General features: G+C 42.5%; 4 protein-coding genes, 1 long non-coding RNA gene and 2 pseudogenes across 10 annotated transcripts; 4 read left to right on the forward strand and 3 right to left on the reverse strand.

Moving 5' to 3' along the window:
- Window positions 1-33,364: 33,364 nt before the first annotated feature.
- On the reverse strand, window positions 33,365-42,662 carry LOC105091386 (uncharacterized). 3 transcript variants are annotated; one of them, XR_010377664.1, is made up of 6 exons: window positions 42,586-42,662; window positions 41,235-41,401; window positions 39,882-40,850; window positions 36,744-36,940; window positions 34,412-34,513; window positions 33,365-33,806 (listed from the first exon to the last, which is right to left on the reverse strand). It is a non-coding gene; the product is annotated as an uncharacterized LOC105091386 (long non-coding RNA). The 3 variants fall into 3 exon arrangements; XR_837359.3 differs by lacking the exon at window positions 42,586-42,662 and having other exon boundaries at window positions 33,367-33,806; window positions 41,235-41,742; XR_010377665.1 differs by lacking the exons at window positions 39,882-40,850; window positions 41,235-41,401; window positions 42,586-42,662 and adding an exon at window positions 39,284-39,866 and having other exon boundaries at window positions 33,370-33,806.
- A 5,946-nt stretch (window positions 42,663-48,608) lies between these two features.
- PARN (poly(A)-specific ribonuclease) lies at window positions 48,609-197,080 on the reverse strand. 4 transcript variants are annotated; one of them, XM_010982874.3, is made up of 25 exons: window positions 196,966-197,080; window positions 194,205-194,298; window positions 193,287-193,364; window positions 190,549-190,628; window positions 189,997-190,064; window positions 189,831-189,912; window positions 185,447-185,507; window positions 179,285-179,450; window positions 178,513-178,578; window positions 177,731-177,769; window positions 176,542-176,584; window positions 175,305-175,385; window positions 172,207-172,263; window positions 168,403-168,480; window positions 164,678-164,721; window positions 163,528-163,570; window positions 162,744-162,819; window positions 160,646-160,756; window positions 160,268-160,337; window positions 144,596-144,651; window positions 143,175-143,261; window positions 138,505-138,579; window positions 87,848-88,037; window positions 58,305-58,498; window positions 48,609-49,662 (listed from the first exon to the last, which is right to left on the reverse strand). In XM_010982874.3, exons 5-25 carry the CDS (start codon window positions 190,056-190,058, stop codon window positions 49,610-49,612), a joined length of 1,734 nt encoding a protein of 577 aa, XP_010981176.1. In that variant the 5' UTR covers window positions 190,059-190,064; window positions 190,549-190,628; window positions 193,287-193,364; window positions 194,205-194,298; window positions 196,966-197,080; the 3' UTR covers window positions 48,609-49,609. The 4 variants fall into 4 exon arrangements, with proteins under 4 accessions (XP_010981176.1, XP_010981175.1, XP_064334537.1 ...); XM_010982873.3 differs by lacking the exons at window positions 194,205-194,298; window positions 196,966-197,080 and adding an exon at window positions 193,800-193,923; XM_064478467.1 differs by lacking the exons at window positions 160,646-160,756; window positions 194,205-194,298; window positions 196,966-197,080 and adding an exon at window positions 193,800-193,923.
- On the forward strand, window positions 134,231-134,995 carry LOC105091391 (large ribosomal subunit protein uL11-like; annotated as a pseudogene).
- A 4-nt stretch (window positions 197,081-197,084) lies between the features above and the next one.
- On the forward strand, window positions 197,085-221,330 carry BFAR (bifunctional apoptosis regulator). Its single transcript, XM_010982871.3, is given in 9 exon segments — window positions 197,085-197,270; window positions 206,600-206,786; window positions 206,789-206,933; window positions 208,294-208,498; window positions 209,208-209,377; window positions 211,290-211,434; window positions 217,419-217,592; window positions 218,616-218,818; window positions 220,293-221,330. Coding segments are annotated over 8 exon segments (1,350 nt in total). The 5' UTR covers window positions 197,085-197,270; window positions 206,600-206,671; the 3' UTR covers window positions 220,486-221,330.
- Window positions 221,331-223,134: 1,804 nt separating this feature from the next.
- On the reverse strand, window positions 223,135-236,161 carry LOC105091384 (group 10 secretory phospholipase A2). Its single transcript, XM_010982872.3, has 4 exons — window positions 236,014-236,161; window positions 232,640-232,790; window positions 230,845-230,951; window positions 223,135-223,324 (listed from the first exon to the last, which is right to left on the reverse strand). The coding sequence occupies exons 1-4, from the start codon at window positions 236,090-236,092 to the stop codon at window positions 223,182-223,184; spliced, it is 480 nt and encodes a 159-aa protein (XP_010981174.1). The 5' UTR covers window positions 236,093-236,161; the 3' UTR covers window positions 223,135-223,181.
- A 23,028-nt stretch (window positions 236,162-259,189) lies between these two features.
- LOC105091382 (phosphoglucomutase-1-like) lies at window positions 259,190-260,847 on the forward strand (annotated as a pseudogene).
- A 7,866-nt stretch (window positions 260,848-268,713) lies between these two features.
- On the forward strand, window positions 268,714-275,387 carry LOC105091393 (protein enabled homolog). The gene is made up of 2 exons (XM_010982878.3): window positions 268,714-270,270; window positions 274,778-275,387. The coding sequence occupies exon 1, from the start codon at window positions 268,725-268,727 to the stop codon at window positions 270,246-270,248; it is 1,524 nt and encodes a 507-aa protein (XP_010981180.3). The 5' UTR covers window positions 268,714-268,724; the 3' UTR covers window positions 270,249-270,270; window positions 274,778-275,387.
- The last annotated feature ends 2,902 nt before the right edge of the window (window positions 275,388-278,289 follow it).

The raw sequence follows: 278,289 nt of genomic DNA on the forward strand, positions 1-278,289 counted from the left end.
TGCCCAGAGCCCTGACTCACGCTCGCTCTGAGCCCAGGAATCCTTCCAGACAGCTGTATGTGTATGCATGTGCATTAAAGGAAATAAATAACGCTTAACCACCATTGTGGAATCCAGCCATGCCGGGTCACACGTCTGTCAGGCCATCTGCAGGGTGGGGCCCCAAGGGGTCCAAGGGCTGGTTTGAACTCCCAGAGAGAACTTTCTGGAAGCTGGGTGGTAGGGTGGGTAACTGAGATGGCTTCTAATAGGGGAGGACGTTGGGAGGGGAAAACTCCCAAGAAAGGGTTAGATCCACTGCAGTTTCCCGGGGCGGCCCTGGAGTCTGGGGTTGGGGAGGAGCTGGCTCTTAGGCAAGGGTGGCTTGGGGCAGGGAGGCACGTCCCTGCAGGGGACGGGGATGATCGCTTAGCGTGCCTGGCGGGGCAGCTGCGCCTGTCCACCCTGCCTGATCCTTCAGTGATTATTATTTCAAGAGATTTTTAAATGATGGCTTGACCTTGGGGGAAGTCACTTCTTGCTCTGAACCTCAGCTTCCTCAACTAGAAAGTGGGTCCAAGGACAGCACGAATCTCATAGGGTTGCTGTGGAGGTCAAGCACGGTGAGTGCAGCCGTGCTCAGAGCTGAGTGAGTGCTGGGCCCCGCGCTCAGGGCTCTGTGCATATTAGATCCTTCAGTATATGGCACTGATACCACCCCCATCTGCCAGATAAGAAACCAAAGCACAGAGAGGTTGAGAAACTTGCCCAAGGTCACACAGGTGTTAGGTTGAGGAACTGTGGTTCAAACCTATAGGTCGAGCATGGAGTTCTGGGCCCTTGGTATGTAGATGTTATTTACGGTGATGATTGAAGTTTTAAAGAAGGCCCATAGCTGAAGCACAAGTTGGGAGGGAAACTCAGGGTAGAAAATATCTTTTCGTTCCCACTTGAAGACTTGCCACTGGCTGGGCCGGAAAGATGAGGATGGAGGGCCCAGCTAGCCCAGGCCCCAGGCCCAGGCCAAAGACCAGCACTCCCACTGCAAAGGACTAGTCAGACATGGCCAGGCTGGGGGGTGGGGGGCAGAGAGGGCGCCCCTAAGCAGCCTACCACAGTGCCTGGCCTTGTCAACATCACATGTCACACAGGAGCCAGGGAATGGCGGTGGGGACTTGGAGGCGGAGAGGAAGACTCCTGCCTGCAAGCTCGGAAAGAACGCCAGCTTGTCTATCACTGTGGGACTGAGCCTCAGCTTTCCCCTCCCACAACGGGGCTAGGCAGGCGCACCAGCCAGGGGGCCTGGAGCTGCGATCGGCGCCCAGCACATCCCGCAGCCATCTGGGACTTCCTTTCCTACCTGATGCCCTTGTTCCCCACAAAGAAGGCCACAGCGCGCAAGAACACAAGGGCAGTGTGCAAGGAGAGAGAAACAGCTAGAGGCAACCAGAGGTGACTCTCCAGCCCCAAGGCCCGTGGGGACCCATGCACATTGGTGCCACTCTGCCCCGCCCCCCATGGCCCCTCCACGGTGGTGCTGGGGGAGACCCCAGACTGGAAACGACACCTTGGGCCCTGCAGGCTTTTCCTGCCAAGCTCCGAAGAGCTTTGGTTTCCACAGATGCTACCGGCACGGGGTGCTGAGTCACTGAGAACCCTGGCTAGTGGTTCATGACTAAGGAAGAGCGTGCAAGCAGGCAAGGGGTGAACACAGGGATAGCGACGCTCTGGGGACCGTACAGAGGCCTCAACTACCACCCACACATCCAGGAAGGAGGCTCCTGTGCAGGGGGTGCCCCTGGGTAGGGTGGAAAGCCTTCAATTACCGCTGATGACAACCTTCCTGCCGGCTTTATGGTGCAGTTTATGGAGAGTCTGATCCAGACATGAAGAGGTTTCTTGTGGATGAAAGGTCAGCTGGAGGGGTGTGATGGGGCAGTGGATGGAGATTGCCCGGAACAAGGAGGCAAACCCCCAGAGTGTCATCAGTCTGGGCTGGAGGCTGGCATGCGCCATCCTTCCATCCTGCCTGGGCTCACTGCCTGGGCTCAAGACTTGTCAGCACCGGGTGGTGGGGTGATCACATCGCCCTGGGCTCATGGCACGCTTTGTCCCCTCTAAGCCCCCACTCCAGCCTCAGTGGTTCCTACCCCCAATACGGCTCCCCATTGCCCCCCACCAGAAACCATAAACTTACATGCCCTCGGGGACCAGACTGGGGACCAAGGAGTGAGGGAGGCTGGTGGGAGACAATAGGGAGTGGTGGAGACTGGACAAGGGGCCATCACAGGCCCCTCTGATACGGGGCAGCTGTCACTCAATTCCAACTGGTGCCTGTCACGTGGGAATGTGAGTTCAGGGCTGCCGCAGTTTTCCACTGTTCAAGCAAGTCCAAATTCTGGATTGTTTCAAATCCGGATTTCTAAACACTGCAATTCCAAAAATATAAATAGAAGTGTAGGTGCTGTATAAGCCACACAAAGCCTGTCCATGGCAAGCTCTGCCCTTCAGCCTCAGATAGAGTAGAGCCCAGGTGGCTGGCCTCTGGCCACCTCCCCAGGTCCCTCTCTCATCTTCTGCCCTCAAGGAATCCTGAAGTGGCAGCAGCTCCCCAGACACAGACAATGGTTTCCACCTTCCTCCACCCCTCACCCTGGGAGCCTTGCCTCACAGAATAGCATTCCTGAGCTCCCCAGGGTAGGGGGACTCAGTTCCCTGGGGCCCCCAAGGGCCTCTACTGAAAGCAAGTAGCAGATGGAACTGAATTAACCCCCTTCCTCCATTCTAAGCCACTGCTGATCCAAGAGCAGCATCTAGGGAGACAAAAAGTATATATACTGGTTCAAATTCCAACTTGTCCCCAAGGCCTGCAGGTCCAGTATGATGTGGCCCCTGGCAACCTCTCCAAGTGTTAACCCCTCTCTCATTTCACTCTGTAACAGCCTCAGTGACCTTTCAGCGCCTGAATATGCCAAGCTTACTCCTGCCTCAGGACCTCTGCGTGTGCCACTCCCTCTGCCTTGAATGCAGATCTTACCACGGCTTGAGCTGGGGTTTGTAGGTAGGGAGCACACATCTCCTGGCAGACCCCAACCTTACTTACTCCTTTGTAAAGTGACACCTTCATTGGCTTCAAGCCACCCAATCAGGCCAACATCACAGGCTATTTCATACCTCAGGGCCTTTGCCTCAGCTGCAGATGCCTATCTTTGGACCCTGTGTTTTTCCCCCACTCAGTGCTCAGTTCAGAAGTCACCCTAGAGAAGCCTTCCCTCGAAAACTCTCCAGGGCAGGTCTCCCCAGATCCCCTCCCCCATTACTCTCTCCCCCTTTGCCTTATTTTATTTCCTTCTGGAACGCACGGTTCGCTGACATAACTTTATTAATATATTCCTTTCTCTCCATCTCCCCCTACCATGGAAGTGAGCTCCACAAAGCCAGGGATTTCATGTCTCCTTCTCTGCTGCATCCCCAGGGTCCCAAGGGCGCCTGGGTACCAATAAACGCATGCTCTGCCATTGCTCGATAAACAAATGCCCAATGCGCTATTTGGAAGACACTCGGACTTCAGAGATTACTCACATCTGAGAAAAAACACACAGCAGGTGCAAGGCAGTGCTGTGTCTTAAATATGGGCCTCCACAGCGCCCCTGCACCTTATGGGGATGTGCCTGTGTTGGCCTCCCCTGGGAGCCCAGTGCCCAGCGCCAGGCCTGGCATGGAGGCATCCCAGTAGCTCTGCGCTGTGGCTCCAGTTTCCAGAGTTGCAGAGGCTGAAGCATCTGCCCCACAGCCAGCTGTTTGAGTCCAGCTCAAGTCAAGCTCTGCACACTCCGGGCAAACCTTGCCTTGTTTCACACTTGAAACAGACTCAGGAGGCAGGCAGTGGTGTTCCCATTTTTCAGATGAAGAAACTGAGGCTCCATGAGGGCCAAGGGTCCTATATGAAAATCACACAGCAGAAAAGGCACAAGACCTGGCCCCCATCTGCCTTCCCCCAACCCCTCTCCATAGGCCCCAGGGGAAGGGAAGGAGAGGAGGAAAGAACAAGCTGGAGGGCCCCAGCTGCAGGCCAGGGACAGCTTCCTGCTGCTCCAGAGGTGGCTGTAGGGACGTCTTGATCCACATGCACAGGTCATGGAGCACAGGGCCTGGCGCAGGGGACAGCCTCCAGGGGAGACGACCTTTGCCCCCAGGCCCTTGTGGCTGGTCTGCAAACACAGGAAGCAGTAAGAGGCTCAATCTTCCTTAAACCCCAGATGACAACGTTCCTTAGATAAAGAAAGGCACTGGGACATTTTCTGCAGAAACCAGTGATCTTCCTACCTGAGCTGGGGGCAGGGAGACACACACGGTGCCCAGAAAGGTAGTGCACCCATCTCTCAGTTGACCCCAGCCTTACTCCATCCATAAAGCAACAACATTTGATGGGCTTCAAGCCACCCAACTGCGTGGACATCATGGCTCTTTCATACCCCAGGGCCTTTGCACAAGCTGCCCCTTCCGCCTCACCGGGAGACGTATTAGTCGTCCCCAGACTGATTTCACTGCTTTGTCCCAAGACTAACTCCTCTGCAGATGTCTCCCCCACCGGCTACTATCCCTGCCCCTCTTTTACCCCCTTCTCCCCTGGTCAAATTAGCCCCTGTGTACCCAGTGTCAGTGCTATCATGGCACCTGTAAAAGCAGATCCCATCAGCAGTGCATATGTCTGCACCTTTGGCCATGCTCCTGACCCCTGGAAGGGGTCAAGGGCATGCCTGTTATCAAGACATCTCCACCATGGAAGGACAGCAAACTCTGTAGTGTCCAAGGGATGTCATGCCCAGTCTTATCATGTCCCAGGGAGCCCTCTTTCTTCATTCTGACCTTTATCTGGGGCCTTGTCCCCTAGAAAAAGCACCTCTACCCTCATAGTAAAGAGTGACAAGGGTGACACCTCCCCCCGGCCAGGACTGATCCTCCTTCATGAAGGTGCTTGATTCAAAGGGTCTCTGTCCCATTTCTTGGTCTCTCAGACATCCTATTAACTGCGCCTGGCATTGGCCCGAGCAAGGAAGGAGCAGATGGGTGGAAATGCTATCCTGTTACTGGCCTGCCTCCCCGATGATGGCGGCACCTGGCTCTCTGCCCATCCAAAGCCTACAGCCTGATGTCTTGGGACGCTCTCAAAATGCGTGTGAATGAAGAACGAAGGAAGACCTGTGGGCTGGGAGTCCAGGGTTGAACAACAGCAACACCAAGAATATACACTTATCTGGTGCTTGCTGTATGCAGGCCCTGCTAGACGTGCCCCTCTGTTTCATCTTGTTCAATCTGCATAAGGCCTCAGAGAGACTCAGCAAGGAGGTGTTGGAGCTGGAACCCAGTCCCTGGCAGTCTGAACTTTATACTACTTCAGACGTGCCGGTTGCTCAGGAAACACCTGCAAAGTGAGTGACGGCCCGCACCACTCCACCACCTGGAGTCCTGCCAAAGGACAAGAGACCACATGTGGGCCAGGCTGAGGTCCATGCAAGCAGCGGGGGGACCCAGAGGGGAGCTGATGCAGCCCCAAGGGGTTCCCTCAGATAGCAGCAGTGGGAGTCTGTTCCATGGGGCCCCAGCCCAGGAATGGGAAGCCCCAGGCCCCTGACCCACATGAGGGTCTCGGGGATCAAGCCCCAAGGGACATGGGAGCTGCTGGCCCTGCCAGGTGGGCGTGGCTGTGCGGCAGGCACAGGGCCCCACTCCCGGTCACCCTGCCCTCCAAGGCAGGCCAGCTGGGACTCACTCTTTCCAACCCCATCAGCAGAGCTTGGCTCGGCCACAGGCAGGAAGCCCAGGGTGGAGGCTTTGGCTTCTAACTGCTTCCACCAAGGCCACTTTGCCCAATGTCATCACTGGTTCCCTAGCCTTTAAGGTCTGTTGTAGCCACCCATATCATCTCCATCATCACTTGCCTAATACCCTTTGTAATAGGACCACTTTAAAAAAACATTTATTATTTATTTGAAATGGAAATAGTCTATCACTACCTGGTAAAATCAGTCTGCTTATACTCCTCCCCCACCTACAGCTTTATGGTAAATTAGTAACTATAGACATAAAACATGGCTCCTCCACATACTACCTAAAACCATCACAGATCTCACCAGGAGTACTAGTGGCTCATTCTGCCCAGCTTCCTAGAAGAGGGCCTCGGTCACTTCCTCCTCAAACCCCAGACCCTGGAGGTCCCCTTTCCAGGCTTTCTAAAGGGGGGGGGGGGTTCTGGCACATTCCTTCAGCCCTGAGTGCAGCAGGCAAGAGATGTGGGATTACAATGCTGAGCGTCCCCACATCGTCCTTGGGAAGAAACCTTGAAACCCAAGTCTAGCTGGCAGTGGGTGGCTGAGTAGAAAGAACCCCACTTGGGTGAGAAGCCAGGAGCCCTGGGCTTGAGCCTCAGCCTTGTGGCTAAGTCACCATATGACCATGGGCTGGTCACTTCCCGAGTCTGAGCTTCCATCACAAGCAGAGGGGATTTCACTTCTGGAAAGCTCCCAGGATGGCTGCTGGCCCATCTTGGGCCCCCCGTAAGACATAACAATGACTAGCAATGCCCTCCCCATTTCTGGACAAAAGTAGGGGGCACTCTTATGCTCACGGTTAATGGATGTGAACAACACCAATCCAGCCCCAGAAAAATCCTAGACACTAACAGATGAAAAGATGCTGACAGATGATGCTCAGTACTGAGCAGTTCAACGGCCTCCCACTATCAGAAAAGACGCAGCCGGCTCCCTGCCTCAGTCTCTTCGTCGGTGAAATGGGCAAGACTCCTGTTTAAAGAGGGACAAGGAGGGGCTGAGATTCAAACGTTGCCTGAATTTGTACACTTTTCATTCCATGCAAAGTCTCTCTCTTGGTGGGCAAGGGAAGGACCCACAGTAACCGACACCTTCTCAACAGGGGGGAAGCAGCCCCTTCAGCTGGGTGGTTGGGGGTGATGGACCCTGACTGGCTTAAAGCAATCCCAACCCTGCATATCCTAAATCTGTTAGCCTGAAACCGGCCCCAGCCCCGGGATCGGGGTGGAGGACAATCAGGACCAGACTTAGCAAACAAAAATTCAGAACGCCTAGTTATATTTGAATTTCAGTACAACAACAAAATAATTTTTTTAAGTATTAGTATGTCTCATGTAACACTTGGGATATACTTATACTAAAAATCTACTCATCATGTGTCTGAATAACTGGGTGTCTCGCATTTTACCTGGCAACCCTACTTAGGACTCTCCTTCACCTACTGTGGGAAGAAATGCTTCCTCACCCCAGGACATTAAGCAAGAAGCAGGTGGCCCCTAGCTGCTGGCTGTCACCTCACACCCATGGGGGAGGTCAGCCACAGGGCGGCCAGCACACCCAGGAACCAGAGGAAGGCTCAGGGAGCGAGGGCTTTGCAAGGGCCCCTTCACCTCTGCCCAGCGTGTCCATTCACTGAGCGCGTGTGGACCAGGCTTTATGTATATTATGACTCTGTATCTTCGCAAGAAACCCAGGACAGGCAAGGAACTGAGGCGGCGAGAGTCACTTGGTGACGGTCCAAGGCTGGATTCTAATCCAGGCAATTCAGCTCATGGGGAATAAGCCACTGCATTACCCTTTTAAAGTATTTGTACATCTCTTATCTTGCTATAGGTGGGTACGGGGTGGAGGAGCAGGGGTGTTGACTGCTAGTGATTAATATGCATTTGAGCTCAATTTAAAAGATCAAGAAACCCACAGAGCATGACAGTGGTGTGATATCCACTAAGCTTGACGCAGGAATAAGGAGGCTAGGCCACCCAGTGAGGTTCCAGAGAGGGAGAGTCTGGTCCAGGATGCATGCACCCTGTCCTGGTCCCCTTCCTACCAGATTTCATTCCTTTTAGGAAGGGAAGCATCATGACAGCAAACTCAGACCCCATGGGGTGGTGCAACTCCGCTGGGAATCTCGTCTGGCAAGAAGCCGCAAGCCACCCAGGGCTGGGCTGGGTGAGAAATCCTCGTCAGTGACAAGTCAGGATGGTGAAAGGCCCTAGGCTCTGGAGCATCGACAAGCACGAGCACCCAGCCAGGCTGGCCTTGCTCTCAGAAAATCCCCGCCCACCCACTAGCAGGGACAGCAGAGAAGGAGCCAGCACGGCAGGCTTCCCCCGCTGGTCTTGAGCCCAGACTTGCACGGTCCCCGGCTCCCTAAGACAAGGATGAAACCAGCCATCCTGTGACCCTGCACCCCACCTTCCAAATCGAACCCAGGACCACCACAGGAGGAGGGGTTGTTGGTCCAGCCATTCAGTCCCAGTCACCCGCTCTGGGCCAGGCCAAATGAGGAGCCAGGAACACAGAAGTGAACGCGGCATATGTTCACCTGCCCCCAGGAGCCCAGGACCAGCCAGGGGAAACAGACAGACCAGAGCAGACAGTGTGACCAGTGATGGGACTCGGGCCATACACGAGGCTGCAGAAATCCAGAAGGGAGCTCCTTCTCCCTGCCCAGAGGAGGTGTTGGAGGAGACAGCCAGGTGGGGCTTGAGGACCAGGAGTCATTAGGGGATGAAGGGGGGATGTCCCGGAACCGCCTTCCCAGTTACTCTTAGCCAGTCAGACTCCTAGTTCTTTGGCCACAGCCAGCGCTGTGAGATGGACCATGTCCTGTTTTGCAGGAGAGTAAACTGAAGTACAGGAGTTAATGGTGTCACCCACCGAGGGGCAGGGAGGGGATCTGAATCCAGGGCTTCTGCTCAGGCTGCCTCTTGCTGCTGCTCTCAGCCAACCCACATTAGGTGCCAGGGCCAAAGCCAGGCCTCCTGCCCAGGCCTTGCAAAGCCCCTTTTGCTGCGTGGTTTTCTGCAGCAAAGGGTCACAAGTTCACAGGACCCAGGCCCAAAGTGGTAAGGGTGGACCACAGCTCTCAGGAGACAGAAACACCCCCTTCTCCCCAAAGCTGTGCTTGGTGAACAAAACGAGGTCTGGTCACCACTGAGCTCACACTGGCAGCTTCAAAGCAATAGTTCCCAATGTTTGGGGGGTAGGGTGGGAGGAGGATGGAGGAAAGGATGCCCTAGAGAGCTGATAGCTCCCAGCCTGAGGTTCTATACTTGGGTGTGAACCCCAAAGGACATTTTGATGCCCTCTGGTTAGAGGTGGGGTTGAGGACAGGCTTAGAGGCTTGACCAAGGCCAGGGTTATAGAGACCTCCTCACTGGAAGGGAAAAGGGTGAAGGGTCAGGGGCCAGAGGTGAGAATCTCCCCTTCTCAGGCAAGTGTCAGATGATCAGACCCACTCCCACCCCACCCCCGACACTGACTGTAATCCCAAGTCAGCTGGGACCCAGAGGCCCCCGGAAGCCCTGAGGTTTACTTCGGAGCCCTCCCCCACAGAGCCAGTGTGGAACTCTGGCTCCAGAAGGCCCCAGCCGTCCAGGCAAAAACCCACTCTGGGTTCTCACCACTCCCTCAGGGCCTGCACTGGAAACAGACATTTCATGCCCTCCTGACACTTGTATCCAGAATATATAAAGATCTCTTACAACTCAACAAGAAGAAAATAAGTAACCCAATCAGAAGTGAGGAAAATATTTGAATGGAGAATTCCCTAAAAAAGCTTTACAACAGGCCACCAAGACCACGAAAAGATAGTTAGCATATCAGAGGTGACGTAAATCAATACCAATGATAATCACAATGAGATGCCCCTGCACACCCACTCGGATGGCCACAATAAAAAAGACAGGCAATAAAAGCAATGCAAGAATGTAGAAGGAACTGGAAACTTCATGTAAAATAAGGCAGTCCCTCTGGAAAACAGTTTGACTGTTCTTCCAAAAAGTTAAACAGAGGGTTACCATATGACCCAGCAATTCCATGCCTGGGTATCTATGAAATGAAAGAAAAGATGAAACCATGCATCTATGTAGACTTGTATGAGCATGTTCATAGCAGCATTATTCACAATAGCCCAAAAAGTGGAAACTCAAATGGCCATCAGCTCATAAATGGATAAACAAAATGTGGTCTCCACACAATGGAATAGTATTCAGTCATAAAAAGGAGTGGATTCTGACATCTGCTCCAGTGTGTGTGAACCTCAAAAACACACTAAGTTAAAAAAAAAAAAAAGCCAGTCACAAAAGACCACATATTGTATGATTCCATTTACATAAAGTGTCCAGAAAAGGTAAATTGATAGAGACATAGATTAGTGATGGTCTGGAGCTGGGGTGGGGAGGGGGTAGGCATGAGAATGACTGCAAATGGGCACTTGGTTTCTTTTTGGGGTGATGAAAATGTAAAATTAGATGGTGGTGATGATTGTGTGTAATTCTGAAAGTACTAAAATTTGTAGAATTGTGCACTTTGAACAAGTGAATTAAGAGGAATAAGTAAACCTCCATAAAGTTGTTCAAAAGAAGATCTCCCAGGACCCAGAGGGGTCTCCAAAGACCCCCTGGGCAGACCTAGTAGCCTTCCTGTGTTTCCTCCTCTGTTTGGAAGATGAGGGGACTTCCCTTTGGGGGCGGCCGGGAGTGTGGCTGCATGCAGCTGTCCCTCCCCTCCTTCCAGGCCCTCTGGCTGAGGACAGACCCCAGGGGTAGGCAAGTAAGGGAGCCAAGGGTAGGAAAGGGCACTGCTGTTTGGATAATCAGCTCATTTTGAAGCTCCTAGAAATGCAGCCATAGCTAATCAGCCAGACAGGCTCCAGCAACATTAACTAGCACGGGTCCCAAATGAGAGGAGGGGCCTGGGGCAGGAGGCAGGGGCAGGGACCTCAGCATTGAAACTCCACCCCCAGGTTCTCTGAGAAGAACAGGAACCCTCCACCCATGAGATGCCAGAGGGCAAAGCAGCACCTCAGCTCCCACCAGCTCAGGGACAAGGGGCACTGGCAGTGCAGACTGGCGGTCACGTTCACAGATCCTGAACTCAGAGGGCCTGGGTGGAAATCCCAGCTTGGCCACTATGTAGCTGTTTGGTATCCAGCAAGTTGTATCACTTCTCAGAGACCCAACGTTCTTACTCAAAAAAAAAAAAAAAAAGGCCCTATGTAATGTAATAGGACCTGTGTGATAGATAAGATCTCCTCCCGATGTGAGAGCTGGGGCATGCTTTTTTTCTTTTTTTAATCCCAGAAACTCTAACAGAGAAGTGAGTATGAAAACTTGAACACGACTCTCATGTAAAATGGTGTTGTGGAACACTGCTGGGTGGTTCCTCAAACAGTTAAACACAGAGTTACCCTATGACCTAGCAATTCCCCTCCTAGGTATGTACCCAAGAGAACTGAAAACTTATGTCCACACAAAAACTTATACAGGAATGTTCACTATCACTGTAGCATTATTCATAGAGCCAAAAACCACAAACAAATGCTGGAGAGAGTATGGAGAAAAGGGAACCCTCCTACACTGTTGTTGGAAATATAAGTTGGTGTGGTCACTATGGAAACAGTATGGAGATTCCTTAAAAAACTGAAAATAGACTTACCATATGATCCAGCAATCCCACCCCTGGGCATATATCCAGAGGAAATACTAATTCAAAAAGATACATGCACCCCAATGTTCATAGCAGCACTATTTTCAATAGCCAAGACATGGAAACAACCTAAATGTCCATCCACAGATGACTGGATAAAGTTGTGGTGTATATATTCAATGGAATACTACTCAGCCATAAAAAAGAATAAAATAATGCCATTTGCAGCAACATGGATGGACCTGGAGATTATCACACCAAGTGAAGTAAGTCAGACAAGGACAGAAAAATATTGATATGACATCACTTATATGTGGAACCTCAACAAAAAAAGGACATAAATGAATTTATTTACAAAACAGAGACATACTCACAGATGCAGAAAACAAACTTATGGTTACTGGATGGGAAGGGGATGGGGTGGGACAAATTGGTAGTTTGGGATTTGCAGATACTAACTACTGTATATAAAATAAATAACAAGATCTTACTGTATGGCACAGGGAACTATATTCAAAACCTTGTGATGGCCTATAATAGAAAAGAATATGAAAAGAAATATATGTATAAATGAATCACTATGCTGTACACCAGTAATTAGCACTCTGTAAATCGACTGTACTTCAATTAAAATAAAAACAAATCACACACACAAAGAGCCAAAAAGCAGAAACCACGCAAATGTCCATCAACAGAGGAACAAACAAAATGCATTCTATCCACACAATGGAATATTATTCAGCCTTAAAAAGTGCAAAGGACTGACACGTGCCGGGACAAGTGTGAACCTTGAAAACATGATGCTACATAAAAGCACCTAGACACCAAAGGTCACATATTGCAAGATTCCATTCCTGTGAAAGTCCAAATAGGGAAATCTAGGAGACAGAAAGCAGACGGTGGTGTCTGGAGCTGTGGGGAGGGCGGGGGGGAAGGGCAATAGCTCATAGGGACCAAGTTTCTTTTTGAGATGCTGAAAATGTTCTAAAATTGATAGTGAGGTTATACTAAAAATCACTGAATTGTACTTTACATTGGCTGAAATACATAGTATGTGAATTCTATTTGAATTTACAATTGTTAAAAAAAAAAAGAATACTGGAATTTGGACACTGAAGGATCTTCAAGGCCACTGGGTCCAAGTCTGTTCCCAGAAATGAGCAAAGTGAGGCCGGGAGGGGAAGAGATTTGCCCAGGGTCACCCTGGACTTTGAGTCTCCCCTTGGCTGGCTGGAAGGAGGGTCTGGGTGGGTGTGAGATATGCTTCACCTGGGCAGAGGGGTGCCAGAGGGACAAACATGGTGACTGCCTCTTGGTTGAATATCTGGCGAGCTCTATGCAGACCCCTGGCCCCGATCCCAGTCCTTTAAGTAGCCCAGGGTCCTTCACCTTTGCCAAGACGAGGGAGCAGGAGGAAAACGTGTGGACATCCCTGTGACTGTACATGGAAGGTGGGCTACGTCCCATGCATGTCAGATCATCTCCTTATTTTATGGGGAGACTCAGAGGGGTGAAGGGCTTGCCCGGCAGGACACAGGCCAGAGTGAAGCCGGGTTTGTGTGATCCCAGACCCCACAGACAGAAGGGGAGCCCTGCTCCCAGGCTGGGGGAGGGGAAGCGCTGACTCACCCTTCCCAGGAGAAAAGCCCACTCACCATGGCTGGGGTGGGAGGGGCAGGGGGATTTCTTCACTGAGCTGGCATGTCAAGGAACCAGTGATGGGACAGTGAGTCACAGGAGCCCCTGAGTCCAGGCAGAGCCCTGTGGTCCCCTGTGGTCTGTGTAATAACAGATGGGGTTGGGGCCTGGGGGCCCTCCCCTCCTGTCTGATCCCCTCAGAGGCCCAAGTCAGGCCTCTCTCTGCACTCACTCTCCCCACAGTCCTGGGCCAGTCCCCAGGCTCGGATTCCCTCCTGCCCAGTGAGCCTCTTGGACTTCGGAAGCAGTGCTCTGGGTTTGGACAGCTCCTCTGGGTACTCCCCCAGCCCCCCAAGGGCCCAAAGTTACATGTCCCCCAACTCCCACCCCATTGGGATGATTCCGTGAACCCATCCTAAGATACAGATCAAGGCCACAGCAAAGGGGTGAGAAGGAGGTGTAAATTTGAAGGCCAAGTCCCCACGAGTAGGCACTTCATTTTAATTGGGTTGAGATCTTTCTGGAGGTAGAGAGAGGCCCTGTTGTGGGGGATGGGGAAGGGAGGACCTCAGGCCACAGGGTGGAGACACTGCCTAGCCCATCCCTGGGGCAGGGGGCAGGGAGAGGCCTCAGGATACACCAGAGTTGATGCAACGAAATGTCACCATCATGGGGTATTCTTGCTTAAAAAGTTGCATCAGAATCTAATTAAGCTTCTAGGTCTAACTTACAGGTTACAGGACATACAGGGGACACAGGGAACATAAAACAACCTCAGGAGGAGATAGTTAGATAATATGAACTGAAGATCAGCTATAAAATCAAAGACCTAGAGTATTCTGAAAGCCAATATCATGGGGGAAAAGAAAGATGGCAGAATGAAAACAGACTAAAAGACTGAAAAGACATAACCAAATGCAGGGTGTGAACTGGGTGTGTTAGGACCCTGGTTTTAAGAGGCAGGTAAGAAATATACTTTTGTAGATTGGGAAAATGGGGAATATCTGAATATGGACTGGATTCTGGATGATACTGAAATTTTGTTAGTTTTCTTGGAGATAATAATGTATTTGTCTCCCATGGTATGGAGTACTTTGCATCCACAAAGGCCTGGGTCCAACTTTTGGTCAAAACACACCAGCTATTATTACTACCGCTCCCTGCCAAGCCTTGTGCGAGGGCTGCTGTGTACAGGGGGTCCATTTGCCCAGGTCTGCATCCTTCTTGCTGGCTGTGTGACCTCAGACAATTTACCTAACCTCTGTGCAACTTATCCACAACACGGGGGAAAAATAATACCAAACACACAGGATCACTTGAGGATTTAATGAAATAAAGCCTTTGAATGGCTTAACTCAGATTGGCACAAAGCAAGTTCTCAAAGACATTATAGATTTTTAGCTACAGAAAGAGCGGGTCATCTTTCTATAAGCTGCTTCGGGCCAATGATTGAGCACAGAAGCGTTACTAAAACAGGCTTCTTCCTAAATGGGAGATTTTATATATATGTATATCCCATATTTGTGTACATATATACACAGATATTCCTCGACTTGCCATGGGGCTACATCCTGATAAACCCACTGGAAATTGAAAATATCGTAAATGGAAAATGTACTTAACATACTTAACCAACCAAACATCAGAGCTGAGCCTCACCTACCTTAAGCATGCTCAGAACACTTACATTAGCCTACAGTTGGGCAAAATCATCTAACAGCCTATTTTATAGTAAAGGTGAATATCTCCTGTAATTTACTGAATACTGTACTGAAAGTGAAAAACAGAATGGTTGTCTGGGTGTAGCATGGTTGTAAGGGTTATTTAACCTCGTGATCGAGCGGCTGTCTCAGCCTGGCATCGCAAGACAGGATTATGCCCCATATCCCACGCCCAGGAAAAGATGAAAATTTGAAGTATGGTGTCTACTGAATGCATATTGTTTTCACACCATTTAAAGTAAAAAAAAAACTAAGTTGAACTATCGTCAGTGGAACTGTTGTAAGTTGGGGACTGTCTGTCCACAAAGCCATATATAGACACACAGTTAATAGACACTTCACCTTGAATTTTAGAGGCCAGGCCAACAAGGTGACTCATGTGCCCCTGAGCAGCTCAGGGAGAGGCTTGTCCTTATCCATTTTGCAGATGAGGAAACTGAGGCTCAGGGCTGTGTGCCTACAACACATGGGGCTGGGGTTCCGAGTCAGGGCCCCTCCCCTTAACCCTCATCTCTCTCCTGCTAGATTTGTCCTGTGAACTCGGGGTGTGGCAGAGACACTGGGGCTGCCTGGACCCCCTGGGGGACAGGGAAGACCACCAGAGGGGGGCCTCTTCTGTCACACGCACACACCCCTTTTTGTTTTTTTGTCAGTTTCTAACTAAAGTGAGGAAGACAGACAGGGCTGGGTACCGCCTTGGCAGTGTCTGTTCTGCAAAGGCTTCTCCAGCTCCCTACTATGTCCCAAGAACTAGGCTGGACACAGAGTGTCATGTGGATGCTGGTGCCCCAAGAGGTCACTGTCTAACATGGTCCATAAATCCCTGTATGTAGAGGGCTTTTGAAGCCAAACAAGAACAGTTTTTCATTGAAAGAACATTGTAGCAGTTTTTACCTGTAGAACTAGCAAGCTACCTGGGAGGAGACTGGGTTTCAGGTGGTCATGATGGGGAGGGGGAGTCTATGAGTCACACAGTGGAAGCCAAATAAGGGGAGCCAGGGGGTGGATGAAGATGTCTTAGAGAACAGGGGTCAGCAAACTACAGCCCCCAGGCCAACACTGGCTCACTTCCTGTTTTTATAAATAGTTTTATTGGCACTCAGCCATGCCCATTCACTTACATATTGTCTATGGCTGCTTTTCTGCTAGCCCTTGTCTCCTTCCTTCCCTCCCTTCTTCTCTCTCTCATATTAGACTCCTCATGCCAGGTAGCACCCAGGGCATCCTTCCTCCCTCTGGTCATTACCTCCCAACTCCCCTACCCACTGGATCCTTAGTGACCAGTGCAGAGGGAGACAGAGCTGTTCCTTTCAGTCCTCCCAGCTTTTTGTAGTTATTTATGTAGCAAAATCTCAATAAAACATCTTTCCCCTTAAAAAATAACAGCAGAGAAGAACTGTTGCAATAGAGACCGGATGGCCCACAAAGAAGGTGCAGGAGGTCAGGGCTTTGTCTGTTTTGTTCTCTGCCGTCTCCCCAGCACCAAGCACAGCGCCCAGCCCTGTGTAGGTGGTTATAAAGTGATGTGAAGCTGCCTGTAGTATCATCTTCTAATTCTATCAACAGGAGCTCTTTTCAAGCACTCATTCAAAGTACCCAACCCTTGACAGGACAGTGGATGACAAGGAAGGGCCCCACGGATGTGGCCCTCAGTCCCTTTTTGCCTTCCTGTCCCCTGGTGTGGCTGATCTCCTGCCCTGCCCTTGGCGGCCTGGGGCTGCCCTGCAAGCCCAGCCAGGCCTGTGAATCATCAGGGACTGACTCACTCACTGTCTAAAAATATATATTGTCTCATGTTGGCGTGTGTTGCTTTGATCACTATTTGCACTCAATCTGGTCTTTTTCTGCTCAGCTTAGAGCTCTGTGTGGACAAGGTCTGGGTTTTCACCACTTCTGGGTCCCCAGGGTCCGGTTTGTCTCCGGTCTGGAAAGGTATCTGGGAGGAAGAGCCTGGGTGTTGGGTACAAATTGTGCCCTGCTTCTCAATTGCTGTGTGACACTGAGCAAGTCACCCAACCACGCTGAGTTCTCATCTTCCTCACCTGTTGCCAGCATGAAATGGGAAAAAAGAGACTCTGCCAATACACTAGGCTTCTTCCCTACCTGAGCATGGGGCTGGGGGTGGGGGGAGCGGGGAGGTGATCTGCCCACTGACCCCCCGCTGGGCTTTTCTCTGCCAATGAAATCATCTGACATCATCTCAACATCCAAGAAAATCAGGAACCGGAGCCGAAGCCGAGTCCTGGCCTCTGTGCCAAGTGCTGGGGAAGCTCTGGTTACAGAAAACAAGTGGAAACCACAGGCCTTGGGCTGAACATGGAACTAATTTGGGAGGCAGTGAGGAACAGTGGAACATAACCCGGAGCCTGGAGGCTGATCTCCCCCAGGCCGGCGGCTCTCCAGGTGGGGTGACTGGGGCCCCGTGGAATTCTCTACCTCCTACTTCTTTCTGCAGAGGCTAGGGGAGGGCAGGACAGGAACCCGCCTCAGGATGGCTGGGTGGAAATTCAGAACATGGGCCTTGAGGCTGGAGCAACTTCAATCGGCTTCTGCTTCCTCCCTCCATGCTGTGTGACCTGGGGCCTGGGGCCTCACCTCTCTGAGCCTCAGCTGCCACATTTATGAAGTATGGCAACAAGGGCCACCTCCCTCATAGGGTTGCTCCATCAAAGGTTTAGCGCAATGCCCAGCACAAAAGCAGCCCTCAGTAAGTAAGAAATGGGGAACAGGACACAGTGGGGGATGGGGCATGGGAGCAAAGACTGGTACGGTCCTCCTCATTCCTGTAGTCACTCCACAAATACTTCTTGAGCATCTTTTCTGTGCCAGACAGGGATACAGTAGGGAATGAGATAGACCTAGCCCCGTCTCCAACAGAAAATGAACAAATAATGAATATATAATGTAATAATCCTATGAAGAAAAAAGAACAGGGTGCTTGGATGGAGAGGAACGGCGGGGGTGGGGGTCAGGGGAAGACTCTGACAAGTCAGCATCTGCACAGATGCCTGAAGTCTGAACTGGAGACAGGGAAAGGAAGGATTGGGGGGGGGGGTTCCAGGCAGAGGGAAGAGCACTGCAGAGGCCCTAAGGCAGGAGAGAACCAAGGGGGTAGGGTTGGGGAATCAGAGGTTCTCCAGGATTGGGCCATGGTCAGGATTTTAGATTTTATTCCAACTGTCCTGGGGAGCGGAGCTGGGGCCTAACACCATCGTGAGCTCGTCCTCCCTCTCAGACGAGGCTCTCTCTCTGGGGCATAGGGCTAGTCCAGATCCCCCCATACACAGAGGCAGGACGTCCTCAGACCAAATGTAGGAACTGCCAAGCTTCCCCTAAAGCGCAGGGAGATGGCCACAAACCACTTCAGGGCCTTGGGTGGCCAAGAATCGGCTGGGGTGGGAGGGGTCAGCTCAAGACGGTATACTCGAGGAAACTTAGGGACTCCCTGGTCCCTCCTCCAGAGGACAAAATTGTAGGATAAAGCAAAGAGTAACTACTATTATTAGGAGCCTAGATTTTCAGTGAAAGAGAAAATAAATACAAATACAATATGAAAGTAGTTAAGATGGACAGGTATTTGTACACTCACATTCATAGAAGCATTACTCACAACAGCCAAAAGGTAGAAACGACCCAAATCTCCACAAATGCATCAATGGATAAACAAAATGTGGTATAAATACACAATGGAATATTATTCTGCCTTGAAAAGGAAATTCTGACACCTGCTACAACATGGATGAACCTTGAAAGCCTGATGTTAATTGAGGGGAGAAGAGACCTTTCCAGGGTCGCATGATCAGTTAGTCCCACCCTTACATCCATCTGTCTAAAAATGATTTGCTGAGCACCTATGATGTGCCCCGCCCCAGGATAAGCATGAGGGGTAGGGGGGTAAATAGTTGGACAGGGTCCTTGTCCTAAAGTTGCCCACACTCCCGAGACAGGGACACTTTAACTGACACCTGCAGCCAAGCCCACAGCTGCCTGCTCCCCAAATCCTCCCAGTTCAGTTCCGGTTTCACCACCTGCTCCCCTCTACAGCCCTGCTGATTTTAGGGGTTTGTGTTTGGGAGCAAAGAGTTCACATCTTCCCTCTTCCCAGACGTACAGACACTGCCCAGTCCTCCGGCCTCATCTGCAGGATCCTGTCTCAGAGGGGGTGGTGGAGTCGGGAAACGATGCCTCCTGGACAGAAGGACAGATGGAAAGACAGATGCAAAGAAGCAAGCCTCTCACATTCACCCCACCTCCCTCCACTTCTCTACTGGGGGTGTCACCCAGGAGTCCCCTCCAGCAGGAGCCTGACCCACCCCCTGCTCTCTGGACACAGTGCAGCTCCTGTCTCTCTCTCTCCAACAGCTAAGCAGCTGTTTGCCCACCTGACCCCCCAGGTGAGGTCAACTTTGCTCTTGGAAGGAGGTCCCAGAGGGAGGGGCAGTTAAGGCACAAGTGGAGATGTGGGGGAGGCACCAGAACGCATGCTGCGCAGGTGGCAAGAAGCCAGGCTGCCTGTCTCCCGAAAGCCCCACGAGCCGAGCAGTGACAGGTGGGGGTAGGTGGCTTGGAGCCCCGTTCCCTGACATCTGTCTCAGCTTCCAGGCCCTGACCCGGCAGGTGTGCCCAGGTATGGGGTGAGCTGGCCCTGGGTGTAAAACGTCTCTGCTAGAGGATTCCAGCATGGGCGGCACACACCTGGGCCATCTCCTCCTCCTCCCCATCCCCCAGCAAAGCAGGAGTTCCCTGGCTCCCACTCAATGCCACTGTCTGCCCCTCAGCCCCATGGTCCAAGTTCAGGGGCAACAGGTAGTCACAGGGGTGACCAGTATTTCTGGGACTCAGGGATTTCCTGGGACATAGGAATTTCAGCGCTAAAACCAGGTCCGTCCTGGGTGACTCAGCACCTTTGGTTACCCTAGCACTTGCCCACTCAGTGAGAGTTAGGGTATCCAGAAGTTTCCTGACTCCCAGAGTATCTCACCTCCCTTATTACTCTGCCACAGGCACCTGGAATTCCACTATTATAGAGGAAGTTTTCCTAAAGACACTCAACCGTGTTGGCAATCAGAAACGGCAAATTGAAATAATGAGAAACTATTGTTTTTACTCCTAAGATTGGCTTAAACGAAAATATTCGTAAATAAAAATGTTCATGAATGACAAGTCTGGCCTCAGTGTTGGGACATAACCATTCCAGTGCCAAACAGAGCAGACCTTCAGGAGGGCAGGTGACGTGTGCACCGCTGGGCCCCAGCAACCCTGCCGCTGGGGGTTTCCCTGGAGGAACATTTACACAAGGAGCCATGGGGGAAGGGTGCCTGCTGGGAGGGAGACCCCGACACAGGCTATGACACAGAGGAACCTTGAAAACATGATGCGAAGTAAAAGCAACCCAACACATGGGAAACGCCTCGTGACTCCATTTATATGAAATACAGAATAAGGAAATCCACAGAGACAGAAAGCAGGTTAGTGGCTGCCAGGGGCTGCGGGCAGAGGGGAGTGGGGAGCTTAATAGATACAGGGGGATTTTTTTGTGGGGAAGGTGAATAATACAAATGTTTGGGAACTAGATAGAGGAGGCTGAATCATTTACCTTCAAATAGTTCATTTTGTTCTGTGAATTTCAAAAAAGTGCCTTGTTAATAATCCTGAGACCCAGAAGCCACCTACCTGAATGTCACCTGAGCCTCTGGTACAGCGGCTGAGCTGATGGAGGTGGGGAGGGAAAGCGGGAAGCGATTCAATACTCTGCCTGGAACAGCTTAGTGGATAGATGACCGAGCCAGCACTCAACCAACAACAACAACGGCGCAAATAATAATAGTCATAGCAACTGTAGTGATCTCCTAGCACTGCTGTGACAGTGACCACACACTTGGTGCCTTAAAATAAAACAAATGTGTTCTCTCACAGCTGTGGAGGTCAGAAGCCTAAAATCGAGCTGTCCGCAGAGCTGCACGCCTCTTGGAACCCATTCCCAGGACATAATCAAAGAGGAAATCTCCCTCAAACCTTTGCACGAAAAGTTTACAAGAAGAAGGATATCATGTCTAGCAGTTCCTTAAAATCCTCAAGAAAAGAAATGGCGATAGGGACGAAAGAAGAAACAAAACAGGCCACGTGCCACGAGGCTGCAGCTGGGAGGGTTGGATTCTGCTGTGTCCTTCTTCCTATTTTGTATGTGGTGAAAATTCTCCTAATAAAAAGTAACACAGTGCACCCAGCGTAGGGTGAGCTGATGGACGCAGAGAGGAATGGATAGACACGTGATAAATCAGGTTTAGTAAAACATTAACAGACCAATGTTGTTGCACGTTTGAAAATGTTCATAGTAAAGAGTTACGGGGAATGGGGCAAAACCAAAACCAAAACCAAAAAGAGAGAGAGAAACACAGAGCCTTCAATAGTCCCCATTTCCTACAAAGCCTCCCAGGGCTTAGCCAGCATCCACCCACCACCTGCCTCAGACTCTAACCTCTCTGAGCCTCGGGTCCCCGGCGTGTCAGCCACTGAGAGCCCCCTCACTGGGGAGTGGAGAGCCCAGGATGAGAAGACCAGGGCTCAGCACCCATCAGCACCCCACAGGCACTCAGGAAATGCTGCCTCCTGTCCTCAGAGGTTCCGGGCCACTTCAGTGACTCCCAGATTCTGGTGGGACATCTGGTCAGCAAAGGGTCCACTACGAGCCCTGCCTGCTTGTTTGTGCCTCTCAGCCTCTTTGGTCATTCTTCCCCAGGTCCAGCACATGTTCTCTGTGTGCTGGGCCCTGTGCTGGGTGCCAGGAGCCCACACATTGAATCTAACAGGTCCTTGCTTTTAAGGAACCACCCCCTGAGATGGATAGTTCCAATCCAGTGGAATAAACACTCCAAGGGAAATGAGCCCAGGACCCAGAGCAGCAAAGCCTGAGAAAGCCAGGCTGGTTAAAAAGCTACAGTGCATGGACAGGCCAGGCCCGTGGATGCTGGCTCCCCACTAGGCCCAGAGGAGACAGAGCCTCAGCACTGGGCAGGCCCTGGAGCCCCTTCTGGGCTCAGCAGCCCTTTTCCCTCCTCAGGGAGGAACCAGCGTGACCCCCCACCCCAGGCTTCTTAAGGGCAGAAGCCTGCTGGCCGGTCTGCAGCTGCAACTTCGAAAAGCAAAGAGGTGGAGATATTTTCTCAGAGGAAGAGGAAGGGCAAGAGAGGGAGTACAAATTATCTCCCCCCAGGAGCCGGGCTGGGCCGAGGTCCAGGGCCCGGAATCAGGACACCTTGGAGGGCCCCCCAGTTTAGAGATCCGATTCCACACCCCTCAATTTGGCCACCAACACGCCTGTGTTCTTCTTAGCGCAGCCAGGACCCAGAGTTACACCCGGGGGCTCCATTCAGCATCTCGGGAGGGAGGCGCCACCATGATCCCCACTGGGGAGGTGGGGAAACCTTAAATAACTCGAAGTCACCCAGTCTCTGGCCACCGCCTCTCTACTCAAACAAGGTCACTGATTATGGCCACCCACACTGTGAGCCACCAGCCACATACATTATCTCATCCAAGCCCCGCCATGCCCTGAGGAAGGGAAAACATTCTCTCCATTCTACAGAGCAGGAAACTGGATTCAGAGAGATTCAATACTCTGCCTGGAGCATTTTAGTGGGTGGATGACCACGCCAGCACTCAACCACCACCAACAATGAAGACGGTGCAAATAATAATAGTCATAGCAACTGCAGTGTTCTCCTAGCACTGCTGTAACAGTGACCACACACTTAGCGCCTTAAAATAAAACAAACGAGTTCTCTTACCGTTCTGGAGGTCAGAAGTCTAAAACCGAGGTGTCCGCAGAGCCCCATGCCTCCTGGAGGCTTCCAGGGAGCATCCATTTCCGGGCCTTTTCCAGCTTCCAGCCACAGACTTAGCCCCTTCCTCCCTCTTCAAAGTGCATTAGGTCCGCCGTCCTCGGCTTCCACCATCACATCTTTTTCTTCTCTGATTCCCCTGCCTTCTCTTAGAAGGACCCTTGTGATCACATCATTGGGCCCACCTGGATAACCTCGAGGTCTGTCAAGATGCCTAATCACACCTGCAATGCGCCTTGAACCGTGTAAACCGACATGGTCACAGGTTCTGGGAATTAAGACCGTGAACTTCTTTGGGGGACCATTAGTCAGCCTACCGCAGCAGGTAAGACCTACTGAGGTCTTGCTAAGGGCCAGCCCTGTGCTTGGCATTTTACAGGCATCATTTCAGGGCAGCACGCCTCACACTTTAATGGGCACACAGGTCCCCAAGGGATCTTGTTAAACTGCAGCTTCAGGCTCATGAGATCTGGATTTCTAACAGGCATCCAGGCCGTGCCGATGCCACGGTCCAGAGATCACCTTGTGAACAGTGAGGCCCGAGAAGAAGAAGCAACAAATTTTTTCTGTAAAGGACCTGATAGTAACCATTTTCAGCTCTGCAGACCCTGCGGGCTCTGCTGTGACAGCTAGAGCCCCTAAATAGCCACAGGTAATACAAGAACCAGCAGGCATGGCTACAGGACAATAAAGCTTCTGTTATGGACACCGAAATTTGAGTTCCATATAGTTTTCACATGTCATGAAGTGTGATTCTTCCTTGATTATTTTCAACCATTTAAAAATGCAAAAAATCAGCGGGGTGTAGCTCAGTGGTAGAGCATGTACTTAGCATGCATGAGGTGCTGGGTTCCATCCCCAGTACCTCCATCAATATCTATATATCTACATGCAAAACCCATTCTTAGTCTATGCAAAAACAGACGCCTGACCAGATCTGACCCTTGGGCGGTAGTTTGCAAATCCCTGATCTGGAATCTCAGTTTCAGGAGAGCATGTGTTTCTGCCTTCTTTTGTTCACCATAATGCCTCCTGCCTTTGGAACAGTGTCTAGCACCGAGTAGCTGCTCAAAAAATATCTGTTGAAAAACAGACATGTAGACACAAAGAACAAAATAGTGGCTACCAGAGGAGAAGAGGTGAGGGGTGGGGCACGAAATGGGTAAAGGGAATCAGCTGTACAGTGACCTACAGAAACTGAATTGCTGGTGTCAGCACACCGTAACGTACAGAAAGTAGAAAGATAATGTCATACACGTGAAACATACAATGTTATAAACCAATGTTTTCTCAAAAAATAAATCTACCAATAAATAAGTAAAAGTAGGTCTTCTATAAAAAAAAACTTTTTTAAGGTAAAAATCCGAACTCCGAAAAGTAAAAATAAAATAAAATAATAACAATAAAAAGAATTTGTTGAACGAGAGAGTAAACCATCTCATTCGATTCCCACAGCTACTTTCCCAAGCAGGTACCATTATGAACCCTGTTTACAGAGGTGGAGCAGATGAAAGTCATCTGTCTGAATTTATTGATGGAAAAAAAGGCACAGAGGTGGCAGGTCCCAGGCCATGCAGCTGGCCTCCTGGAGGAGCCAAAACCCCTCTAACCCCACCTGTGTCCTTCCCAGGGACCCGTCCCCCACAGCCAGGGTCACAGAACGCCCACCTCCCCAGCTGCTGCAGGGCAAGTTCTTCTCCCCAAAATAGCAGGTCTGGGGCCCTGCTCACCGCCACCCCTTCAGCCAGTTCTTGCCAAGCTCTCACAGAGCAATGAAGGGCAGTGAAACTCTCCCCCTTGGTGGTTGGGAACAGCAAACACCCGGCGCTTCCGGCCTGGGCAACCAGACTCGAGCTCCACTAGGTCAGAGGATGCTGGCGGAGGCTCCAGGCAGGTCAGTGCCTGGCAAACAGCTTCCCTTCAGGGGCCAGTCTGGTAACACAAACATTTGAAACAGGAACGGGTGGGGTTGAAACCATAGGTGCCGAATTTGCTGCTACTGCCACAAGCAAGGACACCTGTCTGGTTTGGCGGCTTTCTAAAGCCCTCTGTGGCCAAGACAACACATCAGAGACCAGCATGGCCTGAAGCAACTGGAGGGTGTCTCCCTCCAGATTTTACAGAGAGCACTCCCACCCCAGGACCTTTGCCCATGCTGCTCCCTCAGCCTGAAATGCTTTCCTGCCCCATTAATTAACTCCTTCTGGGACTCCGAGTCCCTGACACCGGCACCTCCCTTGTCACACTAGTAATTCCACATTTGCTTGTGCAATGAGTTGATGGATGTCTGTCTGCTCTTGTATTCACTTCCCTCGGGCTGCTGGAACCACTGACCACAGTCTTGGTGACCTAAAACAACAGAAATGTATTCTCTGACATTCTGGAGGCCAGAAGTCCAAGATCAAGGTGTGGGCGGGGCTGCTTCCTCCTGGAGGCCCTAGGGGGCAGTCCACGCCCTGCTGCCCTCCCTGCTCTGCTGGTTGCCGCCCACCCTTGGCTTGTAGACTCATCACGCTGATTTCTGCCTGTCTTCACATGGCTTTTCCCTCTGTTTCTCCTCTGTGTCTGAGTCTTTCAAATCTCCCTTCTCCTTTCTCTTATAAGGACACTAGTCACTGAATTTTGCACCCACTTTAAATCCAGAATGTCCCCAAGATCTTTAACTTCATTACGTCTGCAAAGACCCAATTCCCCCAGAAGGTCACATTCACGGCTGCCTGGGCCCTGAGTGTGTCTTTTTGGGGGGCCACCATTCAACCCACTACAATCCTTCCTAGATTTGTGAACTCTGTGAGGACAGAGACAACGACAACATTTTTCACCAGGATGTCCCTGGTACCTGGCCCACGGCCTCACACATCTCTGATGCTCAGAAAAAGATTTCAAAGGCAGGACTGGCTCCGTCCTTAGTGGAAATCAGTGAGAAATGAAATCGCAGGGTGCCTTGTTCAAAAATTAAGAATCCCGAGATGGTGACAGTAGAGCATTCAACCCAGCACAGGGTCCTTCTGAGCAGGGGGACCCTGACCACACAGGTTGTCCATCATGAAGCCGGCCCTGGTCGATGGAGTGATGAATGTTGAAAACTGCCTACCCTGCCAGTCACCCTCAGGAGTGACTGATGAAACTGTCTCCAGCACAAGCCCCAGGCACCAAACCCGAAGTTCTTTCCATTTTGCAGACGGGAAATCTAGGCCTGAGAAATCAAGGATTTGTGAAGTCAGATGAAGCCTGGACCCAGGTCTCCTGACCCCCTGGCTGTTCCCTCCCACCAGGCCTTCCCGCTAACTCTTTGGCGGGAGTGCCCCACGCTCAACCCTCTCAACGCCACCCAGAGCTGGTCCCCTCGCCAGCTTGGGGACACTTCAAAACATGTGCAGTGGGGACATTGAAGGAGCAAAGGAAAAAAGATTGTAAGAACTTGGCTTACAATTTTAATGAATCACAAGTTTGGCCTGAGCATCTATGTCAATCAGAGCAACATCTGAGGGACGCTTACCCTGGAGCTGGCTGGGATCACTTGCAACAGCCTATCCATCTTTCATCTTCACGTCATCCTATGAGGAAAGAGCTGCCTGAGCCCCATTTTACAGGTGGGTGGCTCAAGTTCAGGGTAAAGTGCCGCCTGAGGTCACTGCTGATTGCACCCAGCAACCTCTGACTCTGGGACCCAAGGTCTGCACCTCTCTGCTCATAACCTCTCGACAAGAATGCCGACACCTGCGCCACAGCCCCACACAGCTCTGCGAGGAGGGTGCTATGATTACCCCCATCTTTTAGACAAGGAAACCGAGGCACAGAGCAGTGACTTGCCCAAGGCCACGCAGATAGCAACAACCCATTTGAATTAAAACTCAAGCAATGAGTTTCCCAAGTCCTTGCTGCTAACTTCTCAGTGATGCCACTCGGGAGTCTCGGGGGGGACCCTGAGCAGGAACTGGGCACAGGAGATGTTAAAGGGAGATGCTGCTCCTGTAGGCAGGAGACTCCGATCTGGAAGGTCCAGGGGTCAGCTTTTCCCACCAGTGCCCCCAGCAAAGCAAGTCCAGTGCAGTGGAGAGACCACAGCATGGGAAGCAGCAGAACCTGCCGTCTCCACGCCTGGGGCTCCCCTCTCCCCGAGCCCCCGCTTGTAAAGTGGGGACAGCTGTAGCACCTGCCCCCCACAGGGCTCTTAGGAAGGCTGAAGAGTTCATAAAGCACCAGGCACAAATCGGCACATGACAATGACTTAAAAACATGCCTACGGGTGAACAGGGCACACAAAGTGTCTGAGCCTGTCCCTCAGTTCCCAAGGAGCTAAAACCAACCCTAGTCCTAGCAAGGGGGTCCAGCCTTCCTGGATTGCCCAGAACCAAGGGGTTCCCCGGATGCGGGACTTTCAGTGTTAAAACCAGACAGTCCTGGGCACTCGGGGATGAACTGGTCACCCTAGCCCTAGCTGCCCAAGGCCACTGGCTCAGCAGAGCCTGCTCTGGGCTTGTGATCTGGAGAGAAGAGGAGTGAGGATGAGGCTGGCCACTGCTGTTCCAGGGGAGACGGGAGGCTGGACTTCGGGGCTGGGGAGGGGCCTTTCCTTTGAAACGTGCCAAGCTACAGACATAATGTGGACTTTTCTGCTAAAATCTTTCATCAGCCAAGAATTTCTTGTCCTCCTGGAAGGGAGCCAACTTCCCATTCGAAGTCCCTGGGGAAGGACAAGAACCGTATAGGCCCGGGGTTAGATGCCCACTGCTGTAACAGAGTATCACAAACTGGGCGGCTTCTAACAACAGAAGTGTCTTCTATCACAACCCTGGAGGCTAGACATCCAAAATCAAGGTGTCGGCAGGGCCATGCTCCCTGAGGCTCCAGGAGAGAAGCCTTTCTGGCCTCTTCCCAGCTTCTGGTGCTCCTGGCCTCCCTTGGCATTCCTTGGCTTGTGCCAACATCACTCCAGTCTCCGCCTCCTTCATCACACCACCTTCCCCCAACCCCCACCAGATGTATCTGTGTCCAAATTTCCCTTTTCATATAAAGACACCAGTCATTGGATTTCGAGCCCACACTAACCCTGTATGATCTCGCTTTAACATCTTTTATACTTTTACATCTGCAAAGACCCTATTTCCAAATAAGGTCATCTTTATAGGTTCTGAGTGGACATGAGTTTGGGGGGCACACTATTCAACCCAGTATAGGAGACCTACCTGCACCATGCCTGGAAGCTGGGGCAGGGGCTGGGCCCCAAGTGCTGAAACACCCACACCCACTCCCCACCAGTCTACTGCCTCGGCCTATGCTCAGGTGAAGGGGGGAGGGGGAGGAGGACCAATTGGTTAAGGACACCAGTGGCCAGGCCAAGCTGATGGTGAAGGAGGCTACAATGGCACTTGATGTTGTGGTCTGCCTAGCCTCCCTTCCTCCTCTTCCTGGCAACAGAGCCTGGATTTTCCTTTGATTTGCCATCACGCATCTCAGCTCACAAGATTTGGGTAGAGATGAAGATATTCCTAGCTCAGGGGATGGCCATGGGTCCCAGGCCTGGCCAATAAGTGCAGCGCATCCCACTAGACACCGCAACTGGCTCAGGACAGGACAGGCAACCCAACAGGCCTCACCAACGAGACTCAACCTGGACTTCTCACTCTTGGGAAGCTGAGAACTTGGGCAGCCATTTGCCACTAAAAGGAGAGGACATTCGCTTGAAGGAAACCACTACAGAGAAAACTAGATTCAAGAGACACTGAAGGGGATTCCTGGTACCACGTTTGCATACCTAGATCCAGCCATTCCTGAAGTCATGCCTCTGCCTGCACTTTTCAATAACATAGGCCAATCAGTACCCTTTTACTGAAGCCAGTTTGAATTGGTTTTCCATCAGGGACAAGGGAAAGAGAACTGACACGTGGTATGGAAGCACATTGGACCTCGGTACCAAAATGGAAACTGAGGTCCAGCACGGCTGGGCAACTTTCCCAAGGTCATGACTTTGTAACAGGCACTGTCCTAGGCAAAACTTGGTTCCTGCTTCATGGGACAGAAGGAACAATTACAGGGGCAAGGAGCAAGGCCAGTTTCAGTATTTCAGTCCCAAGCACACCCAGGAAGTTGAGCCCCAAGACAGGAAACTCAAGGATGCAGGAGGCAAGGGTTTGGGGTGAGGGGACATAGAAGTGGATCTGCTGAAGGGAAGTTTGGGCAAGGGACCCCTGAGAAGAGATGGGGGTGAGGACTCTCAATACTAGAAACACAGCTCTTTCTGGAGACTGGGAGAAGCCCTGGCCCCCAAACTTGGCTCACGAGCATTGGTCCTGCCAACTTAGGGCTCCCGACACTTGGAGTCAGAGCACAGAGCAGTCCCAGTGTGGACTCAGGACCAGAGGGCCTTTCCCACATGTTCTGACCCCACATCCCTCTAAGACTTTCTCCCAGATCTGAGGAGTGAGGGCGGGAAGCCCCAGGATTGAATAGCTGGTAGCTTACAACATGTTCCATATGATTTAGAGGAATAAAGAATTGTGACATTTTGTCTACACTACCCAAAGTCATCTCCAGAGTCATTGCAATCTCTATGACAATTCCAGTGGCATTTTTCACAGAAAAAGAAAAAAAAAATACTAAAATGTGTATGGCACAAAAGACCCCAAAACAGCCAAAGCAGTTCTGAGAAAGAAGAACAAAGCTGGAAGCATAATACTTCCTGATTTCAAACTATACTACAAAGCTAGGGTATCAAAACAATATGGTGCTGCCAAGAAACCCCAGAAATCAAGAGCCCAGAAATAAACCCTCCCACATATTTGATGAGCATACTCAATGGGGAAAGGACAATCTCTTCAACAAATGGGGTTGGGAAAACTGGTTAACAACATGACCACATGCAAGAGAATGAAATTGGATCCCTATGTTACTCACAAAACTTAACCCCAAATGGATTCAAGACAAACGTAAGCACTAAAACCATAAAACTCCTAGAGGAAAAAACAGGGAAAAACTTCTTGATGTTTTTGGCAATGGCTTTTGGAAATGATATCAAATGTACAAGCAAGAAAAGCAAAAATTAATAAGTGGGATGACATCAAACTAAAAAGCTTCTGCACAGCAAAAGAGAGAAACAGAATGAAAAGACAATCTATGAAATCAGAAAAAATATTTGCAAATGATAGGTCTGATAGGGAGGTTAACATCTGAAATATCTAAAAACTCTTATAACTCATTTATACTATGGAATACTACTCAGCCATAAAGAAGACTAAAATAATGCCATCTGCAGCAACATACATGGACCTGAAGATTGTCATTCCAAGTGAAGTAAGCCAGAAAGAGACAGAAAAATATCATATGATATCATATGATATCATATGTGGAATCTTAAAAAAGAAGAAAAAAAGGACACTATGAACTCATCTACACTATGAACTCATCTACAAAACAGACTCATAGACACAGTAAACAATCTTATGGTTACTGGGGAAAGGGGGTGGGAAGGGATAAATTTGAGAGTCTGAGATTTACAAATGTTAGCCACTTTATATAAAAACAGATTTTAAAAAATAATAAAATGGCATTGTATCCTTACGGGGGGAAAAAAACTCATACAACTCAATAGTTAAAAACAAAACAAAACAACCAACAACGGCAAAAAACAGTTTGATTTAAAAATGGGTGGAAGAACTGAATGGATATTTTTCCAAAGAAGATATACAGATGGCACAGGGACATGAAAAGGTGCTCAACATCACTAATCCTCAGGGAAATGCAAATCAAAATCACAGTGAGCTATCACCTCACACCTGTTAGAATAGCTGTCATCAAAAAGACAAGAGATAACAAGTGTTGTTGAGGATGTGAAGAAAAGAGAATCTTCGTGTACTGTTGGTGGGAATGTACAGCCAAATGGCAAACCATATGGAGGTTCCTCAAAAAATTAAAAATAGGACTACCATACGATCCAGCAATCTCACTTCCAGGTATATATTCAGAAGATGTGAAAATAGTATCTGCTTTGCCATGTTCACTGCAGCATTAGTCGTAATTGCCAACGTAATGGGAACAGCCAAAGCATCCATCAACAGTGACTGGATGAAGAAGACTCGGTGTACATATACACTATGGAATATTATTCTGCCAGGAGAAAGAAGGAAATCCTGCCATCTGCAACAACACAGATGAAACCTGAGGGTATTAAGCTACGTGAAATAAGTCAGACAGAGAAAGACAAATGCTTCTTGATCTCACTTATATGTGGATTCTAAAAAAAGCCAGACTCGTTGAAACAGAGAGCAGAATGGTGGTGACCAGTGGCTGGGAGGTGGGGAAAATGAGATGTTGGTCAAAGGTTATGCTTCCAGTTATAAGATGAACAGTTCTAGGGATCTGACGTACAGCCTGGTGATTATACTTCATAATACTATATATATACTTGAAAGTTGCTAAGAGAGGAAATCTTACACGTTCTCATGGCAAAAAAGAAATCGGTAATTATGTAATGAGATGCAGGTGTTAGCTAACAGGATGGTGGTAATCATTTTGCAATATGTGTGTCAAATCAACACATTGTACACTATGTGTGTCAAATCAACACGTACACTTACACAATGTTATATGTCAATGTATAAATATGAATCAAACTTACACAATGTTATATGTCAATTATAACTCAATAAAACGAAGATTTTTTAAATAAAAACACGTTTAAGGATTGTGACATTTTCAAAAATCAGGTTTGTGAAGTAAAAGTCATTTGTCTAACTAATACTAGGGGAGCCTCCTAGAAAGGCCGGCTGGCTCCTCCCCGCCCAGCCTCTGGCCCCTCCCGGCTGCCTGTTCTCAGCCAGGAGTCAGCTCTTAAACACACGCTAAGCACTTAGAACAATCTCAGCTCACAGCACGGCTGCCTGAGTGCCCACCCTTATTATCGTTGTTATGATTCCGTCTAGCGCTATACAAGCATCAGGTGAGAAGTCCTTGTTTGCTAAAACACCAGCATGTCCTGCTGGAACCAAAAATCTCACAGAGTGCTGAGCATATGACAAAAAAAAAAAAAAAAGAAAATTCAACAAGTTTTCCTCTACATGTGTAAGGAGGAAAACGTAAAGATGTATTGGTGAGTCCTCAGGTATGGCACTAAACTCTCTCCTTGGGCCACTGACTTAGTGACCAAGCAGCCTGCTCTTGTAATTACTCCTTTCCTGAGTGTCATTGCTTTTAGTAACCATGTGCAGTGGCCACCCACTTCCTCCTGCAGTCCGCAAGCTGTGCCTTCCCTTAGAAAGCTCTTCAGGGTCCAGGTTTTCCCTCCAGCTTCATGGGGCGAATCCTGTGACCCACCCCATGAGCCAGGGTGAGCCTACCATGTTCTCCTCAATCTGGATTGCCCTGTCCAGCCCAAGGTAGCCATCCATCCAGGCGCCAGCTACCCTGCAGTTGAGGCTGACTCGTATTCTGAAGACATAAGAAAGGACAATATTCATGGTTGCCTGCAAACATAGGATCGCCAGTGGGACTGAGAGACAGGAAAACACAGAGCGATGTGCCGAGAGTATATCCCCTCCCATGAATCCTGGCATGAGCTGGCTCTCCACAGTGACACGCTTTGACCAGTGACCTCTGTGCATGCAGTTTTAGCTCGGGGGTTCCAAGGCCACCCACTAAGGTCTGAAGAGGTGAGTGCCAGGGAGTTGCCACCAGCTAAATACTGATGCCAGGGGTCACAAAAACCCAAATGGTAACGTTTCCTGTGGGTGACACTAACTGACAGAGGCCCATTGTGAGCAAACAGCCAACTCACTTATCTTTCAAGCATATCAGATTCCTAATAGAGAGTATAATGGGGGCAGGCTTAAAGAAAAACAATCACGCATATACCAGTCCAAACTCTGTTGCTCAGCTAAAGGGCTATTAATTACCCATCGCAATATCTTGAGCCGGACACAAACCCTGCTCCCGACTGCTTAATAAATGCTCCTCCTCCTTGTCAGAATAAAAGTATTAATTTCCTCCTAATTCTTCTCCCACCCAAAGCCCCCCTATGTGGACGCATGTGCACACACACACACACACAGCTCCGTCTACTCTCCCTCCCAACAAGAGAGGGCGTTCAGACTCTTCTGTGCATCATTTTGTTGCATCCACTTTCTAAATGCAGAGTGCTGGGCCTCTCCATGCTGTCTCGGTCTGGGTCACTTTTCAAATTTGGCACGCACAGGGACCTTAGTGACCAGTCTCTGCTCACACAGATTTGACACTGGTTGGGTTCCCCAAGCAGGACCCTGCTAAGCATCTGCAACTTCACGCTGGAAACTTATCAGAGTCCATTTTTCAAACTTACAGAAGCACGTTAACCCGGCATTAAAGAATAATAATAGCCCACGTATACACCCATCTCCCCTCACACTCACTGATTTTAAAGAAATTGTTGCTTTTACAAAATTCAAAGCACCAGCACCAGGGCGCAGGCAACTCAGACCCACGATGACAACAGGTCCAAACGCTGCCTTTCTCTGATAGGATGTGAGCAGAGAGCAAGGCTAGGTGAGGCTTTAAATAGCAGTGAAGTGGGGATGGGGCTGTGGGCGGGGATTGAGAGACAAAGGGGCAGGGCTTCAACTCTCCTCACCACCCACCCCGCCCCATTCCAAGGCTGTGAACCTCACTCTGCCTAAGAGAAAAGGGACTGGTAAAGAAGGTTTTTAATAATGTAGTTAAGCCTTTTGTGAATATTTTATTAAGTTCTTGTATATCCTAGTTCACTAATAAAAAATCAGGGTCAAGAATACTGGTACATTTTATCTTCCATCATGATGGACGGAGATCAAGGGAAAAAAAGTCTTGGGACTTAGTGTCAATTTTTCCCCCCCAGGACAGTTTCACTGAAAACCTTGGTCTCAACCCATTCTGAAAAATTGGGATTTCATGATACATGAAATGACTCAGGAGTACACATTGTTCCAGGCTGACAAAATCCCTCTGTTCTGGGAGAAGGGTGATCACATGAAGGGGAAGATAATTCTTGCCTCAGTTAGATGCACACATTACCGTGGGACCCAGGGGAACACTCTCTAGGTTTTTCTCCCGGTAACATCCATGAGGGACAGGCTCTTGGGGGCACTGCATGGACTTCAGGTCTCTCTAGACAGACAAGAGGAATCATCTTCAATTGCCTAAAGGAAAACCAGATAGAAACATGACACTCATTCACTCAAAACCATTTCCTGTCCCACCCACCTAACCTCATCTCCTCTTGGGAAGAGAAAATTCAGTTGAACTAGTGCTATCATTTTACAGGAAAACTCTCTAAATGCTTCAGACCCGAGGTTCTGCTTCAGCCCATATCAGTGTAGAAAGAAGGTGGAGCAGAGACTTCAGGCATCTTTCTAGGGGGGTGTCCAGCTCTCACCTCTACCTTGAGGCTGGGTGATCTTGAGCAAGTGTCTGGTTCACAATATAACTGGGGGGACTGGATTCAAGGGGCTCTCAGCCCCTTTTCCTCTAACATCTTACTGTTCTGTGAGCCTACTAGCTGGCTTGGGGATCTTCTGTTTTGCAGGAGTAATCATTCTACTGGTTGGATTTGGGGAGGGGGTCTGAACCATAAGAGAGGGAGGCAAGGGCAAGCACATATTAGACACAGCACAGCTGCGTCTTCTGGAAGAGTTTGGTGAGAAGCCTTGGAAGCAGACTCTGGATAGTGGCCCTTCACTACTTGCCTCTCCTCAGGCACTTCCTGGGTGCTGGCAGATTGGAGGTGGACACTTTGTACACTTACCTCAGTTCATCCTCACAAGAATCCTGTGAGGTAGGTACACATGACAGGGACTGTTGGTTGCCTCCCAATTCCATCTTTCTTTTCCTTCTTACTCACAGAAACCTGGAAAACTGTATTAGTTAGTTACTGCTGGGTAACAAATAACCCCAACGCTTAGCTGAAAATAACAAACTATTATCTTGCAGTTTCTGTGGGTCAATTTTGTGGGTCTTCTGGATCATGTCTCTCAAGAGATAAAGTCAAGATGTCCACTGGGGATGTAGTCATCTGAAGGCTCAACTAGAGGAGGATGGTCTTCCAAGCTCACCCATGAGGCTGTAGGACTGAGGGCCTCCAGTCCTCACTAGCTTTTGGCCAGAGACATCAGTTCCTTGCTACATGGGTCTCTCTACATGACAGCTCACAACATGGTGGCTGGCTTTCCTCAGAGCAAGAGAGCAAGAGACGGCACCCAAGATCAAAGTCACCATCTCTTTGTGACCTAATCCAATCACTTTTCCCATATTCTATTGGTTAAAAAAAAGTTACCAAGATGGGGCCACACTCAAGGGGAGGGAATTACACAAGAGTGTGAATACCAGGAGGCAAGGATTCCAGGCTTCCTACCACAACCACCTTTCCTAGACTCCCTTGAAGCCAGAAATGGCCATGTGACTAAATTCTAGCCAATGAAATATAAGCAGAAGTTCCATGATAGACTTCTGGGAAGGTTCCTAAAAAGGGAGTCAGAATGTAGTTCTTCTTTCTCATAGTGTGGAACATAATGGCTGGCGCTCTAGCAGCTATTTTGGACTATGAGGTGACCTTTGGAATGGAAGCTAGAGCGGAAAAACTGAAGAAGCCTGGGTCTGTGATGATTTCATGGACTGAATCAACCAGCCCTAACTACCTGCCTTGAGAGTCTTGTATTTTAGGGGGGTGGGGGAGGGGTGGTTAATACATCTCAAAAATTTTTTTTAATAATTTTATTTTCTGAGTTAAAATAACATAACATAAAATTTACCATCTTAGCCAATTTAAGGGTACAGCTCAGCAGTAATAAGTACAATTCACATTGTTGTGCAGCCATCACCACCATCCATCCCCATAACTCATTTTATCTTATAAATCTGAAACCATACCTATTAAAACATAACTCCCCATTCTCCCCCTCCCTCAGCCCTTGGCAACCACCATCCACAGGTGTCTTTTACATGAGTGTTTTGAGCCACCAAATTCAGAGCTCTGTCACTCACAGCTCAACCCAGTCTTAAACACTGCAGTATTATTATCCCCATAGTACAGAGCAGAAAGCTGAGGTTCAGCAGTACATAGAACTCATCCAAAGTCAAAAGCAAGTAAGTGCTTAAGTCTGGGCTTGACTTCCAATTTGTTTCATTACAAAACATCCTTCTTCCAATGCTTCTAGAAAGAGATCATCTAGAGTTCCTGCCCATCTTCTAGACAATTTACATCATGTGAAATCAAACAGAAGACAGGAATGGAATGTAATAGCAGCCTGGCAAAACAGTCCTGGTACTAGGGCAGGGAGCAAAGATTGCTGTTTTTATTCACCGTGTTCCCGTCTCTCCTGTGGGGACACTCAGCAAAGAACACTGTGGACTGGGCAATTGTTGGTTTGGGAAACGGTCCCAATTTCAGAATAAGTGATAGGGAAGGTTGGACTGAAAGAGCGAAAAGGCTGGGTAACAGACGGTCTGTGTGTGAAGGCAGACTGCCCCAGGCTCCGGGGCACACAGACTGAAACGACCACAGGCACAAGGCCACCTCCTTCTGGAGGAGATCCTAATCAGACCCCCAGTAGAGTAGGAGGGAAGGTTCTGGCAGAGATGGGTCATTCCCTAGCCAGGGAACACCATTTCAAACCCCAGGACCTGCCAGAGAAACCGGCTCTGCTGGTGGTGAAGTGATGCTCGTCAACTCAACATCTGGGTGGCCTTTTCACGGGTAAGGAAATTTCTTTTCCTTTCATTCACTCTCCCTGATCTACCTGCAAACCAATACTAACCCCCGTGAATGAACCTCCCTGGATGAATGGAGAGGAAGGATTCCTTATTAGCCTATCAATTAGTCCTAGGTCAATGAGTGCTTCTCAAGGGGCTGGAAAGACTTGACTTTCTCAAGTTAACCTAAACATTTCTGTTTTACTCTTCATGTAAGTCTGCAATTATTACATACTAGCACACTCTTTTCAGAGACTGCAGGGCCCTTCTTGTACCCAAACATTCCCTGTAATAGAAAGTGCACCAGGGCTTTGATGGTGGCAAGTGACAGAAATGCTACTCAGCCCAAGATAAGCAACAGATGGGTGATAATTTACTGATTTTCTTACCTGGAAACGATGGGGTAGATCTAGCAACCGGGTACAAACGGATCCAGGATCCCAGTGCTGCCGTCCAGGTGCTCTCTCAAACTGGGTCGTCCTTCTCTAATATTGCAAGTGGGTTCTCAACGTGGATTGGAGAGTGGCAACGGGCAACCAGCAACCAGCAACCAGCAACCCCAGATCACTTGCTTCTAGCACAGTGTCTGGAACAGGCATGAGACTTCCCTGAGACTCCATCTGCCCAGGAAGTGATTGGGCCAGCCCAGGACAATGAGGCACTCTCATTGGCTGGGCCTGGGTTGCATGCCAACATCCTGCAGAGGACGGAGGGCTGTGTGTATGGTGGCCCCTACTAGAATGACATGACTGGAGAAGTTCAGCTCAAAGAAATGGGATGCTTCCAGAAAAAAGCAACCCATTTTGACTCAGCCCAGCATTCGAAATACGTGGATAATGGTTTTTCTGCTCATACTTGCAAAACCAAATGCCTTCCTGAATCCAGCTCATGGATGGTCTTTCAATGCACTGGGCCCCCAGGGCCTGGCGTGGGGCTTCCTCCCCCTCACCACACTCTGCCCTGCTTTCTATCTTCCTGACAACCTTCCTCACTCTCCTACCTGCTTTATTTGCATGGGGAGCTTAACCACCAGCTATAAAGTTCCTGGGGGCAGATCTCGCCATTTTCCCTCCAGGATGGGTGCACTTTCCTCCACTGGCAGAGAGGGAATTCCCTCTCTAGTCCCTGCCTAAGCCCTCTGACAGCTGCCCTCGTGTTCTGTGAAGACAGAAGAGCTGCTGGTAAGCCAGGCTGCTAATTCCAGATGACATTTGACCTTTCAACTCCAACAGGCTGAGTGGCAGCCGAGTGCAAAGCCACAGCTGGATGTTGACAGTTCTTGGCTGAAAAGAGGGAAAGGGAGGGAGGTGCCCTATCCATCTTCTGCGAGAGGAGGGGTGAGCCGATTTGATTGATGTACCCCAGTCCTATCCAAGGAGATACAGGGTATAAGCTCCTTTGCTTGGGCCATAAAATAAAGCACCCTTTTCCAAGGAGTGCAAATCTATTGGTGACCCTACATATTTGTGTCTGTTCTTAGCAGCGTTAACGTGGCCAGCAGTCCAGGAAAATGCGATGGAGTTACTCACGACCACCCAGAGAGCCTTCAGGCTTGGTTCCACCGTGATGTCAGGATGCTGATAGACATCTACGGCTAGTATGTGCTGTTCTGTCACTGCCGCGGACAGGCAAGGGCAGCCCTCCTATGAACGTGGAAGCTTGTGCCCAAGAGAGGAGCCCCATGAGCCCCCAAATGGACAGATGGCAGTGGTGGACCTCCAGAGTCAGGAGGGACCTCGGGAGTCTGTCCTATCTCATTTGCTTCTTTCACGGTGGCATTTTAACCCCACATTAGGCTGTCAGCCCGGTGTAAAGAAGAGCCTCCAGGCTGACCTTTCTTAGGGTCCTGTCTTGGATCCCTTCAAGGTCTACACTTTCTGTCTAGCCACGCTCCCTCCTGCTGCTACACGTTGTGCCCTTTGCTCAGCCATCTCACCCATTTGGAGGCAAAGGACAGAAAGAACATAGTGATGGGGAGTCGGTCCTGGCCAACACGAGGATGGACTGTGGCCCCATTTGGTTGCCAGGCGTTTGTATGAAATCTTCTTGTCGCTCTATGTTTCCAGGGGCCATATTTATGACAGGAATGGCACAGTGATACGCAACAGTTCATTTCAAAGTGTTTAGCTTTTCTCTCTCTCTCTTTCTGGTGCTGGGGTCCAGAGGGAAGCAGCAGAGAGGGGCAGGGCACCCCCAACTCTGGCGCAAGTGCTCTTCCTCTGCAGAGGGACACTTGCCTCCAGAATGGAGCCGTTTCTCGGCACCCCGGTCTATTTTTGCCATGGAGCCGGCTGCCCCATGCCAAGGTTTCTTGCCACAAATAGAACTTCTGGAAAGGCCTCCTGGTTTCCTCTGGGCTTTCAGACACCTCTTCGCATTTCGTTTGGCTTCCCTTTCCGCAGCCCCAAAAGGGAATATTTGGAGGCTCTCCTGTTCCGCTGCAAGCCTCTGCAGGGGATTCCTTCGGCGAGTGAGGAGCCTGGCCCGCCTGGTCTGCTCTAGCCGCTGGCACACCCGCCTCCTCAGCCCAGAAGCTGAGCCAAGAAGCCTCAGGGGAGCCAGCCAGAGTGCCAGTGTGAACCCCGAAGTGTAGGCTCACCCCTGAGTGAGGTGGTGGAGCAGAGGAACCCCACAGGGCCACCCTCAGTGTCCATGTCCCCTCAGATCCCGGCCCTTCCAAGTCCTTCTGGCCACCACCTGTCCTTTGAGACAGGATTTGAATTTTATTTTTAATAAAATAAATTTATTTAAAATATTATTATAAATAAATTTTAAAATTAAAAAAAATTTTAACGGAGGTACTGGGGATTGAGCCCAGGACCTCGTGCATGTGCTCTACCACTGAGCTGTACCCACCCATCTGAGACAGGGTTTGAGAACTCATTACAGTAAGTGTCATGGACAAGTGACACGCAACGGAGACACTTACCTTGCAGGGGATGCCTGGAGTCTGAACACTCCAGAAGCAATTCCTATGGGTCAAGTTAAAGCAAGTCAAGGGAGAGGAAGAGTTCACCACACTTGTGTGCTAGGAAATGGCAACCAGGGAAGGGCTACGCACGCCCAAGACCCGCTTTGGTTGGTCGGGGGCAGAGGTGAGAAGTTGCAGGGGAAAGCCACTTTCCAATCCACTCGAGATCCAGCTTCGGAAGCTTCCAGAACAACAGCTACAAACTCCATCGTTTGAAAACCTCCCACATTATGTAAGCATCCCCACTCCTTCCCTCAGAGTGTGGCCGCTCAGAGCCCAGCCTTTGGCAGACAGAGTAGGTTCCAATTTCAGTGCTGCCACTTACTAGCTGTGTGACCTTAGGATGTTTCTAAACTGCTCTAAGCTTTCCTTTCCCCTCCCAAGGGAACAAAGGGGATAATAATAACGTGCCTGGCACATAATAAACCTCTGAGTCTGAAATAACAAGTGTCTCCGAGACCCAGACCCTTCACATGAAAGCAAGAGTGACATTTTCCACATGGTCCCAATTATCCAGAGTAAAGATATGAATGACCTATGAGGTGCCAACACTTACCATGAACTAGAGATGGAAGTGACCTTGCACTGGGATCTGCCCTGAGCAGGCACAGGTTTATTAGCAAGTGTGTGCATTTCCCTTGCAGCCAAGGCAGCTTCCTCAGGCCCCGTGGTTCCCAGACCTGGGCCAGCACCAGAAACACCTGGAGGGCTCCTTTCCAGACTGCTGGGCCCCACCCCCGGAGTTTCTGACTCAGTACCACTGGGGCGAGGCCCGGGCGTTTGCATTTCTAGCAAGTTCTCAGGTGATGCTGATGGGAACATTCCCTGCTAGGAACGAGGAGCTTCAAAGAGCTGGGCGTGTCTCTCTCATCCTGGCTCTGGGCCTCGGCATGGCCTCCTCTGGGGAGGACATGATTAGCTGGCTCACGGGTAGGGCGTTCTGGACGCCGCGCCTACTCAGGATTGGTAGTCCTTTGGCAGGAAGGTAAACTGGAAAGCAATTTGGCCATACAGAGCGAGAGCCTTAAGAGGTTTCTGCTCCCTGATGTTGTCATCCCCTTTCTGGGAAGCTGTCGCTTAAGAAACAGTTTGCGACGTGGACAAACCTTTATGATTGCCATGGCCTTGAGAAAGAGGAGGGTGCAGGTGTGTGCAGAACTCCGCTCCTGGCACCCCGGATGGACGTCCGGAGAGTGCAGAGAGAAAGTCCGGCCCCGACCCAGGGCACCGACCCCCAGATGCATACAGGACGGGAGATGAGACTCGCGGATGCGGAGGGATTCCGGCCACCTGACTCCCTTGGCGCTTCAGCTGTCGTCTCCTCGTCTTCTCTCCAGGCCACGTGCTTCCTGCGGACGTGCGGCGGCATCGGGTGGTGGTGAGGCACGTGGGTGTCACAGTCAGACTTCCTGGGGTTTGAATTCCAGCTTCGCCACTGACCTCATCTCTAGGTCACCTGAGCCTCAGTTTTATCTTCAGGTAGGGGTCAGAGTACCTACGCTTCGCAGAGTCGTGAAGTCCACTCCTGTTATCAATTACAGAAAAAACACACAGTGCCCTAGAGAAGAAACTACTCTCGAAGAGCAAGGGTGGAATACTGGAGGGGGAGTTTAAAGTGGGAAGTTCTAGAGAGCAGGGGTATATGTCTTCAAGAGGAGACTCCTGAGGGTGGAGGGTAGAGCTCAGTGGTAGAGCACGGGAGGAAAAGAATTATTTAAAAAAAAAAGAAAAAGAAAAAGAAAACAAGATAAAAGCAAGGGGAGGCGGGGAAGAGGCTTGTTTTTCCCTAGTGAAAGCGAACAGTGGTAGGGAGCGGGGAGGGCCTTGGTGAGCGCTCACTCCCTGTCTTCGCTCCCAGGGACCCGGGCGCTGGCGGCGAGGGGCGGGGTAGGGGTCCTTCCTGACTCACCGGGAACTCAGCCAGCGTCCTCGGGCTCGGGCTCGCACAGCTGGCGAGCGGCAGCCAGCGTGATCCCGGATCCCGGATCCGGGAGAGCAGCCGCTGTGCACCGGAGCACGCTGCCTCTAATGTGTGGTTTCCTCAACGCCTGTTATTAATGGAAACTCTTCAGGAGCCTGCGTGGGGATGAGAGGATGGAAAAGGGAGACAATGAGGGCTCTGAGGCTCCGTAAGGTGGGGTGCTCCTATCAGCCCATCCATCGGGACGCCAAGTGCCTGGTGATTCACGCACAGCCGGCGGAAGATGAAGTCACCTGGACAATGGAGAATTCCGGGGCTTTGTAAAAACAACCCAGACACCCAGAGGACACTCCATTTTTTCCCCGACTTAGACCTAGCCTCCAAATGTGGGCAGAAGCCAAAGCTTCTGAGTCATGATCATTTGTAAAGGTAACTTGAAGGCACGGCGTTCCGAGATGCTATTTAAGTTTTACTCCATTCAACAAAGGGAGGACAAACTGTCAGGTAAGCATAGTCCTTCCGGACTAAAATGAACAACTCTGAATTCCCAGATTCTGGGTATTGGTTATAAGAGACCCGCTAACCAGACGGCAGTGCACAGAGGGGAGATACGCAAAGAGGTTTTACCCTCATCACCAGCTAGAACGTGGTAGAGGACCACTGTCAGCCAAGTGTTTCTGGTGGTCTGGCCGCTGCCAGTAACGGAGATTCCACCCTCTGGGCTTGGAGCACCTGCCACGGTGACCAAGTGAGGGTGCTGGCCCCTCCCATCCTAGAGCTGGAGGAGGCAAGCGTCAGAAGGCAGGTTGGTCACTAGTTCTCCGAGTGGTCTCAGAGCGACAGCAGGATTTTCCATGGACAAGTCACATGAGTTGGGCAGGGGCGCATAAGGCTTCCCTCCCCTTAGGGCTCTTCATAAGTCCACAAATTTGCACACCAGGTAAGGTGCTTTGCTCTTAAGCTTTCTAGACCCCTATTTCCCTATGTCCTCACTTAAGAAAAATAGGCATGGAGATTCAATCTCTTTTCTTATGAAATATGTATTAAAGTCCATCCTTCCACTCCCAAAAAAAGAAAGAAAAAGGGGGGGGGCCTCTTTTTTGTTGTCTGTTCTTTTTCGATAGGATGATCTTATCTAAAACATTTTCATTTTCAAAACATCACCCAGTTGGTGGACAATTTCACCAGGCCCAGCCCCACCAAAGAGCTTTCTCAAGTTCAGATTCAGGACAGGCCTGGAAAAAGCAGGAGGCTGAGGCAGAAATGGGCAAGCGGCTGAGGACAACGTGAGCTGCTTTTAGCTGCAACCAGACTACATGGAGGAGAGTGTGGCTCTCACCTCATAGGAGAAACACGAACTGGCCTTTGGGTATTCTATTTCCCCTCCTCGACAAAATCGGATGCAGAGATTTCCTCCATGAATCATTTGGGGAAAAAAAAGATTTCAGTTGAAGTCATGAAACTTAAGTCATGAGATTAAAAAAAAAAAAGCATTCAAAAAGATGGAACTATATTTAACATGCACTAGTTTCCCAGGTCAGGAGAGAGCGGCCTGGCTTCAGAAGGAACCAAGGGTCCAAGCATTTTCCTCTCCATGTCCAGAGAAGGGCTGCAAAATCGTCCAAGTAGGAGCTGTACATGCAGGAACAGTGAGACCCTCTCTGTGCTAGTGTTTGGCAGTAATAACAGCATGCTTTTAAAACACACACTCAAGACCCATGTTTGTTATTAAGTGGATAGACTTTTTTCCCCCATTTTTATATTTACTTAATTGAAGTATAGTAAGTTTACAATGTCGTGTCAATTTCTGGTGTACAGCATAATGCTTCAGTCATACATATACATACTTATATTCCTTTTCATATTCTTTTCCATTATAGGATACTACAAGATATTGAATATGGTCCCCTGTGCTATACAGTAGGACCTTGCTGTTTATCTATTTTACATATAGTAGTTAGTATTTGCAAATCTCAAACTCCCAATTTATCCCTTCCCACCCTCTTTCCCCTCTGGTAACCATAAGGTTGTTTTCTATGTCTCTGAGTCTGTTTCTGTTTTGTAAATAAGTTCATTTGTGTCTTTTTTTTTTTTTTTAGGTTCCACATGTGAGTGATATCATATGGTATTTTTCTTTCTTTCTGGCTTACTTCACTTGGAATGACAATCTCCAGGTCCATCCATGTTGCTGCAAATGGCATTATTTTATTCCTTTTTAATGGCTGAGTAGTATTCCACTATATATATATATATATATATATATATATATATATATATATATATACCACAACTTCTCTATCCAGTTGTCTGTCAATGGACATTTAGATTGCTTCCATATCTTGGCTATTGTAAATAGTGTTGCAATGAACACTGGGGTGCATGTATCTTTTTGAATTAGCATTCCCTCTGGATATATGCCCAGGAGTGAGATTGCTGGATCATACATTACATCTATTTTTAGTTTTTTTGAGGAATCTCCGTACTATTTTCCCTAACGGTTATACCAAACTACATTCCTACCAACAGTGTAGGAGGGTTCCCTTTTTTCCACACCCTCTCCAGCATTTATCCATGGACTTTTGAATGGTGGCCATTCTGACTGGTGTGAGGTGATACTTCATTGTAGTTTTGATTTGCACTTCTCTGATAATTAGTGATACTGAGCATTTTTTGATGTGCCTATTGGCCATTTGTATGTCTTCATTGGAGCCTTGCTTGTTTAGTTCTTCTGCCCATTTTTGGACTGGGTTGTTTGTTTTTTGTTATTAAGTTGTATGAGCTCTTCATATATTCTGAAAATTAAGCCCTTGTCAGTTGCATCATTTGTAAATATTTTCTCCCATTCTGTAGGTTGTCATTTTGTTTTGTTTATCATTCCCTTTGCTGTGCAAAAGCCTATAAGTTTAATTAGGTCCCATTTGTTAATTTTTGCTTTTATTTCTATTGCCTGGGTAGACTGCCTTCAGAGAACATCACTAAGATTTATGCTGGAAAATACTTTGCATATTTTTTCTTCTAGGAGGTTCATAGTGTCTTGCCTTATGTTTAAATCTTTAAGCCATTTTGAGTTTATTTTCGTGTATGGTGTGAGGAAGTGTTCTATGATTAATACATGGCTGCCCAGTTTTCCCAACACCACTTGCTAAAGGGACTGTCTTTTCTCCATTGTATATTCTTGTCTTCTTTGTCAAAGATTGACTGTAAGTGTGTGTGCTTATTTCTGGGCTCTCTATTCTGTTCTATTGATACACGTCTGTTTCTGTGCCCAGATCACACTGTTTTGATTACTGTAGTTCTGTAGTATTGTCTGAAGTCTGGGAGTGTTATTCCTCCAGCTTCATTCTTTTTCTTCAGTATTGATTTGGCAACTCTGGGTCTTTTGAGATTTCATATAAATTTTAGCATTATTTGTTCTAGTTCTGTGAAAAATGTCCTGGGTAATTTGATAGGGATCACATTAAATCTGTAGATTGGATTGCTTTGGGTAGTATGGCCATTTTAATAATATTGATTCTTCCAACCCAAGAGCATGGGATATTTTTCCATTTCTTTAATTTCCTTAATCATTGTTTTGTATTTCTCTGCGTAGAAGTCTTTCACCTTCTTTGTCAGGTTTAGTGGTAAGTTTTGGGGTTTTTTTTTTTTTTTTTTTTTGATGTGATTTTAAAAGGGATTTTTTTTTTTACATTCCTTTTCTGATATTTTGGTATTTCATTGTTAGTGTAAAGAAATGCAACTGATTTCTGCATGTTAAGCTTATTAAGATAGCTTTTTGAGCAAGGCACTAAAGCAATCTTCTTCACAAATTGTGCTGGAAGAACTGGATATTTACATCAGTTAGGGGACCTCAACTCCTGTCTCACACCGTATACAAAAAAATGTATTCAAGATGGATAGCAGACTTAAACATAAACACTAGAACTACAAAGCTTCTAGAAGAAACATAAGAGAGTATCTTTACAACTTAGATATTTCTTAGGAAAAAATTGATAAGATAGACTTTATTAAAATTAAAAACTTCTGCCCAGCAAAATATACTGTTAAGAAAACAAGTTATTGTGGGGTAGGGGGATGAGTGAAATAGGTGAGGGAGAATAAGAGGTATTAAACTTCCAGTTATAAAATAAAGTCACAGGGATATAATATTCAACATGGAGAATATGGTTAATAATATTGCAATAACTTTGTATGGTGACAGGTAGTAACAAGATTTAGCATGGTGATCACTTTGTGATGTATAAAAACATTGAATCACTATGTTGTACACCTGAAATTAATATAATACTGTAAGTCAATTATCATTCATTTAAAAAACAAACAAACCAAGTTGTTGAGAGAGAGTGGATCCCTAATGTTCTCACCACAAAACAAGAAATGGTGACTATGTGATGTGATGGCAGTGGTGGCGATCATTTTGCAATGTGTGTGTGTTATCAGATCAACACGGTGTAAACCATAAGCTTACTCAATGTTACGTGTCAACTGTATTTCAGTAAAACTACAGGAAAAAAAAAAGAAACAAGAAGGCCATAGACTTGGATTAAACGTCTACAAAACAACCATCTGACAAAGGACTAATGTCCAGAATACACAAGAACATCTACAATTTGATAATAGACTTACAACTTGACAAAATATAGGTAAGAGAACTGAAGAGGCACAGAGGAATATATACAAATGGCCAGTAAGTACCTCATCATTAGTCATCAAGGAAATGCAAAAGAAAACTGCAAGGAGATTTACTGTATGGCTAAAGACCAACCATGCCAACTATTGCCAAGGAAGGGAGCTACTGGAACTCCCATACATGATACGTCCACTCTGGAAAAAGATCTGGAAGTTTCTTATAAAACTAAACATACACCTATCCTGTCATCCAGTGATTCCATTCTTTGGTATTTACCCTCCAAAATGACAGCTTCTGTTCTCAAGAAGACGTGTACTAGAATGTTCCTAGCAGCTTTATTCATCATAGGGGAACAGCCCAATTATCTGTCCATCATGAATGGATACACAGACTGGTTCACGCATACTTAGCGATTAAAAGGAAGGAACTACTGATACACACGATGACGCGGATGAATCTCAAAAGCCGAGTGAAAGAGGCCTCGCACCAAAGAGCACGTACTTCATGATCCTATTTTCATGAAGGTCTAGAAGAGGTTAAACTAATCTGCGATGAAAAAATTCAGACCAGTGGGTAACCTCTAGAGTGGGGACGGGGCAGGGGTGGACTGGGAAGAGGCAGAGAGAACATTCTGGGGGTGACGGCGATGTTCTGTGTCTTGATCGTTTTTGTTGCATTTGTCAGAACCTATCAGATGGTACACTGAAGAGTTCAGCATTTCACTATACATTTTACCCCCACTGACCCTCAGATAGAAACACATACTAAACTCTGTGGCTCATGACAAGCACACAGTATTCGGGAGGGGGCGTGCACGAATGTGTGCAACTTACTTAGAAATACATCGCAGACTGAGATGTACTGATGGAGGGGTAGAGGCGTGGCTGAATGGTTATGTAATAAAGCAAATACAGCAAAATGGTCACTGTACGATCTAGGTGGTGAGGAAATGGGCGTTCACTGAACAATTCTTTCAACTTCTTTGTATGTCTGAAAATGTTCATAATAAAATTTTGGGGAGGGAGGGACCTGGACAAATACAAAGCTAGAAAAAAAGGACAGAGCTGCAGTACTCAATATCCTCCCCAGCTCTAAAGTCGAAGAACTACAAAACTGCTTGAAGGGAAACACCGAGGTCCCCACTTCCATGCTTGCCTCCAGGTTTGGCTCTAGTATGTAAGAAACCCCAGAACCACAGCCCCATCATCATAATGTGCCCCTGGGCCTCAGGACCCAAAAGCCAGAGCAGCATCCAGAGGTTTCAGGCCCAGAAGAGATGTCGAGAAAGCCTGTGTTTGTGTGGGGGACGAGGGCCCCAGTTCGCCTGTTCTGAGTCATTTGCTACAGTTGGGAAATTAGGGTTCTGGGCATGACCCAGGGATCAGCTGGGTATTTAATGCTAAGCCAGACTCCCCGTGACCACAGCTATGTCAGCTCCAATTGGGGTTTCAGATCAAAAGCATCATTTTCAAACATCACTATGACTTACTGTACACTAGTGTGTGCTGGGCGTTTTACATGGCTTCATTCGATCCTCACAACCATCCAATGAGAGGTTTATTATCCCGATTTTATGGTTGAGGAAACTGAGGCTCAGAGAGGGTAAACAATGTACCCAGGAACACACAGCTGGAGTTAGGATGCAAGTACATTCCATGAAGCTCTGGGGCCCTTTCTAGAAAGCCGTCTGCTCTCAAGCTCCTCTCTGGACCAGAAGTGACAGGGATGCAACCTGTGTGTCTGTTAACCTTTTCGGGAGGTTTACAGCAGGGAGAACTGGGCTTCAGGGGCACTGAAGAATTTCATTACCTCAGAGCAACAGGCCCTGATCTCTCTCCCTGAGGCTCAGCCCCGGGTGGGGGCTGTTTGGCCACTCCACGCTGTGGGTTTCCACGCCAGGATTGCTCATTAGGCCAGAAGTACTTTTCATATGTCCACCAATCACGGTCTTGCATTGGTCTTCGCTCCTGTTCTTTCTGTTAAAAGAAGTGTCAGGTGCCACCTGTTTTCTACCTGTAGGTTTTAATGACTCAGCAGAGTCCAGCAGCTCCTTTCAAGCTCCTGCCCGTACACATACTCCTTTGTCTGTCTTCACCCTCTATCACACCCTCCCTCTACACTTTCCCACTGGGTTGTGCCCAGTGACAGAGGTGAGGAGGGGTGGAAGCGCCTTCCTGCCAAGTCTGGGTCTGTAACTCTGGGGCTATCAAACTCCTGCAGAAGATCGGGGGGGGGGGGATGTTAAGAGGCTCTTAACTGGGAAAAGTGTCTCACAAACCTGAATTCCCACAACACCTCGGATTCTGATCAGAGTTAGGAGCTCAGATCCTTCCCACCACGAAAAAGATGCAACCCCTCCTATACCATTTATCATGGGCTCCACGCCAGCACCAGGCATCTGACTCATTAAGGCAGGTATTAGGGGTTAGAAGAAAAGAAAGAAAAGAAAAGAAAAGAAAAGAAAAGAAAAGAAAAGAAAAGAAAAGAAAAGAGAAAAGAAAAGAAAAGAAAAGAAAAGAGGAAAGGAAAGGAAAGGAAAGGAAAGGAAAGGAAAGGAAAGGAAAGGAAAAGAAAGGAAAGAAAAGGAAAGGAAAGAAAAATAAAATCCATAAGTACCAGGCTTAGTGACTTACCAGAGCTTTTTAGGGGTGATCTTTAGAAAGAAATATGTGTATACAGAGATCAAGTACATCATTCACTTATTTAAAAAAAAAAAAAAAAGGAAAAGACCAGAATCCTATGAAAATTTCTTTAATTTTCATCTTTTGGAAATACATTTTTCATTTTTATTTCCATGATACAAAAATGTTAAATATCTAACAATGATCGATAACGAAGCAGATCTACTGAAGCAGATCCACGGAATTCTGTCGCTGTTGTGATCTGTTTCAACAGAGAAAGGGCTGGTACATGTTGTAGATTTGTCATGGTATCACACACACACACACACACACACACACACACACACACACACACACACAAGTACTCACACTCGCCAGCTCACCCCCAGACCCACTCATAAAAAACAGAGAAGACACCAGGCTAAGACACTGAAACGTGAACACAGCACTACATGGAGTAACAGAAATTAACTTCTCACTCATACGAGAAACTCACATCTTAGGGGAAAAAAACACCCCTCTAAATAAATATGCCCCAAAGGCCAAGGCATATGCTGACAGCGGTAGACATTTTCCTGCTGGAAAAACAAGCTTGAGAGCTTCATGTTTTTAGGCAGCTGTAGTGGGAAGCGGGCAGACACAACTGAATTCCCTACCAGGAGATGGTACCCACGTGCTGGGGCTGCTCCAGACCTGAGCGCGGGAAGGTGGACGAAGCAGGCAAGAGTTCAATCCCAAATTCATGATCACAGCACTCGAGAGGGTCGGCTCTTCATGTGTATTTCATGGCCGACCTTCCCCATCAGGTGGCTTCTTAGACACTAATTCATGACAGGAAGGGCTTCACACGAGCAACAAATAATTAACTGGTTAATCACATACACATTTATGACAGCCTACAACCGTGCTGAGTGCCAGTGGAGAGTTGACTTTAAAAAAGGAAGAAAAGAAACACAGCCGTGAAAAAAAAAACTGGGACTCTGTAGGAGACACACTTGGTTTCAACCCCTCCCAGAGCAGTTTGTTAAACTAAACACAGTATGGCTTCCAAACGTGCCGGCTGGTTCTTTCTTTCTCAGCAACAGCACCAGCGATTTGTTCCACTTGGGTCTTGGTTACCACGTGTCAGGGACTTCAAAGAGCTTGGCCGAGCTGTCCGAGATGCTTCCTGGTGGGAAAGGACAAAACAAGATGAACAAGGAGAGGACAGCCCGGAGAGGAGAGCAGAAGGACCAGCAGAGAGCAGCGTGGCTGGTGCCAGCTGCAAAGACAGCTTCGATCAAGGCCGGGGCTGGGGCCAGGCGGCGGGACAGCCACAGCTGGAGGAAGTCCACGGACGGGTCTTGTCTATGGAGAGCGGTGCCCAGCAAGACGGCCACACTGCAGAAACATCACAGGCAGGAGTGAGGAAGTGACTCCCTGCTCGGGAGCCTCTGTTGATTTTTAGAGGAGTTAAAATGTGGAAGCTCACACTCTCTCGGGGAGCACACACGCCAAGTTCTTTGCTAGCCAGCATGCTGGGTGCTTAGTTCATTGAATCTTCATGTAGCCCAATTCAGTGGTACCAATACCCCCATTTTACAGATGCAAGACAGCTAGTGAGTGGCTGAGATGGGGTCTGGATCCTTCCACCGCATCAAGATCCCTGCTACAGTCCCAGGAGACTGGGTTTCTGTGTGCCGTGTGACTGGCACCAGGATGAGAAATCTCAGGCGCTGGTGGCTGGAAAGTGGAGGGATGCTGACCAGTGGGGGTTCAGAGATCCTGAAAGGGGCAAAAGCAGCTTAGAACCTTCTCCAATTTCAGCAACACGGGCTACAGTGTTCTTGGACTGAAGGAGTCTCTTCCGTTACCAACAGTTTCACTCCAAAGTTAGAAGCCCTGCTCCATTCATGCTAGTTTCTGCTATGGCAGCAGCAGCACCCCCAGGCCAGGGCCTGGACCACACCTGTCTAGAGCCGACTGAATGGGAATTAAGTCAGGGAAGAGTGTGTTCACCATGGAAAGTGTGGCAGGGGTGGGGGAAGGTACAGCTCAGCAGTAGTGTGTACTTAGCATGCATGAGGTCCTGGGTTCAATCCCCAGTACCTCCGTTAAAACCAAACAAAGAAACCTAATCCCCCACCCCCCCAAAAAAAAATGGCATTAAAAATAAATTTTAAAAAAAGAAGAAAGCAAGGTAGACAAGGTGCCACTGTGTCCGTGGTATCATGCATTGTTTCATCTATAAAACAGGGCTGGCAGGGACACAGGCAAAGCCAAGCTCAGCTGCTAACACTCCAAGATTTCGAAAGGGGAGAGGTCTGCGATGGTGCCTGAAATGGACAGTAACTTTCAAAAACAGAAGGGAACTCGCTCAGTTCAGAGTGGCTACTGTCAGGAATGCCTGAAGGTAACCAGGTCCAAACACATGAAATAACATGGGGGCTTCTGCTAAAGTGAGAACTCCCAGTTGTGCTCATTTATTGGGATAAAGTCCAGAGAGACGGGAAGAGAAGAGCAGGAGGGAGCACCCGAAGTGTTATGCCCGAGTCCCCGCTGTGCTGAATGTGCATGTCTGGGGGGCTCCCAACCAAGACGGCTGCTAGAGGTGAAGGTGGGCAGGGGGCGGTCCACGTGACAAAGACCGCCCCGACCCGGTTAGGAAAGGAATGGAGATGATTAAAAAACACAACACAAACACTCCCCTCCCTGGAACGACTAAATACTGCAGGTGGCCCAAGATAAGATCTAACCAGCCGACCTCCTTCTCCATCACACACTCGCACAATTCCTAATCGTAGGGAGGAAAATAAACAGCAATAAGGGCATTTTGACAATTCACAAAGAATACGATGGCAGCCAACCAGCCATTCTAAAGGTGAAAGTCACAACGTCAAATGGGGGGAAATGAAGTAAATTAAAATTAGCCGAGAGGAAGAAAGCTAAGCAGCCAAGAGCAACTGCACCGGCATGCTTCTCAGAGCGCCTGCCGCCAGCTGGGTGGGAGTGCTCTGGTGACGTGCCGCCAAACGCACAGGAGGGGACTGAGGGGCCAGTGAGGAATAATGGAGCAAGGGAAAGCTGTGGAGTGAGGCCAGTCTGGCTGGGCCTTCTTACTAGCTGGATGACTCTGAACAGCTCTCACTGACTCATCTACATGACAGACTCCATGCTACTTTATGCCACAGAGGACTTCTTGACTCAGCAAAGTTCCAGGCCCAGAGCAAGTTTTTAATACACGTTAGGGCCCTTCCCCTTGTCGATAAGATTGGCCAACAGTGAACATGGTTGGTGCCAGGGAAGCAGACAGCCTGCAGTCAAAGAGATACTAGTTTTTACTGCCTACAATACATGGCTGCTGAGCAAGAATGATGTACACAGAGAAACCAGAATGCCACAAACCATCTGTAGGAGACCCAGACCAGAGGGGAGCTGGAGGTCACGGCTGGTGTTCTTTCTAGTACTTTCCAGAAAAGGAGAGCTACAGACCACTGGAGGATCACTCTTAAAGCTAGTGAATAAAGACCTATGGTCAGTTTTCCAGGGAACTCATTTTCAAAGCCCTGTTTAGTTACTAGAGTGCAAAAGAATTATTGAGGAACAATTTTTCTTTTTAAACAGATACTTAAGGAAATCTGCCTCCTGCTATAATGGACCACACCTTGCATCACACACAAAGATTAACTCGAAATGGATTGTACAACTAAACTAAAACCTAAAACTAGAAAACTTCTAGAAGAAAACATAGGAGAAAATCTCTGCACTCTTGAGTAAGGCAAAGATTCCTTAGATATGACACCAAAGGAAAATTTAAGGGGAAAAAACTGATAAATTGGATTTCATTAAAATGTAAAACTTCTACTACTGAAAGATACTGTTAAGAGAATGAAAAGAAAAGCACAGACTGGAAGAATCTGTAAAACACCCCAAAGGGCTGTTCTTGAATACATAAAGAACTCTCAAAACTCAATAAGGAGAAAACAAACAGCTCAATGAAAAAATGGGCAGAAGATCTGAACAGACATTTCACCAAAGAAGAGATTTAACTGACAAACACATAAAAAGATACCTAACATCATTAGTTACTAGGGAAATTCAAATCAAAGCCATAATGCGATGCCACCACATACCGTAAGAATGGCTTAAAAGGACGATACCAATACTGGGGAAGGTGCAGAGACACTGGAACCCCCATGCCCTGCTGACCAGAATGAAAAGTGGTGCAGCCACTTTGAAGAACAAGGTGCCAGTTTCTTGTACACTTACCATATGACCCAGTAATTCCACTCTTAGGTATTCATCCCAAAGAAATGAACACTTAGTTCATATAAACACCTGCACACAAGTATTTATACCAGCTAGATTCTTAGTTGCTAAAGACTTGGTAACAACCTAAATGCCAACAGGCAAAATGGAGAAATAAACAGTGATACGTCCATGAAATGGATTTCTACTCAGCAGTAAGAAGGAATGAATGAACCAGTCATAGGCCCAACAACACAGACAAACATCAAATGCCTTATGATAAATGAAAGACTCAAGGGGTTACTTACTGCAACCTAACTGTCCACCAACAGATGACGGGACAAAGAAGATGTGGCGTATACACACACACACACACACACACAAATGGAATACTACTCAGCCATAAAAAGAATGAAATAATACCATTTGCAGCAACATAGATGGGCCCAGAGATTATCATACTAAGTGAAGGAAGTCAAAGAAAATTATCATATATCACTTATACGTGGAATCTAAAATATGATACAAATGAACTTATTTACAAAAACTGACTCACAGACACAGAAAACAAACTTACGGTTACCAAAGGGGGAAAGCGGGGAGGGATAAATTGGCGGTTAGTGACTAACAGATGCACTCTACTATATATAAAATAGATAAACAAGGATTTACTGTATAGCACAGGGAAATATATGCAATATCTTGTAATAAACTATAATGGGGAAGAATTGAAAGAAAAGAATATAGATATATACATACATATGTATGGCTGAATCACTTCGCTGTACACCAAAAACTATTACAATATTGTAAATCAACTATACTTCAATTTTTAAAAAAAGGGTTACTTACTGTATGATTCCATTTAAACGACATTCTGAAAAAGGCAAAATTACAGTGACAGAAAGCAGATCAGTGGCTCTGGAATGTAGGGATGGGGAGGGACTAACTACAAAGGGTCACGAGGCAATCTTCTGGACTAACTGTTCTATATCTTGAGCACAGTGATGGTTATGTGACTGTACACATTTTTCAAAACTCATCAGTTGTACACCTAAAAGTAATGACTTATATTGTATCTAAATTGTATCTTAATAAAGCTGATGCTGCAGAAGATATTAGGATTGTTTCTTTAAAAAAAATCCAACAAAATTATAATATAAAATATTATGCTGATAATTAAAATTATTTGACCAAGAGGTTTTTTTTTTTAATGAGGGAAAACAGGATAGTAAATTGTATATAGAGTATGATGCCAACTATGTACAAAAATGACAGGCAGAGAAAAAACACTTGTTAACAGAGTATCAAGTAACTGTGGGGTTTAATTTTCTTCTTTCTACTTTCATTTTACTGATTTTCAATGAGCACATTGTTTTTATTAACAAAAACAACAAAAGGAATTACACAGAGGCAAACACAAAAGGTGACTGCTTCTGCTGATATCCACCCTTCACCAGACTGGAGCTGAAAGCGAGAAATTCTGAGAGGTAAGACAGCTCCTCCCTCCCGTGAACTTGGAAAACTACACAGCAGACTGGAAATCTGCGGTCATATTGTTTTCTACCGAGTGGAGTTCTGTATAAAGAAGGAGTCTTTGGGGTACCATACTGAAGTTTTTAACTAGGAAATGCTCCAAAGGGCTTTGTCAAGGGGTGGCAGGGCTCCCCTGGATGGCGGCTGGGGGGCCCTGGAGGGCTGCCCAGAGGACCAGGGGGGCAAACAGACGCAGGGAGCACGCCGCCCTGTGGGGCAGCACACCCCTCATTCGCCGCAGTTACACTGAAATCCACATTTTAACTGAGTAATGGAAAACTTCCTTGGCTGACTGCTGGACTTCCTAGCCTGATCGCTAAGGTGACCGACGGCCCCAACTGCAGCTCGAATTTCTGACTCTAAAGAGACTTGTAATAGCACAAGGAGACGGCTGCTCTAAGTAAAGTCTACATTTTTATACTGTAACCCTAAGGGTTTAAGCTTGAAAAGTTCAGCAGATTAGTCAAGACTCCAATAAAATTCACGGTTCTTGGCAAACATGTAGTGTGTTTTAAACGTAAGAGGGGAAAGAGACTTGGAACAACTTCCCTGTTACATGACAAGAAAATCACCAGGAATGGTCCACGTCTCTTGGCACTGCTCCGTGAACGCTGTCTAACACAGCGCTGATGGAACCTCTAGCTATTAGACAGTCCACCCGTATTGTGAGACTGGCCATTCCGGTCAGCATCAGGCCACTGGGATACTGTTCGCTTACTCAGCAAGAGCAAGTGTGCTGTGGACACCCATCCACTAAACACTGTCTGGGGACCATTTCTAAGGATAGCTTATTCCAGCATAAATGGCACCCAGAGCTGTTTCCCTTCATGAACCAACAGAGAACGTACCGTGAAGGCCCCAGAGGAAAAGCAGTTAGCACCACCAATCTATCACTAATCGTAATAAATACAGAAGGGGGAGATTTACATTATACTTTGCTTCCTGAAAATAGGACAAAAAGAGGAATAGCTAGGAAAAAAAATATTTACTAAGTACATAGTAGGTACATAAAAAACTCCAAAAGAGAACAGTTGCTTGCATTTTTAACACATGACTCCATCTCAAGAAAAGTCCAGGTTGTTAGCTGTTTCTGATCTAGAACAGCTGCCAGAAATACCCACCTTTGTGAAGAATCCTTTGCTTCCTCCAAAGTCTGGATAAACCTCACATACTGCAGAGTGGCGCAACGCGTCTTCTCTGGATCAGACAGCCCTTCCTGCTGCCCTCAATAACAGCTGTATTTGACGCTGCGTATTTGTGATTCTCTGAGCCTCAGTTTCTTCCCTATTAACTGGAAATAATGCTATCTACGCTGTACACGGTTTTACAATGACTAGAGCACAGAGGACATTCCATGCACAATGTCCAGTATATAATATAAACTCAATAAATGGCAATTTCTTCTGAAACTGAAGTCATTTTGTTATCTGGGAAGGGGTTTAGTACTTAACTCTTTGTGTATTTTAGACATAAAAATATATAACTAAGAAAAATGACACTGTTTTGTGTGGGATTTATCGAGCCCAGTTGTCCCAGCATTGCAACAGGACGTAATATTCTATGGTCCTACTTTTTGCTACTTTCCCCTTGGAAAAAAGGTACTTCCCTACAAGCGGAAGGCAGTCTTTTACATTTCTCACGCCCTCACTGACAGTGTGCTGGGCACTCAACGCACCCGAGGGAACCACCTGAGCACCTGTCAGGATACTCTCCCCAGGAGGAGAGCTCAGGCTTGATGCCTTAGAACCCATCTCTGCAGGACAGATGGAGCCACACAGCACCAGACACTCTAACACAGTTCTTGCCAACAACCAAACAAGGCCCTCTCAGCTCCTGGGAGACTCTGAACCTTTGGGAGTTTAATTCAGACCCTTCGTGGGGTCTGAACTTTGTACCCACTCATTTTAGGACCTCCTTAAAGTAACCCAGCAATCAAGACTGGCTGGCTCACCAGGTTCAGCACCTGACATCCTGACCTACATCCTGCTGACGCTATCAAGGCTGCATGCTTCAAACAAACCAGCCAAAGACCAAAACTTCCAGCCTTGCACTGTCGGAAGGCCTCAGTGAACGGTGCTCCAGAAGAAAGCTCAATTCTCTCCAGTTCTCTGATTGAATGAAAGTTATCAATATGTCTCTCTTTTTTAGCAGGACTGACAAAGAAGTACAAAAATCTATCATGCTTTTTTTTTAGCTCAAATCTTGTGGAAGTGACAGCTTTACTGTCAATGGAAGGGGAAAAAAAACCTATTTTAATGACGGTATTATAAATTCAAAACCCTAAATAACTCATAGAAAGTTTTCGCTTAAAACGACGAAAGTTATAAAAGAAGCTAATCTATTGATGCAATCTATTGTTAGGTATTCTAATTTTAATACCTTTGAGATTATGCTGAAATAGAAGGGAAAAAAATCTAAAATCTTGTCCCTGAGAAGTAATAGATAACCAAAACAATTCAAAAGAGAATGAGGGATGAAGGAAAGCAATACAAGAGAGGACAAGCCGGCCCCCATCCCAGTCGTGCTGGGTGTGCATGCTGCAAGTCCTGCTAACATTTAATATTTAACATTTGTTAAGCAGGTACAACGTGGCAACAGGACCAAGGTATCAAAGATGAAGACTGCGCCTGTTACCGATTTAAAAAGTTCTCCAATACTTAAATTAGGGGGAGGAAGGGAGACAGGCAGATTCAAGGAGACAGTGAAAATACACAGTTGGGACTTCAAACAACAGTTTTAAGTTTTCAGTTAAAGTTAATCTTCAGTATAATGTATAAAAGGCATCTGTGACATTTTTGCTGCTTCTTTGATTTCATTAATGTCAATGAGATTCAGAAAACACCTGCAGGCAGATTGGGCCACATGTGAAAAAGAGGAATTAACTGAAACACAGTGGATTCCTGGCCTGGGTCTGAATCAAGTTCCAGGCTTCACTCCCATCCCTCGGTTTGGCTGTTGGCTCTGCTAATGGGGGCGACTATCGCCAAGTGAGACACAGGAGGGGAGTGACTTCGGCTTGGACGGCGTCCCCCTCATCCCAAGAAGACAACATATAACTGTGTGGAAAGCACTGGCTTTCCTGCAGGCTGACTTAGGGGCTCTGTGACCCAGGGCAAGTCATGTAACCCTCAGACCTCTGTTTTCTTAGTTGTAAAATGGACCACGAGGCCCACGTCAGAGACTTAAAGGAAAGCATTTCTGTCATGCACGCAGAGCCGCCGTGCTGGGTCCCCAGCAAGCACCTGGTCAGCAGTGGCTGCATCTGCCGTCGCCGTGATTGCAAGCTGAGCAGGTTCTGGCCGGATCTCCTCAGCAAGCCCCTTTCCTCGCCTGGCACTCCGGCCCTGCAGAAGATCTGTGCACCAAGGGCTGGGTCATTAGCTCACGGAGCCTCCATGGCGCGTCTGGGTCAGAGGGAACGCGGGGTGCCGCTCACTCTCCGGTTCTGCTTTTTACCAGCTACCTGCACCTGCATATGTTCCTTCGCCTCTCTGAGCCCAGACGTCTGCATCACTGAAACAGGGATGACTCCCTATACCAGGGCTGCTGTGGGAATGAAACTCCAGGAGAGAGAAGGCTCCTACTACAGCATCCAGCACACAGTAGGCTCCCAGCATGTGTTCATCTCCTGTTTCCTTTGCTCCTTATGTAATTCTGCTTTACGGGAAAAGTTTGGGCTGCCTCGGGGTTTGCTAGAAACAGTGAAAGCTCTGCGACTGAAAATAACACGTGCAGGAGTAGGCCTCTGTGCACATTCACGTATACTTTCAAAATATGGAGGCTACTTTACATCAGCAAAACCTCTACATGATGGAGGAGGAGAGAGAAGTTACCAAAATGGACTAACCATCTTTAACAAGGAGGCCCCACCAAGCCTCGCTCTACCTAGAGCCAGGGCTTTTAAGGGATTCCTCAAATTAGATTAAATACTACATGGGCTTTGCCACCAACTGAAGCCCTCGTGCAATAGCTCCTCCCCCAAATAAGAGTTTCTAGAGCATTAAAAGAGGATATGGCTGTAGAACTTTAGCGAGATCCAATACAAACCTGTTGGAGAAAGGTCCTTCTTCATCCTTTTTAATTTCTTGGCCTTTTTCCGTCCCTCTGAGAGGGATTCTGCACAGGAATCTGTCTGCTCAAGCTCACTGTCAGAAACCTCCCCCGATTCTCTGGCCTCCAGGCCAGGTTCTGCTTGACTGGGACTCAGATTCCTCTTTCCCCCTGTGCTGGTCGTTGTAAGACTGAAATGCAAACAGTGGGACAACATGAGAGGTGCTGAGAGTAACTGGAAGACTAAACATATAAAAATATTTTAATACTCTTAATTCTATTAACACTTAACTAGCAATCAAACAACATGGGCAGCTGCTGCCTGGAGGTGCTGGTTAAGCACCTTACTATGAGCTGAGGTCTAAAGTTCACCCGTGACAAGCTTATTCAGAAGAAAGACATACACAAATCTAAGCTGTTTGGAGCACTGATAAGAAAAAAATTTTTTAAGAGAATCCTTGGTCTCTACTGTGATAGAGCTACCATAACAGAAGAGTGGAAGAGAAGAATAGTGGTCTAGGTTACGTTAAATCAGAAGGTAGCCTGTTACCTGCAAGACTCCTAATGGACCACAGTAGGACAGAACTCCCGAGCCGACTCGGCTCCCAAGCTGCTCGTGCATCTTAATACACTTAAAGGGCACACCCCACCTTCATATAATTCTCTTCCATTTCAAAACGGTGACTTGTCAAGTTTATAATTAAAGCTGGCTTCGTTTTTAAAGCTTTATAGGATTTGACACGTTGAATTAAATCAGATTACATGTCCTGATTTTCCTTAAGAAAAATATGTTCCCTGAAATAGAACTTGATAAAAACAGAGACTATGTTGCCAGCGTGAGTCCTGTCTCTTCTCAGTGTGTCTTATAAATAGACTTTTTTTTTTATTATAGTCCCCAAGTTATGAGAAGCATAAAGAATCCAGTCATTCCCTCTAAGGCAGGCCATTCAGGCACAGAGAGGAGAGGAGGGGGGGAGCACGGGAGCGTGCTCCTGTGTCAGCCTTGCCTAGGAAGTAGGTGCCTCGACCCATTCCATACAACCAACTCGGGCTACTGAATCCTTCGAGTTCTGCAATGTTACTCCCGTGCTAACATCTTCTCTGTACCTCACACCTGCTCACTCATGTGAAAAAGGTGGTAGTTCTTAGCAGCCATAGGAAGCAGAACAGAGCTCAGAGCAGATGACCTTAAGACTGGCTGGCTGGCCCGCCACTGTCCTCTTTTCACATCTGTTCTATGCAGCTTTCTGAAACATCTCTTTTACTGAGGGGATATGAAGAAAGGGCAGGATACCAAAGGTAGTATTGGGGGGGAGGGGTTCATTAAAAACATGCTAAAGTTTACTGTCTGAAAACTGATTTCAACTTTTTAAAAAGACTAAAACAATTTTTGGATGGTTTCAGAAAATTTGGAAAATTCAGAAATTGTAAGTAAGAAGATCATAAGGAGATACCCTTGCATCACAAAAGGGTAAGAGGCCTAAAAATTCTTCTGTGCTGTAAACCCTGGAACCTGGCAGCCTCTGGAACATAAATGTTTAATGAAAACTCTGCTGGAACCATCAGCATTCAAAGTACTTCAAGAAATACAAAGTCCAGGGGGGAGGGTATAGTTTAGTGGTAGAGTGCATGCTTACCCTGCATGAGGTCCCAAGTTCAATCCCCAGTACTTCCATAGAAATAAATAATAAAATAAAATAAAATAAAATAAAATAAAATAAAATAAAATAAAATAAAATAAAATGATTTCCTTTAAAGAAACACAAAGTCCAGAAATAGCTTCAACTGCATACAGAAATCTACTGGCTGACAAAGGTGGTACCCCAAATTACAGGGCAGGTATGGACTTTTAAAAAATGGTAGTGGGACAACTGGAAAAAGATAAATTAGACCCATTCCTTGCCCATGAAAAAAGACTAAACACCTAATGGATCAGATATCTAACTGTGAAAAATGAAAGTATATAAGTACCAGAAGAAAACAAGGATGAATTTCTCCAAAACCTGGGTGTTGAAAAAGACTTTACTATGACTCACAATCCATATGCAATGAAAGATTTATAAATTTAATCACATAAAAATAAAAATCCTTTGCATGGTAATAAATAACACGAGAAAGTCAAAAGACAAATGACAAACCAGGAGGAAATATCTGTAACCTATATCACAGATAAAGGGCTAATGTCCCTAATATACAAGTGATAGTCAGCGTTGAAGGAAAAAAGACCAAAATCCTATAGAAAAATGGGCAAAGCTATGAATAAACAGCTTACTACATACTAACACACACACACACACCCCTTAAACACATGAAAAGATGTTCAACTCCTCTTATGATGCAAAATAAAACAACACTGAGATGTCGTTTCTCAGCCACGAGATTGACAACAACAACCAAAAGCTTGATGAAATAGTCTGTTGGCAAGACTGGAAAAAAAAAGGCCCTCATACACTGCTGGTGAGAATGAAAAATGGTACAAATGGACTCTTCCGGAAGGGAATGTGGCAGTATTTAACAAGACTGCGTATCCATTTACTCTCTGAGCTGGCAATCCCACTTCCAGGAATTCAGAAGATACACCTCCAACAAAGCAAAAATATTCAAGTACAAGACTACTCATTGTAGCTTTATTTGTGATCATGATACATTATTGCTAACTGCCTAAATCTCTAAACACAGGAAATTGGATGAATAAACTATGGTACATACAGTCAACATAACTAAGCAGTTACAAGAAAGAGTGAAGATCTCAAAGATCTCATATAGATGATTTCCACTGAAAATGGTGAAAAAAGCAAGGTGAAAAAGAGCAATTTATGAACGTGATATTACCAATCTTGAGTGGAACGTCGGGGGAATTGCAACAAAAATCTTGAATTCTTTCGTAGATTTGCTTCTGTAGTTGAATGAGTTAAGTAATTCTGAAAATACCTGGATATGTTATAATGCTCTGGAAATTAGTAAATGTGTTGATGAAGTTGGAAGACAGAGATGCAAATACTGGTATAGAGGAAGGCTGAGGGAAGCCCTGTGGGGATGGAATAGAACTGGAGATACGGGCCCAGGCTTGGGATTTCTAAGTTAAGTATGTTTCTATCTGTGCACGTTTAAGTGTATGCATATATGTATGGGATATATGTGTGTATATCCATGCACATATTTCCTAGTTCTGCCCATTGAAAGGACCTACAGAAAAAACAAAACAAAACAAAAAACCAACAGTGGCCATGAACACATCTAGTGTCCAGATCTTAATATCTAACACCATTTCCCATTAGAAAAAAAATCAAACCAGGGCTCCTTAAAGAAGCAGCTTATTCCAGCGTTGGGGTAATAAAGGAGCACAAAATGAACTCGGAACATCTTGCAATACCAGAAAGTAGGAAACTGCTGAATAAATGATGGGGCACGACACAGGGACATGAGAACCAGGTGGAAAGGGCTCCCACTGGCCAATTATTTGAGCACCAAAATAATTAAGGGGCAATAATAAATTCTAAGCCTTTGAAAACAACAGGAATCAATGAGTCTACATCAACATGTAATACAGACAGACAGAGAGAGGAGGGAGAGCTCTTAATTCCAGTTCAATGCTGACTATGAAATAGTAAAGGCGGAGAGAGAGATGGAGTTCGCAAATCATCCTTTGGCAACCATCACATGAAGAATGATTGATGCAAAAACTATCAACAGATGCTAAATCAAGGGAGATGTTTCAATGAACAGCCAGGATATTTGCATGGTCTTAAAGTGTCTCTCCTGAGACAGATACCCTGAGAAGGACACAGCATCACTTATACAGTATTCTGATCAAGATTGTATAACCTGAATATAATTATGAGGCAACATCAGACAAATCCAAGTGAAAAATATCTTACTGAAAAAAGTGGGGGGAGGGGCTGGTGTCCTTCAAAAATGTCATTGTTATAAAAAAGACTAAAGAGACATTGAAAACCAAATGTTAAAAAAAAAATAAAAGAGACATTGAAAACTAGTTGCAACACATTATCACAGACTGGATCTTATACTGCAGGGGAAGAGCTATAAAGATAATACTGGATCAAATAATAAAACTGGGATATGAACAGCAGATTAAAGTATTACATCAGTGTTAAACTACTGAGGTTGAAAACTGGACTAGAGTTAGACCCGAGAATATCCTTATTTAGAGTATTTAGGGATTAAAGGACCAAGATGTATCTAACTTCCTCTAGGATGGTTCAGAAAAAAATAAGTGTGCTGGGGTGTAGGGTATGGAGAAAAAAAGAGAAGGTAGGAGGGAGAGAGAATGTAACACAGAACATGTATATACAGAGAGGGAGAAAGGGAGAGGGAGGAAGAGAGAGCGTTTGCACACAAAGCGAAAAACAGCAAAATGTTAACAACTGAGGTATCGGGATAAAGAATACATAGGGGTTCTTTGCAATATTTGTGTGATGCTTTTAAAGTTTAAAATTATTTCCAAATAAAAAGTGAAAAATAAAATCATTCAGGGTACTTGGGAAGCATGATGTTTAATAAATAAGGAAAAAAATTTCATTGAGGAATGCCTCCTGATGCCTGTCTGCTGCGGCACAACCTAGGACTGGGGTGTGTGCGTGCTTATACACGACTCTGAAATACATCACCAACCTACTAACACAAGGAAGAAGCTGCCTTGACCCATTAACAAAATGTCTCATTTGATACAAGCGAATCCCTTTCCAGCCACTCAGGCTCACGCCCTTGAAGTCAGCATCTGCCCCTTCCCATTCTTCAGTGCCCGGGCCCTTGCTCCTTCAGAAGCTCACGCCCTCATTTAACCAATATTCTACCAACATAACGAGCACCTCCCACGGGCCACCTCCAAACACCCTCCAGTCCTGCCCAGTTTACTCTCAGCCACCATTCCAGGCCTTTCCTCACACTGCCGCCATGAGCCCTCCCTATCTTGTCCCGAGACTCTTAAAAGAGATCCTAAGTGGCTAGTCCCTCTCTCTCCTCCTCTTCCCAGGCTCCCTTCCCCTTCAGATCTATTCCTTCCGATGTTACCAAACTTCTTCCAAAGCAGAGATTTGATCAGACAGTCCCAGCTCAAAGACTTCTACAGCTCTCTGCTATAAACCTGAATTTTAACTGCCTGGCACAGCATCCAGGATCCTCTGTCATCTGGGTCCCCATCTGCTTTTCTAGCCTTATCTTCCACAAGGCAGTCGAGTTGCAAAGACAATGTATGTTCACCATAATGCATTCCGTTACAGGCAATCGTCCACGTATCCGTCGTCCCACTAGTGGGCTTCTCAGCCCAACATGCCCTAGAGCTCCCATTTTGATGCTCCTGTTTGTGCCAATGCCTTACTGCCCGCCTTTTCTTGCTCAAATACCCCTAGCCTCTTAGAATGTTCTCCAATTCCTCTGTTTAGTGTTCCTTTCCCTCCACGCTTCCTGGAACACTCTGCTTGCCTGCCTCCAGGGGCCTTTAGGCCACATATCCTTATTATTCATAATATACAAAAAATGGGAACAGTGCAGATGCCCATCCATAGGAGAATGGATAAACAAACTGTGCCTCAGGTATACAATGAAATACATCTGGCACGTAACAGTAAGGAGCTCTTGATACAAACAACATGGAGCAATCTCAAGCACATTCTAAGTGAATAAAGCCTTCACATAAAACAGTGGGAATTCCATAATTCCATTTATATTAAATTCCAGAAAAGGCTGAACTACGGAGAAAAAATTCAGAAGAATGGGGGTGGTGTGGCAGGCAGGGACTGATTGGGGGAACCTGAGGGAACTTTCTGGGGTGATGTTGATGCTATCTTTACACAGAATATGCTTTTGTCAAAACTCAGACCTCAACAATAGGTAGGTTTTCTATGAACATCAGGCTGATCGCTTTAACTTCAGCATTAATCTGCAGATGATGATTTTGTAGGCATTTGCTGGAATACATTATTTTTATTCTAACCATAGGTTACTGTGGTATTTTTGGCCAGCGAGACCCATGAACCTGTTATGTTCCTCTCCACAAACTTCTGAGAGTCTACCGTGCCTCAGGGACTATGCTGAAACCTTGCCTCTGGAAAGTTCTCATTTTTATGTAATTTTTAAGTTTACAAAGCAATTTCAGAAATATTTTCCCAATTAATTTACAACCTATCTTTTAAGTTCTTAATCTGTAGTTTCTGCTCTCAAATAAGAATCCTTTGCTTCCGAGGGAGGGCTATTGTTTACTAGATATCCTGCCTGAGAAAGCCCTCAGACATGTGTGAAATTAATACAATTCATATGTTTAAATATGTACATGTATGTATTAGCCACACCAACATAAAACTTTCTCAACCATTATTCTCTAATAAAAATAAAAACTCTGACTGTATCCCATATAGCTGAACTAAAGCAGTTTTAGATCGAAAACAGTTTTATTTTACATTAAAAACCAGATTTATGAAGTACTGCCTTTAAGTTTTTGATTACACACTTTCAAGGTACAGATGTACGTGTGTGTGTCCCGTACAGACACCCTCAGTACATGCATGCTGATAAGCTATTTCTTTATGTATTGATTTTAAAGGTCTAAAGTCAAAATGAAAATCAGGCAGAGCAGTCTGAGCTCACTTTGCATGTGGAATTATCAAGCACAAAGTGAGCTACTTTATAGTGAGTAGGAAGTGCACATTTAAATCCACTGAAGAAGTGGTGATTAATTTTTTAAAAATGTTAGAGACACAACTTGGCATGTCAAAATTGAACAATAAACCTTGTTTAGCATTTATATGGGGGATGCAAATGATAAGCCATCCTGGTTATAATGGCTCTTCGGTCAAATTTAGAATTTTGCTGCAAGATATTGTTAACAATGCAGTAACTACAAATCAAATTCTGCGAGGGTGAGTATCTCCATTAACTTTTCCCTTTTAGCAGAAAAAAAATGTTTGCTAATAGAAAGATCACAATATGAGCTCCTACAAACACGTTTTCCTGTAAAAGCACAGAAATCTGACTGCCTCATGGAAAATTTCCCTTCTTTGTTTTAAATTAGGGTATCATTTACAATGCAATGAAATTCACTCAGTTTGAGTGTGCAGCTAATTTTTGGAACTGTATATAACCATGCTAAGCTCTACAAAAATCAAAATATAGAAGAGTTCCCTTTCTCTAAAAAGATTCCATGTGCGGCTGTGCACTTAATTCTCTTCCCGGCAACCAGTCATCTGCCTGTAGTCCCTTTAGTCCTGCCTTTTCTAGTAGTTCATCTGAATGAAATCATACAGTATTTAGTCTTTTCTGTTTGATTTCACACTTAGCATAACACTCTGAGAACTAGCAACACAGCTGGAAGCATTGGTATTTCATTCCTTTTATCACTAAGTAGTAGTATTTCATAATTTGTCTATACTGCAATTCATTTATTCATTTACCAGTGGATGGACATCTGGACTGCTTCCAGTATTTTGTGATTATAAACAACACTATGAACATTCGTGTAAAGGCTTTTCTGCGTTTCTTTTTTTTTTTTAATTATGGTAAAAAACATGTAATATAAAACTTAGCATCTTCACAATTTTTAAGCATGTATTTCAGTGGTATTAAGTACATTTACATTGTTGTGTGACATCACCACCATCCTTTTCCAGAACTCTCTTCACCTGGCAAAACTGAAACTCTGTACTCACTAAACACCGCAGTCCCTTGTCCCCCAGCCCCTGGCAACCACTATTGTACTTTCTGTCTCTGATCTTGACTACTTTAGTAGGTACTTCATGTAAGTGGAATCATACAGTATTTTTTTTTTTTTGTGACTGGCTTATTTTACTTAGCATAATGTTAAGCAAGGTTCATCCGTGTTGTATCATGGGTCAGAATTCCCTTCCCTTTAAAGGCTGAGTAACATTCCATTGTATATATACTGTATTCTGCTTATTCATTCATCTATCAATGAACACTTGGGATGCTTCCACATTTTAGCTGTGAATAATGCTACGAACATGAGTACAAAAGCATCTCTTCAAGATTCTGCTTTCAATTCTTTGGGGGTATATATCAAGAAGAGGAATTGTTGGATCATATGGCACATCTATTTTTAGTTTTTTGAGAAAACATCATACTGTTTTCCACAGCGGCTGTACCAATTTACATTCCCAACAACAGTGCACAAGGTTTCAATTTCTCACATCCTCGGTAGCACTTATTTTCTGGCTTTTTTTTTTTTTAATGGCAGCCATTGCAACGGGTGTGAAGTGGTATCTCACAGTTTTAATGTGCGTTTTTCCCTAATGATCAGAGATGTTGAGAATCATGTGCTTACTGGTCATTTGTAAAACTTCTTTGGGGAAATGTCTATTCAAGTTCTTTGCCCACTTTCAAATCAGGTTGTCTGCCTTTTTATTCCTGTTGAGTTTCAGGAGTTCTCTATAAACTCTAGATATTAATGCATTATCAGGTATATGATTTGAAAATGTTTTCTCCCATTCTGTGGGTTGCCTTTTCACTCTGTTGTTAGTGTCTTTTGATGCACTAAAGCTTATAATTTTCATGAAGTCCAGTTTGTCTGTCTTTTCTTTTGTTGCCTATGCCTTTGGGCAATGTCATGAAGGTTTCCTCCTATGCTGTCTTCTAAGAGTGTTACAGTTTTAGCTCTTATGCATAGGTTTTTGATGCAGTTTGAGTTAATTTTTGTATATAGTGTTAGGTCAGAATCCAATTTTACCCTTTGCCTGTGGATATACAGTTTACCCAACACACCACTTTATACAGAAAGACTGTCCTTTCCCTATTGAACGGTCTTGATAACATCTGTTGAAAATCATCTGACTAAATATGTGAAAGTTTATTTCTGGGCTCTGTATTCTATTCCATTAGTCTATCTGTCTGGTTAGTTTTGGTAACAGCAAGTGTTAGGCCTCCAAATTTGTTTTTCTTTTTCCAAGATTTTTTTGACTAGTAGGGATCACTTCAGATTCTATATGAATTTTAGGATGAACTTGTCTATTTCTAGAAAAAATATTACAATTTTGAAAGAAACTGCATTGAATCACACTGATCACTTTGGCTAGCAATGACATCTTGACAACATTAAGTCTTCAAATCCATGAACATGGGGTATCTTTTCATTTATTTAAATCTTCTTCAAATTCTTTTGCAGTGTTTTGGTGATGGGAGGAGTGAGCCATCTCTCTGTCTTCCTCTTCTTACAAGGGCACTAATCCCATCGTGAGGTACCCCCACCCTCATGACCTCATCTGACTCTAATTCCCTCCCAAAGGCCCCATCTCCTAATACCATCACACGGGGAGTCAGAGTTTCAACATATGAATCTGGAGGGTGCAGTGGGGGCGCAATTCAGTCTGTAGCACAAGATTACTAAGACTTTATTCCCCATCTTTCCTTCTAGAAGCATTATAGTTTTAATTCTTACATTTAGGTCTATAAGTCATTTCAAATTCATTATGTATATGGTGGATATAGGAGTGGAAGTTCAGTTTTTTGCATTTGTTTCAGAACTGTTTATTGACAAAACTAACCTTTGCCTACCGAATTCCCAGCACCTTTGTCAGAAATTTTTAATTTTTCCAAATTCCTACGTTATTAATCTTCAGGATCTGACAGCATGAAACTGGAATATCCTGATCATATATTATCTTACATTTTTCATAGCACTTTATTACATGATTTTAAATAGTAACGTATGATCACAGTCAATCACTTTTCTGTGATAAGGGTTATATTAAAAGTTTCAAAGGTTAGCTTGGTAAAGTAAGATATAATAATAAATGTATGAATTACTATTATTATGAACCAATATACTGCGACAAAACTATATATTTCAATAAAATGTAAAAAAAACTCTACTTGATAGAGACATTTGGTAATAGAAAACATTAAAAAGAATAAAACAGCACTAAATGGATACCCAATAAATTAAAAAATTAAAAGATGTCACAAATATTTAATATTTAGAAGTTATTCTTAAATGAGATTTTAATATTAATATTAAGCATTAATACTTGTCAGAAAACAAATATTCTAGATGGAGAAAAAATTTTTTCATGTTGTGCTGATGTTGGTTAAACTGTTTGAGTGTGTCCAAAGCAAATCCAAGTTGGGTGTTAAACTACATATTGCTTCATATAAGCTCATTTCCTTTCTTAGAGGTAAAAATATTTTGCCTGCTTGCCTTGATTTTGGTTTTGCTGTTAAAATTGATATTGCTTGTCCTTCACTCAGATTTTAGATCCGCTGATTTCATATCAGAGTATTCCACAATGACATTTACATTTTGTCTTTGCATTCCTTCTGTACAAGTATTTACAAAGAACTGTAGCCTACAGCAAATATTCAAACACTGAAACAGTATTGGATTCTATTAAGATAACGTAACATTCAGATACCCTAGCAAAGTTAACAGTACATGTTTTGAAACTGCCAATTTAAGGACTGCTTCCAAAACTTATTTCTTGGAACATGATTCACAGGATTTTTATAAAGTGTATTTTTGTGTGTGAACTTGTTAATATAGTCTTATTTATAAGAATGACTCACTGTTAAGAGCAGACAGGGCCATGAACACACACCTAACAACATGGCGACAGTGACAAACAAGAAGGATTTGATAGTGGCCCCTTCTCTCTCACATGCTCCTGTTCTGACTTCAGAAACGTTGACTTTAACCTTTGACACTGATTCCACTCTTGCTTTCAACTCTACATCAGAAGATTTCTTTCAACTAGTAATGTCCACGTTGATGGTTAAACTTTAATTCCCACAGATTTTTTTCTCTTTTATCTGGACTTCTCGACTGATATTTTTCATGAGTTGGGAATAACATACAGATGTCTTTAGAAATGCCAGGAAGGAATTCCTGCACGGCAACACTACTGCAAATCAGCTGGCCCCAAACTAGACTCTGTTCTGTTTCATTATCTATTTGTCTTTCCTTATGCCAGCATCACATTGTTTTTATTCCTGTAGCTTTGAAGTGAGCCTTAAAGACAGAGTAAGTCCTTTAGCTGGCTGGGAGGTTCATGCTGCTGGATAAAACAACCACCTTTCATTTTAAAGGGCTGCCCAGTTTATAAAATCATCTCATTTGACACTTACATATGACTGTTTGAAGCTGAACATGTTTTCATTCCCATTTTACAGGCAAGAAACCTCATCCTTAGAATAAGTGACTTCCCCCAGGCCGTGTAGCTGCTTAGGTAAATCCAAGGTTGTCCTCCAAGCCCAGTGCTCTCTGAACTGCTCAGAGCCTCAGTGCCACCCCATCTCCCCAGGGCCAGTTCTTACTGTGCAGGTCTCAGCAGAGAAGGAACTCTGAGAAAGGCTTCCCCTGACACCCCGAGGGGCCCGGGCAGCCCCCACCGTGTAGCATCATCCTTCTACCCTGTTTTGTTCTGCTCTTCCTACTCATCTGTGCCTGTGCTTCTTAGTGATTTCTTGACTTGTTTATCCTCTCTCTGCCACTAGAACATGAGTTCAGCGAGAGCAGGATCTCACACTCCCTGCTGACTGCAAGGCTCCCAGCACCCACACAGAATCTGCAGAGAGTCAGTCAGCCCTTTGCAGTCAAGGTATGTTGAAGGGTGAAGTAAGTGAATGCTCCCCCGGCCAAAGCAATAAGGCAACTGACAAACACCAAACTGCCTATCCTGTCCTGAATTATGCATAATATTAACACGGTTTCCAGGCTAGTACAGAGTCAACTTCAGCTCCCCCAGTTGGTCAGGATAAAAACACATTCCCCACAAGATGTAGCTAACGGAAGGAAGGAATGTCCCACTGTGAAAAACTAACTCACGCAGCAAAATGAACTGGAAAAATCTGGGGAAGTGGGAGCTTAGAAAATGCGTTTTTATTATTTTCAGAAACTCTCATGCTGAATTCAAATTCCATAAGCATGACTGTTCCTGCGCTTTCAGGCACCGTCTGGGTGGATGAGGGGAGGGTGCTGGACAGCCTATGCCCAGTTCAGAAGGCAGCCCCTTGGAGATCGCTGGTCAATTGTGATTCTTATTTCTAATAAGGCATTTGAGTTTGAAAAGCAAAATTAACATTAAGTAAGGTATGTCTGGATGATAGCTATCCAGAAATAAAAGACACCTTTTGTGGAATGGTGGGGGGTGGAGAGAACACGCGAATGTGTTGTGTGAGTATGTGTTCAGTCCAGCCTATTTGTAAATTAGCCTAAACGGGAGAAAAACTGGTTCTGGGTTTCAAAGAATCAAGGACATTCAACTAGAAATATTTTTTACCAGAATGTGGTTTGAAGCTGGCTAAACAATCCCCTACTGCTAACTCACTTTAATTCAACATAGAAAAAATGTACTGATAACGAAGACGAAAGAAATTAATACTGATTCCTAAATTAAAAACCTATACTCAACATACAATTAATTGAAGCTGAGTTCAGAACATCTGAAATTTTCAGAGGCTAGAAGGAGGTTTTACTTTTGCAACTAAAATTTACTTTCGGCTCTGATAAAAGGATTTACTAATCTAACCCGTAATGTAATCAAAACAAAATGACTCCTCCACCATACTGAAAGCCCAACCATTTTAGAAAGTAAACTACTTTTTAAAAAATTTCCAGGAAGTTAAACATAACCAATTGAATACAGGTATTCATCTGAAGAGAGATACATCCTTACAAAGGCACAGAGGACAGGAGGGGCAGCAGCAGAGGATGGGATGTCAGCTCACACTGGAGACACTCTCTTTGGAGGTGACAAGTAGGGAGAAGAGTGCCAAAGAATGCTGCATAGAGGAGGAAACAGGAACCTAAGTGTCATATAAAAAGCTGATTCAACCGACAGAGCCGTGCAAAGTCTCGCCAAATGACAGGCACCAGATGCCTGGAAGAAGTAGGTGATGAGGACTGAGCTATGCCAAGAGGAGGAAAGGCTGTCCTAGGATCCTCACCCCCAATCCCTGGGAAGCTAGGGGACCCCCAAGGCCAACAGGTGCTGGACAGGAGGTTTAGTCTCTGGAGAAACTGATCCCCTCACAGAAGCACCAAGTCCTGCACTGGAGAATGAGACTGAGCGGGGCAATAAGAACTGAGTAACGAGGGATGCAGCATCCCCCACATACTGAGAAGTGAGGCTCCCAGCTTCCTTCAGCCATCAGTACCCAGAGCACCAGCAGTCAGGCTTATCTCCTCCAACGTGAAAATCAGCAAGTCAATCTCTACAACTGAGTCCTCACAGCTAGTATTACTCTTAATGACGAATGCTTTTGCCCTAGATTAGGAACAAGACACAGATGTTGGCTCTCACCACTTTTATTCCACACTGTACTAGAGGCCCTTGCCAGTGCAATAAGGCAAGAGAAAGAAATGAAATTCATCAGGTCCACTGGACAGAGAGAAATACAGTTGGCTTTATTTGCAGATATGATTGTCTAAACAGAAAATACCAAATAATCCACAAAAAGTTATCAGAACTAATAAGTGAACTTACTGAAATCCATGGATACACAGTCAAAATATACAAATCAACTGCATTTCTTTATATTAGGCAATGAATGACTAGAAATCAAACTAGAAAAATATATGACTTCCAAAACCATCAAAAAGTAAAATACTAAATAGGGACAACTCTAATAAGGCATGTGTAAGATTTGTATGCTGAAATCTATAATACACTGATACGAGAAATCAAAGTAAATTTAACATTTTATTTATTTTTTATATTTAATTTATTTATTATTGTATTATTTAGTTATTTTATTTTGGTGGGGTGGGGGAGGTAATTACACCTATTTATTTTTAGAGGAGGTACTGGGGATTGAACCCAGGAGCTCATGCATGCTAAGCATGAGCTCTACCACTTGAGCTGTACCCTCCCCCGAAAGTAAGTTTAAACAAATGAAAAGATACACTGTGTTCATGGGTGGGAACACTCAATATAGTTAAGATGTTAATTCTCCCCAAAATTATCTTATAGATTCAACACAATCCAAATCAAAGTCTTAGCAGGCTTTTTGTAGAAATCAACAAACTGACTCAACTTTTTGTGGAAAAGTGAAGGACTTGGAATGAGCATTTTTTAGAAAAGATGAACAAGGTTGCAGGATATACTATCTGATTTCAAGACTCACTATAAAACTTTAGTATAAATCAAGACAGTGTGGTACTAGTGTAAGGATAGACATATAGGTCAACGAAACAGAAGAGAGTCCTAGAAACGGATCCACAAACATCTATGGCCAACTGGTTTTTGACAAAGGAGTCAAGGTAATTCAGTAGAGAAAGGACGGCATTCTCAAAAGAACAGTGCTAGAACAAATGGACAACCACATGCAAAAAAGAACTTGTACCTATGTCTCACACTTATATATAAAAGTCAAATCAAAACAGATCATGTTCCTAAACATAAAACAAAAAAAAAAACTATTAAACTTATAAAAAAAATAAAATCTTTATGAGCCTAGTTTAGGCAAAGATTTCTTACGTAGACCACAAAAAGCACAAGCCCTAAAGAAAAGCACAAGAGTCACAGAAAAGGTATATAATCACAAAGCCAGCTTCTCACCTCATCACTCTAAGAAAAACCATCAGTAAGTTCTGCCTCCAAGAACTTCTCACCCCTTTTAAGTTCTTTCTTAAAGAATACTGGATGGCCAAAAATAGTCAAATATTTGAAGAAAGCCTTTGAGAGACAAAAACCACAACAGATCAACATTCGGAGAGAAAAAACTGAGGAAACAGAGACAACGTAGGGAGCTGAGGGAAAATTTTAAAACCACAGACAGTTCCTGCTTTGCATATAGTACAGGTCCACAAAAATGACTGGACAAGATTACCATATTTGCAAGTCAATGATAAACAGAAAAATCAAGATGGCAATGAGTAGAATACTTCAAGAAATAGGGTAAATATAGAAAGAAAGAGCTAAAAATGGTTGCCTGAGGACAGAATAGGGATGGCAGGGGACTGCTGCTTTTCATTATAAAATTTTTTGGTATTATTTGGCTTTAAAAAACAATGCTCACGTATTTCATTGAAAATATTTTAAAGGAAAAAAAAATGCCAAGGACTTCACAAAGAGCCACTTAACGTGTGTAAAACCACTATGTCAACAGTAAATCACTACTTGTCTGGTTACGTTAAATGGGTACTCTCAGCTGCCTTACTAACTGGCTTTGTGACCTTAAATAAGACAAAGCTTCTCTGACGCTCCAGTTCTCCTTTGTAATGTCATGGGGGATGGATCAGATCACCTCCAAGTCCCTTCCAGCTCCACAAATATGTGCTTTATCAAGTAACATGTTTGCTCACACAGTTATAGGTGCTACTTCCTCTTTAAAAGAATGTATCTGCTACTGTACATCAACTATGTCTCAATAAAAAGTAAATTAAAAAAAGAATATATCTACACTTCCTCAAAAATGTCCTACAACCTAGACTCGTCTTCAGCCTCCAATTACATTACTGTATTCCACAGTTTGTAGCATTTACAAGTGGAAATGACACATAAGAAAAAATTCGAAGCCAGTTACTTAAAACAAAATTTACAGCATCAGTGTCTTTAATCCTACATGTTTCTGAAGACATTTCATTTCTTTGGAAATGGTCAATTTTGGTTGTTTCTATTTTTCTTATAAACTCAGTACACCCAACCTGAGAAGGAATAAACTCCTAAAATGTCAACTGGACAGGCTCAAATTTGGAAATAAGCTACTGTTTCACAAATGATGATGAAGTAAAGAGGTAGGTGGGGCTTTCCTACTCCTCGAAGGATCCAACTGTCTCTCTCTGCTCTGGCACTCACCTTTATCTGATGCCCACTGTAGCCAAAGGGTCTGAGCTAATGGAGAGAGAGAAACCGGGGATGAAAGAAAAGGATAAAAAGAACGCTCCTGACCATGTGCACAATGCTACCCTAATTCTAATGGCATCATATCCACCAACTCAGCTATCCTAAATGGACATTCATATTATATATTTATTCAAACCAATGATGAGATGACAAAGTAAAGACAAGACCCAAATCAAAACCTCCAAACTTACACTTTTCAAGCCGAAAGAATTAAAGAATATAGTCATGGCTCTAAAGTAGCATCAATAAAGCAAATATTAATTCTTTTGAGTTATTAATGTACTATATGGAAACAAGGTAAAATGTAATGTTCTTATTTTGTACCTACATTGAAGTGTTGCCACTGAAATCAATTATAGATGTTTATTCTGAAAGATGCTACCATGAGGGTTGCAGAATCTTTATTACGAAAATTTTCAGTACCCAAAAGAATTTGGAGAATTGTATAGTAAACATCGATTTAGCCATCACTAGATTCTATGATTAGCTCTCCTGCGGAAATGGAGATTTGAAAATACACAGCCAATTTGGGTTCTCTTGCATTTGGGAAAAAGGGGCACGAAAGGGAGGGTCTGATGGCTCCTCTCCGGCAAGCATCTGGCTTCTATATGACCAGTGATGCAGCTGAACAAAACAGAATCTTTGCTTCAGAGACCCTTCAACAGACAAAAGACGCACCCCCAAACCCGTGGACAGCCTTTAAACATCAAACCCCTTTCAGTACAACAACCGACTTGGTTCTGGGTCACAGCAGCCACTCTCCAGCCTCACACCCAGTTTTCCCACCAAAAGCACAAGCACACTGTGGCTTATGCTGGCTTGTGGTGTACTAGCAGAATTTTTAAGAAGTATAAAGTGTCAAAGAAGAACTGCCAGAAAATGAACTGTCAGATTTCCACACCTGGCAATTAAAATAGAGAATTTACATATTTCGTACTTTATTTCAGCTAAAACTATACTACAAATACCACAGGAGTAATCCCAACTGCACGTGATCAGAGTACCTCAAATAGGAAATTTGTTTAGTTAACATACATGTGAAAAAATAGCATTTTACTTCCCTATCATCTAAGTGAGTTGAGGGCAATTTCAACTGTTAGCACCATCGTGGGAAGGGTATAACTCAGTGGTAAAACACGTGCTTAGCAGGCACAAGGTCCTGGGTTCAATCCCTGGTACCTCTATCAAAATAAAATTAAATAAATAAATCTAATTACCCCTCACCCCCCCCAAAAAACCCCCATTAGCATCATCAAAAATAATTATCCTTTCTTACATGAAGGTAAGTATGAACAACATAACATATTAGAAACAGAGATAATTACTATTAATTATGGTTAATCAAATAAATAACACGAAGATACAGAAAGGAAACATTAATTTTCGAACATTACTGCTATTATAAAGCATGAAAGCATTCATGACAGCACCAACTCTGTGATCTGCAGCAAGACACTTCTGAGTTTTCTTATCAGCAAAATGGGACTAAGGATGCTACGTAAGCCCCCTCAGGGTTCTTCCTCAGCCCTCTGGGAGGATCAAGAACCACTGCTCTTCTGATTATGGGATTTCCTAATGTTGACGGTAGTTCCTACTGCCCTTTCCCTTCCTCCTTTCCAGGCTGAACAGACTCAACATCTCCCCTTCCTTTCATCACCGAGTCATTTTCCTCTGGACTTGCTGTAGTTCCTCTACTTAAAATCAACCAAATAATCCACCAAAGGCCACTACTAAGGAGATGAAGAGTGCTGAGCATACCAGAAGGATGGCATCTCAGTATTTTTGATACTGGCTTGTACATCCCAGAGTCATTTGTTTCTTTTTAAAAAATTAAAACACTAACAGTTTTACACTGATGATCTGTGGGACTAGGTATCTAAAGCCTCTCCTCAAAGAATGAAGTTTGAAATTCGGATGTATTAACCTTAAGGCTTTTTTAACACAGGTTTTTTGTTCATTTGCTTGCTTTCTTTTTTTTTTTTTAGAAAACATGATTTATTAAAACTGAGATAGCGTCTTTCTCAAACACGCGCACTCTTAGGTGTAGATGTGCCATGTTTCTAAGAGGCAAGTTAATACACTGGGCTATGGATCCAGAATGCCTGTAAGTTAGAACCCTGTGTAACTTTAGCTAAATTATTTAGCTGCTCTGAGACTCAACTTTTTCATAGATAAATCAGGAATATACACCAAGGATTTCACTGAGTTGTTAGATAGATTTTTTTTTTTTAAATGATGTAAAGCACCAAGCACAGTGGCTGGGATGAAGAATCTGCTTAATAAATGAGCTTTCTCTCTTGTTTTTCACATTGTTCTGCAGATATTCTAAAAAGCATGCCGTGTGTCAGTGAGCTTTATACCTTTATGCTGAAGGGGACAGAGAAAGAGATAAGAGGATGAACAAAGGTAAAAGAGGAATGATTCATCTGAACTAGAGCACTGGTCATGAATTAATTTTTCACAAAGCCTCTGACTTAATATAACATTCATGAATTTTGCCACACGGTTGATCATTTGAACTAGGATTAAACACCCAGGTTTAGCTGGTTAGTATGTTTTACTAAGGAGGCTGAAGAACACTAAAACCATCTGCAGTGTAAAGAATCACATCTTAAGAGAAGCAGAGTAAAAGTGACTCCCAAGATACACAGCTATATGAGAAAAGGAAGGTAGGGAAAAGTATGTGTGGTTCATTACCATCTAACAAAAGGGTGTGTGTGTGTGTGTGTGTCTGTGTGTATATGTGTGTGTGTGTGTGTGTGTACGTATGTATGTATGTGTATGTATGGGTGTATATATACGTATGTATGTGTATATATATATCTGCTTATGTATTTGTAAAAATGGAAGGATGTACTAAAAGCTAATAAAACTGGTCACCACAAGGGAGGGAGGAAATGAGTTCGAGGAGGCAGGGAGAGAAACTTGGTAGATTTCACTTTGGAACCACATAAATGTTTTACATAATTATAAGGCAAAATTAAGTTTAAAAAAACAGCCATTAGAAGTAAAAATAAAATAAACCTAAATGTTTATTGAGTTGGTAGCTTAACCACACAAAAAGGAATTATTTCAACTGACTATAAAATAAGGTAACTTGACTGTCTATCTCTAGTCAGATATACTCTTAAGGACAAAAATGACAGCCAAAAAAAAATTCTTTTCAATAATTATTAGTAATGATACTGATATAGTTATTCTGAAACTATTATATAAGGTAGGATAAAGCAAATAATTACTTCAATGTTACTGGGAATCAAAATTTTCAGCCTAAGGAAAAAGAGAAAAAAAATTAAAAGAAGTTAAATTAAGTCCTGGAGTCTAAGTGAATTGGAAATCAGTATAAATTTATCTTAAAAACAAAAAATGAAGGAAGGGAGGGGGGAAAAAAGAAGGTGGGAGGGAAGGAAAAGGGAAAACTTCCATGCTAGCTCTTTTCATTAAAAAAGGCTATAAACAATAAGAAATCCAGTATCAGTAAACACCCTTAGAACCCAGATAACGGTTTCTAAATACCATTTGCCATCATAAGGAACAGGCCCCTTGGAGAAATGACTGATTCCAAATATAACATAGGAAATGTACAAGACCTTGGAATACCTTCTTAAGAATATCAGAAGTCAAAGGAGCTAGTAAACTATTGGGATTGTATTAGAAAACTCAAGAGACAACTGGAAATGGTTCATAGTTCTACTGGTCAGAAATAAGGTAATCAGAGCATCAAAAAGAATAGAACTATATAATGTACTAAAGTGTGTGTGTGTGTGGATATATATATATGTTTATATATATATATAAAACATGTTTGAAACAAACAAAACAAACCTCATTGCTCACCTTTAGGAAGTGCTAGGAAACCAACTAATTTTTCTGAAAACTGGTTTTAAAAATGTGTTGGGGGGAGAGATTAAAGAATTCATTTTGCTTTTTCTATATGAACTATACCTCCAGATAACCAAGTAGATGATGAGAAGAAATTTTTTACTTTAAGTAACAGCATTTGGGATGATAAATAAAGTAATAAACTATAATATTACTTTTTTGCAACCCTTAATGAAATAATGAATCTAGTCATTGATCATTAACGGCTAATAAAGACCATCAGGTGAAAAATGATACAGGAACTTTGTATTAGATGAACGAACCAAGCCAGCAAAATCTTAACCCACTAGATCAATCTTATAAAAAGAGAGAAAAGTAGACTTTTTGTGCCACGCAATGTGATGCAAAAGTAAATATACAAGACCGTCTATGAAATACTCTTGCCATTCAGTTCAGCCCTGAATCTGATCAAGTTTATAGATGTAACTACCAGTTAATTATAAACACAGCAGTCAGGTAACATGTTATACAGCCTTAAAAGAATGTTCCAGAATATAGAAATTCTACAAAGCAATCTGGTTTCTTAAACCTACTGTAAAGGAGTGGGGATGGGGAGAATTCACAGAGAAAGGGAATTCATAGATCAAGAGAGATATGAGACACGTCACCCAAATGTAGTATGTGAACTTGTTTCGGAACTAGAGGTCAAACAAAACAATTATTTTAAAAAAAATCTGTGAACTGAAAATCTGAACACTGGATATTTGATATTAAAGAGTTATTATTAATTTTGTATGTGGCAGTAGTATTGTAGTTTTGTTTTAAAACGTTTCTCTTTTAGATACATACGTATATATACTCGTGACTGAAGTGCTATGCTGTCCGTGATTTGTTTCAAAATTATCTCAAGGAAAGACAGAGAGAAAGAGTACTAATTAACAGGACTGGCCACACACTGACTGTTAACACTTCGTGACAGATAGCTAGATAGGCGTTCATTACTTTATTGTCTCTATTTCTGAATATGTTTAAAATTTTTCTATAATGAAAAGTTCTGGTATTCTTAAAAGCAGAAAATCAAAGGGGCCTCTCCTCTGCTTCCTAGGATATCACTTTTAAATAAAAAGACACAAGCTCTTAGATGTTTTCTTAGATGTGTGGTGATTACAGTTAAGACAATAGTCTCCTATTTGCCATGTACCTAGATGCCATCTGTTTGAGGACTTTCTTCCCTTGAGGACAGGGCTGTATTCCAGACCTGGGAAAATTTATAGGGCTATGATGGATAGTGGAAAGAACGGGGCTCTGCAGATAACCTGGTATCAACCCCCAGGTCTTTGTCAAGAATTGCTTAATCTCCCTGAGCCTCTGTGAAATGAGGATGACCTCACCTCCCTCACAGTGCTGCTGTGAGCGTCCCATGAAATGAAACAGGAGACCTAGCCCAGAGCAGGCACTCAGGAAACTGGCACTTGAGAATTCATTCATTCATTTACCAAACATCTGGGGACATCCTCTGGATCAGGTTAGGTACGAGAGATACGAAGACACAGAAAGCATGGCACCTTCCTTGAAGGGAAACAGGAGAGTAACTCAATGATCATAGTGGTGAGAACAATGTATTTTAAATCCTGAAAGGATAAAATTTTGGATCTAGATGTCTATATTTGGCAACATTATCAATTATGAAGGTGAAATAGAGACATTTTAAAAGAATTTACTAACCATATACCCCATATGTAAAAAAAAAAAAAAAGTCACTCAAGGAAAAGATTGTATTTCCCTCAAAAAAAAACCTACACACAAAAAAGCTGAGATCTTTGGAATATTCTCCTTTGGGTGGCAAAGCTTGAATGTCACAGGAATATATTTTCTTCTCTGTGGGCCCCATTATGAACTTTTCCTTCAGAATACTGCCTTTATACAATCATATTATAGACACTGTACACCTGCTGCCATTTCTTGGAATCAAGTTCTCAAGAAAGCAAAAAAGTGCAGATACAAAAAAGTAGTCAAAAGTATAACTAACATCACTACCCAAAGTGAGAAGGGGGACAGAGAGAGAAGGTAATACCTATGTGTCAAGTTTTTAATCTTTTTTATAAGTGATCAAGATGTTTTGCTCAAAGTTTTTAAGACAAGAAATAGAGGTATTATTTAAAAGTACAGTGGAAACCACTGAAAGAACATGGTAAGAGTAGCAGCCACTGGGAAAAAGAACTGGGAGTGTGGAATATAAAGTGAAGTCCCCCTTCACTTTATATTCTCCTGTACCACACAAATTTTTAAGAATTATGTGCATTTATCACTCCAATGGTTTAAAAAGTGTCACAGGAAACACTTTGTTTCTGCTAAAATATACTGAACCCACAAGATCTACAGTGAATTTGCCAACATTTACCTGCCCAAATACAAGAAAGATTCTGACGTGGTTAGATTAGATTAACTTTTATAGCCCTTTCCAGCAGCTAAGGATTCGCAAATTGTAGAAATGTCATTTGGTTAACATAGAGACACAGATGTAAAGTCTGTTCCTAAGCTATAGGAACGAGAAGGAAACAAGAAAAAAAAAACTGGAAATTTCCCCAGAAAAAGGCAGCTGAGACCAGGAACAGAAGCAGCAGTCAAAGCTAAATGGAGATTCCTGCAATGGACTCAAAAGTAAAAAAAAAGAAACAAGAGAAGGTTAACACAGAGCTCCTGAGTGTGCCCCTCAACTGCTGCCAGGGACTGAACGGCCACCAGGGTAGGAGGGGCGGGGCTCGTGCTGGGGAGACTCACGCTGAGACTGGCGGGTGGTGGTGGGTCTGAAGATGAGAGGCAACCACTCCGAGTCACAGAAGCAGGAAAACAATGAATGTGAAAGCAGAGGACCAGACATAGAGGCCAAAAAGGGCTGAGCGCAAGTTTCTTCTGCTACTGACGAGTGGTGTCTAACCAGCTTCTTGAAATCATGGGGAGAAGGAGCTTCCAAGAAATTCTAGTATACAGATGGCAGGTGGGAATTTGAAAGGCAGTACTCAATGAAAGGTCAACGATCTTTCCTTTATTCGGGGTGCTGCCTTTGGTATTTCAGTGTGACAAAGGACTTTCAGAGGTTCACTCGTGACACTGCTTTACCCAGTCTTACTTTCATTATATACTCCTTAACTAAAAATCAGCCAACTATAGTGATTTTCAAAAATCTAACTCTTGGGTTGAGAGGAAACCACCCGCTGTTTGAGGAGATGATGCAAGGGTCTCTCTCCAGAGCTTTGACCAGTGTCCTCCTCATGCCCTACGCTGTGCACGGTGTAAAAACACTTAGAATTTAAGGGCTAGAAGGGACCTAAAGCAATCTTTCCAACACAATGCTTCACTTGAGATGAGAAAACAGAGGCAAATACTGGGCTCTCGCTGGGTATTTACCCAAGGGAGGAGTGAATGAAGTCTTTCCCAAGGTACCGGCGGCGCTTAAGCTAGAACCCTTGTGGTTCAGCTGCCGGTAAGTCAGTTCCCTTTCCACCCTGTGGCTTCTGTTGTCTCTAAGGCATTTTTTAGTCAGAGGAGGGAAAACACTTGCTCCACAGACCAACTTATGGATAAACGGGTAAGCCTCTGACAAAGCAATGGGTCCTGGAACAGTTTGGAATTCTTCTTTGTCTCTAAAAGGCTTTCCCTCCATATCCTCATATAAAATGCACATTCAATTACTTGCAGAAACCACTAACTTGAGATGAAAATTACATGAAATCTGAAAACCATAGCTTTGATATAGCCTTCAGCATTTCCAACAAGAGCAGGAATTCCCAGGAGCTACTATATTTTCAAGGAAGGCTGAAATTTAGTCTCATAGAAAGGAAAGATGAGAAGGAAGAGAATAGCCAACGGGTTTTTCCTAACTGTTGAAATAAGCCAAAGAGCAAATAACCCATAGACACGCCTGACCACATCTCTGCAAGGGCAAAGTGGCTTTAGAAGACCATTTTCTTTAATTATAGAACATTCTTAATTAAATATGAATGGTAATAGCATCTGTCTTTCAAGAATATTTCAAACATCAGTGTTTATTTACAGGGACTAAATATCTGTTAGTGAGATCTTCAGTGTTTTAGCACCCACTGTAAAGGAGGATCCTTCCAATGCCATGCCAACCTGTACTTGACTCAGATCTCGTGACACCAAACCAAATCTCATTCTTCCCTTCTCAAGCCACTTTATGGCCAGTCTAGCTTCCCAGAACCTAAGCCCTATCTTCTGTCCAGTTATCGACTATAAACTCCTTGAATGTTCTGGACACTGAATCTATCAGAGAAAAGAAAAGAAGCCTGCTACCACAACACCACTGCAAACAGCAGAAGAAATCCACCCGTCAGCACCGCTAACAGTCAACCTCAGAAGCTCAGCTGTTGTGGCTGTCTCCCAAGATCTCAGAGTCAATTCTCCAGAGCCAAGAGAAGTGTCATAAGAGTCACATAAGGACCCCACACAATCTGAACTGGACCTTTCTAATTATGCCTGAATTTTTATGTTTATTTTTATGTTTATACTTATGCCATTTTAGTCCCCTATTTTCTTTACAAGTATTAACTGTTTAAAGAAAAAGAAAAGGAACAAAAGCAACAATGTATCAAGTTCACAGAATGTAGAAGTAATACATGAGACAAAGGATCACAAAGGATGGAGGTGGGTAGATAGAAATATACGCTAGGTAAAAATCTTACATTGTTCATGAAGTAGTATAATTTTCACTTAGAGACAGACTGTGATACATGAAAGAGGCATATTATAATCTCTAGAGCAGTGCTTGGCCAACAGAAATATGCTGTGGACCAGATATGCAATTTTAAATTTTCTAGGAGCCACCATTAAAAAAAGGTGAAAAGAAACAAGTGAAATTAATTTTAATAATATTTTTATTTAGCCAAATATATCCAAAATGTTATAATTTCAACATGTACTCAAGTCTTCAAAATCACATGTGTGTTTTAAATTTACAACACATCTCAGTTTGGACTAGCCACATCTGAAGTGCTCATTAGCCGTGTGTGGGTGGTTAGTAGCTACCGTACTGGACAGTGTAGCTCTACAGCAGGGATCAGCAAACTTTTCTGTAAAGGAACAGACAGTAAATAGTTTCAGTTTTGTGGGCCACATGGTCTCTGTCACTACTACCCAAATCTGCCAATGAAATGCAAAGCAGCCAGAGGCAATATGTAAATTAATAGGCATGGCTGTGTTCCAATAAAACTTTATAAAAACATGTGGCCAGACTGGCATGTGGACTATAGTTTGCCATCTTACTCCGGAACAGTGACAAAAAAAAACACAAAGAAGTGTAAGAAAAAAGTCAATAAGAAGATAAAACGGGATGCTAAAATATCAGCAAAGACTGAAAAATACACAGTTGATGCAAGAAGCAACAGAAAAGCAGAACAGATGGACACAGAAAAAGCAGAACAAACAGGAAATAAACATCAAGATGGGAGACAGACTCCCCCACCCTTGTGTCATTAATTAGATTAAAAGGCAGGGGTTGTCAGAATGGAAAAAAGCAAGACACAGTAATATGCCATTTATAAGAAACATAAGACAAAATTTTTAAGTTGGCATTAAATGGCTAATACCAAGTATAAGAAATAAGAGTGCCTATATTAATATTGGACAAAATAAACAAACAAAAACAAGACATTATTACTAGAACTGAAGAGAAATATTCCATAATGATAAAAGAGGCAATTCATTAAGAAGACATAACAATCCTAAATGGGTATATACCTATCAAAAGAGCTTCAAAATATGTGAAGCAAAAACTGATATAATTAAATGGAGAAATAAACAAATCTGCAACCACAGTTGTACCACTCTTGGTGGCTGAAAGAAAAAGTAGGCCAAAAACAAACAAACAAACAAACAAAACCAATCAGTAAAGATACATAAGATTTGGGCAAAACCATGAACCAATGTAACCTAAAATAATGTTAATGGAACATGACACTCATTCAAGTACACTTGGAACATTCACCAAGACAGACCATATGCCAGGCCATAAAACATGCCTCAACAATTATCAAAGAAGTTCCAAATAATTTGTGGGTTAAAGAAGAAAGCACGAGAAAAATTAGAAAATATTTTGTAATAGATGGCAGTGAAAAGACAACATATCAAAGTATGTGGGATGATGTTAAACAGAAATTAAAGGAAAACTTACAGCTTTAAACACTTTTTTTTAGAAAAGAAGAAACATAAAATCAAGAACTTAAGTTCCCATCTTAAGGTGGGAGAATAACATATTAAGTCCCCAAACCTGATGAATCCAAAGAATAACTACTTAATCCAAAATAAGTAGAAGAAGTCATAGGAACAAGAGTATAAATAAATTTTAAAAATAGAACAAAAACAGTACAGAAAAATTAATGAAGTTAAAAGTTGGTACTTAGAAAGAATTAATTGGTAAAACACCCTAGTAAGGAAAAAAGAGAGGAAAAACTAATAACCAGTGTCAGTAATTTCTAAAGGAACGTAACTCTAGAGCCTATGGATACTAAAATTATAAGGGACTATTTCGAGCTAATAATTTTATGTTGATGAATCTGACAACATAAATAAAACAGAATAATCCTTGGAAAACACAAATTAGTAAAAGTGATACAAGAAAACAGAAAACCTAAGCTGTGCCGTATCTATTAAAGAAATTGAGTTCATAATCAAAAACCATTCCACAAAAAAAATTATGTCCAGATGTCTTCACTGGTAAACTCAACTAATAATTTAAGGAAAAATACTATACACCTGTCACAAAGTAACAGAAGAGAAATTTCCTAACTAGTTTTATGAGGTCAGCATAATCTTGATACCAAAATTAGACAAAGATACAAAAAAGAGAAAATTACAGTCTAATAAACCCTCATAAACAAAGATACAAAAATACTTAACAAATACTCAAATCAAACAACACCTAAAGAGGGTAATACATCATGACAAGTGAGATTTCTCCTAGGAATGCAAATCTGATTAAGCATTCAAAAACCAATCAATGTCATTCAAAGTATTAACAAGATAAAGGGCAAAAATCATATGACAATTTTAAAAGATATGGAAAGAGCATCTGAAAATACTCAACATCTATTCATGATACAAATTCTTAGCAAGCAGGAAATGGAAGGGAAATTCCTCAACCTGAAAAAAGACTTGTATGGACAATCTAAGAATCATCCTTCAAAGGGAAACACTGCACTTCCCTCTCTAATACTGGAAACAAGGCAAGGATATCCACTCTTCCCATTTCTATTTAACAATATACCTGAGGGCTAGCCAGTGCAATAAGGCAAGAAAAAGAAATAAAGATTGGAAAAGAAATAAACTGTTGTTAATAGCATGCCAACATGATTGTGTACATTAAAAAATCCCTGTGGAATATATATTAAAATAACTATCAGAATAAGTTAATTTTGAAAGGTTGCAGGATACAAGGTCAATGTGAAACAATTATATGCCTATATAGAGGCAGCGAACAATTTGAAAATGAAATTTAAAGAACAATTCCACTTACAAAAACAATAATATAAAATATTTAGAAAAAAATAAACATGACATATAAGACTTCTACAGTAAAAAATACAAAACCAGTCTAAATGAAAAACAGACAAGATGATTCTAAAATTTTTGTGGAATACAAAGGATCTAGAATAGCCAAACAATCTGAAAAAGAAAAACAATTTGGATGCTACCTGATTTTAAGACTTTATAAAGTCAAAGAAATAAGAAAGTGTGATATTGGCAGAAGAACAGGTATAAAAATGAGTGGAACAGAAGGGTCCAGAAATAGACCTAGACATACATGGTCAATTTATTTTTGACAAAAGTGCCAAGTCAAGTCAGTAAGTAAAGTCTTTTTAACAAATGCTGTTGGAACAAGTAGATATCCATATGGAAAAAACTAAACCTTGACTCCTATGTTATTCCATATATAAAATTAATTTGAAATGGGTCATGACTTAAATGTAAAAGCGAAAATTATAAACCTTCTAGAAGAAAACAGAAAAATCATTACAATCTTAGGGCTGGCAAAGATTTTTTGGACAGAAAAAAAAATGCCACTAACCATAACAGAAAAAAATAAACAAACAGGACATCATCAACATTAAAAACATCTGCTCACTAGACATCACTGATAAAATGAATATATTTCCCCAGAATCAAAAAAATGTATTTGCAGCACATATACCTGACAAAGGATGTGTATCCAGAATACTTAAAAGAATTCCTACAAATCTACAGTAAAAAGGCAAACAACCCAATTAGAAAATGGGCAAGAGATTTAAATATCCACCTCAAACAGAAGGTATCTGAATGGTCACGAAGCACACAAAAGGGGTCAACCAGATGAATTCATATTACAATGTAATATCATCTTATATTATCTAGAATGGCTAAAATAAAAAACACTGACAGCACTAAGTGTTGACAAGGATGTGGAGTAACTGGAACAGTCATATAATTCTGGTAGAGTATAAAATGGTACATCTACTTTGGAGAACTGTTTGATTGTTCCTACAAATTTTAACGTATCTGTCCTAAGAACCGACAATTCTACTCTTAAGATATTTACTTAAGAGAAATGAAAACATATGCTTACAAGAAATTGTTTACCGAAATGTTCATAGCAGCCTTTTTTTTCACAATAGTCCCAAACTGGGAACAACCCAAATGTCTACCAACAGGAGAACAGGTCAATGTTGTATATCCATACAATGAAATACTACTGAACATTAAAAATAAATGAACTCCTGATATGCACACATCAAGGATGAATTCCAAAAACATGTTAAGTGAAAGAACCCAAACACAATACCGTATGATTCTTTTTAAAATAAATTCCAAGAGTAATCAAAATTAATCCATAGTGACAGAAATTTGAAATAGTTGCTTAGCCCAGGGGAGGCTTGGAGTTACCTGAAAAGGAGGCCCAAGGAAATTTTGAGATGGGAGATAGAAATGTTCCGTATCTTGCTTTGAGTGGTGGTTACATAGGTACATATAACTGTTAAAACTCTTTGAACTAAACATTTTAGATCTATACATTTTATTGTATGGTAATTATAACTCAACTTGAAAAATCTCTAAAAACCATTTAAAAAGTAAGGAGGGCAATCCAAAATATCAACAGTGATTGCTTCTGGGTAGTGGGATTATGGCTAATTTTTCTTTCTTTCTTTTTTTTTTAACGGAGGGGGGGAGGTAATTAAGTTTGTTTGTTTGCTCATTTTTAATGGAGGTATTGGGGATTGAACCCAGGACCTCATGCATGCTAACTAAGCACACACTCTACCACTGAGCTATACCCTCCTGCCAATTCTTTCTTCTGTTAATTCACACTTTTCTAATATTTATAATTTTCTAGAATGAACTCCCCCTCCCCCCATTTTCTATACCTATGTTTTATAATTTCACAAAGATTCTAAAACTTCACCAGTTATTATCTTTGGAAAGTACGATTGTAGATTAGTAAAGGAAGAATGTGTCAAGTTCTCTTTCTCCAGCAAGGCATGTGGTTCGGTGTCGACATGGGACCTGAAAGAGGTTCCAGAAGCTCAGCCAGAAGCAACATGGCAGCTTGAGAAAAGAAGGAATCAGACAGAAGAGCTCATCCTGGCTCTCTCACTGAATGGTGGGCAAGTCCTGGAGCCTCTGTTTCCTCACCCCTAAAACGGGAATAAGACGTTTCCCCAGTCTGCCCCACCGGGGTTTTGAGAGTGGTAACTGAAATGGCTGTGGTCTGTACAGCACAGAAGGAATTAAGGTAGCAGTAACTTCTGATATTAAGTGAAAAGTTAGAACAAAGTCTTTCTCACAAGTCAGATTTATTACTTAGAATCCCATCAGGAGCAACAAGAAGAATGCCCTTTCAAATCAACAGGCAGGAGCTCTTACCTGCTGGCATAGTAATAGTGATTCTGCGGAGTGTAGGAGACGCACTGCGTGTTCAGCCGCTTTCTTTCAACCTCCTTCCAACCATCTTCTGTCCACTTTCTCTTGATCTGCTTCTCCTCGTGTTTTTTCCCCACATAGTCAGCATAGGTCTGGATCCGATAGCTTTCTGCATATTTGCTGGTGTTGACAGCTACGAGGAAAAGAAAAAATCCTTACCAAAGAGTCTGGCCTCACCCCAGAGATGTCACTTGCAAAAAGGAGCCCTGGGTTCAGGTCTGAGCTCCGAGCCCAGCTCTGCCATTTAGAAGCCAGGTGGCCTTGGGAACATCCCATGGACTCTCCAAGTCTGAGTTTTCTCATCCAGAGAAAAGAGTGTCTCTGTTCCCCAATCTCCTTTACAGTGTGAAAGTGTTCTGTAAACTACAGAGAACTAGAATGATTTAAGTAAAACGTTAATTTGCCACATATTTGCAGGTAACATTATGCTTGAAAATTACTCATTTTCAGAGTAAGAAAATGAAAAACCCAAACCGTTAAGGGAAAACTATAAAGCCTCACCCATTTTGTTAACAATAAAGATGACAATAAAAGCAACACTGACAGCAGTGCTGTGACTGTGTCAAATACTGAAGGTCTCCTGGATGTCTGTGCCCAGCGTTTTGCATACACGATGTCTAAGCTTCACAGCGCATTTGCAAAGGAGGAATGGTCTTCACTGCTCAGGAGAAAGCAGGGGCACAGAGGTCGGGGGACTGCCACAGGCCACAGCGGGGCCAGGGGCAGTGCTGGGAGGCAAAACCAGGCTGCTTCGACCCTAAGGCCAGGGCCTTTCCTGCTGTTCTGCACTTCCCTTTAGACTCTGCAGATTCAAGATATTCCCACAATACTTGAGACAGGCCTCTTCTTCTGCTCACAAAGATTGCGAATTCTCTGAAATGTGCCTCTGGCAGGAGTACTAGAAAGCTGGAGCTTGTTCTGTCTTTGGTGTTAATGCTTGAGTATGGCCCAGTCAGTTCTGCTGCCTCTTCCTCGGAGTCTGGGGGATGGAATGTGCGGGAAGTGTCAGGGTGAGGCCCCATGGAAACCTGCTGGCGGACAGGCACTCAGTTGCTGGTTCCGGCTCCTGCAGTTTGAAGCACATACTCCCCAGGCCCACTGCCACTGCCAGCAGTTATCAGCTACACTAGCAGCGAGACAGTAAGGGCCGGGTCGTGCTGGTGGGGGTGGCTGGGAGCAGACGTGGTACCCGGGCATGCGGCAAAAGCACCATGACGTCTGAGATAGAGTCTATATCCCACTCCCAGCAAAGTTCTCGGTACGGAGCAGTTCTCAGTAAATATTAAGTGAGTGAGTGCAAGGCAGAACGCGGCAAGTGGTGATGAGCACATCAGAACCAGACAGGGACGCCAGCACATCCGGACCTTACATCACAGGGCAAGACAACTGTCTGGGAGGCAGACACTCCCCACATATCCGACACGTGACACTTTAGTCTTCACTCTTAAGTGGACCAGATTTGCCTAAAGCTTCTCAATACAGTAACAGTTTATAGACTGTCATGCCCTAAATGTTTAGCCACCTAAAGAGCAAAGCAAAAGAGAACAACAATAGATAGAAAAACAAGAAGAAAAAAAAATCTTATTTAAAAAAATTTTTTTACTAAGAGGTCTGCTGTACTCTTCAAATATTCACTCTAGAGTGAAAGAGGAAAAATAAAGAAAAGGAAAAGAAAACACTCTAAGGGTATTAAAGAACTTCCACGTTATCTCAGAGTAGAGTGAGTTCCTGAAATGTGAGCTCCAAACAGCATGTTCTGACTCACTCACAAGGAGATAAACAAGAGCATTCAGTTCTGGAGATACTCATTGACCAAAGTCACTCATATCAGAGAACCAAAGAAACAGGAGCTTCTCTTGAAAAACCTTTTTCCTCCCGAGAGTTACTTTTCTTGCTTTCAATGGGCTACACTTCTAACTTTCTTGGCACACTTATCTAACCACCCAGTAATCTGTACATCCACCAGACATCATCCATCCATGCTTCCACCCAGCGATCGCTCACTGGGTGTCTGTCCCAGGGACGATGCTAGATAGCTGGTGAAACAAGACACAACTTCCACCCTCAAGCTCACACTGTCACAGGCAAGCTTTATGCAGTTTCCTATAAGCCTGAGACTACCTAGTAAAACAGGTTCATTTATCAATGTGATATATAATGAGAACCCACAGATTCTACATGGTTGTTCTGTCCTGAGCATCGCTTGGATTTTCCTCTTTTAAGTTTCATTCCTTATTCAGGCAGGTTTACTTGGAAGCGTGCCTCAAAGGGATGACATCTGCAATGACGCCTCTCTCGAGTTTAATTTGGACTAACAAGTAAAAGAGTAGGCTTGAGTCAACATTCCCTGTGAAAGCAAAGGTGGAAATAGGGTCACAAAGGAGCCAAGATGATCTATTTAACAGCATCTGATTGTTTCCAATAATTCAGCTCTTGGCCCTGTGGACACATGTTACGAACAACTCCCTAACCACAGTGGGGAATTTATCTGAGCACATTTGGAATTAGGATCACTTAAAAGGGGACACAAACAACAATCCACTTTTCACTGCTGGCCTTCACATGGCAGCAATTTACCAGCATTCCTTCAAGTCCCAGCAGCTTTGCAGCTCTCAGCCTTTAATCTAGAAGCCAAGCTCTGGCTCAAAGCCACCCCTCTAATGGATGAATCAGCAAAATGAATTGGCTGTCAGCTGTGTCCTCCAGTGATTCCAGCTCGCCTGTCAGAAGCAGCGTGTAGCAGGCGGCTTGGTAACACTAACCTTTTCCAAATTTGTCAGGGAAATGATTCAAGGCCGTCTTTCGGTCATGCCACTTTGTTAGAGCCACTGGGAAACCAAAGACGGTGAGGGCCCTCCCTGGTTCCTTGTAGGTGAGTGAGAGCACTTCCTCTCCATAGTCTCACCCACCCACAGTTTCACTGTGCTAGGTCTGCTGTCTCTTGACACTCTGCACACGTTACAGCATTTAATCCTCACAACCGCCCCCCAAGGAAGGGATGTTCTAACCATCACAGAGAGAGAGAGAGTCTGAGCATCAAGGAAGCCAAGCAGCCTGTTTAGGGTCCTGTAGGGTAAGCAACAAAGCTGGTTTGGAACCAAGACATGATTTTTTAAAGAATGTAACACTGTCACATGTCTGACATATATTTGTGTGTATTTATGTGTCTATTTAGAGTGACAATTATCATAAAAAATGCTTCCCCTACTAGGAGTTTTAAAGAATTACTTAAAATGTTTAGATTTTTTTTTTTAATTTAGAACTTTCCATTATTGTCAAGCAAAAATCTTTCCAACTAAGTTGAAAGATATGCCATTATGTTCACGGACAAGAAGACTTAATAGAAGCTGTAGATTCCTTCCTAAGTTGATCCATACATTTAATGCAGTTCCAGATTTAAAAACTCTGTTTTAACAGAACATTGAAAAAATTTAAAATGAGATTTAAAAAAAAACTCAACAGAACACAGAGCAGCGGCAGTCAGGGATTGGGGGAGGACGTCAATCACAAAGAGAACTGTCTTGTATCTTGATTATGGTGGTGGTTACACGATGGTGTGCATTTGTTAAAACACGGAACTGTACAATAGAAGATAATTTCACTGTATGTAAATTACACCTCGATTATTCTGTGGAATCTGAAAGGTTGATTCCAAATTTTAAATGGGCCCTGATAGCCCAAACATTTAAGGGGCAGCTTGCCCTACCAGCTCCAAAAGCTTACCATAGACCTGTAGTACTTAAGCCAGAGCAGTAATGGTGCAGAGACAGAGTGACCAATGATACAGAAGAGCCTAGGAACAGACTTTAGCATCTGTGAAACTTTGATTTTGGACAGAGACAGCATGACAGACAGTGTGGAAAAGGAAAAGTTGGAAAAATTGTTTATCCATAGGAAAAAAATAAGCTGGATTCTTACTCACACCAGGCGGAAAAATCAACTCCAGATGGATGAAGCACTTAAATGTCAAAAGCAAACTTTGAAAACTTGAAAAGAAAATAGAAGTGAATATCTTTCTGAGCTGGAAGTAGGAAAGAATTTATGAAGATACAAAAAAATGTTAAGCACACAAAAAAAGATCAGTAAGTTTGGCTACATTAATATGAAAACTTTTGTCCATCAGACGACACTTTGCAGAGAGTGAAGACAATCTGTGAACTGGAAGAAGATATTTGTAACACAAGCAATTGATGGAAGATTAGCAGCAGAATACATAAAAATGCCTACAAATCAGTAAGGGAACACCCAACAGAAAAATGGGCAAAAGACACGAACAGCATGCTGAGTCGTTTCACAGAAAGGGGAGCATACAATGCCAATAATTATATAAAGAGTTGTTCAACCTCAGGCAAAGGCAAATTATGAGCACATTAAGGTATCATTTCGTGGGTTTGTAGAGGGAAAAGGAGAAGGAGGGGGAGGGGAAAGATAGGGGGAAGTTGTAGGGGTGGTGGAGAGAGGGAGAGGGAGATGCAGAGGGAGCCAAAAAAGCAAGAAAATAATCAGTATAACTTTCAGGAGTGGCAGCTTGGTGGGGAATAGGAAGATGGGGTGGGGAGGAAGCACAGGGAGATGTAACTTATTAACACTTCAGTTCTCTGGTTGAGTGGGGGTTTCACAGAAGTTTATTACCTCTTAAGCAAACAGACTGTTTGGGTTTTCTGTTGTTTGCCCTGTGCAAGTCCTAAGGGCCATTTCCAAGACTAAGTGAGAAGTTCTCTGTAAGATAAGGTAGGAGTCACTCCATTTTCAATGTCTTTGGTGATAAGAAGGTATCCCCAAATGGTCCGTGTGCTGTAAACAAGCACTGCTGCTGAAACGCCAGCCTTCTCCAGCCTTCTTCGGGAAGCCGAGGACGTCTGTGCCGCCTGGTTATCGCGGCTGCCGAAACCACTTTATTGCGGCAACTGCTGGTGGGGGTGGGGTGGGGTGGGGGGAGCATTAGGAGACTTCAGGAGCAGTTACGAGCCATTAGTCCTGCATTTTTTGCAGCGGTTATCCTCAACCGACATCACGTCTCAGTTTCTAAGGGAATTACCTGTGTGCTTATCAGCCCGATGCTTACAAGAAAGAGAAGTATTTATTGGCTACTTACTCCGCCAGGTACGGAAAATCCTGTAAGGATTATCCTGACTTTTAGATAAGGACACTGAAGCTCAGAAGAAGTGACTACTTCAAGGTCCCAAGGGTTACAAGTGTTGGGATCCAAACCAAAGCTACATTCTTTTCATGACACCAAGTGCACTGGAAGGGTCCCAGGCCACGTCATGCAGAGTGAACACAGGCAAATACCTCAGTCTGCAAGAGACTCGGGAGTCTGTCCATCTCTTCACACAACAGTTTTGTGTAAAGGGCGGAAGGAATCTCTCCAGGGTAACGTGGTATGTTAGCCCACCACCAGGAGGGCGTGCGCTGAGAGTGGCCTCTGCCAGCTGTGCAGACCCAAACCCTACACCCAAACCATCAACGCGGTGCCCACTTCTGACATCCCCCCACAGCCGCCAGCCCGGGGCCCTGCTCCTCTGTGCTCTCTTTCTGGGTGCACCACAAGCTGCTTTGTGTTTACTTGTTTATTTAAACATGAACATAGTGGATTCAGAAGTTTTCTCATATTCCATATAATTTGACCAAGTCTGGGTTTGCAACAGCATGACCATTTCTGTACTTTTACCAGATAGAGAATGGAGGGTTTTACCTTGGATTCTGTGGGACAGCCAACTTTACAAAAACATTCAACTCTAAGGGTCACTATGAACATATTCCAGCATTCAAAAAAATGATCTCGGAGATACTTCCCCTCAACTCATCCAAGGAGCCAGGCAGATACTAAGGTACATGCAGGAACTGGTGGTCTGTCAGAACCGTGCGCAGCACAGCTATTTCCAGGGGGCCTAACAGGTGAAAGCGGGCAGGCCAGCCCAGCTGACAGCCCGGTTTTACCCTGGCCCTTACAGCCTTCCCTACTGACATGATCTGTCCTCTTCTGTAACGCCAAGATCAAGTGCAAACCTGCTAGCGTACCGGCGGGGCCTCTGGCTCGGTCCAACCCTCTCACCTCAACTCTGGCTCTTTCCTCACATTTATACCATGGGCCCAGATGTTCTTCGATGGAAAGGACCACACTCTATTTGCCTTCATAGCACCTGGGTTCTACCATGGTACTTTTGCAGGAATTTAAAATGATGGAAGGAAAGGGGGGAAGAAACACAGCTTCTGAATCATTTGGCATTCGTGGAGGACGAGCACTGGACTAGGAACAAGAGGAGTGGCACTGGCCCTGACTCTAAAGGGCAGGTTCCCCGGGGGCAGTGACGGCCTGTGCACATCGCCACACCTGAGCGTCACAGCAACGGGGAAAGAAATGGTAACAGCCCTTGGCAGCAGAGACCAACTGACCTGGCTCAGGCACACGGTCAGGACCCAGGGCTTGGGGTTCCTCGTCCCCTGTTCTTCCCCATACAGTGCAGTCTTCTCCAACAAAGGGTAAATTTTTTTTTTAAGTACTAAAGCTGAAAGAGTGAAAAACTAAGGCTCATGAAAGAGATTCAAGGCCTGTAAAAAAGACAGTGTTAATAATGGAATAAGAGGCAGAGGAGGACTTGGGTCGCTCACCTCTGCCTCCATCACAGGGCCTGATGCAGAGGAGACATTCAGGAAAGCACATGCACTAAGGAGAAGGAAGCAGAGGAAGCAGGTTCAGGCTGCCATGGTTAAAAAGACATGCAGGCAGAGAGTGACAGCAAGAAGAGCTTGCCCGTGTACCCTTGCTGGGTCATCAGAACCGAGAGAGCAGTTGTTGGGAGCCCTGTGACTTCTCAGGCAGGCGGCCAGAGGGGACGTGGGTCCCATCCAGGTTCTGCCACCTACAAGCCACACCTCTACCTTCATCTCCCTCCACGTCAGCCCCTCAGTCTGCTCCTGGTTCCCACATTGTATCTTACCTCAGTCTCTAATTAAGGCCAAGGAAATGATGAAGAAAACACTCTTTACAAACTGGACAAAGGCTGTGGATATGGTGACATTTACTTACAATGTATATAAAGGGAGGCAATGAAGTCAAGTGGGAAAGTCATGGGTTCTGGGGCTACAGGGAGCTGGGTTCAAATCCTGCCAAAATCTGAACTTGTCTGAAGAAAGCCACCTGACTCCCTGGGCTCCCGTTTCTTTATCCCTAAAATGGGTGTAACTACCTACCTTAGAAAGCTATTTGGAGAGCAGAATGTCTATATGCGAAGCTGTTAGCACAGAGCCTGGCATACAGCAGGTGCCTAATTAATGAGGCGACTGCTGTTAAATCAAAAGACATATAGCTCACCTCCAGGCTGGGAACATTCAGCCAGGAACAGAGCCCACCTCCCACCTGCCACCCACCACTAGGCTCTCCTCACAGGCAGGGAGGGAGGTAGGGCCCCGGGCACCCACTTAGGGCCTGACTCAATACTGCAGTGTGCACTGGACTCCCCATGCCCCTCACTGGTCCCAAAGTTCCCATCCCCTGGAGGGCAGGTAGTGGTGGTAGGGGAGAAATGTGGCCCCCAGGGGCTAATAAAGCCATTTGACTTGGAGGAAAAAAATACATATATAGCTCATACTGAAAGAACTATGTCTAAGACACATAAGACATTCTACAGTGATACAGAGTCAGCGAGCTGTAACTTATCACACGTTGGAATGCTTGAAGTGAGGGTGGCCTCACACACCTGAGTCTGCAACAGCTCACAGGATACTGTGATCACTGAGAACTGGGATACAATCTAACAAAATCTTTCTCATTCAAAAATGTGGAAAGAAAATGGAAAATATAGGAACTGATGTATCAGCCATACTGGACAAGTATAAAATCAAAAAGTCTGAACTATAATTTTTAAAAACTGAACTGAGACCAAAATTAGTCAATTGATTTTCACTAACTCTCCTGGCAACACCACAGTCTGCCTTTTTTTTTTTTTTTGAGGGGGGAGGAAGATGGGATTTTAAATTTATTTTTAGTTTATGGAGGCATTGGAGATAGAACCCAGAACCTCATGCAGGCCAGGCACGTGCTCTACCACTGAGCTATACCCTCGCCCCCACAACACCACAATCTGCTTTTGAAACACGCATTTCGTTCATTCACTCAACAAACACTGGCCCCAGGTACCATGCTGGGCACTGGGGGGTGACGGGAGGGAAGCTCACAACCTAGAGGAGGAGGAGAGGAACATATTGATAGGGAGCACCAAGGAGGCGAGAATCTAGGTGAGAAATGATGATTTTAACATGAGGAGAAACAGGAGGGAGAAAGAGACAAGAAATATAAGATATTAAAAGGCTGACTGTGAGAAAGAGGCTGCTGTTTAAGCTCTGATTTCCCAGGGCCTATGCCAACGGCCGCAGCGTTTCATGAATGACGTCATTAAGGGGCACTGCTTCCATTAACCAGCTTGGGGGATGTTTTTTCCCCCTTTTCATGGTTCCTAGCTGAAAAGTCAATTAAAAATAAAGCTACCATTTATTGAGTACTTATTATACACAAGAACTCTGCTGCCTGCTTTGCAAACGAATGTATTTAGTTCTCACTTGCTCATTTATTCACCCATCTACCTGTTTATGAATACAGACAGTAACATATGAAACTCTCACTTGTTCATTTATTCATCCAACCATAAACAAACACACCATCTTCCATGCTTCCACTCTGGGGGTGAATCAGAGACCCGGTCCCTTATTTGCCGGAGGAAAGGACAGGACACAGAGCCCCACACGTGTGCTGAGGGTTAGATAACTGGAGTTTCCAGTGGAGAGGTGGTCAGGCCTGGGACACAGGGACCATTTCCCTAAGGAAAAGACATTCAGTCTGTTCTGAGACTTGAAGGTTGGGAGAGTAGACAGTGTCAAAAACTCGGAGTGGGGAACTGCGTTCCAGGCAGAAGGAACACGGAGTGACCAATATGAGAGATGAAACACAGTCTTGACCGAGGAACTGAAACTCGACCTGAACCGTGGAGACCAATGAGGGAGGCGAGAGGAGCCCACAGTGAAGCTGGCCTGATGGACACGCCACCAAGGGCTCCAGCCGTGCCAAGTGCAGCAGGAGCCACCACAGGGCTTCAGTCACGAGGAGAGCATGATCTCATGTGTTTCTACAAGATCACTGTGGTTGAAGGGGAAAACAGGAAGAGGGCTGGAGAAGGCACAGAGTAAGAGAAGTCTTAGTGGAACTCTGAGGAACACCAACATTCAACCACCACACAGACGGGAGAAGAAGGCACGGGAGCCGGGGAGGCTGCAGGCAGAAAAGGAGGAGGGCGAATCTGGGAAGTCCGGGGCTGAGGAACCCAGGAAGGAAGAAAGGGTCAATGGGCTGAGCGACCAGAAAGAGGAAGAGGAAAGAGCCCATGGCCTTTATGGCACAGAGGTCACCAGGGACCTCAGCTGAAAGGGTGAGAGGGCACGAGGGTGAGGGCGACTAACGCAGAGCCCTGAAATTCCTAACAGGAAAGAAATAATCAGAAGCAAAGGGACCTGGGGTCCCGGAGGGCTCTTCTGAAGAGACAGGAGGGATTCAGCTGGTTTTCGCGCCACTGGAAAGAAGTCAGCGGGTGGGCGTGGGGAAAAGGGTCTGCGCAGGGCCGGGAGAGGCGACGGGCCCAGAGCACGCATGCGTGGGGGCCCCACTTCCGAGGGGCGGAGCTTTCTGAATGGGGCTGGGAGCCCGCTCTTTCCTGGGCAGAGGGGGTGGGTCTCCTGAGAGCACCAGGGCTGGGGGCCGGGAGGACAGCAAGGGCGGCAAAGGCCGTGGAGCTCTGAGTGATGGGGACCCAGCCAGAGACAGCGGCCTTCTCTGCAGAGTTACCAATCCGTCCCAGCTCTTTTCCTTCTGAAAACAACCCCACCATACGGTGGGGCAGTAACTCTGCTTTTACAGACGCGAAAACAGAGGCTGAGAGAGGTTGAGTAACCTGCAGAGGGCTGAAATAACGACCTGGCAGAGCTGAGTTTGACTTCCGACCTCCCTGATTCTGATGCCATGCTTCCGACGATGATTTTAACCTCCCCTCAAAGCTGTCAACACAGCAGCTGCTCTCAACCCAAGCCAGACCAAAAAAAAAAAAGTTTACACAACACACAAGTGCTGATATAGCTCCTTAAAAGATGAGGTAGTGATGTGCAGGAAGTAAGAACGATTTTATGGTGGAGTCAAACAGGAGCAGATGCAGTTCCATAAAAGTTGAGAATTGAGAGCCACTTAAAAAAAAAAGATACAGAATACCCCTCCCCCCTTTTTAAAGACAAAACACATAACTTGAAATAGGGAGTTGGGAAGCAATTCCATACTTAACAGTCTTGACAAACTTGACAGACAGCTGAAAGGCCTAAGGCAATTTACAACATTCTTCACACTTCATGGGAGAAAATTAAGATTGATGTCTCAACTACACAGGGATAATTTAAAGTAAAATCAAAGATCTCCTCCTAGAATGTGGGAAATGGCAGATCCTAAATGTCAGGAACACTGAATAAATTCTACTCTAGGGAAGACTAAATAGTATGTTTCAGTTATACTATTTTATAACAGTATCTTTAAGGACTGCTTACATATATATCACAAAGGAGTGCAAATAAATTATAATCATGGTTTATAGAGAGGTTACCATGTACCAGATGACCCATTAGCTATAATCCTAGTATATTACCCTATATTCCATAATATCCTAATATATTAATCTTAACATACACCCTTTCATCTCTAATCTTATCTCTACAAAACCAGCCTTATTTTGAATATGACAAAACAGAGACATTTGCCTGGCATCACAGTGCTGGACAGCGGCAAACGGCCAGATTTAACCCATCACTGACACAACCTCCCCTGACCCGGGAGCCTTTCAGCCTCTAAAGGCAGTATACAGTCTGTGGTAGGTTTTAAATTACAACAGTATCACCAAACAAGACCTACCTTTCCTACGCAACCCACTCTGATGTTTTCTATTCTGCTTCTTTCTCCCTTGTTTTTTATACTGGTGTCAACTAACATTGATTTCCTGACCTACTGATGGGCCCAGGCCTGAAGTTTGAAACAAGCCACAGCTCACTGACACCCACCATTCAAAGTGGCATTTCTGTGCGACAATGCACTTTGTGTTCTAAAAGGTTAATCAACAAAAAAACTTTCAGGACACAACCTATTCACCCATCAGAGCCTGTGTGTAACTAAACTGCTGGCTGGAGGGAGTGGCTGGGTCTGCCGTCAGTTAAGTAGGGTTCTTCATAATCCAGACTAATTCTCATTAAAGATGTTTCGGATGCCAGATACAAATAGGTATCAAATATAAATGTCCACCACAAACACCAAGACAATACTTTTGGACTGTTAACCCTGGCAGTTTGAAGCATGAAATCTGACACAATATTACCCCTATTGTGATTAACACGTAAGTGTACCATCTTTTCTTCACCTCCAATGACCGTGTTTACAAAAAGCCTGACAGAGCAGCACATTTTCAGATTTAAAGGTTTCAGTAGTTGAAAAGCTTAAAGTCCGTCTGTTTATAAGCCAACCAGATATGGGGGATGCTGTGCTGCAATATTTATACTTTCATTTAATGTCTCTCTGTGGATGTTTTGATGCAGCTCTCACTTGATAAAAGAATTTACTTACACCTCATGACTCAGCTTACTCATTAACTGAATGAAACCCAGGAGGGAAGGAGGGGACCTGGGGAGAGAATGTGAATGACAGGCCCTTATCAGACAGGCAGGGCTGAGCTGTCTCACCTGCTGGGTGAGTCATTACCTCGGGGAGGGAGGGCAGCAGTCACCAAATGCAGAGGGGTCTCTCCCAACCAAGTCAGATGGAGTCACAGAAATTCTCTAGAAACTGTAAATGAGACAACTCCGTCTATGGTTCCCATCAACCATCCCTTGCCACGCTCCCTGTCCCTGGTCTTGCCTCGTTCGCTTCCCCACTCCCCACCCCTGTGGTCCATCTAGAGATGCGGAACCTTCTGAAATGTATGCCGAATACTGACTCGCCACTTTAGTGTCTTCAGGACATCAACCCACGTACGATCTGTCACCACCAAAAAGGTTAGAGAGAAATGCCAACAGAACCTCCTTTAACACTTAGGCCAGCCGCCTCGCCTTGGTGCTCTCTCGGAGCCCTCACTGGCACTGTGACTACCCTCTGTGGAGAGGAAGTCGGTTGATAACAAAAGGAATGGTTGCCTTGGGATGATGAAATGTATTTGTTATAATGGGCAACGTTTGACTTCAGAAAAGTATACAGAAAGAATCACGCACTTCTCTAATGGGGAAATGAAGAATGAGGAAGTCAGTTTTATTTTCCACATTAATTTTACTCTTTGCCTTTGCTGAGACTATGCCCGACAACTCATTTATTTCATTGGTGAGTTCTGTCTGTAGACTACACACTAAAACCCTACGGATTACCAAACAGCTCAAAAGGGCAGCATGCAACTTAGTAAGAATTAGTTTGGTTTTAAAGTCCCATCCCATCTTGGCATTTCATACATTCATTCTACTATTATCTTTCTCCTTTAAAATCACCAAATCATTTGCCTACAGACTTCAGGATTGTAGGGAAAGTATCCCATCTCCTTATTTCCCCCGTCCTTAACTCTGCCCCCCAGTAATGGGAGGACACCGCTGCCAAAATCAGCGGTCAGACCTACGGGCAGCACACAGGTCTGACATGAGCACGTTAAGCTGCCAAAAGCAGCTGAAGCAAACTTAGGAACGTTTCTCTTGGGTCAAACACATATATACATAGGAGAGCCGAGGAAGGAAAGGAGAGAGAGGAAGTGGGGGACTGGGAGAGGGAGGAGAGAAAGGGGGTGGGGAGAGCCTGAGAGTCAGCCAGAGTGAGATGCTTTCATTCGGTGAGTAAATGCTTTTAGGTCTAAGGTGGCAATTCCCCCAGAACTCCCCAAATTCAGAGAAGTAACAAGTTCCTCACCACTCCCACAGTTAAAGGACCTGCGAAATTCTTTACCAGTAGGAGAATAAGGGAGTTTTTTCTTTTAAAAAGTGATACTGGCATTGTTCAACTTTCCTGTCTCAAGCTACTAAGACCTCAACATTGTTCTGTGCATTCGTTTTGTTTTCTATGTCCTAAGAAGATATAAACATAGATCTTTTTCAGTATTTGGATGTCCAATGCAAACTCAGCTGGTTAGGCAAAAGAGTCAAGTGTTAAATCTAAAAACACTAACTTAAAAAAAATTAATACAGTGACAAGTGTTGTGATACTGCTACACTTTAAAATATTTTATAACATTACATCTTAAAATTCCCAGCGACTGAAAGGTTTCCTACAAGGTCAAAATACTTAACACAAATTAGGAAATTGAAAAATGCTTTGAAAATCATATATCTGTACAGCAGAACACAGAATGCTTCCTGGTTGATAATGGAGCATTCAGGGATTTAAAAGTATTTTCTACATTGATTTTTCCCTAGAAAAATATTACCACCCTTCAGATTTTAACTCTGCAGTTCCACATCCAATGTTCCTAACATAAGTAAAGTCTCGTTTTAAAGCATGTAAACTCAGGTATGTTTGTTTAATGAATTTACTTATCCTGCCTTTGCATAGCATTATGCTATGATTTTTAATGAAGAAAAATATGAGTATCTGATAGCAACTTGCATGGGACGCAGCTGCAAAGCACCACCAGCCAGGCTCCCACAGTGCAGTCACAGACAGCACCGTTCCCGTGACAGGTGAGGGCAGCAGTCAGGAGTCTCTAACAGAAGCACAAGCCAGGCTTGCTTCTAAGGCTACAACTGGATCCTTCGGTCAAAACCAAATCAGCAGCAAGGAGGTACACGGCTACAGACTGCTGCTACACAACACACTTGGTGAAACAGTACACAGGTCTGACTCACAAGTGAAATAATTTTGATTAATAGAAAAGAGAACGTGTTTTCAGTGACGAATTCTCCTCAGGACTTAATCTGGGAGTCAGACTGTCCAGCTTCTACCTTAAAGTGATGTACACATGAGAACGGGGGAGATAGCGAATGTTCAGATGCAGGAAGAGGCATGAAAAATAAAGGAGTTAGCTTCCAGAGCCAAGTTTATCTCCTACTCCACCCTGAGCGGTCAGCCAAGAGCTGATAGAGGGCTTTTTGGTAAAGGAGGTAGAAAAGAATCCCACCACCTCTCGGGTTGCCAGGCAACCTGCCACATTTTATTAAAGCAGGAGCGGTGAGAATCCTCAGAGGGTCGGCTGGAGCGCTGCCTCACGTGTTCCCCCAGCTCACAGGCACATGCTCTCCCCACAAACACGCCCGGGGAGACAAATGCATCAGTGCATCAAGAAGCAGCTACCTGAGTGCAGCCTGAAAGTCACGGACAGGGAGCAGAACTCGGGCCAATCCAGGGCGTTCTTTCTCCAGCTCGGCCAGACTGCACCCGGAATTCACTGCTGGTGCCAAAGAGAGCACAGGCAGACCCTGTGCTTGATTCTCTAGAAGCCTTGACTAAATGCTGTTGGGATTATTTAGATTAAAAAGAAATGGTTTTTTTGTGTGGGTGTGCTTCATGATTTAAAAGATTGTAATAGCACCGTAGGAGCAGAAAAGCATAGGGCTGAGGGATGTGTGTGCTCTGAGGGTGGACAGTCCTGCCACTCAACCGACTCCCACTTCACCTCTCAGAGCAACTGGTGCCTTATCTTTGAGCTGATCCACAGTTGATTTCCGGGAAAGCACCCAGCATCGTGAAGCTGCAACAGTGTGTACGTGTGGAGGAGGGGGCAGGGAGACTGAAGGTGAAAACTGCCTTGAGTCAAATAATTAGCCTGGAAAATTCCCTTTGGAGGTGTCACGCCAGCAGCCAACGTGGGTGTTTCTCCCGCCAGTGTCAGAGCACACTGCTGTCTCTTCTCTTGCACGCCAGCTTGCACGTGAGGAGCAGGGTACTGAACACACAAGTGTGAGAGCACGCTTCACTTCTAACCGGCAGGAGTCAGCCTACAGGTGGAACTGATACTCACGTGGGAAAAGCACACTCCTATCTCCCGCTTCATCTCTGACTCGCTCACTTTCACCAAGGGGAATGACAAGCAAAACCAGTCTTACCACCGAAAAAATAATTCCCCAAATGAGTAAATTTGAATTCATAAAAGTTGAAAAATTGTAAGATGCTACTTCAGTCAGAACCGAGTGAACACACAATCCAGGCCTTTGTGCCTGTCCTCTGAGTGCACAGAACCAGGATAGCTCTGGTGAGACAAGACTGTGCCAGTCGTTTCACATCACCAGTGACACTTCTCCAGGAGAGCGTATCTAACACAGCTATTTCGCTCTGCTTCCCAACAGCCCGGTGCTCGCAATTACTACGAGCCAGTGAATAACCACGGCTTGATTTCCCAGAGCATGGTTTCTACTGGAGATCAGAGATGAAAAGTTAAATAATTAATCTCGTAATGTAAAACATTTTAATATTAAAATGAAGTGGATGTATTATAGAGTGGAATTTTTTTAATTTGCGGGAATGATTTGAATAAAACAGGAGAAATTTCAACACATACCCCCTCCTCTCTCTCCCCACCGCACCCACCTCCCCACAGGCTCCTGAGCATCCCCATCCATTCTCCTTTGCTGTTAGGGGTACTTTGTGGAAGTTTAAGAATAGCCTCTTCCCACAGGGGCCCTCTGTAATAAATGTTAACTGAATGAATGACCAGTTCTTTCGGGTGGAGTACGAGCATCAAAAGGGAAAAGCTGACAATGATTGGAAAGGCCATCATTTTAACTAAATTATCACACAAAACATGAGGAATCATGGAACAAACTGACAGCGTGTGCCCCTCAGTGTGCTGTGCTGAGAAGACATCACCTGAGTAGCACTCCTGTCAAACACATGTCACCCAAACCGGAGGAGACAGACAAACCCAAACCGAAGGACACTGCCAAACAACAACTGGCCTGAACCCTTAAAGAGCGTCAGTGTTATGAGACGCAAAAACAGGCTGGGGAACCGTTCTAAATTAGAGGAGACTGAGGAGCATGATGGCTAAATGCGGTGCATGATTTTGACTTGATCTTGGATCAAAAAATAAAACAAAAAACTGTAAGAGACAGTGTGGGGACATTTGGGGAAATTCGATTACAGTCTATTAGGTCATATCAGTATCATAAATTTCCTTCAATAAGAAGAATACATACGTACACACTCATATATGTGTATGTGACGGATGTATGTGTGTGTATACGTGCGGAGTGAGGGAGAGACAAAGCAAATGTGACAAACATTACCATTTTATCTCTAGGTTTGAAATTTTTCCAAATAAAAAGTTAGAGAAAATAGCAAAAATAAAATACATAAAGTCCAATTGCAGGAAAAAAAAGAAAAGAAAGAAAATACATTCTTTCTCAGTAATCAAAGAACTGCTGATAAAAACAGTTTTAAAAAGGTAAATACTTAACACTCGAATTATAAACTGATATAATCTTTATACAGGGCAATCTGACGATATATGAGAAATTCTGATTTTTAAACTTTTTTTTTTAAAATAAGTTCTCTGACTCTATCATGTTATAGTCAGAGGCCAAATGAAATTCCAGAGAATCTGGCCTGGACTGGTCCAGGAAGAGCACTATCGCCAGAGATATCTGCGAAAATACATAGTTTTGTATTTGGAGTTCCTCCTTTCACACAAAATTCTCAAGCCCAAAGAAATTTGACAGTGTTGTTTATAGCATTAAAAATGAAAAATCGCCTAAAAATTCTATACATAGACTTGATTGTTTATTTACTAATGCAATCAGTTGAGGTTTTTTTTCATGGAGTTTGTAGGGGAGCAAAATTTGCCATCCCAAAATGTGTCTCAGAGCATGAAGATTATTTTAGGCTGATTATTCTTAAGAAACAGAAGACTCAGGAAGTCTTTCTTTTTAACTCCCTTCCCTCTTTAACTGCCTAAAAGAACTGAGGTAAAGGGCCTGGTCCAGAAAGAGCACGACCGCCAGAAATGTCTGTGAAGAATATGGGCAGGTGAGGTGGGGGACCTCCTCAGGACCTGGAGGCCAAAATCCTGCCTGTGTCTCATGTGTCTGCCTGGTGCAGCAAACATTTGTTTACCAAACGTTTTTCCAGCTCCATGTGAATTACTTCTTCCCTCTTTGAAGTTCCAAGCCTGAAACCTCTCTCCTCTCAGAAGGCACATAAGCCTCAACTGCCTAACTTTATCCTTGGGTCTCTTATTTCTGGTGGCGCCTCCAGTACGTAGGTAAACTTGTTCTTCTCCTGATAATCTGTCTCATGTCAATCTAACTCTTAGACCAGCCAGAAGAACTTAGAAAGGGTAGAGGGCAACTTTCTACTTCCCCAGCAAGTTCAAATAACTTGAGAAAATTTCTCAGAACTATTGATGAAATCAGCAAAAACTAAAGTTCCATCTGTAGCATGCATGATTATAACCACATAAAATAAACAGGCAAAATACTGAAAGAAAATGCACCACAATGTTACTATGATTATTTCTAGGTGATTTTCTTTATTCCATTTTGTGTATATGTTTATCCTCAATTTCCTGTAATGAGCATGTATTCATCTTATTTTTTTAAATAGTTTTTAAAAATAAAAGACAAAAAAATTTGGCATTCTCACATTTGGAACACAGTGAAATTTTTTTCTTTATTACCCGATTAGATGATCTGAAAGCTGAGAGCAGGGAACACAGGCTCACCGTCCCACAGTGCTGTGTCCTCTGCAATAACTAAGAGAGAGCCCTATTTAAAAAGAAAACTTCTTAACTGACCGTGGTATAGCAAAGTTTTTGATAATTATAGAGGAAGGTTATGAGTTATGAATAAGTTTACACATATTATTATTAATATGCTGAAATGTTATACTCAAAAGGACTGATTTGATGCCAGCAAAGACCAAATAAATTTTCTTTGAGACAGAGTAGTCTCAACATTTTATGTAATTAATTTGGTGTTTGGCTATGGCTCAGCCTCAAAAATCCTAGTCTAGGCTGAAACAAAATTCCACAATTCATTTCATTTTTAACTACAGGCTTAAGAGAACAGAGTTATCACAAACTGAATGGAAATCTCTGTATCGTTTCTTTCTTTCTTTCTTTCTTTTTAATTTAAGTATAGTTGATTTACAAAATTGTGTTAGTTCTGGGTGTTTAACACAGTGATTCAGTTATACATATATATTCTTTTTTAGATTCTTTTCCATTATAGGTTATGACAAGATGTTGACTATAGTTCCCTGTGCTATACAGTAGGTCCTTGTTACTAATCTATTTTATATGTAGTAGTGTGTATATGTTAATCCTAAACTCCCATTTATCTCTTCCCCAACCCTTTCCCCTTTGGTAACGATAAGTTTGTTTTCTATAACATTTCTGACTATAGGCAAACCAACATCTTAAGCTGACAATGTCCAATGCATGATAGAGTTTAAAAATTATTTTTGAAAGTTAAGTGTTCTGAGAGTAATAAAATTATACTGAGAATCCAGAAGGTAAATTTTTTAAAAGGTGAAATTTCCAAAGAATAAGCTAAATAAAATTATTCTGAAATAATTAAGTAAAATTATTCTGAGAAATAAAATAATCCACTTAGGAGACTTCATCTACTTAGACTAAACTCTCAAAAGAGCCATCTCCATTGAGAAAGGAACCTCTCCTACATGGCTACAAGCCACCAAAGAGAAGATGCAAACAATGTGTCGATCTGTTTGTTTGACCTTACTGATCAGTCCCTGAACTAACCTCATGGATGGGCATTCTGACTACCAGCCTGCACCCCGGGAATATCCATTCAGCTGGGCCTGTTTGCTCACAGAAAGCACAAACCCTGCCCTTGAGAGTTACTGAACTGGGGATGGAGAGGAGGGGAACAAAAGGCTTTTTTTATTCAACAAATGTGACTTCTGAATTATTATTTAGTAGTTTTTCTTTTAGCTATAAGTAAAATATAAGATTACTTTAAAATGTTGTCACAAATGGTAAGGCAGTGTAATTTCCAATCCATTTTCTTGTGAAGAGATATTTGGGGGATGAAAAATTTAAACCCTAAACCCACCTATCACTTACAAGAGATATCAAATGAATAACAAATTATAAAGATAAACTCACATCATCATCTTTATTATTTAAAACCCACAAATATGAAGCTCAAATACTTGGTCAAGTATCACCAATATATAAGAGCATCTGAAAAAGCATTTTTATTTGTAGTATCAATTATAATACAAAAGTGTTAGGGGAAAATGTATTAAAACAAATTACAGAGATTTTTATAGTAGGAGCAACAAAACAAAACAAACAAAAAACAACCTACAGAAGTGACTGTTTCAGGGAGAAACGTGCTTCATGAAATAAGTACATTTGCCAACCCCTGACGTATGGGGGTGGGGGTGTATATATTTTTCTATTCTTGAAGGAATAAACGTTTTGGTATTGATTTTCTTTCATAAAGAAGAAAGAATATGGTTAAATGTCAGTATTAAACCTGGTCCCTAAGAAATGGGATTCACAGTTACCAGAGTTGAGATACACAACTCAACATACTAACCTACTCCTAACAGTTTTCTTTCAGAGGAGAGTTCTAAATCCTCACCCAGAGCCAACAAAGACATCCCAACAAAACAATGACAAAAACAACAATAAAAAAAGTGGAAACATTCCTCTTCATAAAAGATGGCTAGACACCCAAAGATTAAATTTAACCTTCTCGGTGTTGCTATGGGTTTTTCCAGCATCTCTGCAGCCTACAACTCTTCCCACAGGAGAGAACAAACAGCAGAGGGTCAGGGGGAATACGTTCATTGGTGAGAAAAAGGAAAAGGTCAGGGCCATTTCCAAAGTATGGGGTAGTGAGTTTCACCAAATAATTTTCAACAATAGCTGCAGTAAAACAATATATTCTCCTAAAATTACAAAGTGCCATCCAGGGTAGCCCTTTAAATCAACACATACACAGCAGCCAACTTAACTGCTACTGTATCATTCTAACATTTTCACAAATTCTTGAAAAAAATGGAGGCTGGGAAAAATTACCTACTTAGGGATAATTCAGTGCCTGTACAGAACCACAAATTATGTAGGGCTTTATAAAAAGTCACTTTTTTGAAGCCCAAGAAAAATAATTATTCTGTATGATTTGAAGAAGACAAAGAAGATAATCAAGGCCTTAAAGAAAACAATTGCTTAATCTCAATGACAAATGAGGAAACCCAAACCTTGACCTGGACTTAGGTTCTTAATCTGTCACTCCACTTTTCCAAAGACCAAACCAGGTCACTGCATTTTAAGCCTAGGTCTGCGCTGCCAACCACAGAAGCACCCAGCGCAGACCACCTGGCTACCATGAGACCGGGACGCGGTGTTGTGACTCTGCCATGCAGACGATGCTTATCATCTAGCCAAGCCTGCTCTGCTGCTGTGCTAAACCAGGAAGGAGGGAAGACAAGACAAGAGAAGAAGTCTATGCAGACAGCAGGAAGTGTAGAAAAGAACTGGGCCACAGGGAAAAAAAGTCATCGATGTCAAAAGTTCTGAGCACCACCTAACTGTGGAGTTGCTTAATAAAGGTAGTTTCTAGAACATTTCTCCTTATGAGTCCCAAGAATAATACAGAAATAGAACACAAGTCCTTATTCTTCTATTATCTCCAATCTATACAAGCATTTCCTTTAAACTGTACATTAGCTTTCCCTTCATTAAAAAAATTAAACTAAATTTAAAATTCACTGCTAGCTCAAACCCTTAAGTACACAGCTTGCTTATCTCCATGAGCTGACACAGGGTGATAAGTCCAAGGTTCCGTTATCTTTTAAAGGTCAAGGATGAAATAGCTTGGCCTGAGCTAGGGACACAGCCTATACCCTGTACCCTTAACGCCCGGCTCAGAAATGAATGCTGTTGTTCACAAAGGACAGGGAAAGAGAATCCAGACATATTGACACAAACCCACTCCAACTGCTGAGAAAACCCCAAGCCACATCCTATTTGATGGCTCATTAAAAAAAAAAATTACTTGGGAAGTGTTCAAACAGCAGATGAATTCCAACATTAGTCAGAGAGGGTAGCTAATAATACATCACACATAACATAAGTTTGAATCAACATGCTGAAATCATAGCAAAAATATGAAACTGAGATATCTCTGGCTCTCCTCTGCCTCCTGAATTATTAGGCTTAAGAGTCAAGTATATAGACTATGTACCTGGAGGATTAAATGCCTATAAAAAGCAATTCTGAAAAGACTTTAGGATCTAAAAATGAGTGACTTATTTTCTTTCTTTCTTTCTTTCTTTCTTTCTTTCTTTCTTTCTTTCTTTCTTTCTTTCTTTCCTTTCTTTCCTTCCTTCCTTCCTTCCTTCTCTCCTTCCTTCCTTCCTTCCTTCTTTCTTTTTTGGTATATATATATATTTTTACTGAAGTGTAGTCAGTTTACAATGTTGTGTCAATTTATAGCAAAATGCTTCAGTCATACATGAAATGAGTGATTTTCTATTCTCCTTCTGGAAGGTGTAAGTTAAAAAGCCATTAATTGTGTACAAAACCCAGGAAGACAAATAACTTTATCTTCCGGGCTGTAGGGTAGGAGCCGCCTTTTAGTGGAGCGCTTCCTAAGTGCCAGGCCTGGGCCACGTGCAGGACTGGCGAGCATCTCGCTCAACCGCATCCATCCTGGGCGGCCTGCGAACAGGGCCTCTGTGAGGAGGAGGCTTGCCAACTCGCTACAGATGGATGAGCAGAGTACCATTTCAGCTTCGTTTTCTACAGGAAGAAACCGAGGCTCAGAGAACCTGGGATAAGTGACCCACACAGTTAAGGGCTGCAAGAACCAGGCCTTGGAAATGAAAGTGAAGCCTATGGAATGCCAAGCAGGCCCGCTCTTCACCCTCTGCCTTACTGCCTCTCAGACCTCTTTATCCATGCACTTCTACAAAATTTCACCTCTCCAGGCAAAACGAGCAATAAAAGCAGCCATCTTGTTCAATTTTTAAAGGTTTTTTTTTTTCTTCCTTTTTAAAATCTTATCAACTGAAACAAATGCTTCTCTTCCAGGATCACCTAAAATATATTTTCATAACTTCAGTAAATGAAGTAAACAATTAAAAACAAAAATATTATGGTCCTGCACCCATACTAGTAAATAGTACAAATGTGGACTATCTATGGGACACATACTCATTCTATCCGAAGTCTCTCACAGTCGTTCTGAGGGAGCCACTGGTAGGCTGGGACAGGTGGATCCCCTCAGCACCCATTCTAGTTCCATGCTGGACGTCCCCTAAATCCCGACCCTACACACTGTGACGACCACACCATCCGAGTTATGACCCAGCCTACGTGGCTGTGACTGCTACGACTCTGCAGGTCGCTCACAAAGAATAAAGTTAAGTCAGCCTGAAGGCCCTGCCTGACGCGGCCTGCCCAGCTGCCCGGCCGTCCTGTCACCTCTCCCTGACCCCCTCACGCACTGGCCTTCTTTCAACTCGTTCATCGGAAGGGGTCAGTCCAGTTCCCTCTAGCTCCTGACCCTCTGAAAAAAGGAGCTCCACCCTCCCCGGAGGGCTCCCCACCTCCCACTGCCACAGAGCTCGTACTTCCTGCTCTTCTTTCACTTCTTAGCCCAAAACTCCTTCCTCCAAGAAGCCTCCCCTGACTGCCCCAGACTAACTAGCTCAGTTTCCCCTGTTCTCATACAGCACTTTCCGCACTGATTAAACTAATTTCTGTCTCTCCCACTAGAATCCAAACTCCATGGGTGTGGGGCATCTGTTGCTCACCCCTGTATCCTCCATACCCAGCTCAGGGCCCAGCATAGGTGCAGTCATTCAATAAACTGTTGAACACCTAGTGTTTGTCAGGAACCTTTGTAGGCACCAGGGATCTACCATTGACCTTTGATTCTAACAAGGGAAACAGACATGGGGGAGGGATACAGACAATGAAAAATCAAACCACCACAGTGCTTTGGGGGAACAATAAGGCAAGAAGTGAGGGGAGGTGTGGAAAATTTACTTTTAAATGGAGTTATGGCAAGGCAAAGAAGTTCTGAGGACTGATGTGATGGAGGTGAGGTGAGAGTGTGTAAATCGCTAAATATCTGGGGAAAGATCATTCCAAGTGGAGGAAGAAGCACGTGAAAAGGCTGCAGCAGGAGTCTGCCTAGAACGAGCAGGCGTATGGTGGGCACTAGACAACGATGTGCTGTAAGAGTGAGACGATCCAGAAAAGCTACAGAAGATCAAGCTGTTAATCGTCACGGATGCCCAGCTGAAGATAAGTTTTCATCATACAACTTCTCTGTCGGTAACAACACACCATGTGGTCCACAGAAGAAACACCCTGACAGATGCCCTAAATCAACACTTACCTGCTTCTTACTGTCTCCTCAAACCAAAATTGCCTTTGTTACTGTGTTGTCAAATTCTGAAATATACACTTGCTCCAGTCTTTCACTGTTCAGCCATAAGCAATTCATACAGAACTTGAACCTAAGTACTTGGAGATGTTCACTTTCTTTTTAAAACAATGTCCCCAGTATAAACATGAACTGGCTTTAACCCATCTCAGGTAGCAAATTCTAAGGCACATTTCATTGCAGTTAAATCACTAGGACTGACAACTGAACTCAAATACATGCACATGAAAATATTTTACTGCCAACATAATGTTTCTCCAGAGGTTTTAGCAGTTAAAAAAAAAAACAAACAGCCAAAGTCAGTAACAGAAGACTGTATTCAAATCCCATAGGAAGTTATTATAAAAGAAGCAGAAAAATTATCCCTATGGCCAATGAAAGCATGCCAGAAACACATGCCTACAAAAGAGATGAAAATTGTGCCTAATATTTTGAAATGGACTGAAGGAATTTAAGAGAATGATACATGTGAGAACAAAATCAGAACTTGAAATACTCAGAAATGAGGTGACAGTACTCGAGAAAACATCAGAACTCAAAAAAGAATCAGACATAAAAGAAATCATTTTAAAAGTGAAGACAAAATTAGAAAGAATACAAGAATGAATAAATGCAACATGCCTTAGGAGGCAGAGATGATGAAAAGGAGGAAAAATTTTAAACCAAAATGAAATTAAGAGGTAAAAAATGATTAGAAAGAAAATGACATAGAAGGCGAAGAAGATCCAAGCAGATACAATAGTTTTCATAGACAAAAACAAAAGCAATGACTAGAACAATGCTGAAAATTATAATTCAAGACAACTTTGCTCATGTAACCAAAAACAAACAAAAAAACAACTCAACACTGCACACTGAAATGACACACCACATATGTGGGAAAACTGATTCAAAACAACTAGCTTGAAGACCTAGTCTAGTAAAATTAGTAGACTTTAAAGCAAAAATTTGGGATCTAGTTAAAAAGAGCAAGTCACTTAGAAGGGAAATAAGTCAGAATGCATAACACTTTGAGATAAGCACTTGAAGCCAGAAGAAAATGGAATAATACCATGTTTAAAATAAAGAAAGAATATTTGACCCAATTTTGTAAAATATAAAGATGTGTATCTAGCTAACCTGACTTTCAAATATAAAGGCCACAGACAAACTAATAGGCAAGAATTTCAGCAGCATTTTCCCCATGACTTCCTTGAAAACGTAAGAGAGAAAAAGCTTCAGGCAACCAAACTGAAGAAACATCATTATAAGAACTGACAGTGAGTGGTAAACGTATATTCACCTGTAAAATTAACACTAAATGATGCTTACAGGGGATACAGTACAGTGCATATGGTTGCTTGCGCTGACAATGTAAACACAGTCATCAAAAAAAAAAGAATAAGGAAGGCGTACGGGAATAGCAGAATAGGAGTGCTGCCTTCCTTACAGATAGTAATGTTGAGTAAAAGGGTATTTCCTCAAATCAGATGCAGTGGGGGTGGAAGGCAAGGAAAACAAGAGATTTAGTTAATTTCAATATTGTTCATATTGGTAGGGAACCAACAGACAGAAGAAGACAACCAGAAGTACACAACATTAAAACATTATATAATGTTAGTTGTGACAAACAGCAAAGTGGTCAAAAATTCTTCCTTCTTTTTATGCACACCCTTTGCAATGTGACTTTTCTGCTCTTCCCATCAAGAGGTGCAGTGTGTTTATGGCACCTTGAATCTCAGATTGACACATGACCTGCTCTGGCCAAAGATGTGCAAAAAAGGATAACGCAGAGGGAACTAAGGGACAGTGGAAAGGGGTGTGGCTAAGGTGCTCCATAATGGCATTAGAATATGCCAGCCCTCAGAACGGTTATATGATTAAATTTAAATTGGCTCAAACTCACCCATTAAAAGAAAAAAATTCAGATTGGCTAGCAATGCAAACACCAACTCTGTGCTGTACTTTCATTGTGAGACTATCAGGAAGTTATCTCTCAAGTATCTTGTAAAATGAAAAAAGCAAAGTTGAAAAATAAAAGTAAATCTAGATTACAATTTATCTAAGAAATAGAAGAATATAAATATGTCTACTTATCTGTTTGTATTAAAAAAACAAAGTGCAAGGATAAAGCACATACTTTTTTAAATAGTTACTTGTACAGGGAAGGAGAAAATAGGGTGGAGGAGGCTGGGATAAATACTAGACTTTTCTGAATACAGTAAGTACATCCTGTTTTTTAAAAATTTGACTTTAGAACCATGACGAGATTTTAAATAATTATAAAATAATTATATTTTTGAAAGAGATCCCTAAGACTTGAAAATAAAAGAAAACAAATGAGCCTAAATGTATCCAGTTGAGGGCATTATACTTATAGAGAGGGAACTAATCCAAAAGGCTTAAAACAGCTATCAGATTGTGCATACCTCGAGGGAGAGAGCCCATGCCAAAAAGAACTGCAAAAAATCTGAACTGTTCTCTATCACATTGGTGGTGACTGCACTGGTTGGTTATTCTGAGACCGCTGAATATATATCATGAGATAAAACAGATTAAGAATTATATGATTCTCTATTTCCACCCTTCCGGGTATCACTGAGAACCAGGCTCTCTTGGGAGAAAGAAGATATATGCAAAACAAAAGAGATTAAGTAAAAAACCTTTAGTCCTGATGTTGAATCAGAAATACCAGTTTGAACTCATGATGTATTTATCTGAAAAGACAGGAAGATATTTTTCTTAGGTGTCTATTGTAAAGGCTCAGAAACACTGACCAACCAGAGCACAGTGAGCCCTCCAGCCCCTCGACTACGGTCTTGTAATACCATTTCCACGAAAAGTAACCAGAGCTCCTTGGAGGAGTGCTGATTCCAGGCCTGGGGCAGAACAAAGATAAGATGAGCTGGGAACATCTTGTCATATCACAGGGCAAGTCAAAAGAACTCGGCCAACCTCAGGAGGCTCTCACTTGCAAAACTGGGAAAACTAGATCATTAATACGGGTCAAAACTGCAACTGAGTGAATTGCATTGTAGATGTTTATATGCCACTATGTCCATGAGTTCACAGTGATACCAAAACAAAATAGCTAACTGACTGGTCACCACTGGAGAACTCCAGTAAATCAACTCACTTTTTAAAAAGCATTAAATGAAAGGAAAAAAATCAACCGAATATTTTGCTTTTTCTATACCAATTGCAAACCACATAGTAGATAAGTGAGTTTCTCTTTATGAATGTATTCCAACAAATAAAGGGAAAAGGAAAGCTAGAATTCCAATATCACCTTATTGCAACCTCTAGTGAAATAACAGATCTAAATTAAGCATCAATATCATACAACGTGATACTAATATCCTTCATATCACAAAACGAGAGACACCAGAACGAGAGACACCAGACACTATCTGCTTCCTGATGCAGGAACACAATGACACCTATGAAGGGGTCTTGCATCCAAATCAAATCTTATTCGGATCAAGCCTCTAGACTTAATAAATAGTTTACAGGAAACAGGAGGACAGAAGAATATACAAAACAACACGGGGATACAATCAGTAAAATCAGGACTGCAGGAAACTCTACAGGACAAATGACTATTTCTTCAACAAATGAGAGAATGAGAGAAAGAGACCTACAGATTAAGAGACATAACAGACATTTCAACAATCACAATGTGTGGCCCTTATGTGGACCTGGACTCAAATGGAAAAAAGAAAAACTCATGACACCTGTGAGATAACTGGAACTTTTAACAGTAAGTGAATATTTGACAATATTAAATAGGCTTTTTAACGAGGGATAGTAGTATTGTGGCTATGATTAAAAAAAAAAACTTGCCTTTGAAATATGAACCAGTGAGTAGAATATGGTATCTAGAATATGCTTCAAAATAAAACAAAAAGGGAGAGAGTGGGTACTGGTACACACGAAACTAGACTGCCCAAGACAGTGGCTTGAGGGGGAGGGGAATGAGTATACAGGAGAATGCATTATATTCTTCCATATTTCTTGTGTATCTTCAAACCTTTTCTGCAATTAGAAAAAATTCAAGTAAACCAACAACTGGACTGCAGGAGCCGCTCCCCTCTCCACCCCACCCCAGGGAGCTGACGTGCGTTTTCCATGGCCCGTGACGCAGTATCGTATCTCCCTTCCTGGTAACTACGCTACGACTGGTTACCCTTTGGTTTTCTAGTCTGGCTCCCAAACAGCTTAATGAAGGTAAAAGACTTGACAGGACATCATTTCCACTTCCACCTGCTTTCCCGGCTCTAGCAAGTGGCTATTAACAACACACTTGGGCAAACCTAAACATTCCTTTTCATATGGAAAACAAAGTAAAATAGAGCACTTGACATACGACAGACCAAGTTCCTTTAATTTTCTTTTTTTCCAGAATAATTAAGCTGAGGTCTCAGCATCAGCTAAGACATCTCGACAGGAACCTGGCCCCCTTGGAACTTTCACACTCGTGGAGATTAGGAGGAGTTCAACAATAAACAGAGCAAAGAGATCCCCAAACTCAAGCCTTAGCAGCTGTTCTCTGAAAGCAAACCAGGGTAGCCAAAATATTCAATGACCCACAGGTCCCATTCTTCCTCAGTCTTTCAGCCTGGTGAACATCTGACATGTGGAATAATCTGGACAGAGTCACGCATCAGTAAATGAACACATGGAATCAGTTCACACCAAAGGAGAAATGTTGCTGTTCTCCATTTGGAATATGTGTTAAATAATATGAAGGAACTAAATCCAAGGGAAGAGTCGTCCCGCAGGTAAAGACGATAAAGGCCTAACACCAACACCACAGAAAGATCTCCAGCCCCAGACATCACTCACACCGTATCAACAATCAGACAGTACAGGGGTGCGGGGGAGGGAATGGACTGACCCAGTGTAGAAACGCAGAGCCTCCTCCCACTGCAACCACACAGAAGCGTTAGAGAAAAGGAAACCAATAGTTTTGTTTGTTTTTTAACGTATAGCTAAGCTTAAAGGAAAGATGAGGAAACAATATTAAGTGACTATAGTTGAATTAAAAAATAAAAGAAAAAAATTTTTAATAGAAAGAAAAAGAAATCCTCAATGTCAGAAAGAGAGAGAAGACTTGAAGCCAGGTTAGAGCAAGAGAAGGCTGGGGCAGCTCCAGGGAGGGTAAGACCTGGGGACAGGCTCCCACATCCGGAAGCCAGAGACTCAGCCACGGTTTCAGGCTTGGGTGGGGCAGGAAGCAGGACCAAGGGCCCAGCACAACGCTGGGCACATAAAAAAGCTGCCCTCTCAGAGAGACAGGACAGACTCACCAACTGGCTGGGAGACTTGGCAACCAAGTCTGTCCCTGCCTAAGGCCATGGGTGGGAAGAGAAAAGACTGTAAGAGAAATCACACCTCAAGCCTGCTCCACATGTGGGTGTTAAGAAAAAAAGTAGCAGCATGGTGACTAGGAAAGATAAATTGACCAAATTCACCATTTAAAAGACAGAGATGTTCTGACTGCAGAAAAGTGAATTTACACCTATTTGCTATTCACAAAAGACGTATCTAAAGCAACCTAGTAAGGTTGAAAGTAAGAGGCTGGAAAATATATGAGGCAAATACTAACCAAAAAGGGAAAATTTTGGTCTAATTAGGTTATATCAGACAAAATTGAATTCAGGGCAAAAATAACAACAAACCACTAATTAGAACAACTAACTTGTCCGAAAACAAAAACTGACAGAATTATAAGGAAAAACCCACCAATTTAAAAACCATAGTAAGAGTTAAAAAAAAATAATCCCACAGTCCCTGGGCTAGGCCACACCTACATATCCACCAGTGCTGCACAGGATGGCCAAACAAAACAAAACAAACAAACAAAAAAAACCCAATTGTAAACTTATAGATCAAGTCAACAAAAATAATTGTTCAGTAAATAAAAGATTAGAACCATGTATTTAGCAAACTTGATCTCCTGGACATATGGAACTCCACACTCCACAATTAGAAAACTATACTTTCCTTTCAAACACACTTGGAATATTTATAAAAACTGACCAGGTCACAAAGCAAGACAACAAATATCATGGACTATCTTAACCACATTCTCTAGCATGGACCAATAAAACCAGAAACTCCATGGGGTACAAATTAGAATCATCTCCACTTTCTGAGCCCAGAGAATCTACCCTCCTACTAATCTAAAATTAATATTGTATATGTAGAGAGTGAACTGACTTAGGAAACACGATACATTTCTAGAGAACACGGAATGATTATGACACAGTTTAAAAGACAGAGAAGTAGCTAAGCCCATGACAAAACAAAATCTGTGTGGCTCTGTGTATCTCCTGGGAGTGACGCAATGATTACATTAAAGGACTAAGTCATTCAGGAGCCCAGAAACAACACAGTAGCTGATTCTAACCTCTGAGTTTTATTTAAATTCTCTTTTATCTTAGCCTGAGACACTGAAAACATGAGCTGTTGTTTTCCCAAGGCAACTCCCTAGTTATGAATTCTTTGTTTCGTTTTGTTTCTCCTTATCAGTAAGCTCTCAAAGAAGAGCTGGGGCCTGAAGGCAAGCCAGTATATTATCATACCCTTGGTCCATCACTAGCAGCTTAGATCATCGAGATTCATTACCAGGTACACTTTCTTGTTCAAACATGAATTATGAAAAAAAGATCTTCACTCCTAGGGGCAGCTGTTCACTGCTGCTGCTAAACTCCAGCATTAGGAGTATTTGAGTTATCAAGATAAGGAGACAAAGATCAAGCTCTACCAATCACTTTTTAAAATGCTTGAGAGCATTTAAGAGGTAGAGGAAGGACCAGGCTAGGAGGGAAAACGTTCCCTTTACTCAAATTAGAAATCTAACGAAGATTTAGAGTGAAGTCTTTAAATTTACTTAAAATACTAAAAAGATTTTATCTCCACTTACATACAATTTTCCAAACAGTAGTCTGCTAAAGTGTTTCTGTATCAATATTAAAGATGGATATCAACTACTTGTAAACATTCCTCTAAGGAGTTAACATCAACAAAATACAGCCATTGGTGCCCTTCAGATCCTGCCCTGTGGTTTTTATGCGTATCTTGCCTCATTTAGATCCATTAAATCTTTCAGTTACCAGACATCATAGTAGTATTTCATACAAATATGTAAAAACTGAAACTCTTACTTCATTTCTACCTCAAAATGAATCTCTCCTGTTCATAGCAGTACTATTTACAGCAGAGACATGGAAAGCAACCTAAATGCCCATTGACAGGTGAATGGATGAAGAAGATGTGAGGTGTTTATGTGTACACACACACACACACACACACACACACAGAGGAAAAAGGAAATAATGCCATATGCAGGAACATAGATGGACCTAGAGATTGTCATACTAAATGAAGTAAGTCAGACAAAGACAAATAACATGATATCACTTACATGCAGAAGCTGAAAAAAATGATACAAATGAACTTACTTGCAAAACAAAAACAGACTCACAGACATAGAAAACAAATTTATGGTTACGAAAGGGGAAAGTGGGGGAGGGATAAATTAGGAGTCTGGGATTAACATATATAAAACAGATAATCAACAGAGGCCTACTGTATAGCACAAGGAACTATACTCAATATCTTGTAATAATCTATAATGTAAAAGAACCTGAAAAATATTTATATATATACGCATAACTGAATCACTTTGCTGTACATCTGAAACTAAGGCAACATTGTAAATCAACTATACTTAAATGAAAAAATAAATTTAAAAAAAGAAATAAAAAAAGAATGTCTCCTTTAAAAATAGCCCAACACAGTACATGTAGTGGGGAGGAAGGAAGGTCCTTCCTCAATTAGTTCTCAGTAATTTCATGAATAAAAAAGAAAAAGAATTTAAACAATAACAGATTTTTTTTATATTGAAGTATAATCAGCTTATAATGTTGTCTTAGTTTCTGGTATACTGCATAGTGAGTGGTTCAGTTATACATATATATATTCCTTTTCATATTCTTTTTCATTATAAGTTATTCCACAGTATTGAATATAGTTCCCCTACACATAAGGACTTTGTTGTTTGTCTATTTTATATATAGTATCTGCAAATCCCAAACTCCCATTTTATCCCTCCACTACCCCCACCCCTGGCAATAACAGACTTTAAAACAGTCTAAGATAGATATTTTCCAGAACAAATACAACCACTACTACTTAAAAAAAAAAAAAAAGCACGCACATGGAGGTCTTAAATGAAGTTATTTCCTTGTTTCTGCTTGTCTGAAATTAACCAGAATACTTACAGATAATCTCACTATGGAATTTCAGTTGGAAGATCTCTGAGAAAAACATGCAGATTAAGTATCTATGCCACTCTTATTAAATGTGACCCTCTACAGATGAGGAAGTAAATGCACCAATAGATGAAGGTTCTTCTCTGCCAAGAAATGAAACAGATGACCCCTGCCCATCTGAAAGATAAGGATGTGCCTGGAAAATGCAGGAAGCCATCTTTGACGTTGTCCAAGACCTGTCAGTTTCAGTACTCAGTACTGATGCAGTCCCATCAACGCCCCAGTCACAGAATGGATAAGGCCTTTGAGACGGCCAGGCGGGGCGTCAGTCATCCTCAGACTGAGGCAGGGTGCACGTACACCCCATTCACACGACAGTCAGAGCAGGCGTGTCTGTGTAACTAGTGCCCAGGCAGGTGCGTGAAGGCAGCGACATGCCAGTGGTGCAATCTGCTGGGGCACAGGACATCCTGCTCAGTCTGTCCGCCACATCTACTGCATCCTGTCCTGTTGCCCAGCTGTTACAGGGCCAAAGGACAGGTCAGAGCTGCTCAGTGAATCCAAGGATCTGATTAGCCTAACAGCCCTAAAAGTGACACTTTGCTTAACTGTAGACTCCACTAGGGCAAGACTGTACTGTGTGTTATGTGTACAGAGGTGAAAAAAAAGACTGCATAATGCAACAGCAAGCCCCCTTTCAACCAGATCTGCTACATGTTACTTTCTCCAAGTAACTGCCCAAGGAATTAAGTGACTCTTCCACTGCTTTTTACTCTTCTCCTATTTTAGACCTCTTCCTTTATAAAGGGACTAACATGCAAGTTCAATTCTGCTGAAAGGAAGGGCAAGGGCAAAGTGAGCCACACACCCCAGACTTTCTCAAACCTCACTCTACAACAGAACAGTTAAGGTGGAAGTCCTTAATGAGAGGATTCATCTGCAGAAATAAGGTATCAAGAAAAAAATAAATAAATAAAGACAATATCATCTTCGATGAAAGTCAAATTCAACAGTTGTAGGAATTACAGGCACAGAACAGATGGTTCAGCATATAACCAAATTTAACCTCGTCCTTTAGCTATACAGCTATAGTAAGAAAAAATGACCAAAGGCACAATAAACTGAGGAGAGGACTCGTGGCACCCACTTCACCGGATGAAGATCCCAGGTCTTCATCTGCCTAATTATCCAGCACCTGGGGGAGTCCAAGGTCACCATGCCAGTTACTGCACGGGCCGCCCAGGTGAGCCCATTTTTGTTACTGTGTCCTTATTGGGTGAGAGCCAGAACAACTTGCCTGCAGCTCTCCTTGAGAAACAAATAAAAATTAGGCGGCCCAGAAATCCTTCTCCCTAAGGGCTCTGGGTCAAATACTGTGGAGGAGAAAGGAAGCGGAAAGTAACCAAGAGCTGAGTCTCAAGTCTCTTTGCTGGTGGTAGTTACGATGCTTTATAACATCTCCTCCAACGCTGAAGCGCTGCTCCTAGGAGGGGAGCAGGGCTAGGTTCCTGCGAGCCTCTGGCCGCAATAATGTCTTAAACCAATCAATACACAATCTTGTTTCATGTGTGCTTCTGTTTAAAGACACCTTATTTCACGTACATTGCTGATTCACTGTAGCTTGTGCCTGAAACAAGCTTCTCTAACGCATTTTCTCCATAAGGCACATCAATCTTGTGCTGCGGAACACAGCACTTTGGCCCCACACTGGTGAGGCCATTTCAAACGGCAAAACTGCCAACAGAAAGCACAAAAATGTGAAAGCCGTGGCAATAAATAGGCTGTGAAAGGACCCTTGTTTACAGAAGGAGCGGCAACCAGACAGCCGAGCATCGCCTGGTTCAACCTCAACTGGGGACCGTGAGCATCGGGAGACTCACATTTCCACCACTCTGCGCATGTCTTCAAGTGACCACAGAAGCTCCCTGAGTGCTGATTTTGAGGTTACAAAAAAATTTTAACGAGTAGGTGAATTCACAAACACAGAATCTGTGCATAATGAGGACTGACTGTACTTTTAAGACCATGCCCAAACCAACTTCCCAAGCTGACTCCGGGAATAAATCCATACACCAACCTTATGGCAATCTTAGAAACTTCTGTGTTTGTAGAATCCTGTGTAACTTGTAAACCTACTCAAAAGCTGACCTCTGTAACAGGAAGATGCACCAGTAACTGGTGCAGTGGGACCCCTGAATAGGCTCTGAGGGAGACCCCTGACTGCAACCGGTAAGAGATGAATTAGAACAGCAACAGAGGAAGCCACGGGAAAGAAAAGGACGGACAACTAAAGATCACTCTGGCAGCAGTTTTGGTCTTCTGCCGAAAAGGGAAAGCTGGGAGAAGACTTAACTGAAGGGCACTTACACAGTGACAAACACGGTCCTATCTGAGGGACAAGTTATTCCGCAAGCTGAGTACACAAACACCAAGAGCTTCATGTACACTTTTTATAAAATCCATTTGATAATATTATTTTAATGTCTGGATTTCTGAATGGAGGTGGGACGGCAAGAAGTGAACATTTACTAAGCAGCTAGTGCCAGGCACTGAGCGAGAACATTACACCTTTATTACCTCCATCAATTCTTCCAAGCCCTGAAAAGTGCATTTTACAGCTGAGGGCTCAGAGAAGTTAAGTCAAGCACCCAAGATCACACAGCCAATTTTACTCCAAGTCCCTCATACTATCTGGATTTCTTTCAAAAGGTTAAAATAAGTTGTGAGGTTGCCGGGCTTATTCAACTAATTGAGTATCCAATGAAACACTGAACTGAGCACAGTATATCTGATAAACTTAAATCATGAATTTTCCTCTAGGTACTTAGCTCTTTTCCCAAAAGAGGGAAAAACATTTTCTCTCTGTGGAAACTTCTCTCATCTCCATATTTCATAAGTCTTCAAACCAAATCATGGAAGACTGCACACAGATCAAACAGCGAATGGGGTCTTCAGCGTGACTCCTAGGAAAATGTCACTCTACTCTGAGCACAATGGTGGCTCTGAGCAAGCACCTAACAGAGGCCCTAGTAACAGGATCCCCTAGCTCCAGACTCTGAAGATTTGATCCCACGAATGCTCCATGCTGCCTAATACTGCAGAGGGGTTACAGCGTGGAGCCGGCATGCTCTAGCTGTCCACATTACTTAGCATGAATAAGCATTTGGCTGACAAGTTTCACTTGAAGATGGAAAGGTGGACTAGCTATCAGCACGACAGCACCATCTTCTGGTTGGTGAAACGGAATAAAGACAGAGAAAGTCACACCTGGAGTTAAAAAGCACTTCAACAGTTTGGTAACCCAGAAGAGTGGCAAACAAGAAAATTTAGTTTCTGCAAAATCCAAATGATGTCAGTAGTAAATAAACACCCTCATGGACCAACCACGGAATAGAAAAAATTTTACCCGTGGTTCACTACTGGTCGCTGTGCTGCTTTTGGAAACACTGCAGCCACGCCCAGCCTCTCCAGCAACCCCACATTGCAGAACCCATCATGCCTTCCGAAAGAAATTCCTTATCAAGTCATCATTCACGCCCACACCCCTCTGGGAGCACAAAAAGATTCTCTGCTGCTCTCACACAAAGTTGAAATTTGATGGGGCAGCAATCAAGGCCCTTAGAATCTGACCCTTTCCAGTCGTACCTCCCACTAGGACCGGCTGGCAGTGAGGGAGCATCATCCTCTCATGGGCTCTAACAAGCTGTGGGACAGATGGCGGAACTGACAGTAACTTAGTATCATCTTATGTTCCCCCGAAGTGTAAGACTCATTAGCAGATTGTGTTGGAGATGGATCTTGAGCCTGAGGTCCGAGCAGGGTTTCCTGTTATAGCCAGTGCCTCCCCTACAGAAATCCAGACCAGGAAACTCCCATCAGTGAAAAGATCTGACAGCCACTAGGAGCCTCTGAAATTTAAACTATGTCCTAATCTCTAGATTAGGAACAGACCCCAGCAGCTGGTTTTCCAGGTCTGCCTTCTTCAGTGAATGCAGTGATCTCACCCACTGGTTAAAAAGTCCCTTGGGTGTTGGTCTCTTCCTCATTTCACCCATCAGGTATATCAATGGCCTCCTTTCATGAGGACCAAGCCAGGGGAAGGGAGGGGGTCGGTCAGATGCTTTAGTCTCAATATTCCTCTTGGTGAGAAGCATGGAAGTCTCCTTCTGGCCCATGGAGATGTAAGGGTGAAGGAATGAACATTCCTCCCAGATGCTGTCCACACGAATCCCCAGCCCCAGACCGGTCTAGAGACAGGATGCACTTGAAGATGGAGCTCTTTGTCAGAGTTACCTTTAGTTCCTCCGCCACCACTAACACCTGCCACAGTGCTCTGTGAGAAAACCCTCCATCACATGAAAATGTTGTCTCCTGAACCACCTGAATTCAAACTTTTTTATTGTGACCTACAACAATACATTTTTATTACAACACAATACACACACATGAATACCTGCAAGCACAGATTGATACCTGAAAAAAGTTACATTAAAAAAAGCAAACCTATCTTTATCATATGGGACTCACTCTGAAATTTTCTAACTTTTTTCTTTTATAAAAATGCTCGTCACATCTACTCGCTAAAATGATTTCATAGCCCACTGAGAGGGTGAGCCAGGTTGATGAATCCTGTCATAAACATCCAACTTCCTTCCTACATCGGCTCTGCTGGCAAGATCCTTTCTCTTCTCTGCTAACTCAAGAGTCAGCCCTCTCTCAAGGACCCCATAAGGCCCCTCTCAAAGCTCCCCAAATCATTCCATTATTGTCCCAAATACCAAGGATTGTAAAATAATGACAAAGACAGAGTCCTCACTTCAAGAAGTCAAGTCTGCTGGGTGGGACAATTTCACATTATACAAGAAGCATTAGGTAAGTCATTGCCCCTTCCTCTGAAAACAAAACACTTGCCATCTGTATTCATTCATTCATTCATTCAATTCTTCACTCCCTATCTTGACTCCAGTTATCATTTGTGTAAACAACACTTAAATTTTTGTCAAAAGATAAGTCCATCAAGTAGGATTTCTTTTTCTGCAATCTTGTCGAGGAGTAATTTTCATGAACTCTAAATCAGGACCTGAAGTGCACTGTCACCAATTCTTGGAAGCCAATGGCCCATTTATTATTTTGTGTAGCATTTACAGATGTGGCACATTCCCAGATAAATTCAGTTTGGCCTCAGACTCTCAGAGAAGGCTATCAAACAGAGTAAATACAAAGACCAACTTTCTAGACATTTAAAGATTAATACAATGCTTAATGTCCACCTATTTTTGATCCTGTGCTATAATGCCACCATACACACATGGAAGAGTGCCTATTGGGGCTCTCTGACAACAATCAGGCTTTACAAGAGCAGCTCCAAGTCGACCTGGAAATTCCTTTGAAAGCCCCAGGCTTAAACAAAAACCAGTTAGACGCAATATTTTAAAACTTGACTTAAAAGAATACCTCAGATCAACATTATAGAAGGTCTGTATAAGGGATAAGATTCAAACTCTTATTTTTAACACACAAATTCTGTGTTTCCACCTCCTAACTTCCTCTCCACCACACGAACCACCTGTTCCAGGCATACCAAAGGATGCACTGGTCCCACTCTTTACCAGAGCTTTCTCAGGTTTCTTTTATTAGGCTAACTCCAACTTATTATTAGGATCAGCACAGGCATCACCTACTCCAAGAAGGCTTCCCTATTGACCCTCTTCTCCATCTCCATGCCATCTGGACGTGTTCCCTGTCCCCTAGCAATGTATCTTATCACAGCACCCAGCATGCACTGACGCACTAATTGTCAAGATACTCATCTGCATCACCAGACCGTGAATTCCTTGAGTGTAGAAACTATTATTGTTTCATTTCTATTCCCCATATAAATTCAGTCCCTCAGTTCAACAGTAGACAGGCAAATATTTATGAAAAGATTAACACTGCAGCTTTCAAATGAAAACCATCTTTTTAAAAAAACCTTGCAAAATAACTTCATAATTATTCTCTTCTCTGTTGTTACTATAAAGAACATAGTTTTGTTCTTTATAACATATATAAGGTATCTAGCAATATACAGTGATATATCAGTAAGGCTTACACTCCATCTGAAAATATAGTTACAAAAACACACACCTAAATGTGACAAAGGCAATTCATACTTTGGGAATTAACAATTACTAAAATTAGTAATGTCCTATAAGTAGCTCATGCTTTTTTGCTAATGATATACTATAATAATTTATCTCCCTTCCCTTTCAATTATAATAAAAATAAAGGATTTGTGAGAGAAAAAAAATCTCAGTTCCAAAGTTTTATTTTCATATGCTGGTGCCTTTTGTATGTTCCTGTCCTCAATACAGTAGCAGTTTGCTCCTTGGCCTTTGAAGCAATTAAAAAATAAATCTCTGTGAAGTTCCCCACACTGCTCCAATTCACATTGAGATAGAACAAAAGACATTCCTACTAGTTTGACAATATAATATAAAGCCTTATTACTATACAATTATTTTAAGCATACTTGCTTTTTATAATCATGCAACCTGAAAAACACTCATGAATATCTAGATATGTTAACGTGCAGTGTAGAAGTTAAGGTAAAACCCTAGTCTGAAGTGCAAGGGACAACACCATCATCAATTACAAGTTAGTTAACACTACAATGGCCTAGCATTTTCTGGCATTTTTGCTAAACGTAATGAAGTGACATTCACCCTGCCACTAAAATGGTATCTGGGCTTCTTTCCAAGATAAACAAAAAAGACAAGTTGTAAAAATACTCAGCAGTGGAAATATTGTCAACAAACATCACAAATCAAAAATGTTTCACATTCACCTTTCCAGAATAGCAGATTTAAATCTAAAAGTTGAAGAAAGAAAATTCAGAAAAACTAATTCCACAAATTTCCATGATTAAAAAAAAGATACCATAAAATAACTACAGTCAACCACATGCCAGCCATCTAAGAATTTCAGAAGCAGTAAGTTTCCTTTTGCTGTGCTCCCACACATATAAAAAAGCAAGGAGTACTCTTTTAGTCTTAAATACTTAGTACATAGATAATACCTGTCCCACAGAAAACTCAGAAAATAGAAAAAAACACAAGAAAGTAAAAATCTACCTGCAATTTCATCACCCCGAGAGTCACTGGTAACATTTTTAATAACAAAATAATATTCTGAAATAGCCATTAAAGGGGTCCAAAAGCATTTATTTCACTTGTGGTATGTCGAATTTGCTAAAATCAAATCTATTTCATTTTTTTTGAAAATAGTAAGGTTTTAAGACAACAGGAATCACAAGTGAGAAAACACTGTTCACATGTAAAGACTAACACATGATCAACCAGTTCATTTCTTCTGGTGACAAAACAACAAATGGCATGTGAAGCCTCAGGAATAAGATCTGAGACAACGTACCTGTTGAGTTCTCAAACTTGATCTTTCCGTGGCCTAAGAACAATCAGGCAGATTGATCTCACTGCTTTAAATTTTCTAAAACCACCAGCATCCTAAACCACCCCCTGAGAGCTAACTTTAATGGCCGTAGTACTAAATCAGGATCAATGGAACCTGCTTTCTAAGTTATTCTGCATATAACCTTGCAAAGTATGTATGATAAAAACAACAAGAACAAGACACATACAATCACATTCAAAATTAGCTAAGTAAATGAAAAGATACATACTTTTGGTCAGAAACTGAATGTGTCTAAATCAAGATGTCTGCTCAATATCACTGATTACCAGAGAAGTGCAAATCAAAACTACAATGAGGTATCACCTCACACCAGTCAGAATGGCCATCATTCAAAAGTCCATGAACAATAAATGCTGGAGAGGGTGTGGAGAAAAGGTAACCCTCCTATGCTGTTGGTGGAAATGTAGTTTGGTGCAGCCATTAAATAGAAAGCGGTATGGAGATTCCTCAAAAAACTAAAAATAGAAATAATATATGATCCAGTAATCCCACCTCTGGGCATATATCCAGAGGGAACTCTGATGTGAAAAAGACACATGCACCCTAGTGTTCATAGCAGCATTATATACAATAGCCAAGACATGGAAGCAACCTAAATGTCCATCAACAGATGACTGGATAAAGAAGTTGTGGTATATTTATACAAAGGAATACTACTTAGCCATAAAAAGAATAAACTAATACTATTTGCAGCAACATGGATGGACCTGGAGAATGTCATTCTAAGTGAAGTAAGTCAGAAAGAGAAACAAAAATACCACAAGATATCACTCATACGTGGAATCTAAAAAAAAAAAAAAGGACACTATGAATTCATCTACAAAACAGAAACAGACTCACAGACTTAGTTGACAATCTTATGGTTACAAGGGAAAGGAGGTGGGAAGGGATAAATTTGAGAGTTTGAGATTTACAAATGTTAGCCACTATATACAAAAATAGATTTAAAAAAAAAAGTTTCTTCTGTATAGCACAGGGACCTATGTTCAGTACTTTGTAATAATTTCTAATGGGAAAAAATATGTAAACGAATATATGCGTGTATATGCATGACTGGGATATTGCGCTGTACACCAGAGACTGACACATGGTAACTGACCGTACTTCAATTTAAATAAATAAATAAATAAATAAATAAATAAATAAATTTAAAATAAATAAATAAAGATGTCAATGGAATTAATTTGTTAAAATAGCAGTGAAAAATCCCAATGGGCTTTCTGAGTGACCCTAACAGAATGCTTCTAAAGCTCAAGCCAAAGAATAAACAAAAGCTTATTTTGAAATAGAAGTCAGGAGTCCTAAAATTGTTTAAATTAAGAATTGGTTAAGTAAATGATGATACATTTATATGATGAAATGCTATTCAATTACACTCAAAAAAAGGCAAAGGGAGAGTTTATTATACAGACATGAAGTACTGTTAAGTCAAAAGAACACATGGTAAAACAATATGTAAATTATAAAATATTATGAAATATATACTTAAGTATTATATATATTTGAAAAGTAAATCTCAAATATTATTGCAATTATCTTTGTTAATAAAGAGATGGGCACTACACAAATTTTTAATTTTTTGGTACTTAAAATTTTTTACATTAATAAAAATTATCAATGCTTAATAAGAGAAATAATTGAGTTGTTTTAGGTTTTTTTTTAGATCATCATTATGGACCTAAGGATTTCACATCTTCAGAATTTATTTTAAGAACATAATCAGAGATATAAACAAAGACTAAGGTACAAAAATGCTCACTAAAGAATTCATTTAAAATAGTAAAAATCTGGATACAATGTAGATATCCAAAAGGGATACAGTTAAATACATTATACGTATCTGTACAATGAAATATAATGCATCCATTAAAAGAAAATTCTTCTAGAAAAATGTGAAATGGCATGAGAAATGCTCATGACATAATGTTAACTAAAAAGGCAGATCCAAAAACACTTTTAAAGTCAGGTCTCAGTTAGTATTAAAAATGTTAAGAAAATACTCATCTAGATAGAATAAAACAGACGGCAGGGAATACTAACCAAAATATTACTAGTATTCATTTCTATGTTGTGAGACCATGGTTGAACTGTTTTCTTTTTTATATTTTCAAATATTTTCCACATTTTCAAGAATAAATATGATTTACTTCTAAAATTGGGGGCGGGAAAGCACAATGAAAGCAATTTTTTTTTACAAATGACATTACAACCAAATTTGATAGATTTCCTGAGCATTCTGACAGTGCATCACAAAGCAAACAGTCTTAGATCTGGATAGCACAGCCCCTGACACAAAAATCAAACCCAGTGCTTTGGACAACAAGCAGTTTAGCAGAACATGAAGACTCAGCCTCTAGAGCACACACAACTGCGTTTCTCCTGGTTCCATCCTACCTGCCTCAGGACTCGTTTCCTCATTGCTGCTTTAACCCTGGTAATTATATTAAGGACGTGGGAAGCCTTATCTGGCAGTCAGGAGGCTTTCTGCCCTTTTGCCATGCCAGTTAATGCCTTAAAGAACATTAATTAGGAAGAATCCAAGATATTGTCACGGTCTTAAATAAACCCGCATGACACAGATTTCATAGCAGAGATGTAGAAAACTGCTAGTTCTCAAGATCAAACACATCAGGGAATTAGAAAAACAAGAATGTTCTTAAATACTATTAAAAATTTCCACGGTGCTTTTTGTGGATTAAGTGAGTTAGAGGGGAGAAAGAAGAAAGTCGGCTGCCCTTAAAAGTTTTCAAATGAGAAGATACCTACACAAAACATACAGACATGCATACTTCTTACTAACAATGATTTTGCTTCGCCAAACTGAAGTACTGAATAAGCCGGTATAAAAACAAATACATTGTTTTCAGGATTCAGTGCTTATGGCAAAAATCATGTATCATTTTAACCCACAAGTTAAAGTAAGTTATCAGTCCCCTCTCTCGAAAACAAGCTTATGTAATTAAATCTTCATTTTAAAAAGTCATGTCATAGTTGAACTCATTCATTTATTGCTATAATTTATAATTCAAGATAACTGTTGTAAGCCAAGTTTACATAAAGTTTAAGATTAGGAAAATTGACACATAAAGAAAAACATTTATTTTTTGGTTCTTTCCTGAATGTTTAGTGAATTTCCTCGTTGACAAGAATAAATATACAGTAACACACCAGCCAACTATGAAAAGTACCACAAATTGGAGCAAAAACATCAAATACATTGTCAGGATATTGTGTATCAGTATACATGTGTATTTGCAAGGAACTGAACTGAAGTCACTTTAAATTGATTAGAGGAGACAAGTAGCAGGTTTTTGATGTATTAACACCAGATTTTCTTAAAATGTTATTAAGCCAGAGAAGAGGCAGTTCAAGCATGGTATAATGTGGCAGGAAGTTCTGCATCAAAAGCAGATGCTATAAGGGCAACTATTAAAAAGCAAAGGTTAAGGGCATGCCACCTCCCATGTGGAGAAGCAAGCACCTAACAGGCAGACCTTTCCAACGATGACAACGTGAGTTCTGGGGGAGACGCTGAAAACGAGTATCTAAGGGCTCTGGAACAGAAACAGCAATAGGGAGGCTCTGCAGGGGAGTCAAAACTTGGAGGAAGCAAACAGGCATAGAGTGAATTTCCTGGGAGAGAGAGTGTGTGTGCGCTCGCGCCTTTGCCCCAAGGGGGACGTGTAGTTAAGAGGGCATGGAGCAACTAAAACTCTGATAGAAAACTCCCATGTCTTTCTGGTAGGAGGAGTCAGGGAAGAAGCAAGGGGCACCCAGGGGCAATAGAGAATGAGGAAGGAATCCCAGAAGAAAGGAAACCAAAGAATGGGAACCTGAAATGTGGCACAGAGATAGTCCACATTTCAGGCTAACCCTTAACCATGCATGTGGCAGACTGAGGGCAGTCTGAGCTAAGATCTGAGCCATTTTTGAACCCCAGCATGAAGGAGTTTGTACTTGAACTAAGTTAACTGCCTGCTAAAACTAAAACAAAAATTTCAACACCCTTCTGAGGCATTTAAGTGAATCCAAAGTCTCCACAAAGGACATTCACAATGTCTAGGAAACAATCCCAAATTATTGAACATATGAAGAGCCATGAAAATGTGACCCATTTTCAAAAGAATGGTGATCAACAGGTACCAACACCTAGATGACACAGACGTTGGAATTATTAAACAACGACTTTAAACAAGCTATTCTAAACATGCTATATGAGGTAAAGGAATATAGGCTCAAAGTAAAAGAAAAACAAGAAATCTCAAAAGAGAAACAGAAAAGATTAAAATAAACCAAATGGAAATACAGAACTGAAAAACACAATATATGAAATTAAAAATTCACTGGCTTCATAGCAGAGTAATGATGACTGAGAGAAGAGTCAGTGAGTTAACAGAAATTATCTAATCTGAAGAAGAGGAAAAAAAAGGAAAGTAAAAATGAACAGAGCATCAGGAACTACAGGAACAATATCAAAAAGTCTCCTACATACAGGTAACTGGAGTCCCAAAAGGAGGGGCAAGAGAATATAGAACACGAAAAAAAAAAAAATTAAAAAAAAGAAGAAGAATGTCTAAAAACTTCCCAGATCTGGCAAAAGACACAAATTTACAGATTTAAGAAACTCAGTCAAACTACATAGGATAATCACAAAGAAAACCATGCGTAAGTACCTCACATTCAAACTGCTGAAAAATCAATGGTAAAGGGAAAATCTTTAAAGTAACCAGAGCAAAACAACATGTCACATAGAGGGCAACAATGATCTGAATGACTGCAGCCTTGCCACAGACACCACGGAGGCCAGAAGACAGGGTAACATCTTTAAAACGCTGAAAGAAAAAACCGTAAACTTATATCTAGCTAAAATATCCTACATGAATGAAGGCAAAATAGGGACATCTTCAGATAAAGAAAAACTAAAGGGAATCAGCCTCCAGCACACCAGCACTACAAGAAACAATGAAGGGAGTTCTTCAGGCTTAAGCGAAAACATCTGGATAAATAAAAACAAATTTATCCTTTTAATTTCTTAAAATATATATGACTGCTTAAAGCAAAATTATAACGCCACTTTGTGGGATTTATAATCAAAGCACATGTAATACATCTGCCAACTACAGCCTGAAAGACAACGGGAATTGGAGCAAATGGACCTATGTGGATGTAAGGTTTCTACATTCTGTGTGAAGTGGTACAATATGAACTCTAAGGAGACTGTGAAACATTATAGAGATATACTGAAATTTCTAAAGCAGCTACTAAAAAATAATGCAAAGAGGTCATGCTAAAAACAGAGAAATTAAAATGGAATTCTTTAAAATTTTTTCAAATAACCTAAAAGAAGGCAGGAAAGGGGAAAACAAAGGAATAAAAAAACAGAAAGAACAAACAAAAAACTAATTTTACAATGACAGGCCTAACCATATAAATAATTACATTAAATGTCAATGGGACTAAATACTCCAATAAAAAGTCAGAGTTATCAGAATGGATAGAAGAAAGCAAGACCCAATTAAATGCTGTCTATAAGGGACTATTTTATACACAGATGGGTTGAGACTAAATGGAAGAAAAAGGATACACAAGGCAAATATAAAAAATATAAGGAGGATAGGCTGACCAAATTAATACCAACTTTGACTTAAAAATAACAGTAATACAAAAGATAAAGAAGGGTATTTCATAATGACAAAGGAATCAATTTACCAGAAAGACAAAATAATCATAAATGTGCATGCACCTAGTAACACAGCCTCAAAATATATGCCGTGAAAAACGACAAAATTAAAGGGGGAAACAGACAATTTCACAATCATAGGAGATGTTAACAGCCCCTCTCAAAAACTGATAGAATTATGAAATAAAACATCAGTAAACACAATACCTGAACAACAGTGAGAGATACAGACCAAACCATATGCTGCAGAATTCACATTCTTTACAAGTGTACACAGTATGTTAAGAAAGATCATATCTTATGCTGGGCTATAAAACAAATTTCAGTAAATTTAAAAGGATTGAAGTCATATTAAAATCTCTAAAACCTAATCACAAGAGAATGAAATGATAAATTAGTAACAATAAGAAATCGAGGAAATTTCTAAGTACTTGGAAACTAAACAACATAATCCAAGGTCAAAGGAGAAATTAGAAAACTTATCTAACCTAGTGATAATGAAAACACAACGTATAATTGGTAGGATGCACTTGAAACAGCGCTTAGAGGATAATTTATAACTTTAAAGCCTTGCTTATAATAGAAACAAAAAGAGGTGAAAATCAATGACTGGGAGAGTCTTAGCTGTATATACACTACATACACACTGTCAGCTGGGCTTGAGGCCTCGTGCAAACACACGGGAGAAAGAGGGTCCGGCCAAAAGAAAAAATGGGGCAGACTTGTGAACTGCTTGAATGCTGAATGTTGAATGTTCCCCCACCCAGTTGGCAAAGGGTGGAAGCCTTACTGGCTCAAGGTGTTTAAGCACAAAGTTTGACCAATCACTGGCTGACCACTCAGTTATAGGAAGCCAGGCTCAAAAAACTTCAGAATTTTTAAAAATTACATAACATTCTACCTCAAGAAGCTGGAAAAAGAAGAGCAAAATAAACCCAAAGCAAATAAAAGGGAAAAGAAAACAGAAAAGCAGAAACCAGCAAAAAAGACACCCACAAACAATACAGAAAAAAATAAAATGAGCCAAAAGCTGGTTATTTGAAAAGATCAACAAAATGAGTAACCCTCAGCTAGAGTGATGAAGGAAAAAAGAGAACACAAATCAATACCAAGAATGAAAAGCAACTAAAGCAACTATTACTACAGATTCTGTAAACATTAAAAGGCTAACAAAAAGCACAGGTAAAGTTGAAAGTTATAAGCAGCCTTTTAGCAAATACAATGCTGAATAATCACCTCAAAAGTCGTATCACCACACTAATATTTATCTGTTTAGCACAATCAAAAGCTGTGCTTTTAAAAGGATGATTGAACATAATAAGCACATGCATACTGGGGACTGAAGTGAAGCCGCAAAGCCAAGCATCTCCCGCATCCCAACAAATCATCCTGAACAAGTGCCCGGTGCAGCTTATCGGGAATTTACGTAACTACCTGAAATGGGGCTGGCTTTACAAATTAATCGTTAGGTTTTTACTTCTTCTAAAAGTGCTTTCATCAATTTTTGCTTTTTAAAATGTTCTCTTTCACCTACCTTTTGGCTTGGAGGAGGCCAAGGTGCAACTTTCTTTGGTTGTCCAGAATCCTGTTCATCTGACATCAGCCACCTCCACCATGCTGCGTAAGTTCGACCCCAACGAGATCAAAGTCATATATCTGAGGTGCACTGGTAGGGAAGTCAGTGCCACATCTGCCCTGGCCCCCGAGATCAGCCCCCTGGGTCTGTCTACAAAAAAGCTTGGTGCTGACATCACCAAAGCAACTGGTGACTGGAAGGATCTGCGGATTACAGTGAAACTGACCATTCAGAACAGACAGGCCCAGACTGAGGTGGCACCTTCTGCCTCTGCCCTGATCATCAAAGCCCTCAAGGAACCACCAAGAGACAGAAAGAAGCAAAAAGCATTAAGCACAGTGGAAACATCACTTTTGATGAGATTGTCAACACTGCCCGACAGATGTGGCCCCGATCCTTAGCTAGAGAACTCTCTGGAACCATTGAAGAGATCCCAGGCACTGCCCAGTCTGTGGGCCGCAACGTTGACGGCTACTACCCTCACAACATCACAGATGACATCAATATCGCGGTGGAATGCCCGGCTGGTTAAGAACTACAAAGAAAAATGATTTAATGAAGGCTTATTTAACAATTAATAAAACAAAACAAAAAAAATTTTCTTGTAGTATTCACGGTGTATTCCAATCTCCAGCTTTCAAAATAAATGAGAAGTGTATCTTTCTCCACAGGCGAAGAGATAATTGCCTTATAATATATCTGAGGATATGCAAGAAGACAATGTCTAAATATTGAGGGGATGACTAGAAAGTGCTACCACATTTGAAATATTGTTGAGCTCTTTTCTCCATTTAACAAAACTACATTAGATACATAAAAATATCCTAAATATGTCTGAGCTATTCAGATGTGACCATTACAGCTGACTCCTTACTTGAGTACTTTGAAAAAAACCCGCAAATGGTGAGGCTAAGTGATCCTCTCCATGGCATCAAGTCCCATTCTGGTCACGTGCTGTCTCACCTGAAGAGCCAGAGAGGGAGACTATGAACACATGGCATGTATGGGTATCACTATCTGAAGACCCCAAAGCCACCAAGGACCCTCATCTTCACAGCAGCAGCAAACAAAAAGCAACAGGAATCAAACTAAATTGCACTCAGGAGGAGAGTTTTAATAATTCTAATGTACCTGAAAAAGAGCTTTCATATTCATGCTGAAAATGGCTTTAAGGAAATCTTGATTAGACTTAGTACTAGCAAAAGAAAAAGACAGGTGTCAGTTAAAAAAAAGCAACTCCTTCAATGTAAATCAAAAATAGTTTGTAATGGAGCCAAAGAAGCCATTACAAGCTGCTATATAAATAGGCATTTAATGATTTTCCCAATGTTACGTTATTGATCTACCAGGCCCTCTGTTTCCGCTGAAATGAATAAATAATTTGTTTAAGATAACATTAATAGGATTTGCAGCACATTAGATACCCTGGATCGCTCTCATCAGTAAAATTACCACTGTAGGAAACAAACTGTACATTGTCTTTCAAAGAAACATCAGTATAATTTCAGAAATCACAGCAAAAGACCAGAGACGTGCGCGGTGCACCCATCACGTGCAAAGAGGCATTTCTAAGCCACAACACCCTGAATATCATTTATTTAGCTCAATAACTAACATACACTTGCTAATGTCAGACACTACTACTCTAAGCACTGAAAACATAATGGCAGATAAGAGATATGGTCCCTCCACTCAAAAAGTTAACAGTCTGCCTGGGAAGACAACCAAGCAAGGTATGTTAATAAAGGATGCCAGGCTGGCAGTGAGAACAGGGTCTGAGCCCCTGCAAAGGGAGCCAGAGAAGACATCCTGAGGCACGGATGTGTAGGCTGAGAAGAGGAGGGAAGCAGGACGGAGCCGGGCTCTGGAGGGAGTGGATGGTTGAGTAAAAGATGGCTTCTGGCAAAGAAAATTATGGTCACTGGCATAGGACACGCAAATGGCCAGGTCTTTATGTTGAGTAGTCTTTTTATGTAGGAAAAGAGACTATTGTGGACAATTAGACGTTACTAGTAAAGCTGCGTATGTCAAAAGACCACAGTCACCTAACTTCTTAATCTAGGAGGAAAAAGTAAAAAAGGTCACAATTTGATCTTGGCCTGTTTCCCACATCAGCCGTTCAAACACACGCTCATTTACTCCTGCCACCATACGTGCCAGGGACGACAGGAGGATTCAATGGCGGAGAAGATGGGCAAGCAAGCAAATCAGAGTACTTCTGTGGCTACATGATTCTGAAACGTAGCTCCCTGATTTCAGGTATTATTGAATAAAACACTGAGCTTAAACGCTGCTGGACTACTGAAAGAATCTTTCAATAATAAGTAAAGGAATAGTCATTGTTGGACATCAAATACAGTATAATAGGAACATTGAAAGAAGCTTTGACACCCCATCCACATAAATAACAAACTATGCCTGTGTTTTCAAGTAAATACTACTCACTAGTGTCTTACGGATTTCAAATGGACACACACTCATTTTTACTACCCACAGCACGGGAGGCCAAGCAGATATGTTAATAATTACCTACCAATTGTCAAGCACTGCTGGTGAAGGGCCAGGTTCTTTGCTGGGAAGTTAGTATGCATGATCTCATTCCACAAAGTAACTATCATCTCCACCTCTCAAAGGAGGAACCTGCGGCTTAGAGTTTGTGTAACTTGCCCAAAGGTGCACGGCTGACAAGTGGTGGATGCAAGGTTAGTTCCCGTGTCAGTCTGACATCGATGCCTGCCGGTCCCCTTCCCTCCCACTGCACAGCTTCAGTGCGGCCCAAGTGTGACCAGGGAGGGGGCTGAAGTGTGACACGGAGGGAGCAGAGGAGGTGTGACGAGACTTTAGGTGGGGAGTTGTTGTTTGGGGTTTGTTCAGCTACACTAAAGTCTTAACCTCAGGGTCCCTGCCCTCAAACTGAAGTTATCTTTGGGCTCTCAAATAATTCAATCCCTCTAGAGTCTATCTAAACTATCTTTCTAAGCATTGTGGGGGAATGGACCACAGAAATAAGCAAACGTTAAAACATTTAAGTAGTATCATTCACACCCTGTATCCAACACTGTTCATGGTGTCATGAGTTCCTGAAGTGCATTTCACACTGAAATCTACTATTAAACAACCATAATAAAATTTCAAAGCTATGCCAAGCTTTGTGTACATAATTATTTCATGTAATCCTCACAACAACCCCTAAAAAACCCGTAACATCATCCTCAGGTTACAGAGCTAAGCAGAAGCTTATCAAGGTTAAATAACTTGCCCAAGGTCACACAATTACAGTCAGTGCAGCAAAAGGACTCCAGAACTAAACTTTTCATCTCCGTAACATAGCATATATTCCTGCAGTGGTCATATAATTTTTTAAAAAATACCTAAGATACTGATATGAATTTGTGTATCTGTAGAAATTTTCTTTGTTATTTTCATTTATAATTACTGATACAGTAATAACTATACTTACTGAAATAGTAATGATAAAATTTGATATATTATCAGAATTACATAGTTTTAGTCTATGACACTTTGCTTAATAAAAAGAAAAATTAACTAGCATATCACTTAAAAATTTCACATTTTTTACATTATTAAAGCACCAGGGAACTTGAAATCTATTTGAATAAGTAGCTTTAAAATACATATTTTCTTCAATATTTTATTCAGTAACTTTTCTTCCTAAGAAAATAGAATATTTTGTGGTGGTTAATATCAAAATTATTTGGGGGTCCAACAAGAGAGGTGGTGTTCCACCTTTTTACAATCCTATTTTAAAAGCAAATAAAATATCTTTCAGTTTGTAAAACAAGTATCTGATACAAATTTAATGGAATAAATAAATCACAAACATTTATAAATAAATAGGAAAAGTACAGAGGATTACAGGAATCACTTTATGGTGTCCCCCATTCCTCTCAATTTGCTACTTCTAACTCTCAAAGGAAATACACCCATCATTTTAGAAAATGCAGTGGGAAAGGAACAAAAGTGAAAAATACGTGATGTAGTCTGTCTAAAGAATCAATATATTTGTCTTATTTTCTCATCTACACGTGACACTTATCAATTACTTCCTTTATTTTACAGACAAACTCAAAACAAACCAGGCAGCAATGCCTGTGAATCAGCTGACTGAACCCACAGCATTTAGCCTGGGAAGTAGGCAAGCTCCCACTTTTAATTAATACACAAAACAAATGTCCAAAACACTTACCAATCTGTACTTGTTCAGGCTGGCTGAGGGAAACAAATGCTGATGTATCATCAATCCAGGATATCTGAATGTTACCTATAATACCGAATTAAAAGCAAAGCAAACATTTTAGCATTTAGATTGCTGTCAGATTTCATTTGTGTATCTGATATATTTCAGTATATCCATTAATTTAAAGACAGATGAGGTGGTTTAAAATTCGATCAAAATCTCAGCACTGCACATAGATAAAACTTAAATTTCCCACAGCAACTATTTCAGTTAAAATTTCAAGAAAAGAGACAAACCAGGAAAAAGAAGAAACTTTAAAAACTTGTTTTAAAAACAAAAGAAAGATCTTTCTGGATTAAATCCTGGAGCAGTCTGTCATTCAACCTAATCTCATATCAGGCCTGGAGACTTTTTTCCTATCAAGATCACTAATAAAAATCAAAGACCACGTAGTTAAACTATGAATGGGGGACATAAAATAAATCCACGTAGCAAGAAGTGAGAAAAATTCAACGGTTGCTCTCAAGGCCAGGTAAAGAAAACAGGTAGAACACGGTGGACGAGGAAAAGAAGGCGTCAGAGAGAGAAAACCAAGACAGACTAATAGAGAAAAGAAAAACAGAGAGGGGCAGAAAGCAGTGTAGTGGAACAAAATGATTTTTACATACAGAGACAAATCCTCAAAGAAGGCGAAATGCAAAGAGAATGGAATGCAGGAGGAGGAACCAAGAGGAAGGGGAGGGACAGTGAGGCTGTAGAAAACCGGGGGAAAAGCAGAGATCAAGCCAGTCTTGCTCCCATTCTTCTCGAAAAAATACAGACGATTGGAATTTTTTAAAATGGGTAAACATCACCAGAATTTAGCAATGAAAATATGTTTTAGTGCCTACTATAATTTTTGAACGCTAGGAATGCTTGAAAACTGCTTTGTTTTGCTGTTACAGGAAAAAACCCTCACTTCCTGCTGCACAGTGGGGTGCTGTGACTTTCTCAATTACAAAAATCACTTACTAGTATTTCATTACCTCTTCACTCTGTGTGTTTTTTAGATAAATAATAATATCTAACATTTATTGAGTAGTTACTATATGCCAAATACTATTCTTTTTTCATTTTAGCTGAAGTATAGTTGATTTACCACATTGTGTTAGTTTCTCATGTACACCAAAGAGACTCAGTTATACACATATATTTCTTTTTCACATTCTTTTCTGTTATGGTTTATAATAGGATATTGAATATAATTCCCTGTGCTATACAATAAATCCTTGCTGTTTATTTATTTTATATATAGTAGTTCGCATCTGCTAATTCCAAACTCCTAATTTACCTGTTCCCCACCCCCTTTCCCCTTTGGTAACCATAAATTTATTTTCTGTCTGTGCATCTGTTTTTGTTTCATAAATAAGCAACTTGTGTCATATTTTAGATTTCATGTGTAAGTGATACTATATATTTGTCTTTGACTTACTTCACCTAGCATGATTAATCTCTAGGTCCATCCATGTTGCTGCAAATGGCATTATTTTGTTCTTTTTTGGTATTCCACTGTATATATATCCCAACTTCTTTATCCATTCATCTGTCGATAGACATTTAGGTTACTTCCATGTCTTGGCTATTGTAAATAGTGCTGCTATGAACACTGAGGTACATGTTTCTTTTCAAATTAGAGTTTTCCCCTGATATATGACCAGGAATGGTATTGCTGGATCATATGGCAACTCTACTTTTAGTTTTTTAAGGAATCTCCATACTGTTTGTTTCTTTTTAAAATTGTTACTTTTCTTTAAATTGATTTCTTTGCAGAGGAGGGGTAATTAGGTTTACTTATTTAGTTAGTTTATTTACTTATTATGGAGGTACTGGGGACTGAATCCAGGACCCTGTGCATGGCAGGCATGGGCTCTACCACTAGAGCTATACCACACCCCCCATACTGTCTTCCATAGTGGCTGCATCTCCCATCAACTGTGTAGGAGAGTTCCCTTCTCTCCACACCCTCTAGAGCATTTGTTATTTGTTGACTTTGTAATGATGGTCACTTTGACCAGAGTGTAGTGGTACCTAACTAGTTTTGATTTCCATTTATCTAATACTTAGCAATGTTGAGGATCTTTTCACATCCCTGTTGGCCATCTTCACATACTATTCTAAATGCCTTCCACGGATCAGCTCATTTACTCCTTGTGACATGCCTGTGAAAAGGTGGTATCATTGTTGTTGTCATCATCATCATCATCTCTGATGAGGAAACACAGATGCAGAGAGGCTAACCTGCCTAATAACACATAGCTAATCTTTTATTAATTAAAATAAAAAAAAATCCTACTCGGAGCATTCTGCTTAATAGACAAAGTTTGACTAAATCGGGATAAGAACTTAACAATACAAGATGAGAAACAACAACAGCATCAAAAGCTTTCCAAAGAAATGAGCTGTGAAATTCAACTGCATTTCTGTATCTGCATTTAAATTAAAAAGCAGGACTAGAATTTCAGAAGTCATTTAGACTATGTGCAAAGATTAGAATAACATTCCAGAAATACATCTGCTTTCACCTACTTTTCTGAAAATTAAGTGTGTAACATTCTGTACTTAGAGAATCTAATACATGCTTATTTTAGGAAATATAGAAAACCACAAAAAGGAAGAAAAAATCCTATCTAAAACATTCAGTGATAACAACATGATGCTTCCTTTCAGTCTGATTCCTACACAAAATTTCTAAAAGAACAATGTGAATTATACAGGATTCCTACTTTATATCTGCTTTTTACCCTAAGTACTAAAATATAAACATGTTACCATCTTTTTTTTTAAATTTGGGGGGGTAATTTATTTATTTTTGGACCTTGTGTATGTTAGGTACGTGCTCTACCACTTGAGCTATACCCTCCCCACAACATGTTACCATCTTTTAATAAACTCTTCAACTATTTTTTAAATGGCTACATACTAGTCTGTTGGGGAGGTACATAAACATTTACTAAACATTCTTATTGGAAATTTAGGTTTTTGTTGCCTCTACTTTATGCAAGAATTCCCATTGCAAATGATGCGACTGACAAAGGCTTAATTTCCAGAATATATAAACAGCTCAGAAAACTTAATAACAACAACAAAAAAACAAACAACCCAATCCAAAAATGGGCAGAGGACGTGTTAAACAAGCAATTCTCCAACAAAGACATACAAATGGCCAGTAGGCACATGAAAAAATGCTCAATATCACTAATTATCCAAGAAATGCAAATCAAAACTACAATGAGGTATCACCTCACACCAGTCAGAATGGCCACCATTCAAGTCTATGAATGATAAATGCTGGAGAGGGTGTGGAGAAGAGGGAACCCTCCTACACTGCTGGTGGGAATGTAGTTTGGTGCAGCCATTGTGGAAAACAACATGGAGTGTCCTCAAAAAACTAAAAATAGACTTATCATATGATCCAGCAAACCCACTTTTGGGTATATATCCAGAGGGAACTCTAATTCAAAAAGATACATGCACCCCAATGTTCACAGCAGCACTATTATATACAACAGCCAAGACATGGAAGCAACCTAAATGTCCATTGACAGATAACCAGATAAACAAGTTGTGGTATATTTATACAATGAAATACTACTCTGCCATAAAAAGAATAAAATAATGCCATTTGCAGCAACATAGATGGACCTAGAGATCTTCATTCTAAGTGAAGTAAGCCAGAAAGAGAAAAAAAATGCCATATTATCACTCACATGTGGAATTTTAAAAAAAGGGGAAAAAAGACAGTATGAACTCATCTACAAAACAGAAACAGACTTACATAGTAAACAATTGTATGGTTACCAGGGTAAGGGGGTGGGGAAGGGATAAATTTGGGGGTTTGAGATTTGCAAATGTTGACCACTATATATAAAAGTAGATTAAAAAAAAACAAACAAGTTTCTTCTGTATAGCACAGGGAACTATATTCAATATCTTGTAATAACCTTTAATGAAAAAGAATATGAAAACAAATATATGTATGTATATGCATAACTGGGACACTGCGCTGTACACCCAAAATTGACACATTGTAACTGATTGTACTACAATTTAAAAAAATTTTTTTTAAATTTCCAAAGAAAACAGCTTAAATACTTCATTTGTTAAAATAAAGAGACATTGCTGAAGACTTATAATCAGAATGGTCTATATAAACCCTAATCAGAAGATTGTTCAGTTTAACCTAATCGCCTGACCTGATAAAAAGGTAACAGAAAACCGCCCTACTTTACACACCTATCTTGGTCCTCTCAAACATCTGTGTTTGTCTGCTTGGACTGTTTAATGTCAAGCAGCAATTGCCTCCCTTTATGAAACAGACATTCTCTCTGAATTTCATCTTAAAAATTACTTATCTTCCTCCTAGACTTATTTTCCACAATTAGCAGTAAGGGGCAGTCATAGTAACTGCATTTTGCTTTCCATGGATTAATAATAGTGCTCTATCGTAGGGTGCTATCGAAAGTTCCTCAGATCACATTAGCATGAAAACAGCAGTGGACCAAACCCCAGCAGCTCCATGAGTGAGATTAAAACCTTGTATCTCTTTTATGCCCAAGCTAAAGCTATCTATATACCTCTGACCACCTAGACCAAAAGAAGAGCAGGACCCTAAAGTACACCTGTACTTGTGACTTACTTACCAAAGGCACTGAAAAGCTGGTAAAGGTCGCTGGTTTTCCATTCTTTGGGGAATGTCACATGGAGGACATGATCACGTTTAGGCTGCACTACAAGACAAATTTTTGATGAAAGGTTGGCAGCTGAAAAGTGAACAACAGATCAGTGGTTCTCTGATGAAACTAAGCCCAAGTTAACTTGGGGAATTATTATGAAAGCCTCATGATCACCAAATGACCTCTAAAAGTATTCTTGGGACTGGAAGGACGCTGCCACCTGAGCCTAGACCTCACGCTCTGATACTTAAATAGAATCCACAACAATTTGAAATTTAGCAATTCTACACAAAAACATCTCTGTTCATCAAGTCCCTGTGAAAATTACTTAAAGGAGATTTAAAAAAGGCTGCTCTGTTCAAGAAGTTTCACTAAACATTTAACTTTCTCCTTTTAATCTAGTTGTCCAAATGTTTATTTGGCTAAAAAATATAACGCAGTGTCCAAATTAAATGGACTGTAAGTAGAGGCAGTCCTGAGTCACAATCTTATTTTCTAATCCCATACTCACCACTTAATTGTGCAACTCTGAGCAAGAGACCTAACCACCCCAGCCACTCATAAGTTGGGAATGATGATATTAAGCTTGCAGAATTGTTGTGAGAATGACAGATTTAAACATAAGTCTATAATGGGGTACAACACAGCATGTCTTCAAACTATCACGCAATGATTATTATTATCAAGTATAAAGTATAGTTCACCTGTTTCTATATGGCATATATTAAGGCAAACAGAGGGAGGTATACCTCAGTGGTAGAGCATGTGCCCAGCATGCACAGAGTCCTGGGTTCAATCCCCAGTATCTCCATTAAAAATAAATAAATAAAAACCTAATTACCTCCTCCCCACAACCAAAAAAAACAAACCCAAAACATAAGGCAAATAAACCAAGGCTAGGAAAACAGCAATGGAAAAGAATAGTCAAAAGAAGAAGCAACCACCTCCCAAACAGACTGGCTTTCTGAGGTTTTCAACGGAAAAAAAAAAAAAAAAATCAACCGACTAAACTTAAACATATACACACTCAAATAACTGGAAAACAGAAAATGTACTGTTATTGACATGGCCAGTACATCTCAAAATCTATTACATAAATATATATTTAAAGGAAATTATGAATTTAGAGTTCTGAGTGAAAATAAAATAATGAAGAGAAGACTTTTTAAAAAAAAATTCATGTATAAACTGGAAAATTTAAGTAAAGAGATGAGTTAATCAAGGCCCAAGGGTAACATTAACTTAAGCATACTATTCATATCAACCACAAAATCACTGCCTATTTTTAAGTGAATAAAGCTCATTCTTCAGTAATACTTTTCCTGTTATCCCTTCCAGACCACACACTTAAATGTGCAGATGCAATAAGAAAATAAAAATTCACTTACAGTCTGGTCCTTCCAAGTTTAGATAGGGGATATCCATGACTCTCATAAGGAATAACCTACAAAAGAAAAGAAAACCGGATAATGGACTAATTTCTACTAAAAAACTGATATAGGCATCTATTAGATCTTTGTGGAGAAGCTTCTTAATTACATTATCCTATTTCTAAGATCATTTTAAAAGGACTTAAGACTATAAATTTTTCTCTAGGGCTAAAAATTTATTATAAACAGAAAAAAAAAAACTGGTATCCTCAACACCTACAACAGTGCCTGGCACACAGTAGCTACTCAATAAATATTAGCTAAGTGAACGAAATTAATAATCAAAGAGTTGACAGAAAGTCCTCTGCAGAGCTGCCTTGTTAGTCCAGAGAAACTGAGAGAAAACAAGTGTTAGAGAGTGCTAACCATCTTAACGACCTATGAACAACTGTGCCCACAAACTGTAAAGGTAACCCCTATGGACTGGTGTTTTGCGAGAATGACAGCACAGATGGTTTTTTTGGTTTTTTTGTTTTTAACCAAAATGCAGTCATTGGATGAATACTAATCTTACTGGGTGAATTGCACAATCTTAAATAAGTGATCATCTCAAAAGCTTGTGTCATTACTATCATTTAAAACACATTAAAAGCACAAGGTGAAATAATCCTTGGTGAAAAACAAAAACCTATCACATTGATAGAAACAATAGCAGTTATTCTATGTATATCTTCCAAAAATGGATACAAAGGCACTTTTAAAAGAGTACTTTTAAATTACATCTCTCTGTAATGCCATTCAATTTGCTTTTATTTGCAAGATTAGGGACAAAATATCAGGCATTCTGTTGTCTGTAAGATGATTTTAATGAGTTTTATTTAGATAATGACATATTGTGTGTTTCTGGTAGGGACTGCATTATACAGCAAATTAAAAAGGCAATCCAAGTGCCCAACAAGCAATTAGTTTGGCTTCACTGACCTGCAATTAAGGCACATTACTACCAGGCATTCAAAAGCCAGGCAGGGCATGATCTAGTTTACAAATGGAACCAGCAGCATGAATAACACTGTTCTGTTAACGCCAGAAAAAAACGAAGTCATGGTACTCTGTGGTTTGAGAACTTGTTGCCTAGTCTACAATTTAATGAACCAAATCCTATGGCTAAGAAACCAAATTTATTTTTAGTTCACTAATTTAGGCTCAACTGTACTATTCTGGTTCTGGTAACTGGTTTACCAATGTAATCAATACTGCCTGCAAGGCCAGAAGAGAATAAGACATATAAAAGCTCCCAGGACATAATAGGTTCCCGATGAAAGCAGCTGTTACTACTATTGACAACCAGAACCTGAGAAGTTAGTCCTGGGTTAGAAGGATCAATAGTTTTATACTTCACATAATTTTCAATTTTCCATTTTCCATTTAGTGAATTTAGAGATGGTCCCCAACTTCTAAAAACTCAATCAAAAAAAAAAACTTCCATCAACAGTTAAAGGAACATATCAAGCACCATAAAAATAATTTAAAATCTGTACCCAAATTTCAACAGAAGAATAAAAGCTGGGGGGAGGGTACAGCTCAAGTGGTAGAGCTCATGCTTAGCATGCATGAGGTCCTGGGTTCAATCCCCAGTACCTCCACTAAAAAAGTAATAATGATAACTAAATAAAAATAAACCTAGTTATCTTCCCCCACCCCATCCCCCCAAAAAAGAAGAAAAGCTGAATGGACAAGATATTCATTGCTATACTGTCAAATATACCAATGATCGAAATCAACCTCCAGATTCAATAGTACATGGGGGTCAGTAAATTACAGTTCATCATTTCAACAGAATATTAAACAATCAAAATTGACATTAAGACAATTTTTGAAAACTTCAAAACATCAATAAATTGTGATACAATTTCAAGTTAAAAAAAAGCACAAAATTTTATACTACTTTTACAGCTTTGTAAAACATTGATATCAATAAAACAAAAATAAAAAATGCCCCCCTACCCCTCCAAAAAAGCCAATGGTTTTGGGAAAATTAAGCTTTGTTTTTCAAAATTCCTTTTACTACTATTTTTTAAACTTAAGAAGTAAGGGCTACCAGAACTGAGAGGCCCAGGGGAAATAACTGGAGACTTTCTCAGAGAAAGTCCAACTGAAAATTCCAGTTGAATCAATCTTGTGTATCCTGTGCGCCATCTCACCTGCCGTGGAGGAGAGGAATACAAAGTAAAATCACGAGTCTGGGTCTGTAGTTGCTTTATTGCTTTTTACAATATTGTTTTTCTCCAAAAATCATGTGGCCTCAACAATGAGTTTAGAAAACTTATTGTTCTATAAATACAAACAAGGATGACACTTAAAAAGTAGACTTTCCCAACTATCTCACCATGCAAATATTTAAAAATTTTTTTTTCATAGCTATCTTTTCTCAAACATTATACTGGCTATTTGTTCTCTAACACTTCACCTGGATTTTAAGTAACATCTCTGCTTAAAATAAGTAAAAATTTATTCTCAGCAAAAACACTCAAAAGATTTTAAGTTAGTTAATCCTACACTACTTTGTTTGCTTAAATACTTTAACTAAACAGAAACCCGTTTCAAATGAATTATATTAATAGCACTTCTCACTCATCCCCTAGCCTCCACCTTCATGGCTGGGCTTTAGAGAGAAGTGAGTAGCCCCAAACCCTGGAAGAACACGAGACCCAAGTCTGTGTGTGACTTGGCAGACTGCGCCCCATGCAACTGGGAAACCGATTCTAAAACTGGAGCTGGGCCTCTGTGGAACGGAACCAAAGTAAACTCGCCAAGGGCCTCCCTCCCTCCTTAGGCCAGGCGGTTCACAAGCCCCTGCTCTGGTAGCATCCCTGCCTTCTGAGGGAAAATTAAAACACTTCACTGTATGCATGCCTCATCCAGCCTGGCTGTCAGAAGGCCTGCGCTGACTTCCTGGGATGATCTGATAAAATTCCTCACGTATAGATCATCTGACTGGACTTTTCATTTTAACATATGAGGAAAATGTACTAGGCAAGCAGGAATGCTGACAAACACATGAAAGGATGTTCCTTCACTGTGAATTGTATTGAAGAACAATCTCTTCCAGACGGCCTTTCATCTGCAGAGATCAACAAGACACTCAGACCCATGCTTGCATGAAACGTTATTTCTGTTTCAGTGAAGAGTCAAGACGGCTGTAATTCGGTAAAGACCCTCTAGACTGTGTGAGGCTCTTGCCACATTCCTGCAAGCTTTCTGATGAAATATTGTTTCAGCATTTATTCTCTGAAGGATGGACTCTAACTCTGGCAAAGACTAAACTTAAAATTCCCACTTGATACAAAGTCCAGTTTTATACCAAGATCCTACCATAATTAACTGCATGGCTCAAGTTCACACTCCAGATGCCATAAAACAAATTTTACCCTTTTTGGCATTTGTCAGTTTTTTAATATTCTACAATTATACTGGTGATGCCGCTGATCTCGGCTTTCAAACATGTCTGGAAAGGTTTACGGGTAAAGCACAGCCTAGTCCAGGGTCTTCTGCTCAGCAGCCGGGGTCATTTCAGCTCAGCCTCTCAACAGGCTACACAGAACAGGCTGCAGACAATGCCTTTATATCCAAATAAGCCACCCACCTCTGCTGCCCACGTGCTGTGCGGCACTCACGAAAAGCCATCGGCTCACATTCTTTTCCGACCAGGGTGGTATGACACTGTGACCCAGACTGTGTAAGAAGGCTTGGAGTCACAGAAGAATTTCATTTCAGACATAAAACTCCAGAGCCTAGAACTTTGAGCACTTAGTCAAAAGCACCAGCAACACTGGCATCACCTGGGAACTTGTTAGAAAGGCAAATTCCCAGGCTCCAAGAGTGTGTTCAAGGTTCTGCTAATTGCTATGACTCAGCTGGATAATAATGCCTTGTATCAATTTCTCTAAAAAAGTATTAAGTCTAATAATTTGTTTAAAAAGTAAATCATTTTGGCTTAGAAAAACACAAAACTATTACAACAAACACCAAGGACTTCCTTGAAATCCAGGAAGCAGTAACATAAGGCTTCTACCACTCCCTAAAACCAGGAGGTCAACCGTGGCAAGCAACTAGGTTCTCTCAAGAGATAAACTGGGGAAAACTACTGCTGACAGCCATTGTTCTCATTGTTAAGAAGAAAGTAAAAAAAGATTACTTAACCTACTCTCTTGGCAACTCACTGGCAAAAGTCCAGCCTGTTTCTGTGACTTGGCCACAAGTCAACAATCTAGCATCACAAACTTTAGCCACTAATGCGGCATCTAGGCTGGCCAACACTGGAAGGAGGAACACACAATGCAAAGAATCAGATGTCTCCAACCTTATCAGAATTCTCCGACCTTCACAACAAGTTTCAGACCCAGATTTTGGCAACCACAAAACACACTAAGCAGCTCAGAAGAAGTACACTAAGATCGAAGGTTATTCTTTGATGACACAACAGCTTGCCTTGGACTATGGCTCATCTGAACCATTCCCTAGTTGTCCAGTGAATAAAAAACGATTGCAAAACAATGCCAGCATTAACCCATTTTATGCGGCCGTGCGCAAGAAAACCAAAAGGGCAAAGGTGAGATTCAACAAAGCACATGAGAAGTCTTGCAGGTGATTCAGGAAGACTTCGCACAGAGGCTGAAACCTCTGGGAACTCAAAAAATCTTTATAGTTCTTTAAAATTCTGCATTACCGAGTCTACGAATAAAGCCAATAATTCTATTCAGAAATGAAAGGAAATATTTAATGCTTCCCACTGCTGCTAATGGATGGTAGAGAAAGTAAGTGAATCAGTGAGGTGCGTTGGGGGGAGAAGCAATTGGCAGGGGAGTGGGTAAATATAGCTCAGTGGTGGAGTATATGCTTAGCACGCAAAAGGTCTTGGGTTCAATCCCCAGCACCTCCATTAAATAAATAACTTTTTAAAAAGGAAGAAGAAATTGGCCAAAAAACTAGTAATACCCAGTGCAGTGCAGTCGCAGTGCATCTACCTGACAAAAAGCCCAACACATAGATTGGGTTCTAACTGGACCAGGATATGTCCACCTGACAAACCACTGAAGGCCAGCTCCATGACGCTGATCACTAGTTTTAATGTCTTTTGAAAATCCCTTATTGGAATTTTTTGTTATAAAATTACATATCCAGTACAATCTCAAGTAGTAAATGAGGTCCAGTGACCTCTATTAATAAATGAGATAGACAGAGAAAACACACTGTTAGGAAATTCATTAAAATGATAGCTTTTTCTCTTTTTGGCTGGTGGAATTACAAGCGGGTAAGTTTGTGACTCAATCAGGAAAAAATACACTATTTTTTTAAAAGGAAAAAGTTCCTGACTAAAATGACAGTCTTTACTACTGCTCGTTCAGCCTCATTTACTCCTCTGGTGTCTGGAGGACAGGCAGAGAACCACCAGCCCTATCACATAAGGGATGAGGAAGCAGGTTCTTCCACGTCCAGTGGCCACCACGGGAGGAGAGACAGACTCAGACTCAGACCTTCCCACTACAGGCCCTACACTCAAGGCCCCCACCTTCTCTCTGCTCCCCTCACACTGGGCTTTTAACCTGAGCTATTTCCAAAGTCTCCATGTGTAACAGTGAGCCTGGAGTCCTCACAGGAGCCTCTAGGGGACCAATTAGGACTTTAGTCCTGAATCATCTCTGGTGTGTATCAGTGAAGCAAGAACCTGAGATATAAGTAAAGATTCCAGACATGAGGGGGTTTTTTGGTAATGCTCTAAGGTCTGATTAAATTATAGCTCTGAGTGTGGTGTGTGTGTATATGTGTATGTGTGTTTGTGTGTGTGTGATGGGACAGAGTCCGGATACAAAAAATGATGCCGCCATCTGAGAAGAGCTTTGGGTATACTGAGGAAGGCAACCAGGAAGAACAGGGAGAGAAGAGAGCCATGTTGCCAGAGGTCAAAAGCACAACATTCCCATGATTACACTGCAGGAAGAGCTATGACCTGGGCGCCCTGGGCATAGGGCCTTCCAGTCACAGCTGCCCCCACTCCCCCCCACAATGCCATGGTCACCAGCAGGAAAACCAGTGAACAGCACTGCTCAGGCTTGGCAGAGATGCTGCGGTGTCTGAATTCAAGAGCTCATTCTATGTAAGGTCAGACTTATACACACACACGGGCCTGAAGGATCTAGGACTGCTGATGCTCTGGCATGTCTTTATAAAGGGGAACAGTGTTTATTCTGGTCTCTGGCCCAAGACAAAAGGAAAATTGTCAAGCCCCCAAACTTTTCTTCCTTCCTCCCAGAGACTCAGTATTTCAGTCGATGGGTAAAAATTTGCATTTGTTCATCTGCTTTCTTTAAGATGACACTTCTCTTCCTAAAAAGCTTCACCTCAGAAAAGAGATTTCGCAGTAAAACGGCACTCCTCTCATCCCACTGAAAGCCCAGGACACAGAAATGTCGAGTAAAATCTAATCTCGGCACAATCTGAGCAGTGAATTAATTTGTACCTCACCCCCAGTCCCAAGCCTTCTTCCAAAGGAAAACTGAAACCTCTAACGACGGCCAGCTCCACTGCACTTGCAAACGGTCTTGGTATTTCCTTCAGGGCACAGCAGTAAACGCACTTCATAAGAACCCTGTATGCAAGGGCTCATCATTATACATATTTATGCGCTATAAAAAACTAATTTTATCATCCAGGGTAGGAAGCATGCCGACATCTCTCACAAAATAAGCTCATTTATTTTGCTCACTAAAGCTCTTGTGTGAAATCAGAGGGCGACTGCTGGCTAGAAAGGAGTTACTGTGGCACCAGCTATTTCCATTTCACTTGGGGGGCGGGCGGGGGGGGGATTCAATTTCCAATCTAGTCACTTGATGTCTTGACAAATAGAGCGTTACCCGACATTTGTCCTGAAGCCAACTCATGTCCTTTCTTAAACAGAGATGTAACACAAGACACAAGGAGGGGGGAGAGAAAGGAAAAAAGAAAGAAAACCAGCAGCTCATTTCAACAGTCTCCATCAAATGAACCGTATCAAATTATATCAAATAAAAGTGTTAAGCTAAACATTGTACAAAGGCAACGTCTGCAGGACCTATAAAACAGCAGATTGTAAAATGTCAGAGGAAACTAGTCCCACACAATCCGATGGTCAAAGTCAACATCTTCTAGAATCACTGCTCAAGCCAAACACTGAGAGAGAAAGAAATCTTTCAAAGATATTAGTGTTGTCTCTTAAGAAACGTGCCCCTAACTGTGGAACTGTCTTGTTTAGAGACTGTTGCTGTGGAGGAAGAATCCATTCTCAGCTGAGGACAGACCTGGGTTACCCCTGACTCTGCCATTTCTGGGGCCCCCAGAGATGGCCTCAGCTCTCAAACGGGGACATCATTAACTGCCCCTGACGGTTGCTGTCAGAAACTACGGTCCATGCAGGGGAAATACTCGGAACTGTGGAAGATGCTCAGTAGAGAAGATATTTGGGAGCTAGTCTCAATTTCTTAAGCATATACTGCTAAACTTTGAATCACACCAAAGTAACTGGTAAATAGTCTTGAAAATAACTCTTACCTTCTTATTCATAGCCAGGGCCAAAGCAAGGCAAGAACGCTGACTTTACTACTAACGTGCCTATAAGTGGGCTCTGAAAAGATATGTCCACATTCTAATTCCCAGACCCTGCAAACACTGCCTCATTTGGGAAAAGGATCTTAGAAGATGTAACAAGTAATTAGGTTAAGATCTTAAGATGAGGACATTAGCCTGAACTATCCAAGTGGGCCCTCAACACCATCATAACTGTCCTTACAAAAGAGAGGGTGAGGGGGACAGGACACACGCAGAAGAGGAGGTGACAGTGTGACAGTGGAGGCGAGACTGGAGTGATGCAGCCACAAGTCCAGGAATGCTAGCAGTCACCAGAAGCTGGAGAGGCAAGGGGCAGATTCTTCCCCAGAGCCTCTGGAAGGAGCACAGCCCTACCTACACCTTGATTTCAAACTTCTGGCCTCCAGAACTGTGAAAGAATAAATTTCTGTTGTTTTAACCTACCTACTAAACCTGCAGTGATTTGTTAAAGCAATCATAGGAAACTAATATAATACCCTACTATGGAGGAGGGAAGCTGTTTAAATATATATCCAGGGGTTAATTAAATTTTTTAGCTCAACAATTTACTTGTTTATCAGAATGCTAAACAAGTTATTAAGCCAGAGGGAAATATACTTTAAAGCGACCAGTGTAAATATAAGGCTGGAACAGACCCGCATGTGGACAGCCCCTAGGGGCCCGCACAGTTTTCAATGCCAAGTAGAGGTGTGACGAGTGGGTGCCTTTTAAGGTTTCTTTTAAAAGTAGCCTTTTGATAAAGCCACAGAAGCAATCTGCCTGGTAAACCTTTTGGCAAACAAGACTGCAAGACAGAAATTAAATAAGGCAGTATCAGCTTGAGGCAAGCGCCCCCTTCCTTGGAGAAGCCAACAACTAGTTTGGAAACAGGCGCTAGTCCCCAGTCTTAAGATCACACTAAAGGCTTCAGGATATTTTAACAGGCCCTCCACTCACCTTTATAAACCAGTGTACTGACTTCCAGGGTAATCAAACCAAGCCAACTCTTGGAGAGCCCCTCTATCCTAGTAATTGGGGGAACCCAAAGTGAAATGAGCATGACTCACAAAATGAAGGGTTAAGGGATGTGAAGATAAAATACGCCTTGCACACCAGGGAAAAGTACACTCTGTAAACTAGGGAGTAATTAGTTTTCAGTCTTCGGGAGTCTGGAAGGCTGCTCTAAACACTTAGAACAGTGTGAATTTCACCCTTCATGGCACCTGACTCCAAAACTTCCACCCTCTGAAAGAGACTGGAAATAAACTCCACCTCAACTAAAAGGCCTACTCCCTGGACTTTTTAAAATTAAAAAGCAATGTCCACAACAGTCTGCAGTCCACTTCTAACTAGTTTAGGATGAGTGATGGCTGTGCTCCCCATCCCTGGTTCGAGACCCATTTTCAGTAAAATGTCGGGGATGGAGGACATTACTCCTGTATTCAAGCACCATTAATATAAAATTAAAAGACAGCTACTGCCAAGTTCCAGGAAAGGAGGAGTCCTGTAATCACCATGGCTATTAACTGCCTCCCCAGCCTCCTCGTCCTGGCATCACCAGGGGCTCCCGGGGAAAAGGATGTGCACGGCACAGATGCTCCTGGTGGCAGATGAATGGAGGAGGCTGTCCGCTTCCCTCTGCTGCTCACAAATCACACAGCCTCCCTAGCATCCGAAGCTCCACGAACACACACATGCAACCAACGCACAGAGCACACATTTTCTTCTTATTCACACTCCGTCCTCACAGCAAGATCTTTTTAATTAAGATACAGTAACAGTTATGAAGTGTTTTCTTAAGAGGGCTTCTAGGTTGCTGTTCTCTATAAAAAAGGTTTTACTGGCTCCACACACTTCTGCCTCTTTCCTCCTGTCAACACAGAGGGACTGTCACCCAAGGCTCCTAAGCTAAGTACACACTGCCTGCTGTGTTTATCTACCGCTGTCCCCAGTACCGGGACAGGAGTTCACATTCTTTGCTTGGAAGTTCACTGTGGTGAAACATTCACAGCTGCACTCTGCACACCCGCTACACGCCACCAGTGCGACTCTGTAGTCTCAGGGCCACCCTCCAAGGTGGACGTTTACCACCTCCAGTTCACGGATGGGCAGACCTAGCTTCGGAAAGGACGGCTGTCCCACCCCGGTGGCGTGATGAGAACCCAGCTGGCCCACCCCGGGCCTCTGCTCTCTCTCCTGCCCCTGCTGCCCAGCCCGGGAGCAAGCCTCAGTCGAGGACATGCACAAATTCCCATCTCTGCAGTTCCAGGTTCCCACGCCCAAGAAGTGATCTCAACATAAGACAGCAACAAGAATAGAAAAGAAAAATGCTCCAGGTGTTTGCACGACAGTGACTGTTTTAATAAGATTAAAATCTCACTGCGGGGAGAGGGTATAGCTCAGTGGTAGAGCACCTGCTTAGCATGCACAAGGTCCTGGGTTCAATCCCCACTACCTCCATAAAAATAATACATAAGTAAATAAGTTAAACCTAATTACCTCCTCCCCAAAATAAAAAAAAAATTTTTTAAATCTCATTGAAACAATGAGCCGCTCAAAAAAAAAAAAAAACAGCTCACAAAAGGACAAACTTATAGAGACAGAAAACATGATGAGAGGTTCCCTGGGGCTTAGGTGAGCGGGGAGTATGGAGTTGTCACCTGATGATCAAGAAGTTTGTCTGGGGTGAGGAAAGAGCTCTGGAATAGACAGTGGTGACGGCCGCACAACACTGTGCATGTAATTAATGCCACTGAATTGTACACCTAAAAATGGTTAAAACAACAAATTGTATGCTACATATATTGTACCATAATTTTTAAAACTTCATAATGTCATATACCCAAAACCTGAATTGTACACTCTAAATGGGTGAATGGTAAGGTATATGAATTTATATCCCAATACAGCTGTTAAAAAAAATAAAAAGAAACTGCTTCCAATGGGTCACGCAGTAAATGCTATTTCTTTACTTTCCTCTCCCAGTAAAAATTTACAGTTGAAAATGCTACAGAGCCCAAAGACTGAGAAATAACCCCTCGCCTCCAGGGGGAAAACAACAAGCAAGAAAAGAGAGCACATGCATATCTTCTGCCTGAACGTCACTTAGTTACAAGCATGCTTTTTGCTCCCTGCCCTCTCTTTTCTAATCAAGGCTTATAACTGAATACAAAGCCCTACTTATAGGGGGTGTACAGTACAAAAGGTACAATTATATGGTATTTTCTATAAAAACAAAAAGCTCTCCGTTTGCTCCCGGCATCTGGTCAGAGAAGCATGTCCTCAAAGCATAAATGTTCCCACAGCAGGGACACACAGACAGACTGAGGCCCATGATGTGCCAGGCACTGCACACATGACAACCACTCTCCCACTTCACCCTCATGGCAACCCTGTGAAATGGGCACCAATGTTCTGGGCTACAGATGAGGAAGCTGAGGTACGAAGTGGGTTAACTTGTCCAAGATGGCACAGGTATGAGGACTGGGGCTGGGGTTCAAATCCAGACACCTGATCCCAGAGACCACAACTGCTGTGTATTAGAGAAATTAATCTGATGATGTTAAAATGTTAAATGCAAATAGGAGCCAATTATGTGGAGAACTGTGACACTTGTGCCAAGGACTTACCAACAGTACAAACTCCTGCTTATGTTGGCAAGTTGGAAGTCACTTGAAGGGGGTGGATTACTGTAACACCTAAAACAATGGACTTAATTGACACCCAAGATGAACAGTATCTCAGTAAAGACACATTCCATCCATTGCCTGGGATGCTACAAACCAACAGCAAACACCGGGAACCAGAAGAGATTAGCCTTGTCCTCTTGTTACTGCAGTACCTTCGGCTCCTCTGTGTTGGGGGGACAGGCAGCACGGGAAAACGTTAAGTGAGGGCCTCCCGGGGCGGTCAGGCACCACTGTGCTGAGAGACAAGCAGGGTCTGCTCTTCTGGGCACGTGGGTCACCCAGCCACCACACGGCTCAGCGTGAAGGGCCACTGCAGTACCTGAGGCCAGTAAGTGTGGCTCTGACCAGCTTCAGTGAAAAGGCAGGCAAGAAAGGAGGCTGGGCGCTGATCTTCAGTATTTTCTTTTCCTACAATCCTTCAGTTTAAAATCTCTGCTGTTAAGCAGGAAGCACACGCATATTCTAAGAAAAAAACAACTTGCTGCCAGCACGTGATTGCTTTCCGTGGAGAAAGAGGGAGGAAGCATAGAAGTGCTTTATTTCAGGCATCACAATGATTCCTCCCCCATCTGTACTTCTCATGGTTATATACACCTTTACAACCGTCCATAAACTGCTGGATTCATTTGAATAACAAAACTTTAAAAAATGCTCCAAATCAAAGCCATCTTCCTTCCATTATGTAACAATTCGACATACTTCATCATCATCTGATTTTATGAGCAAACACTAAAAGGAGAGTACAAGAAAAGTGGACACTTCACATTTGCTCTAATTTCATATCCACATGGTAATAAACTTTCCCCTTTATCACAAAACTGAAAACATAAAACACGTTCTGCTACTACATCTATGTTTCTAAACCTCCCAGCATGTTAAATTCTCTTCTATTTCAAGTAAGGAGAACAATACATGCCGGCCACCAACTAAGTTCTAGGAACTATCAAAGTCCTTTTCATCTCATGCAGTCTTTATCACCTCTATGGGAGGTGAACAGTTCCGCCCTATTTTACGGAGGAGGAAACAATTTGTTCAAGAACATATCACTCCTTCTTACAGCTTGTCTCCTCATCTACAGCTTAGAAAGAACATGGCGAAGTCATCCCAGGAAGACCTAGATTTCTACAGGAATCCCATTCAGACTCAGAACACATGTGTCAAGAATGAGGCCGCCACCCTCTACAGCAAACTGTAGGCAATTTTTCCTTTTTAATTCCACTACTTAGAGATTAGCCAAAATAAGATATGTACTCATTTCCTTCCTCTTTCTAAGAACTGAAGTAAACAGAAAATAACCTCTCCCCAAAACCCTTCATAAAAGGTTATGGGTGGGAAAGGGGAATGGCTTGTTGGTAGAGCACATGCTTAGCATGCATGAAGTCCTGGGTTCAGTCCCTAATACCTCCATTAAAAAAAAAAATTAAAACATAAAGCATTATCTATAGGAGACTTCAAAGTGTCTTGCAGAAACAGATGACAGTTAATAAAACCAAAGGCAAAAGTCTGATTTTATGCTTTCTGCAGTGTAATAAAAAATAAAAGCAGAGAGTATTTTTAGCTCCTTCCAGCCTAAAAGCATTTGACCAAAGGATCTTCTCTAAGTCTGGTTTTCCATGCATTGATGAAAACTGACCAAGGTCATAAAAGAAGGTAAACCATTTCCTGAGCAGAGAGCCTAGGACATAAAGGAAGAACACAAGCCACATAGCCCGGCATCAGCAGTGGTCTCATCCCAATTTCCATCGCTCAGCAATCTTAGGGCTTTCATTCTGATGCCAAAAAGGAAAAGAGAAATATGGGAGGTGCTCAGGCCTTGAAAGAGACAAATGGCACCATGTAAAGTCCCGCTGGGACATTCTCCTGGACAAACAGAATTCACAAAGCATCCAGTACTGCATTCAGTCTGTGTGTTCTGCTCAAACACCAGCTGTCTCAGGATCTTCTCAACAGTTGACTCAATAAAGCTTTTCCAAAAGGCATGCCTAACACAGCCAGATGCTAATTTAAAATAATGCAGAAATAGGTAGAGTTTATCTCCCCTCAAGGTTAACTTTTTAAACACAAATCTGATGAGAGCAGAACAACATATATTTGCATATGCAAGTAGTCTAATGCCCATTCAAATTTATATTAGGACTGTGCATATTTGGTTAAGCTTACACTGAGAAAAGCCTGGTGCCAAAACCAAACAACCCTCAGAAAAATGTACAGACTTTTCTAAGATCAACCACTTGAGATAATGTTGATGACAACTGTGGAATGTTTTTCTACAAGGGCAATCTTGGAAAAAAAATAACAAAATAAAGGTTTAAGGTCACAAATGAAACCTGCATGTAAGTATGAGGTCAGTGTCAACACAGAAAGAGACGTCAAAAGAGGCAAATGCTTTTCCCACTTCCTAAATGGGTTAAAAATGGACGACTGTACTAGACCAAGCTATTCCAATGCAGAATAAAAATAGTCCTTATTTTGCATTTCAAATCCTTCTGGAATTTTTCCCCCCAAAGATGAAGAAGATATTCTTCCTTTAACGGACGGGGAAAAATACAGCAAAAAATCAAATTGGGCAAGAATTTTCAGTGCAATATCACAGAAGGATTCCTGAATCCTCAACTATTTTTGGTATGCATCTAGGTTTCAGCAAAAAATAATCGGAATGGACCCAGGCCCCAATTCCAAGTGAAGTTGTGTGTTTACTGTCCAGTTCTTCTAATAATCTCGCACATAATTAGCAATACTAAATTGATCTAGAAATGTATACAGTCTTACTTAAGCTTTTAAATCAAAGCTTATTTTGACTACTCTTCATTTGGGTCGCAGAGATGCCTGATAAACTAGAGACAGCCTATATCTAACCCAGTTTTTGAATCCATCACCTGAATTTAGTAGGAGCCGATTTTAGTGGAGAAGCAGGATCGTTGTTTTAAATATTTAAACATGAATAAACATCTCGCAGTTGGGAAATACTGTTGAACGACGAACTTAACATCACACACACAAAAATGCAAGGAAAGGCCATGATTCAAACAATTTTGAGTGTCACTTGCAGGTTCCATGGTTGACGACATAAGCTGCCCTTCCAAAGATTTACAAAGGTACACACTGCCACCAAAGTAAGAGTTAAGAGCTAAGAAAATCCCATTTTGAACTGGCTACACAGTGAGAACTCAATTGCTAGCAGAATTAATTTTCCATGCAGAAAAATTCAACTTTAATTTTCATTCTACACTACATTCTTGCTCAGTCCTCTTTGAAAGATGTTTTGAAAAGTCAAACACATTTACCTTTGAACTTCCATAAAAGAAGTACAAAGATTTGAAGAAATAAGAAGCCACAGTCTGATAAAATTCACTAACTCAGTCTGCACAAATTCCAAACCTGTAGGAATCCAGATGTTTAGAATTAACATCTGTCTCTGCAGCATGTCACCTAAGTACAAGCACTGCGATACTGGAATTTATGCAGACTCTGAAGGAGACAGTAATCTTACAGGGTTCTGACAATACTGATAGAATTGTTAAGTGCTGCATATAATGTAAGGAAATGATGTAACCAACTCAGCACTGAAATAGTTCTTTCTCTCAGCAGTGGTGATCGATGTGGCTGCCCTGTTCTGTCTGGCTTGCCCAGAATCTCCCAGAACCAACCCTGTGAAGAGAGCTGGGGGTAAAGATGAAGGTTCAGGGCTCTGGCCCAGAGCCAAGTTGTGGCCAGCTTGAGGATCACATCCATAACTTTAGTCTCAGCTGTGTCAAGAAAGCACAAACCGCACTTTGAAGCAATAATCCTGAGATTCTTTGAAAATGCTCTGAACTTAAGACTTTTCTCTAAATCACACTGACTTCTTCCAGCAGTGAAGGTGTCTGAGCAAGCTTTTACCTCACTGGATCTATTCAGACAAGCGCTTGGGAAGCAAGGACAATCAAAACTTCTCCAAAGATTATTTTAAAAGCCAGTTGTGTAACCAACATCTTCTTAGGAAGAACATTATTTAATAAGATAATAATGCAAGCATAAATAACAGCCTCCCATGTAAAGCTCGCAGGGGTAAGTCAGATGTGACTGCATATACATACACATACACGCAGTCACCCCTGCAGGTCATTTAAATTCTGAAACCACCAGCTCTTTGCCTTAGAAGAGATGCACCATCTTGGGTAATGTTTTCTTTCCTTTTTTTTTTTTAACACCAATATATTTAATGTATTATTTTTGAAAAGGTCAATTTCTATTTTTCAAAAAATATCACCTGAATCACCAGAGATGAGAAATATTTTATCTAAAAACGCTCAGACCTCCCAAGCATCCCTAACTGACAACCCAGATACTGGGCTCTTCCACAGTGAGAGAATGTTGCGGGGTTGGGACCCTGATTACTTACTTGTTAAAAAAAGGTTCAATGAGTTTTGATCTGGCAGACACATGAATTTTTGGAGGACTAAGAAAAGAACCTAATGAAGGAAAGAAGCAGAATATTATATATGGTCAAGTAGACAAAGCCTGAAAAATAGATTTAAATCAACAGTATCATTCAGCAAGCGTAAAAGGTACTCATATGGGCCAAGTACCAAACCATATCACAGGTGAGCAGTGATGGTTCCTCTCTGTGTACTCTCCATCCCATCGCCCCAACCTCCTCCGACTCCAACCTCAAAACCCTCCCACTTCTGACTGGGTGAGTAGATCCCAGGGAAGGGGTAGACAGGTAAGATCCACGCTGGACCACTGCGTGTTTGACAGAAACATGTATAGTGAGTACCTAGGTAGTTTGCCATGGAGATGAAACACAGTCCTGTGATATAAGCATCATAGCCTGCCTCGTGGAGCTGTTCACAAGCTGTGGTATAACTCGGAAAACCTTTCGCACTTTCTAAAGAGAAAAAAGAAAAAAGTTTTCCCAAGGACATCACATATCATGAAGACTGATAGGCAAACTGCCCTGCCAAACCCAAATGGCATTAGTCTGCACTGCAGAAACATCCTAAATAAGCAGGCAAAAAGGCTATCTATTTCTTAATTCTCTCCACACAAGACCTTACAATATGAGACAACAGAGTCACTGAAAATGAGGGCTTTGGTCTAGACTAGAGGAATGCCTCAGCTACATTAACAAAGACTCAGCCACAGTTCTCCTCAAGCCATACTGGTGGGTGCTATTTACAGCCTTGCAAGCTTGCTCTGTGACAACGACTGGGATACAAGAGGTACTTCAGACTAATAATTAATAGCATGGCTTCTGTCGTCCCACTGTCTGAGTTTGAATCTCTGCTCCACCATTTATCCGCTTTGTGATCTTGGGTCAGTCACTTAGCCTCTGGGCCTCCATTTTGGAAGGAGGGAGATGACAATCAAAGCTCCCTCACTAGGTTTTTGTGAGGACCAAATGAGCCAATGGAAGTAAAGCTCTTACACAGTGCTTGGTACAGGGCAAATGCTCTGTAATTGTTATCTATCAACTCTCGCCAAAAGCAAAAGACTCCAGCCGACACTGGAAGCTGAATGTCCCTTACTATGTCTCCAAGCTTACAGATCTAAAGATGAAAGCACAACTAAGTCCAAAAATAGATCAGAATTTGCTATAATGCTGCCCTTGGAACATGGGGACACTTCATAGGAGAGACCATTTTATAACATGATTCTTTGGTCACGCTGATAATACACTGATTCTGAGAGAATGAGGTCTAAGAAGAGAAACCTGCTTTAGAGTAAATTCTCTACAAGAATATTATATGGAATTAATAGGAGAAAACTGTAACTCATAAATAAATATTTCCTAGAACCATTCTGGAAATAAGTATCAAAAAATCAGAATCAAAAGAATGAGTGGAAATTAATCATGAAAAGGCTATAATTGTTCTTACGTCAATACAACGCTCTTTAAGCAAGAATTCTTTAACCTCTATAAGTATCAAATATTAGATTTTAAACTTAAAAAACGTCTTTTAACAGGATAGCCAACTAAGAATTATCTTCTACTCTACCACCAGCTGAAAAACATATTTTCCAAAATCAATCATTTCTATTATATTGCTATAGAAAAGGTCTAAGTTTCCACACACCCTCATCCCCGCCCTGCCTTTTCCTTAATTCCTTTTTTGGACTATTCTAGAAAGGGAAGCAAATAACTATAACCTTGGCTGCTTCAGCACCTTCCATTGTCAATTTCTGAACCATCAGTCCTACCTTCAATGTCTCGGGAAGTCTGCAGGCCACAGCGAATGGAATGCTAATTACAGTATCAGCAGCACAACTAGGCCAAGAGGAACCAAGGAAGTAACACCTGGAAGGTTCACCAGATACCTGGGCCAGGGCCATGGCCAGACATGGCAAAACTTCTCTGCCCCCAAGAAACATTCCTCCCCATTCTGGTTTTCCTCACGGCTGCTGTTTCCCACCAAAGCCACTTCTGAAGGAGGCAGGGGTAGAAACTCTCCTTCCTCATCTGTAAATCCAGTTTCTAGGCTTTCCTGAGACAAAAAGTATATTTTCACTCTACTCCTGACAATTAATCACCAGCTCTTTGTCTCTGCTTAATCAGTGCACCATAAAAAGAAAGACACATAAAGTTTTCAGCACATGCCAAGCATTAGGAAAGAAGAGCCCTGAAACTTCAATTGCTCAACTTCTCAGGGAACAGTCTACCCAATCCTACCCATACGAAATAGATGTAGGATCAGAAGACCATCTTCATTCAGAAAACAGTACTTTAACACAGGGAATGAGCAAGTTAATTCAGCCAAAATCTATAAATGTACAATATACGTAGCTTCTAGAACTGTTTCACCTTTCTTTTACAATATACGTTTATAATTATTACCAAGAGTTTGGGGCTTTTCAGGATCATTGTATATTCTTACCAACTTTAGGAGAGCTGAAAGGTGTCTCTTTTAACCGTTTTTCCAATTCCGCAAGGGATGTGTTGTTAATGATATCCTGAAAACCGGAAGCAGTGAATTATAAGCCTTCATCATCTCAGTGTAACACGTACTAAAGACAGTCACTCAATGCCAGGACAAACAAACAAAAAAAAGCACCTAATACTGCCCCCTTGTGTTCTTTAAAAAAAAAAAAGAGGGGTGGTTTATTCAATGTGAAAGAGAAACAGTAAGTTTAATTTCCACCATATGGAAAGTATAGCCATATGAAAGGTTTTTACAGGTGTGTTAAGTATCTACAGACCTTTGGCCATAAAGCTGCACTGTTCTGGCATTCATTTCACTCAGTTATATAAGTCACTTCAGAAAGTAGCAAATGATTATACTTTTATCTGAATTCTCTTGATTATAAAATATATCCAAAACATACAAGATAAAAATAAATGGAGAAATATGTGTATGTAACCTATTCAAAAATACATTATATAATTTAATATTAAAAATGTACATTCAGAAAGAATAAAGGAGGAAAAAAAAAACATTACACAACAACCCAAAGACAACTGTTCACATTTTGATACATTAACTTTTAGTCTTTCTCCAATTTCTCTTTCCCTTTTTTGTTCTTTTCTTTCTTTCCCTCCCTCTCTCTCTCCTGGATGTATTTTTAAATGACATTTAAATAGACAGAATTCCAAAGCTCTTGTAGCAATTCAGAAAATTTCAAACTATAGTTTATCAGCAATAGTTCAAGTTTTAAAAATACCTTAAAAGGTTGTGTGCTGGCCATCAATTTAGTATCCAAGAGTCTAAAAACAAAAGAATTTTTAATAAAGTAAACAAAACATGTAGCAATGTTCAAAATGTATTTTACTCAAATGAATAGCTTATTGTCTTAAAAGTGGACAGGGGAATTAATAAGCACATTAGCCAGTCTGACCTCTTCTATGTTACACTGAGGACTCAGTCCCCTCAACGGGCACCTCACTAAGGGGCTGTGGGAAAATCCATACCCAGAGCACAAGTTCTAGATTTACTTGCACCCTGAGAGGGCAAGTCAAATATCCGAGTATGTTTTTACACAGTTCAAACACTGCCACAGGTCTCACATTCCCGAGCTGTGACCACCTCCTACTGCTACCCGGATCTGTATGACATAAGTTCTTGGAGGGTCAAAATCTGCATTTGGTAGTTTCATGCCGTTGTGTTTTCTTACTATTCTGTTTCAGAGATTGGAATACTACAAGAAAAAGAGAGAGGCACTGATTATGCAAACTTCGTGCCTTCTCACAAAATGTGAGCACTTTAGTGAACTGGACAGAAATAGCCCGGCTGAAAGAGCGACTGCTGCACGGGTCCTCGAGCTCTGACCCTTGCTCTGTGGGCTGCACGTGGCTGACATGCGACACAACGCTGACCGTGAAAACACTAACGGGTAAAGGCACTGACTTAAAGTTAAGGGAAAAAATCCTCTAGTCTTGACTTGACTACAGAACACTCTCCACTGGTTATAATCAACTATATCCAACTATACATTCAACTGTGTCCAACATTCAACGGAATTCCCTCGACTGGACATGTCAGTGTGACAAGGTTCACCTGACACACAGGAAACGTAAGCGCCAACTCGAGAAGACCTTACCAGTTCCTCAGACAGCGGGACGTGGGATGAGGGAAGAAGAGTTGCTATTTTCACAGTCAGTTCAAATTTTGATTTTTAACTTTTAACAACAAAACCAATCATCAATGGTAAAAGCAAACCATCACAAAGCCGGAACTATTACACCATTTCCTAGCTTATGCAAACTGGACTGTAATCACGATCTAATGGTTTTAGTAAGTTACTATGTACCTATGTGTGTTAGATGCCATGATGACTGTTTTAAATGAAAGACAAATCCTCAAAGAAAGCTTACCTGGGGAAAACACATGCTGTCATCTCCTTAAACTCATTTAAGTCCTAAGAAACAAGAGAATGCCCTGTTATGATTTTATCAACACACTCAATGTTTAAAACATAAATATTTCAAGTTCCACAGCTCTCTTCTCAAACACAGATACCTTACACAAGCCCTTTAAGCTAAACTATCAGGCCCATTTCTTGTTAATAATTACTTTTTTAGAATACTGGGAATCATATGACCTGATATTAAATTTCTGCATAACCAAAACAGACAAATCTGAGCGTGTTATGGCTGAAACAGGAGGGGACAAAAGGTTTCCACTGTATGGAGAAAGCTGTCAACAACAGCCGCATCACACAACTCACCACAGTAGGGGGACTAGTAGAGCTATTCAAATAAAATGGTTCGTGCAGGAAGTGGACACCCTGTAAACCAGGTTATACTTTTAATGGAACATCTTTCAAACATTGCTTAAAATGGGCACTGAAACACACAGTTTCCAATACACATGACTCTCTTTTTAACGACTCGGAAAACTGCTAAAGTGGTACCAATAGCAAGTGCCTGAATTAGACAATTCATTTCCCAAGTTTATTTGATCAGGAAGTCTAGCGCTGAAATGAGACTGCGCTCCTTTTAAATTAACTCATTTACATGCGTAATTGCCACAGTGCACTGCGCAGTCATACTCCTGACCCCTGCGTAACTACAATTCTCTGTGGCGTTATTCATGCTTCATAGGAAACTGCCATTTCTGATTAGCTTTTCAAACCTGTAAATACAGACTGTATTTAGCTAGCCTGAAATATTTACCAGCTTTCCAACGGCTATCATTAGATTAATGAACAATACAGGAACAAGTGGTTTCCATGCTAAGTCAAACAAAAACGCGATGAAGACTCCGTAATCCCTCAATACCATTACAAAGCCTCACAAGCAAGGAAAATTAAGAGTTATGGCAACTTCCAGGGCCAGCAGATAGCAGAGTTCCAGACCAATGCCTTCTAAAAGGTCATGCTGAAGTACCAAGGAGACTTTTAAGAAGAGACTCACCCCTAAAAGCCTGCTCCAAAATATGGATTCTTGAGTATAATTTTATATGCAACATTTGATACCAGTGTATGAAAACGTTCTACCATTTTAAATAGGTGTTCTCCTTTATTCTCATCACTTCTTCTAAAGGGAGATGGAAGAAAACCATTTTCTCCCTCTGACAATGACATAACACAGAGAAGCTAAATGACTCACTCAGGCTGCCTTTGTAAGAAAGCAAGGGATAAAATCACTTATCCTAACCTACCTTCTACCTTGCAGCATATCATATGCTCTTTCTAATAGGATTTGATTCAAAACTAGTTACGTTCAAGGCAACATTTATTAAATGCTTACATACAAAGCACACAGACAATAAAAGGTTATACTCCTTGTCGAAGGAGCTAATCACCTAGAAGGAAAAGCAGAGTAAGCTGTAGAGATAAAATTTATGCAACAAAAGGGGTACGCAGTTCTGGGGGAATTCAGAGGAAGGAAAGATGGCCTCCTGGGCAAGGGAGCGGGCAGCGAAAGCTTCCCGGAAGAGGTGTAAGCGGGACCTTGGTAAGACAGGTAAAGCCATATACAGCAAGCACTGAGAAAAACTAGAGAAAATTCATGTTGGAGGAAATTATATACCAAAACCACAGACGTGTGGAAACACAAAACGCTTCCCAGGGGAAAAATGAGCCAGTCTGGCTGGGAATAAGGACAGTAACAAACGACAAGACTCGTCAAACCAGCACAAACCAAGACAAGAAGGCTGGGTCAGATCACAGGAAGCTTCATGTGCCAGGCTAAGAAGAATCGACTGTATAGAAAAACAAAGAATGTGGGATTAATTCAGAATTTTGAGCACGACCCGTGATGTGAACAGAGCCATACATCAGGAGATTATAAAACTGGCACAGTCGGAAGATACTCATTTGTCAAATCAATATTTAATGTCTCCTATGTGCCCAGCTCTGTTTGGTGTTCAGAACACGTATAAACATGATATTAAATACACTTTCCTCCTTCTTTATTGATAACTTCACTGCTTTAAAGGTCAAAAAGTCGAGATAGAGGCTGCCACTATTCGGCCAATAAGGAGTGGTTGATCTGAAATTAACATTTGGTCTTTAGATTTATACAATGCAAGTTCACACCCATCATGTTTGTTTTGAGACTCACAACTATGATGCCTCTGAGTCCCAGATGGTGACAGAGGGACAACCTTAAGGTTGCACAAATAGGACAAGGGAAGAGACAGACCCACTGTATTCAGAACTGGGCTGCGTTGGACTTTTCCAAAGAAAATCAAGATGGTGACGCAACAGTGTCCTGTAAGAAACGCGAAGTAACTGAGGTTTTGCAGATGTATAAATGACACTGAATCCTAGATACCATTGAGTCCCGAAGTCATAAGAGATGAATCTGGTGGCCGTTTAAAGCGAGGGTTGGCAAACTCTGGCCTGTAGGCCAAACCTGGTCCACCATCTATTTTTTTAAATAAAGTTTTAGTGGAACAAAGCCACACTGCATTCTAGGGCAGTTTTCAAGCTGCAATGGCAGTGTTGAGAGTCTTGACAGAGACTGTCCAGCCTGGAAAGCCCCAAATATTTCACTACCTGGCCCTTTATGAAAAAAAAAAGTTTGCTCACCTCTGGTTTAAAAGATGGGCTGAAGGTGAGACAGGGAATCCTGCCTGGAGTTCGCTAAACTCAGGATGAGAAATAAGGCTCCTTGCTACTTGAAATGAAAAGAATCCAGATGTGAGAGACAGCCTGGAGACAAAATCTCCAGGATTTTGCAACTGGCCAGACTGGGGGACAGACGGAGAGTCAAAACTGATGTTAAAAATAGTATTGGTGACTGGACATTATTTATAGCAAAGGAATTGGGAGAAAGAACTGGTTTGGAGACCAAAGGAAAGAAAGGTGGTGTAAGCTACACATCTCATTGGTGACATGTGAATTTTAAACACCACTCAGTCTGAAGGCTATCCAGGTAGAGACGTATAGTGTCCAGTGTGAAGTGTGTACCTGGATCTGAGGAGAGATCCCAGCTGGAGATAAAGATGTCGGTGTCTTCAGCTGAAGTCCTGAAGATGGGTGAGATCACTAAAGGACAGAAAACATGGAGAGAAAATAAAGGAGAAGGGAGGACAGAGTAATGAGGGGCAGATGAAATGAGGCCACATGCAGTCAGGGAGCAGAAGAGGAAGAGACGGCAGAGAAGCCCCTTTCCCAAAGCTTGTGCTTTGGTGCACTGAGATGGCTTGGCTCCAAGAGTAAAAACAACACCAGAGTCAACAGAGACCTTGGTCAGGAAGCAGCCTCACAAGAGGTAACCAAGAATTCTGCTGACCTGATCCGGACCAGATGACCTCCAGCACTTCCCACCTTCAACAGCCCTGCAATGTCTAATGTCAGCAATGCTAAACTATGAGACCACACCTATGGCCCAGGAACGCCTGCCGGCACTAAGTGAGCAAACCGCTGGCATCAAGGGGAAATCAACGTTTAACCTTACTCGGGTAATGGCAGATGACCGAAGATCCCTTAAAATGGCCTAGGGACACCTCTTTAAAAATGTACAACCAAGTGCAGGAGACTGTCTCTCTGGGAACATGCTGCAGACAAGGAAACAGCACCCCAGCAGAGAACAATCTCTCAGTTAGAAAGAGTCAGAAATTTTACAACACAGGCTGACAAGTCACTTACCGCAGGCAGAGGGCAGTAGAACTGATGAATGGTGTGCATGACATCCAAAAGCATGTTGTGCCCAATGACAAGTTTTCCCTAAAGAGAGTCACAGTTAGGAAAAGACTTCTTGGTACAAAATTACATTGGGGTATGGTTCACTTCCATGAGGATTCTGTACTAAACTTACTTTTCACTATTAAAAAATATATAAAGATATGCAAATAAAGAAATTTGGGCTGGCTTCATCCCTCTTCCAGTGTTAAACCCAGAATGCAAAGTAAAAGCTCCAAATGATTTCATTTGATTGATTTTTATTCCTCTTGCCACCCTCAAGAATCAGAAATAGTAAAATTTTCATTGACGAGCTCAGAAAAGTAACCGAAAATGCTAAGTACCTTGAACTGTTGAATAATTTGTGAACAAACTCCAAATATCTATTTTAGGAGTGCATTCTTTAAAACACTCATTTATTTTTAAAAGATAACATTCATAACAATACTAAGAGGTGAAAATAACTAATTTCTAATTATATTAAACAGAAAGAATTTTCGTTTCCTTCATCATGTATGTCAAAATTCATGGGGCATGTCCTTAAATACCTTTTCCAATGAAATTCACTGCTTTTCAACCAGCTAGGTACAATATATGTGCAATAAGTTAGTCAATTTTGGTAAAAAATTAAACTACCAAAATGGAACATCAGCTTTGGCCTTAACTAGCCAGGTGACACCATTTTTAACATAAAGCATTTGGTCATGACAGTGGAGGTTTATACTATGTCCCAGTGGACCTTCAGAATAACACTCCTTGACTTATAGGGCTAAACATAACTTTTTGAAATAAATAATTCTACACAATATCTCCCAAATCCAATAGAGAGACCAGCCGTCCTTGTGGTTCAGTGTTTGGGTACATCTTGAATATCTACACGATGCTGAAACACCAAGTACTGACTGAAACCATACAGCAGGTGTGGAAGGAACCCAAAAAGGAATATAAACCCTACAAGACGACCCCAACTGTGTTATAAATGAATCTCTTAACCACACGGAAGGAGGCTGGGAAGAAACAGGACTCATTATGAAAACAGTAAATAATAAGAATTGTATTTCCCAATGTTGGAGGAAAAAAAGTTACAAATAAGAAAAGAGAGTGGGCTGAAAAACTCTGTGGGACTGGACTGGAATCTGAGGTATATCAGTATAAAGGCACATTGTTTTATATACACGTATGTCAGACACAGAAGTATCAATATGCAAGGTTGCACACATGTAACATTCTTAACTCTGCCCAGCAAGGGGAACTGGAAGCAGTTAATGGCACAGCAGTGGCCCAGCACCCGATCTTGATTTTTAAACACCATTCTCCAAGAAAAGGGACCAGGACTCCTTGGAGAAGTCGCTGATTCCAGAGCTGAGGCAGGGAAAACATAAGATCAGTCTGGAACATCTTGTGATGTGAGAAAGGAAGGAGGTGCTCAGAAAAGGATGGGGCTGGTTCCCAGGACCCAGGAGCCAACCTGAAGAAGCTCCAATGGTCAAGGTGGTACAATCTGAGCAACAAATAAACGATGAAAATACTAGATCAAGATCTAGAGAATAAAATAAACTTCCCTGAGTCCAAAATAAATAAACAAACAAACAGGGGAGCAGGGACAGCTCTTCCTGATAGAATTCCAAGAAAAAATGGAGAAACGAAGAGGGAGACCCATCCCTAGAACTCCACAGTGATCATGGCTGCAGGCAAGATGCACCAATAGATAGGCACTAGGTGAGCAGGCAAAAGTTGGGAGAAAAAAACAGGATTATCATCACCTCAAAGTGTGTTCCCCAAAATATTTATTAATCACAAAGGGGGGAACAGTAACTTTACAGTGCACAAATCCAGCAGACACGCCTTGACCAAGCAATCAGGGTCAACACCATGAACCGCCCTTTCTGCAGCCTTCCTGCCCAAAAGGCGTATCCTCGATCCAATCACAAGAAGAGGTCAGGCAAACCCAAACTGAGAGACATGTGACAGAGTCATAATCAGCGCTCTTTCAAAAAGATCAGGGTTATAAAAGACAAAGAAAATTACAGACTGTGTAAGACTAAGGAGAAATAACAAGTGAGTGCAATGTGGGATCCTAGACGGAACCAGGAACAGAAAAGGGACTTAGAGGGAAAATGGGTGAAATTCACAAGACTGTACCAATGTTAACTTCCTGGTTCTGACAATCGTATGATTATGTAGATATTAAAATTAGGGTAGCTGGGTGAGGCATACATGGAAATTTTGTACCAGTTTTGCAACTTTTCCGTGGGTGAAAAATTAACACAAAGTTTTTTAAAACTAGGGAAAACAGATCTACTACACTAAGAATGACGGACAAGAATTTAGTCCGATATGAAGAGTGTTTACTGTTCACTGGCTTTATAGAGCTTACTATGGTAGTATTTTTAAGGCATGTGACTTTAAAATTGTAAATGTCTGGATCACTAATAAACAGGGCTTTTCTCACAGCATGCTTTGTGATGTGAACTACCAATGGTCAGCAACATACTGTGAATTACTCTGCAGAAGAAAGACAACAGAGAGGAAAAACAAACAGAGGCACAGCAAGCTAAGGTATTTGAATTTGTACAAGGCAACAAATGTCCCAGTCTTGGAAAAGCCACCTAACTATCATGGTGGCCAAAGAGAGCTCAAAGCCAGCTGACATCCCCCACCTCGGTATTTAAGGGAGAGTCTCAGTCAGATCAACCACCAGCTGAAGCCTGACGGCTAACCGTGAACACTGTGAGCAAACGTGATTAGAAGCTCCTCTCCGATTTCAGGGATATCTGGTATCTTGGCCACTTCTGGAGAGATTCACACTTTTGTTTTCCTCCAGGCTCATCCAACTTTCTATTTGTTCCAATGGCCTCACTCACTTTAGGGAAAGAGATCCCAGGGAGCCAGCCCTCCTCTTTCACAGGAGCTCTCTAACTTCCGCTTCACCCCAGCTGAGGCGCCTCCCCTCAGGTGCTCCTGTTTGACAAGTCTGCACCTAGTGGAGAGACAACCACGAACTCCCAGAGCATGGCCTTAAAGCTTCCCTGGTGCCAAGCTCAGCATCTAGAGACACGATGACTCCTTCTCCCTAGACCAACGACTCAAAGAAAAGAAAGTCTCAGACTCCAGGCAAGTTAGCATCCAAGCAAGCTGCTGACTTGGATGTGTCATTCACAAAACAACCAGCAGCAAGACCCAGTTTATCTGTGCAAGAGGTGAATGCCTCTTTTCCGAAAGGACTTACAAAACAAAGAAAAATGTCTGTCATGTCTGTCACAAAACCCTCCAGCACATTTACACAAATGCTTTGACACATTTTAAAAATGTATCTATCAAATGTTATTAAGGCTATGAGATATACAGTTCACTTATGCAGAAGAACTCAACACAAATTTTTTTTATCCTCTAGATTCTCCTAATTAAGGAATAAAACACCTCAAACACTGGATTGTTTCTCCTCATCTTCTCTAGTTTGTTATTCTACTTAATGGTTTTGACAGTAATGAACACCAGTTTCATGGAGCCACATAAAGCCATCAAGCTATAATCCTCCTCTGCATTTTGCAAGAAATGCTTTTTGAAAAAATGGTTTGGATATAATTCAGCAAATATGATGTTACACTTAGTGCATTATAACAACCATCTGTCTTTATGAGGTTCTAGCTTCTCCCTCCAGACCAGGTAAACATTCCAAATGTGACCAGATAGTTAATTTGCAACGATAACTAAGGATTTCACCTTAAATATCATATTCAGGAAGTTAGTTAAAAAGTCTGGTACACTTACCGAATTAGCAATGGCATGGATGACTCTAGAAAATCCCACAGCATCATTCAGTTCTTCCTAATTTAAAAACAAAACAAAACAAAACCCTATTGACATGCACATATTCTTTATTTGAGCAGGTTAAAATCAAGACACACACAAAAAAGCACTGACATTTTGTATCGCTTTAGTTTTCTGTGCCAAACAACTGTATCTGAAATGATCTACCCACATATCTCTCTTCTGTTTTAGAAAGTGGAATGAGCAAGTGGCCAGTTATCCATCAGTTAGAAAATAACAGTGCTAGCATTTACCTATCACTTCCCATCATCGGTTGAAACTGCTAAGTCTATCAAGCTGCCTTAAACAAACTTTTAAAAGCTGCCACCTGCTGGTCAAATTCAATACTGCATTAAATGCCGAGGAGACCCATCCAGTTGGCTGGCAAATGGAGCATTCTCTGATTTTTTTTTTAGCTGGTCAAATGCAATTTTATAAAATTTTATAGCACAGCACTGAGACTCATTCTCATTCCATTTCTTCTCTCCTGTTTTCTTCCCAATAGTGCTTAAATAGGCTCAATTTCTCTCCTATCTTGAAACCCCTTCCTTAACTCTTAAGCTCCACACAGCCACTATCCTCTTGTCTCTTCACAGCTAAATTACGTAAAGACCACTCCACTCATGAGATCCAGTTTAACTCCCAGGTACCTGCTAGCCCTCTGCAATCCACCTTCCCCCGCACTGAAACTGCTCACCTCTTTAAACTACTCTCAGTCTAACAAGTGTTGGCAGGGATGTGGAGAAATTGGAACACTTGTGAGGGTGCAGTCACTGTGGAAAACAGTGTGGCAGTCCTTCAAAAAACTAAAAATGGAATTACCATCTGACCCAGCAATTCCAATCCTGGGCACAGACCTCAAAGAACTGAAAGCAAGGACTCAGAGAGATACTTGCACAACCATGTTCAGAGTAGCATTAGTCACAAAAACCAAAAGGCAGAAGTAAAAAAAAAAAAAAAAAGGCAGAAGTAACATAAGTGCCCATCAACAGATAAATGGATAAACAAAATGTGGTATATGGGATATTATTCAGCCTTAAAAAGAAAGGAAATCTGACATGCTACAATACAGATGAACCTAAAAGACATTATGAAGAGTGAACTAAGCCAGTAACAAAATGACAAACACCATATGACTCTACTGATATGAGGCACCTGGAGCAGTCAAGATTCAGAGACAGAAAGCAGAATGGTGGTCGCCAGGGGCTGGCGCTGGGGGAACGGGGAGTTACTGTCTAATGGGTACAGAGTTTCCATTCTGCAGGATGAAAAGAGCTCTGGAGATGGCGGTGATGACTGTACAATGTGAATGTATTTAACAGTACAGAACTGTAGACTTAAAAATGGCTAAAATGGTAAAAGTTTATGCTACATATTTTACTGCAATTAAATTTTTTTTTAAATTTTAAATAATATTTTAAAAAGAAAGAAAAGAAGAAAAAAACCTACTCCCAAGGCTAAACCCAACGGCCACATCTCAGTCCTTATCCTACTTCTCTGGAGCATCAGACACGATCAACATCCCCTGCTTCGAACACTCTTCCCTCGGCTGCTGGGTCAACAATAATCTCCTGACACATTTTTCTACTTCTGTGTATCACTTAGACGCCGGCAGTCTTCAGGATCCAACCCTGGGCCCTCTTCCTGTTTCTCACACTAGAGGTGTTCTCATTCAGTCCCAGTCTCTCCGCCAACGACAACCAAGTCCAACCCTCACCCCTCCTCTGCGCTCCAGCGCGACAATCTGCCAACAGGACACCAGTCCTCGGATGTCCCAAACACCTCCAGAACCTCATAAGGTCAAAAGTAAAATATAAGCACTGCAGGTAGACAGCTCTGCTGTGGTACTGTGGTGCCCTGGTGACCTCGCACATTTGCAAATAGGCTTGAGACATAACTAACCTGCATCTCGGTGGAACACCCAGGAGAGGATGGGAGGCAGAGGCTTGTAAGGAGCTGCTATGAGGCCATCTCCCACCTGCCTCCCTCTCTCTCCTCGGAGGTGAGACAGTTTCTCACCGCCTCCCACGTTCTGATGAGGCACAGGGCTTTCGGCCACACTACCTTTTCAAAATCGTGCTACAGAGTATAAAAGCACTGAGCTTAGAGTCAGCCCCTCAGTAATGGGGTACCCACAACTCACACTGCAGTCACCTGGCCCTTTTTGTTTCACTGTTGCCTTTTTAGGACAAGGACTACACACAGCTGGCACCTCTGGCTGACCTGCCTTCTCTACCTAAGTAATGAACTGTCTAAATCTGACAGTGGCCTATGGTGTCTTTCCTGGCTGAATGAGTCTGATATGGTCCTGCTTTATGTGTGCTGAGCATCCCCCAATCCTCACCCACACCCACTCCTATCCCCTCCATGGGTATCCCCCTACCAGTGCCACTCTAGCCCCACGTGAGTGGACTGACATCAATCTACCCAGCTGTTCCAATTTCTGGCTTGAACATCCTCCTTTTTCTCCCTTCCTTTCACCACCCACATCCAATCACAAACTCCTCTGATTCTACCTTCCTAAGTATTTCCATAAATTGCTAGTAGCAATCCTGTTCCAGGGCAGCGCCATCTCTCAGCAGGTTACTCGGCAGCTTAACCAGTCTCCACGCCTCCAGTCTGACTCACTCAAATCCATTCTCCAGGTAGCAGCCAGGGTGATGTCCCAACAATGCAAGCATGACCACGTCATCCTCATCTGTCGAATCCTATCTTTTATAAACTTTGTTTTAGGAAAACTAGCAACTGCGCCTGAAGTTAGACACAGTGATGTCAGTTAATGGGCAGGGAAGCTCAGTGACACACAATCTGAATGGTAATCACTCATACCTTCCCCAAGGCTGCTTCACATGAATGAAGACTGGTCAACCATGATGTCAGCCTCACTTTGTTGGCTACATCTGAACACTCAACCCTTAAGTTCCCCTCATTCTCTTCTAGGTTTTGCTACCAATTCAAATCTTCTATGGTAGAGCAGTATCCATTACACCGAATCCAACAGAGGACCTACAACTCTGTTGCCAATTCTCACCCAGAGGAAATGAATGTAACTCCCTCACCTGTTCCTTGGCCTGTTTCTGTTGCTCTCTTCTCTTGCGTTCCTCTTCATCTACTTTGCTGATAACGATATAGCGCTCTTTCTAGAAGACATAAAGCAGATACACAATTTTCTGGAAGCTTCTGCCCTCCCCTCTTCAACAATGCAGATTCTGCTACCATTAGAAGTTACAATTTTTGTCACTGCACAGTCTTTCATGGGCTAAACACACTGAAAGCATTTTCAAATGACACCAGGAGTTGAGTTCATGCTTTACACACCAAAATTCCACCTCTGTGTTTCCAAGACATTTTTCCCGTGGCTTATTTATTAATTCGCTCAACAGATGTCAGTGAAAAGTATCAACAGACTGTGAGAAGACACACCATAATGAACACTAAGATGCTGCATTTGAACTAAATTCCTAAATGGCTGGTTTTATAATACAATTTCTATATACCCTATAACAATACTGAATCACTGTTGTACACCTGAAACTAAAATAATACTGTAAATCAACTATACCTCAATAAAAAAGTTTCTATATCGTATTTCATTAATTAAGAAAAAAAATCCCGGATTTTCCGATAACTTGTCAGATAACTAGCACCTTCTTTCTCATATATTGCATTTTGTATCAAACACACCACAAAACCTCTTATGTCAAAGTTTGAGATTTATCTTCTGGCAAGATTTTTTAATTTACCTAATCTCTTATTTAATTAGACATCTGACTTAAGAATAAGAATTAAATTCTAAAATTCTGCAAAAGGAATCCACCATCAGCCCACCAGTACCCACAACAGTTTCATACGTGCACCCTGGGAGTACATGATGAGAGCTATGCTTATGCCCCAGATTCTAAAATTTAATTTTACCGGCCCACATAATAGAAAGTGATTATTACATGCATACCATTGCAGCTTCCTGTGATAATAAGAACACGTACTAACATTTGCGTACTTTCAAGTGTACAAAGGATGTTCACTTCTGTTTATCTACTTGATCACTACTTTTTAAAAAGCTGTTGAGATAGTACAGGTCATCAGCACCACGCTCAGGCCCAACATACAAATGAGGAAAACGAGGCTTGAAGGGTGAAACGACTTGCCCAGAGCCACCCAGCTCATACGAAGCAGAGCCAGGAAGTAAGCCCTGATTTCCAACCTATCAATTTTATCAACTGCATTTCACATTTGCATATCGTTGCATGGGGTGTAATGTGTTTAACACTGGCCTTGGACAATTCTTGGGGTTACCTTTTCAGTTTCTAAAGTCTCAACATGAATGCCTTTGGGATACCTAAAAAGGAAGGAAAAAAATCATGACATCAGTAGATGAGACAATGACAGCTAAAACCCTGAGTGTTTTAAAAGCAATGATACAGCTATAACTTAATTACATAAGTTTTATTAAATAGGAAGTAAGTATTACTCCAAGGAAGACTTTAGAGTAAACTATTCCATAATATTTCAGGTGCTAAATGTTTCCTTACCTCTGCTCTTAAAACACAGGAGTGTATTTGATTTCAAATTAATTTTTTTTTACAACTTAGGCATTTTCTGAAATGTCATGCAGCCCATAATACAGTCAGCTCATTACCACAGAGTCAAGTCTTGCTTCTAAATATAACAATGCTTACTTCCTAAGTGAAATCTTGAAAGTCTTTTTAGAAGGTATGGGGCATACACAGGGGAGGTCTGAGAAGAATATCTCTGTTGTAATCTGCATAGTAGTTGGCATCTGCCAAGGAGAGGAGTCTGGAACCCGGATGGAGTACGTTGTAAGGATAACATGAGAGGAAAGGAGCCTGGTCAAACGACAATGGCCCTTTTCCTATTTTGATCAAAGTAAATTCCCAGTGTACATGCCCCTGGCAGATTCTAACGAAAGAAAAAGAACCTCAAACAGAGTCAGATGCAAACATCCATCTGCCCAATCCTCATATTCAATTTGAGGGTTAGAGAGCCACTTGAAAATGCAATGCCACCAATGGAAACACCTTTGGAAAATTTACATACAAAATTTTGGATACTGTTTCAGGGGACTCACAGACCTCCTGAAACCCTCCTGTGATCTAACCTAGATAAAGAATTCACCTTAGTACTTCCCAGGTCTTAAAACCAAGTCTTTATCGTATACCTTCAAAGAACAAAAACACTACACATCCAAAAGTTAACAGATAGGCCAAAGTGATAGTTAAAAGAAAAATTTAAAGGCTTTATAGTATCTACTAAGAAGTAATAACAAAGGAAATCAGTGAAGTAGGTATCCAACTTAAGAAATTAGGAGGAAATAATAAAATAAAGCACTGCCCAAGAACACGGTATGGTCAAATCACCAAGAACTGCAGAATGTCAAAAAATGAAATAAGAGAAAAAAAAATTACATTTAGTTTTTAAATCCTGGGTCCCTCACAGAGCTCTCCCATATAATATAAACACTTACTTCCAGCTCAAAGTCTGATAAATTAGTTTTCTTTGGAACCTATAAAAACAAATGAAAAGATATTGATTTGGGCTCTTTAAAAGAAAATTAAACTGATCAAGCACTGGTTAGGAAAGACATTTAATTTTTAAAAGAGACTTCATTAGAAGTAACAAGTAATATGTAAACAAAAACAGGTAGAATGTTTGAGGTGGGAGGATTCCTCACCACTTTCCTTCATCAAAATGTTCTTTATGATTATTATTACACTGCTTTTATAGAAGAGGTAGAAGTTCTTGTCTAACGAAAGTATTACTTCCATGGCTCTATAGAGAGAATTTTAAGTTGACAGATGCATTTAAAACACTTTTGGGAAGCTAATCACAAAGGAAAAGGAAAGCAGGCTGTTTACGTTACTGACTCTTTGAAACATTGATTTTTTTTTTTTTTAACTGCAGAGGGAAATTAGAAGGATGAAAGGAGCAGTGACTTCTGCTCTTCAGAAACCTTTATGTATCAAGCACCCCTCATACAAGTTATGCCACTTGAGCATAACTTAAAGCAAAGTTGCACAACACTTTTCTCCCCACCTCCTCCACCCCCAGGAAGGGACAAAGCACTCACTCAGTGTCTCAATATGGTCCCCACTGTGTTAATGCTAAAGTTAGTGCTTAACTCTGGGGAATACACCTAGAATAAGAAGACTTTTTATGAACGTGTTTTTAAAAGACTAATGGGGCACATGCCAGAAATCATCTACCTTTCCAAAAAAAGAAGCTGTGAAAACATTCAGGGCAACTAACCCAGTACATGGCTCTAAATCCAAGTTCTTGTTTTCTTCACTTTGTAACAAATCTTCTATTTTCTCTCTGAGGAATTAAGAGTGGAAACAAGACCATCAATACCATTAAGGAATGAAGTCATCAACCAACAGAATAATTATACTCAGAAGCAATCTAAATATAAGAACAAATGCCAGTGTAATTTTACTAAATCTCATTATAACTTTTTAGCTCAGTAAGACTTAAAAGAAAAAATATTTTGGCATACTCTTTTTGTTGTTGTTATTAACAAATTAGTGACAATTTCTCAAGGATTCATCAGTACAAGTGATTTACTTTTTTACTTTTCTAGTAAAGCAGTTATACTGATAATGAAACTGAGCAATACCAGGCAATCCTCTAATGGCACATTTGCTTGTCAGAAGCTTCCCCGCAAGAGAAAAAAAATAGATATGCTGCAAACATCTGCATGGGCCTGTGTCATTCCCCTGCCTTCAGGGAAAGTGGACAGGGGCTGTTAGGGCTTTAGTCCACACAGGAGGTCTGCCCACTTGCCAAGATAGCCTCTTGCCTGGTGACACACGGGAAGTCTAAGTACAGTACACAGAACCTGATTTACATCTCCAGTTGTTAGACAGACTCAGATCCGCCACAGTTAAATCCTGCCACTCACAACATGACACCTGTGTGTGCACCTCATGTAAGTGGCACCAGCTACACCTGAGATCCAGATGTCAGTCCTGTCCCAACACACACGACACAATGTGCATTTGGTTTCAGCTTAGGAACTTACACCACTTGGTCAATAAACTTCTTCTGATCCTCAGGAATCGACACGGGACACTTGGACGTGTTTGGAGAAACATATGACAGAGCGCCTGCCCCATTGGACTGTGAACGTTTCTCGTCGTACTGCTCTCGTAACTGTCTTTCTTCTTCCTGGTTTAAGTATGGAATTCCTGAACATAATTTTTTAAAAAGTGCATTAGCAGGAGTTAACTGTTTAACAGAAAAAAATTTTTAAACAAACCGAAGAGTCTGAAAGACTCAGGAAAGACTTATATTTAACTACAGCTCAAAAAAATCAATGGAAAAAGCAAATGATTTTGAAATGTCCTTGTCTGTTCGTTCACTCCATTCACTCATTCTCTCACTGTCCTTTCAGCGCATTTTGGTTTGGCAGTTACACTGTGACAGGCACTGGACCAGGAACAAGGGGGCTCCCAGTGAGAGGCGTCCTGCTCTGCAGTGAAGGGAGCAACCTTAGACAGGATGACCAGAGAAGGCCACCAGGAGGTAGGGCCTGAAGGGAAAGAAGGAATCAGACATCGAGGTGGGGGGGGTGGTGAGAATGTTTCATGCACGGAACAAGCATAAATGCCCAGAGGATGGAAATGGCTTGGATTGTTCCAAAAACAGCAAGGAAGCTGCTGTGACCAGAACTCTGTGAGTAGGAGGACGGCGTAACATCAGGCCAGAGAGGATGGGCCAAGATCACACAAGCCCATACAGGACACGGGAAGAATTCATTTTATTCTAAGAGCAGTGGAATGCCATTAGAAGGTTCTAAGCAAGATCATCACATTATCTGTTCCACGTTTTTCAAAGATCATTTTAAAAGATCATTTTGACTCCTGTGAGATTGAAGTAGGGAGGTCAGCGAGAAGGAAGTATCCACCGCACTTGTCCAGGCAAGGGATTACTGCTTAGATCAGAGGTCAGCACACTTTTTCCTAAAGGGACAAACAGTAAATGTTTCAGGCCTGTGGGTCATAGGGGGAATCTCTGTTGCAACTACTCAACTCCGATCTCTGCAACATGAAAAGAGCCGCACACGATGGGTAAATGAATGCCCGTGGCTGTGTCCCGATAAAGCTCTACTTGCAAAACAGGCAGCGGGTTGCAGTGTGTGACCGCGGCTTCATCTACAGAGATGGGACAATGATTCCAGAGGTAGGACACTACAACTTGCTGACACACTGGAGGTGAGGGAGACAGGGAAAGGGAAAATCGAAAATGACATCTAATAGATTTAAGTAACTGGGAAAACAGGAGGGCCACTTACTGAAGCGGGGTAAATTAGGCAAAGAACAGATTTGGGGCCCAAGGGATGAAAATCAAGAGCTACCTCCTGGATCTTTTAAATCCCTGAAATATATATATAAAGGAAGAGTTGCAGATATAAGCCCAAAGCTCAGAAGAAAGGTGTTGAGATATAAACTGAGGTACCAATAGGATGTGGGAGGCATTAAAAGCCATGGAACACTTAACAAACCTTGTAGAATGAAAAATAAAATTAGAAAATCACCATTTGTCAGCAATACTATTTGTTTCAAGCAAGAATCATCAATGGATGCTAAGACTAATTGGTGAAAAAGTGACCAACGTGAACACCACCAGTAGCTGCACAATATTAGTGTACTCAATGCCATTGAATTGGGCACTTAGAAATGGCTCAGATGATAAATCATATGTGTATTTTTCCACAATTAAAAAAAAAGTTAACGTCATCAGTAATGGGGCCAATCAACGTCTTGTGCCTCCTGACACGATGCCCTGAGCAGCACACACACTCACGTCGGCAGTTTGCCTGCCTGAAATGAACAGATGCATTTGGACTTGTCTGAGGAAACATCAAAAAAGCCCAAACTCAGGGGCATTCCACAAAATAACTAGCCTCCACTATGCAAAAATGTCAAGGTACTAACATCAAAGACAGACTGAGAAACTGCTCTGGATTTTAAAAGAGCAAAGAGACATGACAGCTAAACGCAATGTGTGTTCCTAGACTGTGTCTGGATGGGGAGTGGGGGATTACTTTTTTTCTTTCACTACAAGTGGCAAAACTTTTATAAGGTTTGTAAATGAGGTAACAGTACCATAGCAACATCAATTTCCTAATCTGGATGACTGGACTGTGGCTATGTAAGAGAATGCTCTTGTTTTTAGGAAATTCACTCTGAAGTAGTTAGGAATAAAGGAATATCATGTTTGTAACTTACTATAAAATGGTTCAGGAAAAAAAATTATATATATACGTACATAATGAGAGAAAGGATGACAAAACAGAGTATAGTGCTAACATCTGGGGAATCAGAGGGAAGGAATCAGGAATCCTCTATGGTATTTTGTCGTTATTTATGTAAGTCTGAAGTTATTTCAAAATAAAAATTTAATAATAAAAAATAAATAAAACCATGGAATATATAAGACCCACTAAGAAAAATAATATTCAGAAGCTGGTGAGACCAGAAAGAGCCAATCCAGATGCTGAGGAGTCCAGAGAGAGAGGCCGGAGGAAAACCAGGAGGACCATGTGTTCTGGGAGCCAGAGGAGAGCGTCTGGGGAACGAGGGAGTAACCAACTGGGTCAAATTTGCCAAAAGGTGGGGCGCAATGAGGACAAAGAAGGATCCACAAGTCTGAGGTCACGGCAGGCACAGGCGGCATGCCAACCAGGGACATTTGTGGAGGGGTGCAGAGGGAAGGCCGGCTGGGGAGGGAGAAGGAAAAACTGGAGGGGAAGTGGCAGGAATGGCGAGAGCACACACCTTACTCCAGATGCTTTGCTCCGAGTGGGAGCATCACAAGCCAGAAGGAGAACGGGGACATGGAATCAAGTGAGGAGGTTTGGTTTTGCTTTGGTTGGAGTTATTTCATGCCACAGGTATTCCTGCAGGTGTGCTAAACTGTCACACGCCACCAGTTCCTTTGGCGGTTGGGTGAAATCTACAGACCCTTCTTCAGAATACTGTTCTCAAGCACATGAGATAAAATATGCAAGATTATAAAGGAAGGTAATTATATTAAAATCGTTCCCAAAATGTTCATTTTTAAATCTGTGATGTAGTAATACAGGATGTCAGCTTCCTGGTCAACACGTTAAATAACAAGACCGAATGGCAGGTGAAATGCCAACAACAATTTCAAAGCACTGATGAAAGTAAACAATACTCAAGACATCTACAACTAAACGCCATTTCAAGATAGCCTGGGGTTTCACTGATGACAAACTCCCAGCTACTGATAATACTGCCGGGTTGTTGCCTACATTCCTAACAGAAGAAATAAGCAAATTCAGTTCAAGGTTAGGGAAATATAGCTGAGAATTCCACATCACCCTCCCCAAGCTCACAGACTCCCGTATTCTACCTATGGCAGGAAGAAAAGTCAGCCCATAGGTTCGACTAAAAAGCCTGGACTCAAAGCATGTTTACAAAGGTTGGTGGAAATGACCAGCAGAGAAGGGAAAATACCCAGGAGAGAGAAGAGCAAACAAAACAAGCCGGTACTTGACAAGGAGACAGGGACTAGCCTCTGACAGGTGCAGGGACTCCTCTTCACTGTAAAGGAGAGAAGTAAAAAGGCCGGGGCCAGGCTTGGGGCAGACCTGTGGATCACGTGGTAAGAAAATGAAGTGACTCTTCTCTGGTGGCTTCTATTTTCATTGAGAGGCCTGGTCATCAGCTGAGTGGGAAGTGGGGAGAGAGATGGTAAAAACACAGACATCGTAGAGAGTTGAAAAGGGAGTTTCTAAATCAGAAAAGAAGGATTTTGGGGCATAACTGAATATTTACTTGAAGCTTGTGGTCATGCATTTAAAGTGACAAATTGACTCAGGTATACATCATGTTTTCCAGCAATATTCATATGCTCAGAACTAGAGAAGATGGATGATCAGATACAACCAGGGCTGGGACTTAGACTAGCGCAATGGAAGGAGGGAGGAGCAAGGGCAGGAAGAAAGGATAGTGATGGACCAGGCAGGTAAGAAGAGAAGTCAAGACAGGGGAGGGGGACGTAACCGAGAGTGAAAAAGCAATGGGGGCCAACTGATGGCTGAAATGATGAACCAGAGTAAGTGAACAAGAAGGACAAGACGTGGTGCTCACAAAGGAAATGATAGAGGTGGCGCAGTTACCGGTGAGAAGACCCATGATGCTACCAAGGGAGCAGAGGGCTAAGGGGAGGTGGAAGCAAGGACTGCTGACCACATGGCCCAGACACAGACAAGACAGAGCATCCGGTGGATGCTGAAGTCACCCAGAAGGAGGAGAGAGGCAGTAGTGGAAAGACGAGCCAAAGCCAGGCGAAAGACAACGAGCCAAAGCCAGGCTGCTGGTGAATGCCCTGCCCAGGAAGGCAGCAGGCAGAGGGGTGGCAGAGCTGGTGACACAGCCCGGGGAAGAACTGCGGCTCCTGGGAAGGGGGAATTCAAGTGGTCTGAAAGTGGCACAGGGAAACCAGGATGCCTGCTGTGGCCTGGCTGCAGATGCAGAAAGAGACAGAGGTGAAATCACCTGTGTCTGGGAGCGCTGCAGGGGGACGGTAACCAGAGGAGTCACCTGCTTCCACGTCAGACAAGGATGTCAAAGGCACTTCTGAGAAGACTGCCAGGAGAGAAGGGTCTGGCATCTGCAGACCCTGAGTGAAAAGACTTGAAGGTCTAGGTCAGATTTAGGGAGTAACAGTTGCACAGGGATAAGAGCCCTGGTAATAATGGATGACCTAGGAGTCCCAACGCAGCTGTGACTAAAATATCCCAAAGCTGGACTGTAAAACAATGAGAATGAGGCACCCTCCAACTTGGCCGTTTCTCTCCTTTTGTTTATAAAAGCATCAGGCTGGAAATTACACATCCGTATGAGTCTGGTTAAAGCAGTTCCTTCAAAAGAATTCTGTACTTAGTCCGCTAACTACATTTGTAACTTGTATTTGATAATGGCGTTCAGAGACAAGTAAGAGCCAAAGGAAATAAATCATTTTATTACACCCAAATTGTGTTACCAAGCTGGTTCACAAACCAGGTTAAGCAGTTTGGATTCCAAAATTGTCTTAATATTTCTAAAAATCAAAATCATCAACTGAAATTAAGGTGCACCACCACAAAAGCAATTAAAAAACATGACATGGATCCTGAAGGCTTCGCAAAGAGATCACACTGAGGGGGAGAGAATTTATTTGAGGTCTAAGTTCTAGTACCTTTGCTGAGAAAAATCTCCTTCCTTACTTCATTCAATAATATATTCACCATGAAAAAGAATACAATTTATGACAATAACTAAGTTAAAAGTAGCTATTGACCTTAGAGCAGCAGGAGCTTAATACTGCTGGGAAAACCAGAGGCTTTCCCAAACACTTAGGGAAGTAAATGAATGGAGGAGGTGGCATAGATATTGCTCAGTGCTTAGCATGCACAAGGTCATGGGTTCAATCCCTGATACATCCACTAATAAAAAATAAAGGAGGGAGAGGGTATAGCTGAGTCGTAGCGTGCATGCTTAGCATGCATGAAGTCCTGGGTTCAGTACCCAGTACCTCTGTTAAAATAAATAAATAAATCTAATTACCTACCCCCAAAACAAAACAGGTAAAAAAAATTAAATTAAATTTTTAAATAAATAAATAAATAAATAAAATGAATGGAGGAAGGAAAACCACTCTCGTGTGTGCTGAAGTCCCATATTCATCGAACATTTAACGGTCACCTCCCTGATACAGAAGAATCGAGCTCTGCACAGGGGTATGGAATGGGACGCAGCCCCCACCCCGAAAGCTTTTTTCTCCAAAGACCATCTCCACATTACTGGAATATGGCTACTTTGAAACGTGACACACTAACCACTTGTCTCACTGAAAGAAAACAGGGAAGCATTCCCCACTAGTGGCGAACACGTCACAGTAGTGGTAGAACAAGATCCACTCGGTGGAACCAGGAGTTGGAGAGGCCTCATTAGGGCTAAATGAAGTAGCAGCTACTCTCCTGTTCAGTTCTTGGTTGACTAGGCTTTCAAAAAGGGGCACAACAGAAGAGTGTTTTTTTTTTTTTTAACTCTATGGCTACACATCATGGACTGGAAATCTGAAATTCTGCCTCAGGCATCAGGCACAAAAAGACAATTCTCAACCAAATCCAGATTTACAAGTTCTGAAGAGAAGCCACACATAATCTTACCGTTGCGAAAAACTTTATTGAAGTCAAACCCTTGGCTTGCTAGGAAGTCAATACTTGAGCTCTGAAACAAGAGTAAAGAGAACACACATTTTGGTGATGTCCGTGGCAGGTATGTGAACAGAAGCAGAGAAGGAACTCAGGCGAGTAAAGAAAGGCAACCAGGCAAGGAAGCAGCACCCAAAGGTCAGAGGACAAGGCATTTCTACTCCATGGCTGCCAAATAACCTCTTAATTTACCAAACCATCTGGGTTCTCCTCCTTTATAGCTTATAAAACAAGTATCCTTTGTTTCACAACATTTAAAAAAATTTCACTTGCTGAACATGTATTCCGTCAATAGGCAGGAAACTCCTGATTGCTATACCAACTAGGAGACTATAAATGTATTTATTTTATCTCACCCCAGGTTCAACTTTAAGGTAGCCCACGTGCGCAGATTATAAAGTATCAATAACCACTTCAAATTAGATTCTGAAAACCCAAAAACTTAATTGGATGTTCTTTACATTCAAAATCAAAATATACAAGGGAGGGTGAGGCTATAGCTCAGTGGTAGATCACATGCGTAGCAAGCACGAGGTCCTGGGTTCAATCCCTAGTACCTTCATCTAAAAAAAAATAAAAAAAGAGAAAAATTCCCAGTAACAAGACTTACTATACACATATCTCAAAGCTAAAAGGTAAGTCAAAATATGTAAGTAACGTTAATAAAAAATTAAGTAAATACTACTACCCAAGAATGGCAAAATTCCACAAAGCTCTTACTCAAACTGACAGAAGACTGGGAAACATCACTGTAGCTTCTCTAATTTTATTCTTGTTTTCAGTCAGAACATCAGAGGGCAGCATGCTTGGATCATTTTCGTGCAGCCCCTCATAGAAACTAGCCTTCCTGACCTGTACTTTGACGTTACATCATCACTCTAGACTGAGGGATGCTGTACCAGCTCCATTAATCTCAGCACAGTATTCACTTTAGAGATGTGGGCAAAGACAAGGTTTTCTCCATTAACGATTTCTTTTTGGTAACAGAAGGGGAAATGTTCTGAGGTCTCTAGTCTAAGGAAACTGAACGTCTCCTAATCCTGGTTTGTTCCGGTCCTGTGGGCCTCAGAAATGACTGCGGGTTTCCCTGTTTTCTTGGCTGGTAGGAAGCTCACAGACAAACAGGTCAGACTTTCTTTGGCATAAATTCTGTGTTCTAATCATACCATAGTAAGCAGATCCCCATATGTCTTTTCTTCCAATTTTTCATTCACTTAATTTTTTAATCTTACGTTAAAAGGTATTTACCTTTTACATACTGCATATACTTTTATATACTGTATGTATCTTCATTAGCTGACGCAAATTGTTTTTAAACTATGAGATATAAAAGGCAATCTTACCACACAAATACACACACACAAATGTGGGTACAGGCATACCATTTTCCATCCTGTCCAGGTTTTCTGCCGTCTAAAATAAGCAACCATCCCCCCTACATCTTCCCTTTTTATTGTGTTCTGAATCAAGACCCAGTGTCTTCTGACTTGGGCCACATGCCTCCTTTCTACCTACCGTGCCTGAGTATTCTTACAATTGTGCCCACCTGATATTCCATCACTGACAGAGACACCAAAAAATGGATTATGGAAAGGCATTTTTGTCCCTGCTGTCACTAGACTCCAAAGCATCCTAACTTCCTTTTTTTTAAATATCCAGAGTCAGAGATTTGTCTATTCCCTTCTTGAAGCTATGTGTTTTCCACTCAAACAATACCCTTTAGATTGCACCAAACATGTGCTAAATGCCACTGAACTCTAGCCACTTAAAATGGCAAATTTTAGGTTATGTATTTTTTACCATAATAAAGAAAAAAATCCTTTGAACCAACCAGCCACTGTCTTTGGTTTGTCCTAAATGTACCATTTTCAGGATTCAAGAGATGAGCACAGCTACTGGGGAGGACAATTTGAGGCAGCTATCAAAACTGTCAATGCCTAAGAAATACGAATCAGCAATTCTGCTTCTAAGAAATCTATCCTATAAAAAATTCCTACATATACACAAAGACATACCCCACACAGATGTTGACTATGGCATTGTTAAAAATAGGGAACCATGGGAAAGCTTCTAAATTCCAATTAAACCAATTACACTTCTCCATAACATAAAATCGGACGGCATTGTGTTGAGTGAAAAATGTAAATTATATAAAATATGAGTACCCGAATTCTACGCATATTAAAGAAAAAAAGCTAAAATTATTTACATACACGTAAACACACAGGTATATGTACGTATGTATATAAAAGAAATGAAACAGGGAGGGAAAGGGGATTAAAAAAAGAAACTCATTTTTTACTCTATAGACAACAGCAGTGTCGTGATTTTTCATAACCATGTGTGCATGTTCTTCCGTGACTTCAACTATAGGTGTTCAGCTGGACAAAGGAAGAAAAGGAAAAGAGGGGAAAACAATGCAGATGCCATGCCATTCTGCCTGCCATCCACTGGATGGGCACGTGCCCTGGGCATGTGTGTGGCTCTCGGGCAGCCCGTTCCTCGACACCCTACCTGGTGCAAGAATCTCACTGTGTGGACAGATGCTTATTTTTCAAGGAGCGTACTAGGTTGTTTCGCCCGCCAAATCCTCCCTGCTTTAATGGTAACAGAAGTTTTTCAAGAGTGATTTTTGACTAGACCCAATGTTCACCCTACTTGCTGACTCTAGAAGCTGCTTGTAAGATGAAACTCTGGTACAGTCATAGAATTTCAAACAAAACAAAACCCACCTTAGACAGAGGATGGAAGAAAAACATTCAAAGATATCATCATTTACCTCTCCACAGAATTCACAAGTTTACCTGCTAGGTCTAAACTTCTTCCCTGCTTTTGCTTTTTTCCAGATTAGAGAATCGCAGCATTTTTATCCCATTGTGCATTTTAGACATTAGTCTCTGCCCTTTGATGTCTTTCTTTCTTTAAGGAGTGGCTGGCAATGATAACTGCATGAAGTATTCCAGGTATAGCCACAGAATGGCGTTGTACAATAGGCAGGGTTATTTTGATCTGTTTCCGATTCATTTCCTAGAATAACTGTGTTTGTGTCGGTCTTTTAGAACAAAGTACCACCCCTAAAGTGTCTCGTTGCCACTGTCTGCATTTGTTTGATTAACCTCTGGCTAAGGTCATGGAACCCTCTTTTAAGTAACTGTCTTCTGGTACTGCTGGAAAACTATATCCACGTAAATTTCCAAAGTGAGCCTACTTTTCTTAGTAAAAATCTACAAATACTGTTTAAATAAGTAACCTATACTAAAGTGACTGGTAAATAGCTGTTAACTGATCACAAGGTAAAGGAAGTATCAACTATGGCTTATTTGCTAATGTAAGAAAAAGTTAAGTTGCAAAACCAAAATTACCTTCTCTTCAGCCCCAGGCATGCAATTAATACTCAATTTCATTAGTTAATATCCTGCCTTATTACAGGAAGAATTTGACATGATTCAGTCACTCAGAAGCCTACCCTCCAGGCTTTAACTGCACTGCTACTTAACCTGCAGGAAAAGGGAAAGATGGGAAGACTCAGAGGAACCAATGATGCTACAGGGAGAGAAGTTGGGGCACAACATTATAAGGGAGAAAAGATGAACACTCAGCTTTTATCACATATCTAAACACCATACCATTTATTCACATTCTCCTTATACATTACAACAGATTATTAAGATGGTACAAAGGGGAAACCGATATTCACTGAGCATCTACCAGATCAGCTACAACTCTAGAGAGAGTGCACTAAGGGGCAACATCCCTGTATCCTTACCCTGGCTCTTAAGTCAGCCCTCCCCACCTCAGGAGGAAACAGTGGTCTTTTTCTACCCTCTCTTTCCTGACTGGTGAGTTTGGGAAAAGAAATTGAGCGTATTCAGTTTAGCCCCTTCTGGGTTCTCTCTTTTCAAAGAGGATACACACATACTCTGCTCTTGCAGAAAACAAAGCTCTCCCCTTGGAGGTGGGTGCAATGATAATGGGATGGGAAGACACCTGCAAGTCCCGATCTGCAGGTTCAATTCAAGGGAAAGACATTAAAAATTCCCAAAGAGCCACATTACAAAGCCGTGTTCTCAAATTCAGCTTTACTAAAAATAAAGCTCATGTTCTCATTTCCATCTGCCTGCCTCCTCCCACTCACTCCTTAACTGATTTTCAAGTAAAGGGGGGAGACGGCAGTGTCATCAATTTACAACCCTAAAACTGAAGGTCAGAGAGGTGAAATGATGTGCCCAAAGTGCAAAGTTAGTGGTAGACTTAAATTTTAAAGAGAATTCTGATTCCACATTTCCACACTGCCTCATCAGCAAATCGTAACAGAAAAAAACTCAATTATGCTACTAACCTGACAAACAAATTTGACATCTGGTGAGGATCTTTTGAAGGGTTTCGGGAAAACATAGAAGTTAAATGACTTTGTTATATACCTGGGGAAAACAAGATAAAATGAGACTTAGGGGTTACATTATGCCATGACAAAAGAATTCCCACCACTTGTTAAAACAACCTACTTTGAATCTGTGCAGTCATACTTAAAAGTGCAAAGGCCAAACTGAAACAGCAAAAAGTCCATGGAATGCTGGAAAAGGGAAATAAAATATCTGTCAAAACAAGTGCTGGATAGTCAATGTGAACAATAGTATTCTCAATCAAGTGGGCTTTCAGATTACTCAACTTGACTTTGGCAGAATATCTCCAATGAGAAGAGATTACAGATTATATATCAGAAGCATTATTAATTTGTAAACATTTCTTAATATTTTTACCAACTAAGCACCCATCCATCATCCAGAGTAACATGTTAAGCCTATTTCCCAATGATTAAAATAACCACATCATATTTCCCATAAATCAAATTAACACTGAAAATATTAAACTTTCCCCGAAATGTTTTCCAGCAAACAATTATTTTTGCTGTTGTTTTAAATAACACTAAATTAATATCATTTCACAGCTAGAGTTGAGAAGTTAATGATCAAAGTTTAATGATTTTATTCCTGTATAATTCAACACATGGAGGACCAACATGGGAGAAAAAAAGATTTTCTAGCACATCCACATACCTTTTTAAGCTTCTGGTACCTTTCTTCTGGAGTGTCAAAACCATTTGTTAATGCAGTGACTGAAGGGCCATCGCTGATTCCTAGATTTTAAGAAATAAAAGTTTTTAACTTGTTAATAAATGCTACTGTAAAAATGCCAATCAAGTATTCAATGGCTCTATAATTTCATATTCTTATGAATTAAGATTAATTGGAAATGCCCCCTCCTCCACTTTTTCAAAATGAGCATTAATTTCACTAGCCACCAACCTAAACTCTGTAATAATGAATTTATAGAGAGTAAACGTTTCAGTTTGAGAATGGGCAGTTTCAGTGTCTAAAATAGGCTTCAAATATAGAAAACCCTATAGAGGAGAGGCTCCACCAAAAAACTTAGAACTAGTAAATAAATTCAGTAAAGTTGCAGGATGCAAAATAAAAATACAGAAATCTGTTGTATTTCTATACGCTAACAATGACTACTAGGAAGTGAAATTAAGAAAACAATCCCACTTACAACTGCATCAAAAAGAATAAAATACTGAGGAATAAATTTAACCAAGAAGGTGAAAGACCTACACTACGAGAACTATAGGACACTGATGAGAAAACACTGAAGACAACACAAATAAATGGAAAGAGAGACTGTCCTTGTGAGTTGTAAGAATTAATATTGTTAAAATGTCCATGTTACTCAAAGCAATCTACAGATTCAATGCAATCCCTACCAAAATACCCATGGCATTCTGCACAGAACTAGAACAAATAATCCTAAAATTTGTATGGAACCACAAAAGACTCCAAATAGCCCAAGCGATCTTGAGATACCATCTCACAACTGTCAGAATGGTTATTATCAAAAAGACAAGAAATAACAAGTCTTGGCAAGGATGTGGAGAAAAGGAAACCCTTGTGCACTATCAGTAGGAATGTCAACTGGTCCAGCCACTATGGAAAAAAAAGAATGGAGGTTACTCAAATTAGTAAAAATAGATCTAGCATACGATCCAGCAATTCCACTCCTGGGTATTTATCAGAAGAAAAAATTAATTTTTCTCCAGTAATTCTAACTTGAAAAGATATGTGCATCCCAATGTCACTGCAGCATTATTTATAACAGCCAAGATATGGAAGCAGCCTAAGTGTCCAAGGACAGATGAATGGAAGACGATAGATAGATGGACAGACAGACAGACAGACAGACAGAAAGTGAAGTATTACTCAAGCCATAAAAAGGGTAAAATCTTACCACTGGCTACAACATGGATGGACCTAGAGGGTATTATGTTAAGTGAAACAAGTCAGACAGAGAAGAGCAAATACCATTCGATTTCACTTACTGGTGTAATCTAAAAAACAAAACAAAACAGAAACAGACTTATAGATACAGAGATTAAACTGATGGCTGCCAGACGGGAAGAGCCAAATAGGTGAAGGGGTTTAGGAAATACAAACTTTCACTTACAGAATAAATAAGTTACAGGGATGTAAGGCACAGCATAGGGAATATAGCCAATAATATTGTAATAACTTTGTACCGTGACAGACGGTAACTAGACTCATCGTGGTGATTTCCATAATGTATAAAAATATCAAATCATTATGCTGTACACCTGAAACTAATGTAATATTATAATTAGGTATAATTATAATTCAATAAAAAATAGGTTTCAAAACACAGTCATGATTTAAGAAAACAATTTCTATGATTCAATAAGCTTTGCCGCTTTCAAAAGATTAATGCTAATAAGACATCAACAAATCCTGATGTGTCTTATTGTGAGAGTACCAGTCTCAGCCAACAGTCTGGCACAACATCTATACAACAAAGGTGTATTTAAGGTCAATCGACAATTATTTGTGGTGAAAACGCTTAGCTTTTCAGGGAATTGATTCCAACTAGAAACTGCATGTTTAATTAAAGCCAAAGATTACCTCCAGTATGGATTCCTTTAGAAAGAGCTTAAGTTTTTTAAACATTGGACATCTATACCAAAAGGAACCAACTGTTCATACTGACTTCAACAATTTAAAAATTAGTCTTTGATCCAAAAGAGAAAAAAAAACTTTGCAATTATAACTGTGGATAAAATATTAAGCACAGTCCTGCAATGGGAGGCAATGAACACTTCCACTAACACCTAGAGGAATATCCTCATTCATCTGCAAAAGCCTGACCCTAAACACGGTAAACAAAGGACAAATACTGTATGATTCCACTTATAGGAAATGCCTAGAGCAATCAAATTCATAGAGACAAAATCAAATCCAGAGGCAGAGGGGAGGGAGGAACTGGGAATTATTCTTCAATGGGTAGAGTGTTTCAGTTCCCAAAGATGAAAACGTTCTGGAGGTGGATACGCAACAGTGTGAATGTACTTAATGCTACTGAACTGTAAACTACTTAAAAATGGTTAAAATGATCAATTTTATGTGCATTTCACTACACAAAAAAGCCTGATCCTAACACTCAAGCTCTGTCCCACGCACCTGTCCAATTGTTCTTTAAGCAGCACCAAAACCATAAACTTTATCTGCAGCCCTCAGAGTTGCAATCACAAACCCAATCACAAACCCCACCGCACCTATTCAGTGCTTTTGAAACGTTTAAGAAGAAATGTTGAGACTTATGCAACTTGCTCAAGGTGAAAGCAGGGTGCAGGGGCCAGAAGGCGAGATTAGGGGGAGGTGGGGTGGGCAGGAGCAGGCTTGGCAATGCACAGCAAGGTGCCAGCCTCCAGCTTGCAAGCAAGGGATACCTGAAAACTCCCCATCGATGGCGAAGAAGTCGGCCTCCTCTATGGCTTGGTACACTTTATGAAGATTACTCTTAAAATCTGCGGAGAAACCGAGAAGAGGCTCAGAAGCGGTGGCCCGGCTTCCTGCCCACGGGCTCTTAGGGGAAGAGGGAAAGAGGGCCGAAAAGCTCCTAAGGCTTTGGGCGGGAGGGTAAGTCCCCGAGGGGTACAGGGCCAGAGGGAGTCAAGTCCCCGAGGGGCGCAAGGGCCGGAGGGAAAGAAGCACCAAGGGTGCACGAGCCTGAGAGCGACAAGGCCCGGGGAGGGGGGGGTGCCCGGGTTAGGAAACGACAAGGCGCCCAGGGTTGCACGCGCCAGAGAGGAACAAGGCCCCAAGAGGCGCAAAACGGGAGCAAACCCCTGAGGGGCTGCCTCTGCCCCAGGCCCCGACAAGAAAACCCGCCGTGGTCCGGGCCTAGTTGACCGGGTGAGGGAGACCGCAGGGACGCGGGGAAGTGCACGGTGGACACGCACTGCTCCTGATTATCTCCATTCTGCAGTGTGGCCAGACACCCGGCCCCGCCAGGCCCGCCTCGGCCGTTCCACTCGCGGAGTTCCGCGGCACCAGCAGAAGCAGAAGCGGCGGAGACCGCGGGGGCGACTTCCGGAAACAGCGCGCGCCGGCGCGCGTCACGTGCGCTGCGTCATGGAGGGGGCGGGGCCAAGAAGGGTTCCCGGGACACCGGAGGAGCGTGGCTACGAAGTCCCCTGGAGGCGTGGTCTAACTTGGGAGGACCCGACTTGGGTCATTCAGCTTCAGAAAAAATGTGTGTCCTGACTTCCAGTCGATGCATAAATATTTCCTGAGTTCCCCTTATGTGCCAGGCACGCTGAAAGGAGTGAGGATATAGTGACGAATGAAAAAGACAAGGTCCTTACCCCACTGGAGCTTAACTTGAGGGAAGAATGGAAAGTCAGGCTGGAATCAAACTTGCTAGTTGGAAAGATCGCTATGCAGAGAAAAAGCAGGGTGCTGAAATAAGAATAATGGGAAAGAGGGTTAGTTAGAGAGGTACTGGGGAAAGCAAAGCTGAGATTTTTATCTAGGGCACTAGCCACTGAGTACTACAGCGAGTAAAACAGATGAGGTCATGCCTAATGGAGTTTTATGTTGATTTGAGGTTTGCTGTTGATTCCCAGAGCCTGTAACAATGCTGACATGTGTAGATGCTCAATAAACATGGGTTGAGCGAATAAATTCAGCCTCGTCTTTCACAAAAGCTTACTATGAAGCTGGTTAGAAGACCTGCTCTCAAAGGCAGCTCTGCCACTCATTAGGTCTGGAACTACTCAACCTACCTAAATCTCAATTTCCTCATACACTGAATATGGTTGAGGATCAGTGGTGACAACGTATGTGAACTGTAAAGCACTGTATAGATAAATATAGAATATTATTAGAGTTCTGACTTGCTGTCACCTTTCCCCCATTCACACCTTAGGTTTGAGAGAAATACTGAATAGAAACCACTTGTGCTTTTTGAAAAGAAGATAACCACTTCCCCCCAAAAGAAAATATTAAGTACCCTAAAGAACAAGTATGAGTCTGGCCATGTTTTCCCCCTGCTAGGTGCCACTAGTGCATTTTCCTCTCTTCATTCAAAGTAAATTTACATATAATTACTTATGCCCACTATTCCTAGTGTGAGCAGCAGAAAGTGATTACAAATTCAAGAGTTCAGATGGAATGGGAAGGTGAAAAACCAATAAGACAAGTAGTCAAACCTCAAGCTTGAAATGTCTCTCTGCCTTCTGCTTTCAAGTTTAAAAGTCCTAAAGGGAAAGCACTAGCCACATATGGCCACTTAAATTTAAATTTTAAGTAAATTCAATAAATACCAAAACTTACTACAAAGCTACAATAATCAAAAACAGTGTGGTACTGGATGCAGAAAAATATAGAGACTAATGAAACAGTAGAGAGCCCCCAAATAAACCCTTGGAGATATGGTCAAATGACTTGCAACAAGGATGCCAAGATAATTCAATAAGGAATGGATAGTCTTTTCAACAAATGGCGTTGAGAAAACTGGACCTCCACATGCAAAAGAATGAAGTTAGACTCTTACCTAACATCATATAAAAAGTAACTCAAAGTAAGTCAAACACCTAAATATAAGAGCCAAAACTATAAGACTTTTAGAAGAAAACATAGAGCCAAAGCTTCATAACATTGGATTTGGCAACGATTTTTTGGCTATGATACCAAAAACAAAGGCAACAAAAGAAAAAATAGATGAACTGATCTACACCAAAATTAAAAACTTTTATGCATCAAAGGACACTATCATCAAGGTGAAAAAGCAACCCACAGAATGAGAGAAAATATTTGCAAATCATACTTTTGATAAAGGGTTAAAATCCATAATACAAATACATAAAGAACTCCTACAACTCTGGCACAAAAACAATCCAATTTTAAAATGGACAAAGGACTTAAACATTTCTCCAAAGAATATATGCAAATGGCCAACAAGCTCCTGAAAAGATGCTCAACATCACTAATGCAAATCAAAGCCACAATGAGATACCATTTCACACCTATTAGATGAGAAATTGAAACTTTATGAACTCCTGGTGGGAACGTAAAATGGTGCAGCCACTATAGAAAACAGTGTGGTCCTTCTTAAAAACATTAAAAATAGAATTACCATAGGATGGAGCAATTCTACTTCTGGGCGTACAGTCAAAATAACTGAAAGTAGACGTTTGAACAGGTTTGTACACCCATGTTCATAGCAGCAAAATTCACAATAGCCAAAAGGTGGAAACAACTCAAGTACCTATTCACAGATGAATGGATAAACAAAATATCATGTATATATACAATGAAATATTATTTTGCCTTTAAAAGGAGGGAAATTCTAACACATGCTACAGGGTAGATGAACCTGAAGGACATTATGTTAAGTGAAAAAAGCCAGTTACAGCAGGGCAAACTTTGTATGATTCCACTTATATGTGGTACCTAGAATAGTCAAATTCATAGACAGAAAATGGAATGGTGGTTACCAGAAGCTGGGGAAGGAACTACTGGAATTGTTGAATGGGTACAGAATTTCAGTTTGGGAAGATGCTAAAGTCCTGTATATGGTGGGGATAATTGCACAACAATGTGGATATACTTATTGCCACTGAACTGCACACTTAAAAATGGTTAAAATGGTAAATTCCACATTATGTACCTCTTACTATAGTCAAAAAATATATATGCTGATACCTATTGCCAGACTATCATCGAGAGGAGTTCATACATTCCTGGCACTAGCACAGAATATTACCAACCTTTTCACCCTTCGACAATTTGATTGATGGGGGAAAAAAGTCATCCCAGATAATCAATTTAACAATCTCCAGGCCAGATTTAAAGCAGATAATCAGCATACTTCTTAACGTATCAAGAGACTGACAGAAAAACCGTGGTTGATAATAAAGTCATTTTAATTCCGAGTCTACTTAATACTGCAAATGGAACTTTAGCTACCGTCCTATGATTTTCTGTATAAAATGTTAAGGCAAAAAAAAAATTGTGGGGAGTACAATAGAGTCTTGTAATATTATTTTCATTTCTGGGTAAAGCTGTTTCCTCCAGATATAGAAAAAGCCGCCCTGGAGAAGCAGATACGCACGACATCCTCACCTTCTGGGGGTTATCGCCCTGGCTCAAGGTCTGTCCACCCGAAAGGAAGGGGCGGGATTGGCGGTGGTACGCATGCGCCGACCTCTTCGGCCCGGGAGTGGCCGCTCCAGGCAGCAGGGAGGGCACACGGTTGTGGGGGTTGGGAAAGGAGTGAGGCCTCTCCTCTTTGGTCGCGGGCTGGGGACCCCCTTCCCTGCAGCCAGCCCTAGTTTACTTCCGGAAGCGAAGCCGCTACCTCCTCCTCTGCTTCCGTGGGGGTCTGGGCAGGGGGCGACGGCCGGGTCGGTCCCGGGATGAGCGCGTTGGTAAGCAAGGTGGCAGGGGATGGCGAGGGGGCGGCCTGGACTGGATTTAGGTGCGGGGTGTGGAGGGTGGGCGTGGGGGACCGGGTCCGAGGACGTGCGCGGGCTTTCCTCTCCCAGGCCGGGGTCCTGAGCAAGGCGCAGTCCTGGCCTCGGGACACAGATCCCTGCTTGGCCAACTCTTCCATCTCTTCCCAAGAGCTCTATCTCGGCACTGCGGGTCCCGGGGCCTCGCCTGTGTCCCCTCGGGAGTCAGAGGCAGAGCCCAGCTCCAGGATCTCCCCAGGGTGAGAGTGAGGGACCGTCGCGTCCACGCCCTCCACGCCCACGTCCAAGGTGGAGGAAACTACAGGGCGCCCACACCCCGGAAGCGCCTGCCGCAGCCTGTAACAGTGCCGGCAGAAATGATCAGGTTCTTGATAGACTTTTGGCTAGGCTTCAAGTCTAATTGGTGAGGCACGTTCCCACCCCAAGGCCGAACGATTACACCGGTTTTAAAGCAGGGTAACAGACACGCCGAAAGGAGAAAGTGAGACCTGAGTCAGACTCCCAGCTCTTGGGATTCTGAGCTCTCCGCCCAGAAATCTGAACTTGTACGAAAGGGAGTTTTCTTTTAAGAAAAAATTAAAACAGACAAATGAGAGTCAGGCTATGTCTAACTGGCGGGGCAGGAGACGGCTGCCCCCCAACTTTGGTGGAGAAGAGAAAGAGCCCAGGTACTGTCAAGCCCTCCTCAACTGTCCCCTTTGGGTCCTCCCCACCGAAGCCCATTGGTTGGTCCTTTGGAGGTGGTCCTAATGTCACGTTTTAAAAGGCCAATAGGAAGGAATTTTGCTATCTTCCCCAGGCACACCCAAGAGCTGGAGCAGAGTGCAATTGTGGGTTGGGTTGTTTCATTTGTTCTCACAGATGATTTGTAAACAAGCCAGCCTGGGGATATAAGCACCAGTGTGTTTTGCGTTTCCCTGCCTATCTCCTTATACTTTATGGAAAATTGTGCTTCTCCAGGGCAGTGTCTTCTTTTAAGCTCTAGTATTTGGCACTGGTACTATCTACATAGTTGGCACTCACTAAATATCTCTATTAATAATTCTATTAGTAATCAGTCATACAGCAGACTCTTTTTGAGTATCTGTAGATAGTTTGTCATTGAAGCCTCCTTCATAGAAGATGTTATTATCCTGAATTTATAAATGGGAAATAGGAGACTCAGGGGAAATAAACCCAAGTCTGTCCTACCCTTATGACCATACTGTTGCAACTATACCAGCCTCTTCAGGGAAATTATAGTCTGGGAGATGAGAAAACATGCAGAAATAAAACTTACACTAATACACAGAGGCAGGAAGGATTAATTTGGGAGTATGAGGGGAGTTAGTTATTAAAGACTTTAAAGTGACAGTTGGCTTGGGACTTGTCTGTTGGACACTTTTGACTCAGGTGGTTGGAGCTGTGTTACAGATGGAAGGAACAGTGTGATATGGGAAAATGCCCAAGGCACAGGAATTAATAGGTGAGACTAGAGTACAGTGTGTGAGTGAGTGGTAAGGGTAATCAGGAAAATAGTAATAGCTAACACATGTTTTGCACTTACTGTGTGCCAGGCACTGAGCACTGTGCATACATTAATTCATTTAATCCTATCAACAATCCTATCAGGTCAACCCTATCAACCATATCCCCATTTTACAGATAAGGAAACTGAGGCACAGAGATGTTAAGTGACTTGCCTGAGATCACATAATTAATTGGAGGAGTTGGAATTTGAACTCAGTCATTCGGGCCCCAGAGTTTGTGCTCTTAGTTAAAAAGTTATGTTGATTGCAGCTGGGCCATGAAGATTCTTAAATGACAAGCTTCTGACCTCCGGCTTTATATTCTCACAGGAAGGTTTTGAGCAGAGGAAGAGCTTGATCAGAATTTTGCTCCAGGGGAATGATTCCGGGCCTTGGGGAGAGGAGGAAATGAGATTAGAAGTGTTATTTAAGCTTGATTTTGTTCATATCTTCCCATACTTTGTCGGAAACGTATATTTAGGTGTATGAGTGTTTATTTGTATGTAACAGCTCTCTAGTTCCCAAACTCCCATGTAGTACATAAGAATATCCTGAGGGGCTCGTTTAAAACGTACATTCCTGGGCCTCTCTCCCAAACACCCTTGTTTGAGTTCACCAAAACTTCCCAGATGATTATGATGGGGGTTCTAAGAAATTCCTGTGATAGGAAGTCAAGTATTTGTGGATTTGATTTTCAGCTACAAATATCCAGAGCCCAGCTGTGTGCCAGCTACTCTCAGGTCGGATGATAGAATTCTCTGGCTTGGTTCCTGGCCTTAAGGAGCTCTGGAGTTGAGTGGAGAGACAAAGACTCCTAAAACAGTTGTGTTGCAAAACCTGAAAAGGATCCGTTAGTTTATAATGTGCGAATCAGAGCGGCATAGTTTAAAAACTGGTAGCTTAGGTATGGGTTGATGGTAACCACCAGTAGTTTTTGCTCACTCTGTGAGTTACTGGATATCTACAGCATTTAATACAGAATATACACCGCAGAACAGAAAGAGAAAAGGCGAGAGCCAAGACACCCTGCTTGGTGTGCTCTTACCCAACACCACCCACAGGCAGCAAATTGCAGGGCCTCAGGGTTCAGGCAGCAGGTCGGCACCAGTGAACTAGCTAGCTGCCTTTGCCCTAGTGATTTTTGACGCTACCTGGAAAGAAAATCTACTTGGAGTTGGAAACACACCAAGTTTTCTACGGTAAAAGCCTGGAAGCACTTCTCTTATATTAATGAAGGCCAGTTTCCACCACCTGTAAGAAGTACACAGAACATTCTTTTTATTGCCTTTTCTGACCCTTGCCTTGCTTACATTTGGACACATTTCGTTTTATCTCATAATCACCACTCTAAAGATGTTTATTTAATAACATCTGTAGTGGCCTGCTAGTGTTTACGCTGCTGTCCCCAGCGGTGGACTTAGGGTGCCAGAAATAGGGTTTCACCCATCCACCATCACCTCTATTTCTGTTGTGAAGATTTCTGCTTGTCTATCTCATCTGAAGAACAGCATGCTACCCGAACGGCCACGAGCTGGAGTTCATGTTCCAAAATGCAGTGTTGTCAAAATCGGGTTGGTTTTCCAGTTTGGATTTCTCAGCTTCGCAGTAGCAGCTCCACGATGTGGCCTAGACAAATGTAGTGTTGGCGAGGACAGGCTTTACGTCAGACCGTGATTTAAAACCTGGCTCCATCCTATACTAATTAGGTCTCCATTTTCTCATCTATAAAATGGAGAGGACAGTAATAATTATCCCATAGGATTTTTGTGCCTCTCACATTATAAGGGCTCAGTAAATATTAGCAATTGTCATTCTCTGTTGTCAGGTAATGTGTAATGAGAAGAAATAGCCTAACTGGAGGCCCACGTAAAGACAAAATCTCTTTATTCTTGCAGCGAACATCTCTGCTGAGAAATTATTGATATCATATATTTCAGGCTGGAATCCCAATAAATGAGCCCTTCAAAGGATTATTCCTAAAACGTTAGGTATGTATTATAGTCACAGGCAGTATTTTCTTGAGTGAAGAGGTAGAACCATAATTATATACAATGAACCAAGCAGCCTGATAATTATACTTTCTAAAGAGTCAACAGTCATCCCAAAATGAGATTTTTATAAGCTATGGTATAAAGATTCTTAAACTCAGAAGTAGTGCATTCTTCTTTGATAAACTCAATAAGAATTAGTGTTATTATTGATTTCTGTAAGTAGTTGAGTGATAAAGAAGGAAACAGGTAACCACAGTGCCCCTGCCACCTTCTGGATAGTAGCCCCCTGGATAAATCCATAGATAAGTACTTCACTGAGTCAGACAAACAGTTTTCCTTCCAAGGACAGACTAGCCAAAGTTCATTCTGTTTTAGTTACAGAGAATTAATGGGACACTGTATGTGTCTCAGCCCTTCTTTTTGTTTCATGGATTTTTAGATAACTACACCAAGTCAGTTAGGCATTTCTTTGGGAGAACATAGATAAGGTCCTGATGACAGGTATCTTGTCATTGCCCAAGTCATCGGAGACTCTGATAACTTTTTCCTATCAGTTGTTCCCCATCAGCAGACCTAATCCATGAACGTTTTAGAAAAGATCAGCTACACAGTTTGTTCATATGTGTATATTCATGTCAGATTTCACGTATCAATGCTTTCTAAGATTTTGTGCCATTTTTTGACATTGACATTTTAGTAGATGGTGTGCTCCACGGGAAGTAATAATTCTCCAGGTGTTTCAAAAGTTCCATTGATGAATACAACATTGTAAATCAACTGTACAGCGAATTTTTTAAAAAGTTAGATTGATGAGATGTTCAGATAACTTATTGATTATATGGCATGTGCATGAGAACAAACACCTTGGGGATTCTTCACTTGTGTGGGTTGGGAAAGGTCACCCACCTGGAACATCATGTGGAAGAAGGGGCCGTATTTACTGAGCACTTCCCACGTGCCAGGGCTTAGTTGTCCTCTTAATGCTCAGGACAGTCCTGTGACAGCAGCAGCAGTGACCCCATTGCTTACATGCACTAATGTGAGCCTTGGAGAGAATGCTCTCCTGGCTGCCAGTGGAGCTGGGAATCAGAACTTGTCTTCTGATTTTAAAACTGAGATGTAGTACATTGTCTCTCAGAACCAGCAAGGCAGTAATACCTCCAAAAAATTGTTTTTTTTTTTAATGTCTGTTTTTTCTTTTCTTATTTTTATTTAATTATTTATTTTTTTAACGGAAGTACTGGGGATTGGACCCAGGACCTCGTGCATACGAAACACACATTACCACTGAGCTATACCCCACCCCACCCCAAATAATTGTTCTAAAGGAAGGCCTCATCAAAATACTTGCTTTATAGAAGAACCCACAAACTCTCACTCATGTTGAGCTAGATCTCTGAGAATATGATGAGAATAAAGCCGACTTAGAATTTTTAGACTTGGTCCTCACCCTCAAGTTCATCCAGAGCGTTTCACACAGAGAATCTACTGAGCAGGTGTGTCTCACCTCTGAATCTAAAGTAGGATAGAAATAAGTAATTTAGAAAAATATGTGATAAGCAATCACTTTCTCAGCAATAAATAACCTGATGGCAAATCAAGAGATAGAAAGACTAAGATGATAGAATTCCAAAAGCTTCCTAGCCTAAGGCCGGCCAACCTAGAGCCATCATGCATTCATCAGTAGGTTCTGAAGGCATCACATTATGGACTAGGTCATGAAAACACTGATGTCCACGGAAGTGAGGAAACCGGGTGCATGAGAACGGCCGCAAACGACCCGCTTCACCCTCTCCAAAGGGGGCAGCTTGTCAGACACTCAGCTTGAGCTGATTCTTGTCACTCTTGACAAGAGCCTGGTGCGGCCAGATCTTCTGATTTTTCAGAAGAAGCCAGGAATCTGGATTTTTTTGTGAAATCAGATTTTGTAAAACGCTAGCACCAAATTGACAGAGAAGGAGGACGAGGAAAGAATGAAGGAGGGGGAAAGAAGCATCAAGTGAAAGCAAGCCCATCTGAGGGTCAGATGTCACCACGTGGAGTGGCGGCTGCCACTGTGGAGACTGCACCAGGTCACAGAGGAGGGGCGCTCAGGACAGTCATGCTGCCTGGCTGGAAAGGCTCGCCTGGGTTCATCACAACCACTCTAGGAAGCAGCAGGGTGAGACACGGAGAAAGCCCTTATCCCACTGGGTAAATGGTGGTTCTTAACCTGATTTGGGGCTTGGTGCCTTTTGAGAGCCTAGTAAAAACTAGAGATTTCCTTCAGGAAAATGCTTCTGTGCACAAACACAAGCTTGGCCCATAGTTTCAGGGTATGCCCAGACCCCCCGAATTGCCTCTCCAGACATTAGCTGAAGACCCGACTTTTATTGCCAAAACCACAGCTCTTCAGAGTGGCTCAGTCCAGAGGTTTGGCCATACTCTTCAATTGTGGTGTTCAAGCCATCATTTTAAACTTGTTTCTGTTGGCACTTCTGCAGACTTTTCCAACTCAGGCATTCTGCTATTGGTTTGGAAGTACGTAGTCAACACTGGTGATGTCACGCGATGATTCAGCGTAAACGGGGCACTGGGAGTGGGAACGGAATGATCCTCCTCGCCCCAACCCGAACCACGTCCCCCAGTCTTCTCTGAGGCTTGGCGACAAGGACGGGAGAGCAGTAGGCTACAGGCATGTTCGCACACGTGCTTACTCTTGAAGGAACTCAGCCAGCAAACCTTCTCACAGCTCCAGCCTGCTGGAGCGTGTGTGGGGTTTGTAGAGAACAACTATAAACATCCTCGGGAACATGGGCCTTCTCCAAGAGGCCTTTCATCACTGCCAGCGCAGGAGGGTGTGTTTATCCAAGTCAGAATGCCCCAGCTTGGAAGTTTAATATCTGAGCTAGATTTTATCACTTAAGAGGCACTTTTCTCCCCTAAAAGTACTGCTTTCTTTATTGGAAAGAACCCAAATACTTACAGACAGAAATAGCAGAAAAGATCAGCTAAACTCAGTGTTAAGCTGTGCATTGTTCCACTGTTAGCTTCCAATTTTTGAATTTGGGGTAAAATTAAATGAGCAGAATTCCTAAGAAGTAGTCAAAGTCCATGCAGTTTCCCATTTATTAAAGACAAAAGGCAGAGTTAGTGGCCACCTCAGCTTTTCAAAACATGACTTATAAAATACACTTTTGATGGCTGCATGTAATCTGTTTTCTCTCATGAGAAATAAACTTGCAGATCTGGTAAACTAAAAATTACTGGTGCATTCTGGTTTTAAAAGGTTAATTTGTGAGAAATTAATTGCAATATATGTTGTCATTTCAAATGACTCTGAAATCCAATTGGCCTCATCCTTAACTCTGAACTACAGTTTTGTATCTCCACCTGCTCACTAGACAGTTCTACTTGGAAGCCTTGTCATCACCTCAAACTCAACTTCTCTGAAATTCACCTTACCTTCTTTTCAAGATTGGCCCTATTTGTTTACAGTGACCCGGTTTCTATCAAATACCATTCTTCTTCCCTAGTTCTGGAACCCAAATAATATCTTTGGTCATTCTTTTCTCTAGTCACCAAGCCCATCAATTACTTCTGTAACATCTCTTGGGTAAATTGATGTCTTTCTTTGCTTTTTCATCTCTCCACCTTAGTCCCGGAAGTGATAACACCTCACTTCTGCCTAGTCCCAGCCCAGCCCTCCTTCCTGATAAGAGTCATCATCCTCAGACACAGCTTTGCCAATCTCGTTGCCTCCGAAACCTTTATGGGCTCCCGTCTGCCCACCTCTCATTAACAAGGCACACAAGACCCTGTATCAGACCTGTGTCTCAGGTGCATCGCTCACTGCTCCCTGAGAAACACCGAGAGCAGCGCCCAGCTCAGGCCCATCTCCTCTGACTGCTTGTGCAGCCCTCGCTGGAAGCCTCAGTGTCTTTTTCTGACACTGAACCCAGATGTGCTCATGAGTGTACTTCAGGTGCCTGCCAGGGCCCAGTTCATCGGAGATGCTGAATGAATAGTAACGACACAGTTATTTCCTAGGATAATACTGTGCACATGGTAGTTGTTTAATCAGTACTGGCTGAATAAAGGAACTGCTTTATCAAAATGATGATTCCTTTTTCTAAAAACATACCTATGAGAGCTCCCACTTCCTTAGCAATTTGAAGAGGCTGCCCAAAGGAAAACAGAAAATTTGTAAATGTTTCCTAAACATGCAAATATGATTGATTTTTTTATAATTTTCTATATATTTTTGCAGTTATTACAACGTTTTCATTAAGAACAGCTTGGTAAATACAGAAGACCAAAACCAAGAAAATCCCCCTCCCGTCCCAGCAAACCAGCTACTAGTACTTCGTTGTATTTTCTTCTCGTCTTTGTTTATATATTTGCTTGCTTAAAGTGTTGTCGTGCTCTATATAAAATTTTGTGCCTAAAAGTGATAAAATTGTCCTATCATTACATTTGAAAATCAGATAAATTGCTATCATTTATAGTCAACTTACCACATGCCAGGCTCTGTACTAGAGTTTACTTGTATTCTCTTAATTCTCAAAACCTCCCAAAGAGGGTAAATACTATTACCACCCGTTTACATATGAGAAAGTTGAGACTAGAAGAAATCCTGCCCCCACAGCTGGTAAATGGCAGAGCTAGGGTGAGAACCCAGGCAGCCCAGCCCTGGGACCTGTGTCTTTAACCGCCATGCCTGCAAAGCAGAGAAGGGGAGCCCTTCTCTGCGTGACCAGTGTGGGTGATGGAGAGCAAGTTACTTTCTTTCATGTAGCAAGAGCGAGGTTGAGAAACTTACCCGCCTGTGCCCACACCATGATGATCCCAGTAACAGTGTGAATAATCATTTCTTTAGCCTGTTTACACCATATACCACCCTAGCCACTCTCACCCTCACAAGAAGCTTTGAAGGTTCGTGTACCGTAAGCACCATTTCACAGTTGAGGAAACAGAGCTCAGAGAGCCCAAGTAACTTAGGCACAGCCCCAGAGACGGCAAGTTGGAGAGCTGAGATTCTGACCCCAGGGCCCCATCATACTGCTTCTCAGTTAAAAAAAAAAAAAAAAAAAAAAAAATCCCTTAAGACCCAGATGAAAATGAGAAGAGAATGGTCCTTTGCTATTTGTATATTAGTACGTTAGCATGTTTCTGTGGCGTCAAACTGGCAACATCCAGAGGGCATAATATGCATGTTTGGGTTGACTGGTGGGGGAACAGGGGCTCATTAGGCCCTAGGGGAGTGGACCTGGCACAGGGCACCTCAGAGAACCAGGCTTCACTCTTCCAGGTACTGTTCCTGTGGGAACCTCTGAAGTCAGATGTTAAAAGAAATAATTACCTAATGGGAAGGCAGATTTTTTGACTAGAATCTGGTGTTTACACAAAGTACATCTGTTATTGCTAACTCCAGACATTTCAGTGCCAAGGAGCTGGCTTATTTAAAATTACGTACATTGAAAGGACTTTAGAAATTTCAGTGAGAAAACAGAGGCCGGAAAAATTCTATTTTCGAAGGAAGTTAGTCTCCCCCCTCCAAGTCCTTTGAACTTTGCACTATTTTGCTTTTACCTGTTTTTGAAAGTATAACACTATCTTGCTGTACCTAATTTTTTGAAACTATGACAATAGGTCAGAAAGAAATTTAGTGGTTTCTGTGGTTATGGAATGTAAATTTTTAGAAACCAAGTTTATCACATTTAAAAAGCAGAGCTTTAACAGAATAACTGTCATCTTAAACACCTACTAAATTATTTGTCCTATTTCTGTTGTCTCTTTTTTCTAGATTTAATGATGCTTTGCAGCAATTTCCCGAGTCTGAAATTTTCTATGTCTGTGTCCCAGAATTTGCTAGGAAATGGAGGAGTCTCCGCAAAATGATCTGAACACGATGAGCCCTGAGGAAGATGACCCTCCCAAGAGCACCAGCCCTCAGATTTCTGTTAATGAGTTTTCTTGCCACTGCTGTTACGACATCTGGTGAACCCCACCACCTTGAACTGTGGGCACAGCTTCTGCCGGCACTGCCTAGCCCTATGGTGGGTCTCTTCGAAGAAAACAGAGTGTCCAGAGTGCAGAGAGAAATGGGAAGGTTTCCCCAAAGTCAATATTCTCCTCAGGTAATGCTCTGTCCATATCCGTAGCACATAGAGCTTGCACAGTGTGGTTCCTCTTGATGGGAGCACTCATGGTGGAAAAGGCCGGAGACATGGAGCCCACCTGCTTGGTGGGGTTTCTCACCTCCTGGAATGTGAGTCAGGGCGCTCAGGGACCTGAAGTCCAGACTCCCTTCCTCACAGGTGACCGTGATTTATTTATTATTTATTAGAAATGAAGGAAAAGAAGAAACTTGTTATCAGACCATTGTCTATAACCCTTTGTCATATAATACTTCTTTCTGATTTATATTCACTGAAAACACCCAAAGTCTAATAGAGAAAATGATCTAACTGTAAAATTTTCTGAATAACCAGTTTGCTGATTTTTATAATCTTTGACTAAACTCCGTTGCATTTGTCACATTAATAGTTTCTCATGCGTGGCATCACGCAGCAAACGGCGAGACCTTCAGGTAGCAGGTTCTCGTCTGCTTCATTCTGTTCCTGTTCATCGTGTTCCTGTGAGATCTCTGAGGCTAAAATCCTTCTCTCTTCTGTTGTCTTCTTGACAGAAACAGAGTACCAGAAAGTTCCATGAAGACATTAACGCAGCGTTCTCTTCTTCACAGGAGATGTGTTTACAAACACTTTGCTGTGACCTGTCAGCCTTGGTTTACCTGCTGGTTAATCTTAACCTGAAAAAGGTTTCTCTGAGGTGTAGAGTTGAAAATGAAGAGCCCTATAGTATGACCTGATGGTTGATCTAACTCTTACTACTGAACTTCCCTCTTTTTTTATGAATTAATTTTTAATAACATAAGCAGTACATGTATACAGTCATTTACATTCTTTTTAAAAAACAAGAACATTGCTGATAAAGACTCCTTTGACTCCTCCTCCCCCATCTTACAATTCCTCCTTCCTTTTTCTCAGAGTAACTTCATTTGTGACTTAGTTGTGATTTTTCAGATTTTTAAAAATACATTTATGTGCCAATAGGAAATGCAGGTATTTTCTCATGTCAGTGGTGGACTGTGTTTCTACAGTTTACTATTTCATTCAACAGTATACTTGACTTACATTGATTCGTCTTGATACATAGTAAATATCCAGTAAATTCATTTTTAAAATTATGTAATGTTCCATTGTATGAATATGCCATACAGGTTCTTGTGTTTTATTCAGCTGTTTCTTTAACAGTGGACACATCAGTGTTTCTCATTTGTTGCTGTTACCAGCAGGGCCATAACCAATCCTCTTGTCCATTCTTCTAGAATGCTTGTGTATTGTTAAATGTTGATATTAGTTTTATTTTTGCCTCTAAACATTGTGTGTTTAGTCAAACAACTGTCTTGTGATTTTTTTTTTCTGTTCTTCTTAGGGATGCCATTGAAAAATTATTTCCTGATGCCATTAAAATGCGATTTGAAGACATTCAGCAGAATAATGACATAGTCCAGAGTCTTGCCGCCTTTCAGAAGTATGGGAATGATCAGATTCCAATAGCTCCCAACGCAGGCCGAGCGCATCAGCAGAGAGGAGGGGGATTCTTTTCCGGAGTGCTCACAGCTTTAACTGGTGTGGCGGTAAGTTTGTCTCTGTCTCTCTTCCTCCCACGGTTTCCACTGAAGTTAGTTCTGTTGAAATATACCTAAATGATTAATGATGTGACCACGTGTGGTAATTCACTGCATCCAGTGAAGCCTGGGGGTGTTGCTTATGCAAGTATATACAACGTAATATTCAGAGCCCCATAAATGTTACCCCTTGTCCCATTTCATTCTCCTCACAACCTATGCTATAGGCACCATTAGTATTTTTGTAGAGAGGAGAAAAATGGTGCAGAAAGGTGTTAGGACTGGAACTGGAGAGCATGTCTTGAGCACAGCACTTTACTACTTCCAGTGTAGACTAGTTTCTTAAGTTCCATCTATGCCACAAAAATCTCAACTTTACAAATTTTCCAATAGAAAAGGCATATGTGTCAGTTATGTTGTCCAGATTGATGGGGTCAAGGGTGCAGTGTTCCCGGATGCCCTGTAGTGAGTCCCAGTCCTGTCTCTGTTCCTTGACATCCCAAGAATCAGCAGAGAGGTGAGCCCCCTGGAGATTGTGCTCCCTGGATCTCTGTGGCTGTGGTGTTACCCAGCACCTGGCTTCTGGCTTCCGTGTACGCAAACTTGGCATCATTCCCTTCAAGCTCAGCCTCTTCCCTTCCCAGCCTCACACTCACGTATTTAGAAACTGGCATCTCAAATCTTTCTGTGGAATAAGGTCCCTGTCTCTCTTCCGTAGGTGGTCCTGCTCGTGTATCACTGGAGCAGCAGGGAATCTGAGCATGACCTCCTGGTCCACAAGCCTGTGACCAAATGGACAGCAGAAGAAGTTGTCCTCTGGCTGGAGCAGCTGGGCCCTTGGGCCTCTCTCTACAGAGACAGGTTTTTATCTGAAAGAGTCAATGGAAGGTGAGGAGCAAAATCTTCGCTACATCACTGACATTTTTTTAAACACTTTTATTGAGATACAGCCCACATACCATAAAATTCACCCACTTACAGTTTTTAATATATTCACAGATATGTGCAGCCATCACCACAGTCTGGTTGTAGAACATTCTCATCACCCCCAAAAAGAAAGCTCTTGCTAAAGACAGTCAGTCCTCATTTTCTCAGCCCCCGGCAACCACCTTTCTGCTTTCTGTCTCTATGGATTTGCCTGTTCAGAGTATTTCCATCCTTCATTCATCCATTCTTCAGATGATGGACATTTGGAGTGATTCCACTTGGAGACTATTATGAACAATCCTGCTCTGATCATTTGTATACAGGTTCTTGTGTGGACACATCTTCAATACTCAGTAATGCTCTCTTGGAGTGGAATTGCTGGGTCATTACATAACTGTGTTTACCTTTTGGGGAGCCCCTGAACTGTTTTCTAAAGCAGCTGTACCATTTTATGTCATTGACATTTTAACGGTTTGTTTCTTCCTGATTATAAAAAGTAACATTATTTATTTATCTAAAAATAATAATGTAGAACTGTAGGATATTAGAAATGAAATACCTTCATAATCCTGCTCTTCAGAGAAAACCACTGTTATCAGCTTGCTGGACACCTTTTCAGATTCTTTTCAATGTTTATACACATAGAAATGTGTTACTTACTTTTTTAAACTGGAAATACAATTGTACTAAGCAGACCTGTGTTTATATGTATATGTATGTATGTGTGTATGTGCATATGCTAGAGTCTATTGAATCAATCTCTACTGCCAACACACATTTGTGGTGTTTCCTTTTTTTCTGCTCCAGACAGTTCCAAACTACATTGTGCAGATGCCCTGAGGAATCCATTAGTTTGAGGACCCCACTGATGGGCTGTGGGGCAGCCTGCTTCTGCCCATCAGCAGATCCCCCTGCCCTTTCCAGAGCTCGGTCTGTCTTTACTGGGGTGTCTGCCTTCCTTGGAGGGACCACGGAGGAATGTCACTTAGACCAGCAGGCAGTGCTGAGAGCAGGTTCTCTAACCCTTTGGAGTCAGATGTTCAGTCCACTCAAGGCCTGGCTGCCTGGCTGCCCCGCCGTCCCCACCCCAACCCTCACCCCCGGCCATTTTTCCCCCTAATCTGAGTTTCAACACTTGACTCTCCATTGAGAAAGCAAAAGGCTCACACTTTGTCTTTTTTTTTTTGTAAGAATTAGCGCCACCTCCCCCAACCTCCAGAATTGTGGTTTAAAACATTTTCTACCTAAGTTCATATAATGTGTCTTTTCATAACTGCCTTTCTTCCAGAGGGTAGAGTCCTAAAACTGCAATTACTGAGTGAGAGGGAACAGACCTTTTCAGCTTTAGTAAATATCACCAGATGGCCCACAAAAGGCCGTCCGTTTCCACTCCTCCAGCAGTGCTCGTGCACACCTGCTGGTCTCCCCACTGCCAGCGCTCAGGAATCGCTGTGGAGGGGGGTTCGCGTTTTCTGGTGGAAGAGAACAGATAAGGGATCTACAGTTATTTTTATTTGATCGTTACCTCAAAACAACTACTCGTTACCTCAAAACAACTACTCTTAAGGTCATGTTTTACTGGATTTCTGTCCTTTTTTTTTTTTCCTATACGTACACTTTAAAAATAGAAAGGATTGGTTAAGAGAATCAGTGATGATATATCAGAGTATTTGCAGATGGTTGCTGGCAAATAGTAAGCATTCAGTTGTTTGCTGTTAAAATTATTTCATATATTAGGTGTCTTACCTGACCTCAAGCTTGAAGTGTTTATTTGTGTTGGTAAGATGGAGCTCTGACTGTGGAAAGTTTGCTTCCAGGATATAATCTCCAAAGAAATCTCCTCCTGTCTCCTTCCCCACCCCCCTTCCCACAGGCTGCTTTTAACTTTGACCGAGGAAGAATTTTCCAGGGCACCTTATACCATAGAGAACAGCAGCCACCGGCGAGCTATCCTCATGGAACTGGAGCGAGTCAAAGCACTGGGTGTGAAGCCCCCCCAAAACCTCTGGGAATATAAGGTGAACCCTTTACTCTTTCAATTGGAAAAAAAGTATAGAGAGCCAGGCAGCACTTCTCTGCCTGTCCCCTGCTCAGGAACGCATCACAGACACACTCGAGGCCCCCCGCCTCCCCACCCTCCCTCTGCCCGGCTGGGTATCCTCCCTGGGAGGGTTTTCCCACCTGTGTTACGAGTGTGTATCCAGTGCTAGGAACACTGTTCTAGGTTTCTAACTGTAACATAAGAGGCACCAACTGAGCTGATCCTCCTGCAAGCAGCTTTTACCCCTGGCTCCCGTTCACCCATGTTCTCTCCTGTGCCGTATTCACTCCACTGCATGCGTGTATGACAGTTTACGCAGTCTCCTGTTGATGGGCACTGAGGTTGTTTCCATTTACGAGAAACAGGGCTGCTGTGGACATTCTTGGAAAGTTCATAAGCTCATCTGTAAGACTTTCTTTATGCTAGACTCTGAGGAATGGGATTACTAGCTCACAAGGAATGCACATCTTCACCCTTACTAGATGTTGATAAATTGTCCCTCAGTGTGACGATACCAACTGGTTCTCCTTACAGAGAGGATTTAGTGAATACTGCACTGTAAAACGAGTATTCTTTTTTTTCTAAGTTGTAGGATATCTGGACTACACAGACCTATACCCTAAAAAATTTTGTGGAAAAAAAGAAGTACAAATAACCAATAAGTTTATGGGGGGAAGTAAGTGCTCACTGATAATTAAAGTGCAAACTCCAACAACCAGCTGGCATCGTTTTCACCTGTGACATCATCAATGGTGAGAACATTTAATAGTACGAGGAAAGAGGTGCTCGGGTTTGCAGTTCCTAAGTTGATGCAGTCTCTTTGGAGAGCAGTTTGTTAATAACTATTAAAAGTTAAACGGGTTCAGGGAGGGTGTAGCTCAGTGGTAGAGTGCATGCTTAGCATGCACGAGGCCCTGAGTTCAATCCCCAGTACTTCCAGTAAAAATAAATAAATAAATAAATCTAATGGCCTCCCCCTCCCCCCAAAACAAAACAAAATAAAAATTAGGGAAAAAAAAAAGTAAATGGTTGGAGGTCATTTAAAAAAAAAAGTTAAACGGCACCTACTCTTTGATCTACAGTTTCACTTCTCTGTGTTCAGAGCACAGGCAGCACCGTGCCGTGTCAGGAGCACGGCTCGGGCGCCTGACTCCAGGCTCCTCCGAGGGCACACGGACTGTGGGAACACCAAACACCCGGGCCCTGGTGCCCGTTTCCTCCTCAACCAGTAACCCTATAGAGTCACAGTGAGAACTGAATGTTTGAGTTGCAAAAAGTCATTACACAAGATGTTTATCACAATGTCATTGGCGGGAGGAGGGTATAGTTCAAGTGGTAAAGCACATGTCTAGCATGTATGAGGTTATGGGTTCAATCCCCAGTACCTTCATTTGAAAAAAAAAACCCCAATTAATAACAAATAAATAAATAGACCTAGTGACCCCCCCAAAAAAAATTAAATAAATAAAATTTCTTTAAAAACCAATGACATTGGCAATAGCACATGGGAAACAACGTAAGTGCCCACTTTAGGAGCAGATTAAACAAATAGGGCACACCCACACACGTAACCATGACAAAAGGAGGTGGTGGCCCTGGGTGTGCTAACAAGGAAAGACACCCCGGTTGTATTGTTAACTGAAAACAAAGACAAACACGTTAGAAAAATCTACACATTTGGATGTGTCATAGAACATTTCTGGAAGGGTACACAGACTGTTAACAGAGTTTTCATCTAGGGATTGAGACTTGGATGGGAGGGTGAATTGTATTTGCCATTTAATACATTTCTGGGCCCCATTTGAGAAAAATTCTGTTTATTGTGTGCATGTGTTACTTGAAAACTAGAAAAGCACTAGTTTCAAAATTTTTGAAGAATGGGGATAGGGTTCCTCAGGTAGAAGATTTGTTGTTTTCTGTGTTATGTTATTGTTCATTAATTTAAAAGGATCCCTTTTAAAAGGATTCTCTTTTATCATAAATTATTAGTTCCGTTAATGTAGTCAAACTGGACTTTTTTGTCGTTGATATTAGTCCTATTGTGACTTTTAATATCTGGCAGAACATTTCTGGGTCATGTATCCAGCAACGACCCTCTATTTAGAATCTGTGGAACTAAACTTAATGTTAACCAGAGCGAATGGGGTATGATTCTGGTCCTGGTGTAAAAAGCAAGCAGAGTATTACTATCAGTCTGCAGCTTCAGGTCTGTGCTACCAGCCCATCCCCGAGGTGGCCATCTGATGTTTGGCCGGAAGGCTATATGATGACACCTCCAACCCTTGTGTCCCCCATACAGCAACTCCTGAGTGCCCCTGTTCTCATAAGACTTGAAGGAGACAGTTCCTGCTGTAGGACTGTCATCATAATCACCTCACGGGGAGGATCATTTGTCCTCCCGATAGAAAGTAGCCAAGGGCTGGGATATTTTGGTCCAGCTGACACCAGACCTACAAATACGTAACCCGGTCATCTCCCTTTCTCTCGTACTAACCGAGATGTGGCTGGACGCCGTCACCCTTTATTTCTGGGTCTTGTGTTCCTTTAGAGCGAGCACACTCACAAGAGCAGCTTTGGCCCCAAGGCCTTTGGAGAGGGGTGGAAAGTTCTAAGTATTATAATGACTTGTGGCCCCCCTCAAAGACCACATACACAGCACGCCTGTGGTGTTAACCTTTCATGGGGCGGGAGTTTTTGAAAAAATGTCTTTAAAAGGCTCCTTAAAGGGTAATAATGGAAAAAAAAAAAAAGGTTGGGAAATACTGCTTCAGAATGAAGAACTACTTCCCTATTTTTATGTCTCATCTGATAAGTTGGAATACGAAGATTTTTTTTTGAAGTTAGATTTTTGTAAACTTTTACTGTTGAAATTTCAAATACACACAAAATCAGGATAATAGTACAAAACTGCCATCAACCCAGCTCAACCCAGACAGCAGCTCATGGATGTATTTCATTAATACCTACTCCTACTTCTCCTGGTTTTTTTGACAATCTGAGATATCATATATTTCATAAGTAAACATTTCATGGAATCTCTAAAAATAAAGGCTTTTTAAAAAACAAAACTAAAATACCACAATGTACTACCCCCCAGAATTAATAATTATCTGATACTATCAAATAATTTGTTAGTAGTCAAATATCCCACATTTTTGTTTTTTCAGTTAATTTGTTCTACCCAGGATCCAAAGTCCACGTTTGGTTGTCATTTTTTTTTTTAATTGGGGTATAGTTGATTTACAATATTAGTTTCAGGTATGTAACATAGTGCTTCAAAATTTTTGTAGACTATACCCTGCTTAAGTTATTAAAAAATACTGGCTTTATTCCCTGTGCTGTGCAATATATCCTTATAGCTTATTTATTTTATACGTAGTGGTTTATATCTCTTCATCTCCTACCCCTGCATCGCCCCTCCTCCCATCCCTCTCTCCGCTGGTCACCACTCGTTTGTTCTCTGTAGTTGTGAGTCTCTTTGTTTTGTCATGGTCACTTATTTGTTTTATTTTTCAGATTCCACATATAAGTGATAATACACATATTTGTCTTTCTCTGACATTTCACTAAGCACCTCCAGCTCCATCCATGTTGTCGCAAATAGCAAAACTTCATTCTTTTTATGGCTGAGTAGTGTTTCATTGTGTCCATATATAAACCACGTTGTCTTTACCCATTCATCTGATACTTGGGTTGTTTCCCTATCTTGGCTATTATAAATAATGTACTGCTTTGAACAATGGGGTGGTATTTTCTTCCATCAAGAGGCTCCTAACGTCCTCTCTCTTTCCTGATGGTATCAGCCAGTGTGACCACTGACTGTTTAGACCCATTAGTTCATTAGGTGTTGCCAAATGGTGATGTTGTAACTCTCTCCTTTCTTCTTCATTTGTTAGCTGAAATACATTTTAGAAAAAAAAATTTCTCTCAACAGCTATTTTGATTATCCTAAGTGCAGTTTATACCAGAAAGGCAGATTAAATGCTTGATTCTTTCCTTTTGTTTAACAGTTTCAGAGTAATGACTTGCTTCCCAGTTGTCCTCCAGAGGTGACCAATTTCTTTCCTTAGAATCATTATTAACTGAGGATTTTAACACTCTGGATGTGTTTGAATACGTTTTGGTAGTTGTTCTAATTGATGTTCAAATTGTCCCATTCTTTTTTTAAGTAGGAGTCTCCTCAAATTATTTTCTGAGCCCATTTTTTTAAATTTCACTTTTGAATTGAGGTACAGTGTTTTTGCTAGTGAGTCTTTTTAACATGACCTCATTGGTCTTTAATACATAAAACAGAAAACAGAGTGAAGATAGAGGGAAGGGAGTATTCATACCAGCTTCAACGAGCATGGACTCGTGGCCACTCTTATTTCATCTGTACCCCTCCATCGACTCCCCACATCCCCAGTCCTGGGATTATATGAAAACATATCCACACATCATATTATTTCACCCCTAAATACTTTAGGATGAAACTCTAAAGAAAAAGACTCTCTTCTTAAATGTAACCATTCTTTATTACACTTCAAAAATTGTAACAGTAAGCCACTAATAGCATCAAATAAGTTGAGTATGTTTTAACAGTTTTATGGAGCTATAATTGGTATACACATATTTAGAGTGTGCAGTGTGATAAGTTTCAGCGAAGTAAACACCTGTGAAACTATCACCACAATCAAGATAGTGAACGTATCCAACGCTCCCAAAGCCTCTTCCCATCCCCTGTATAAGCCCTCCTTCCTGCCCCTCCCCATTCTAATAAGTGTACAGTGGTATCTCACTGGTTTAATTTGCATTTCTCTAAGGACTAATAATATTGAGCATCTTTTCATGTGCTTATTTGCAACCTTATCTCTTCCTTGGTGAAGTGTCCATTCCCATCTTTTGCCCATTTTATTTGATGCTTCATAGCATCAAGTAAATTAAATCATTTTAAAGTTACTTTTACAATCAGGAAAAATACAAATACACCTTCATTGTAGCAAAATTTGCAGGAGTGAGGAAAATGAAAATAAATTGACCCTCATCCCACCTGAGATTCAATCATGTTAACATTGCATTTTGCTGTTTTCTTCTAGACAATTTTCTGTGCATACTTGAAATAGCCCTTCTATTATGTAGTCATTCCACAACTATTTATTTATTTATTTATTTATTTTTAAAGTTGATCTCTCTCTCTTCTTTTTTTAAGATTTTTTTGAAGCGTGATTTATTTATTTAGTTTTTTGGGAGGGAGGGGGCGGTAATTAGGTTTATTTATTTCTGTATTTTTAGAGACTGTATTGGGGATTGAACCCAGGACCTTGTGCATGCTAAGCATGCGCTCTACCACTTGAGCTATACCCTCCCCCCTACAAATATTTATTGAGATCGGTTGTGACCCAGGTGCTCATTTAGAAAAGGGATCTCAGTCCTGAACCAGGCAAGCCCTGCTTTCATAGCACAGACACTATTGAGATCAGATGGCTATGCATCTTTGAATCTTTTTTCTCCTAATGTTGTAACATAAGCATTATCCAAAGCTCCTCCTGTGCATTCCTCAATGGCTGTATGAATTCTGGGCTAAATATCTCCTGCACCTTCAGTACTGAGGTCACAGATTTCACTCTTTCTTTGTTACACACAAGGCAACACTTAATATTTTGTGCATGAGACCTTCTGTATTTCAGATTATTTTTATGAAGTGGTGCCCACTAATTTCTTTCCCAAAAGGTTGGGTTCTACCAGCAGGGCCTAGGGGCTTGTTTCTCGTCCCGTCTCCCCTCCGCAGCCGCAGAGAGAGACTGAATCTGTATATAATGTAGCCAACAGATGGCTCACTTGGCCTCTTCTTCCTCTACATTCATTCTTTTCATTGTTAGTACAAGTCACATGGCAGAGGGTATGAGACCACGGAAGGAGTGTGGGTGGGGAGCAGACCACTGTGGTTGTAATGAGTCCCTGCGCCCTCCTCATCCTCTGCAGGCCGTGAACCCAGGCAGATCCCTGTTCCTGCTGTACGCCCTCAAGAGCTCCCCGAGACTCGGTCTGCTGTACCTCTACCTGTTTGACTATACAGACACCTTCCTGCCCTTCATCCACACCATCTGCCCTCTGCAAGAAGATGGCTCCGGGGAAGACATCCTCACCAAGCTTCTGGTATGTCTGCAGGGGGCCTTGACTGGCCTTACGCTACCATTCTTCAGCGTGGGATGGATTTGGCAACATGGCTGTAACCTGTCTGGGAAAAGCAAACAGCATGAGCCTTCATTTGAATTTTGCAAGGAGAGCCCCTACAGAAGGAAAGAGAGCAGGAACTTCCCCACTCCCAGAAGTCAGTTTTGTTCCCTGCATTGCATAGCAACATGGATTTCTCTCTAGACTTGAAATATTTAGGAAGAAAAAAAAAAAACAAAAACCAGCATTGCTTCTGTTATGAAAGAAGATACCATGGGTCCCAATTGCCCAAAGGTTGCATTTATGGGCCCTCTAGGTTGATAATCTGTCTCTTAACAGGATCCCCAAAGGATGATTATTTGTCCTACCACAAGGCAGGGTTAGTATCCATCCTGTTGGCCTCAGAACGGTAAGCCATCATTCAACTCACTGATGGGAGTTGTCACATCAGCTGACCACAGGGCCCTTGGCAGGGATAGTTACCGCCGCAGCTCTGGTTTCTTTAGTCTGACCCATGGATTCCTCCAGAATGCTCGGTGGAGCCCATTGACTCGGGATGGTCCTGTCTATTTGGTCATTTGAGGGTAATTCCTTTACATTGGTTCTTTCTGACCTGTTCTCATTCTACCACAGATGAGCTGTTAAATTTGGGAAGTTGAGCTACACTTGCAGTGATGAAGAAATTTTAAAACCGGTCAATTATGATGCATTTCAATCTCATTATTAATAACTCATGCTTTGATTTTTTTACTTCTGAGCTTCTGCAGTTAAATAACAAGCTTCTCAGTTCAGCCTTTTTGGTAACAGTTATCCCGTGTAAGATTAATCATTGCAAGGCAAGTCGGTGGATAGAAATCTCGTTTTAGATTGTTGGATGGATGTGTGTGTGTTAATAAACGTAAAACGCACTGGGATGACCACAGAATTTTGTGTGAACGTCAATCCTCATGATTTTTTGTGTCCACTTTTCTTTGTTTGTATTTACTTGTGTGTTATTTTTTGAAGGATCTTAGAGAGCCCACGTGGAAACAGTGGAGAGAATTCCTGGTCAAGTACTCCTTCCTGCCATACCAGCTGATGGCCGAGTTTGCTTGGGACTGGCTGGAGGTCCATTACTGGACGTCACGGTTTCTCATCGTCAATGCCATGCTACTCTCAGTTCTGGAATTATTCTCCTTTTGGAGGATCTGGTCAAGAAGTGAACTGAAGTAAGTGTGTGTTTATGTTGGAGATGGTAGGAGCAGCAGAGACTGGGAAAGAAACACCAAGTGGAGGAGAAGTCCTCTTTGAAGTGTTATTCAAACGTGAGAGGACCTTCGGGGCTCTGGTTTAGAAACATTGCTTAAGCAGCGAATGGGAGATGATGGGGGTTTGAGGGTGGGGGGGCTGCGATGGTGCTCGTTGTTAAAGTGCGTCTCCATGTGCCTTTTCCCCACATGATGCCCCAGATAGTTCCTGGGGGCAGGAGTGTGTGTGAAGGAGTTTAATAATTAAGGAATAAACAAGTGAGAAGAAGGTACTTCATGGAAAGCCGTGGTATGGCAGAGCATAAAGAGATCTGACGAGGAATTCTGTCGGCATGTGTTCTAATCCTGCTCTACCACCAACTGGGACAGTAATAATATCTCTGGATTTATGCATAAAATGAGAGAGTTGGACTAGACAGTCACTGAGTCAGGACTTTTGGTTGCAAGTGACAGAAACCAACCTAAATTGGCTTTCCTACAAAGGGACATGCCCAGTGAAAGCTTCCTGCATGGTTGGACCCGGAGACCCGAGTTCTGTCATCAGGGCTGACTCTCCCTCCCCCAGCTCTGCTCTTCCCTGTGCTGTTCAGCCTCAACAGCTCTCTTTGTGCGGGGGTCCTTAGCGGCTCTGGGTGTAGATCTGAGCAGCCAGGCAGCCCTGGAGGAAAGAGAGCGCTTCGCTCCCTGGTGCGCTTGAGGAGGTCTCGGCTCACACGCCTTTGCTCACACCCATCCCACAGTGCAGGGGTCTGCAGGGTCGGACGCCCGCGTGCACTCACCCCCCAGCCAGGCCTCAGCCCCACCCAGGCCACATGAATTGCCAGGGGAGGCATCCCAAAGGAAAATTCAGAAGGTGCTTCCGGAAGACAGGGTAGCTGCTGGGCAGGCAGAAGTCACGAGTCACCACACCAGCATCCTTTCTGCCTAAAATTGCCCAGGACTCAGAGGGCTCTTGGCCTCATCAATGAAGAGCAACCTTATACATAGTTCCAAGGACTTGACAAGACCCTCCCTCGTCTATTTCAATTCTCTGAATTCACTTATTCGTGCAGTTAATTGAGCCCCTACTCTGCCCCTGGTTCTCTGCTGGACACCGCCGATCTTTTGGTAAAGAAGGCAGTCTGTACTCTGAAGGCCTACAGCCAGAGACCAAGTGGGTGGAGTTGCGGGCTGAACTGGGAAGGCCTCACCTGTGTGGGGCAGGTGTGGGTACCAGGCGGCCGTGCCCTGAGGATGCATTTTCGAGGCTGCATCCTGGGAGTTGAAGGTGGAGGGGTCAGGTATGTCTTGGACACTGGAGACAGAAAGCAAGGTCTTTGCAGCACAGGCAGCCAGGCTCCGCGCTGGGAAAAGGCCCAGGGTCTGAGCACTTGGGCGTTGTCGTTAGAAACGCCATCACGATTCTGCCTCTCAAACACTTCTCTTCCTTTTTCAGGACTGTGCCTCAGAGGATGTGGAGCCATTTTTGGAAAGTATCAACACAGGGGCTTTTTGTGGCCATGTTCTGGCCCCTCATTCCTCAGTTCATTTGCAACTGTCTATTTTACTGGGCCCTGTACTTTAACCCAATTATTAACATTGATCTCGTGGTCAAGGAGGTTCGACGGCTGGAAACGCAGGTGTTGTGACTGACGCTACCCAGGCTCTGAGGGACTCTTCCAGCCTCCCTGCCCTCGGAGCTCTGATGCTGAAGTGGGGGAGAGGAGGCGGGGGGAGGGGGGCGGACTTCCTGTTTTCTGCTGCTTTGTCTGTTAGAGGCTACAGCCAGGCCCCCTCTCCCCCTGCCTGTGGCAGCAGGGGCCGCATCCCAGAGCTCGGCCACAGCAGCAGCCCCTCCCACCCAGCCGCCTTCCTCACAGGGACTCGGGAGGCCCAGTCCACGATGTTTGGCAAGGACCCCGGGTCCTCAGAGGACATGGAGTGGGTCGCAGTCCCACTTGCCCTAACCTCAGTGACTGACAAAAGGCTCCTGCAGTGAGTCGGAGCCCCAAGAGTGAGCCCAAGCCAGGCCTGTCCTCTAAGTCAGGTTCGGAAAAACAGGAGAAAGTCTTGTCATAGGCATAGGTAGCCGCATGTAAAAAAACACAGAGGAAAAACCAAAACCCGTCAGCAATTGTCTTCATTGAAGAGTTGCTAGAAGGTATCAGAGTTAAACCTCTCAGAGGACTCAGTGTGAGGCCAGAACGCAGACTTATTATCACTCTTCTACGTGTAATTGAAAATGTGGATCCCCTTCTCTGGGAGGATTAGAGTGGGATGTCAGGCAGTTAATGCAGAGTAATTCACATCAGGCTGAGCTGCCTCAGTGCTACTTAAAATTGTTGTTTCGGGGTTTGCTTTATCTTGTTTTGAAGAATTTAATCTGTAAAATCCAGGATAGTCCGTTGTTCAAGGAAACATTTTGTACATTGACCTCACACTGTATAATCTTTATTGTCCTGTTCAAATGTATAAAGCGGCAAGTATAATTACACCAAGTGCTAACTTTGTAAATATGAGTGAGATGAACTATGGCTTTCAATTGCCTTCCCGTGCGACAGTAGCAGGTGTGAGATGTGAGCTGTCTGAGGAGGGGACCTGCAGAGATCAGTGCATCCGAAGTGTTTTTGGTGATTCCATGAGCCACTCATAAGCCCTTTGAGGATTTTAATCAAACTTTGCATCTGAAAGTTTGAAGAAATTACTTGAAATAAAAATGAGGATTTTTTTTAAATACAGATAAAACTTCTAGATAGAGAAAAGTGAACAGTTTAGGAAACAAGAAGAAATTCTGCATCACCCAATACAATCAACTAGTCATGCTCAAGTCCCCCAGCCTGACATGGACCTCTAACCAAGGAGCCACCGAAGACATCTTAAGTGAAGGGAGGGAGAGTGTTTCTCTTCCTCCTGTGTTTGCTCATCAGTCCCTGAGCATACCTGACTTTCCCTGTTTTTAACCCTCGAGACCTGCCAGGGATACTGACAGCCCAGCAGATCTGGAGACACCACAGCATCTGCACATCCCTGGCGTCATGCCTCGCAGGGTTGCTGTTCTTTTTAGATGAAGAGGTGGAGGCTGGGTGGCACCAGCAGAGCTGGGCCTGGGCCAGACTGCAGTTTGTCAGACTCCCGGTCCAGTGCTCCCCACCCGCTCCCCTTGGCCTCCCCACACTGTCCCCACCTGCTCCACACATCATGCTTCAAAGATGAGTAATAATACCCACAGATGCCACAGGGAGGAGCGCACAGTGGACTTGGCCTAGAGCAAACAGGCTGGGCTGGACACTCCCCCCTTATCGCCAGCAGGAGGTACAGGCATATCAGAGCAAGGGCCACCGGCTGCCCCTCCTCCCTTGGACCCGCTCAGTCATAGCCGGCTGGGGTCTGTCACAGTGAGGCATCTTTAAAATATTCAGGCTCTTTGATGCAAAAATTCCATTTCTGCAAATAGCAGTTGAGGAATAATAAAATGGTGGGAATGGTGAGGGGGAGCGAAGACTTAATCCCAAGCATTCTCATCACAACAATAATTGAATTTTATAGGAAATAATACCACCTATGTCCAAAAGCTAGCAATCTATAAAATAGTATCTAATACAACTCTTTAAAGTGAAGTTTCCAGAGACTTTTTTTTTTTAAGACATGGAGAAATAGAAAAAAGCTTATGAAAATCATAAGGTATATAATCTCAGTTACATTTTTAAAACATTATGGACAAGATTGATGGGCAGCACACTAAGATGCTAAGAATGGTTATTCTGGACTGTGGGAAGTAATTTTCTTTTCTCCTTTATATTTCTCTATTTTCCTTTTTTTTAAGCAATGAGTATGTACGACCTTTGTAATAGGAAATAAATTTTAGGTGTTAAAAGTGGAGTGGGATAGGGAAGAAGATTCTTGAGCTAACAACTGCTAGACTTGAACTTCACAAGGGTGGGCACCGTGTGGCTGTCTTTGTTTATTGCCTCAGCCCGGAACCTAGAACACGGCCAGGTGCACGGTAAGTGTTTGTTGATTTTTGACTACTGCCCTCGGGAGCAGGTTAGAAGACAAAGCTCAGCCCTTTCATAAAGGTTAAACCTCAAAAATGGTATCAAACCCAATACAGTCATAAATACAGTTGCGGTTTTATAAAATAGGCATAGGACTTTTGACATCAATTAAACTGGAAACCAAACTGGTTCCAGCCCCAAGTTCCAGGACAGGAGAGAAAGCAAACACAAGGGTTGCGGCTTTAACACTTGGCCTCAGTCCCCTCCTGCAAAGAACTGAATAAGGTTGTTGATCAGCAAAAAGGAGTTTTATTTCCTAGTGCAAAAAAAGACATTTCAAGTCAGGCTAGTCAGTCACACTTGGGTGAGTCCGTCCCACATAAGAAACTGGGGTAGAAGAGGTACTTTAGGTTGTACTCAGTTTGGGCTAAGCAGCTAGCAACCTCCTGGTCACACTTGCACATGAGTTCTTGGCATTTGTCCTCCGCTGGTCCTAGAAGAAGCGGGGAAACAGGTTAGAGCAGGGATTTGCAGAGACTCGAGGATAAACACAGGGGAAGTGAGTAAAACTGGGGGCAGAGAGGGAAGGGTCGTGATTACATCTAGGTGACACTGATGGTTCACCATGTGATCTCCATTTTCATGGCAACTCCAGAGGGAGGTGATGTTTGCCCCATTTTACAGAAAAGGAAATTGAAGTTACCAGGGAAGTCTTTAGACATGGAGAGTCCAAAGTGCATATGAACTTTTGGCTTCTCTTCTCCATCAATATTACACTCTTGGATTTGAGGATCCATTTAGACAAGCAGTAGATGCCTGGGAACCATCCATGGTTGGTTGGTTGGTTTTGAACACTGCTCTGCTATTTCCTAGCTGTGTGATCTTATCTGAACCAAGTCCTCATTTAAAATGCAGGCCCCATTCACTTTGCGGGTTTATGGGGACGCCTGGGTGAGAAAGCCTGTGTAAAGGGCCCGGCGGGGGTCTGGCCCTGGACATGCACTCCATCAGCATCAGCTCCACCTGCTTCTCTCTGCCCCTCTCTAAGTCTCTTTCAGATGCTCCTCCAAGAAAACAGCTTGTTTTAGGTGCCAATCATGTACTCCATACTCCCTTCCATCCTGGGCCCACCTCATACAGAGATGCAGAGGTTGCCACCCAAAGGTAAATCTCCTTCTGCCTTGGGAATCCCATGGCTACAGAGTCATTACTTTGAGATGGAAAGAGTTTGCAATCTTCAAGTTGTATCTTATTCATCTAGAAGATAGAACAGCTGTGGATATGTCACCTGCTTTTGACTGCGGGTTTTTAATTATTCACATAAATGATGGAGTGGACCCACTAGTAAATCCTTCCAAATTCCTCTCAGAGGCCCAGTGAAGCATGAGCTTTGGAGGTCGCCAGCTCGGCCATGGATAGAGTAGCTATGTACCTTGGACACATCACTTCATCTTTCCCAGGCTGTTGCCACGAGACCACGTGACGATGCTAACAGTACCTACTCCTCAGGGCTGTTGGGAGAATGAAAAGAGTCGGTAAAATGCAGGGCATCCAGTAGGCGCTCAGGAGCTACAGCCGACCTCCTTAAGCTGCGAACTGATCTTTAAAAATCCCCTCTTAAAATGCACACATTCCTTGGAGGTCCTAGCAAGTTGGAGCAAGAGAGTCAGAAAATTCATCAGCTTCTCCCTCGGGGCGACACTCAGAGAGCGTGGCAGCACCAGAGGGGACGGAGGGGACAGGGTGATGAGCAGGGGTGTAAGGCAGAGGCAGTGGGCGGGAACCCTAGGCCCTGTAGTGAGCTGCCAGGATTTAAAGTGTTTATCTGCATGACTGCACATAGCGTTTCCCAAACTCAGGCACATGGCAGCTTCAAGACGATTGCTTTAAATCCCTTCATTTTTTAAAATAGTAAGTCAATTATTAAATAAATAAATTATAGTTTAATTATGTTAAATAGCATTCGATTACACTAAGTATATGCTATCACTGACGTAAGTGGGAAACCTAAAGCTTACACCACACATGTTTTTTAAAAGGATTCAAAATAAAACATTTTAAAAATTGATTCAAAAACTAACAAGCAAAAGCAACAACAAAAACCAGTGAAGATAAAGTTCTCATCAAAGTCTGCTTAGATGCTGTTGCCCACCTGAAAGGCTATAAGCCCCCAAATTGGGGTGTCTTGGTTAAAAAGGGGAGATTAGCACATGTAAGAGAGGTTCACCCTCTGTAACAGCCAGATCATCACGCCACTGATACTTCCTCCTTGCCTAACTGGAAAAATTAACAGAGGACTGAAAGGGGAAAGTCTTTCTCACGTAAAATTCATTTATTAAGCTTCCACATTCTGGGAAACTGCTGAGAGGGAGGACAAAGCACAAACACCCCCGACGCCAAAAGCCTGTGTTTAATCACTGCAAACTGCCTTGGTTACAATTCATTAAATGGATAACAGAAAAAGTGGGGACGTGGAAGCCAGCATTGATTGTACAGTTATGGGAAGGGCTGGCTTAGGTCCCCATCTCACCCCATCCACTCAGGGCGGTGCCATCAGCACCCCAACCTTACAGAAGAGAGATCCAGGAAGGGGCATGGGGACTGAGGCCCCAGCCCAGCTCTGCCTGACCCCAGGCCTCAAAAGGCTTGTCCTCAGGAAGGGAATGGGGTGTCAACTCAGGGCACCCGCCCGCCCTTACAAATTCAAGTTTGTAACAGGATTGTTTAATAGAGTTTTAATGACATGGGAAACAGCTTATACTTAAGAGAAAAGTCAGGGGTACAAAACATACTGCTATTTTTTTAATAAATTATGCACGCAAAAACGACCCCCCCCAAAAAAAAGTCACCTCCCAAAAAGAAAAAATGGAGGTTAACCAAGTGGTTGTCTGGGTAATGTCTATGGCAGCTTTATTTCCATAAAACTTTTACATTTTTGTAATTTGAAACTTTTCTACTTTGAGCCATACGGCGTTTTCATCACGGAAAAACCAATCTCAACAAAATCTGAAAGGCAGCTATTTCAAGGTTTAGTTGAAAGGTTTGTTTCCATTATTTGTTAGATTTAAAGTATCTGTCCCATGCAGTGACAGTGCTGAAAAGAGGGGGCATGTGGGGGCTTTGGTGGCCCTCCTCCTCCCTAATCTTACCAGGGCTCCCTTTAGCCCCTCCCCAGCCTCTACAGCCAACACAATTTACATTTTTTAAATGCCCTTGCTGTGTAAATAGCCCTCAGGACAAATTCTCTAGTCCTCCTTCCAAGCTGCCCCTCAGCTGTTTCCACATATAAATTCTAGAGGCACCTCAAATACACCATTTGACTCAACAATTCTAGGACCCAGTGCTACAAAACCGTCTCACAAGTGCACACCGACTTATGAACAAGACATGGTCTCTGCAGCTGTGAACAGGCGTTGATGGGGAAACGGTCAAAATAAGGTACATTCCTGTCACAGACTGGTCATTCTCAATTGTGGGCCATTGTGTCCCCAAGTGGACATTTAGCAGCGTCTGCAGACGTCACTGGTTGTCACATGTGGGGTGTGGGACATTGCTCCTGGCATCCGGCTGGTGGAGACCAGGGATGCTGCTAAACATTTCCAATGCACAGGAACCCCCCCACAACAGAATCATCCAGCCCAAAATGTCCACAGTGTCAGGCTGGAGACACTCTGCCATAGATGATGCTCTAGTTTAAAAAGAATGAGACCAACCTAGATGTTCTAAGATGTCCAAGACATAATATTACGTGAAAAAAAACATAAAATGTATGTAGTGTGATCTGATTGTTCTTCTTATTTATTTATTTAAACACACACACACAAATCTGGAGGAAAGGATGCCAAACTTAGCAGGAGCTAGTTAAAAGTCAGTAGTGTTTAGTACATTCACAGTGGTGTGCAATGACCTCTATCTAATTCCAAAACATTTTTGTCACCCCCAAAGAAACCCCACACATATTAAGTCACTCCCCTATTCCCCTCTTCCCCTCTCCCCCTCTCCAGAGTCCCTGGCAACGAACGACAATGTGCTTTCTTTTTTTTTTTTTTTTTTAAGAATTTTTTTGGGGGAGCAGGGTAAGTAGGTCTATTTATTTATTTATTTTTAGAGGAGGTACTGGGGATTGAACCCAGGACCTCGTGCGTGCTAAGCATGCGCTCTACCACTGAGCGATACCTTCCCCCCACTACTGTGCTTTCTGTCTCTATGGAGTTAAGTGTTCTGGACATTTCATATACATAGAATTATATAATATGTGACCTTTTTTGTCTGGCTTCTTTCTCTGAGCTTCATGATTTCAAGATTCATCCATGTTGTAGGATGTATCATAATCCACTGCGGTTGGCACAGACACTATTTTTCGCTCTCCTCTTTTTATACTACAGAGCCTTGCTTCTCTGTCTTGCCCAAAACCTAGCACAGAGCAGATTCTCCATAATATTTGTTGGGAGAATACAGAAAAGCCATACATCATTTCCTATTCTTATAGAAACCTAGCACCAGTTTTATTATTCCCATTTTACAGATGAGGAAAGTGAGGCTTGGCAGGCTTCAGAGCTGAGAAGTCGTGGGCCAGGATTCCAGCCCAGCATCTCCTGACCCATCGTCTGTGCTTCCCTTATTTTCCCATCCCTTCTCCCTGAGCAAGAAAGATTCTTTCTAAAGCAAAGCTTGGTCTCACTGCTCCATGGCCTCGGGAACCCAACAGCCTCACGTTATTCAAGAATAATAAAAACTTCACATGTATAACTGAAAAATTGTGCTCTATGCTGGAATTTGACACAACATTGTAAAATGACTATAACTCAATAAAAATGTTTTTAAAAAATAGTTATCAGGAAATTAAAAAAAATAAAAAGTTACATGAACTTAAAAAAAAACAAGCTTCAAATGAAACATAGCTCCCCAGAGTTAAGTTTAAAATAAAGGCCGGCCAGCAAATATTATTATATGCTTAACATTTTTTAAAATATATTTAAGTCAGGCCCATAAATGGAAAATGGGCCCCACCTGTAATTAAGTCAACAACTATGTTCAGAATATCTCCAAACAGAATAAGAGAATATTTTTAGCCAAAAATGCATAATAGATATTTTGGTTCTCTTCGTTGGGTTTAGGGAGGGTAGTTCTGTCAACAGGCACAGATTCCACCAGCAGACACACCAAGAAATAGTCTACAAACATGATTTTTACAGGGTTAGGGGCAGGCAGGACATACAGGTTGAAGGGAAGAAAGAAAGATCTTTAACAGATTTCCCATTCAAAGCCCACCTCACCTCCTCTCTGCCCACAGTGGAAGGGGGCAGCTTGGGCACAAGTAACATGTCCAGAAATGGGTTTCTCACCACCACGTTAAGAAAGTCACTTCTCTCCCTGGGCTTCATTTTCCCCAACTCTCATTAGATGGTTAGAGAGATGATGACTCTTAGTCCTAAACATTGATGTTATGTCTCTATATTAATACAGCCTTGCTCTATGCCAACTCCTAATTCAGACCAAGATATGGCTGAGAAACCAAACGTCTCTAAGGACATCCTTCTAAGTCAGCTTATGATAGCTCCTTTTCCTCTAAAGTAGACTGAGTCTGCAGAAGCTGGGGTTTTAGTGGCAAGTCATACCAGATCCTCAATTCTTTCAGATGGAGGTAGTGGGGGTCAGAGAGAGGTTCAGATAAGGATGAAGGATGGAGGAGAGTGGAAGGAAGAAAGTAACAACCTCAGTCCAATTTGGTTATCACGTATTAAATCCTTCTTTCTTCTTTGCAACACCCATCTTCCAGGTAAAGAAACAGGCTCAGAGAGGTCACCCATCTAAGGCCAAGTGATTTTCAACAAGGGTACCAAAACTATTGAATAGGGAAAAAAAGAGTCCCTTCAACAAATTGTGCTGGAACAATTGGATATCCACACACAAAAGAATGAAGGTGGACCCCTACCCCATACCACAGACAAACATTAACTCTATGTGGATCAATGACCTAAATTTAAGAGTTCAAACTATAAAACTATTAGAAGAAAACAGAGGTAAATCTTCATGACCTTGGATCTGGCAATAGATTCTTAGATAGGACACCAAAAACACAATCAACAGAAGACAAAATAGGTAAATTGGACTTTATCAAAATTGAAGCTCTTGTGTATCAAAGACATTATCAAGAAAAGGAGAAGACAATCTAAAGAATGGTAGGAAATATTTGCAAATCGCATGTATAATGGGCCCAGTATCCAGAATATATAAAGAACTCTTACAATTCAACAACACAAAGACAAACAACTCAATTAAAAATGAGCAAAAGACTTCAATAGATATTTCTCCAAAGAAGATACAAAAACAGCCCAAAAGCATGCTTAACATCATTACTCACTAGGGAAAGGCAAATCGTAACCACAATGAGATACACTAATCACCTCTACTAATGAAAAAAAAGGAGGAGGAGGGTATAGCTCATGCTCAGCAAGCACAAGGTCCTGGATTCAATCCTCAGTACCTTCTCTAAAAACAAACAAACAAAACAAACAAACAAACAAACAAACTTAATTACCTCCTCCTCCCCACCCCACCAAAAAAAGTAAAACCTAAAAAACTTGTGGAACCAATTGCCTGTGTCATTTCTGGCTCCTCAGATAACTTGGAGTCTTACTGCCCAAACCCTAGCCCTCCCTACATTGTGCCTTTACTATTAACTCAGTTTCTGGCTTTTCCCATTGATTCGGCTTTTAAATTTATTTGAAAGGAAACTTTAAACAGAAAATACCATCCATCAGAAAGTAATATTAAAAAGAAATGCCTCACTCCTCTTATTGCTTTGTTGTTGTTTTTTGGGGTGGGGAGGGGAGGGAAATTTGGTTTATTTATGTATTTACATGGAGGTAGTGGGGATTGAACCCAAGACCTCGTGCACGCTAAACACACACTCTACCACTGAGCTATACCCTCCCCGCTATTGCTTTCTTTTAAAAATCAGAAAGTTTGCCCTGAGAGACACAACATTTTTCATTGCAGTTTTATTTTTCTTTGAACTTCGGAAGTGGCTGGTCATGTAAAATGTACGCTGATGTTAGAATAGATTGTGTTACAATTATCCTCATTAAATATATGCTGCTTGTGGTTAAAGATAAAGACATAGATAAACAGATAGGTAGATAGATAGATATGAAGGATTTTCTTTAAGCCAGAACTAAATTTAGAAATAGAACTGTTTTTGAATAAGGCTGTAAACCAGAAACTCACTCTGTGGGTTGAAAAGGATCAGCCAGAGTTCCAGGGATGTTAGAGCAAAGTTGCACAGAACTGAGACTTTCTCCTAATTTCATAAAATAAGAGGGATTAAAAGAGAATTGAAAACCACTTTCTTTTTGAGGGGTTCAGGGTTACTCAGTAAGTGTTCACATACTCCTCCAAATCCTGTGCTCGGTGGAGGGGTACCTGGTCACCCTCACCGGAGGTTCTGTGTTGAGTCACTTCGTCAACAGACATTTAATGACATCTACTATGCATGAAGCCCTGTGACACTGTCATTGCATCCTCACAATAGGCTGGCTTGATTTCTGCCCCCAGTTTACTGATGAGGAAACTTCTGAGACTCTGAGAGATCAGAGCTGGGCCTGAATCTGAATCACTGACTAAGCTATTGACCACCAGGCCAGGGATTGCAAACTCAGCTGTCCCCTGTGGCAGGTAGTGCTAATGAGTGAAGCAAAGGAGAGACGTCAAAGCCAGGTGCACTCTTCAACTTGACAAATAAATGGGCTCACCACTCCCATTTTGCTCCAAGCATTCAGCCTTTCGGTCTACCTTCTGTTTCTTTAGGTTTGATAGAAATATTTCTTTTCCATAACAAAATCAACAGCACAAGGGAAATGAAATATGGTAATTGACACTTGGCCTGAAGGTCAGACAGACAATAGGGCATGGTAGAGACTGGGGCAGATGGGAGAGAGATCCTGCCTATAATTGGGAGCCCCTCTAAGCTCCAGCCGCTGGTTGCTACTGTGTCTAATGCTGGGAACTCACCACACTGGATGCTGTGATTGACACACTGCCAGGAGTAGCGCTCCAACTTGGGACTGCAGCCAGCATCCTCGGCACGATTGTAGCAGCAGTCGTGGTGATGACAGCACCTGTGGATGGTGGCCAGGCAGACCAGCAGGTGGGTGAAGGCAGGGATGCTCTCTTGGCCATCTTCCTGTGCCGGAACTATGGGCAGGTGGGGACCCCCGGGGTGACAGCATTTTCTGGTCCAAGCTTTGTCCCCAAGAATCCCCATCCTGGGAAATAATTCTGCTGACCCCAGTGTGTCCTGTACTGCCTCCATCCCTTGGCCACACTCGAGCCTGGCCCCTGAATGCCTCACTCTCTGAGTCTCTGAGCTCCAGCCTCACTGTCTCTTCTCTGTTCCTGGAGCAAGCCACACCCTCCCTGCCTCCTGACTTTGCCCACGCTCTGCCCTCTGTCTGGGAGAACTTCCTACCCACTCTTCCTGCTCTAGGTCTCTGTCCAAGCACCAGCCCCTTTCCTCAGAATGCCATCCAGATCCCCTGTCTCCCCAGTCTCTGCCAGTCTCCTTATCACACCCTCTCATAAAACCAGGTTCCTTGCCTCGGGACAGGTTTATGATGAGACCCTAATTAGGGAGAAGACTGATTAACATCTGTCCTCCTGGCCAGAGCTCTGTGAGGGCAGGGCCATTTCTGTCCTGTTCCCCTCAGGGTCACCAGAGTCCAGCCCCAGATCTGCCACATGATAGGACCCCAGTTACAATAGTAATAATAATAATAACAACATACAAGTTCCCCGAGAAACACCTAGAGATATCTATAAATCTGCCCGTCATGCAATCATTCAGAGCTACTGTTTCCACCCAGTCATCAGCCCCACACCATGTCGAACCCTCAGTGGGGTCTGGCAGGGCGACATCAGTCAGATTCTGCTCTGTCCCCAAGGAGCCCCAGTCTGGTGGGGGAGGCAGACGAGCCACCAGATGCCACATGCGTGCCAAGAAGTGCTGGGATGTTGGGTAAGGAGATGGGATTCTGGGAGCCAGAGGAGGTACCAGGCCCAGCTGGGCTTCAGGGAAGGCTTCCTAGAGGAGGTGACACCTGGGCTGCATCTGGAAAGATGTGCAGGAACCAGACAACCAGAGTGTGGGAGGGCAGGGGCTTTGAAGGCACGAGGCTGGATAAAGACCTGTCAGTGACGATTACACCCTCCAAGCTAGGGAAGGGACAGTCAAATTCTGCCCTCTATGCCTACTAGCACAATGTGGAAATGGGCTGAGTAGCTTTCAGCCTCCATGGCCTCGTCTGTAAAATGGGGATAGCCATGGAACCTGCCTGCACGGACGGCCGCAAGGGCAAATGAGAGGAAGTCATGGAAAGATCTAAACACACAGCCTTGCACAGAACAGGCCTTTTCCACACGGTAGTAGAGGGCAGTGACGAGGGGCCTGGCTCCAGCAAGGCTGCCTGTGTTCAAATCCCAGCCTCCACCCCATCCTCTCTGTGTGGCACCAGACAAGTTGATCTGTCTGTGCCTCACTTTAATGTTCTCAGAACACTTCTGGTGCATATCTGATCGATGTCATGTCATTTTTTTTTCAGCTAAAGTAATCACTCCATGGCCAGATTGGGGGGCAGCTGGCACCAGGTTTGTCCTCACCAGCATGTCACCCAGGAGGTTCTACACCTGCAGGGTGGTAACCCATCCTGGGATCTTCTGAGTCTAAACCCCAGCCCCAGTTTTGGATATTTCCTCATAGGCCTTAACTACCCCAGGGGGTGGAGGCCTTCTAGCCCGAGCAAGTACTCACCAGTCAACGGCGTCCAGCGGCTGGCCATGGCCGCCCAGCCCACAATAGCAGCCGTAGTTCACATAGGCCATGGAGGAGCGGGTGCCAGCACATTCCACAGTCCCTGCCAGTTCTATGAGCCCACGTCGGTGCACATGTGACCTCTGGGAAGCTGGTGGGAGGGAACAAAGGTTTGAGGCTGCAGGTCGGGGCTGCCCTGGCCCTGGGGAAGGGTATTACTCTGAAAAGGGCCTTCATAACTATCTGAGTTTAAATCCTTTTTCTCCTACTTCCTAGCTGTGTGACCTTGGACAACTCAACCTCTCTGTGCTTTGGTTTCCTCATCTGTAAAATAGAGGGACAAGGTGACCTCACTCCATAGAATGTAATGAGATCATGCATGTAAAGCACCCTGTATCCAATGAGCTCTAACTATTATCATCAATATCTTCAAGGCAGCCCTTGAAAGAGAAAACAAGTCACAGAGACATGGTGTCTGAAAGATCATACCACTGGGCCTTTGCACAGGCTGGTCCCTCTTCCTGGAATGCCCTGATTCCCAATCCTGTGCCCTCTAAATACAATCTGATTGCAAGTTAGGCATCATATGTCTGTCCAGTCACCTGTGCTGGGCACTGAACATCAGAGATGAGCTGAATAGGGTCCCTGCCATCAAGGAGGGGTCCTCTGCGGGGGCTTCCTTGTCCCTGGGTCTCCCCCACCCCGACTAGGCCCCTCTAGACTCTGGCTTAGGGCTCTCTGCCTCTCCTCTTATTGTCACTGCCCAGGTATAGCTTCCTTCCACACGGGGAGGCCCTGTGGCCCCATCCCAGCCATTTCTCTGGATCGCATGTGACTCTGACACACAGCTGTACACAGTTGATACAACTGGAACCCCTGCATCTCCCAGGCGAGAAAGGGGAAGCCCAGGCGAGAAGGATGACCCCTACAGTCACACAGCCAGCAAGAACCTTCACCTGATCAGGGCTCAGACCCAGGTTTCTGACTCCCAAACCAGGGCTCCCTCTTCCCCACCCAATAGCAGCATGGGAAGGAGGGCTGCCAGGGTGACAGAGCCATCAAAGAGGCATCCAAACCCGCTGTGACCTGGGCATCAGAGAACCCCAGACCGACTCCTCATTTTGGTGAGGGCCATGAGTCCACTCTGATGTTTGGTCAAAAACCACAATCGGAGCCACAGTAAGAAGCTGCTGTCACTGGAACCTCACCCTACACCATGCATTGTGCTCCCCAAGTCACAGGCAACATTGTTGTCAACAGCAGAGGCACCTTGTCTTGTGGGCAAAGAGAGGCAAAAGGATCCACCCCAGGTCAAGGTGCTGGTGAGCTACAGAGCAAAACTTCATGCCTAGCCCCGCCTGATTCCTGGGAGTCTGATCTCTACCCACTGCTCCCAGACTGAGGCTCCAGAGGCGATTTATCCATTGCCTTTAATCATCATGTCTCTTTCACATCTTTATCACGTCTTTTTGGTGGGGGGGGGGTAGGGAGGGGGGAGTTCTGTTTGTTTCTTTGTTTGTTTACTGGAAGTACTGGGGATTGAACTCAGAACCTGTGTATGCTAATACCACTGAGCTACACCCTGCCCCACCTTCAATTCTTTTTATCCAGAACAAGTTTTTATCACACTGACATTTTTGAAGGGTCTAGGCCAAAATCAAGTCCAATTTTATTTTTCTCTCAGTGGACAAAAGTAACATACTGGTGTAGGGGACTAGAGATGAGTTGAATAAAAACGAAACGTAAAAAACAAGTTTAGAGTTTAAAGTTTTGCCTCGAGGAGGGAGGGTATAGCTTAGTGGTAGAGTACATGCTTAGTATGCACAAGGTACAAAAAAAAAAGCTTGAAGTTTTGCCTCCTTCTCTAGATGACTGGTCCTCAGACTTGGCTCACAGCTGGCTGAAACCACCCGAGGCTCCCATCCTCCTCCAGGAAAAGTTCAGGGTCCTCATTGAGCCAGAGGCCCTGCAGGAGCCAACCCCCAACATCTCTCCAGTATCCTCTCTCAGTCCCTCCACGTGGACCCTGCTCATCATTTCCTGTTCTTCCTGATAAACTTCCCATCACATACACACTGTGCTGCAAATGCCTTCACCCCATCCTCACCCAGCTCACCCATCACCTCCTTCTGGAATCTGCCTCACCCCCATGTGGCCCTTGTCACACTGTGCCACTGTATAGGAGTGACCCTCCCACCTGGACAGATCTCTGCTGTAGGCAGCTCCGGATGCCCTGACAGGCGGCAGGCTTTCAGAAAACCCTGGGTCCAACAAGCCCCATGGAACACTCCAAGTCTAAGCATATCTGGCTGGACCCTGGTCCTCACTCCACACCCCAAAGCTGTCCCCAGAGGGCCCCTCGACACTGTCCTGACCCACACTCTGGCATCTTAGGATCCTGGGCTCAGCCCTATGGAGAACCCAGGCATGGGCAGACACCCAGCATTGGGTTTGTAACCAAGGCAAACACTCCCTCTGTGCCAACTTAGGTGGGGCAGGTCATTCTAGGGGCTGTTTGCTCTGTCTGCCCACAACAGCCTCTGTGGGGCGTGTCAAGGGTGTCCAGGCCTCCTATGGGCCTGAGGGTGTGTATGTATGTTTGTGTGTGTGTGCATGCATTTTGTGTGTGTGTCCATATGGGGCTATCTCAGTATCCCAGAGTGTGTGTTTGTGTGTGTGTGTGTGTGTGTGTGTGTGTTCCTCTCCGGATGTCTTTGCCTGTGTCTGTGTGAGTCTGTCCTGAGTGCCCAGGTGAGGCTGAGGGTGTTCCATGCCTGTGGTGCTTGTGTATTTCCCTGAGGGTGTCTGGGCACCCAAAAGTGGGCAGTTGCTGAGGGGACTTCTCCAAGGGTGACCCCCCAGAGGTGGGTGAGAAGGCGACTTCATGTCCTTCCCCGATCCCAGTGGGAGCTGAACCCCTGCTTCCCCTGATGCATCCAGTCTCTGGTGTCCCCCTGGCAGTCCTACTGCAGACCCCAGGGGCAGGTGGAGTGAAGGGTCAGTTCATGGGACCCCAGGCCAGGTCGGTGGGGAGGTCTGATCGCTGCAGAGGGTGACAGGGAGCAGATAGGGTGTTTGGGGTGGACACTGAACACCCAGGGAAGGGCTGGGCTAGTTCTGGGGCCCTGGAAGGAATGAGTAGGGGCTCTAGGAGAGTAGGAGGGGAGGGGGATGGACAGGGTTCCCGGGAGGTTGGGAAGCAATGTGACTGTATGCCACAGAAAGGAGGGCTGGGGGCCATGGGGCTCCTGGGACCCCTGGGAGGGCTGGGAGTTCGAGTCTTCACAGAGGGGTAGGAAGGCAGGGTTTCTGGGGAGGGCCGGAGGAATCCCAGAAATTCGCGGGTCCTCGGAGGAGGTCCATCCCTCACTTACCTGCGCTGAGCCAGAGTACGGGTCCCAGTAGCAGCAGCAGCGACAGCCCTACTGGCTGGCACAAAGGCAGCGGACCCATCGGATGGTGGCAGGTGTGGGACGGTCTGGCGGGCCAGTGTAGCACCGAGCCCGGGCCGAACCCCCTGCCCGACGCCCCGCCCGGCCCGGCCCCGCCCAGCCCCGCCCCTGGTGTCGCTCTCCCGCCGGCCGGGCGGGGCCCGCAGGGGCGGCCCGTCGGGCGGCGCCGTGTCTCCCCCGCCGACCTCGACATCTTAGGCATTGAATGGGCGCGGGGCCCACAGGGACAGCCCGACCCCGGATGTCTCGGACTGGGGGCTGCGGAGAATTTCGGAGGTGTCCCCCTGGATTTAGCACAGGTCGGGTCACGGAGTAAATGCCAGGTTCTCGATTCATATTATCATTACCTGCGGGCCCCTCTCAGAGCTCACCTGGGCGTCCAACAGAAGACTTGGGCGAGGAAGAGGGACTGAAATGATCTAAACTTTTTAAATGTGGGAAGCGTGGCATCCCTGATACCTCTGAAACCAGCTCTCTGCAACCCGTTGCCCATCCGCAACCACCACCATAGTCAGAAACTGACTTGCTCAAAGTCACAGAGTGAGTTCCAGTAAAAGACAGCGCTATGGTGGTGGGAAAGGGGAGCGAGGCTGCAGCTGCGTCTGGAGCAACTCCCCCACCCCATCTCCACCTCCAGGACCCCTAAAGGTAATAGCAACCAAGTGATGTCTCCTCTCACCTGCTAGAGGGCCCTAAGGGCATCAGGTACATGATCTTACCACAACCTCAGACCCCTCATATCCCCATTTCATGGGAAGAAACTGAGGCTCAGAGAAGCTAAGAACCAAGAAGTAGAGGAACCCAGATTCAAATTCACTTCTACATGATGACAGACCTCTGTCTGCCTCCTTCTATGAAAACCTGAGGCATCAGGCTATTCATCAGGCATCAGTGACTCTGAAGTCACTGCCTCCCCACTGGAGTGCGCTCTTCAAGGCAAGACCTGGGGCTCTCCTTTTGGTCGCCCAGCACTGGCCAGCCTGGCATACAAGTGTCCAATTAAAGCTTGTCCACACAGATTATGGGTTTTAGATGCTCCAAAACATGGGGTAAAAAACATTTTCTTTCTTCTGAATGTCTCCCCATGGGCAACGGAGAATAAAGTATCCCACAAAAATCTAGGGACAAAAACTTTTGCTTTCAAGGAAATCCCCAATCAATATGCCAGGAGGAAAACTCATTTACACTGATGGGTCCATTATAATTAAGAAGGCAGGAAATCTATTCTTAATACTGGAACTTTTGCACCTCAAACTTTACCATTTTAACTGTTAGCCTCAATCATCTGCAAAACTCATTTATACAGAATAATTTGTTCCCAATTATGTTAGATAATTGGAGCATTGAGATCATCACCAAATATACTAATGATATACTCTGTCCTCAATCAACATATTTATAATAACCTAAATTGTAAGTCTGGTCCAGAGGTGCCTCCGTTGAATGTGATGAGAGATGAGGAGATGTGACAGAATGTGAATGGAGCCAAATCACTTCCCTTCCTAAGGATGGGTTAAGCGTATCAATTAACTGTGCCCTAGTGTTGGTCTCAGTCTAACTACATCTTTGTGTTTCATACTGGTCTATTGACAAGAGGTTGCTACATATGTTTGGTGAGTGAAACAATTTCTTCTATGTGATGGAAGTGGGTGCTCTTTTATGAGTAGAAGATAAAATAACTGTACATACAGGGGATGGTGTGAATCTGTGCACTTTCTCCAGCTCATAAAACCACAGATAATAGTACAGTGAATCCCAGTACAGACTGGCACACCCTTTGACTCAGCAACCCATTTCTAGGAATAGCTCTAAGAAAATAAACTCCTCAGAGAAGATTTATACACAAAGTTGACCCTAAACAAACAGCAAAAACCTAGAAACAACCTAAATATCCAACAATTAAAAGGGAGTTAAATTATGAGAATTTCATATGCATCCGTTCTAATATAGAGTGTTTTTGAAGAACATTTAATGGCCCATTTAAAAATGCTTTGAAAAGAAATTTACAGTATGATCCTACCTTCACATTACAGACCATACAACAGAGAGAGAGCCATATATAAACATATCTATATATATATTGCCTACTCCATGTGCATACATGGGGCTCTCTCTTGAACAGGCAGAGGAGTGAGGAAGGAAAATAGAAAAAGTGAATGAAACATATCAAAATGGTTACTGGTTATCTTCTGGATGAATTGCATGACTCTTATTTTTATCTTTGTATTTTTATTTTTCAAATTTTTATGAGAACCTAAACTTTTGTGCTTCAGAGAAAAAACTTAAAATTAAAACCAGATTCATAAACTTTCATTCAATAAAATTCATCTGTTGAAAAACTATCTTGATATAATTCTGAAAACTCAGAGACATGAGTATAAGGATAAAGATTTCCATCTGTTTGGGGTTTCTGTTTTGTAGTTCTTTTAAAAACTTTGGATTTATGTGGTTACCAGGGGCTGCAGGGAGGGGGGAGAGGGGAACTGTTGTTTAATGTGTATAGAATAAAAATAAATGTGTTTACTTCGTGATTCAGGAATCTAGTTCTAAGAATCTATCACAAAAATATCCTGGCAAAAAAAAAAATTAAAATGGCATAGGCTTGAGGCTATTAAATTTTAACTTTTGTAACAGCAAAGTAATGGAGACAACATAAATGCCTATCAATAGGGTACAACCTTACAATTTTTATAAGTTTTAATAAGAAACAGGACTTTTTTATTGAAGTATAATTAATGTACAATATTATATAAGTTACAGGTATAAAATAGTGATTCACAATTTTTAAGAGTTATACTTCATGTATAGTTATTATAAAATATTGGCTTTATTCTCCATTGCACAATATATCCTTGTAGCTTATCACGCTCCCTGACTTCAGACTATTGCTACAAAGCTACAATAATCAAAAACAAATAATACTAGTACAAAAATGGACACACAGATCAATGGAACAAAACAGAGAACCCAGAAACAAACCCATGCATTTATGGTCAATTAATCTATGACAAAGGAGGCAAGAATATACAATGGAGAAAAGACGGTGTATTCAATAAATGGTGCTGGGGAAAACTGGACAGATACATGTAAAAGAATGAAATTAGAATATTTTCTCATACCATATACAAAAATAAACTCAAAATGGATAAAAGACCTAAATGCAAGAATGGAAACCATAAAACTCCTAGAGGAAAATATAGGCACAGCATTCTTTGACATAAATCATAGCCATACTCTTTTGGATCCATCTCCTAAAGCAAAGGAAATAAAATCAAAAGTAAGCAAATGGGACCTAATTAAACTTAAAAGCTTTTGCACAGCAAAAGAAACCATTGACAAAACAAAAGACAACCTACTGAATGGGAGAAAATATTTGCAAATGATATGACTGATAAGAGGTTATTATCCAAGATATGTGTACAGTTCATAAAACTCAATATAAAAAAAAAACCCTGATTAAAAAATGGACAGAACTGGATAGATATTTTTCCAAAGAGGAAATACAGATGGCCGACAGGCACATGAAACAATGCTCAACATCACTAATCATCAGGGAAATACAAATCAAAACCATAATGAGCTATCACCTGACACCTGTCAGAATGGCTATCATCAAAAAGAACACAAATAACAAATGTTGGCAAGGTTGTGGAGAAAAGAGAACACTTGTGTGCTGTTGATGGAAATGTAAATTTTTGCAGCCACTGTGGAAACAGTATGGAAATTTCACAAAAAACTAAAAATAGAAATATCAAATAACCCAGTATTTCCACTCCTGGGTATACATCCGAAATAGCCCCAAAACACCAATTCAAAAAGATACATTCACCCAATGTTCATAGTAGCATCATTTACAATTGCCAGTACATGGAAGCAACCTAAGTGTCCATCAACAGATGAATGGATAAAGAAGATGTGGTATACACACACACACACACACACACACACACACACAATGGAATACTGCTCAGTCATATATATATATGAATAATGGAATAAAATTTTTCCATTTATACCAACATGAATGGACTTGGATGGTATCATGCTAAGTGAAATGTCATATGGAGGAAGACAAATACTGTAAGAAACTGCACAGTTTTAATGAGAAAGAACTCTGCAGATAGCTATGAGTCATCAGGATATACTGTGAAGTGAAAAAAAGTAAATTGTAAAGTAGAACATCTAGTAGGGCCTGTTTTGTTTAAGAAAAGGGGAAAGGTTATAGGTACATTTATATATGACTTTTTCTAGATGTAAGAGTAACAGTGGAAAGATGAAGGCAAGTCCGCCTAAAACCAAGTTCCATTACTGAGTTTATGATTAATCTCTCTCTGCAAAATTGTATTCCATTTCTCACCCCTCTGATCTCAATCCTGTGCTAACTGAACACTAATTGACCGGAGTCAGGTAACTAAAATTGTTTGTTGTTGATAATATTGTTGATGCCTAACATTGCTCTCATAGATATCATTGTTAATGTAAAAACTCAGGTTGTTTCTCCAGGGCAAGATGAGCTAACAGATTCCAGAGCCATGAACCACCTGTCCAGAGAAGCTTGACACCCAAAACAAGAAATGTCACAGAAGCATCACAAGACAATGGTTAATCGCAGCCTCTTTGTTCTTCACCTTAAAAAAAATCCCTAGCTCAAAGACCAAGTTGGAGTGAATCTGAGGCTTGTCTCCCACGCCCTTGCTTGGGGTCCTGCAATAAACGCTGTGCTTTCCTTCACCACAACCTGGTGTCAGTAGATTGGCTTTGCTGCATGTCAGGCAAGGGAACCAAGTTTGACTTGGTAACAGTTTTGGCAACTATGAAGGTCTCTTGCTCGTGGCACATGGACCCCTGGCCAGTGGTGGCTCTTAAGATCTTATTCAGCAGCTGCCCGAGCACCTTCATATCAGGGACTGCCCCAAGGGCTTGCTATTGGCCCACAATGCTTTTGATTTTGTGGTGAAAGAAACAAGGCATTGGCTGGTTGCGACATCTCCGATTAAGTAGCAGAGCTTGCATGGGACAACACCAGGGTATTCTTCCCTATTGCATTTGGCTTCACCTTTTAGTGGAGCATTGGTTGGGGTTTTCCGTTTTGGATTAAGGGAACTGTGATACTGAGAAACCATTTTGCACTGGTTTGTTTGTTTGTTTGCCTGATACTTGACAACACTGGCTATGAACAAGTAATAATAGGTAACCAGAGCTCTGTTGCATCTTGTAGCCCCCTAGGGTGTATTTTACAGAAATGGGAAATTTTTAGTTATGAAAAGGAAAAAAATGATATTTTATTGTAATATGGCTTAATCTCAGTATTCCTTAAAAACGGGAGAACAATGGCCCCTAACGGCTCCCTAAATTATAGCACTATCTTTCAACCAGAGCTGTTTTATAAAAGGGAAGGTAAAAGGGATGAAACTCCTCATGTATCAGCTTTTATGCTATTTGTACCAGAGTGAGCCTTCTGGAATTGGTTTGGCTTTGAGCCTTTTGGAATTGGTTGTGAGACAGGAGGGAAGGAGGCAGGGCACAGCCACTCAAGGAATGATAGCAATTTAACACCAAAATGGTGGAAGATTCACCAAAATGGTAGAAGATTTAATTCCTACTTGGCCTTGAAGATTAAGAGGTTTGACTTCTAGTAGACCTTGAGCTTCATTATACGCTCACTGCAACAATGTGATAAATAACATGCCTACAGGCACCATGACAGTCCTAAGGCTAACTGCAAAAGGCCAAAGAATGGGCAGTGGTCCAGTTCCTGGGAATCTCGGCCTCTTCCCCAGGGCAGTTGGAATGGTCCCACCTGTAGGCCTGTGAAGCTATTGAGCCCGTAGAAACTGACAACACCATGCCTAGCGGCAATTTTTCACTATCTTCTCTTTGGAGACGGCCCGCCCTCTGTCTATGGGGTGTGTACCAACTTTTACTTAACCTGAGCACCCAACTCCCACACCTCTTTCCATGCCTTTCTCTTGTCTTACACTCTATACAGTATGTATCTCTCTAAATAAATCTACCTTTACTCAACTGTGGCTCGCTCTTGAATTCTTTCCTGCGTGAAGCCAAGGACCCACATCATGTCCCAGGGGCTGAACGGAGACCTGGGACATGGCCCTCCTCATGCCCCGCATCCATTTTCCTGCATCAGTTGGGCTTTTATTGTGTTTGCCTGTGTGTGTGTGTGTGTGTGTGTGTGTGTGTGTGTGTGTGTGTGTGTGTGTGTGTGTGTGTGTGTGAAAGGAGGTGCACTATTCTAATTGACTGATACGGGGAACAAAAGTTCAGTTCCTAAAAATAGGCCTTCAAGATGGTTCTTACAAAACTGGACCACCTTTAGTTCTGGTTCCAGGACTAAAGCCTAAAAGATGATTTTTGTTTGTAATACTACATGGCCACAATATTCACTAGAATGGAGAAAAATGCCCAAGATGAGGCTCATTTGACAATCCAAAACTGGTTTTACCAGCTTGATGAAACAAATTTTCAGAATTCCAACCCTAAGGGGAAAACATTCTTCTAGGAGTGATGCAGGAAAAACGGGTGTGGGTGTGAGAAAGGCCGTGTCCCAGGCTACGGTTGAGCCCCTGGGACGTGTCCACCAAGTGTGGGTCCTTGGGTTTGTGCAGGAAAGAATTCAAGAGCGAGCCACAGTTGAGTAAAGGTATATTTATTTAGAGAGATACATTGAAATGCAAGAGAAAGGCCACGAGATATGGGGGTTGGGTGCTCAGATTAGAGTAAAAGTAGGTACAAACTCCACAGACAGAGTGCGAGCCATCTCCAAAGTGGGGTGGGGAAGAGAGAGAGACAGTGAGGGGCAGTATTGCCAGTTTTTAATGGGCTTCGGTAGCTTCATATGCTAATAAATGGAAGGACCAGTCTAGCTTGCCTGTGGAAGGGGCTGGGATTCCCAGGAAGTTGACCATTTCCTACTCTTTGACCTTTTGTGGCTAGACTTGGGGCTATTATGGTGCCTGTGGGCATGCTACGCACCATGCTAATATATTACAATGGGCGTACAATGAAGCTCAAGGTCTACTAGAAGTCAAATCTCCCACCATCTTGAGCCTCAAGGCCTGCTAGAGGTTGACTTTTTCACCATCCTGGTGTTAACTGTTGTTATTTCCTGAATGGCTGTGCTCTGCCCTCTTCCTGTCTCAGGGGTGCATGTACCTTTTCGAATTAGAATTTTCTCCAGATATATGCCCAGAAATAGGATTGCTGGATCATATGGCAACTCTATTTTTAGTTTTTTAAGGAATCTCCGTACTGTTTTCCTTAGTGACTCCACTAAGTTACATTCCCACCAGCAGTGTAGGAGAGTTCCTTTTCTCCACAGCCTCTCTAGCATTGTTTGTGGACTTTTAAATGATGGCCGTTCTGACCAATGTGAAGTGATACCTCATTGTAGTTTTAATTTGCATTTCTCTGATAATTAGCGATATTGAGCATCTTTTCATGTGCCTATTGTCCATCGGTATGTCTCCTTTGAAGAAATGTGAGATAAAAGCTTTTAGGTGAACTCTTTAGGAATAATTAATCAAGTATGTCTATTTTTAAAAAGTTTCTCCAGATATTTGATAGCTTAAATCTTTAGAGTTTTGCTAAATTAAGTTAAATGATGGAAATTCATTGAATACCCAGATCATTTCAAATAAGATAAAAAACTGAAATATTAATTACTAAACTAGAATAAGTTTACCTACTTTTGTTTTCTTATGAGAAAAAAAACTAAAGATATTTGTGTTTATTAGATACATACCTTGTACCACACTGAGGAAAGAAATTATGCTACGAGAAAATGTGTTTTTCTAGAGGTTATAGAATACGTTCATAAATTTTTCAATCAGGAAATGTTGGTATGACAAACGGTTCACAATTTCTTCTTAGGTTTCACAAGAAATTAAGGTTTTTAAGAGTTGAGAATTCTAATTAATGTATGTAATTAAAACTAAAAATTACTGAGGAAAACATCTTTGCATGCAGTGAAAAAGAAGGTATAAGGAATGGAAATGCATTTTGTTATGGGAAAGAAAGTAATTTGGCCCTGAAGCTGGTTATTCCTAAATGGGAAAGAAAATAAGGGACAAATTAATATGGATACAGAAAGTTATAGAAGGTATGCAAGAGGGAAAAGAAGAATCTTCAGGAAGCAATTCTATGCATGCTCAGGACTAAGACAGAATGAACTTAATTGAGTAAATGAATTTTAATACTAAAAGTAGGATAATACAGAACCTGAATTTGGTTCCTTTCTCTGTCAAGAGAACAAAGTTTTTGTTTTTTTTTTTAATATTGAGCTACTTTTTCATAACATTGTTTATCTTTTAAATACTTTATTATAACTTTCTGTATTTGCTTTTGAAATCTTTTATTGTCACTTTTGTTAAGAGACTAAGTATTGATTTATGGTGCCCTATGATCCTATTTGACCAAATGTTTTGAAACTTTTTTGATATTTCTGACAAAATTCCCAAAGATCAAATTCTAATTGAAGTTCTTCTGACCTCTAGCTACCTTTGGGATGCTTCAGAGGGCCCCTAAGTCATCTCAGACAGAGAGTTTACACCATTCACAAAAATTAACTGAAATGAATCAAAGACCTAAGTGAGAAATACAACACTATAAAATCCTAGAATATAACATAGAAAATCTAGATGACCTTGGGTATGGTGATGAATTTTTAAATATGACATGATCCATGAATTAAATAAACGATATACTAAAATTACTAAATCACTAAAATTAAAAACTTCTGCTATGCAAAAGACACTGTCAAGAGAGTGAGAAAACAAGCCACAGACTGAGAGAAAATATTTGCAAACACATATCTGATAAAGGAGTGCTGTCCAAAATTTACAAAGAACTCTTACAACTCAACAATAAGAAAACAAACAACCCAATTTTAAAATAGCCCAAAAAGCTTAACAAACACTTCACCAGAGAAGATATACAGATGGCAAAGAAGCATATGAAAAGATACACCACATCATATGTCATCAGGGAAATGCAAATTAAATCAACAATGTAACACCACTACACACGTGTTAGAATGGCCAAAATCCAGAACATTGACAACACCAGATGCTGACAAGGATGTGCAGTGACAGAAATTCTCATACACTGCTAGCAGGAATGCAAAATGGTACAGCCTCTTTGGAAGATAGTTGGCAATTTCTTACAAAACCAAACATACTCTTACCCTAAGATTCAACAATTGCACTCCCAGTACTTACCCAAAGGAACTGAAAGCTTTGTGTACACAAAAGCCTGCATATGACCTTTTTAGCAGCTTTAACCATAATTGCCAACATTTGGAGGCAACCAAAATGTCTTTCAGTAGATAAATGGATAAACTGTAGTACATCCAGACAATGGAATATTACTCAGTGCTAAAATGAGATGAGATATCAAGCCATGAATAGACATGGAGCAACCATAAAGGCATACTACCAAATGAAAGAAGCCAGCCTGAAAAGCCTACGTACTAAATGATTCCAGCTATATGATATTCTGGAGAAGGCAAAACTATGTAAACAACAAAATGATCCACAGTTGCAGGGACTAGGGAGAGATGAATAAGCCGAACACAGAGAATTTTCAGGGCAGTGAAAATGCTCGATTTAATGTGTTAAAACAAACAAACAAAAAGAGCCAATTAGATCTTTAAGTTTACCCAGCTGAATTTTGTTTTTTAACAGATATAATGATGCATATATGTTTTTATACTTTCATCCAAATCCAGAAAATATATAACACCAACAGTGAACCCTAAAGTAAACTGTGGACTTTGGGTGATTATGATGTATCAGTGTATTTTAAAATATTATTTATTTCATCTGTATCTCAATCTTTCAAAATTTATACTTTTGCAGTTTCTATTGAAAACCTTCTCTCCCTCCCCCCAGGGTCCACCAGAGCAGGGAAGACTCCCACATCCTTACTACACCGGATAGTGGAGATGCTGGTGGCTCCACCAGCACCACTCTGCCTTGTCGTCTCCCGAGTCCTCTTCTCCCTGCGTGGCACACATCCACCCATCCAGTCTCCCTATTTTATAGCCCACTCCTCCAAGTCTTTTATAAGTAGTTGCTCAGGGCTTCCTTCATGGCACTGTCCACAAAGCTCCCAAGCATGGTGTCTCTCCTTCCCAAGTTTGTATAGACTGGGGGAAGGATGGATGGCCAGGGTAGTTGTGAACCCCTCATTTTCTGAAGGGGACTCTGGTTCTCTTTGGCAGGGTCCTAGTCACCAATTTTGAAGCCCCAAGTAAAGTCCTGCTCTATATCCCGTACATTAAAATGCCTGCATTTAAGAAGAATGCCCTTGGACCCAGCAATGTCTCTTTTAAGGACTAGAAATCTACTCTAAGGAAATAATCAGATATACACAGTAAGACCTGTAACCAAAGATGTTCTATATATGCAATTGTGGAAACTAGGAAAATTAAATGTTCAACAACAAGGGATTAAATTATTATATAGCCATCCCTATAACTAAATACGACATCATCCCCAAAACTATGTGGGGAAAAATGTAACGATCTGAGAAAAGATTCAAATACATTCTTTTTTTTTTACATTTTATTTATTAAACATATTTTTTTGCATACATGCTAAGCTAAGCAAGCACTCTACCACTGAGCTATACCCTCCCCCTCAAATATGCTCTTGAGGCAACAAACTAGGTTATAAATCAAGAAGTGCAGTAATAAAACCTCACATTTGTTATGTCTATATCGTATTGGAAAAAAGCTACAAAGGCTTTGCATAAATTTTAATAATTTTCTCCGTTGATTGTTATTCTTTGTGTTTTTCTACAAATTTCCAATTTTTGTATAAAGAATAAGTATTACTTTTCTAGTCAGAAAAATGTTTCAAGAAATGATAGTTCTTTTTTAAAAAACATTATCTTGACAATTCTTAGAATTATAGAAGTTTTTTTTTTTTTAATATATTTTTAAAACGCCAAGAGACAAGAGGGGTATAGCTCAGTGGTAGAGAGCCTGCTTAGCGTGCATGAGGTCCTGGGTTCAATCCCCAGTACCATCATTTAAAAAATAAAAAATAAAATAAAATGCCAAGAGACAAGCACATCCATCCCACCTCCAAACTCCACACTTAATCTCTCTCCCCCACCTTCCAGCACCTTCCTCCGCAGAAGCTCTGGAATGAAAGGTGGAAATTAATCAAAGCAGACAGATGACAGGAGTGTACTGTCCCCCTATTTCTCTACAAAACTTCCAAATAGGCAATACCTTAGTTTTCTTTTTCTTTCTTTCTTTTTTTTTTTGTTTGCTTTTTTGAAATCAACTGCAAATCTCCTTTTGTGTTTGGTTTTAGCATCACCGAAATGGATATACTTCCTCTCAATTAGTCAAACTGTTCTGAATTATTCAGAATTTAAGTCTGCAAGTAAATAATATTACTCATGATACCATTCTGCCAAGCATAAACATTATGAACGTTTTGGTATATTTTTTCATGTTGCATTTGCAGTGAGTGGAACGTTTTCCTTTTTTTTTTCCCTTTCAACTTAGTTGTCTTTTTCAAATTTTCTTTATAAAATTACTTTTATAAATAAAGAAAGGTTTATTCTAAAAATGACTCATTCATCTTGTTCTTACAGGTCTAAAATTAAAAGCTATGTGGGTAAGATTTAAATAGGGTTGCTAGATTTAGGAAATAAAAATACAGTATGCTCAGTTAAATATGAATTTCAGACAAACAAATTTTTTTTTTTAGTGTAAGTATATCTTAGGCAATAGTTGGGACAAAATTATACTAAAAGTGTTTATATGAAATTCATATTTAACTGAGTATCCTGCATCGAAAGTGGCAGCTGTAGGTTTAAAGTGTTACAATAGCTGGGTGGTTCTCAAACTTCAGGGTATATTAAAGTGCTATTAAAACACTAATTGCTGGGCTCTAGCCCTTGATTCAGCAGGTCTAGGTGGGGCATGGTCATTTACAGCTCTAACAAGTTCTCAGGTGATGTTGATGCTGCTGGTTGGGGACCACACTTTGAGAATCAATGCAATAGCTTGACGTAGCCTTCCCGTAGAAGTAACACTTTCACGTAGAAGCAACACCTGTGTCAAAATAGCATCCAGTGAAACCAAGGGAGGAGGCATTTTATAGTTTCTAGTTGAAACAGAGGATAGTATAAAATCAATGTATTATTCTCTAATTTATACATAATTACCTTCTAGTTACTTTGTTGACAGCAGTATTTTTTGACCCTGGATGAGCTTTAGAATAACTTGGGTGCTTTTCATTTCTCCTAATGCAGAACCTCATCCCCAGTGATTCTCATTCGGGTGGTTTGGGTCAGGGCAGAGGCAATCGTATCTTTTAAAGCTCCTTAGGTGGTTGATTCTTGTGGGCAACACAATTGAGAACCTCTGCCCTATGGGAACAAGTGTTGCTTACAGTTCCTATTAATGAGACCCTTCACTGCTTAAAGACGGGCATTGAAACCGCCAGCTTAATTAGGAAAGAAAAGGAAAACAATACAAATCTGAGTTGTAAAAGTGGGTCCCTCCAAAAATCCACGTTTTTGTAATTAATGGCAATCCACCCCCTATATTTTAAAAGGTGAGGGGTGGAGAAAAGGTGAATGTTTCTTCTCCCAAGAAACAGCTTGTCTCTGCAGGTTAAAGAAGATCTTGTCTGTTTCTTGAAATGTCTTCTAATTTTTTGCCTAGGAGCTACTTTTTACAATAGGTAAGTGAAATAAAATTTTCACATAAAATGCCTTGGTGCTATTTAGAAGTTTGTTTTCTTAAAAAAATTTTTTTCTCTTGAAATTAAGATTTCCTTCATGTGAACTTAAAATTCCTTCTGCTTAAGAGCATTTTAATGGCTATTGGTTATCAGAATTTTCTTTAATTTTGAAAATATTTGAGAACTATAGGGAGTATCTTAACTGGTCAGAGCCCTTTCTTAGAAAATTGTGAAATGATGTTTGAATTTAACTTGTTTAACATTATCCTGATGACTCAGAATAAAAGTTACCAGAGGGTTATTTTAAGTGTAGTTGATTTACAATGTTATATTAGTTTCAGATGTACAATATAGTGATTCAACATTTTTTATAGATTATACTCCACCTAAAAAATACATATGTTCTGAATTTATCAGAAAATGAAAGCTATCCTGAGTGCCCTATTCCTGAGCCATCCTAATAGGAGGAGGTGGAAGTTGGAGCTGTTACGAAGCTCTGCTTCACCAGAGAGTCCTCTCTTGATCTTCCTTAAAGGCAATTTCTTGGCATCGTTTTTAAGTATCAACAACAAATCGCTTAGGTGCTTTGATTTTTTTTTTTTTCCAATCACTGAAATGGGGGCATCTCCACGAAATCATTTAAAGTATTCAGAACTCTCCCTACTTAAAAGTTTGTAACAAGATAGCGTAAATTTATGTTCTTTGAGTGCTTCTACAATCTCAATCGCTGCTATTTCAATGTGTTTTCTTCTGGCCTTTGTCTGCATGCATGTTTTCCTTTATTATTCTTTTCCCTTGGCCTCTACTTTCCAAGTTTTCTTTCCTAAAACTTCTTTTTAAATAAAAAAGTTACACATTCTTAATAAATGGCTAAAAGTAAGCATTTTGTAGGGAGATTGAAACTATGCAGTAGTTTAAAATTACCCTTCTTTGGTTGGCATCTTTCACCTTAGCAAATCAGGAGCATGTGCAACCCAACCAAAAGTTAAGGAGTACAACTAACTCATTGAAAAACAGTCAGTTAAGTGTATATATTCTTAATAGATATTTATTATCAAACTACTTATTCAGTAACTGATTAATATTTGTTCACAGACTTTGAAATGATTTCTGAAGCAAGCTTGTACATGGGCAGCTAATTATCATGCACTCAGTTATGCAAAAAATATTAATCCACAGTGTAATAATGGGTTCCTCCTGGAAACCCTTGTTGTTTTAGTTAATCAAGAGCCTACTCCTTCTGAAAGGAAGAGAAAGTGTCATTTTTCTCCAGTGATTTTGGTTTTATCTTTGTTTGTTTTTGAAGGCTACTTGTTCATGAAACAGCTTCTTGATCTTTGCTTGAAAACCACCTTTTATACCAGGTAAGTAAACTTGGAGTTTTTGAAAATGACTATATCATTTTTCTGAGAGTTTGTACAGGATTCTTTTTTTTTAATTCTTATTTTTTATTGAAGTGTAGTTGATTTACAATGTTAGTTTCAGGTGTACAGCAAAGCAATTCAGTTCTACATGTACATATATACATATATATTTTTTCACTTTCTTTTCCTTGACGGCTCATTACATGAAATTGAATATAGTTCCCTGTGCCATGTAGTAGGTCCCTGTTGTTTATCTGTTTTATATATAGTAATGTATATCTGTTAATCCCAAACTCCTAATCTACCCTGCCCTTCCTTCCCCCCTGGTAACCACAATTTGTTTTCTGTGACCATAAGTCTGTTTGTACGGGATTCTTGAAAATGCAGAGTCCCTTCATTATTTCACTCCTCTCTTCCTCTGCTTCATCTGTAGAACAATGACTGTTATTCTCAGAAAATGTTGGCTAATTTCCTAGTCATTTTAAGTTAAAATACTCTAATGGACCAGAACGATCCTCACTTTTTAAAATGACTTTGTTACACTGCTGTACCAATTAATAAATATGAAACCCACAATAACTTAAGAGAAATAGCTAACACTTGTGGAACACTTGTGATGTGTTGGGTAATGTAAACCACTCCATGAGGTGAGCATTACTGCTCTCACCACCCCCTCTACAGATGGAGACACGTGAGCCAAGAGATGAAGCAATTCGCCCAAGGTCAGGTAGGTAGACGATGACAAAGGCAGGACTTTGAACCCAGGAAGTGCAGCTCCGTGCCCAAGCTCTTCATTGCTGTCCTTCGGCACAGACCTGCCCAATGCCAAAGTTCTTCCACTACAAAGTCGGTGGTTCACCTGAATTATACAATCTTCCATATCTTCCTTCATGTAAACTAGAGAAAATTGTGGCTCCACCAGATAGGAAAGTTTGCTCTGCATTCTTTTAGGATGTTTGGTATCAAAAAGCGATCTTCAAATTGCACCTACACTGTGAAAGGCATTTGGAGTATTCAAACTCAGTATTTAGTGAGATGAGTTCTGCAGGATCTTTAAAGATTTTTGGTGGAATGTGGTTCAATGGCCAGGTGACTTCGGGAAACACTGGGTTTAACAAGAGAAAGTATTCATTGTGAAACCCCCCAGAGCCTTTAGAGGACTCTTGTGTATTATGAAATCCAAGAGTCTGTAGCATTTCGCAAACTCACATGACAAAGAAACTTTCTATTTAAATCATCACTTGAGGACGAGTGTTCTGGGCAACACCATTAAAGAAACGCCTCAAGTGCCGTCAATAGCCGAGTTAGAAGTAACTCAGAGCTTCCTTGCTGAGTGTAAAAGATTTACCAGGTCTGAAAGGTAGTGGAGTCCTTGTGGCTTGTGCATGACTTTCTGCCCTCTCATGCCCAACTTCTCAACCTTGATCACTGTTTCCAGCTAACAATTGTACGTGGTACTTAAAGGAGTGAATTTTTCTCATCTAATCATGGGAGTTCAACTCTGGTAGCCAAAAACCAGTTTCTACACTTTCCTCCAGTAGCTGTTCTTCATTTGTTTCAGAATCGCCCTGTTAAAGAAGTATTGAAGTAGCTATGATGTGACAGGCACAAAAGCTGCAAGAAATTTCTGTTCTCTTGGAGCAGAACCAGATGATCTGATATAAAAAGTGGGGCACACCTCTAGCCTTCATAGGTAGGGAGAAACTTAGCAGAGAATAGCCAGCAGAACCCCTTGCCTTACAGAAGACATGGGGGTTCATCAAGCAGCCAGCGTGCCTCTACGTCCCGTACTTGACCCTTCCCATTGCTCTCGCCATATTCCTTCAGGGCGATCCTGCCTATTCCACAGCCTCAGCTGCTCTCTGCATGCTGGCAACCCTCATCTCTATCTGGGCTTGGAGGTGTTTCCCCCTAGAACTATCCACCTAGATTGTGCCCCATGTCCGTCCTGACATGCCTACAACAGAATCCATCCTCCGTCTAGAACTGTTCTTTTCCTGTGCATCCAATCTTAGAAAATGGAGCTACTATAAGCCCAGTTACTCAGGCAGGCTGATCCCAATTCCTATACCCCTCACTCCTCTCCCCCAACTTCCTGCACACACCATCAGTCATCAAGGCTTATTCATTTGTCTTCAGCGACACTTCCCTCAGTCCCTACTAACACTGCTTTCGTTGAGTCCCTCATATCTCCTTTCTGGACTCCCTAACAACAGTCTGCTCAAATCCATCATTCTCATAACCAAATGTACTCATTCTTCAATGTTAAAGGTAAGCTTTTTAAATTTCTTGTGTGGGGTGCCCAAGAGCATCCTCGATTTGAGAATCTGCTAGAAGGACTCACAGAATTCAGAATAGCTGTTCTACTCATGGTTACAGTTTATCATTGTTCAAGGATACAGATTGAAATCAGCACAGGAAAAGGTCACATAAGGCAGGGTCTAGGATATACTCTGAAGGCATAAGCTTCCAACTGTCCTCTCCCAGTGGAGTAGCATAAACAGCACTGAATTCTTCCAGCAATTCCACAACATGCCAATCAGGGAAGCTCACCCAATCCCTGGTGTCCAGGGTTCTCACTGGGGGTCAGTTATGTAGGCATGTGGGCAGTCTCCAGCCCTGCCCACCAAGGTCAGACTGACGTAGCATAGCCCAAAGCCCCTTAGCATACAAAAATAGGCACTTACCATAAATCACATTATTAGCATAAGCTGTATGGTGTGGCCCAAAGTCTGGATATACAAAATAGTCTTGTCAGGTGGTATATTCCAAGCTCAGAAGTTATCTCCAAACAACAAGGTCCTACTGTAGAGCACAGGGAACTATATTCAATATCTTGTAATGGCTTATAATGGAAAAGAATCTGAAAAGGAATACTTCTGTGTATAACTGAATCACTGTGCTGTACACCAGAAACTAACACAATGTTGTAAATCGACTATACTTCAATTTAAAAAAAAATTGAAGTTATCTCCAAACAGTGGTCAAGGACCAGTCCCGAAGCCCTTCAGAATATGTAGAGCTTGGACAGTCCAGGTCCACTGAGTTAACAACTCACTGTATGTTTCTTTACCTTAAAACTCATGAAGATTTTTTTTGAAATATAGTTGATTTACAATGTTATATTAGTGTCTGGTATACAGCATAGTGATCCGGTTATACATACATATATTCTTCTTCATTATAGGTTATTATAAGCTATTGAATATAGTTCCCCGTGCTCTACAGAAGAATCTTGTTGTTTCTCTATTTTATATATAATAATGTATATGTGCTAATCCCAAACTCCCAATTTATCCCTTTCCCCCACCTTCCCCCTTTGGTAACTGTAAGTTTGTTTTCTATATCTATGAGTCTCTTTCTGTTTGTAAATAAGTTCATTTGTTTCAGTTTTTTAGATTCCACATATAAGTGATGTCATATGATAGTTGTCTTTCTCTGTCTGACTTACTTCACTTAGTGTGATCATCTCTAGGTCCATCCATGTTGCAAAAAAACCAAAAAAACAAAATAAAAAAACCTCAGGAAAATCTGTTCTGCTCTCAGGATCAAACCCCCAGTCACGAAATTGTTATAAAGTTCTATATTTTCTGGGCCTTGCCAACCTCTTCAGCCTCTTCCTTTCTGGCCTCTCCCCTCTTCTCAGAACCCAGTGTCCACCATGGCCATGCTAAGTCACTTGGCATCACTCATACATGATCCTGTATCCCTCCACATGGTCTTGATGCTTACTACTAACCTATCCAGCTGGAAGATTTCTCCCACTTCTGCATAGGCCAGCTGTGTCTTAGGACTAAGGCCATACCTTGCAGGACCCATTCCTGTTTATTCCCTGCCATCTCTCCATCCCTTCTCACGTTGTCACCTGTGTCTACCTCTACAGTCTCACCAGTAAAACTTGATTGCACAGATTTAATTACATAGCTGTTGTCTTCTACCAGATTAAGCTGTTCGAAGGCAGGGCCTGATAGAGCTGTGAGGTCTGCATCTCTCAAGTGCTTTTGCAAACTTTGAAGCCCTGTCCTCAAATTCCTAGAGTCCCAACTCTAGGCTGCCTTAGGAAGTTGTCCTAAACTTTAAAAACGTTGCTAAAAGCATCTGTTAAAAAAACACTGTTAAAAGTGTATGAAGGACACCTGCAAACTTCTTGAACATGCATAATGATTATGCAGAACTTGATGAAATTAGTTTCTCATGAGGTTGTAAGCTTATCAAAGGATCTGTTTAGGGCATTTCTCTATACTGAGGTTTTACTAGGGAAAAAAAAGTGAAACGTATAAGTGCAATCACCTAATGACAAATTTTAAAGGATAACTAGTGTCTAGAAGTCTTGGAGAAGAGAGCACATACGTGTTCTGATCATCTCCTTGGGGAAATATAAACAAGAGAAGACAGGGTAACACACACCACGAAAGGGGTGTCTGCTAGGGATCCTGGAGTTCCCATTTCTACATCTTTCCACTGAACCACAGGGGCTGAAGACCTGCAACTTGAGAGTCAGAAATCAAATCTCAAAAGTTCCAGGTTTGATACATAAAAGATTATTCCTCTGTGTTGTTTACATTCTTGAACTTGTATACTTTGGCATTAGAATAAGTCCACGTGAAAGCTGTTGGATGAAGCCCCAGATTCCTTCCCTGGCACCTGTTCCACAAGGAAGAACCTAACTTGTTCAGAAAAATAGTCCATGAGGAAAGATTTCAGCTCTCTACTCAGCTGACTGCAAACTCTGATTCTAGGGGAGACAGGCTTGAAACAATGTAATAGGTGTTAGCTGTTGATGCCAGGCACTCTGCTAAGCCTGATAAGTTAATGCTCTCAACTGCCAAATGAGGTGGGCATTATTACTAGTGAAGAAACTGAGGTTAGAGACTTTCCTAAAGAGATGATGGTTTCTCTGTTTGGTCAAATCCCCATCGCCTGGTGTGTAAGTGTGGCCCCGAGGAACCTTTCCCTTACACTGAAGTCACTAAATACTTCTGTCTTGGCTGCCTGCCTGATTGTTTAACAACGGATACCTTCTAAGGCTGGGACTTTAGGACCCATTTGTATTTAAAGACAGTTCAGGGAAAAGGGTCATAGCTCAGGGGCTGAGTGCGTGCTTAGCATGCACGCGGTCCAGGGCTCAATCCCCAGTACCTCCGTATTAAAAAAATAAATAAATAAAGGTTCAGAGCGGGAAATTATATAGAAATTAATTTCACCCGTGTGAATTAATTACAGACCACTTTCTAGATACACAACAATTGTGGCTCACACTGTTGATTCTTTAGTTGATATGGATTTTACTTTCTGTTAATCATGTTTGTTTGTATAAAGTTTGTTTGTATAAAGTATAAAATGACTTGCCATATAGTGAAAATGTTTCAGAAAGTCATACAGAGCTCACTTTCATTTCACGTGCTCTCTAGCATGCCTCAGGAAATCAGGGTAGAACCCAGGTTCAAAAGTAGTTCACTAGGATTTGCTCAATAACAGAGTGCTTCCTGAAGTTGTCCAAAGCCAGACAGAATGAAAGCTGGGCGTTCTCTTCTCTTGAGCATCTTTCTTGGAAGATATTTAAGATTATCCAAGAACATTATCTTCTTCATACTATCTCCAGGAAACTAGATAGGGGAGAAATCTAGTCTGACCAGTCATGCTCCTTGTGAGTACAAATCAACTTTCTATTGAAAACAACGCCCTTCCAAAATGAGGAGTTTTTCAGTCAGCCTTCCAACTGTATTTGTAATTCTTCCTCTGTCTTCCTGCCCCCAGCACAAGCCCTCCATGCCTGGGACCCCACACGCTCCTGTCTCGAACACCTTGTTCCAAAAGATGCAGCATGGAAGGAATGTCTTGACTCGGTACCGCGAACTCATCATTCACTTTATGATAGGTTATTTGCTGTTCTCTGTTGGGATGGCTCTGCCAGCTGAAGACTGGATGGCTTTTATCCTTGGACTGCTGCTTCTCTGGGTGCTGCTACTCAACATGTGATAATTAGAGCACAACAACGAGGGATGTGAATCAAAGGCAGGCAGAGCGTCATGGTGTCCACCTGCAGAAGGAAGCACCAATGTAATCTGGGCTGCGAGAGGCAAGCTGAGCCTAGCATCCACTTTTGTGTGCAGAGCCAGGCCTCCAGTGTATGTCAATTTTTTTTTTCAGTGTATCTCAATTTTATTTATTCTTCTTAAACCTGAAATAAATTTTCATTTTTAAGCTAGAGCAAAAACGATCTCACTTCTATTCAGTTCACTTCCACTTTCAGAAACTCTTACATTTTGTTTGGGGCAGGGGGAAACATTCTTCATCTTAATAATTCCAAGTTCACTGCAAATAGTAGTGATATGATTAATAACCAACAGAAGAGGTGGGTTGAAGGGAGAAATTCATCAGAGCCAGGTGACTAAATGTTTCCTGAGTCCTGGAGTCAGTGCCTTCTAGAATAAAGAGGGCCGAATTCCTCTTCCCATTTAACGTCAACCAACTCATCTGTTAAAAGTGAAGGCTGACTCACTTTTAATAGCTTTTGCTACTTACAGAGCACAAATTTGCTGGGCCCCAGAAAACATGGACAAAATAAGTACTGGAATCTCTATTTAATTCTCAGGATTCTTGGCACTGCCTGAAAACACAAACGTGTGCTGAAGTCTCAGCTCCTTGCCTCTTTTCTCCCACAGGATGTTTCTCCTTCCCTCATAGCCAGCCCCCATGAAAAGGAAAGCAACTGAGGCAGGACCTTTAGGACCAGAGAGACGTGTTTCGATTCCTCTACATCAGTGGTTCTCAACTGGGACAAGCTTGCTTCCCAGGAAACACTTGGCAATGTCTGGGGTCATTTTTGGGTGTCACACCCCAGGGGTGGGGAGGAAGGTACTGCTGGCATCTACTGGTGAGTAGAGCCCAGGGGTGTTTGCAAAATGTTTGCAAAAGCACCAAAGACAGCCCTCCCACAGCAAAGAATTATCCAGGACCGTCTTAGTCTGCTTGGATGCCATAAGAAAACACCACAGATGGGGCGGCTTAAACAACAGAAAGTTTCTGTTTTGGAGACTAGAAGTCACATATTGAGGTGCTGGGAGGTTTAGTTTACGGTGGGGACTCTTCCTAGCTTACAGGTGGCCACCTCCTTGCTATGTCCTCAACTGGACTCTGTGCATGTGGAGGGAGAAATCTTTCGTGTCCCTTCCTCTTCTTATAAGAACGCCAGCCCTGTTGGCTTACGGCTTCCCTCTTATTACCTCCCTTAATCTTCACTACCCTCTCATAGGTCCTATCTCCAAATAAAGTCACAGTGGGTCTTGAACATAGGAATTTGAGCAGGACATAATTCAGTCCATAACAAGGAGCAAGTGTGAGCAGTACCAAGAAAAAAACTAGGATAGCCAAAAGGCAGAAACAGCCCAAATGTTCATCAGTGGATGAGTGAATAAACAAAATGTGGTCTATCCATCCAATGGAATACTATTAACCTCAAAAAGGAAGGCAATTCTGACCTATGCTACAACATGGACCCAATTTGAACAACATAGATGCTAACTGAAAAAAGCCAGACACACACACACAAAAGACAAATATTGTATGATTCCTCGTATATGAAAGGTAACTGGAGTAGACATAACCACAGAGACAGAAAGTAGAATGGTGGTTACCAGGTGCTGGGTGGAGGGGATGATGAAGGGTTACTGTTTAATAGACACAGACTTTCAGTTGGGAAGATAAAGTTCTGGAGATGGATAGTGGTGATGGTTGCACAGCAGTATGAATATACTTAATGCCATTGAATTGTACACTTAAAAATAGTTAAAATGGGGTAGGTGATGTCAGCATCATCGTGGTATAGACATCCCTCATTTTTGTCCCTTCCTCTCCCATCAACAAAAATTTGGCATCCATGGACGAAGGGACCACTGAGGGAGCTGTGGGATCCAGCACCATAGGCCAGGAGATGTGGGAGGAGTCTTGCCCACCTGTGCTCAGGTAATAGGCAGGCAGACCTTGGTCCCAGCTGCAGAGCCTGCAGTGGCTCATGAACTAGCTCTAGCCTTTCTCTGCCATGTTCTGGGAGCACCTGGAAAACACTGACTTAGACAATCTCAACTGTGGATGAGGGAGCCTTTGTGGAAGTCCAGCTTCCAGAGGAGAAGTTCTAGGACATGATTGGAGCAAAATAAATAAATAAATAAAAACCAAAAAATAAAAAATAAAAACAAGCCTGGACACAGGGGAGAGAGTAAGAGGAACAGCTTGACTTTACCCTCATCACGCCTCCCTCACGGCTGTGTAGCTTAGTGCCAAGAGAGGTCTCGGCCCGTGATTTCTCCTGCAGGGGAAACGGAGAGCATGTAAGTAAGCGCCCAGCTTCCCCAGCGGTGCCGTATGCTGCCGAAGGGGCTCACTCTCTCCCCATCCGAGATACTGAATCCTGAGCTGCATGACTGGAGAGCGGAAAGAGACTGGGCCAGTGGAGACAGGATCCTCAGAGGGCTTTAAAGGGATGCAGATCCACCTAACTGCATCAGGAAGCTTTGCCCATGCACCACTGGGAACGCCTCACTTGCCAGCTGGCCCACAGGCACTCTCAGCGCTCCAGGTGCTCACTGCACCCCTCTGGGGCCAGCTCCCTGTGTGTGCTCCTGACAGCAATGGTGAGACCAAACTTTTGTACACAGCTAGTGAGCACACAGAGAAAGCCAACCCAAATCGTTGGGCCAGAGAAAGACCACAAACTTCGCGGTGCTAATGCTTTAGCACCACCTTTGGGAAAACAAAAGGCTGTCAGAAATCAGTGCGTTGCAGGATTTAGAGCAGGCACAGGAGCTTAAGAATTCTGCCACGAGAGGGAGCAAGAAGCATGGAACAGGTGTACCCGTTTAAGGGTTGAGATGGCCTCAAAATCTCTAGCAGGGCCGAGCCGGCGTTGCCCCGACCTCGTCCATGCCCTCATCCCAAAGCAGCTGCAGCCACAGCTCCGGCCGCCCCTCGGTTAGCAGAGTCCGCTTGGGCCCCAGGAAGCAAACTGCCACCATGGTGAAGACTGTGCCCGTTAAGACCAAGGCGTACCAAGACCAGAAGCCAGAAACAAGGGGGCTGCGGAAGCGAGTGAAGGTGTTTCATAGCACCAACTATGCCAACTATGCCGAGAATTTCATCCAGAGTATCATCTCCACCGTGGAGCCGGTGCACCGGCCGGAGGCCACCATGGTGGAGGACGGCGACGGCAGGTTCTACATGAAGGAGGCCATCCAGCTCATTGTCCGCATTGCCGCCGCCAATGGGACGGGTCGCTTGGTTATTGGACAGAATGGGATCCTCTCCACCCCAGCTGTGTCCTGCATCATTAGAAAGATCAAAGCCATTGGTGGGATCATTCTGACAGCCAGCCACAACCCAGGAGGGCCCAATGGAGATTTTGGAATCAAATTCAATATTTCCAATGGCGGTCCTGCCCCAGAAGCAATAACTGATAAGATTTTCCAAATCAGCAAGACAATCGAAGAATATGAAATTTTCCCTGATCTGAAAGTAGACTTGGGGTTCTGGGAAAGCAGCAGTTTGACCTGGAAAACAAGTTCAAACCCTTCAAAGTGGAAATCGTGGATTATGCTACGATGCTGAGAAATGTCTTTGATTTCAATGCACTGAAAAGAACTACTAAAGATCCGAATAGATGCCATGCATGGAGTGGTGGGACCATATGTGAAGAAGATCCTCTGTGAAGAGCTCGGTGCCCCCACAACTTAGCAGTTAACTGTGTTCCCCTGGAGGATTTCAAAGGCCACCACCCTGACCCCAGCCTCACTTAGGCAGCTGACCTGGTGGAGACCATGAAGACAGGAGAGCATGATTTGGGGGCTGCCTTTGATGGAGATGGGGAGTGAAACATGATTCTGGGCAAGCATGGGTTCTTTGTGAACACTTCCGACTCTATGGCCATCATTGCTGCCAACATCTTCAGCATTCCATACTTCCAGCAAACTGGGTCCGCGGCTCTGTATGCAGCATGCCCACCAGTGGTGCCCTGGACCAGGTGGCTAATGCGACAAAGATCGCTTTGTACGAGACTCCAACTGGCGGGAAGTTTTTTGGGAATCTGATGGATGCAAGCAAACTGCCCCTTTGTGGGGAGGTGAGCTTCGGGACGGTTCTGACTATACCCGTGAGAAAGATGCACTCTGGGCTGTCCTAGCTTGGCTTTCCAACCTAGCCACCCGCAGAGTGTGGAGGACACTCTCAAAGATCACTGGCAAAAGTATGGCTGGAATTTCTTCACCAGTATGGTTATGAGGAGGTGGAAGCCGAGGGTGTGAACAACATGATGAAGGCCTTGGAGGCCCTGATCGCTGATCTTTCCTTTGTGGGGAAACAGTTCTCAGTGGGCGACAAAGTCTACACTGTGGAGAAAATTGATGACTTTGAATACAATGATCTGGTGGATGGAAGCATTTCAAGAAATCAGGGCTTGCGGCTCATTATTGAAGATGGTTCTCGCATCATCTTTCAACTGAGCGGCACCGGGAATGCGGGCACCACCGTTCGACTGTATGTCGACAGTTATGAGAAGGACATCGCCAAGCTCTCCCAGGACCCCCAGGTCATGTCGGCCCCCCCTCATGTCCATTGCTCTGAAGGTGTCCCAACTCCAGCAAAGGATGGGACACGCTGCACCCACTGTTATCACCTAAAAAGACAGGCCAGATGCGGTATGTCCCTCCACCCCAGGACCCCCCGAGTCATCTGATTAAAGAGCATGGACAGAAGTAAAGTGTATCCACCCAGACTTTTTTAGGATTCAGTTTTTCCACTAACCAGTTGTTGACAAATGGCACGATTCCAAGGCACTGCTAATTGAGAATACCGCAGGAGCCATGTGGGAAAGAGAAAAAAAGGACCCAGGGGCTAACACTCATGTCAGTTTCCTTTCGTGTCCTTGTGCACTGCTGTCCTTGTGCACCCACTTGTGCACTGGGTATCTGTCTCCTTAGCACCAGCTCCTGTTTACACTACAATGTAAGATGGAGGCTGAGCGTCAGCTAGTGAGACCAACTTTCACCCTTAAATGAAATCCTGAAATGACAGTGCAAATTCCTTTCTCCTTGGTGAAACTTTTCCCCCATTTACTGTTTACATGGAATCCAGTAAAATGCAGTTTCTGGTGCCTTCTCTCCAGTCAGGTCTTCCCTCAGAGTGAGACGTATTTGTCTACAGATTTCTGCCTTGTTTTGCAACATACTTCCATTCACACAAGTATTTTGGTATATTAAAGCAAAACAAGCTACAAAACAACAACAACAACAACAACAACAACAACAAACTCTAGCAGGGCCAAGAGAAGGTATCTCTCTCCAGAAGGCAGTTAGTAAAGGCTGGAGAAGGTGAATGGTACTTCAGACATGAAGATAGCAATGCAAAACTCCAAGGAACACAAAAAACAAGGTAACGCCACACCACTAAAGGATCACAGTAATCTTCCAGGAACCAAACCCAAAGACATGGAGATCTTCTGTTTTCCCAATAAAGAATTCAAATAGTTGTTTTAAGGAAATTTCAATGAGCTTCAAGAAAACATAGAAGGCTACAATGGAATACTACTCAGCCATAAAAAAGAATAAAATAATGCCAGAATGACCTGGAGATTGTCATTCTAAGTGAAGCAAGCCAGAAAGGAAAGGCTCTGGATTCTGGGGGCTGACTCCTGGCCCCACCTTGGTCCCAGAGCACAGCCCACAGTAGTGTTAAGGGCTTGGGACTGGCTGGCTGGCTGGGGCCCAGAGCTGAGGATGGAACATCTGTCACCAGTCACTGAGGCTCCCCCAGAAGGGCTGGGGAACAACAGTCCATCTTCATGGTTGGCTCATTTCCCCAAACTGAGGCCTGGCAGTGGGCTTGGAAAGGGCAGCCCAACTGGATGCCTAGGTATCTGGGTGGGGCTAGAACTCGGCCCAGGAGCCTGTTCCCCTTCCAGCCTCATAGGCTTACATGTGGAACCTAAAAAGAAAAAAAGACACAAATGAACTACTTATCATTTATAACTTAGATGATTGACTTCTTGAATATGTGTAAGCACATTTGACTATCCTTTCAGATTGGATTACTGCATTCTGTTGATTCTTATTTTGTGGCTGGCTTTATTCCTTTGATAACTATGTAAGTTAAAAAATCTAAAGCTCTAAACTCTTCTTAGAAACAACGAACAGTACATGTATGTACATTTTTAAATGGTTTTATCTCTCAATGAGTTGCTCTTCCTAGAATAAACTTTGTTTACTATCCGCCCCCCCCCCCCGCCACAGAAAAAAAGAAAGCATAGAGGGACAATTCAATGAAATTTGGGAAACAATACACAAACAAAATGAGAAATTTAACAAAGAGATAGAAATCATTAAAAGAAAAAGAATGAAACAGAAGTTCTGGAGCTGAAGCAAACAATGAATGAAATGAAAAATGTAGTAGAAACATCAACAGCAGAATGGATCAAGCAGAAGCATTTGTGAGACAGGAGACAGGAACTTAGAGATTATCCAGTTGGAGGAGAATAAAGAGAAAAGAATGAGAAAGAGTGAAGAAAGCCTACGTGGTCTATGGGATGCCATAAAATTTTTTTTTTTTTTTTTTTTTTTTTTTGCAGATTATTGGAGTTCCAGAAGGAAAAGAGAGGGAGAAGGAGGCAGACAGTTTTTGAAGAAAGAATATCTGAGAACTTCCTAAGTCTGCGGAGAGATCTGGATATCCAAGTTCTTGAAGCTCATATGTCACTGCACAAAAACAACTTAAAGAGGTCCTCTCCAAGACACATTATTTAAAAACTATCAAAAATCAAAAACCAGAGAGAATCTTGAACACAGCAAGAGGGAAAAAAAGCTTAGAACTTACAAAGGAACTCCCATAGGCTATCTGGTTTCTCTATGGAAACCTTACAGGCCAGGGGACAGGCTTGCTCTGGGCCCTCTCTAAAACTGTCAGTCTGGTCACATCACTCCCTGGCTTAGCGCCCGCGGTTTTCCCCTACTCACAAAAGTCTAAATGCTACACCACATCATAAACCTCTTGAGGATAAAACCCCTTCCAGCCTCATCTCAGCACTTGTGTGTCTCCAACCCCACTTCGCTAGCACTCTCCCCAGTTACACAGGGACCCATGTGGACTATTCCAATCCACAGGCAATTTCCTTAATATGCCAGTGTTTTCATGTTCCCTGCTCACACAACTGCCCCACCTAGCTGAAAAACCACTTACCCACGCCCACCCTCCTTTCCCTCAGTATTTTTTTTTTTATTGAAGTGTAGTCAGTTTACAACGTTGTGTCAATTTCTGGTGTACAGCATCATGCTTCAGTCATACATGTACATACACATATTCTTGTTCATTATAGGTTACCACAAGATATTGAATATAGTTCCCTGAGCTACACAGTAGAAACTTGTTTATCTAGTTTATATATAGTAGTTAGTATCTGCAAATCTCAAACTCCCAATTTATCCTTTCCCACCCTCTTCCCCCTCTGGTAACCATAAGTTTGTTTTCTATGCCTATGAGTCTGTTTCTGTTTTGTAAATAAGTTGATTTGTGTTACTTTTTTAGATTTCACATATAAGTGATACCATATGGTATTGTTCTTTCCCTTTCTGGCTTACTTCACTTGGAATGACAATCTCCAGTTCCATCTATGTTGCTGCAAATGGAATTATCTTGTTCTTTATTATGGCTGAATAGTATTTCATTGCATATCTATACCACAACTTCTTTATCCAGCCATCTGTCAATGGGCATTTAGTTTGCTTCCATGTCTTGGCTATTGGAAATAGTACTGCTGTGAACATGCCCTCAGTATGTTTGCTACATACAGTTCCTCTTCTATGCACTTGCTTACCACCTGTTTGCTCCACTGGCCCTTCCTTGTACATCCCTCTATTCCAGCACCTATAACACCATTTGATGTCACATGTCTCTGTTAGGCTGTAAGCACTTGGCTCCAGTGCACCTGTGCTCAAATGCTTGAAGCCTTGAAGCCTGATCTCCTGGCTTCCAGTCCCTTCCATAATGCTGTATTGTATACTTATTTGCCACCTAGTAGCTGTATGACCTTGAACAAGTTGGTCTCTGTTTCTCAATTTCTGCAACCATAAGACGTAGATAATAATAGAACTTATTGCATTGGACTGTTGTGAGAATTAAATGGTATTGCAAATAAAGAAGTTAGCGAGGCTAGTGCCTGACACCCAGAAAGCACTCAAGTGAAGTTGTTGTTGCTATCAGAAAACTTTTAGTAATATAAGGAAACATATCTTAGTAAAGAGCTTATGCAAACTTCTAAGAACTACAAAATATTTTATGAAGAAATGGACTCACAAATTTAGTGGGGTTTTTCCCCCCTAAAAAGAGGTTTTATTTCCTTTGGTCCACAGTTAGTTTTTTGTTTTGTTTTTGTTTTTGTTTCAAATTCATTTTTAAAGGCGCAGAGGGATATACAAGCTTGATAGAAGACCTTGTACTGGGGACACCTCTCACTACTGAGAACTTTATCATAATCCAAATGGAAAACATGACTGTACTAAGCCTGAACTAAAAATGGACAAACAGAAAAAGAAACACCCTGGAGAATAGTACACAGTATTTTTCTGTTGGACAAGGAACTCTTTCTTCAAGAAGCTGAAGTAAGTGAAAGAGGATGTGGTTGTTCTATTCCATAAAAGACTCCCAATGGAGAGTCTTCCATTCACAGAGTTCTTCTGAATCCTGAAGGCTGAAGAACTGTAATTTTCTGGGCCTATATGTGAATCCCGTGATTTTCAGACCCTAAAGTTACAGAGGTTTCCTGCCACTGTTAACTACTCCTGCAGTGGTTTTATTTAAATAATAGCAAGTTTGTCCTTGAAGAGTAAATAATGCAAACTAATGTATACTTTCTTTAAAACATCTATTTTTTACATTATAATATACAATAGAAAATTACACACCTATGTATATAATATATGTGTAATATTTATTTATTGTATATTATATGATGGGGTTTGGGGTCTGTTATGGCTGGGACTACAACACTTCTCTAAAAGGTTGGTCTCTCTAAACTAGAGATAGATTCAGACTTTAGAGGATCTGTTTCACATTGTGGACTAAGAATGCCACCTGCCATATCCATAAACAAAGGATGCTATGGCCATCAAGCCATCAGTCATACTGCCGCCCCGACGGCGAGCTGGAGGGAACTCAGGATGGAGACTAGCAGGCTGCCCACTCCCAAGTCCTCAGCCTCTATAATCACCCCCACCGCTGTACCCTGAGAGACTCAGGATCGGTAAGAACAGGATGCTGGCCCTAGATAGCTAAGGTGCATATCAAAGTGATGATTTCAATGAGCCCAGACTCTTCTATCTTCCCATACATAGAAAAGCGCTAAATTCCCTAATTTGAGATATCTGGTTTTTGTTAATTAATAGTAATCTTTTGATGTTCCAACCACCTGGTGTTTGTTGCCAAACCTCATAAATCCTGGCTCTTCCCCTATCTCTTTGGAGCAGTCCCTTAGAGCAATCTGAGAAGCTGTCTAGTGGGCTTGAAGTCCTCAGAAAGTCCACTGAATAAAACATAACTCTCAACTTTTAAGTTGTACATTTTTTTCAGTTGACAACATGATGGCTAAACATTTTCAAAAGACTGGTTTTTGTAAGAAAATATTCTAAAATTGATTCATTTTTACTGGCTCTCTTATTCCAAAGAATCTGTGGCTCTATTTTATTGCCATGTGCATTTTAGGGGCAGTAATTAAAATATTTGCAAGTCAAAAAATATTTAAAGATTGGAAGAATGTAAATAGAATTCGTGACCACAAAGATTCAATATTTCATCACAATATTTTCTAAAACAGGAGGGTTTTAAAAATACTCAAACTGATAGTTTAATAGATGATGCTTATCAGAGTGACAAAATCAGAGAAATAAAAAAGGCAGAATACTTTGCCAGTGACTTTGATGTTGTTATGTTTCATGCAAGAGATAATATACTTCTTGGAGGATCACAAGAAAGCACTGGAAGCCTAAACCCCAGAATCTCTCCAGATTCAGATGAATTTATAGCTTATAATAATGTTGATGTAGCTCATGATAGAGATCTGGCCCTTTTTGTGTAACAGAATTTAAAAGGAATTTATAATGCTAGTAGGAAATCTCATTAGACCTGAAATACGTTTTAAAATATAAGAAAGAAAACACTCTTCCTTACTTTTTTATCATAAAACAGATACAATCCAACATAATGTGTCAGATTATAAATTATGTTCACATTAAGAGTACTATACTGTTACAGTGAAAAAAATGTTACAATGAATATATGTATATTCACATATAACTGAAAAATTGTGCTCTACACTGGAATTTGACACAACATTGTATGACTATAACTCAATAAAAAATGTAAAAAAAAGTACTATACTGTCATAACAGTAGAAGAGTGATGTATCCACTTTACTGAAATGAAAGAAAAATTTGATATGGCCAAGCTTAGGAAATTATTAATTGGAAGAAGATAATACTGACATATATATGTTTGTGGCCAGAAAAATGATAATGGAGAAACTACAGCAGATTTATAACAGGGTAGAAGCCACCATTTCCTCCCTTTAAATTATTATCCCACATTTGTGCCTTACTTGCTCATAATTTTATATGCAAAACTTCTGCTTCTATGAAATCAAATATAACTGTTTAACGTATTTTATAAACGACTTTCAATTTGTTTTGCAAACTCAACAAGCAGATGAGTTATTCTCATTTCTGTTTTAAAAATATTACAGACACAGAAAGGTCCCCAATGGACATCAAGGTCAGATGCAATCAGGGCACTTCTCATGTAAGTTAACATTCACCCAATCCTAATATATGTAATATCGAATGAAGAAATACACTATGCTAAAATCAAAACCATCTTGGTGCAAGTAGATCACATATTTTTATGCAATTTATCAGCGCGGGATTATATTTTGAAACCAATGGAAAAAGATCACAAATCCTCCAATGAGAAAACCTGCCAATATATTAAGCTTCATGTTTATTTGAAGGCCTATCCCCTTGCTTACAACAAAAGAAAGTAAATTTGCAAGTATGCTTGATGCATATAAACCTTCAGCAAGACATATGAATTGTACCACCTGAAGGAGAAAATAAACAAACAACAAAAGAAATAAAGAAATTGGAACTGTCAATCACTGGATTAAATGATCAATTATTATGGGAAATAGACATACTTAAAAATATTATGATATACAAACATTCTCATTCCACCTTTGACATGAAGATATAAAAAACTAAATTGTCTTCAGATTTTAATTGGTGAAAATTAATTTCAATGAATATATCTGATTTATAGCAAGCACCACTAACTTGGTTCTTAAATATTCTAATGATTTAATTACTGCTGAAATTTCATCTTCAATGATTTTTAAGCAGCATGCAGTATCAGCAATTCGTATCTTAAAAATCACCACTGTTTCGAGCTTCTAAAATTGATTCACAAATTTTGCTTAGTATTATCTAATCTAAATTTGGAAGCAGGCTTTATGTATTTTTTAAAATAATACTAGTCACAATGTTGGGGTCCTGCGAAAGATGGTTCTGTAAGTTTAAAGTAATTAAAAATTAAAGGTATTTATTGGCTCGTGAAAATTGTAAAACATGGCAATTCTCGCCATTGAAAACGAGATACACAAAGAAATACATTTTAAAATTGTTATCGGTACTTTCTTCCATTAAGGCCAAGAACGTCAGGTTTCGGTATAAAAATTATATTTTAACTTAAAGTAATGTGAGTTTTAATACACCCAGTTTTCAATATTTTTTCAACTACTTTAACACTGAAGGGAAAATTAAAATGCTAGAAACTGGAGAGAAGGTGGTTGGCGGGGAGAGAATTCACCCCTAGCTCTGCTATTAACAAGCACGTCATAGTCCAGTCTCCAGGGGGCAAACATACAAGCGCGTAATTAAGATCTGTGTATCAACAGACCCTAATCTAGCCACTTCACCAAAACAAAGGAAAGCGTTTAACTCAGAGAGCAGCAGCACCTGAGGCCGAGAAGTACCCCTGGCTGAGAGGGGTAAGTTACTGTAAGAGAGTCCTTGCCCTTTGCCCTCCTTCTGGATTTCGCCCTCGTTCTGGAAGGCGGGGGCGTGGGGAAAGGAATGTGGATACTTCCCTCCCTCATTGTGGGGGAAAAGGGGAATCCACAACACTGTCACCAAAGGAAAATTTTCCTCTGGGAGAGCCGGAGGCTCTCAAGCTCCAAGAACTCTGCAGGGTCACACCGGGAGCAGACACCGCGCATGCGGAGAAGGCAGCCGCGCGGGCGGCAGGGCGGACCGCGCCTCCGCCCCGCTCTGGGGCTGTGTCTCTTTCTCTGCTCCTCGCAGGTGAGCGGCGGTCACCCTTTGCCGCCCCTCTCGCCCCGCCTCCTGTGCAGCTCGCGCCCGCGGCGGCGTTGCCATGGGGACCCAGCGGCCGCAGCGGGCCTGTGGCGGCGCCGCCTGCCGGATCGCTACTGCAGACTTGGCGGCGGCGACAGTGGGAGCTCATGGAGCTTCCGATGAACGCCGTCGACAAGAGTACGAAGCGGACGGGTCTGGGCCGTTGCAGGCATTTCTTTTGGCTGGGCGTCGCTTTCGACACGGTGGGCGCGACCCTGCTGTTCACCGGGGTCTTCGCCGATCTGCTCTTCTACGACCTGCTGCTCTACCTGGGTTCCATCATCATCTTCCTCAGCCTCCTCTGGTGGGTCTTCTGGTACACCGGCAACATCGAACTGACTTCCGAAGAGGCCTTGAACAGGTCCTACCTCTTGCCCTCCGCCACGATACTGGAAGCCCTGAACCAGACCATCAGCAACCGCTTGTCTTTAACCATCGGCAGCATTTCCAACACCTTTTTGCGGATCCGCCGGCGGCGGCGGCGGCGGCGTCACCGCAGGAGATTCCTGGAAGGGACTGCTTCTCTGAATATGACTGTCACCGGCCAGGTCGAAAACCAGCCAGACCAGGGGGACCACGACAAAAGCGGGATGAAAAGTGTCAAGGAGAGCGGCGACGTTGAATACTTTGGCAGAGAGGATCTGCCCAAATTTGAGGCTGTCGAAAGTTTAAAGGGAGTTTGCTCCCTGGGACCTGATGCCCGTCCCCTGGGTCCTAAGGCTGGGGTGCTGAGGTTTGTTGAAGGACAATCAGTCCCTCTGGTGCAGCCATTCACTCCATCTTCTCTGGACCAGCCTCTAACTCCAGCCATCCTGGCCTCTAAGAGCCTGCCCACAGTCCCTTTGGCTTCTAAGAGCCAACATCTACCTATTCTGACTTCTAAGAGCCAGCCTGTAGTTTCCTTGGCCTCTACCAGCCAGCTCCCTTCAGGCACTCTTGCTTCTAGGAGCCAGCCTGCTATTCCCTTGGCCTCCAAGAGCCAGCCTGTAGTTTCCTTGGCCTCTACCAGTCAGCTCCCTGCAGACACTCTTGCCTCTGAGATCCTGCCTTCTGTCTCCTTGTCCTCTCAGAGTCAGCCTCTGGCCATCCTTACCACGGCTATCTCTGTGGCCTCTCAGGGCTTCCCCCTGGTACCTGTGGCTGCACAGAGCCACCTCCAGATCCCTCTGGCTTCACAGAGCCAGCTCCAGAATCTTTTTCAGACCAGTCAAACTCAGCCACCACCTGTTCAGGCTTCTGAAGCTCAGAGTCTGGCCACCCCCGTCTCTCTGCTCCAGCTTCTGCCCACTCAGTCCTTTCAGACCCAACCTGTGGACCCTCACGTGGCTGAGGCTTTCCAGGACTTTCAGGCTTTGTATCACACCCAGCAGGCCTCCCAGAGCAGCTCTTTAGTCCAAAGGATTGGACCAAGCCGGTCTCCATCTGCCCCAGAGATTCAGGAAAAGCCAGTTGCTTTCAAGAGCCTGCCACCAGCAGGCCAGGAGAAACCCACTGACACTGCATCCCTGCTCCCTGAGTCCCCAGCTCCAGGGGCTCAAACCCAGCCGTCAGCGCCCCCGGGAGGGCGCCCACCCCCGTCCCAGGAGAGGAAGCGCTATTCCCTAGCACAGAACCAGACCCCAGCCCTCTGAGTGGCCCTCAGGCCTCCGCCAAGTAAGTGCCTTTGGAGGAATACCTGCGGTATTCCTAAATTGTTTCTGGGTCCATGTTCTGGTGGGTTCCTCAATCCCTTATGTTCAATAATGTTAAGTTACTGGAGATGCAGTGGCCTCTTCCTTCAGAGATTAGATCATTTGAACTTTGTCAGTTTTTGAAACCTAGTGCTCTGAGTAGATGAGTTGCTGTTAGGGTTTTATGGCTCTACCAGCATGATCTTTTATTTAGGATTAGTGGGGAGAGGGTGTTAATTATACTCCTCTAGGAGCTCTAAGGTGGGGGGAAGGCAGGGGTACTCTACAATGTTACTGAAACAGGATGATTTTGGATGGTACAGGGACACAGCATAAATAGCAATGAGCCTTCCAGCGGGAACGTTATTCCCTTTTCAATTCTTTTTCCAGTCTTTCTGATTACATCAAAGAAAATGTCCTTCACGTGGGGTTAGTGGTCTCTTAACACCTCTGTAACGCTTTGGTAGGCAACAGCGGCACCCAGCTAGGATTTAAAACCATTTGTGTTAACAAAGTTATTTCAGTGGATAACTTCTATTTATGCCCAGTAACACTGGTTTTTCTATTTACAATATTGATGGTTGCTTTTCAAAATCCATTTATTTAGGTAAAACTACTTCACAGGAGTTAATGTAAAAGTAAAAATTAATTGTAGAGTGAAACTTGGAAAGATTCTGAGGTTTGGAAAATATTTGGTTGTACTAAATCACATAAGCTTTCTACTAAATCACAAAACCCTTTATGCTGACCTATTTGATAAATTTTATGGTTAAGGCTATTGAGGATGACTTCCACTTAACTCCCAACCCATTGTCAATTAAAGATCATGTGAAAGTCAAAACTGGTGACCCTGCTTCTCAGTGGGTTAAGTGCTTAGTGTCAGTTTCCTGATCTTTCTCTCTAATCTTTTTCCTTAAATTCCCTTCTTTTGGGGTGCAGGGAGGAGAAAGAGTATAGAGCAGAGCAATACTTTGGAATTACGTTAATGCTCCTTGTTTAAATGCTACTAACATATTCAAGAAGGTGTTCATCCTTATTTCATATTGGTTGGTTTCATTTCCAGTGTGGGGTACAACTGAATATTAAGTGGAAGTCAGACTCTTTAATTTCCTTACAGTTTTCTCCAACTTGCCTTTAAGAGAATGTATAACACTCTCTAGATATACACACACATAAATACGCTATAGATAATCATAGCGGCAAAGCATTTTAGCCCTTTTGATTTTGTATAGTTTGGAAACGTGGATTCTAAAATGAAATACATTCAGTGGTTCATGTTTATTTCTTTTTTTTTTAAACAAAAGAGTAAAACACTAACAAAACATAATGGTTTCAGAAGTTAAGGATTTAGTTTAGTATTATTGAAAAAGATCATTCTTTTTTTTCCCTATTAATTCTACTTTTTTAGATTATTTGTATGATTGAAATAATTCTCCACGTAATTCTTTTTTGGGAGGCAGGGGGAGGTAATTAGGTTTATTTATTTTTAGAGAAGGTACTGGGGATTGAACCCAGGACCTCCTGCAGGCTAAGCATACACTCTACCACTTGAGCTATACCCTCCCCTGTCCATGTAATTCTTGAAGGAGTACTTACTAAGTGCCAGGAATAACGGTAAACACATGTAAACCTGAAAGGATGTGGACCTTGCCATCAGAAAGCTTAGAGATTATGTTCTCTAATGAGGAGAAAATTTTAGACAAGGAAGGAGAAGGTGTAGGTTGGTGTCTTTCTAATAACTCTTAGTGGAAGAATTATTTTTGACAGGAAGAGCCATGGAGTGCCTTTCAAATAATTCATTGAATTTCTAGCAAGTGCCAGGCATTACATTAGGCACTGGGGATTCAGAGATAAGATGTCCCTGATCTCCAAGTGCTCACTATTTATCAAGGGAGACAGACCTAGGAGTAACTTACAGAGTGTGCTATAACTGTAAGTGTGCTGAGTCTAGTCTCAGTCTCCCGGAATACAGGTGTGGGCTGGGTGAGGGAGCTTTGAGTTGGATCCTAAAGTAGGTATTCCTTGGACAAAGAAGATGGGGAAAACATTCCATGCAATGGGAAAAGCATCAACAAAAAGGCTCAGAGGTTTCACAGCCCATGGCTTGCTGGGGACACATTTGGGAAAGGATCACCTGAGGCTGTAGTCAAGGGTGCTTGGGTCTTGGAGGTTGGGGGTGAGGAAGCTGGAAACCTTTGCAGGCTCTTTAAGCAGGGTAGTTGTGTTCATAATTCTACCTGTGGGTTCTGTTATAAAGTTATGGCAATAGGCCAATAATTAGAGAATAATTGCAAAGTTCTCTCCCAGTTAGTTCTAAGCTGAAAGCAGCCCTCTTAGATGTTAGTTAGCAACAGTTTCTAACCAAAATGTAGGCTCCATGCATAGTCATGGATATTCATTGGAAAACACTTTCAGGTGTTTATTTACTCATACGTAACTTTTTTTTTTTTTTTTTTTTGCTACGAAGATGGTTAACAGGCCCTTTCCAGATTCTTGGACAGCAATACCATAGAAATGAATATTGCTTCCACAGGATTCCTAGGCAAGCAAAGCTTTTTATTGAAAGAAATAGTTTACGCACAAAGGAGAAGGCAGTGAAAAAAAAAAGGGCCAATTCCCCCAGTAGAAGGGGTGAGCTGCTTTCATAACAAAGGGGAGAGTTTGTCTCATGCTCACTGATAATTTCTGGAAATGATCAAACTTCTTTGATCAGCAGCAGGTAGCTCCGTGGTGGCTGTCAGCGGGAGGGAGTGCTTCGGTAAGGGGAAAGAAAGACAGGGGAATTTTCTGCATGAAAGCATGGGAACAGATAAGGTTAAAGTTTATAGTTGAGTCTCTTGTCTTGTGGCAACTAGGTATACTTGTTAGTGTAACAGAGGCAATAAAGTTAGTCTTTTATTCCTTCAAGCCTGCCTTTTTTTTTTTTTTTTTTTTTGCCTCAGGGACTCAGGCCCCCAGGGCCTTTGTTCTTTAGCTTGCAAGGCCTGTTTTGTCCTTTTCCAAAATGACTGTACTCTTGTCTTCCAATCTCGAGATGGCATCAGGTAGAATGACATCATTATGATGCATTTCTCTATGTTGATGGTAAGATAAGTACTTAATCTAAAACAGAAGTTGACAGATATTTTCTAGAAAGGCCCAGATGGTAAATATTTTAGGCTCTGGGCTAAAAGGCAAAATGCAGGATATCATGTGGCTGCTTGTATAACAGGAGAGTAACTACTCCTGCCCACCTGCGTGTCCCCCTGCCCCCACCCTTGCTTGCTGTACAGTTGCTTTGGCTCCCGTTGCAACATCAGCCAGAATCATCCACCTGGCCAAGAGCAACTGGCCCCAGGGAGAGGGAGACTGGCCAGGCAGGTCTGGCCTGCGGCCAGTGTGGTGTATTTCACTCTGCCCCAGGGACACCCAGGTCTGAGGGTGTCATTCTCTCAGCAAACCTGGCCATTATCTCATCTTTGTCTGCTGGCTGGAGGAGAGGTAGTCTCTGACTTCCAGATTGAGATTCCACCATGTGGTGCTAGCCGTTGGCCAATGGTGGAATCTAGAATGTGTTGGTGATAATGTTTAGGCCCCGAGCAGACCGCTGGCCAAACAGGCAGGCAGGCACTGGGAGCTCTGGGGAGAGCAGGAGTGGAAACTGATGCCTGGGTTTGGGCTCTGAGGCTCACAGCGATAGCCCCCCAGCAATACAAAATTGCAGACTGCGGAGAGGTGCTACTGGCATCCAGTGGGGAGAGGCCAGAGGTGCTGCTGAACAGCTTACCACGCCCAGACAGCCCCTCCCAGCAAGGAATGCTTTGCATTAGTGCAAAGTTGAGAAACCCTGATCTAGAATAACAAAGAATTGCACTATAGTTCATGAAGTACTTAAAAAGAAGAGAAAACCTTATTTTGATCCTCAGATGACTCATTATCTCTTAAATAGTAATGGCATCTTCTCCACTAGACCATGAACATCTTACTCACCTTTGTTTTATTCATCTCTGTATTCCCATTGGTATAATTTACAATCAACACACACATATGGGGCGTTCATTAATAACAACAGCTAATGTTTATTGGGTGTTTATAATACACTACCCCTGTGCTAAGTAATTTGCAGGCTTTATCTCATTCATCACAACAATCAGAGGTAGGCACCATCATTATCTCCACTTCAAGAAAGGTAGATTTGATATTGGGAGGTTATGTAATTTTTTCAGTGTCACACAAATGGAGGAGCTAGAATTAAGGTGTAACTGATTTGTTATAAGGTATATATTACAAGCTTTCCTTCCATGTGAAGGTTATTAATGAACCTTTTTCTGAAGCCTGTTAATGGTAACTTGAGCTGTAATACCCTAGATCAGTCTGTGGGTTACTGCTCTATTTAAAGTTTTACTTCCAGAGAGGGAATGAAAATCCACAACACTTTAACTTTTTGTTGTTGTTGTTCCACTCTGTGTTTATAAATCTCATCTCAAATAAAACTGCTTTTTCCTTTCCAGAGCTCACCAAGATTTCTTCAGATTTAAGTGCCAAGTTTATAAAAGCACATTTACCTTAATCTCGTTTTGGAAGCCTCCGTCTGGAGCCCTGACCTGTGTCAGACCAGTGGACTTCACCAGACTGCCTCTGCGTAGTACACATGTTTCAGTGTTGGAGAGCATTTTCCAGCTGCAGATAATAAAGTTATTTATTGCCAGCATTTTGAGCCATAATAAACTGTGCTATTCCAAATGAACTTTGTTTTAAAATAAGTTGACTTTTAAAATAGACTTCTCTTGTGAAAGCATTCCAGCATTCCAAGTGGAAAATAGCATCTCACGTACTTTGGGTGAAGATGTAAGTACAATTCTCACAGAAAATGGACATTGAAAAATGCAGCTCTTTGTACCTAAGGATACTTTGTGACCTCATTAGCTATCAGAAAGGTTATTACAATCTATGTAGTATAATACGCTATGATTTGTATTTATATGTTCCTTTGGTTTAAGTAACCTGAGTTTCCCTTTTTGCCAGGGATTTAAGATTTGCTGATTTGATTGCATATTTTAATGATAATCAAATAAAATTCATTTGGGACTGTTTTCTTCCTTTGTATCAGTGGATTGTTTATGCAAGAATGCACTAATACAGGGATAGTTTCCTTTTAAAATTTCCAGTTATAGGCAAAAGTACATTTTTAGGTGGTACAGTACTTTGGATCAAAACTTCCAAAAATTTTAGCTGTTTTTTATATTTCTTCCCCCTTTCTGTCCTACGCTTCAGTATTTCTATATTTATAGTTTGAAAAATTTTAACCCAAGCTGGGAATTGCAAATACTTGGAAAAAAGAATGAAAGGACATTGTGTTAAGTGTGATAAGCCAGTCACAACAAGACAGCATACTGTAGGAGTCCACTTACATGAGATTTCTCCTATCAGAGGATCAAATTCATAGAGACAGAGAGTAGAATGGTGGTTGCTAAGGGCTGGGGAGAGTGGGGAAGGGGAGTTATTTAATGGGTCCAGAGTTTGAGATGAAAAGAGTTCTGAAGATGGTCACCTTGAAAGAAAAATAGAAACAATTTTAATCATCTTAATCAATACAGATGTTTATGTATTTTAAGAACACTGGGTCCCCAAATGACTGACTGCCTTGAGCAGAGCTGCCCACCAACCTGGACTGCACACATCAGGCCTTAGCATGAAGGAAAAATTAATCTCATTATTTAAAAAAAAATAACAATTAACAAAAATAAAGCCACTAAACTTTTCTGGTTTATTTACCCCTATTTTAAGAGAAACATTTTTATACTACTCAGCCATAAAAAAGAGTGAAATTTTGCCATTTGCAACAACATGGATGGACTTGGAGGGTATATATATATATTTATATATACGCAGAGAGGGAGAGAGGGAACATTTTTTATTTTTTTTAACAGAAATAGTAGGATACCATACATCTTGTTCTGTATCTTCCCTTTTTGTTCCCTTTTAAAGTTTGTCTTAAGTGGTTAATGTGCAAGTTAAATCTGATTTTACAGGTTTGTAAACTTGAAGGCTAGAATCATCTCTCTCTCTCGTATCTCCCACGTGTTATAAGAAATACACTGAAGTATTTTGGACTTAGTTTTATTCCTCTAGTACTTAAGGTCGTACTTGACATAATCTTGAAAAAGAATCAATTTGTGTGCTATTCAAAACTGTACTAAGCATTTGATTTAATGTCTCTGGCCGAGTCAAAACTCAGTTGTGAAAAGGCCAGAGATAGTAACAGTGAAAAACAAAATAACATCGTTCAGAGAGTCTCATTTTTTCCTTTGGTCTTATGCAAGACTTCTAAAACTGGAGTCACTAAAAGGATTAAACTGATTTATTCTGTATTTAGTACACACAAAGTGCCAGGTACTGCATGGAACACAAAGATGTTTCAGTTTCTGCAGAAATCGTTTCCTTTCTCTCTCTTTTCACTCTTGTACAGCCAGAAATTAAGGGCTAACTAGTCCATAACTAGATAATCAAGCCCTAAACAATCAGGCAGTGGCTCCGGTTTTTAAAATAACGAGTTTAAAAAGCGACAGGAACGAAACGGTAAGTATTAAGATGCAAAATATACAAGATGTTCCTGCTGGACAACTTATGAATTATTTTCTTTTCAATAAATCCATCTCTTTATCTCATGGGTCATCTGACTGCAACTACATTTCCCCTATGTACAGGGAAATAAGTGGGCAACTCCCACTGTCTTTTAACTAGAACCTACTATGTCCTGCTCACTGTGCCAGACTTTGTGGTCTATGCTTTATGTGCTCCAATCTAGTCTTAAAAAAGCTTGAGAAATTGTTATCCCCATTTAACAGATAAGGAAACTGAAGTTCTAAGAACATTTAGGTAGTTTCCCAAAGTAACAGAGTGAAGGACAAGGCTGGGATTTGAATCCTGCTCTGTGTGACTCAGTTCCGAAAGGTGAAACTCCATCAGTATAACCCATGAAAAAAACATTTTTTTAAGTTTTTTAAATTAATCTTTTTTAAAAAATACATTTTTATTGAAGTATATTCAGTTTACAATGTTGTGTCAATTTCTGGTGTACAGCACAATACTTCAGTCACATAGGAACATACAGACATTCATTCTCATCTTCACCATAGGTTACTGCAAGATACTGAATATGGTTCCCTGTGCTATACAGTATAAGCCTGTTGTTTATCTATTGTGCATATATATATATATATATTAGTTATTATCTGCAAATCTCAAACTCCCAATTTATCCCTTCCCACCCCCTTTCCCCCTGTAACTATAAGTTTGTTTCCTATGTCTGTGAATCTGTCTCTGTTTTAGAAATAGGTTCATTTGTGCCTTTTTAAAATATTTCACATATAAGTGATATTATATGGTATTTTTCTTTCTCTTTCTGGCTTACTTCACTAAGAATGACATTCTCCAGGTCCATCCATGTTGCTGAAAATGGCATTATTTTATTCTTTTTATGGCTGAGTAGTATTCCATTGTATAAGTATACCACAACTTCTTTATCCTGTCATCTGTCGATGGACATTTAGGTTGCTTCCATGTCTTGGCTGTTGTAAATCATGCTGCTGTAAACATTGGGGTGCATGTGTCTTTTTGAATTATATTTTTCTCCAGATATATGCCCAGGAGTGGGATTACTGGATCCTATGGTAAGTCTATTTTTAGTTTTTTAAGAAATCTTCATACTGTTTTCCATAATGGCTGCACCAAGCTACACTGCCAGCAGCAGTGTAGGAGAGTTCCCTTTTCTCCATACCCTCTCCAGCATTTATCATTTGTGAACTTTTTAATGACTTTTTTTCTGACTGGTGTGAGGTGATACCTCATTGTAGTTTCTTAAGGTGCTTTTTGTTATACTTTTTTAGTAATTGGGAATGGATTATACAGCTAAATACAGTTCTAAGGTTTTTCTTTACCCTCTGTTATGTAAGTAAATTTTTAGTTAAATGATTTAGTGTAACTGAGCAGAACTCTATGGGGTCTTCCCAGGACAGACTCT

This window comes from Camelus dromedarius, chromosome 24 (genome assembly GCF_036321535.1).
Source record: "Camelus dromedarius isolate mCamDro1 chromosome 24, mCamDro1.pat, whole genome shotgun sequence".
In the NCBI taxonomy this organism is placed as follows: Eukaryota; Metazoa; Chordata; class Mammalia; order Artiodactyla; family Camelidae; genus Camelus; species Camelus dromedarius.

Excerpts from the sequence above, each read along its gene's own strand:
- PARN (XM_010982873.3), bottom strand. Across the intron at positions 178,579-179,284 it reads AAGTTTATTGACCAAGTGGT|AGAGAAAATAGAAGATTTGT; the intron begins GTAAGTTCCTAA and ends TTAATTCCTCAG. Across the intron at positions 162,820-163,527 it reads CCAGCACACAACCTTTTAAG|GATATCATTAACAACACATC; the intron begins GTATTTTTAAAA and ends TCCGGTTTTCAG.
- LOC105091384 (XM_010982872.3), bottom strand. The coding sequence starts at position 236,092 with ATGGGTCCGCTGCCTTTGTGCCAGCCAGTAGGGCTGTCGCTGCTGCTG. Across the intron at positions 230,952-232,639 it reads CCGCTGGACGCCGTTGACTG|GTGCTGTCATCACCACGACT; the intron begins GTGAGTACTTGC and ends CACCATCCACAG. Across the intron at positions 223,325-230,844 it reads CAATCACAGCATCCAGTGTG|GACCAGCGGAGGACAAATGC; the intron begins GTGAGTTCCCAG and ends CGCTTCTTCTAG.
- LOC105091393 (XM_010982878.3), top strand. The coding sequence starts at position 268,725 with ATGGAGCTTCCGATGAACGCCGTCGACAAGAGTACGAAGCGGACGGGT.